Here is a 288,358-nt window from a genome sequence, read left to right as displayed (position 1 = left end):
CCATGATCAGTTATATATACTTTCAGGTCCGTTAAGATAGCTTCTGTTCTATTGAAACTATCCCATCGACGCCAACAGATTTGTAACGGGCCGGGGCAGGGGTGTAGTGTGTATTTTAGTTTATAAATATTACAGATTGCTGCTTAGATACTGCTACACTGCTTGTCAACTGGATACGACTATATTAATTTGCTCTTATTTTATACTATAATATAGTTTAATATAACTGGATAGCTGTTTTACACTGGAACTATTGTCTAGGATACTGTCAGCAGATGATATCTTGTTTTAGTTTGTGTTCGTAATTCGTTTGACAAATATAATTTGGGGAGAGGGGTCTTTATAAATCCTATCTCTTAACGACTACGGAATAACCCAAGCGAACTCATAAAAACGTAATGCAAATGTAAACTTAATAACTGTTTTAATTCAGCAATAAATAATATTGCAAATAACAATCAGTTGTATACAATTTAAACAATTATATTCATATTTAAAACCTCTATCTGCTCCAGCTGCCTATGCCTATATAGAAATATTTGGTTATACTAAATACTTCTCTGGAATCTATTGTAGCTAAAACGGGGGAATCGGGAAAAGCTCCTGTTAGGAACAAAGAAATAGTGACATAAGACGCATTCAGTTATAACACAGACAATAAAATAGACAACTTGAACTTGAAACTCGAAAATATATTCTTAGGCTTATACTCAATAATTCAGCGGAAGCTAAAACGACAATTATTACTTTATACTTTTTCTGACCAAAAGATAAAACAGCTCAGCTTTACAAACAACAATATTAAAATCAGGAAAACGCGTCAAGCTGACTGACAACAATAAATATCTCGAATTTCAGCTTAAACTCTGCTTTACTATTCTGAAGAATATTTTATGATAAAATTAATCTTAAATGTTTTCAGGAAATTCAGCAAAAATATACTCAGATGCTAACGTTTCTCTATCTATAATCTATATAACTTTCTGGAACTTTATTTACTGCTAAAAGCTGCTAATGGTCGTGCCCAGATGGAACAAGACTACTAGGTTTAAGTGCTGCGCTTGCTTTTAAGCGACACAATTTTGTCTACGACACAAAAACGACAACAGTTTTGACGTTAGACAACAGTTAGAATGACGTCATGACACAGTTTGCACTTTGAGGTGAACATACGGGTATTTGACATTTCAACGTTATGTAAACAAAAAAATAACATCATGGCGACGTCCATTCACGGAAAAGACCAGAGTAATACTTTAACAAGATAACGATACAAATTAAAGTTTTGTGCAATCGGACATATTAAGTAACTACAATAGGATACCAGAGAATCACCTTATATGTTTTCTCGACTGAAATATCATATCAGACGAAGTAAATACGACAACGTAATTTTAAAAAAAGAAGGGGTTCACTTTCACACAAATAAATTACATTCGGTTACATAATCCTCACTAGTCGATCATACAAGTTACAAATTCATCTATCAATAATCACTTATTCTTCTTCAGATACGTTAAAATCACAAAAACCCCACTCCGTAACAATATAAACCCGAAGGCAAATATAATACAAGCCCAAACAAAAAAATATAAACAAGTCTAAATTGAAAACAACGTTGAAACCTATGATTGCGTTGGATAAAAACCGCAATTTTTATACGTGTGCATGCAAAACAAATTTCTTGTTAGAGGGGTCTAAACACAGCACAAACAACATTTTCCAAAAGACCAAACAAGTGAAAAAGTATATTTTAACAAAACGCATTTGACTAACAGGTCGAACAACAAATGTTCTTAAACCCTAATGGCTGCCATTGGCGATTGCCAAATAAACGGATCACCGATGTAATAAATGGATCTAAATTATCAATTTAATACTAAACAGAAAACAATAAACTTGCGGAAAAGATGGTATACGGCAAACAAAAGGAGCAAAGGTTTTTGTACACCATATCCGGATTTCGACAATTAATGTCTCTTCAGTGATGTTAGGAATCGAAACGGTATTTGGAAAGCCATACAATTTACCTTAATTTAGGATAGACTCTTGAGTTTTGAGGAATCAAAATAGGATGAACAGATCATATAAACCCAAAGGCAAATATAATACAAGCCCAAACGAAAAAATATAAACAAGTCTAAATTGAAAACAACGTTCAATCCTATGATTGCGTTGGATAAAAACCGCAATTTTTATACGTGTGCATGCAAAACAAATTTCTTGTTAGAGGGGTCTAAACACAGCACAAACAACATTTTCCAAAAGACCAAACAAGTGAAAAAGTATATTTTAACAAAACGCATTTGACTAACAGGTCGAACAACAAATGTTCTTAAACCCTAATGGCTGCCATTAGCGATTGCCAAATAAACGGATCACCGATGTAATAAATGGATCTAAATTATAAATTTAATACTAAACAGAAAACAATAAACTTGCGGAAAAGATGGCATACGGCAAACAAAAGGTGCAAAGGTTTTTGTACACCATATCAGGATTTGGACAATTAATGTCTCTTCAGTGATGTAAGGAATCGAAACGGTATTTGGAAAGCCATACAATTAACCCCAATTAAGGATAGACTCTTGAGTTTTGAGGAGTCAAAATAGGATGAACGGATCATTTAAACCCGAAGGCAAATATAATACAAGCCCAAACGAAAAAATATAAACAAGTCTAAATTGAAAACAACGTTGAAACCTATGATTGCGTTGGATAAAAACCGCAATTTTTATACGTGTGCATGTAAAACAAATTTCTTGTTAGAGGGGTCTAAACACAGCACAAACAACATTTTCAGAAAGACCAAAAAAGTGAAAAAGTATATTTTAACAAAACGCATTTGACTAGCTAAAAGGTCGAACAACTAATGTTTTAAACCCTGTTGGCTGCCATTGGCGATTGCCAAATAAACGGATCACCGATGTAATAAATGGATCTAAATTATAAATTCAATACTAAACAGAAAACAATAAACTTGCGAAAAAAATGGTATACGGCAAACAAAAGGAGCAAAGGTTTTTGTACACCATATCCGGATTTCGACAATTAATGTCTCTTCAGTGATGTTAGGAATCGAAACGGTATTTGGAAAGCCATACAATTTACCTCAATTTAGGATAGACTCTTGAGTTTTGAGAAGTCAAAATAGGATGAACGGATCATATAAACCCGAAGGCAAATATAATACAAGCCCAAACGAAAAAATATAAACAAGTCTAAATTGAAAACAACGTTGAAACCTATGATTGCGTTGGATAAAAACCGCAATTTTTATACGTGTGCATGCAAAACAAATTTCTTGTTAGAGGGGTCTAAACACAGCACAAACAACATTTTCAGAAAGACCAAAAAAGTGAAAAAGTATATTTTAACAAAACGCATTTGACTAGCTAACAGGTCGAACAACTAATGTTTTAAACCCTGTTGGCTGCCATTGGCGATTGCCAAATAAACGGATCACCGATGTAATAAATGGATCTAAATTATAAATTCAATACTAAACAGAAAACAATAAACTTGCGGAAAAAATGGTATACGGCAAACAAAAGGAGCAAAGGTTTTTGTACACCATATCCGGATTTCGACAATTAATGTCTCTTCAGTGATGTAAGGAATCGAAACGGTATTTGGAAAGCCATACAATTTACCTCAATTTAGGATAGACTCTTGAGTTTTGAGAAGTCAAAATAGGATGAACGGATCATATAAACCCGAAGGCAAATATAATACAAGCCCAAACGAAAAAAATATAAACAAGTCTAAATTGAAAACAACGTTCAAACCTATGATTGCGTTGGATAAAAACCGCAATTTTTATACGTGTGCATGCAAAACAAATTTCTTGTTAGAGGGGTCTAAACACAGCACAAACAACATTTCCCAAAAGACCAAAAAAGTGAAAAAGTATATTTTAACAAAACGCATTTGACTAACAGGTCGAACAACAAATGTTCTTAAACCCTGTTGGCTGCCATTGGCGATTGCGAAATAAACGGATCACCGATGTAATAAATGGATCTAAATTATCAATTTAATACTAAACAGAAAACAATAAACTTGCGGAAAAGATGGTATACGGCAAACAAAAGGAGCAAAGGTTTTTGTACACCATATCCGGATTTCGACAATTAATGTCTCTTCAGTGATGTTAGGAATCGAAACGGTATTTGGAAAGCCATACAATTTACCTTAATTTAGGATAGACTCTTGAGTTTTGAGGAATCAAAATAGGATGAACAGATCATATAAACCCAAAGGCAAATATAATACAAGCCCAAACGAAAAAATATAAACAAGTCTAAATTGAAAACAACGTTCAATCCTATGATTGCGTTGGATAAAAACCGCAATTTTTATACGTGTGCATGCAAAACAAATTTCTTGTTAGAGGGGTCTAAACACAGCACAAACAACATTTTCCAAAAGACCAAACAAGTGAAAAAGTATATTTTAACAAAACGCATTTGACTAACAGGTCGAACAACAAATGTTCTTAAACCCTAATGGCTGCCATTAGCGATTGCCAAATAAACGGATCACCGATGTAATAAATGGATCTAAATTATAAATTTAATACTAAACAGAAAACAATAAACTTGCGGAAAAGATGGCATACGGCAAACAAAAGGTGCAAAGGTTTTTGTACACCATATCAGGATTTGGACAATTAATGTCTCTTCAGTGATGTAAGGAATCGAAACGGTATTTGGAAAGCCATACAATTAACCCCAATTAAGGATAGACTCTTGAGTTTTGAGGAGTCAAAATAGGATGAACGGATCATTTAAACCCGAAGGCAAATATAATACAAGCCCAAACGAAAAAATATAAACAAGTCTAAATTGAAAACAACGTTGAAACCTATGATTGCGTTGGATAAAAACCGCAATTTTTATACGTGTGCATGTAAAACAAATTTCTTGTTAGAGGGGTCTAAACACAGCACAAACAACATTTTCAGAAAGACCAAAAAAGTGAAAAAGTATATTTTAACAAAACGCATTTGACTAGCTAAAAGGTCGAACAACTAATGTTTTAAACCCTGTTGGCTGCCATTGGCGATTGCCAAATAAACGGATCACCGATGTAATAAATGGATCTAAATTATAAATTCAATACTAAACAGAAAACAATAAACTTGCGAAAAAAATGGTATACGGCAAACAAAAGGAGCAAAGGTTTTTGTACACCATATCCGGATTTCGACAATTAATGTCTCTTCAGTGATGTTAGGAATCGAAACGGTATTTGGAAAGCCATACAATTTACCTCAATTTAGGATAGACTCTTGAGTTTTGAGAAGTCAAAATAGGATGAACGGATCATATAAACCCGAAGGCAAATATAATACAAGCCCAAACGAAAAAATATAAACAAGTCTAAATTGAAAACAACGTTGAAACCTATGATTGCGTTGGATAAAAACCGCAATTTTTATACGTGTGCATGCAAAACAAATTTCTTGTTAGAGGGGTCTAAACACAGCACAAACAACATTTTCAGAAAGACCAAAAAAGTGAAAAAGTATATTTTAACAAAACGCATTTGACTAGCTAACAGGTCGAACAACTAATGTTTTAAACCCTGTTGGCTGCCATTGGCGATTGCCAAATAAACGGATCACCGATGTAATAAATGGATCTAAATTATAAATTCAATACTAAACAGAAAACAATAAACTTGCGGAAAAAATGGTATACGGCAAACAAAAGGAGCAAAGGTTTTTGTACACCATATCCGGATTTCGACAATTAATGTCTCTTCAGTGATGTAAGGAATCGAAACGGTATTTGGAAAGCCATACAATTTACCTCAATTTAGGATAGACTCTTGAGTTTTGAGAAGTCAAAATAGGATGAACGGATCATATAAACCCGAAGGCAAATATAATACAAGCCCAAACGAAAAAAATATAAACAAGTCTAAATTGAAAACAACGTTCAAACCTATGATTGCGTTGGATAAAAACCGCAATTTTTATACGTGTGCATGCAAAACAAATTTCTTGTTAGAGGGGTCTAAACACAGCACAAACAACATTTCCCAAAAGACCAAAAAAGTGAAAAAGTATATTTTAACAAAACGCATTTGACTAACAGGTCGAACAACAAATGTTCTTAAACCCTGTTGGCTGCCATTGGCGATTGCGAAATAAACGGATCACCGATGTAATAAATGGATCTAAATTATAGATTTAATACTAAACAGAAAACAATAAACTTGCGGAAAAGATGGTATACGGCAAACAAAACGAGCAAAGGTTTTTGTACACCACATCCGGATTTCGACAATTAATGTCTCTTCAGTGATGTTAGGAATCCAAACGGTATTTGGAAAGCCATACAATTTACCTCAAGTTAGGATAGACTCTAGAGTTTTGAGGAATCAAAATAGGATGAACGGATCATATAAACCCGAAAGCAAATATAATACAAGCCCAAACGAAAATATAAACAAGTCTAAATTGAAAACAACGTTCAAACCTATGATTGCGTTGGATAAAAACCGCAATTTTTATACGTGTGCATGCAAAACAAATTTCTTGTTAGAGGGGTCTAAACACAGCACAAACAACATTTTCCAAAAGACCAAACAAGTGAAAAAGTATATTTTAACAAAACGCATTTGACTAACAGGTCGAACAACAAATGTTCTTAAACCCTAATGGCTGCCATTAGCGATTGCCAAATAAACGGATCACCGATGTAATAAATGGATCTAAATTATAAATTTAATACTAAACAGAAAACAATAAACTTGCGGAAAAGATGGCATACGGCAAACAAAAGGTGCAAAGGTTTTTGTACACCATATCAGGATTTGGACAATTAATGTCTCTTCAGTGATGTAAGGAATCGAAACGGTATTTGGAAAGCCATACAATTTACCCCAATTAAGGATAGACTCTTGAGTTTTGAGGAGTCAAAATAGGATGAACGGATCATATAAACCCGAAGGCAAATATAATACAAGCCCAAACGAAAAAATATAAACAAGTCTAAATTGAAAACAACGTTGAAACCTATGATTGCGTTGGATAAAAACCGCAATTTTTATACGTGTGCATGCAAAACAAATTTCTTGTTAGAGGGGTCTAAACACAGCACAAACAACATTTTCAGAAAGACCAAAAAAGTGAAAAAGTATATTTTAACAAAACGCATTTGACTAGCTAATAGGTCGAACAACTAATGTTTTAAACCCTGTTGGCTGCCATTGGCGATTGCCAAATAAACGGATCACCGATGTAATAAATGGATCTAAATTATAAATTCAATACTAAACAGAAAACAATAAACTTGCGGAAAAAATGGTATACGGCAAACAAAAGGAGCAAAGGTTTTTGTACACCATATCCGGATTTCGACAATTAATGTCTCTTCAGTGATGTTAGGAATCGAAACGGTATTTGGAAAGCCATACAATTTACCTCAATTTTGGATAGACTCTTGAGTTTTGAGAAGTCAAAATAGGATGAACGGATCATATAAACCCGAAGGCAAATATAATACAAGCCCAAACGAAAAAATATAAACAAGTCTAAATTGAAAACAACGTTCAAACCTATGATTGCGTTGGATAAAAACCGCAATTTTTATACGTGTGCATGCAAAACAAATTTCTTGTTAGAGGGGTCTAAACACAGCACAAACAACATTTCCCAAAAGACCAAAAAAGTGAAAAAGTATATTTTAACAAAACGCATTTGACTAACAGGTCGAACAACTAATGTTCTTAAACCCTGTTGGCTGCCATTGGCGATTGCCAAATAAACGGATCACCGATGTAATAAATGGATCTAAATTATAAATTTAATACTAAACAGAAAACAATAAACTTGCGGAAAAGATGGTATACGGCAAACAAAAGGAGCAAAGGTTTATGTACACCATATCCGGATTTCGACAATTAATGTCTCTTCAGTGATGTTAGGAATCGAAACGGTATTTGGAAAGCCATACAATTTACCTTAATTTAGGATAGACTCTTGAGTTTTGAGGAATCAAAATAGGATGAACGGATCATATAAACCCAAAGGCAAATATAATACAAGCCCAAACGAAAAAATATAAACAAGTCTAAATTGAAAACAACGTTCAATCCTATGATTGCGTTGGATAAAAACCGCAATTTTTATACGTGTGCATGCAAAACAAATTTCTTGTTAGAGGGGTCTAAACACAGCACAAACAACATTTTCCAAAAGACCAAACAAGTGAAAAAGTATATTTTAACAAAACGCATTTGACTAACAGGTCGAACAACAAATGTTCTTAAACCCTAATGGCTGCCATTAGCGATTGCCAAATAAACGGATCACCGATGTAATAAATGGATCTAAATTATAAATTTAATACTAAACAGAAAACAATAAACTTGCGGAAAAGATGGCATACGGCAAACAAAAGGTGCAAAGGTTTTTGTACACCATATCAGGATTTGGACAATTAATGTCTCTTCAGTGATGTAAGGAATCGAAACGGTATTTGGAAAGCCATACAATTTACCCCAATTAAGGATAGACTCTTGAGTTTTGAGGAGTCAAAATAGGATGAACGGATCATATAAACCCGAAGGCAAATATAATACAAGCCCAAACGAAAAAATATAAACAAGTCTAAATTGAAAACAACGTTGAAACCTATGATTGCGTTGGATAAAAACCGCAATTTGTATACGTGTGCATGCAAAACAAATTTCTTGTTAGAGGGGTCTAAACACAGCACAAACAACATTTTCAGAAAGACCAAAAAAGTGAAAAAGTATATTTTAACAAAACGCATTTGACTAGCTAACAGGTCGAACAACTAATGTTTTAAACCCTGTTGGCTGCCATTGGCGATTGCCAAATAAACGGATCACCGATGTAATAAATGGATCTAAATTATAAATTCAATACTAAACAGAAAACAATAAACTTGCGGAAAAAATGGTATACGGCAAACAAAAGGAGCAAAGGTTTTTGTACACCATATCCGGATTTCGACAATTAATGTCTCTTCAGTGATGTTAGGAATCGAAACGGTATTTGGAAAGCCATACAATTTACCTCAATTTAGGATAGACTCTTGAGTTTTGAGAAGTCAAAATAGGATGAACGGATCATATAAACCCAAAGGCAAATATAATACAAGCCCAAACGAAAAAATATAAACAAGTCTAAATTGAAACCAACGTTCAAACCTATGATTGCGTTGGATAAAAACCGCAATTTTTATACGTGTGCATGCAAAACAAATTTCTTGTTAGAGTGGTCTAAACACAGCACAAACAACATTTCCCAAAAGACCAAAAAAGTGAAAAAGTATATTTTAACAAAACGCATTTGACTAACAGGTACAACAGCAAATGTTCTTAAACCCTAATGGCTGCCATTAGCGATTGCCAAATAAACGGATCACCGATGTAATAAATGGATCTAAATTATAAATTCAATACTAAACAGAAAACAATAAACTTGCGGAAAAGATGGCATACGGCAAACAAAAGGTGCAAAGGTTTTTGTACACCATATCAGGATTTGGACAATTAATGTCTCTTCAGTGATGTAAGGAATCGAAACGGTATTTGGAAAGCCATACAATTTACCCCAATTAAGGATAGACTCTTGAGTTTTGAGGAGTCAAAATAGGATGAACGGATCATATAAACCCGAAGCAAATATAATACAAGCCCAAACGAAAAAATATAAACAACTCTAAATTGAAAACAACGTTGAAACCTATGATTGCGTTAGATAAAAACCGCAATTTTTATACGTGTGCATGCAAAACAAATTTCTTGTTAGAGGGGTCTAAACACAGCATAAACAACATTTTCAGAAAGACCAAAAAAATGAAAAAGTATATTTTAACAAAACGCATTTGACTAGCTAACAGGTCGAACAACTAATGTTTTAAACCCTGTTGGCTGCCATTGGCGATTGCCAAATAAACGGATCACCGATGTAATAAATGGATCTAAATTATAAATTCAATACTAAACAGAAAACAATAAACTTGCGGAAAAAATGGTATACGGCAAACAAAAGGAGCAAAGGTTTTTGTACACCATATCCGGATTTCGACAATTAATGTCTCTTCAGTGATGTTAGGAATCGAAACGGTATTTGTAAAGCCATACAATTTACCTCAATTTAGGATAGACTCTTGAGTTTTGAGAAGTCAAAATAGGATGAACGGATCATATAAACCCAAAGGCAAATATAATACAAGCCCAAACGAAAAAATATAAACAAGTCTAAATTGAAAACAACGTTCAAACCTATGATTGCGTTGGATAAAAACCGCAATTTTTATACGTGTGCATGCAAAACAAATTTCTTGTTAGAGGGGTCTAAACACAGCACAAACAACATTTCCCAAAAGACCAAAAAAGTGAAAAAGTATATTTTAACAAAACGCATTTGACTAACAGGTCGAACAACAAATGTTCTTAAACCCTGTTGGCTGCCATTGGCGATTGCCAAATAAACGGATCACCGATGTAATAAATGGATCTAAATTATAAATTTAATACTAAACAGAAAACAATAAACTTGCGGAAAAGATGGTATACGGCAAACAAAAGGAGCAAAGGTTTTTGTACACCATATCCGGATTTCGACAATTAATGTCTCTTCAGTGATGTTAGGAATCGAAACGGTATTTGGAAAGCCATGCAATTTACCTTAATTTAGGATAGACTCTTGAGTTTTGAGGAATCAAAATAGGATGAACGGATCATATAAACCCAAAGGCAAATATAATACAAGCCCAAACGAAAAAATATAAACAAGTCTAAATTGAAAACAACGTTCAATCCTATGATTGCGTTGGATAAAAACCGCAATTTTTATACGTGTGCATGCAAAACAAATTTCTTGTTAGAGGGGTCTAAACACAGCACAAACAACATTTTCCAAAAGACCAAACAAGTGAAAAAGTATATTTTAACAAAACGCATTTGACTAACAGGTCGAACAACAAATGTTCTTAAACCCTAATGGCTGCCATTAGCGATTGCCAAATAAACGGATCACCGATGTAATAAATGGATCTAAATTATAAATTTAATACTAAACAGAAAACAATAAACTTGCGGAAAAGATGGCATACGGCAAACAAAAGGTGCAAAGGTTTTTGTACACCATATCAGGATTTGGACAATTAATGTCTCTTCAGTGATGTAAGGAATCGAAACGGTATTTGGAAAGCCATACAATTTACCCCAATTAAGGATAGACTCTTGAGTTTTGAGGAGTCAAAATAGGATGAACGGATCATATAAACCCGAAGGCAAATATAATACAAGCCCAAACGAAAAAATATAAACAAGTCTAAATTGAAAACAACGTTGAAACCTATGATTGCGTTGGATAAAAACCGCAATTTGTATACGTGTGCATGCAAAACAAATTTCTTGTTAGAGGGGTCTAAACACAGCACAAACAACATTTTCAGAAAGACCAAAAAAGTGAAAAAGTATATTTTAACAAAACGCATTTGACTAGCTAACAGGTCGAACAACTAATGTTTTAAACCCTGTTGGCTGCCATTGGCGATTGCCAAATAAACGGATCACCGATGTAATAAATGGATCTAAATTATAAATTCAATACTAAACAGAAAACAATAAACTTGCGGAAAAAATGGTATACGGCAAACAAAAGGAGCAAAGGTTTTTGTACACCATATCCGGATTTCGACAATTAATGTCTCTTCAGTGATGTTAGGAATCGAAACGGTATTTGGAAAGCCATACAATTTACCTCAATTTAGGATAGACTCTTGAGTTTTGAGAAGTCAAAATAGGATGAACGGATCATATAAACCCAAAGGCAAATATAATACAAGCCCAAACGAAAAAATATAAACAAGTCTAAATTGAAACCAACGTTCAAACCTATGATTGCGTTGGATAAAAACCGCAATTTTTATACGTGTGCATGCAAAACAAATTTCTTGTTAGAGTGGTCTAAACACAGCACAAACAACATTTCCCAAAAGACCAAAAAAGTGAAAAAGTATATTTTAACAAAACGCATTTGACTAACAGGTACAACAGCAAATGTTCTTAAACCCTAATGGCTGCCATTAGCGATTGCCAAATAAACGGATCACCGATGTAATAAATGGATCTAAATTATAAATTCAATACTAAACAGAAAACAATAAACTTGCGGAAAAGATGGCATACGGCAAACAAAAGGTGCAAAGGTTTTTGTACACCATATCAGGATTTGGACAATTAATGTCTCTTCAGTGATGTAAGGAATCGAAACGGTATTTGGAAAGCCATACAATTTACCCCAATTAAGGATAGACTCTTGAGTTTTGAGGAGTCAAAATAGGATGAACGGATCATATAAACCCGAAGCAAATATAATACAAGCCCAAACGAAAAAATATAAACAACTCTAAATTGAAAACAACGTTGAAACCTATGATTGCGTTAGATAAAAACCGCAATTTTTATACGTGTGCATGCAAAACAAATTTCTTGTTAGAGGGGTCTAAACACAGCATAAACAACATTTTCAGAAAGACCAAAAAAATGAAAAAGTATATTTTAACAAAACGCATTTGACTAGCTAACAGGTCGAACAACTAATGTTTTAAACCCTGTTGGCTGCCATTGGCGATTGCCAAATAAACGGATCACCGATGTAATAAATGGATCTAAATTATAAATTCAATACTAAACAGAAAACAATAAACTTGCGGAAAAAATGGTATACGGCAAACAAAAGGAGCAAAGGTTTTTGTACACCATATCCGGATTTCGACAATTAATGTCTCTTCAGTGATGTTAGGAATCGAAACGGTATTTGTAAAGCCATACAATTTACCTCAATTTAGGATAGACTCTTGAGTTTTGAGAAGTCAAAATAGGATGAACGGATCATATAAACCCAAAGGCAAATATAATACAAGCCCAAACGAAAAAATATAAACAAGTCTAAATTGAAACCAACGTTCAAACCTATGATTGCGTTGGATAAAAACCGCAATTTTTATACGTGTGCATGCAAAACAAATTTCTTGTTAGAGTGGTCTAAACACAGCACAAACAACATTTCCCAAAAGACCAAAAAAGTGAAAAAGTATATTTTAACAAAACGCATTTGACTAACAGGTACAACAACAAATGTTCTTAAACCCTAATGGCTGCCATTAGCGATTGCCAAATAAACGGATCACCGATGTAATAAATGGATCTAAATTATAAATTCAATACTAAACAGAAAACAATAAACTTGCGGAAAAGATGGCATACGGCAAACAAAAGGTGCAAAGGTTTTTGTACACCATATCAGGATTTGGACAATTAATGTCTCTTCAGTGATGTAAGGAATCGAAACGGTATTTGGAAAGCCATACAATTTACCCCAATTAAGGATAGACTCTTGAGTTTTGAGGAGTCAAAATAGGATGAACGGATCATATAAACCCGAAGGCAAATATAATACAAGCCCAAACGAAAAAATATAAACAAGTCTAAATTGAAAACAACGTTGAAACCTATGATTGCGTTGGATAAAAACCGCAATTTTTATACGTGTGCATGCAAAACAAATTTCTTGTTAGAGGGGTCTAAACACAGCATAAACAACATTTTCAGAAAGACCAAAAAAATGAAAAAGTATATTTTAACAAAACGCATTTGACTAGCTAACAGGTCGAACAACTAATGTTTTAAACCCTGTTGGCTGCCATTGGCGATTGCCAAATAAACGGATCACCGATGTAATAAATGGATCTAAATTATAAATTCAATACTAAACAGAAAACAATAAACTTGCGGAAAAAATGGTATACGGCAAACAAAAGGAGCAAAGGTTTTTGTACACCATATCCGGATTTCGACAATTAATGTCTCTTCAGTGATGTTAGGAATCGAAACGGTATTTGGAAAGCCATACAATTTACCTCAATTTAGGATAGACTCTTGAGTTTTGAGAAGTCAAAATAGGATGAACGGATCATATAAACCCGAAGGCAAATATAATACAAGCCCAAACGAAAAAATATAAACAAGTCTAAATTGAAAACAACGTTCAAACCTATGATTGCGTTGGATAAAAACCGCAATTTTTATACGTGTGCATGCAAAACAAATTTCTTGTTAGAGGGGTCTAAACACAGCACAAACAACATTTCCCAAAAGACCAAAAAAGTGAAAAAGTATATTTTAACAAAACGCATTTGACTAACAGGTCGAACAACAAATGTTCTTAAACCCTGTTGGCTGCCATTGGCGATTGCCAAATAAAAGGATCACCGATGTAATAAATGGATCTAAATTATAAATTTAATACTAAACAGAAAACAATAAACTTGCGGAAAAGATGGTATACGGCAAACAAAAGGAGCAAAGTTTTTTGTACACCATATCCGGATTTCGACAATTAATGTCTCTTCAGTGATGTTAGGAATCGAAACGGTATTTGGAAAGCCATACAATTTACCTTAATTTAGGATAGACTCTTGAGTTTTGAGGAATCAAAATAGGATGAACGGATCATATAAACCCAAAGGCAAATATAATACAAGCCCAAACGAAAAAATATAAACAAGTCTAAATTGAAAACAACGTTCAATCCTATGATTGCGTTGGATAAAAACCGCAATTTTTATACGTGTGCATGCAAAACAAATTTCTTGTTAGAGGGGTCTAAACACAGCACAAACAACATTTTCCAAAAGCCCAAACAAGTGAAAAAGTATATTTTAACAAAACGCATTTGACTAACAGGTCGAACAACAAATGTTCTTAAACCCGGTTGGCTGCCATTGGCGATTGCCAAATAAACGGATCACCGATGTAATAAATGGATATTAATAATAAATTTAATACTGAACAGAAAACAACAAACTTGCGGAAAAGATGGTATACGGCAAACAAAAGGTGAAAGGTTTTTGTACACCATATCCGGATTTCGACAATTAATGTCTCTTCAGTGATGTTAGGAATCGAAACGGTATTTGGAAAGCCATACAATTTACCTCAATTTAGGATAGACTCTTGAGTTTGAGGAGTCAAAATATGATGAACTAATCATATAAACCCGAAGGCATATATAATAATATATATATATGCGTACATGTTAGGCATCCATTCGTTTAATGTGTTTGAGCTTTTACTTTTGCTATTTGATCGGGGACTTTCCGTTTCGAATTTTCCTTGGAGTTCGGTATTTTTGTTATTCACTCTTTGCAGTAATCTTTGTATAGTACTCAAATATAATGAGCCTGTGTAGCTAATTTTGAATCAATTAGAGAATCACAATAGGAAACTCAATAATCATATAAAAAATCATTATACTATGTGTTTATAGATTACTTCTATCTCTTACAAAATGTAACTGACAACATTTTTTTCTAAATAAATAAATTTGTCTTCTAAGCTGAAATCCATGGTACAGAGCAGCATGTTACAATATAACTGCAGTACTTGTTTGTTGTTTGCAACAGAGGCCTACAGCATGGGACAAGATGTACCACAATGTATACATAAAACGTGTAATTCATTCTGGGTACCATCAACAATGTTTGCTAATTGTGTGCTGATACTGTAGACAATCAATGATAGTACCTCTATTTCTGCAATTAATCATTCGGGAAAAAATCAGGGTTGGTTGGGCTAGTAAAAACAAATGCAATATGATATTAATTAGATATAAGAAGATGTGGTATGAGTGCCAATGAGACAACTCTCCATCCAAGTCAAAATTTATAAAAGTAAACCATTATAGGTCAAAGTACGGTCTTCAACACGGAGCCTTGACTCACACCGAACAGCAAGCTATAAAGGGCCCCAAAAATTACTAGTGTAAAACCATTAAAACGGGAAAACCAACGGTCTAATCTATATAAAAAACAAGAAACGAGAAACACTTATGAACCACATCAACAAACGACAACTACTGAACATCAGATTCCTGACTTAGGACCCTTTTTCTGAAACAATAGTGTAACATCACAACATAGAAAGACACACTATAAAATATCAACTGAAATAACTTAACTCAATCAAAGGACATATTAACACCAGTGAACATACACTGAACAAATAAATTTGACCTATGATACAATGTAAATACAAAATAAATAAACTAAGGAAAGAATAATAAAAGTAACATGTTATACCGCTATGAAATGTTAAACAATTTAAGAAAAACAATATGCTCGAACAAAAATATCAGCCATTTGCAATTACTTTAAACACAGGTAAATGAAAATAAGTTTGTTGTTAGGTATACGTATACAGTTCAAATAGAGAAAGGAAGCCTTTACTATTTGATGTTTTGATTCTTGTCATGATGAATAGGGGTTTATTTTCTAGTGGCAAGTAAAATGCATATCCTAGACAAGAAGATGTTAAAGTGACACGAATATAAATCCTACTAGGTTAATATTAATATTGATTTCATTAATTAGGGTCTACCTTTGGATCGTCAACTTTTATTACAACACATGGTCTTCATCAAATGGTAGTTGATCCTACTATAGTAACTTCTACTAGTGTCAACTTAATTGATCATATTTACAGCACTAATCTAACAAGTATTATCAATGTTATGTTTAGAAAATAAATACAACCAGAATGATATACTGATTAAATTTGTAAATTAAAATTCCAAAGTGATTTATTTTTTCACAAAAAGAAAGTCTCTGAAAATTATATAAAATATAGTAATGAAACTAGTTTATGTATTCGTTCATCAAAAGGACAATATTTTATGAATGCCATAGGTAATGATAACAACTAAAATCTTGTACAGGCATTTGAAGGATATGATTTCCACAACTAAACAGGAAATTAACATCTTAACACACAAAGGACAAGCAAACACAAATGATATTGCTATCTGCTTAAATGATCATTTCAACACAGTAGGTGAGAAGTTTATCCAAAATCCTATCACAAGTTTTGAATCTGAGAAAATCTATAACTTTGTCATATCGAAAATAAACGTTGATGTTAAATTGCACTTTATATTGTCACAATTGATCAGTTTTACCAAGGTCTAAAACATCCAAACATAACTAAATCAAATAAGGGAGTTGGACCAAGTTTTTTAAAGATATCAAGATCGATTGAAGCAGTCTCTCTTACTCCGTCACTCACATAATAAAACTAAGTTTATGTACAGGAATCATTTCTGATATATAATAACATTTGCTCAAATTGCTCCCATATTTAGAAGAGGGGTATAAAACAGATCCAAACAATTTTCTACCCATTTTAATGTTATCCACTGTGTCCAAGTTATTTGAAAAAACTGTCTATAAACAACTATATTTGTTTGACAACACACAAATTATTAATACAATAGCAGTCAGGATTTAGGGAAAAAATCTTTTTTTATAGCACTCATTAAAATAATTGATAAATGGTGAGAAGAATTGGACAATATAAATTTTACTGCTATTCTCTTTTTAAGATTTTAAGAAAGCATTTGAGACTGTAAATCACAATATCCTTTTGTCAAATCTAAATCTATAAAAGAAATTATGATGACCACTCTGTAAAATGGTTTTCATCATAAAGAATGCAAAATTTAAGTTAAAAACAACTGAATCTGAATATATAACAATTGACTTTTGGAGTCCCTCTCTACATGAGCTTTCGTTATTCATTGTCTATGCCAATGACTTACCATACAAAGTCGGATCTGTCTGCTGATAATACAACTTTGCATTCTTCATCTAAATCTGTAAGATATTTTTAAATAAACACTTAGAGAATTTTATTAAATAGTGTAAAGAAAATGATAAAATGATTAATAACATGGAATCAAACTGTATGTCGTTATCGTGATGATATCTTTTCGTTGAATAATCAATAATTTTCTAAATATACTGCCGTATTGCTGTAGATAAATCAAATATCAACGGTAATAACTGTCCTTTCCTAGATTTAAACATTTCCGAAAAACAAACAACAGTACAAAAAACACAACATAGAAAACCAAAGACTGAGCAACACGAACCCCACCAAAAAACGGGGTGAGCAAGGTGCTCCGGAAGGGTACGATATTCCTGCTCCACATGTGGAACCTGTCGTGTTGTTTTGAAAAGATCATTTAATTCATAATTATTACCAAACTAAAATATCTACATCAACTTTGATCTAAGTCATTGCTATTGATGCCTGTAGGTTTAAGAAGATTTAACGAAAGTTTGATGATACGTTTGTGGAAATCAGTAAATACAAAAAAATTACATTACCATAATTGAAATAAACAACAACGAAACTGTATTATTTTTAAAAAGGAAGTAATCACTCACCAAAGAATTCTTACGACGGGTGTTGAATTAGTGTTCTGTGAAGAGATCAACAGGAAACTGTGGTATTCATGTTTATTTCGAGTTTAATATTTATATACAAGAAAAATACGACAAACAGAACTTGTAATTTGTCATATACAATTTATTGTCTTGTATTTGAAACCTTACTGTAAGGGGGAAAAATATACATAAGTTAAGTTTATTGTTAATTCATTTACCATTCTGTCTGTTCCTATAATGAATGAAATAAAAATGGCTTGCCACTCACTTTTTTATTTTATATTTAATGCTTAGTGGATGCTTGAAAGCAATATAGCGTAAAGTTTACATTTTTAATGGTACGGAGAATACCAATGTACATGTTTCTCTTAGAAATATACATGAAACGTATACTTCTTACTACAACTACATACGTTATAAAAAGTGGTAAAACACGTAGAACAGACATTGCGTTGTTGTCTGGGTCGAGTCAGCTATATCATGAACGATCATTTATTGGTGAAAAAAATATCAATACATTTTATTACAAATTCTGAAGGATATACTTTCTCACTGGCTTATAACATTCTTTGTTAACAATCATGACAATTAGACTACTAAACGAACAGCAATTCACTAGTTGATCCTTTAAACAAAACCAATTGTATATATATAATAAATGTCACATATAACGACCATAGACAAAATCCGTTCTTCTTGTACTGCTTCTCTTTTCCAAAATACAGTCACACCTTTGTGATTCTATAGCTAGGAAAGCTTGCTTTTATTTGAACAGGTTAATATAATTAAGACGATGTCGTATGAGTGCCAGTCAGACAACTCTTAATACTAGTTCAAATGCATATGTCACACCGAACAACAAGCTATAAAGGGCCCCAAAATGATTAGTGTAAATCAATTCAATGTCATTTTAAGTACATTTTTCTGGCTTTTAGCATTATTTTCAAGATAGTGCAATTGTTTTGTTTTAGTAGTCGTTTTTTTTGTATTTTTCAGGAAAATGTAGGAAAATTGAGATATATTTAATCACTGATGAGACAGCTATACACTAGACACCAAATGACCTAGATGTATGGACATAAAGGTAACCGAACGGCATCCAAAAATGAGCAAAACATATACAGTAGTCCGTTATAAAAAAGGCCCCGACTTGGCAAAATATAAAACATAAAACAATTCAAACGAGAAAACAAACGGCATGGTTTATCTACACAATAATAAACGAAACAAAAATTACATACACAGCAACTAACGATAACCAATGATTAATTCTCCTGACTCAAGGAGTAAAATATGTTTCAGAGCCAAACCCTTCAACTTACCTTAAAGAGAGGTGTAAAAGCGAAACCTAGTAACAAACTGTAAGTATCAGGTGATAAGGGCTGAGCAAAGTACCTATCTTAGTATAATCGCCGGTATTTGTGGTTGTCAGTGCTTTTCTTGACAATTTGTATTACGATATTCCACTGATTGATTTTACCCGCTTCGTCTCCAGTCCCGCATGTAGTCGTGATTGCTATTCCTTGATTACCCATATGTCCCTCTATATTTTTTTATCCCAAGCTGAACTGTAGGGGGTTCAATCTTGCAACTCGTGATCCATAAACTCTTTCCAGATGGTTTGTTATAAAACATGACAACCGTAATGTCCTTCTTTGAGTATAAAATCGGAAAACAACGAAAACTTGCAACAATCAGGTATGGATGGGAGTCATTTCATGGCCCCTATTAATGGTATATGCTGTTGTTAGCTTTGTTAATAATATCGTTGTATCTTTACGAGTTGTCATTTAATGACCATATGATGCCAACTCGTCGATTGAGACTTTATCAACAATATTCCTACGCTCAGATCGATTATAGGAAATTTACACGTATGTTGATGAAAACTGTATATCACCTTCTAGATGTATTTTGCATTTGCATTTGTTTGTGAAATTGTGATGTTGTCTCATTTGTGTATAATGACATCACGTTTAATTCATCAATAAAAATCAATGTAGGTGAAATGTAATTCCCAATATGTATCATATGCTGTTAATAATTTCTTCTCAACAAACTTAAGGCCGGATATCATCTTTAAGTGTATACTTTATAAGATACAATGTTTACGTCAATACATTTATGTGAAGTCACATTTAAAGTAATCTCTACATGATGACTGTAACTCGATATATCAATAATGATACGTATACAATCTGTAATACTAGCATCTTGGCAATTAACCTGATATTAAGAAAAGTACCTGTCCATTTCTGAAACCTACATGGATTAAAATTGGACTCTGCGTTATCGCCATTGTCACAACAGCTAGTTTTATCATCATGACTTACGTTTGCTATTCTGCATTTAAATTGTAACTATAGTTCGGAGGGAAAACATCTGTTTTCTGGAGTTAACATAAGCCAGTCTTACGAAAACTGTGAACCGGATATTCAAGGAAATCGAAAATGTACACTGTCTCATGATAGAATTAGAATTTCCGTGTTAAATCTGAAGGAACCAGTTGTCCTGTCGACTGGCATACGAATGACAGAACTTGTTATCTGATACTTCACGAAAAGAAAACATGGTTTCAAGCAAGAGATTTCTGCCGAAGCCATCGATCTGATCAGATAAGTTTGCATAGTAAAACTGAAGTTGATACGCTTCCGAATGACCAATTAAAATACAAACCGTATTGGACAGGATTGAACAAAATTTACCATAAAGGTAAATTAAGATGGAGCGATGGAACGCCGCTTGATTATGCAAATTGGAACTTATACAAACCGAACCACTGGAACAATTTTGAACATTGCGTGAAAATGTCGCGCACAAATAGAAAATGGAATGATGCTAACTGCTATGTTACTCAAAGTTTTGTTTGTAAATTGAGTCTTACTGACAAATGTAGAAACGGGAATTGATATCTACACAATGGATCGTGTTACCTGTTTAATCCGTCTGATGAATACGACGCTTCGTTGTCATGGACTGCCGCCTTTCAATTATGTCTACGAACGGGAGCAGATTTAATCAACATTGATTTGGATAATGAATTATCATTTGTTCTGAGTCAAGCTTTTCTATTATCTACGTCAGTCAAATGGATAGGTCTAAATGATTACGCGGGCGAATATAAATGGCTTGATGGAACTATTTCGGAATTTCTAACGTGGGTAAAGGAACAAGCAAACAATGAACAACATTATTGTGTCTACTTTGGGAGACTTGGTAATATTTATGATGCAGACTGTGAAACAATGAATGGGTACATTTGTGATAAAGCTTTGTGAATTTCATTTTATAAATTTCTAAGAGATTCGTTAGCTTAGAAAACACCAAAATGGATCAAACACTCATGAACGGCTTATAATTTGGTATGCAAGATGTGTGATTCATCAAAAATGCATAACTATTTTGAATTTGATAATTTCTATGATTTATGTTTTTACTTTTTATTTTGCGTTTAATTTTAATAATCAATAAGCATTATCAATAAGTGTGGACCATATTTCCATACGGTATAATACTGCATGTTTACATCTCTTTAAAGGAAAAGAGTTTCGTCTTCAAAACTCGATCATCATTGTTAAAGGGAATGATTTTTTTTTCGCTATAGGTTGCAGTCTTGTAATTAACAGCTCCGTAGACTTACATGGAAAATAGCTGATCTTCATAAAAACATTTTGTTCCAAAATGCTATTTAGAAAACAATGCTCATGTTCATATCATGCATTTTAATAGTAATGATATACTATGAGATTTCATGCAAAAAAGGGCACCATGCCTCGAAGAATAAAAAAATAATCAACCTCGAAGTCAAAACTTCATTTTTTCTACTTTCTGTTTGCTGTTTTCATCCGACCGCACTACTTCTAGTAAACATGATATTCATCGACCTATCTAGTTTGATTTCTGAAAAAAATGCAATATTTTTTTTTATTTAAATAGATCTTTCAATATTCATCATAAATTTTTAATCAAACAGTTTACATGCAGTGCAGAAAAAAAATCAGAAAAAATTGGGAATATTTTATTTCACTCCATGTTTTGAATGCACCGGAAACTGAAGTTGTAATACAAGACTGGTACCTAAAACCAATTCAACATTGCTCGGAAATTTACGAAAGAAATATTTTAGAAAAAAGAACAACATTCTGACAAATTATTTTTGTCTAACTGTATAAATGCGGCTTGAATTACATTTTTTAGACATGTACTCTTTTTGGGATTTTCAGAAAACATTTTTTTTTTACATTTTGGCTTGACTTTGATTTTAGCTTGTTAAATATTTTAATTTGAGATTTTTGCTTGATGTGTAATATTCTTGTACATAATAAATTGATGTTTTGCAGTTATTATAGAAAAACTGTATCATTTGATATTATGTTTATGTTATTTTAATTACTGTATTGTAAAATATTTTTTTTGTTTTTTTTATGAAATAAAAGTTAGATTGGTTTCTAAGTGTTTGTTTAAATTCTTGATAATTAGGTGCCATTGTGTAGCAGAATGTGTGTAGATTCTTTTTGACTTCTTGATGTATTTATGGTTCTTCACACCTAGAATTGGGTCTTTACTGTCATGTGGTGGAATTCTATTGAATTGTCATTATCATCGGTAAGGTTCTAAGAGGCTACAAAGGAAATTTTAAATTTGACTATGATGCCGAGGAGCAGAGAACCATGTGTTTGAGAGAAAAATGGGTTTGTACCATGTGTAACTATGAGTCAAGGAGTAAGGAAAAAGGACTGGAAAGAATGTGATCCAACAGAAGGCTGCAAATTGGACTTGCAGATACAGGTCTTTCAAATAGTGCATGGTGCAAAGTGATGCGGACCGTAAGCCACCCAGCTCAATCGAGGACTGACATGCAGAGACAGTCCAATGAATGCGGTGAAATGTTCGATACAACAATCTGTTGTTTGAACCACGATCAAGGACTCCATTTCAACCTGGGACACAAACAACAACTACTATTGTTGAGAGTGTAACAGCAAGGAAGAAGATCATTTCTGTACATGATACCAATAAGCTGTGCAAAGCTGCCAGCTATATAAGGTCCACTGGAGAGAACGCAATTTGTCCTGGACACCAAGGCCACTGTTTGACGAACCTAAAACCATGGAACGCTAAAGGTAATGAGCAATTGTATTGGGAATTTCTGCCAGATCAGTTAGCAGAGAAAGAAGAGCTTGTAGTTTTGGACAGTTAACTACAGATTGGGACAGCCATGCCTACAGAGGATTAAAAAAGAAACATAGAGAAGTTGTAAACCTGACACCAGAAAACTTGCGCGATCCAAGACCCTTGGTGTCGACGCATTACTCAATATCAATAAAGCAGATTTCAGTGAATATATATTTCCCGGAAGCACAAAAGCAGACTGGGAGAAGATTCACAGGAGATTTCTCTTGGATTCAACTAACAGGTGCACTGTAGAATATAACTTTGTTATCAAGGAGTCTGTTGGGGACTCGATTAGACTTGTAAATAGACTAGTTATGCAGCAGATTGCATTATTGACTGTTTCATAGGACATTGTGCAGATATATGTCTTGTCTATTCTTGCATTTGTAAAGAAACTGATTTATGGGGAAAAGAATTCTTGCCTGAACATTCCAGATGCTATATACATGACAGAAGATGAAACTTTCAATACGTAACTGTATAAATATTAGTTCGGAAGAAAGAACTTGGAGAAAACGCGATTCAGTACAAGTACCAAAAATGTGAAGCTACAAACAGGTATTTAATAAGTCTAATCCTAAAGATATTACCTTAAAGAGAAATTTTCCAGCTAGAATTCACTCCACTGCACATAGAATTACTCGCAGACTTCGATAATCAGCTGTTTGACAATGTTAAGCACTTTGTGTAACACTTTCTCCAAATTTGCGTTCGCTTCATCAAATGAATAGGGAAGACGAAACTTATGAATACCACTATTTGGGTGAAAAAAATCTGTTGTTTAACATGAACGAAACTTGAAAGATTTAAACTTTACGATGAAAAATCTACAAAAAAAGAAACCTGTCAGAAAGATCTTTTGGATCAGAAAAAGTAAACGGAGAACTCGTGCTGATCATTCTTACATAATTTAACATTTATGTATTTTACTTACATGCTGCATCTAAAATATGCATTCTGGCTACATCCCATGGGTCTGACAGGTTTGTGGAACTGAATGTTATATATATAAGTACGTCTAAACAACCACAGATCCATCCATTGGATCACCAGTGAAGGTGATACACGACTGAAACACATATTATATTCATAATTACTCTAAATATCAGCACAACAATGTTAAATCTGCAAATTTGCGGGAGCAAATGTTTGTTCTTCCCTCACCGGGATTCGAACTCATGCTATTGGTCTCTAGACCACTCGGCCACCTAGACTGAACTAAAATTCAGCTTTCGGTGGCCTAGTGTTACCTTTCCTCGTCAGTAAAATCTACAGTTGTAACACAGTTCATGATATATAAGGCATCAAGATAGAATTGATTGCAGATTCTTTACGACAGACAATTTAGCTAATCTGCAATCAATTCCATTTGCATGACTAAGATATCATGTGCTGTGTTACAACTCTAATTTCTACTGACGAGGAAAGGTAACACTAGGCCACCGAAAACGGAATGTTTAGTTCAGTCTAGGTTGCCGAGTGGTCTAGAGCGCTGGACACAGTGCATGCGGTGTTGTCACGATATCCCAATAGCATGAGTTCGAATCCCGGCGAGGGAAGAACAAAAATTTTGTTCCGCTAATTTGAAGATTTAACATTGTTGTGCTGATATTTAGAGTAATTATGTATATATATATAAATATAAAAGTCTAAATTGAAAACAATGTTCAAAGCTATGATTGCGTTGGATAAAAACCGCAATTTTTATACGTGTGCATGTAAAACAAATTTCTTGGTAGAGGGGTCTAAATACAGCACAAACAACAATTTCCAAAAAGACAAAAAAAAATGAAAAAGTCTATTTTAACAAAACGCATTTGACTAACAGGTCGAACAACTGATGTTCTTAAATGTAACATATATAAATGCCTAAGAATTTAACTTTAACACACGAATGAGTGTTATAAAAATAGTTGTTTAATACAGTCATTGGTATGTTAAAGTTACATTCTTAGGCATTACTTTAATTTAAATTAGGAACTGCATCAGTTTATTTTCAAACTGATCCACGCCTAGATAGATTGAATGTTGATTGTTGCTATTTTTAGACACTATATATATATATATAAATATTTCTAATGACTTATAAATGGTTGATATATACATTTCTCAAGGTACTTGAATAACGGATGTTCAATTGCCTACACATTTAAATATAATATACATTTAGTAATGAACACTGTAAACAGTATTTGTTTGTGTGTGCTCATAAGTAGCATGCATCTTCCACTTTAGTTATATTATTTTAAAAACAGTTGTTAATATATGATTTATACCTTGTACAGTTAAAATGGAGAGAGCTTTTATAGGTTGTGCTTGTTGTTGAATCTTTTTCATATCTTAATGAATAAAATAGGTTTAAAATAAAAAAAAATAACAAAATGTTTGGTAACTATGTTGAACGCATCTATACATTCGAACTTGAAATAAAGGATACAACAGATACATTTGAGTCTGCCTCATATCTTGACTTACAGTTAGAAATTGACAATAAGGGTCGGTTGAGAACTAAACATCGAGACAAAGGAAATAGTTTTAGCTTCCCAATTGTGAATATTCCATTTCTATGTAGCAACATTCCAACAGCATCTACATATGGTGTGTATCTATCTCAGTTGATACGATATTCCAGAGCTTGCATTTTCTATCATGAATTCCTTGATACAGGATTGCTGCTTACTAGGAAGCTATTTAACAAAGAGTTCCAAGTGGTGAAGTTGAAATCATCCCCTTCGCAAATTTTACGGACACAGATGATAGATTGATATGTTCTAATTGCAAACGTTGTAACCACGATCCCGTCCTCTCTTCCTCGAATATGTTGTGCTGAATTAGATCTATCACCGGGACCCGGATTGTATTTACATGAACAATACGACGGGCGCCACATGTGGAGCAGGATCTGCTTATCTTTTCGGAGCACCATAGATCACCCCAAGTTTTTGGTAGTACTGTTGCTTGGCTTTTCGTCGTTTTTTTGCCATGGCATTGTCAGTTTTTTTTTCGACTTATGAGTATGAATACCCCTTTGGTATATTTCGCCTCTCTTTTAATATAAAAAAGCTAATAAAACATTTTTATATTTCCTAAGATCTTTTCAACGCATGACAATGAACCTTGTCGACAGCTTGATTGTGTAGGTACTTTGTCGCACATATATACTTACATATCGGTATATTCATTTAACAACTTTTTAAGACCCGTGATGCAGTATATAGACCCCATACTGTTGAATACATTATGTTGCCTGAAAGGCGTCTTTTCTTGTTTATTGATTGTATCGTAATTTCGAAATTTGTCATTCAATGTATTTCCATTTTACATGGGAAAAAGTATTGACATGCGCACTTGTATTTTTTGTAAGCATTTAGGTCTACAAATTAGTTCCGTTTATCTGTAATTTCTTTCTTTTACTGTTGTGGCCTGTAATCTTTACCCGCACGCAGATATATTTCTCTTATTACACTGAACGGAGTGGAAAGCGATACGAAAATGCATTAATTCGGTTGGTCTGTCCTGTAATCATGATGTGTTGCGAAATTGCGATATTCTTATTGACTATTCGTTAGATCAATGGTTACTTTCAAAGGTCACAACGGTTCATCCCTCACCCCCTTAGGCAAAGGAGATTTTTTATTTCCTCCTAAAAAATATACAAAACACGAAATTATTTTTTTTTTAATTTGATTCCACTCTTAAGCGTACAAAAAAAAACATATAAACGTCTAATATCAACAGTTTGGTTGCTTAATATTGTAAGCTGACTTACATTTGAATAGAAGCTTGCAAAATTGGGATATATATTACCAGGAAAAAGATAATTTTAACGAATGGAATATCGATTGAAACCAACTCACGTTATTTAATTTCAATTATAATAATCTAGTTTATTATTATATAGAAATTAAATAACTCGAGTCATGAAACCTATAATTAAGCTGTATTCCTTTATTACAGAAGTTATTAACATGTCAAGGTTTTGAATTCTTTATCATACACAACGTAGAAAACAAAAGACTGAGAAACACGAACCCAACCAAAAACGTGAGGTGACACAACATATATATACAGAGCAAAAACTGCAAATGGGAAAGTAAATATTGCAGCATTATAGAATAACTCAAAAACTATTTGTAAATTGAAAAATATTTTATAAAATTAAAAAAAAAATTACATTGCAAAGATCATACTGCTAATGGAACCCTGCAACAAGTGAACTTTCAAAATACTGTGGATTCATCATTATTCATGGGATACCAATTTTCGTGGATTTGTTGGTATAGGTAAACCACGAATATAGATGTTCAACGAAGCATAAGCTTTCTATATGTGGGTATGCGGACTTTGGCAAAACGACGAAATCTAATATTCACGAAAGCACAATGTTTCCTACATCATCGAATGTTTGTATACACGAAAATAAATGAATCTACAGTATATATAGTATATACAAATATCCTCCTAAATAGACTTCCTAAATAAGAGAAAAACACCCATATGTACTTGTCTTGCCTTTGCAGATGAAACTATGGACTAATTACCGTAATCTTAACAATTGATATTGATACATGTATTTTTTGCCAATAAACACATTACAAAATTAGATGCAGTGTCAACTTAAATGAGGTATGGTTTACGTGTCGAATGGTAACTTGTGTGGTAGGATTTCGTCTCATTAAGAGATTATTCATTCATCTATTCATATTATGGAGGAACCCGAATAATTCGGTCCCTCTACGTAATCGATCTTTCCTACTTGCCTGAATTCCTAACACGGTAAAAACTCTTCACGAATCCGTGGTTTTGATTGGTGCCCTGTAGAAGAGTTTACTAATCAGCAATCAGCTCAATTTTATCGAGATAGGTAAATTCCGAGCTAATTCCAAATTATTGATTGAAGATTTTTTAATGTCTATAGATTCAGGCGTTAAAGAAGTAACCGTAGATCAGCGGAATATAACGACTGAATTATTCGGGTTAATTATGAAGAAGAACAACTGACATCTGTAGTGACGTTTTTTATCTCAATGAGCGTAATCTATGTAATACTAGTAAATTATTAAGTCAGGGATTTCGTTTCCACACAGTACTTAAAACCTTTACTAAATTCTTCCATAGATACAAAGATTTGACTGTACCTGTAGAAAACTTATTTCAAACTGAATAACACTTCCTAAATTTTACGGTGATGTTGTAAACCGAGCTCGGAAATTTAGATACGATCCAGGTAAACTTATCAATCCTTTCAATAAACTTATTCTAAAAGGTAACCTATTCAACACTGTAATTAAATCTATGAATATTGTTTTTATTGGTATAAATATTGATTTTTTTTATCAGTATTTAAAAACACACTAAATAATGCACGGGGATTTTATAGCCGACCATACGGTATGGGTTTTTCTCAATGTTGCAGGCCGTACGGTTGCCTATCATTACTTACATCCACTTCATTTCAACTTTTGTGGATAGTTGTCTCATTGGCAATCATACCACATCTCCTTATTTTTATATCAACATTTTACACCGTTTTGTAGTCGCTGGCATAATTGTTCGATCAGTTGTCGAATATTGAGACATAGTTGTTAAGGCACGTCATTCTTGATTTCCGTTTATTTTTTTCTCATAAATCAAGCCGTCAGTTTTCTCAGTTGTATTGTTTCTTATTTTGCCAGGTCGGGGTTTTTACAGTATAGGATTTTGCTTATTCTTGAAGGCCTTTGTATGATGATATATTGTTGCTTACATTCACGTTATTTTTATTTCTGGTGGTGACTTCTCTCACCATGGAGTTCTCTGATTGGCTATCAGATCACATCTCCTTATTTTCATATACATATACATTTATAATCAGTGGCTGGATTATATAACAGACATTATGCTAACCCTTGTATTTTAAATCTACCAGCTATAGACTGCAGTTTCAATTACTGGACGTAATCAGAATCAACAATCTGGTCTCCCTCCCTTCTACTTCTCGGGCTCGGAAAATATTAAAATCGAAATGTTTAAAAAAAGTTTTGCAAAAGAGGTTTCATTAGAATCATAGTTTGCATTTTATTTACTTTTCCAGTTTTGGATATTTTTTTTATCGAAAAGGAAGCTTTTGACAAAGATATTCATTCAAAAATGGTTTTTAATAAGGGATTATGAATGTATCAGCTATTTGGTATTTATTTTGGAATATATTAACAAAAAAATCTTAATTTAAACTACGTCTGGCAAATTTTCCTGTTTCCCTCTTTCGGAGATTTCAGGATAAAAATCTTAGTTATGACAAAATATGGAAACTTTAGCTCATGAAATTTTGTCAGTTTCCTTATAAAATCATGTTTGCCATTTTCTAAATAGAGTTACAATTGGCAAAATTCCCGGTTTCCCATGTTCGGAGATTTTATGATATAATCTTTTAAAAATTCCAATTTCCGGTCATAATCCCACACACTCATGTTTGTTATATTTCAAATAGAGTTACATTGTATTGGATGATGTTGCTACATCAATAACATAACTATTAAAATTTTTCAGTTTCCAGGTATTGGCATAAAAATACGGATATTGTCTTATTAAAATTTGCTGGTACAAAATTCCGGAAATAGGTTTTAATTAAGGATACATCTCCCTCAGGCAAAATTCTGATTCCTGGTCTTGTTTTTGGCTATACTTTTTGACCTTTTTGGTTTTTTTTCTTTTAAAAGTTTTGTATATTCAAATATTTTGGCCTGTATCATCACTCGAAATATATTAATGCGCATCTGGTGTTCACATTTTCATCAATTCTGTTAACATGAAAAAAAGTCCGATTAACCAATTACAGTTGTTTTTGAAATCGACATTTGGTCTTTCTAATGGTTAACCGTTAACATCATTTATTATTATGTATATGTACATGTTAGGCTTCCTTGTAGTTATCTTTGTCTAGCACTCAAATATAATGAGCCTATGTTTCTAATTTGGAGTCAATTTGAAAATCACATGAGGTGGCTCAATAATCATATAAAAAGATCATTATACCTTGTGTTTATAGATGACTTCTAACAGTTAACAAATGTAGCTGACAACATTTTTTTTTTAATAAATAATTTGATCTTTAAGCTGAAATCCAAGATATTGAGCAGCATGTTACAAGAGGACAGCAGTATTTGTTTGTTTGCAACAAAGGCCTACAGCATAAGGCCAGATGTATTACACATAAGACGTGTAATTCATTCTTAGTACCACCAACAATGTTAGGTAATTATAAGCAGATTCTGTACATTTTTTTAGGGAATCAATAATAGTACCTGTGTTTCCGTAGTTAATCATTCTGAAAAAATAAGGGTAGGTTGGGCTAGCGAAAACAAATGCATTATGATTTAAGCCTTTAATATTTGATGTTTTGATCCTTGTGATGATGGATAGGGGTTTAATGTCCAGTTGCAAGTTAAATGCATATTCAGGACAAGAACACGTTAACGTAACATGAATATGAACCCTCCTTTGTAGTAGACGAATATGAGCGGCTGGATTTTTTCAAGTGATAGGTTTATATTAATATTGATATCATGAAGACTCTACCTTTGGATCGTCAACTTTTATTACAACATATTGTCTTCATCAATTGGTAGTTGACAAAGGTGACTCATTTTTCAATTACATGTTAATAATCTTCCAGGAGGCCTCCAAAAACCATTGATACAAAAAGAAAAATAAAACAAACAAAATACATGAAATTCCAATTCCAGAGATGATAGGTTTGACTAAATGGATACGGTCATATAAGCCAACGCAATATGAATTAAATATACATTTTTTTTTGTACAACTTTAGACCGGATTTAACCCATTTAATCTAAAATGAACGACTGTTAACTTTTTAATTCTCACGAGAAATAAGTTTTGAACGATGAAAGTCAGATTTCCGGTGATGATATCCGATATGATCTTTCATCCTATTTTCATAATTCTCATACGAAAAAAAATTAATGATATCATTTTGGGCTTGCTTTTTTATTTCATAATAATTAATTCTACAATTCAAGGTACATTTGTATCATTTTTTTTTATATGTAAGCGTTTTCGTTAAGTGACATGTTTATAGACCATTAATACCTTTGATGATTGTTAATCTGTTGATCGTTCGATCTCGAGTTAATAAGTGTCATAACTTCTGATTACACGTGTGCATCAACTAAAATGTTTACTCTGCAATTTCCTTCAGCCGAGACAATTTGTAAGCATAGATAAATCAGCTTATTTCCAAAAGTAATTATTTTATTAAAAATATTATGAATTTATAATGAACACCTTATTTTACAATGTCCCACAAATCATTATAAAACAACATATAATTAATATCAGGAATATTCGTTTCTGATGTCTTGAAATTCGTCACTCGAATTTTTTCTTCAGAAAACTAACATCCTCGAAATTAAGAAACTTTTGCTGAAACCACGAAAATTGATACGCACGAATAAAAGTACTTTCACAAAAAGGTTAAACATGCTACACCGAGGAACAAGTGATCAGTACGTACGCTGTAGTTTCTTATTGACAATATATTTGTTCAATTTGGAGGTAAACTGTTTCAACAAATTGTCGGCATTCCTATGGGAACGAATTGTGCGGCTCTCCTTGCCGACCTCTTCTAATTATCATATGAGTCGGAGTTCCATCAGACACTTGTCAAAAACAAGAAGATCAAAGAAGCCAGGTCATTTAATTTTTTACATTCAGATATATTGATGATGTTCTTTTCATTAATAATCCAAACTTTTCTGATTGGATTCCATTACTATATCCTCCAGAATTAGAAATTAAAGACACAACATACACGGCTTCCTCCGACTCATTTTTAGACTTTTACCTGGAATTTGACATTAACGGTCATCTCAGTACCAGAATCTATGACAAACGAGACTATTTTAATTTTGAAATTTTAAATGTTCCCCACCTTAGCAGCAATAAACCAACTTCACCTGCATATGGGATATACATTTCCTACTCATTCTGTATTCAAGAGCTTGCAGCTGCTACTCAGACTTAATAAAACGTCACTCAGTGTCTGAGCAGAAAGTTGATAAACCAGGGTGATGTCAACGAACGTCTCGTCTTTTTTCTAAAAAAGTTCATCGGAAGATACCAAGACCTTGTTGATAAATATTCCGTATCAACTTCACGAATAATACATGATGGTCTTAGTATAGATTATAGATACTTACGTTGTGTATCATCTTAATTGCGTGTTATAGTGTTCTTTTTATTTTTCTTTGTATATTTTTAACATTTACTGTTTATTTCATTTTTTGTAATATCCTTTTGACGTGGCTAAATATTTATACATTCCGCCAATGTGTTATTGTGCTATGGTCATTTTTTTGTATTCTTGTCTTTCATTTTTGCTTGTGTTCTTTGTCTATAGAGTGTCTACATGTCATTTTGTCTTTCTTTTCTTGACATAGTTGTTTGTTGTTATAGTGATTAAGATTATAACACAATGTTGACTACTGTTCCCCAATTTTTGACATTTTTACCTATTATGTCTTTTTGTCTTGCTCACACATTGTTGTCAATAAAATGGGATTTTATGCGACGGTCATACAAACGAGAGGTTTAGCTATCTAGAAAACCAGGTTCAATTTTCCATTTTCTATATAAGGAAATACCTGTACCAAGTCAGGAATATGGAAGTTGTTTTCCATTCGTTTAATGTGACCTTTTGGTTTTGCCATTTGTTAAGGGAGTTTCTGTTTTGAATTTTCCTTGGAGTTCGGTATTTGTTTTTTTTTTTTTTACTTTCTGACTTACACCAGAAATATTTCTTGTAATTGATCTTAATTTCCCAATATTTCGGACACACTAGGATAAAAGGGAATTCGTCCTCAATACACTGACAGCAAATGGCACAATTACGAATCGACAGCTCAATGTTTGGTTAGCGTCCAGTTTCAACTGATAGCGAATGAGAAAAGAGGCGTATCTCAGAAAGTTAAATATTAGGACCATAATTCGTCGAATAAAATCAAAGGTGTTTATGATGTATGTATAGATACGATACGTATTACTGTTATCAATTAACAAATACATCTATGCTTTTTAATATGTAAAAGCAATTGCTTAATAACAGGAAAATGTCAAATACATGATCTACAACAGATCCATCCATTTGATCACCAGTGAAGGTGATACACGGCCGAAAACACATATTATATTCATAATTACTCTAAATATCAGCACAACGATGTTAAATCTGCTTGTTCTTCCCTCGGCCGAGTGGCCGAGTGGTCTAGAGCGCTGGACACAGTGGAGGCGGTGTTGTCTCGATATCTCAATAGCATGAGTTTGAATCCCGGCAAGGGAAAAACAAATATTTGCTTCCGCAAATTTGCAGATTTAACATTGTTGTTCTGATATTGAGAGTAATTATGTATATATATATGTATATAGTAAACATTTCAATAAAGACCGCTCAGGTACAAATCAAATATATACGAAAAGAAAAAAAGGAGAACATCCATATATATTAATATATATTTAATACAACAATATATTTGATAAAATAAAAAGTCCTTGGTACAGTAAATATGATTCAAGAATAAATAAACACAAAACATCATATTGTTAATCGAACATTGTATCTGTAAGCGCTTTCATCGCACTCCTACGGTTCATCAGACAGAATTGGCGACGTTAATAGTAACTTCTTGTGGCGTAACTTAATAGTTACGTCTTGTGGTAGTTATGATATAAAATACGGAATAATATTTACTGACCGTAGTTCACTACCTATTCAAGTATGGTTTGAACATGTTGATAAATGTGGAAAAGGAAAATTTAAACTAAATCCATTTTTTTGAGATGTGAACTGAACATAAATTCCGCGTGAATCAAAGGAGAACTACTTTATTCAAGAGAGGGCGAAAGGTACTTAAGGGACATCCAAACTCATAAGTAGAATATAAACTGACAACACCATGGCTAAAAAAGAAAAAGACAAACAGAAAAACAATAGTACACAAAGCACAACATAGAAAACTAAAGACTGAGCAACACGAACCCCACCAAAAATTCGGGGTGATCTCAGGTGCTCCAGAAGGGTAAGCAGATCCTGCTCCACATGAGGCACCCGTCGTGTTGCTCATGTTAGCACAAATGAGTCTACTTCAGTAGATCACATTCGGGAAAAGGGGACGGGATTGTAGTAACGACATTAGAAACATATTCGCTATCATCTGTGAAACTGATATTCCGTAACGGTGAACCAACTCGTGATGGTGTCCGTTAAATTTACGAAGGGACCATTTGGAACTCTTGGTTTAATAGCTTCCTTGTGAGCATCAACCCTTTATCAAGGAAATCATGGTAGGAAATACAAGTACTGTATAACTGTACAATACAGAATTGACGTTTTTAATAACGACTTGTGACGTTACTTAATAGTAGTTATCATATAAAATACGGAATAATATTTACGGACCGAAGTTCACTTCCTAATCAAGAATGTTCTGATCATTTTGATAAATGTGGAAAAGGAAAATTTTAAATTGTCCTTTTTTAAAGTTGTGGACTGAAGGATAAATTCCGCGTGAACCAAAGGAACACTACTTTATTCAACCGTACAATCCATCCTTGAATAGGAAGTAAATTTCGGTCCGTAAATATTATTCCGTATTTTATATGATAATCAATGTTTATCCAATATAAAAATTAGAAGATGTGGTATGATTGCCAATGAGACAAATCTCCACAAGAGACAAAATAACACAGAAATTAACAACTATAGGTCACCGTGCGGCCTTCAACAATGAGTAAATTCCATAGCAAGTTTACAATACTGCTAATAATCAAACAATATCTTTGTAAGCTATGTTTAGTAGATCCTCTAAGTTAGCCATTAGAAGACATTTATTATTTTAATTGATAGGGTTGCCTCAAGAGACTCAATTTAATATAATAATGCAGGTTCTAACTCGTCTCTAGCCTGAAAAATTTATAAATAGATTTAACAAAAAACACCACAGACATGCGATGACAAAAGATTAACTCTCCTGCATGTTTATGTAGCCTCCTAGGTATATGGATTGTAAGAAATACATGTAACATAACTTTCGTCCAGGTTCGAAATACTCGTATTGTTTCAGATATTTGTCAGGTGCTATAAGTGCTTGTCCTTTGCATCTTAGGTTTAAAAAAATTTTAAACTGATGTTGATTGGTTGTTCTCCAACATATCTTCATCCAAAGGATACTTTTATTCATAGTCATTATCAAACCAGCATTATAGCAATAATATATACATCAACTTTATTATAAGTCATTGCTATTGATGTGTGTAGTATTTAGAAGATTTAAAGAAAGTTTGATGATACGTTTGTGGTAATCATATGATACAAAAGAGTTACATCATCATGATTGAAATAAACAACAACAAACATAATATTTAAAAAGGAAATAATCACTTACCAACTATTTCTAACAACAGGTGATGAATTAGGATTCTGTGAAGAGATCAACAGGAAACTGTGGTATTAGTGTTTATTTCGAGAAGAAGATCTACAACAGACAAATCTTTTTACTATGACAAACGGCACTTATCATTTGTCATATGCAATCTACTATAAAATTGAGAATGGAAATGGGGAATGTGTCAAAGAGACAACAACCCGACCATAAAACAGACAACAGCAGAAGGTCACCAACAGGCCATACTAAACTCCAAATTGTACACAAGAGACTAAAATTAAAAATAATACAAGACGAACAAAGGCTAGAGGCTCCTGACTTGGGACAGGCGCAAAAATGCGGCGGGGTTAAACATGTTTATGAGATCTCAACCCTCCCCCTATACCTCTAGCCAATGTAGAAAAGTAAACGCATAACAATACGCACATTAAAATTCAGTTCAAGAGAAGTCCGAGTCGGATGTCAGAAGATGTAACCAAAGAAAATAAACAAAATGACAATAATACATAAATAACAACAGACTACTAGCAGTTAACTGACATGCCAGCTCTAGACTTCAATTATACTGATTGAAAGATTATGTCTTCATCATATGAATATCAGGCACAATCCTTCCCGTTAGGGGTTTAGTATCATACCATCATAACATATATGAGAAGAACATAACCCGTGTCATGCCAACAACCCTATAAGTGAATCAATATTAACGCCAAAATATGCAGTCTTTAATGACCTGACAACAGTATCGTAACTATATCCCTTCTTAATAAGTCTATTTAAAGGTTTTGTTAGCTTCAGAGGTAAATACTGACATTTTTGTGCTTTATAAAGAATATTTCCATAAAAAATTGGATGTGAAATACCTGAACGTATAAGAAGTCTGCATGTTGAGCTATATTTTCGAATGATGTCCTTATACCGATGATAAAATTTAGTAAATGTTTTGACTAGTTTGTGATATCGAAAACCCTGGTGTAATAATTTTTCAGTAATACATAAATTTCTCTCGTTAAAATCTAAAACATTGTTACATACACGAGCGAATCGTACAAGTTGAGATATATAAACACCGTAAGATGGTGACAAGGGAACGTCATCATCTAAAAATGGATAATTAACGATAGGAAATGAAAAATCATCTCTTTTATCATATATTCTAGTATTAAGCTTTCCATTAATGATATAGATATCAAGATCGAGGAAAGGGCAGTGGTCATTGTTAATATTAGCTTTATTTAAAGTAAGTTCAACAGGATAAATTTCTTTAGTATACATACTGAAGTCGTCATTATTGAGAGCCAAAATATCATTCAAATATCTAAAAGTATTATTAAATTTGTGTATCAGATGTTGTTTCGATGGGTCTTTGCTGATTTTTGTCATAAATTGTAACTCATAGCAATACAAAAAAAGGTCCGCAATAAGTGGAAACCTTACTTAAAGAAAAATACTCTATACATAAGTGCACACGTATTTATTTATTTATTTATTCATTTTCCCTTCTGTTTGTTGCTCTATTACAAGTCATACCAAAGGGACATTCAAACTCACAAGTCGAAAATAAACTGACAACGCAATGGTTAAAAAAAAAAGACAAACAAACAACAGTACACAAAACACAACATAGAAAACCAACGACTGAGCAACACGTGTTGGCACCCGACGTGTTGCTCTTAAAGAATCCTTTTATTCATAAAATTGAGAAAATCAAGCACAATCCCTCCCGTTAGGGGTTTAGTATCATACCATCATAAAATATATGAGAAGAACATAACCCATATCATGCCAACAACTGGTTTTATAATAAGTGTGTTTATTTCCAAAGCAAAACCCTATGAGTGAATCAATAATAATACCAAAATATGCCATCTTTAATGACCTGACAACAGTATCGTAACTATATCCCTTCTGCATAAGTCTGTTTAAAGGTTTGGTTAGCTTTTGAGGTGAATGCCGACATTTTTGTGCTTTGTATAGAATATTACCATAAAAGATTGGATGTGAAATACCTGAACGTATAAGATGTTTGCATGTTGATTTATATTTAAGAATGATGTCCTTGTACCAATGATAAAATTTAGTAAGGTTTTGACTAGTTTGTTGTATCGAAAACCCTGGTGTAATAATTTTTCATTAATACAGAGATTTCTTACGTTAAAATCAAATACGTTGTTACATACACGAGCGAATCGAACAAGTTGAGTTCTAAAAACACCATAAGATGGTGACAAGGGAACGTCACCATCTAAAAATGGATTATTAAAAATAGGACATGAAAAATCATCTCTTTTATCGTAAATTTCATTGAAAATATTAGCTTTATTTAAGTCAGTTCAGCGGAATAAATCTCTTAAGTGTAGATATTGAAGTCGTCATTATTGAGAGCCAATATATCATCCAAATATCTAAAAGTGTAATTAAATTTTTGTATCAGATGTTGTTTCGATGGGTCTTTGCTGATTTTAGTCATAAATTGTAACTCATAACAATACAGAAACAGGTCCGCAATAAGTGGTGCACAGTTAGTCCCCATAGGAATTCCGATAACTTGACTATATACGGAATCACCATAGCGAAAATAATGTTATCTAGTAAAAATTCAAGGGCAGTTATCGTATCAAAGCATGTCCAATTTACATAGTTCTTTTGTTTGTTGTTACCAAAAAATGACCTAAAAGAGTTTGAACTTATATATTCGCATTCTGATGTTTTAAATGCCCATTTAATTAGGTGTGTGAATTTTTTCTTAATGGGATTATGAGGCACAGTGGTATATAGGGTAGAAAAATCAAAACTTTGAACAGATTAGAAATCACCAATATAAGCATGCAATTTATCAAGTACTTCTAACGAATTTTTGACACTCAGAAAGTAATTAATTCCATTATTTTCAAAGGCCTTATTTGAACATTTTATTACCAGGTTTTTTATTGTACCAAGTGTACTAGTAAGTAGAATAGACAGTTTAGTAGTGGAACAATGGCTTGAAGACGAAATAAATCTATATTTGTAAGGTGTTTTGTGCAACTTCGGAAGCAAGTACATAGTTGGAACTTTCATTGTATTTGGCTCTGCTTGTAAAGAGGTAGCTAAAAGTTTATGTTTGTTACAGATGTCATTTTTCGAAACTGGAGTCAGTTGGAATGTTTGTGAATTCGTGATTTCCTTTTGCTGAACCTCAATGTAAAATTTACGTCAGACAATAATGATATTATTAGCTGCCTTATCAGCCGGGACAAAAACAAATTCCTTGGCGAATTCTTTTAGCATATGTTTGATACGAGAAATAGGGCTATTATGGTTAACGTTAGGAGTAAAATGTTCTTTAAAATTCTTAATACGAATATCAACTATGTTCATCAGGGCGATCAATTTTGGGAAACAGTTTAGAATAACAATATGCAATTATAATTTTGACGATTTCATACTTAGGACTGCAATATGGAATTGGATTGCAATCCTCTAAAATTTGATGATTTGAAATAACCATGATTGAAATAAACAACAAGAAACATGTATACTATTAAAAAAGGAATTAATCACTTACCAACGATTTCTTACAACAGGTGATACATTAGGGTTCTGTTAAGAGATCAACAGGAAACTGTGGTATTCGTGTTTATTTCGAGTTCATTATTTATATACTAGAAAATACGACGAATCTTTGAACTATGACAAACGGAACTTCATATGCAACTTATTATCTTTAATTGGAAACCTTACTATAAAAGAAAAATATATATAAGTGCACACGTATTTTATGTTTATTCATTAACCATTCTGTCTGTTGCCATATTGTAAGAAATGAAAAGGACTTGCCACGTACTCTTTATTTCATTTGTAGTGCTTGTTGGATGCTGGAAAGAAATATAGCGTAAATTTTACATTTTTTAATGATACAAAGGGAAAATATCAACGCACGTGTTTCTCCCGAAATATACATGAAACGTAAAATGTCTTACTACAATTACATACGTTATAAAAAGTGATAAAAACACGTAAAACAGACGGTGCTATTTTGTGTGGGCCGATGTCAGGTAGATTATGAACGATCATTTTTTGGTGAAAAAATATTAATAAATTTTATTACAAATCTTGAGATATATACTTTCTCAATGCCTTATAATATTCCTTGTTAACAATCATGACAATAAGACTACTAAACGAACATCAATTCACTAGTTGCTCTTTTGAACAAGACTAATTGTTTATTAAATGTCAAATTACAAAATTTATTACGACCATAGACAAAATCGTGTCTTCTTATATTGCTTCTCTTTTCCAAAATACAGTCACACATTTGTGAGTCTATAGCTAGGATAGCATGATTTCATATTAAAAGGTTAATATAAATAAGAAGATGTGGTGTCAGTGCCAATGAGACAACTCTCCATCCAAGTCACAGTGTATAAAAAGTTAACAATTATAGGTCAAAGTATGGCCTTCAACACGGCCTTGGCTCAAACCGAACAGCAAGCTATAAAGAGCCCCAACATGACTAGTGTAAAACAATTCAATGTCAATTTAAGTACACTCTTCTGGCTTTTGGCATTATTTGAAATATAGTGATATTGTTTGGGGTTTTTTTTGTAGGCCTTTTTTGTATTTGCAGTGATCTGGAAAGATTTTTTCAGTATGGGCCCAGGGCCCCCCCAAAAAAAATTTCATGGGCCATTTTGAGATTTAATGGGCCATGTTGTCAAATGAATGGGCCATTGATTTATAACAAAAAAAAAACAAAAAATTGAATGTTTCAGGAAAGAGGTACTAACCTTATGATTCTTGTATTGGCCCTGTGCTTTAGTAGTTTCAGTGAATAAATGATAATTTAGGTCTTAGTTCATGCTGATATATGTGACAAAGACTGACATTGTATGTGTTTATCATATGTTACATCACTTAGAAATCAACACTTTGTGAGTGACTTATGAAAAAACTATAGAACTCAACTGAACAACATATGACCAGACTAACACTACTTCAATGAACAGAATTATGATTAAGGAAATGAGATCATTATGTAACAGACATCTGATCTGGACTGATCCTGTACTTTTAAATAATCATTGAAAAATCTGTGATTAATTAAATTTTATTATTTTGAGAAAACATGATGAAACTTAAACATATCAATTATCAAACAATACAGTACAATACACCATGTGCAACATGTACCATGATCCATCATAGACATGATAGAAGTAACAAAATAAAAGATAAAAATCATAACTCTTTCTCTGTTTTAAATTATTTTATACTGGGCAAAAACAATAAAGTTAAACTGAGTGACTAGAACATTTAACAATGTCAATGGCAGCCTAAAATTAGCTGATCCAGACATTAAGTTTAACTAGAATATTTTGATCTTAATTTCAAGAGTCTTTTCTTCTTCTTTTGCCACCTTTCAAGAGAAGTTTTAAAGTTGTGTTGTGCCAAACCCTTGCCATGAATTTTGATTCTTATAAGTTTGTCACACTGTTCATGGTTAAGACGGTTCCTTTTTGGGGTCAATATTTGGTTTTGAATAGAAAATGTCCTCTCACAGTCAGCAGTGTGTAGAGGAATGATAAGGGATATTTGTGCCAGCTTAATGATATTGGGTAGATCTTCTTTGTGATGTTCAGTCAGAAGTTGCCACAGATGCTTCATTCTGTCTACTGGATATTTAAGTGATTTTACGATTATCTTTGCTTCCCTCCATTCTTTCAATACAATATCTCTATCAAATATGGGGGCAGAGACTTTTCCTTTGTGTACCTGAAATGAAAGAGAATAAAGTGTAAACAATTTTGAACTGTAAATGGCAAAAAAATCAATGTCATTTATGCAATTCTGTAGAATAAAATTTTTAATTTTGTTTAACTTTAGCTTTATATAGTCACACTAACTTAAAATCATTTTATTAATTTTGATGATCACATTGACACAGATTAGATTTAAAAAATACAGCTTCAGTCGTTTTTGCTTAACAAGCGATAGCCCTTAAAACAACACAAATTGATGACTAACGGGGGGAAAAGAGGGCGTTCTCCTTTGATGTGAAAATATATCATCTTTTAGCATAAAATCGACCAAATGTTTTTCGAGATATTTTCACTATTCAGCAATTCACCCCCCCCCCCCCCCCCCCCCCCCCCCCCCCCCCCCCCCCTTTCAAACATCCCTGCTTTTCCCAATACAGTTGACAACTGTAAATATTATGTAGATTTATAGAAATAGCATTACTCAGGAATTTATAGGCTTGATAATTGATATCTTTTCGTTTGCAAATGCTGAAAGTTTAAAATGATAATTATTCCTTAATAAATACCGCACACAAACTTTATTACTTTATTTGCATACCTAGCGACATTACACCTTTTCGATACAAATATATTTACTACATTTGAATGGTTCTGAAATAAAGGTATTAGGGGATTTTATATTTCAGAATATGGGAAAATCAAAATGTCGTAGAACTCAAATCTTACCACAACAATATTGTTTGTACCCCATCTCCATAGTTAAAAGAGGAGAAACCACAAAACGTGAGTTAAAATTATTTTGTATGTTATGTTTCATATTATTTTGTTACTCCAATGACATTTGCGTTCTGTTTTTTGTTGTTGTGAACTATAAACATATTTGTTTCTTACATATTTATTTTTAGTTCCCATTCACAGCAACTTACATACATGTTCATTGATGAATTAAAAATATTTTTAGAAACTAAAGTTTCAAGTCCCCCAGGCATAGTTGATGTAAGATTTATTTGGTTATTTTTTTTGGTCCCTTTTGGTCAAATAGCTCTTAACGTGTCTACGTATTTTTACATCAATGGCATTCAAATGTTTAGTTTTGAGCGTTGCTGATGAAGGTAATCCAGAAAAAAAACCCGTCCAGACATACGAACTGTGTTGCTCAGTCTTTAGTTTTCTAAGTTATGTTTTGTATACCGTTTGGCTTTTGGTCGTTTTTCATATTTTTCCATAGCATGGCTAGTAAGTTTTAGACTTATGAGTGTTAATATCCCTTTGGTAACTTTCACTTCTCTTTTATAAAGTTCTATTTTGATATACAACTGTTTCTCAGTTAGATTTATCATATGTTTGTATGAGTCTAATGGTAAAGCAGATACAGTTTGAGAGATATATATTTTTTTATCAACTTAACTCCTTATTCCAATGTATATTTTGCGGGTTTACATGTTTGTTTAGAATAAGTTAGGTTCTCGTAGTAATCTTATTTTCATATACATTGTGGTATCTTTGACAAACTTAACTTTTAACCACAAGCGTACCTGAAGAAGATCGGTACAGATACCGTAGTATTTGTATCTTTGAACATTCGCCAAATGGTTTCGAATTTTCTCTTAAAAAAAACGAGATACCAAGGGACAATCGGAATTTTTCAAAATATATCATTATTTAATGAAGACGTCAAATCCATCTAAGCACCATAACCCGAAACCTATTATATCTAGGACAAACAATTAATGACAGACCAGACATATTATTAAATCTGCATTAAAATACCGAATGTCAGAGACATACATGTACATGTGTGTGTATGTCTGTGAGAAAGGTAAAACAGCAGGTAAGCCTCACAAGTTACAGACAGGTAGATATAAGTCTACATTACACAATTATACTTGAATGACATATTTAAATGTGAGTTCCATCACGAGAGTTAAAATGTTAAACTAATTCCCCTTATGGTCAGCACTCTTATTGTGTAAAATTAAACATTTCGCAAATTATTGATCTAGTCTTTTGCACATACCAGTTTGACGTTAAATGTTCTGTTCTGGCGTTTTAATACAAAAAGTGGTATGAAAATATGTGTTAATTTGATAGGCTTTTTCAGCATCATGAAACGATATTTCGACATTCCCATTGGCTATTCGTTAGGTTATTAATAAGTTTTAATGGTTAATTATATATACATTTCGTCCATGGCAACGGACATTTCTTAAATAATATACAAAACAGTCACACTTTTCATCTCAATATCTTCTTTTTGTCATATTTTATTACATTTCTGAAGCGTACATTTTTTCTCTTACTGTTTATGACGTCTTTACACTTAATCCATTGGATTGTGGATGTGAACTGACTGATAATTTAGTCTTAGATGCATGATTTCTTTTATTAGTTGTTAGTGGCTTTGAACTAGCTGTCAGTTACTGCGAGAACTCTCAGATCATTACTTAGTGTATTTTTGTTGTTGGGATATACAAGTACCCGGCCATGTCCAGTCTGTGTTTTTGTTAGATACATTTCTATTTGTATCCATCTGATGAGTTAAGCTTTTTTTCAACTGATTTTTATAGTTCGTTCTTATGTTGTACTGTTACACCACTGTTCCAGGTTAGGGGAGGGTTGGGATCCCGCTAACATGTTTAACCCCGCCACATTCTGTATGTATGTGCCTGTCCCATGTCATGAGCCTGTAATTCAGTGGTTGTTGTTTGTTGATGTGTTACTTATTTGTTTTTCGTTCATTTTTTGTACATGAATTAGGCCGTTAGTTTTCTCGTTTGAATTGTTTTACATTTGTCATTTCGGGGCCTTTTATAGCTGACAATGTGGTATGGACTTTGCTCATTGTTGAAGGCCGTACGGTGACCTAAGGTTGTTAATTTCTGTGTCATTTGGTCTCTTGTGGAGAGTTGTCTCATTGGCAATCATACCACATCTTCTTTTTTATAAAAATGTCTAAAATATCTTATGTTTTGATGTCTTACCGGTATGTGCAAAAGACTTGATAGACGATTCGCGATTTTATTTTTTAATTTAACACAATGTTAGTGTTGACCATAAGAGAAATAGGTTAAACAACTTGTGACAGTTGGATATCGCTTTGTATTAACTCTACGTATTTAATTAAAATAGTAATAAACTCGCCGAAAGCTCGTTTATTATTATATTGAAATTAAATAACTTGAGTTGATATCAAGCGATATCCAGTTATCACTCGTTATGAATCATATAATTCCAATTTTGCAGATATGCATTAGCAGCCAACAAGCACACAACAAAGACCACATTTGGTGAATTCAGGTTTATATCCACTAATGTTAGATGTGAGTCTGGATTGGTTTCACAGAAAAGAAAATAACGGCAAAAACAATTTAAAGAATTGAGAATAATAGTGCCGTTTTTGTTTTAAGTATTGATGATAAATGATGATTTTTATCTTCCAGTATTGAGAAAGAAACAAATTGCCCACAACAATTTCATAATCATACCAAATACAGTTAATACATGTACTTAATGAAATCGTGTTGGGTTCGTGGTCCTGTTGTTAATACCGATGACTACAGTGCTGAAGGTCCAGGTTTCGAAATTTGAGTACATCAGAAGGGTGATTTTCAAACTCCCACACACTTCTCTGGTACCCAGACTAGAGTTTAAACTAGAATGGGTACTTGGGGCCTCGGTTGGTCAAAGTTGCCCTCTTCTTTGACCTTGAGATCAAACTACTAATATCTCTTCTGTTTGTCGGTTCCCGTCGAATATCCCGGAGGTTTTCTCCGAGTTCTGCGGCTTCCTCCACCATAATAACTGACTTCCCGGTGTCCTAGCACTCCCTTAGTGTTTAGGTAGGGATTTTCCTTGTAAATATTGTTGTAAATACGTTAGTGACACATCTCCATTAATATTGAAAAGGAGTGTACACGGATTTCAACGTACCCTCGCAGCTCTCGAAGAGTGATCCGAATAACGGAGGAATCTATCAGTACATACGTTGTACTGTAAAACATGCAATATTATTCATTAGTTTTCAAAATTGGTTCATATAAAACAAAATATTTGTTTTTTTTTCCCGTATCCCATTAACTTTTGCTCTTTTTATCTTCCAATCTCTATACTGACGGCACGGCTTTAAAGGACGTCTATCAAGTGCCTGATTGGAAACAATACGATAATATTCTAGTCATTTAAACGTTCGTCGAACAAGGAATTGTATAATAGCTCTATTTCAAATTTAAATTTATTGATAATATTCTGTCACTAAATAAAAATTTAAATAATAAAAATTCCGAACGGAAAGTCCTTTTTCGAATGGCACAATCAAAAGCTCAAACACATCAAACGAAACATATTCCTTACTTGGTACAGGCATTTCCGCATGTAGGAAATGGTGGATCAAACGTGGTTTTATAGCTAGCTGAACCTCTAACTTGTATGACAATCGCATAAAAATCCATTTTACTGATAACAATATGTGAGAAAAACAAACGTACATAGTAGGTAGATTTGTCAAAAGTTGAGGATAAAGCAGTCAACATTATGTTATAATCATAAAGAAAAACAAAATTACATATAGACACTCTATAGTACATGTGCAAAAATAAAAGACAAGAATACAAAAAATGACAATAGCACAGTAACACAATGGCGGGATGTTTAAAATACCGACTAATGCAAAAGCATATTACCAAAAATTGACTCATCAGAAAAGGTATAAAATATACAAAGACAAATAAGAACACTATAACACGCAATTGATGTTCTTGCATTGTACACAACCCTAGTTCATCAACTTTCTGCTCAGACACTGGTGACGTTTTTAATGAGTGCTAACATCTCATCTCAGTGAACTTGAAATTTAGAATACTACCGAAAATAGCAGGTCTGCTTCATTTGTTGATCTTATCCTCGATACTGACACAAATGGACGACTTCAAAAGAAATCCAACAACACCATATGGCCTCGAGCAATGGTTGATTATTCATGCAGGGACACCACACATATTATTACCCTCATAGCTAGTCATTATACAGACAACCTGCAGAGACAAAATAATCCTACCAGCCCTGCGATACTTCCAGGTAGAACCATATCTATACCCGAGTCAAAGATAAAAAATGAATAAAAGCTCTAGTTTGAGTAGAAATTGAGCTTATGTTGTATTGTTATATATATAACCGACTTTAATTAATATTTAATGCTTTATGCTTTTATGTATAAATCTTAAATAATTCAGATAATCTATTTAACCTAATGCGTTCAATAAATAAGAAACGACAAACTGTATTCTATAGCCTAACACGGGTCACATCTCTTTTAAACAAAAAATATTTAATTCGCTCTGACTCTCAAATTCCTACTCAAACTGAATAAATATAATAATGGGTATATAAAGTAAAATCACAAAAATACGGAACTCCGAGGAAAATTCAAAACGGAAAGTCCCTAATCAAATGGCAAAATCAAAAGCTCAAACACATCAAACGAATGGATAACAAATTTCATATTCCTGACTTGGTACAGGCATTTTCTTATGTAGAAAATGGTGGATTGAACCTATTTTTATAGCTAGCTGAACCTCTCACTTGTATGACAGTCGCATCAAATTCCATTATATTGACAACGATGTTTGAACAAAACAAACAGACACAATAGGCACAAATGTAAAAAATAGAGGTACAGCAGTCAACATTGTGTTATAATCTTAATCACAATAAAAACAAACAAATATTTAACGAAGAAGCCCAAAAGGCATATATCAAATTTAACAACCTTTTCATTGCTTTCTTATTTTTGTATTTTATTTATGTATGTTAAATCCACCAATAAAGGATTGAAAGATTTTAAGTACTGGGACCGAATGGTTAGATTAACATTAATTCTGACGTAGAATCGTGCGTTTGACGTCAGAATGTAAACGTCACACAGGTAAACATATAAAATAATTTTGTCGTATCGTTCAAAGTATGAAAAGAATAAAGTCTGTAGTTCTTTTATGCATATCCTCTGCAGAATATAAATTAGAAGCTTACCTTGTCCTTCTTGCCGCTTGTATATATGCTTATTGTGTATTTCTTCTAAAAAAAAGAGCCACGTCATTATGGATCAAAGAAACACAAAAGGACATATAGACAAAGCATTAGCAAATATGAAAGACAAGAATACAAAAATTATAATACAACAATAACACAATGGCGGGATGTTTATGTACAGAGCCACGTCATATGTATCGAAGAAACACAAAAGGTCACACGGACAAAGCACATAAGCAAAAATGAAAGATAATATAAACAACACAATGACGGGATGCATAAGTACAGAGCCACGTCAAATGGATATCACCAAAAACAGACCAAATAGTAAAAGTAATATTAATAACGACAAGTAAAAGAACACGTTATTAAGATGATAAATAACGTCAGTACGCAGAATCTATACTTCAAGACCATCGTGAATTATTTGTTAAGTTGATACGGAATATTTATCAACAAGGTTAGTACCTCTTGATGAAATTTTTTTGATGAAGGACGAGCCATTGCAATGTTTTTGTGAAATTAACAGAGCAGTGTTCAACAAGTTATGTTCTGCAAATAATTAACAACTCTGAAGGTTATCATAACAACATTTGTTTTTCATTTAGTTTCTCAAAAACAAAATTGATAAGTTAGATATATAAAAGTTAACGTTTTTAACGCACCAAAAGCGTAACTTTGAGTTGATTAAATATGTTAATGAGTAAAGAGCGGCTTTATATGATTTGTAATATTAATGGGCGATGACACATATCAAAGATTAAATGCTGACCTATAAAACTTTTAATGAATTATATATGACTTCAATCAATTAGTGGCGTGATTACATTGTCTACTTTTTAGAAAATTATCACATGCAGCAGATGTCAGTAGGATTTGTATTTCAAATATAGGTATACATGCATGTAAATGAAGTTTTGCCGTGGGATTTACAGAAGTTAACAAACCCGAGAGCCATTTATGTGTTATTGAATAGTTTTTTCCACCTAAAATTCAAAAATAAAATCATTGTTAGTACTGATATTGACAATATGATAAGATCTACATACAGTGTAAAATTAAGAACATTTCATCATAATTCTATTTCCACGTTCCATTATAAAGATGATGTCCACTCCGTAATATGGTTCAATTTGGAGAACATGTAAAACTTATTTATTCCATCGAACTTGAAATAAAAATTACAACAGATGCAGTTACGACTGCTTCATATCTAATCTAAATTAAACTAGAAATTGGTATTAAGGATTAGTTGAGAACAAAATTTTATGAAAAAATGATTTAAGCTTTCTAATTGTGAGCTTTCCATTTTTATATAGCAACATTCCATCTGGGGATGCATATGGATTATATGTCTCCCAGTTGATACTATATTCCATAGCTTTCGTTTCTTGTCGTGATTTCATTGATAGAGGGTTGCTGCTTACAGAGAAGCTACAGAACCAAGGATTTCCCAAGCTGGTGTCGTCTCTTCGGGGAGTTTGTATGGGATCCATTGATGGGATATATGTGTCACAGATCTGGAGGACCACTGATATGTTTAAATTGTCGTAGCCATTCACTTTTCCTTGATTGTGACATCACCAAATGAGACTTAAAAAGTAAAAACTCAAAAATACTGAACTCCGAGGAACATTCACAAAGGTAAGTCCCTAATCGAATGGCAATATCAAAAGCTCAAACACACCAAACGAATTATTTTGTTTTAACTTAAATTGTGATCCATCTATCAAACAATATTAATTACAAACATCATCTGCCAATCAGAAGAGCACAAGACTTTAGTGTTGTACAGAAAGTCCCCCCCCCCCCCCTGTATAAGAATGACTTTTTATGGCCCGGATCAGCCAACGAAATGGTTATTCCTGGTTGCTCCCTTATTTCATTTTTCAATGTTGACTTTCTTTTATTTTTAATGAATGAACATGCTTACCACAAACTGAGCACATGCGCAGCGCAACGTCAAATTTAAGTTGACGTGAATACGGATTCAAATGACGTTTAATTATTGACTTGCAAGACAAAAATAAAGCAACGATTTTTTTTTAAGATTATTTTGACAAAATTGGACCAAACTGACTGCTCATAGCGAAATATTATTTCCTTATTCGGCTTTTAAAAATGTTTGAAGTAACAAACAAAAAATCATACTACTTTTTTGTCTAATTATTAGCTATTAGCCCTTAATATATTTTTTAAAAGTATCAGAATGAACGAATGAAAAATCAATGAATCGCGCAATTTGTGTCAATAGTTTTTTTTTTTTGTAATTTGTTTATTTTTTACATAAAGACAGAAAACGATCAAGCAGGATTACACACATGTACAGTTTTAAGTATGGTCTGAAAGATATTATTATATTACTTCAACTCTAATTAGCAAGACAAAGTCATAAAAATAAAATATAACTATGATTTTCGGACCAGTTATGAAATATTTTAATCACCCAGGACAGATTGTCATGACAACCATTGTCCATCTATATATTCTGTTTGTGCAGGCGATAAGTGATTTACCGTATGTTGTTCTATACTTATACAATATTTCAAATATGCAATACTACCTTTCACAGAAGGTTTTTCTCCTGAATTTTTACAGCTATAAATATATAAAATTTTAAAATCAACATTATATGTTGTACTGCATTACATGGGTAAAAAATTACCCCAATACCAATAATAACATCCTTTGCATCTATTTTTTCGTAAGTTCGTAATTAACGTTTAAGAATGCAAAAAAAACCGAAATAATTTCATCTTGTAATTATCGAGATATTTGCAAATTACTGTCAGTTTGTCATTTGAACACCTGAACGATTTAGTAAAACACGCCACTACAACTCACTACTTATACCCAACGGAAGTGACGCACAGTGGGTATCCCTGATCAAATACGTGTGTTATATCGTATGTAAACATATCACGGCTTTCTTAGTAAAATAACATTATGATATATTTCGTAGACAATTATTACATTGAGAATATTATTTTACATTTATCGATGCTTAATATTCACATGATTATTTTAATCAAATATTTATAATTAGAAAAGTATTGAAAAACCACAAGCACAAATCTGAAACTACTATAACACATATATTGTAGTAGTCTCAGCACAAATCAGCCTTTTTTTCTATAGAATATTAACATGTGCATCCTAAAGTGGCGGTAGAAGCAGAAGTAGAACCGTGGATGTTATTTTCAATGGCGGAAAAATGGCATTCCAAACACGTGCTTCCAAAAGACGACGGAGGTCGTAACTTGTTGATTTGTTAAAATTAAACTATGGGTTTTTCTGAGCTACAAAAAAATAAAAATGCTCTTACTTACTTACCGAAGGACTTTAGTTACAGCAGCATTTCAAATTATATAAGTTTATTCTCTAGATATTATGTGAAGAATTGAGTAGTCAGTATTGTTAGGCACAGTAATCTGCTTGGCTGGTTTAGCAAAAAAATGTATTCATCAAGCCATTTCATTAAAAAATGAAATACTGGATAGACTTGTAGTCAACATATACGGAGATTTAAAAATCAATCAAAATTTATAATTGGAAATCAGTTTAAGTATACATGATAGTCCTTGGACCTTATGTACAAATATTGCTATATGTTTCATATATACTATACACGTTCTATCAGATCAAAGCATCATGAGCATAGTCCTACCTACGGACGAATGTAGGAAAGAAAGTCACAGTACAAAAATTCACAATTCAGTTTTTAGTTTATTCATTTTTTGAATAAGAAAACATTTGTCAAAATATTTTTTGATTTTTTCTATAATTTTTATATACATATAATGTGTATTATATAATGACTAGAATATAATACATTGACCATCCATTTGTCTCTTTTCTACGATCAGGAACATTGTTATCAGTTGAAAACTCAATGTTGAATTACCCCTGCTCCATCCCCCTTTTTCTATTGAAACACGTTATAAAAACACTTCCCTTCTGATCATACTGAAGAATGAGCCTTGAAGGGGTAGCGAAATTCATTGGCAGTGCTTTAAATCAACAATCAGAAGAAAATCATTTGTTAAACAACGTTTAGATAGGCCGAAGAAGTCAACCACAGTGCGTCACTTCCGGTAGATTTGGTTCCAGTGGTGTTTCCGGAAGTAGCGTTGATTGGATTTCCCTAAGGTAAAAAATAGTTGAACTTTACACGCTATTATCGCTGTAATTAGTGGAGCAAATTGCATCGTTTTTATTTTTTGGTATTTTTTATCAATTATTTCGAACTTTTAGATAAGATGTTCTTGTTATGTGCGTTTTAGTACCTCTTTAACGCTCATCTACCGTACTGATAAAAATCGACATACAGTACAGTAAGCAAATTATAAAGATTGTAATTTTTTTTTAATATATAGCAGTTACAATTAAATAGGCCTATGGGATATTTCCTGTTGATAGTATTGAAATACAGTCAAAAGCTGCTTTCTAGGAAATGTTTTGAAATAGATATACATGTATTAATAACGAAAAGTCAATATCATGTCACGCAACTAACTCATTTATTATTTACCTAAAGGAAAACAAATATAAATAGCAATGTATACTGCTCTGCACATAACATACTTCAGATTAACCTAGGACTAATATAAAAACTGTGTAGTAGTCCGCGATTTAACAAGGAAAATAAAGAAAGGTTGGTAAACGTTTGTTTCATTGCCTTTTTAAAAAAAATGACATTTAAAAAAAATCTTGAATGTACATGTAATGAGCGATATACTTAGTGCAGTTTGTCAACTGTTATCAGTATCAACTACTATTTATAGCTATTTTCTTTGAGATATTTTTTTATCCGGTTATGACAAAATGGTTTGATACACAAATAAGACGTAAAAATCAACGAAAGGATAAGACTCACATAAATTTTAGCTGATCGTAGTTCAACATTTTGAAAAAATTCTGACAGCAAAAATAGTTTGATATTGCAGAGGTATCGTTATAAGACTCATGTATCATTTGCATTTCAGATTGAATATGTGTTTGACGTATACATGTATGACAATTGTGCTAGCAACTGTCATAATAAATGTCGAGAACCATAAATGTAAAAACATCAAATTCAGGTTGTTACATTGTGTACAACGCTTAATATTGTTATGTTTTGTGATTGTTTTAAGAGTATGTGCTACAATGATCGAAATAAAAGGGAAACAGGGATTGACAACCAAGGTTCTAAAGAAACAACCAAATAGCATATTCAATTTACATCGGATCGCCCGGCTATAATGACAGAAACATAGAAACATAAAAGAAAATCATATATATATAATATGTATATAACATTTTAAATAACTGCTAGCACTTACAATTCATTAAGGGAGCTATTATTACATTAAAAATGTTTTAGTAACGGTAAACCGTAGACTTTGTTTTGCTTTGAAAGTTGATATAACATTGCTTGTAACATATTACTTGATGATCTACTGTGTCTAATTTTTTTATTTTTGAAGGAGTAACTTATGTACGCTGGGGAAAGAAAGGTTGCCCAATAGGGGCTGAAATAGTATATTCAGGTAAACAAATAACTAGATTAGTTCAGTTTCCTATTATTATTTTAAACAAACGGTACACGTTGTACCTTAGGGAGGTACCAGTTGTACAATAAAGAATACTTACTATTCCGGGTCACTTGAGTTAATACCATTTTTGGGGGGTCAACTAATGTTTCTGTCATTTGTCTTATTGTCATTTATCTTTGGCTATGATGTAGTGTGGGTTTTTTTTCTGTCTAATGATATCTTATCGCACCTCGGATACATCTTCAATTATATGCCATCTAGTTTTGAATATTATAAGTTCTGCACTCGATAATACAAAAATAAGTATACTGTTTTAACGAATGATGTTAGATTATAAAAATGAAACTCAATGAGACAGAAGAACATAACAAAATAACAACACAATGATACCACAAATAGACATCTTACATCATATGCATATGTAATGTGCATTTCTTTGTATTGAAAATCTGATGATATGATTATGTAACTTCTAGCTTCTATCACTATGAAACACTTCAACACATTGCTTTAGGGCAAGTTAGTGGAAATGATCATACAACTAAGGGAGGTGGTGTGAACTATTTATGTCTCCCAAATGACCCAGAGAATGGACAGCACCAATCAATTGACAATGACCAGATATTTGGAGGTGAATATCGGATAAGTTCATCAGGCAAGCCATCAGGATGGTCAGAAAGTATGAGATACAAGGAAGCACCATGTACTGTATGTTACAAAAAACACAGATCAACGGTCCTTTTGATACAGGTACATACATTATTCAATTACATGATCATCTATATGCTTACACAATCTCGACAACGTTTCATTCAGGAAGATAATGCAAATGGATATACTGTTACAAGACTTTTGATAGCCAGTTACAGTCTACGTTTCTGTCCTTTAGCACCAATCTACTAAGGCTATTAAGGTTTACATACTAAGGTTACAAGACTTTTGATAGCCAGCTACAGTCTACGTTTCTGTCCTTAAGCACCCATCTACTAAGGTTCAATATTTCACAGCAACTAATTCATTTATATTGGGGTTTAACGCCACTTTCAGCACACAAAGCTATATCATGGCGTCATTTTATTAGTAGAGGAAATTTGAGTACCCAGAGAAACCACTGAGCTTGGTAGCAAAACGGACAATCTTTTTTTTTACTACCCCTTAACACAAAAATCGAATGCAGTTTGCTGGAGCGGGGTAGTGATAATAATAACTGAACTATTTTTAAAATAAAAATTGCCTGTACTGTTGATGTCGCTATAATAGAGTAATATAAGTGTGTAGGACGACGTGATTCAGTTTCTGTAGTTCAGGTGCTTTCATCTTTCTATAGTAGTTTGAGCATTTTTTACACGTTATGTTATCGTGTATTGTGTTTATCGTTAGTTTTTCTCTTTTTTAATTTCTCTAATATATATTAATTCGTCAGGTTTCTTTTATTTTGAAAAGTTGGTATTGGTAGCAGAAGTTTAATTATTTCTCACAGTTTTGAAGTTTGACATATTGTAATGATTCATTCTTCTGTTGAAGTAGATTATTTTTGTCACATTGACTAATTTACCCTTAAATTCTGTTATGAATATTAGACACTGAGCAGGTGAAGTTGTTTTTGTATCTCTAAAATATTAATACAGAGAAGATTTGTGTCCATTAATGTTAATTAATGTCGAAATGTAAGAAGTAGTTTGTACATTGTAGAAATTTTCAACATATTTAATATTGTAATGAAAAATTGCAATGTTACCATAACATCTTTATAGATGAAACAGTTACTCTGCGAAGAGCAGACTTAAGATCATAGTATTTAAGATATTTCTGGTGGACACAAATTGCTATAAAGTATAAAAAGTCCTGAAAAAGACATTACGTCTCAGATACATTGTACGGATGAGACCACTCGTGTCAATTCATACAAACGTCAATGTATCTGTCGTTATTGAACGTATTTGGTGTGGGGCAGAATTACTTTTACTCAAATTCTTACTTTTAAAATATTTTAGGCAGGAAGACTTGTTATAAAGGATGGAATTCAGAATATGATGGATATCTGATGAGTGATCATTATACTCATAACAATAAGGATTTCGCATGTGTTGATATAAATCCAGAGACGTTGGACAATAAGAATAAAGATGAACATGGCATTTTGTTTTATCCTCTCCGAACGAAATGTGGCAGTTTGAGATGTCCTCCGTATACCAATGAAGCAGATGTTCTGTGTGTCGTTTGTTCAAAATAAAACATATAGAGATGAATTGACAAAACGATTATTTGTTTCTGTTTTTTTAAAAGGACATTAGCTGTCAAATTTATATTCACCGATTTGATTATCATATTCAATTAATAACATACTAACACGTAACGTTTATATAATTTACAAAAAATCTAAATTATTAATATGTATCAACATTTTGTGTGTATTAATGTCTATATATCATATAATTAACCATAGAGATGACATCCGAAGACTACCGACGTTCATATAACCCGATATAAACATGAATATTAATAAACTACTAGTAGCTGTTAGAAGCACAAGTCTTTTTTTTAAATGAGACAACTATGCGTTCCCCAGTTCATTATTGGTTGGTATTTTATTGTTCAAAACTTGACCAGCAAGCATTAAGACAGAAACAGATGATTACCAAAGCGACATAAAAACTCATATGTCGATAAAAATAATCAGAAAAAATACAACAGTATGTAAATTATAACAAAGGAAACAAACGGCTGAGCATAAAGAGCCCAAACGAAAGCCGGGTGATCTCAGTTGTTCTGGAAGGGTAAGCATATCGTACTTCATATGTTTTATCCGTAGTTTTGCTTTTAAGAGTACAAAAACGGTGATTAGTCTAATTTGGTGATGTCAAATAGGAGAAATTGGCGGGAGTATGATTAATTGAAATAACCCTACCTAATTAGATTTGTCACCGGTTTTGTACTTACATTAGCTAAGTAACACGGAGGGTGCCACATTTGGAGCAGGATCTGCTTACCCTTCTGGAGCACCTGAGATCAACCCAGTTTTCGGTGCAATTAGTGTAGATCAGCCTTTAGTTTTCTATTTTGTGTTTTGTGTGCTCGAATTTGTCTTTTGATCTTTTTTTACCGTTTTTAAAACTTTATTGCTTGAACGCACATAGCCGACTATACGCTATGTTTTTTTACATTGTTGAATGCCGTACGGTTGCCTATAATTGCTTGCATTCACTTCATTTGTTTTTTTGGTGGATCTTTTGTCTCATTGGCAATCATAACACATCTCCTTATCTTTTTTTATAAAAAAATAAAAAATAGATAGTTAAAATGTGTCAGTCTGGTAGCCAGCTCAAACATGCCAACAATGAAAGTACCAGTTAGGTTGGTCGAATCCCATTAGGAATACAACATTCATTCATGGGTTGATTCACATGTCTTTTGAGACTTAATAAGTTTCATTACATGTATTTTCATTTAAGTGAGTTTTTTGTATAAATACAACTTGAAATACGAACAAATGTTTTATTATAAATATGACATGATATTTGTACAAATATTTAACACAATGATGAACAAACTATGCATTTTTGATACTTATAAGTAGACTATTCATCATATTCCTTATTGAACATGATAAATTCATATTACAGATAATTGCACATCTTGGTATTTGGTCCTGCATACCCTTTTTAAACAGTTCCATAATTGCAGTTATACATGAAAATACGTTAATCATGATAACATTCCTAAAGATATTCAAACAAAATGTAACAAAAAGAAAATTAGTTCTGGGTAATGCATTTATCAAAAACATATTGATATATAGTATGTCAAAAGTACCTGATTTAACAATTCCACTCACTACGAAATATAACTGAAGACTTAATGAACCAACAAATTGTTTGCTACGATTACATATTTAGATATAAAGTTGGTATTACGATGTTCAAATAGGTCTTATCTCCAATATGACAGCTTATATGTCAAATCCGTCATTGACTCTCTAATTAGAGACCAGGCGTACAAGTTGTTTCCCTTAGAAAGGACATACATTTCATTGACTATGAACTAGCAGGAAAAGCAAATCTAGTGGTGTGTAGTATATGTAATCTTTTTTAGTAGTTGTGTTACATTAGAACCCATCTAAATTTGGCAAAGCGAAGCAACTTGATTAAAAATCTGGAATATCAGAATTAAATCAGTTATTGGCAAATACACTATTTGCTTATTGTTTGCATTTGTGTGAATATTAAATAACTTGTCTCTTAAAAGATACTATACAATTTGAAATGGAATAAAGTATATGCTTCAACATCGAAAAACAACAAGAGATTGTTACAGTTATTATTTGTAGATGTTGGTGAAATGATTTCCCAAACAACGAATTCATCTTTCATTGTTGTCGTCCTTTTTGATTTGTAGACTCAGTCCCAAGTCCTACCGAATAGGACTTCCGTTATACGGAACTTGGCATAAATACTGGAACACCACCTGGTCCCGTTAAGCTGCCTGTGGGAGAAGCTGAAATATATATATATCCAAATGTAAGAAGATATCTACGAGGCTATTAGACTCAAAGACAACTGATGACATCTGGTAAAAAAAGAAAGACAAAAAGACAAATTTCGATACATCCTAACCATTTGATTATTTACTTGAAGGTCATTGAAGAAAGAACTTTATCATTGACTTAAACAAAATTCTAAATGGAAATAGATATACAAAGCTAAAAAATAATAAATAGTTTTTATTTATCTTTTTCAATAAATGCACATGCAATACACATACACATGGACAGTACACAGTTGACACTTGTTATGCGTTGATTAGTGTAACGATATACATTGATTATTATTATAATGCTATGATATACCACCACGACATATAAAGCACATGAGATTATACTGCATTGTGTAAATGATGTGTTAGAAAATGAACAGAGGTAGGTGTGAAGAAAAAAGTCTGCTTGTTCATACACAGTATGGTAGAAGATCTCTACACGATGTTCCATCCTAAAAATATAAAGTTAATTCCCAAATGATTAACAAACAAAGCACCAGTATATAAACTATAAGGTCCTTAACTATAATAAACATATGCACTTTGCTCTCAAACTCTTACATAAGTAACATTTTATTAAAACGTGTCGCGTCATAGATATATGACAAAAAATCTTATTTGGAATGAAAAGTGTTAACGACTATCATCGGAGTTGATTTTAATTTGTAGACAGTGATTATACATGTCAGGTTACTGCTTTCAGATGTTTATATACTGAATACTTAGACATCATATATAACTGTGTAGATATTCAGTACATAACGCAAAGCATATATTCCCAACATCCCAATGCAGTGTATGTCTCAAATTAATCATATTCCCGAAAATAGCATATTCTGCATTGAAATATCATATTTTGAAACTCCACATTTTCAGCGTATCTCGGAGATAATTCATAGAACTTAGTGTCTAACCATGTGATAGGTTACTTTTAGAAATGTTACCCCTTACTTTGTTAATGGTACAATTACCCACAAGTAAAACATGAATTTTATTATAGCGTGGGCTTTCATGAATTATTTGGTACACATCAGCAACACATCCGACCATGAAAACGACATATTTGACTCATTGTTATACTAACACTTTAAGCTCCACGTTCTGACAATTCCGACAGAATTTCAGCCTGCTCTGGATCCATGTTTTCTAACATTGAAGCGTTAATTATTGTTCCATCAGGAAGTCGAATGGATTCTCCAGGCTCAGTAGTGGTAGTTGCCTCTGTTGTGCTCGTTGATATCATTGTTGTAGTTACGGTCGAAGTTTGCGTAACAAGAGCTTGTGTAGTTGTGTTAACTATAATACTACTATTATCAACTACTGTCATATTCTGATTCAGGATGTCAGATGTATTTACGCTTACACTAACTGGTTCAAAGGAAGAATTTGATTGTGGTATGTTTAAACCAGTGTTTCTTGTATCTAGAGTTGAATTTATTTGAACGCTCATGTTGTGTGGTCTATCACTAGGGAATGTACTATCGGTTAAATTATATGTGGTGCTATTTGTTTTTACACTGTAATTTGTATCATTCGAATTATGTTTAGTGATAATACTACCATTTACAGGTTTGGTATTTACACTTACATAATTTGATATACTATCAAACGCTACATCCACAAAATGGGAAATAAGTTTACCTAAATTAGATATCTGCGACGTTGGTGTTGACATCGCCATAAATTGAAGTGTTGGATCTGATACGTGGTTTTGAGGCTGCATTGATGATACTGTTGTCATGATATTTGGAATATGTGTTACAGGATTTAATAAGTCATTAAATCCTATGGGATTAGAAGTTGCGAAAAGAGAGACAGCATGATCCGGTGACGTCACAGGTATTGCATTAATGTCAGATGGTGCTGCCATCCCATTGACAGAAAAATCTCCAGATGATTGTATGACTTGATTGGATAAATGATTAGTCTGATGATATTGACTAAGGCTCCCACTACCGACTAAAGGGCTTGCTTTAGATGGCTTTGAATACCAAACAGCAACACCTCCTCCTAGAGTAGGTCCAAAATGTTGATTCGTAATGACGCCATGATTTCCGACACTGTCAACGATGAGCTGAGCTGGTGTTGGTGCTTCTAGTGTAGGTTGTTTAATGATTGATGGTTGTGTTGTTACGAATTTTGTAACAGGCAAAGGTGATGGAGACATGCTTCTAACGTGCTGTAAATGTTTTGATCCAACGTCAAGTCCCCTACTTTTCAGAATACCTTGCATCTTGGCAGGCGAAATAGCTGAAATATTAAAGTTATAATTCAATTACAAAACGAAATATTTATACTAGTAGTACGACTTGAAGAATTGATCTTGACATTAAAATCAAACAGCTCTCTTTAACCTTCATTCAAAGATTTTAAGAATAATTATCTGACTAGGCTAAATTATACTTTTTCAGACCTTAGACATATTTTTGTAATTTTCCGTTCTCAAGTAAAACTGCCACTAAAATTATTTCGATGTCTGTAAGGTCAATTGGATATTACATGAAATAGTTATTATGGGGGAAAGAAGAATTTACAAAACAAATTCGATCTACGGAATGTTACAATGATCAAAATCCTTCAAACAGTAAACAAGAATCCATTAAAAAGAAACAACCAACGATCTTATCAATGTGAATAACCACCAAAACCAGAAACCAATAGTAGATTATAGATAACAATAGGCAAATGTATTACAAATGGCGGTGTGGCGTCCAGTTCAATAAAATAATATACATTATTGTATAGGGGCCAGATGAAGCCCGTCTCCGGTGTGGGATTTTCTCGCTGCTTTGAAGACACATTGGTGGCCTTGAGCTATTTTCTGCGCTTTGGTCGGTTTGGTGTGTCTTTTACACATTTATTGTTTCCATTCTTAGTTCTAAATATTGTATATTGCTAGGTGTTTTGTTGACTCAACCCTCCATATGTAAACTCTCTAAAGTAGTAATAATTGGTAAAACAAAGATATATATTTAGCTCAACGTTCTTTTTTCAAGCAATAAATAGTTACTCACCAACTTGCTGTCTGAGTTTTAATAATTTGTTTTTTGATTTCATCAGAACTTTTTTAACACTATTCAACATCGTTGTATAATTTAGTGATGCTTTCAGTGTGCCCTTCACAGGATCAATGAAGTTTTGTTTGAACAGATCACGAAGGACGTTAGAAATTAGGCCTTTCAAAGTTGCTTTGTCTACATTCTTGATTCCTAAGCTTTTCTTCAATGTGCTTGTTAATCTTCCATTTGGTCCTAATATGTCCAATGGTGATGGTTTCGTTGTTGTTGATACTGCAATTATGATTATTTCTTTATAGATAGTACAGATAAATGCAATGTATAAATTTTAAACAAAAAAATCCAGACTTGTATTCAGTGTGAAATCCGGTTACTTTCAAAGAATTAAAACACATCAAATGCAGAAAAAAAGATACCGTTTATGTTATTACTACCACTGGGCCATAACCTCTTCTGGTGGACTGTTAGTAACCGAGGGTTTTACCCGCCTAGTTACCAGTATTTCTTTACTGTTTGGAATATACAGATATTGTTTTATTAAAATTTGCTGTTACAAAATTTAGAAAAAAATTTAAATTAAGGAATATATCTCCCTTATGCAAAGCTGCGATTACTTGTCCTGCTATACTTTTTGGTCCCTTTTTGTCCCTTTTGGTTGATAGCTCCTCATATTTTTAATAAGCTTTGCATTTTGAAATATTTTGGCCTCGAGTATCACTGAAGAGACATTTATTGTCGAATTCTGCATTTGTACATAAAAGTATGTAGCGTTAATGTTATTAAAGCAAAGTGAAACATTCAATGTCAATTGTGGAGCATGTATTTTTGTCAAATGTGCTTTCAGCGAATCGTACTGATTTCCTGTCTTCTTCAGTCGTCTTTGCAGTTTGTTCGAATATGTAAATGTAAAACGAACAACAAATTCAAAACCAAATATGACAACTCAATACCAGCATCAAGTCTTCATGAATATATAAGTGTCTCTGCATACATATCTCGTTGCTTTGGCTTTGCTTCGGTGTTGTCCACCAAGTTTCAATATCAAGTCCCGCTTTTCATCCTATATATTGCTATTTTTAATTCTTATTTTTTATTAAACAAACTATATATTTATACGTCAACGAGGAAGCAACCTAACTACTCAAACAAACAATAGAGATCTTGAGATCAACATGCAATCTTCAAAAAAAGTTGTATGTATAGCTCAAAATAACCCTAGTAATTAAGGGAATAGGTATGATGCCCGTTATATGTTTGATTAGGTAATCAAACGAACAAATGCGATGTTCAAGTTAATGTCATGTATTTCAAGCTAAGTTAATTCGGTCAACATGAAAACAGATAACAGAGATTGGCAAAATTAGCATACACAAGCTACTATGTTTTCAAACTGCCATCTTCCGTTTTTGCATTTAAAGTCAAAACGGCTACACTTGAAAAGTGAACTGGCTTTTGTTCGCTGGGCCCACAAACTTGAGTTTGGTATATTCATATTGATAAGGACACGGGAGTCTTTTACGACTTTGACTGCCAATGAGGGTCTCGCACGGTCGGCTTAAGATCGCAATTGAAATAATGAACGTAACAAATGTTAAAACTATGATAATATCACCAAGGAGACAATCAAAAGTCTTTAGTCGAAGAAAAATAGATAATAAAATGGGCAAAATCAAAACGACAAAATGAAACACTACATTCTACAAAAGACTACCATGTGCTACAGAATGGTTTGTATCTCGCAGTCATTACATAATATTGTATATAAATAATAGAACAAATTTAATATCCCCAAAGCCATTCATTATATCTTTATTTTCTATATGCGAAAAATCAATGAAATTGAGTCCACCCTTAACATAGAAAAACCAGTAATTCATATAATATATCCAAATAAAACAATCTATGAAAATATTCCTCGAAAATACGCTAACGCTTAAAATCTTCTTTCATTAAATCTCAGAAAATTCAAATACTAGTATCATGTGTCTAAAAGGTAAAATACTTACCACTGATATCGATAATGTGTGGCTTTGCACTCGTCGATGACACAGGCACAACTGGTGCTGTCGGTAGGACATCACTTATATTCACAGAAGAAACATTAGTATTATATAATGTTGTACTATTAACGATATCATTTGTAGCATTTAATGTTATCGTAGCATTTGTAGCATTAGATGTTAACGTAGCATTTGACAAGACATCTGTCATATTAGTATAATTAATGACATCATTAAGATTTGCTGTTAGATTAGTATAAGTAGCAATGCCAATAAATGAAGTGTTAGACATAAATGTCACGTTGTTATTAGCAGTTGTATTCAAGTCTCTGGTTAGATTATATATTTCACTTCCTGTGTTATTTGTTGATGTTATGTTATCCATCAGAGTGCCGAAGTTATTTCCAATATTAACTGTTGTAGCATTTGGGTGGTAAATTATTGCAACTGAATTATTTAAAGTGTCTATTGGTATACTTCCATGAGTTTCCACAAGTACGTGTTTAGTCGGCAAAGTATTTAATGTTTTCATTGGCATACTTCCGTGAGTATCCAAAACGTGTTTAGTTGGCAAAGTATTCAAAGTGTCCATTGGCATACTCCCATGAGTATCCAATACGTGTTTAGTCGGCAAAGTATTTAAAGTTTCTATTGGCATACTCCCATGAGTATCCAGAACGTGTTTAGTTGGCAAAGTATTTAAAGTTTCCATTGGCAGACTCCCATGAGTATCCACAAGTACTTGTTTAGTCGGGAAGAAAGTCTCAAACGTTGAGAACAATGATGGTTTCGTGGGATTCACTGTCAAATTTAATGTCTGTATAGCTCCAACTTTAATGCTAGTAGGTGTGAAAGTTGTACCGGTACTATTTCTGGTTGTATTATCAATAACCACATCACTTGGAGCTAGTTGATTGTTGGGGAAAGATTTAGTTGCATTGTTAAGGCCTAAAAATCCTTGTGCTCCCACAATTTGATTGTTCTGCTTCATTAATATTTGTTGAATGTTACGTTGTAATAATTGGCGTAAGCCTTGGTTATTGTTAAGTGAATTTTGCAGGTTGTTTGTGATAGGGATTACCATCATGTTACTCAGCATGTTATTTTGTGGTAGATTATGACCAATTAACATATTACGACCTTGATTCTGTGTTGATGCAATGCTTTGCAAAAGTGGATTTCCCTGTAATAAATTGTGTATGTTGAGCATGTTTGGATTCATTTGTGCTGCCAAATTATTGGTCGAATGACCAAATGTATTGATGTGACTTATGTCATGACCTCCACTTAATCCGAAGTCGTGAGGCTGTAAAGCGTTTTGCATTTGTATATTAACAATTCTTTGTGCCGTTGCAAGATTCGTGTCGGTTGGTGTATTTAAAGTGTTAGGGTTATTTTGTTGGTTAATGTTGGTATGCGGAACCATGTTAGCGTTTGATAGTAATCCATTCAGCCCAAAGTGTTGATTACTATTCTGCAAATCCTGATTAGTGTTGGTTCCTAAGTTGTTTTGCTTAAGTAATGTTTGCAGCAGTACTGACAAATTGTCTTGAGGATTAGATTTTGAATTTGAAATTGTAGCTGGTTGTCCTGTAAATTGTTGCTGTTTTGTTGCAAAGTTAGTTGTAGACATAGATGGAACATTGTTTTGTTTGTTTCCTAACATATTATGCATAGTCAGAAGTTGGTTTTGATTTGCTGTCTGTCCACCTGAACCTGGTGTTTGTTGCATGGTTCCTAGCATGTTTTGGATAGAATTAAGTTGGTTTTGATTTGTTGCCTGACCACTTGAACCTGGTGTAAGTTGCATGGTTCCCAGCATGTTTTGAATAGAAAGGAGTTGATTTTGATTGTCAGCCTGTCCACCCAAACCTGGTGCTTGTTGTATGCCTCCTAGCATGTTTTGGATAGAATGAAATTGGTTTTGATTTGATGCCTGTCCACTTAAAACTGGTGTTTGTTGCATGGTTCCTAGCATGTTTTGGATAGAATTAAGTTGGTTTTGATTTGTTGCCTGACCACTTGAACCTGGTGCTTGTTGTTTGTTTCTTATCATGTCTTGGATAGAATTCAGTTGGTTTTGGTTTGCTGTCTGTCCACTTGAACCTGGCGCTTGTTGTATGTTTCCTAGCATGTTTTGGATAGAATGAACTTGGTTTTGATTTGATGTTTGTCCGCCTAAAGTTGGTGTTTGTTGCATTGTTTCCAGCATGTTTTGTAAAGAATTAAGTTGGTTTTGATTTGTTGGTTGTCCACTTAAACCTGGTGTTTGTTGCATTGTTCCTAGCATGTTTTGAATAGAAAGACGTTGATTTTGATTTGATGCCTGTCCACCTGAACCTGGTGTAAGTTGCATGGTTCCTAGCATGTTTTGAATAGGAGTTAATTGATTTTGATTTTCAACCTGTCCACTTGAACCTGGTGCTTGTTGTTTGTTTCCTAGCATGTTTTGGGTAGAATGAAGTTGGTTTGCCAGTCCACCTGAACCTGGTGTTTGTTGCATTGTTCCTATCATGTTTTGGATAGAATTCAGTTGGTTTTGGTTTGCTATCCCTGAACCTGGTGCTTGTTGTTTGTTTCCTATCATGTTTTGAGTAGTATGAATTAGTTTTTTATTTACTGCTAGTCCACCTGAACCTGATGTTTTTTGTAATAAATTCTTCAAAAGTGACTGTAATGTATTTGCTTGATTCTGAGGTTGTTTGCCGCCAATCGGATTTATGTGACTATTATCCATTCCTGTGCTAGTGCTTGGTGACTGTTGTAATGTATTTGCTTGTTTCTGAGGTTGTATGCCGCCAATCGGATTTATGTGACTATTATCCATTCCTGTGCTAGTGCTTGGTGTCTGTTGTAATATATTCATTGTGTTAAGGTTAGATGATAAACTATTTCCCAATGATGATAAGTCATTATTGTTATTTGATGAAGGTGGTATGTCATGAGTGACAGGTTGTGTAATGACTGGTGCAGCGCCAATATTGTTATTGGCTGCAAGTAATTTTGTAATAACTTGTTGAAGAAGTGATTGTAGATTTTCATTTTTAGGGGTACCAGTTTGAGTGCTTTGTATATTTTCAATTTTAGGGCTAGCAGTTTGTATGCTTTGTTGGTTTATGTTCTGAAAGTTGCTATTACTTTGAAACGAGTTTCCATTTGGTTGGTTGAAATTATCATTGTGCGTATGTTGTGATGGAAATTCATTTACTGGATTTGATAATGGTCTTAGTATTTGTTGGTTTTTCCCCATTTGCATTCCTGGAAAAATATCATGTATTGTCAAACCTGACAACTGATTATTTTGTAGCTTTGCAATGTTTTGATCATTTAGAAGATCTGGATTGTTCATTTGCGTATGTGAATTACTCTGTGCAGATGTTTGATGTCCAACGAAATTACTGTTTGGCGCAAACTGATCAATTTGTGTGTTCTGTTGTGAACTTAAACCTGAAGTTTGTTCATTGTTATTAGGTGAGTGTGCTTGGTTTTTGTTTTGTGCTGATGATGCCAAAAATGTCGGTGTATTTTGATGGTTATTGTGAACGTCTGTGTGGTGGTCTTTTAAACCAGGATCATTAAAATGATTACTGTTGTGATCAACACCATTCTGATTGAATGGCTCTGGGTTAACAGGTGTTAAAAAATTATGTGGGTCTTGGCTCTGACCGTCAAAATTATTACCACTTTGCCGGTCAAAAACATTGCGATTTTGAGCACTCAACTGATCTCTTGTACCAAAGTTCTGAAAACGATTGTTATTTTGTAATTTGGTGTTGTCAAACATGGACACAGCGCCCTGAGATAAGTTATTTTCTGACCGCACGTTTTTTCTGTCATTATTATTATTACTACCGCCTTGGTTAGTATTAATTGATATAGATACTTTTCTAGTTTGATCACTTGACTGACCATTTGAACTTCCGGTGTCGCCGATTAGATTTACAGATCTTGGTGAGTTAAACAAATCAACTGGTTCTGTACGGGTATCCAGTAGTCTGTTATTATTTGTGTCTTGTATCCTGTTTCTGTTGGTTTCTGGAATTCTATTTCTATCTGCAAGTGTGTTAACGCGACGATTCTGAGAAGACGTGTCAATGTTAGATCTTTCCATTGTTTTGGTCGTCAATAATCCAGTAGATCTGTCCAAAACGTTTAATCTCCGCATACCAGGTAACCTGTTTGAAGTCTGAGTCCTTCTCATGCTTCTCATAGTATCCAAAAATCTATTTCTTGATTGCTGTTGAGAGTTTTGATCTAGTTGAGTCGTGGGAACGTTTTGGGTCTGAACACCGGACGGTACGGCTCCTGCAGTATTTGGTCCAGTATGGTTTATTGTAACTTCTACTACCTCGTCAACACTCGTCTGTGGACGTCCACTCGTCTGTGAACGTCCACTCGTCTGTGGACGTCGGATTTCATTTTGCCGTCGTCGCTGAGGTATAATTCTATTTTGTTGTTGACTTGTGCGAGTAGAACTTCTTATGCCTGTAGTTTAAAATAGTGTGAATCTACGTATGAGTCATTAAAATATTTTAGAATCTGTAGAGATAAAATAAAGTTCTATATACAAGTTCAAGAATTTCTTAACTGGCAAAAAAAGAGAACTCAAGTTGGACTAAATCGAAATATTTTTATTTGCTTAACGTTCTAAAAGTTTCATCGATGACCTTCTTTAAGTTCATACTGTAATATATGTCATTATTTATCGTAAGAGGAATACAAATTTAATGTAAAAATAAATTTCATTACTCATTACAAATATGTTATACGTATGAAAAAAGACGATCATGGCGGTCGCATCGTGGATAATGCCTATGGGACAGACTTACATTTGTATTGGCCCACTAACAGTTGCTTAAGTATTTAAATAATTGTGTATGAATGCTTGCAATACTTCTACTCATTTGTTGAATTGCTCATATTGATATTGTAATATTCACATTGATACTGTTTTTACATGATTATTTTGCACACTACCAGGTACACTCATGACATTGTAATCTAAATAGAAATAAATTAATACTGTACCTGATGGTCCAGTTCTTGGTCTGAGGATTACCATAGATGGTCTTCTTTGTTGAACTAAAATAAAAATATTTCTTTTCAGAAAGTTATACAAATAAATATAAAATAAACTTTGAAATACATATCTAAACGTGTAAGCAGATACAAATAGGACATTTCAAATGTCATAATGATGAACAGTTTTCTAAATGACTTTTATAAACGTTTTTACATCTTTTATTATTGAAATTATTTATGGGAAAAGGATGGAAAGGATTGAATTCACAAAAAATAAGTTTAACACCGCTCCTTGTTAATATGCGCGACTCGAGTTAAAAATATCTTCAGTGGTTGCCTTTAGTTATATCTTACCTACTTTATCAGATCTTTGTTCAATTTAGTCAGAAAACTCTGCAAGTTATTGTCTTTATTTATATTTTAGTAAGGTTGCATAAAAATGTATACAATTGACTGCAGGTGTCTCATTTTTGAAACAAAATGCATTAATGTGGTTCGGTAACTAAAAAGCTTTGATTAACCTCTTGACCAGTCAGGTCAAGATACAATTTTTAATCTAGACAAATCCCAAAACCGTATGTAGAGCTTTTATTCCCCCGGGTTTATGAAAATCATTCCATCACTATAAAATTTTGACTGGACAAACATGAAGAAACGACGACAAAAAAACTGTTCACGTTCTTAATATCGCACAGGCACATTAACAGATAACAAGCATCACATTAGTTTTGTGAGCTTATACCTTACAGAATATATATTTTGAATAACACAAAGGTACAAATAAAATAAACGATTTAAATAGTCAGAAAGATCCCATTTTTACGATGGTAAAACGGAATTTGAGTATTGGTCTGTGATTGGATTAAGACGTTCCAGATACAAATGGCAAATGTATGTTCCATTTAAGTCTCAATAGTTCATTTTTAAAACAGACATAGAAATAAATAAAATGTAAAAAAAACACTAATTGGGGTGAAACCAGGTGCGTGGATAGAAAGCTGACCAGAACAGTTGACAGTAAGATGACATTGCGCGTGGACAGTAATATGACTATAATATTACCTCTTGTCTGGGCATTAGTCCTTGTAGCATTAGTTGGTAGTAAGTTGGCCCTTCTGGCAGCAGCGACAATCGTTCTTATATTCAATGGCATTCCAGCAGAATCTACACGTCCTCGTCCTACTTTGAACAATATATCAATTAGATGTATGTGAACATTAACTGTTTAAAAATTATTTAAAAATTCTTTATACTTTATAATTGTCATTTCAATATTGACCTTATTTAAGTTTTTAATGCAAATGTTTTAGCTGTCATATATAGAATATACCATAGGCGAATTGTTAAATTCTAAATTCAAAACGAAAATTTAATCTTGGAACTTAACTGACTTTATTAGAAATTAAAAACAAATACACATATAAAAACAAGTCTATTGATAAATGCGTAAATACATAAAGTTATACTGGACAACAAACTAAATGATTACTTTCATTTAATATTTTGTTTCCTTAACAGAGAAAATACGAAAATACAGATTTGCAAATTGCTCTTATGTCTAAAGTTTTTATTGTTCAATTGAAATGTCAATATGGAATCAAAAACATATTTAATAACCCTATCTTTGTCTGTTCAGTATAATTCTGTACAGTTAAATTATGTCATACTTGAATAAAAAAAATCGAATAAAATTAACGGTCCATGCATAAGATGATAGAGGTAAATTTTGTACCAAGCACAATATATATAAAGTTTTGCAAAATAATCCTTTATAGCCCAAACGAAGTTAAATATCTACTTCTATCTATTTCAGTGTTATTACTCTGTTATACTATTTTAATAGGTTCGCATTAGGTTTGAGTTTCTCTAACTATGGGTTATATCTGAGCATACTCAATGTTGATCTTGTTAATTACAATATAACACAATAATACTGATAAACCACCAATAATAAACAAAACATCATATATTAGGCCGTTAGTTTACTCGTTTGAATTGTCTTACATTGTCATTTCGGGGCCTTTTATAGCTGACTGTGCGGTATGGGCTTTGCTCATTGTTGAAGGCCGTACGGTGACCTATAGTTATTAATTTCTGTGTCATTTGGTCTCTTGTGGAGAGTTGTCTCATTGGCAATCATACCACATCTTCTTTTTTATAACTACAGCGGTTACAATTTTTAGTCGACATGAGCAAACCAATTGATTGAATCATTGATTGATTTTTATCGATTGATTGATTGATTTATCGATTGATTGTTTGATTTATCGATTGATTTATCTATTGATTGATTGGTAATTGATTGATTGATTGTGTTAAACATTTAAAGGTAAATATTGTATTCATATTCATTAAGTTAAAAGAAATTATGAATTTCTTTTGGTAAATAAGATAAGTATTCAAATTTTTCCTGCTAAGTTCTACTCTGTAATAAAAGATTATTTTGTATGTATCTAATTGCATCTCTAACCAATACATCGGGGTATAAAAAAAGATGTTTTATTGTATTTATCACTTTTTATCACAATTAATAATTGATAAATATGTCTAAGGGGAAGAACAGAGTAATATTGTCCTCTCCAAGGAAAGATATACAAGGATGGTGAGCTACTTGGACAGGTAATTGTTACCTCCTTTAGTGAAAAATTGCTCAGCGTCTGAAACGAAGTTAGTTAAAATCCTAGTTGTTAGACTATGCAATTTGAAAGCATGATATGATATACTAATATTCTCCAATCAAACTGCAGCTTGCATACACTTGTAAAAAGACGCAGCACTTTGTCGTTGAAAGATAATACGAGTAAATCTCGCAAGAAAACAAATTTTATGATGCAATATTTTTATTGAAAGGGACACATAAAAATGAATTTGCTTGTATTACTGGTCATGAACGCTTGAATGCATTTCATATATCCCAAAGACCATTATCATTCAAATACGTTTTGATCGACAACATATTCTTTTAGTTTGGTATTTCAATAACGGGTTATTATTGTGCACCCCTTCAGGTAGACTCGTTTCTTAATGTGCACCCCTTCTGGTAGACTCGTTTCTTATTCATATGAAGCAGAATTCATGCAAAATTATTAATGTCTTATTTATCATTGGCTTTCGTGAATCGGGGAGAAGAATTGTTTATGAAGAATAGATGGATCAAAAAAGTGAAAATATTCTCCACATGAGTTTGGAAAGGTTTGCACTTGATCATAACTTTCCAATACATCTAAAAAGAAGAATAAGGTCTTATTTACAGGCCTTTATGTAGTCTTTATCAATACAAAATCCCTATGCCAAAAGGTTATCCGAAAGAGGAACCCAAAATCAAATTATGGGGTGGTTTTTGAAAACTTAATAGCTTTATTTAGGTCAATAACACTAAAGAGTATTACACAATAAGCAGATGATAACGTCTGGATACGTATTTATGCGACAGCTTAGTATTTGCTTGTGTCTGCGGTTAAAGCGAAATATGCATTTACGAATTATCAAAACTATACAAAAATTTGCAGAAATGTGCCAAACTACCATATATGCTTAAAAGTTAGGCGTTGTGTGAGCATTTGCATAAAAGTAGTTTTATTTTGTAAGTATTAAGAAACTGAACTTAATATATTGTTATATATAGCTGATGATATAATTTCTGAAATATTGCGTTTTTACCTAGCCTTAGGCTGTCACGACCATCAGGGCCACGAACCAAGTAGGCTGGAAGTCAAACATTACATTCAATACATATTAAAACAATTATAGATTTTAATACTTTCATAGCAATTATTTTTACCTATTGATACAGAAATGGGTAATAAAAATATACAAACTCGTATTTTGGATGCTTTGTTATTTTTACGTTACTCTTAAATGTGTGTTTAATATCTGAGAAAATACATGTATATTTCTATGTTTTTGTCAAAGGTTTAAAACATGGTTAACATTAAATTTGCTGTATGTTGAACGAATCTTTCTGTTTGACTTACCTGGCATAAGTCGTAACCTTGTGCGCCCATTAGATGTTGGAATTAAGAAACCTAAATGAAAAATATATCAGTTTTAAGAATATTAAGAATTACTAAAATGTATCTGGTAGTATGTTAGAACTTTTTTATTCAAGTATAATGTCTACCTACAAAGCAGCAATTAATGAACTACTGCTTATTTTGTTCACGTTAAATGTCTATCTAACAGGAACATAAAAATTTACCGCAGTTCTTTTTTCCTTCTAAATTAGAACCTCCATTCAGTTTTCCCTTTAAAAAACATCAGTATTCGTATATTTAAATCAGACTTCTATAGTACTTATTGTAGCTATGCCCCATTTCTCTGACTTAAAGCATCTAAAATGATACAAGACTATTCAGTTTTCATTTAATATATAAGTCCTCAAAATAATGTTGAAGTTCAAATAACCAATTAAATGTGATATACCTATTAATCTAGGAGTTCCTCGTGCTTTTCCACTTTGCAACATGGTTCTTAACGACTGGACTGCACCCTCTTGTACGGGGGTTAAAATGACGCTACTTCCGTCACGTGCCACACCATTAGTAACTCTGCTGTTCAGTCTATTTGTTCCCTCAATTCGACCATTTGCTTTAAAATGTTATGGTAAAATATATTTATAGATATATTCCAATACATTCTTACTGGTTCACAGTTGGGGGAAAGATATTTATAATTTGTGTCAGACGATTTTGGTTTAAATACGTTGATAGTAGATATATATTTAGTATAAACTAGTGCTATAAACATATATAATTCATTGCCTTCATATTTCATTGAATTATTATATGATCCTCAAGTGCTCATTAATTCTTTTAGTGAAATATTTTCTTCTTCTTTGATAAAAAAAACAACATTTCTCAAGTTAATTATCAAAATTTACATGATGCCAAAATTATTTTCGACATACATGTCAAACGACAAAAGAAAGTACAAGAAATTACTCGAATATTCATGCTTTCAATTGGTTTATGTGTAGCTCTAGGTTAATATATATAGGTTCTTATCGTTGTGCTGGCTTTTATTAGTTATTATGAGATTAATGCAAATATTAATATTACATCTGATGACTGAGGTTGCGGTCAATGAATCTGTCAAAGGCAGTGCAGGTAAGTGGGGACCTTAGCAACAAGATAAAAACAATGATCCAAATGTAGCATTTTTGAATTATATTATGGTTTTGTATATTGTATTATTCATTTATTTCAATTCTTTTTATGTGAACGTACGTATTTTGATTATACCATAATATATTATCATGCTTAATGTGAACCATTGAATCTAACTCGTATTAAATCATTAAGTTAGTTGCATTTGTATACTGTACTCACTCTCGGTTGTATTTGTAGGTAGAGAGATTTCTGAAATTTGTATACATTATTTAAAACAAAATATACTAAAAAAGATAAAGGCAGAAATAAGTGTACTACAAAGTAGTAATTGAAAGTCAGAAATTACAGAGATATATTTAATATATTACAGAATATTTGACAAATAAACCATTGTAATTAGGCAGCTATGGTAATTTCAAATAAATATCTTTCAGGAGAAATTCTAAAGATGACAATGTCGTTTCTTGATTATGATGAGTTTATTGAGAGATTTACAAATACCCAATACAAAAACACATTGAATATTTTCAAAATTACCATGAATTTTAAGTCAATCGTTTGAAACTTACAAGAATACATGGTCTGAAAATACATACACAAATGATGATAACAACGGAAAATAACAATTAAATAACTATTTAAATGAATAATCTTATATTTGATTGGTGGATCTTAGCATTCCTTTTCCTCTACAGAATGATTTTATATACATATAGTCTGTTAACACAAAGATATATCTCGCCTGCAATCTTACAAATATCATCTGATGGCAAATTTTGATTGTTTTCTAAAATATCACCAGAATGTAAATTGAAAATTTGAATATCTAAAAATAACATCTCCAAAAAAGAAACAGCTGACTTCAATATGTGTTCACATTTTATTCAGGAATTTACAGTCTCTCAAGCAGGACGTTACCTCACAATCTGCTTTTAGGAAGAGGCGGAAGATACCAACGGAATATTCAAATTAATAAGTGGAAAATATATACTGACAACGCCATGGGATAGGGAGAAATGCTTACAAAAATTAAAATCGAATTCTAATGCTTTTTTGCTTTCTTAGTTTCATTTGTTCGTCGTTTCGAACGCCAAAGTAAATTCAAAAAGTGGAAGTCCATAAAAGCTGACAAAATCAAACGTTACCAACTAACGGAACGAATGAAAAACAAATGTAATATTCCAGACTTGGTACAGGTATTTTCCGGAGAAAATTGTAGGTTAAACCTGGTTTTATAGTAGTTCTACCTTCCATTTGTATGACAGTTGTTAGCAACCCAAGCATATGTAATGGTATAATGTGGTTATAATAGTAGCCAAAACTGTGTAAACATACAATAATATCAATTTTACCAGTTTAAAACTAACTTAATATTTAAAAAAAAAACAAAATTGCAAAATGTGCAATTCAAAAGAAATTGAAATGTTTTGATTTATATTGAATATATTTCCATTGAATGCATTCTATAAACAAGAGATACCAACTATGTCACACACTAACTAGATGAACGAGTGGTAGAGCTTTCAAGCTTTTATGAACTCAGCTAGGATTTTCCTAATTCAAAAATGTTTGGCATAATCATATTATTGAATTACTAAAGAAAGTACTCTTCCCTTTTGTGACGCTCCGTCTATATTGTGACAACTCCTCTATTGTGGTCACCAGAAATGTAATAACTATGTCTCTATTCAAAACTTTCAAATCTAACAATCACAAACCACATGATTATATATCAAAACATTACACACTATATACATTTCCATGGCATCAAACATGAGGGTTTGAAGCAGGGTATATAGGGTCAACTATATACAAACCATCGATAAAGAATGTTTCAATGTCTGAAATCAAAATACTACATCTATGGCTTCAAAGTGAAAGGATTGTGTAAATTTTCTAGGTTAGTCCGTTCATCTTTTTCAACTGAATATTATATTTTTTCAACAAACTAATCATTTAAAATAGTTTACATTATAAGAAAAAAGGTAAGGATACTTAACTTCTATGAAGATATAGTATTAAAAATAAAAATAACAATTAAAATAAAGGAGTAGGTTCGACAAGCCTCATCATTTTGAAAACAATCAAAATATATTAAACATGTCTATTTTGAAAAATTATGTTTCAGTGTATATTTGGGACCAATAAGGCTCTTTTTACATCTACACCTTTGTTGCGTCGGAATAGATTTTCTCTTTTCACTAAAAACAAAACATTTGAACGCTAGGTATGTATAAATACTTAAAGAGCTATAACTAAATGGGGCCTTTTAAATAATTGCCTCAACCTTCAACTTTATCTGGGGGAGTTGGAACCTTTGTTTCTTAATAATTACATGGGTTACATAATAATTCTATCAAATGAAAAATTTATGAATTGTATCTTTTAAACCATGTCAGTTGCGAAACACTGAATACTATGATAATACTGATGAAAAAGTTTAGCATTAATCTTAAAGGTTGTATAGTCTTTTTTTTAGATTTCAATTTTGCAATTAATAATCTTTCGCGAGCATCAACAAGATAACTGTGTCATTTGAAATATAGTCTCTATCTACCCTCGTACTTCATGCAAATGGAAATATTATATACTTTATAAATACAGATGTACGTTGCTTATGATAAACTGATACATCCAACTTTTTCCTATAGTGTAACACTCTGATTTATGAAAATAATACTCACCGTTACGGCCCCTTTGGATTTCTGTATTGATTCTCCGTGTATTTACAGCTAGAAATAAATAAGTTGTATACATTGAGTAACTAAATATTTATTATGCATAAGTCTGTCTCTTACATTCCATAGACTTAAATGCAAACCTGTCGGTACATATCAGGTATCACAAGACAATTGCTTCCATGAAAATGGTTTTAAGACATCGTTATTTTTTTCATATATAGTCAGTATTTATGGACACTGATGTTTTAGTATATACCTTGAACTTTAGTACATTTAGTATTTCCTAGTTTTTAATCATCTTCTCTAAGGAGGGGACTGTATCGAAACCCTTGGCTACCGAAGATGGTTGTTAATACAAATGTTTTGTGGCCCTTATTGTATTTGGTTTTTGTATTTCAGCTTTTTTATATTAAATACGGTGCGTCACTTTCTTAATCTTTCCAGGTGCTTTAACATTAGGTGGGTTTCAGTTCCTCTATATAACTGGGAAACTTTCTTATGCACATCTGAGCAGTATCGTTTTAGTCTTATGAATTTAATCCGGTAAAGGTAACAACATTTTGAAAGGATGTGAACATTTGTTTTTGTCTGTATTCTGAGCAGTATTTAAACCTTACTTACCGTTTGATGGGATTTCTGTTCCTACTCTTCTTGTGTTTACTATCAATGAAAGAAACATCAGTTAAACAGATATTTATAGTTATAATGGCTTTGAAAAAGTATGAAAGAGATAAAGATTAGTTTTCTAGTTTTTTTTTCAAGTTGTATTCTCCGCCGATTATCATATAGCAACCGAATTAATTATCCTCAATACAGTAAAGAATGATTCGAAATCCAAATGTTTATCAATATAAAAGAATATATAAAACCTATAGAGGACTACACAAGTAACAGCAGAGGGAATAGCAATATTAGTAGTATTGGTGAAAGCTTTGCGTGTGATGTGCATACTAAGCAGATGAAACACAAAAATCATGCACTGTTTATTGTGTGGGAGATAAACAACAATAATTTGTAACTATTGAATTCGTGATGAGTTTGTTAAATCTGGATACAAAAAAACTGTTTAAAATATATATGTCTGTAAGAGTTAGAATTTTTGAATGTAAAATAAAATTATTGAATCTCCAATTAATAGTATGTATATGTTTTTATTAGCCAGGTAAAAATTTTCACATTTTTTCAGTGCTGTTAAGTCGCGTTGTAAATACACAAATTCAATAATTATACATTTAAAAAGTGCGAAACATATAGTTTGATGGAATTCACAATCATAGCAGGAATTTGGAATTACTGAAAGCAAAAAAAACGTGCAAAAAGCGGAATCTGTTTCTTATTGTTTCCATGGCCACTACTCCCTGCGAATAAAATACAAACCATCCATTAATGTAGATTGAAGTTCAGTATTATCATCTGTAAAAGTCTTAGATCTTAGTTTCTTTTCAGTTTATTTACAGTAAATTTTGACTTTATACAAAGAGACAGGCTTTGTGAGTTTTATAAGGACAATACATCAGGGAAAGAAAAGCTCGAATCATCATATTGTTGCTGTACAAATGACAAATTTACATTCACCTCATAATAACAAGCATGCATTTGGTATCTGGGGAATGGTTGTCTCATTTACAATCATACGACATCTCTTTATTCTATATACAGAAAAGAAACAACACGTACCCTTCTTCATCTTAAAGGGAAAGGATTTTGTATTTTTCTTTTGTAACCTAAAGTCCGTGTTTATTGCTTTTATCTCTACATAAAATTTGTTTTGATTGGTTATTTCATTGCGTTGCTTTTGACACATTTTTCCTAAACAGGGGGTGGGGTGGGGGGTGTCACATTGACTGATCACTTAAATATGTTACTGTGTAAATTCTGTGCTTTATACGTATTTGCATAGAGTGTAACTTGTGAAAAACCAACGAAAGTCATAGTATACCAACTATTGCAAAACAATTATCACTACAAATATAGTCTACCACACTGAATGACAAAGCATTCGCCCTATCATTGAACTGGTAATACACATTGTAATTAATCTATTAAAATGTCAATGAATAAGTACAAATAATTACATACTTCTTACAGAGGTTCTGTTTCTTGATAAATCTGAAAAATATTCACATGGACATAAGTTTTATGTCTGTTGTATGATGTATTTGTTGGAATGTACGACATTGGTTTTATTACAGTGAAAAAATGGACGATATTTGGAGCAATATAATGGTGGGACATTAAAATATTAACATCTAACCACAATGTACAACATTAGTTTTATAGTTTTTTATTGCAGTAATAATAATGGGTGTTATCTGGAGCAAAAGAGAACATTTAAATATCCATCGAAAATCTTACAATCCACAAAACTTACGAGTGTATTGACTTTTTGAAAACACTCTAGTTATTCGAGAATAGCGTTGGTTTATAAGGCACAAAAGAATGTACAACCTTGTTCAATTGCATTAAGATTGCATCAACTACGTATCCAGAATATAGAAGAATCTCAGAAAACTAAAAAGAAATAAAAATTACGCTTTGAAATTTTTTTGCAACCGGAGCGCTTTTCGGGATTCACCTTCATCAGGAATTTTAAAGCCAAATGTAATGGTATATTTATAAATATACTTACGGTCCCCATTCGTAATTCCTAAAAGAATAAAAATAGAATTTTTTAATGATATAGATGAATAGATATGTGCTGAAGGAGCTCCAAGTCATTTATTCTAAAGTGCAGCAATGTTATATATTCATATTTACAATGGTCAGCTGATATCTAAACAGTCATATAAACTAAAACAACTGACTCCATTTTTAGAAAACGACATCTGTAACAAACATAAACTTCTGGCTACCGCTTTACAAGCAGAACCAAATACAATGAAAGTCCCAACTATGTATTGGCTTCCGAAGCTACACAAAACACCTTACAAATATAGATTCATTTCGTCTTCAAGCCATTGTTCCACTACTAAATTGTCTATTCTTCTTACCAGTACACTTGGTACAATCAAAAACCTGATAATAAATTGTTCAAATAAGGCCTTCGAAAATAGTGGAATTTATTACTTTTGGAGTGTCAAGAACTCGTTGGAAGTACTTGATAAATTACATGCATATATTGGTGATTTTGAATCTGTTCAAAGTTTTGATTTTTCTACGCTATATACCACATTGCCTCACATTCTCATTAAGAAAAAATTCACACACCTAATTAAATGGGCATTTTAAAAGTCAGAATGTGAATATATATGTTCAAACTCTTTTAGGTTATTTTTTAGTAGCAATAAACAAAAAAAACTATGTCAATTGGACATGCTTTGATACTATATATGCCCTTGAATTTTTACTAGATAACATTTTTGTTCGATTTGGAGATTCCGTATATCGTCAGGTTATCGGAATTCCAATGGGGACTAACTGTGCACCACTTATTGCGGACCTTTTTTGTATTGCTATGAGTTACAATTTATGACAAAAATCAGCAAAGACCCATCGAAACAACATCTGATACACAAATTTAATAATACTTTTAGATATTTGGATGATATTTTGGCTCTCAATAATGACGACTTCAGTGTGTATACTAAAGAAATTTATCCTGTTGAACTTACTTTAAATAAAGCTAATACTAACAATGACCACTGCCCTTTCCTCGATCTTGATATCTATATCATTAATGGATTTGATTTGATTTGATTTTTGGTGTTTTAACGCCACTTTTAAGCACCGCTTTTGGACTATTTCGTGGCGGCCAGTTTTTTATTGGTGGAGGAAGCCGGAGTGCCCGGAGAAAACCACCGACCTTCGATAGGAAAACTGACAATCCTAGTCAATTAAGATTGGAGTCGAGTGCACCCGCACGAGCGGGGTTCGAACTCACAACCTCAGTGTTGACTGGCTAGTGATTACAGTAGTAACTACTTAGACCACTCGGCCACCGAGGCCCCTATCATTAATGGAAAGCTTAATACTAAAATATATGATAAAAGAGATGATTTTTCATTTCCTATCGTTAATTATCCATTTTTAGATGGTGACGTTCCCTTGTCACCATCTTACGGTGTTTATATATCTCAACTTGTACGATTCGCTCGTGTATGTAACAATGTTTTAGATTTTAACGAGAGAAATTTATGTATTACTGAAAAATTATTACACCAGGGTTTTCGATATCACAAACTAGTCAAAACATTTACTAAATTTTATCATCGGTATAAGGACATCATTCGTAAATATAGCTCAACATGCAGACTTCTTATACGTTCAGGTATTTCACATCCAATATTTTATGGAAATATTCTTTATAAAGCACAAAAATGTCAGTATTCACCTCTGAAGCTAACAAAACCTTTAAATAGACTTATTAAGAAGGGATATAGTTACGATACTGTTGTCAGGTCATTAAAGATTGCATATTTTGGCGTTAATATTGATTCACTTATAGGGTCTTTGCATCGGCACTAAACACATTTATTTAAAAACCAGTTGTTGGCATGACACGGTTTATGTTCTTCTCATATATGTTTAAATGGTATGATACTAAACCCCTAACGGGAAGGATTGTGCCTGATATTCATATGATGAAGACATCATCTTTCAATCAGTTTAATTGAAGTCTGGAGCTGGCATGTCAGTTAACTGCTAGTAGTCTGTTGTTATTTATGTATTATTGTCATTTTGTTTATTTTCTTTGGTTACATCTTCTTACATCAGACTCGGACTTCTCTTGAACTGAATTTTAATGTGCGTATTGTTATGCGTTTACTTTTCTACATTCGCTAGAGGTATAGGGGGAGGGTTGAGATCTCATAAACATGTTTAACCCCGCCGCATTTTTGCGCCTGTCCCAAGTCAGGAGCCTCTAGCCTTTGTTAGTCTTGTATTATTTTTAATTTTAGTTTCTTGTGTACAATTTGGAGTTTAGTATGGCGTTCATTATCACTGAACTAGTATATATATTTGTTTAGGGGCCAGCTGAAGGACGCCTCCGGGTGCGGGAATTTCTCGCTGCATTGAAGACCTGTTGGTGACCTTCTGCTGTTGTCTGTTCTATGGTCGGGTTGTTGTCTCTTTGACACATTCCCCATTTCCATTCTCAATTTTATGTATTCTATTGATTTTTTTTTAATTGTGCAATTCTCAGGCAAATCTGACAATAACAAATACTCACATTTCATAAAGAAATAGGTTAAGGTGACTTATTTGTAGAGCTTGGGAATATTTAGAATATTCCCCAAAAGACATCATCAGTGACATGTAACGATATATGCCAAAGAGTAAATTCTTAATAATGTCATAATGTTATGTATTGGCAATACTTAATGATGTTAATTACTATTACATGATGACTACAATGTCTGGAAAAGGTATTTATAAATCATGTATCGAAATCTCTTTTGTCTTTAGATCATCATTATCAAGGTTTTAGCTGTTTTCTTGTTTCAGTGATCTTAACACAACAAATTTTGTTTTTTGTTCTTAAATGATATATACTAACAATATAAATGACAACGCGAGACTGAATAAAATGACAAAAATCGTAACATGATTTAATGGATCACTTTAAGAACGTTAAGCTATTTTTATCACTGAATTTGTTTTGTTAAAAACAACACAATTTGTGGTCATTTTAATGGATCTCAATTTCGGAAACATGAATTGACCATTGTATTCAACATGTGGCCTTTCCTCAGACTCATTTGAGCGCAATAAGTGTCTAAATTTCCTCACTAACTCATGTTTTAAATTACCCTTCAAAATGATAATACTTGTAGAAATGTAAAGCGGTAATTTCCCCAAAATATTTATTTTGTATCTGTCAGCGTTTGGTTTCTTTCTTTATACTTCTTAAAAATTCGTGTCATTAAAGAAAGTTTCATACTGTATATACTACATATGTTCAATCTATTTATAAACTTATAAATATCAAACCAATTTGCTTTTTAATAAGATTTCGGTAAAGACCAATGTACATGTAAAACAGAGCAGAACTATGATTCTTTTCTGTAAGTATCTGTAACAGTTTGTTTTATTTATACAGCACTCGAATAAAATCAATCATTACTCCAATCAATCTGAATCAACCATTGCCCACTTCAAACTAAATCAATCATTTACTCAGTTCAAGCCAATCGATCGTTACAGAGTGAAACCAAATTGATCATTACTCATTTCATACTAAATTATACTATACGTTTTATATGATGTGTGTTTAATTTCAAAAATAGCAGAAAGAAGTATGTTAAAAGGATAATGATAAAACAAGTAAATACAATATGAAATTACTCGTTTGTCTTGTCATTAATTGTTTTTCCTAAATATAATAGGTTTTGGATGATGGTGTTGTGATGGATTTGACTTCTTCGTAAAATCATATATTTTGAAAAATTAAGATTTCGATTGTCCCTTGGAATCTCCTCTCTTTGAAGAAAAAAAAACGGATACAAAATACTTTTAGGGTTGACAAAAAGATAAATAAGGGTATCACAAGAAACTAATTAATTCTAAACAAATCATGTAACCCAAAAAATATTTTATTGGGTAAAAGAGTTAAGTAAATAAAAAAAAATATGTCATGCTGTATCTACTTTACCTTTGTACTCACTATAATACAAACATATGATAAATCTATTAGAGAAACAGTTGTATATAAAATAGAACTTAAGAAAGAGAGGCAAAAGATACCAAAGGGATACTTAAACTCATAAGTTGAAAACAAACTAACAATGCCATGCCAAAATATGAAAAAACGACCAAAGGCCACACATTACACAAAACACAACATAGAAAACTAAAGACTGAGCAACACAGCTCTTGTGTCTGAACGTTTTTACTGGATTACCTTCATCAGTTACGTTCAAACCTAAACATTTGAATGCCATGGATGTTAAAATACGTAGACACGTTAAGAGCTATTTGATCAAGAGGGACCGTAAAAGAATAGCCAAATAAATCTAAGATAAACTTTGTCTGACGGAGTTGGAACGTTATTTTCTAAACAATTTCTTAATTAATCAACGTATGCGTGTGTAAGTTGCTGTGAATGTGAAATAAAAATAAATATGTACGAAATAAATATGTTTATAGTTCACAACAACAAAAAACCAGAACGCAAATGTCAGTTGAGTAACAAAACAACATGGAACATAGCATACGAAATAATTTTAAATCACGTTTTGTGGTTTCACCACTTTTAACTATGGAGATGTGGTTCAAACTATATTGTTGTGGTGAGGTTTGAGTTCTACGACATTTGGATTTTCCATATCTTGAAACATAAAATCTCCTATGGCCTTTTCTTCAGAACCATTAAAACGTAGTAAATAAAGGTGTAATGTCGGTAAATATGCAAATCAAGTAATAAAGTTTGTGTGCGGTATTTATCAAAGGATAACTATCATTTGAAACTATCAGCATTTGCAAATGACAATATATCAATTATGAAGCCTGTGCAATGATGAGTGGTGCTATTTCTGTAAATCTACGAAAAGAGTAACAATTGCCACTGTATTGGAAATAAGTCGTCAATTTGTGTTGTTTTAAGAGCTATCACTTGTTAAGCAAGAAAGGCCGAAGCTGTATTTCCATCTTGTTTAAATTATTAACCTAGATATTGCGTATTTGGATGATCTTTCATCAAGAAACATGCAGATCCAAAAGTTATAAAAACCTAAAGAGGCATAAATATATATTGATCTATAGAGCCAAAAAGGGATTTAAAATTTCCTCTGTAAAAAGTTTTTCGATGCCCCTTGGTATCTTGAAACTTTTCTTGCTGCATGGTATTGTCATATATACAGAGTCTTTATTTCTCTGAGCTTTATATATATATTAATATGTTTGTGTGTGTTTAAAATGGAGAATTATATCATTGATTCATAGCATTATTTTGTTTGATTAAACTTTAAATATCCGATTTATCATTATGTTTCAACCAAAAAGTCCATTGTTACAAATCGTTTTGACCTAGAAATGGAACATTTGTCATAAATAATATAAAATATAGGTCAATCATTGTGCTTTAGTATCAATATATTTACTATGTGACAGATTAATTTACCGTCATTATCGAATATGCAATTATGCCGAAAATACATTTTACTGTAAGTTATATTCTATAGGAACGTGTGCGAAACTTTTGTAACAAAGGTTCGTGGGGGTATTTAGTAGGCAACTGTTTGGAAAAAATCGAGTAGAAGATGTCGAACATGTTAAATTTGGATTCAAAGGAGTAAAATTCACGAACCAGAAAATTCAAAAGCTAAGAGACTGGTAGCAGACCGACACAAACAGGCGTTTACAAACACGCAAAAAAGAAAGCAAAAATTAAAGCAAGGACTCTCAACCCCAGTAAATAGTTACACAATTGGTAGAAGAACGTGTAGCACCTATAGGGAAATTTTGCTACGATGTGTTGTTAATATTTTCATCTAAATTAATTTTTTGTTAATTGGTGACTCTTGACAAGTAATTTTAACTTTTTTTCTGATTATTCGTTTGTGTATACAATTAAAAAATACAACAAAGAAAACGAGAGAATCGCATGAACTCCAAAAGGAGTGCCACCAGTTTTGTCGACAGGGTACGCGTCTCTTGCTATGCACGCATCAGCCATCTTACGAATGTAAACTCGGACAAAATGTCACGATAGGGAATAGGGAATAGGACATAGTATAATCATTGTACCAAGGCCTAAGAACCAATCACGTGCAGTGTTGTCTATACCCAGAATAGAAAATAAAATAACCCCAATAACCTAAAATTCGGATGTCCATAAATTATTTAGCGATGACATTGACTGTACTCTTCTGACTTCTTAATGGGAAGAAGTGGATTAAACTTCTCATATTCAGATAGTATTTGTGTTCAATATAAAATTATTCTTAACGGTATGTGTGTAATAAACCAAAACTCTTCACATTTATGATAGTATTTATGTTCAATATAAAATTATTCTGAACAGTATGTGTGGATTAAACTAAAACTCTTCACATTCATGATAATATTTATGTTCATAATAAAATTATTCTGAACGCGGTATGTGTGGATTAAACCTAAACTTCTCACATTCATGATAGCATTTATGTTCAATATATAATTATTCTGAAAGTATGTGTGGATTAAACTAAAACTCTTCACATTCATGATAATATTTATGTTCATTATAAAATTATTCTGAACGGTATGTGTGGATTAAACCTAAACTTCTCACATTCATGATAGCATTTATGTTCAATATATAATTATTCTGAACGGTATGTGTGGATTAAACTAAAACTCTTCACATTTATGATAGTATTTATGTTCAATATAAAATTATTCTGAACGGTATGTGTGGATTAAACCAAAAGTCCTTACATTAAACTAAAGTCTTCACATTCAGATAGTATGTATGTTCAATATAAGATTATTCTATACGGTATGTGTGGATTAAACCTAAACTTCTTACATATAAAAATAAGAAGATGTGGTATGATTGCCAATGAGACAACTCTCCACCAGAGACCAAATGACACAGAAATTAACAACTACAGGTCACTGTACTGCCTTCAACAATGAGTAAAAACCATACCGCATAGTCAGCTATAAATGTATGATAGTATAAATATTCAATATGAACTATTCTAAACGGTATGTGTGAACTATAAAGTCTTATGTGGATAATAACTATTATGTTGCCATTAATTTTGTCAGAAAGTGGTCGATGAATTTACCTCTCATGGTCATTACTTTGCGTGGGACGTATTGACAGATTTATGTTATAGAAATCTTATTATTTATGTAAACAGATAACTTGTTACTCGTCAATAACTATTTCAGACAATTCGTTTTTTTTTTTTTTTTTTTTTTTTTTATTTAACTTTTTTGATAAAGGATATCTTATAAAGACGTAGGGTCAATTTAACCTATAATTGTTTGCCTCACAAAGTCATAATCTAATCTTTGTCATAGTCTACAAGTTGTCAAATCTTATTGGACATTGAATACTTGAGAGTCTATACAGTATCGTACACTATAAACTTTTATCAACTGAATTTTTGGAGTTGATAAGAATGTCCGTTTTATACATTTTTAGAATAGTTACTCAAAAACTGACGAAAAAAACATAAGAATTGAGGGTTTTGAGCTATCTTGGGGTGGGGTGGGGGGGGTTATAATTTGGTTATCTGTTAAGGAATTTTATACAACAACGTCTTATGCGATTCGAGAAGACGCGACCTTACTACAATTCAGATAAAGTAGCAAAACAAAAAGATTTGAAGGATAATTAAGGCCTAAACGTGTTGATTTTTAAATCATAGAACTGTAAAAATCGGGATGTGAAATAACATTTTGTACTAGTATAACATTCTTGCAAGTCGAATAGTACTTTCACAACAAATTCCTGTTTACTTTATGTATCTTATTTATATCCCTTTTGTAATTTCTTGGAAATTAAAAATATTACAGTTATTGAAATCCTCACTGCTAACGCTGACATATTGAACCAGCTGTGAAATGTTTAGAAGAAAGAAACGAACATTAAGGAAAGAAAAGTAAACAAATTGAAACTGAAAGTCTTCCCGTGTGTTACCTACACAATAATTATCAAGAGATATTCTAATACGGAGAATGATCACTAAGAAGGTTTGATTTAGTAACAGCAAGTTCAGATGAACATACAATTTTAGCATATCTAGAAAAATATGAATTGTACAGAGTGCCGTCAGAATATATGTAAATATTGTTAAAAATATTAATCAAGTTGTGCAAATGGTTTTCTATGAATCTTATCCATTTACTGAGATAAATACCAGTAAAGGAACAAATCTGCTATAAGGGGACACAATTATAAGATAACTGCAGACATAGGAACACAAATATTATCGCATTGTTTTTACAAGTACATTAACGTTATAAGAGCCATAGTCAAAATATCAAGAACAATTTTCATTAATCATTTTACTGAATGCAGATATAACGCGAAATTTTTAAGGTTTAATTTAGTTTAATATAGGGACTCAATGCGTTGGGTCAAACTTAGTAGTGTTTAGTTGCAGCATTCAGTTAAACGTTATTGAAACGTGTCCAGTTACTATATTGTTCAGTAGAACTATCTAGTATGAACGTATAACTTCAGAGTGTCTCAGTGTAGTACGAACGTCAAGCAACAACAACATCGTTCGCGGCTTTGTCAGCTGAAACAAACACACAACGTCTTCCGATGGTATTTAATTTGTTTTTCAAGTCTTGTTGTTGTTTTATAAGATTTTCTATGTTATAGTTACTTTCGATGTGTTTAATGCAATAATTAACCATAATGAAGGATGAAATAAATGATAGTTTTACTAACTTTCTCTTTTTAGCAGCAAAATTTGCAGTAAGAAGAAATGGGGTCGCTAATGACTTTGCGACATTCCTTCCAGTTAATTTAGAAGGTGTACCATAAATTGATTCCTTCTTCAGAAAATAATAACCTCCCGGTGTTGAACAATCTTAATGTCTCCTGCAACAGCATGGTTACAAAGATCATATCAAGACCTTGAATATTCCCAGTCTCAAGTACTCGGAGTGTTGTGTCAATGTCAGCGTCAGTAACGATGATGCGTATTCAAATATTGTAATTTTGCTTAGCTTTTGTAATTACCTAATAAAATATGTAACTAAGGTTTATCAAAGATTGGAAGTACAGGTTTTAGCACATTACACAATGAATTATATACTACGTAAACTGATCAGTTCCTCAATTAACATATTATATAATTATATAGGTATGTAAATTACTGGTGTGTCAATGTGAGGGGAAAGACCAGTACAATAAATTACTGGTGTGTCAATGTGAGGGGAAAGACCAGTACAATAATTAAACTGTGTCCACACAAAAAAATCAGCTATTTTTTTTAATACTGTGAAGTTATAACGCAAAATTACGAAAACTAAATAACTTCACAGCGAAGAAAATAAAATGTTGCTACTAATTGCAGCATGTCAGAATTACTTTACAATCTTGGTAAACTTTAGGCTCTGGGTTTTTCTAAAAGAAATTATCCAGAAAATTTCTTATTCTTGATAGATTTAAAAAAAAAAGCCTTCGAATGCAACCAAAAAGTAGTCGTGGTGTGTTCTGTTTATAAAAGATATACAATTGAATTGACTTTAAAATTAGAATTTTACTTTCGTTTACTGCTTCTTACATTTGTTAGTGAAACATAAAAAATATACGAGCATACAAACTTCACACCTTCCCTATCTAGACCATATGTCTGAAGGCTAATTTTACAACAAAATACAAAACATTGAAGTTATATGTGGGTGAATTTGACCAGGAGATGTTAATAAATGTCATTGCATACCAATTGTATCCGCCATTCATTAAAAATCAAATAATATTTGCCAAAAAAAGAGTGTTTTTTTAATAATACATGTATAACGTCCATGTAACTAATATGCTGTTTGTAGAAGATTTATCAGAGAAGGTAAATGATTTTTGAAATACCTTTCTGTATTACCGGAAGAAGCTAAAAGAAATTCCTTACATAATTTCGGTTTATATAAAAACAACAAGATTTAGTATAATTGGCAATGAGAAAACTCTACACCAGAGACCAACTGAGGTCTAGAAGTTAGAAACTATAGGTCACCGATTGGCCTTCAACAATGAGAAAAAGCCATACCGCATAGAAAGCTTCAACTGAACGGTCCTGATATGACACATGTAAAACAATTCAAACGAGACAAGCCTGATTTATGTACAAAACAATAAACGAAAAACAAATATGATGTAACAGCAACAATTGACACACAATATATTGCTGGCTTCTGATTTGCAAAGCTTACAAATTAACTTTTATTATTATCTGTCATATATCCTACAGTCTTCCCTTGCACACTCTCTCTCAAAAAGACAATCAACAAGTCAATGAGTCTTTTCGTGTCAACATGATAAGGATAAAAATTTTGACGTATACAATAATATCTTGACATTTGACCGCTGTTTGTAGATGTTTCATTTACTTTGACTGTGTAAAGTTGTGACAATTTTATGACACAATTTAGTCACGTGATTTAGTGTATTGAAACGTAACACAGTGACAAGTGTGAGAACCTATACATGGCAAAAAAATGTCAACATTTTATTATTAATAAAACACGTGGAGAGGTTGTTTTGTACCGACAGTACTTGATAATCTCAGGTGTGTATAGAAGGCTAAAAATAAACAAACCAAACAAAAAATGTAAAACTTATGTAATAATAATTTCCTTTTACTCTTTTCTGTGCAGTTCACCAGGGTTGTCATTTGACTCCCACTTTATAATATCAAATTTTATTCCGAAAGTCAATCTAAAGAAATAAAGCTATGATTTGTTTGTGCTATTAAAATCCCCAAAAATGGGTCATCAAAGCATTAAAATTTAATTCTTTACTTTAAACGTCCATCTGATCCACGGACATTCGATCGTATGAACACTTAAAAAAAAAGTAAAAATGACCTTTCACAGAGAACATTGGAATATCATCATGAACACGTGCTACCGGCGAGGTCATTAATTTCCTGGAATTTCTAATTGCTATAGAATATTAAGGGACTGGGACCTCAAGTCCTTTAAAGACTAAAGTTTGCTCTGCTTGAACAAGTTTCGATTTTTCATTATTGTTTTAAACTCAAAACTCGAATCTTAAATAACAAGTTATTTTTAGCAGGGTCTAAAAGGTTCATAAAAGTACCACTCATGGAAGTACTTCCGATTTATTGGATAGAGCTCCTAAAACAACAAAAACGTAGATTATAAACGGAAGTGGAACAACATATAGGTTATAAAAATATCTTTCAACATTATCATGGTGGAAATATCGCCATATACAGAAATTTAATCATAATGATATGGGTTTAACGAGAATACATACGGCTTCAAATGTTCTAGTTATGTAAATAAAGACTCTATACCTCACACACATTTAAAAGAAAAAATGTATCTCTAGAAGTAATAAGTCTAGTTGTTTAATTTAAAATCCCATAATCACTTTAAACACTTTCATATTGAAATGAAAATTATGGTAATAGTATGCTGACAACATAATATAGTCCGTTTTTTAAACATGTTTAACCTCGATTTCTTTTACGAAAAAGTTGAAAATCGTTAAAATATTGTCTCTGTTTACTTGTGTTTGTACTCTTACATTAATACAAATTACAAAACTTATCAAATTATATGTATAATATGTATACCCTTACCCTGTAAACACTCATAGTAGATCTACTTACCTATTAATAATACACACATCATATAAGTCGGTACTAAGGATATAAAATGCCTCATGATAACAAGTCCTAATACAGCATACAAACTATTACAAAGTTCAATTAAATTCCAAAATTTCAAAACAATGTTGATTTTTCTAAACCGTCAAACTTTACAATTTCCTTAATTCCATGGATAAAATTCGCTGGTCACTGGTGGAATGGTCAGGACAGAACATGTAGTAAGGATGACAGTTGAGGGGAGTGATCACTCGACAGAAATGACATTGATGTCATTGTCAAATAGATCATTATAGTCTTTTTATGACGGTTTAGGTATTACCAAACATGTTAACACTGTTACAACTTGTATTTTTAACTGACAAAGTGTCACAATAAGTGCGTTCAGTGTTTTAATCTTGCACGTATGTTCTTATGTAGGAATTACGTATTTCCAGATTCATTACGCATAGTACAAATTGCAACAGTTTTTAACTCCTCTTGGGTTTATTTGTGTGTGTCTTTTTTTTTATTATTATTTTTTGTAAGGGAGGGTTTTCTAATTATGTTTTTTTTAATAAATGTATTTTCCTTTTTTTTCAATTTTTCTACTGCCGCACCATCGGCACTTATGTTAATGCCTTTGCCTCCTATTTTCAATGTGTCCTTCCCATTCCTTGAACACCCTTGATCCGCCACTGCATATCAATTCATTATGAATAGACAAAGATGTCTAACAACCATAAGAACACCGTCATTTTTAGAGAAGAATAATGTTTATTAGAGAAAAATCAAACTAGCATATATATATATATATATACATAACTATAACTTATGCTGTTGACTTCTGCTAGAAACTAGAATGCATTCCTTAAATTTCCTTAGTTTATTTCTTATTTAATGACTATTGCTATGAAAATAAGTTTCAATGAAAATAATGATAAATTATATTTCAAAATACATGCATATTAATTTAAAAAAAAAATTTATTACCTTGGACTAAAACATAATGTTTTAGTCCCAGTCCTTACATAAAAAAAAATTACATTTGAAAAACTGTTATTATCATAATAGGATAAATGTATCAAAAACCATAACGGGGACTTTATTGCGAAAAAAAATAAGATATAAAAACTTAATTTTGATTCGGAGTGTATTAAACAATAAAACACAAGTTCTACTGAGCTTTTGTCCGAATATATAAATATATAACTAACATTAAAACAATAGCACATGCAAACAACATATTCCAATTACCTAAAGGCACTAAGTTTTAAGGAGCTTAGTTAAAAAATTAAGTCTTAAAGTATAATATAGCAATTATAATTTTAGTGAAAAGCCCTACACTGGAAAATGCTTAAATTGAAAAATCTGCAAAAATATGTAGACAGTTATACATCCTTTGTTAGTATTGGTCCCAAAATATAAATTCATTTTCAGGAAACTACGGAAATTATTTTGTGAATTGCCAAATATAAACATCATTAAGATGATTTCCAGTTATCAAAATTGGCAAATTCATTTCTACTTATCAATTAAGCATTAACTATGTGTGTACATGTGTGCAAACTATCATATACTTACTTTTATTTTATTACGTTTTACTCAAAATTGAGAATACCATTGAGATAACATGAATAGTGTACAAATTGAGATTTCACCTGTTTTTCAATGTATTTTCAAACGTCCATATCTTTGGAACGGATAGAGATTATTATCTAGAAATTTTGAAATTGACTTTTTGTTATCAATATCTTGTTGAAATATACCAAGTTTTGAAACATTTGCTATAGTTTATCAGCAGATAACAATTTTTTCGGCTAAGGCCTTTCAACAGAGATATGATCATGTTCCATGGCATTTAAATCGTTAATTTCTAAATTGGGTGTTTTTGCTGCATACTCAAAATTCTTAAAATTAAGAATGATGTCGATGCCTATCTGTTTAATGTAAAGTCTTACATGCAGCTTTACATTGAAATATATTCCTGGGGCATAAATGTAATTTTACTATGATAAATCAATGTCTGATTGATTATTGATGTAGTTATCACATAAAGGGTGTTGTCCATTGTATTACAATGATCGTTAAGGTGAATTATAGGGCCAACCTTTTCAAAATGATCATTGTTTCTTTATTTGTTCACAGTTTTTTTCCCGAAAATATGTCAAATGTTTAATTTATGGAGACCGTTGTTTCTTTTGATGAAACGATGTGCTTCATTTGTGCATTGTTTTGTGATGTTGTGACAGTGATATATTGTAAATATAGTCTCTTGTTTCATATATCTATTATTTTACATCTTCGAATATAAAACAAAGCCTTTCAAATTTATGATCTGTTTAAATAGATTTTTAAATGCTACAAATTTAAACTATAAAATGAAAGCAACATTCAAATATAAAACAAGACAGAGAATAAATGCAAAATGTTAATCACAATATCATCCGTTCAGACGCTGGCTGATTCATCTACAAAATTGTATTATTTATTTTATATGTCCGTGATATTATCTTTATCAATTGAATAGTGTGTTTAATCTATTCGAAAGTTTTTGTAAACATTTTCCATTCTATGGTTTAAATTATGAAATAGATACAGATTGTGATTTCTGGGAAGTTTAAGAATACATAAGAACTATTAAAAAAATAAAATCATTGGAGGACAGACAAGACAAATAGAGATACAAACTATAAAAGAAATAAAACACGGCAATTGCTAGATACCAAGAGATTGAATATAAATCTCAAATCAACGATGTTAGGACAGAAGAAAAATATCGACAAATAATTATCAAAAAGGAGGACATATCAGGTCATGGCGGTTAACAAAAATCTTGTGACAAGGACTTTCCTCAAAATCCCGAATGCTCAGTAATCTAACGTGTGAGTGTAAAGCTAGGAATTCCCTGTTTTAAGGTAGCACAATACAAAAGCAACTAAATTTTATCAAAATTTCATTTTCAGCTGTTTTTGTTACTTCTTAATATTCAAAAACCACTGAAGAAAAAATTATTTACATATCTTGCAGTGTTAATGAGTTTTGATGATAATTAGTTTTATAAACAAATGCACGTGTCTGACTGATACAAGATAAGAACATGTGGGCAGTACTATGTGGTTAATCAATAGAATCATTTGATAGCTTTACAACCACTGACCAGCAATAAAAATAACAGTTATGAAAAAGAGGTGGATTAGGGATTTATGGAAAAATGAAAGATAATAAATTCCAAATAAAAATACATTTCTGTATTGGAGATGTCAGGAGAAAAAACAAAACAACTATTTGGAGCTAAAGAGGGAATCCAAATATAAATGTACAGATATGAAACAAATATAATTGTACAACAATAAATGTTGCTGATGTTTATACTAGAATTTCTTGAGAAAATGTTTAAATATGAATTCTTTTTAAAAGAAAATACAAACTAAATACTTCATTTTCAAATTGCAAAAAATGAAAACAATCTACTTTGTGTAAAACACCATATTGTCATTGTATACAATTATAATTCTAGAAATCCCCCCATAAGGATCCTCTAGACTGACCAACTGATCATTTTGTGTACACATGCATAACTTACTTTTTGTAACAATGCAAAAAACAAAATATATCATTTTATGTACTAAAAGAATAAAATCCATATTGAAAAAAGTAAATGCAATGTGTAATTAAACTTCTGAGATCATTAATAGTAAAGGTTTATCATGGTGAGCGGAGTTTTTACCATATCAGTAGCAACTGACTTACAGCAAGGTCAATAATGATATAACATCTCCCGCCAGATCTGATTGTTGATGCATAGGGTGTGCATTTTCTTTATATATTTAGAATTGCTGAATTGGAATGCTTTCTTACTGGTCAAAACCTAATTGATTTATGATTAAAGGCCAATCCTGAAGTATTCCCATGATACATGTGTGAATTATATTGAAGTTAAAGGGGTACAAGTATGAAAATCCTTATTTATTCAATTGTGACACATTCATTTTTGTCATGAAAATGTAGTTTTAAATGAAATTAGCTCCTAGATGGGTGCCTCTATATGCTTGATTTTCACACATGTTGTTCCTTGACCAGTTATCTTCAAAAGGGTGTCTCAGATTTCCCAAAACATCAATAGAAAAATTTTTATACCCAATTTAATTTAGTGATCTCTTATGAATTGAGGTTGCAAACTTCATTGAATTTTTATGAGAGAATGAAATACAATATGAAAAATCTGAGACACCCTTTTGGAGGTCAAACTGTGTTGCACAAGAATCTATAAAATATTTTGGGATGGTATGAATAACAAAGAAGCTAATTACATTCAAGTGTGGACATCACAATATAGCAACTAATTACATAATAATTAATTATGTAATAATCATGTCATAATGAAATAATCACCATTTGAAAGATTAATCTTTCTTCTTTCTTTTGGTACCTCATTTATAAAATTCAAAGCTGGATGAAAGAAATTACATCAGTTTAAAGTTGTCTGATTGGGGATGAAAAAATCTTTGTATTGTGCTACCTTAATAATGATAATTCGGTTATGTAAATTAAATATGTAGGATGGCATCACAGCAATTAAATATTATCAAATATTTAGGTATATAAATGAAAAAAATATGTTGAAAAAAAAATACTTTCTCATACTTTAATTCTGAGTGATTTAATTTTTATCAATTTTTTTATATATATATATATATATATATTTGCACTGGTGATTTCAATAATAGTTTATAGAGATGGTGTTAGAAAGAGCGTCTCGTTTCGTTTAAGGACACCGCATATGAAAATCTGCTATATACTACCATATATTGCCATACAGCCCAAGGATTTCATCGGTACTTACCAAAACAATTGCGAGAGAGGCACAATTTAGCAAATAACATCTGATACAGATTAATTTTTTTTCCTATGCAATAAACCGAAATGTCACTTCTAGCCCATGCAAATAACCGGATAATTTAACACTATATCTATAGGGAATGGTTTGGTGCAGGAGAAAAGTATGCAATTAACCGAATTATGCAATTATCCGGTATGCAATTAAGTGGAGTCGACTGTATAACAAAGCTTAGCCAGGAGTACATACACAATTATTTTCACATTTGACGTACATACAAAGTTTCTTTAGAATTACTTTATGGTAACGGGACATCAGTTATAAAAAAAAAATTGCGTTATGCCTGTTAGTAAAATAAGTTTTCAAATTTTTAGTTCGCCGATTAAAAAAATCAATGCATTTAAATTATATGTATTGATACTATATCACCATATTGTCTCTTAAGTACATAAGCAACATAATCGGGTGTCTCTTTCTATATTTTGCATCCTACCACCATAACTACGTTCTATTGTCAGATGTGTATTTCATGTTATAAAATAGCTTTCAAGTGGCGTTTCGTTTGGTCTTTATGAAGTTTGTCCGTTAAACTGTGAAACTATGATTTATAAAAGAAAATGGTCAAACCATTATTCTTAAGAGAAAAAGAACAAATCTGTGTAAGAGGAACATAGTGAGGCCCATAGAAATAAGCGTAAACAATCAAGCGACGTTATACCTTATAGCTCCAAAATAGAACATAGTTATTATTGAGAAAACCTACTGTGTTTCAACGTTTAAAGGTTATCCTTTTTATGTTTTAGTGTTAAAATGAATTATAGCGATTAACTCATACGTCGTTATTCTCCAATTTATCGATAATATTCAAAAGTAAAACTTATGTTTGACCAGAAAATATGACAGCATCGTTTGGGGTTCAAATAAATAATAAAAATCAACGGGGACACACTAACTCTCAATAGAATGATTTTTTACACTCCAGAAATATATCATGTCTTTAATAAGGTATGCTTTTGTCACAAAATTTAGTAGCATGGTCCTGAATACGCTATTAACACTAGTCATTATTTACAGTTGAAGAATAATTGAGCGCAAATATAGGTATCAAAAGAAACTTATAACCAAGGGTTCCAATTTAGTTGAAGTCATCCCTTCGAAAGTATTACGCCATCACGAGTTGGTTGATCGTTATGAAATATCTGTGTCACAGATGACCACCGATATGTTTCAATTGTCGTTAACACAATCCCATCCTCTTTTTCTTGATTATGACATCACTACATGAGACTTATCGCCGAATGTGTACTAACCATGAACAGTATGACGGGTGCCACTAGTGGAGCAGGATCTGCTTAACATTCCGGAGCATCTGAGATCATGGTGGGGACTGTGTAGGTCAGTCTTTAGTTTTCTATATACTAGTAGTGTTGTGACTTTGAATATCTTATCGTCGCCTTTTGTTATTTGCCATGGCGTTTTCAGTTTCTCTTCGACTTATGAGATTGGAATGTCGCCTCTTTTTTTTTATTATGCTTCTAGTGTAATTTACGTTGCAAGATACAAGATACAAGATATTTTATTGTGCCAATCACGGCGCCCATTACTGAGCAGAATAATCATCGTATTTACAAAACAATATACAATACAATATAATATTTGAACTAAATGAAATAACAAAATAATTGGTTATTTATGATTAGTACGATTGTTATAAAATAAGGTTTAACACAAATTGAATGTAGAAAAAAAATAAAATATAATAAGTTGTAATGATAAACTTGACCAATTTGGGTAAGGAACACACTGCAACCTAGACCAAATTAGTCATGAATCCGTTAGTTATGAATATTATTATTATCTAAATTGTCGGCCAGTATAACGTGAGCCTTGTGGTGTTCCTTATCAGCTTAAGATTAGAAAATAATTAATCTCTGTTCGTTTTTCTGATTATGTCAGTATGAAAAGGACAATTATTCTTTGAGGTACAGCAATATTCTTTAAATTCCACACTCAGAACAACACGGTACGGTAAAAAAAGTTATGCTACTTTTTCAGCCATAACTCTAACTATGGAACAGTCTTCGGTGCTATTTTTGTTCTAAATTCAATGGCCTTAAGATCTTCCCCGTGCAGCCCTTGAAGGTCTCGAAATCTCATTTATTTTGTGTGAAGTTACTAAATTTGATTACTCTTGCGTTTTTATTTTTTCATTGTTTGATTCAATGAACTGTTAAAATAATAATTATACTTGTTTTACTTTGTTAAAATATTTGAATAGATCTGAAATCATGTATGCTCAATGCTTTTACATTTTTTATGATAGGTTTATTTCTACAAGTATCTGTTTTATGTTTCTTTAATGTTTATTATCTTGTATATTTTTATATACACTGCTATACATGTGCAAAGCGCATTCCTCAAATACGTTGGGTAATGGTTTTGTCGTGAAATATAAGTTCCTTTATACTATTAGTTCCAAATAGAAGACATATTCTGTAATATTTATTCCACTTGAATAAATATTACAGAATTTGTTCCTGACGGAACAGATATTATGGCCTGGTTTATAACAAAGTTTCCAGGGGAACCTCTGTTAGGTGGAACAAATATATGTTGACATATTCCCCATTTCCATTCTCAATTTTATGTTTTATATTGCAATGTTTAAAATCATGTATATTTTTGTACGGGTTTTTATATTCTGAAAGACGGCTCTTAACAAGTTAATGAATTGTTCTTCAAATCTTTCTTGTAGGCTTATTTGAATATGTTTGCTTAATGTTTAATACTACCGTATATTTATGCGTCAAAATTGGTAATGACAAAGTAGTAAAAATTAAAAACAAAAAGACAATTTGATATTTAAAAAGTCAATATATACTGACCAATACCAGGAAAAGTATCTTAAAACGATCTTTATTGGAATGATTGGTGACTGTCATATCTATGACTTGATGATACATGTACTTTTCAAATAAATGTAGTGTATATTTGCTGATATGGACGTTTGACTGTCTACTTTTATTGCATGTGCATGCATTGTTTTATAAGTATTTGCATTATAAGATAGTAAAAGCTTATGTTTTGATATTTGTTTTTAAATATCGAATAAAAATTTAGTTTTCTAACTTTTACAATAATAGAGTTATTTTCAAATTTTCAGAACTATTTTTACGGTAGTTCCTTTCATACTTTCGCTCTGAGTCCAGAGGCCAACATAGAGTCCTCGACAGTAGACTTGTTTCTATGCTATATAATTATCCACGAGTCTTCAATGCTATGAATAAATATAACAGAGACTATGAACAAAATATACCATCATCACTAAAATCTCCATATGATAAAAATTGATAACAAGTCGAGTGACAAAGTACGACCACTGAAGAGGTTCCTGACCTGGGACAGGGACATGAACATGTGGCGTGCCTCAATTGGTTTTGTTTTGAAAATATCAAAACCTCCCAATTAAATCGCGATCGATGGAATCACAGACATCCAACACATCCTTTTATTCATACATAAAATAAAAATCAGTACGGGAAACCTAGCTCTATAATGACAGTACATTATATAACAAAAACACAAGTTTAGTTTAAGAATATTTTATCTGCTTAAAGACAACTAGAATAGATACAAGTAAAACATATCGATGTGCAAAATGGAAGACACACAAGAAAACCATACATGCATATATCACTCTTTGTCTCGATCTGGTGAGTCAAGTCTTTTTCAACTAATTTTTATAGTTTGTTCGTATTGTGCTTTACACCACTATCCCAGGTTTGGGGAGGGTTGGGCGATCGCGAACATGCTCAACCCCGCAACATTCTGTATATGCTACCTGTCCTAAGTCAGGAACGTGTAGTTCTGTGGTTGTCAATTTTTACTGTATATCATATTTGTTTTTCGTTTATTGTTTTGTACATAAATAAGGCCGTTAGTTTTCTCGTTTGAATTGTTTCACATTTGTCATGTCAGGGCCTTTTATCATGAGCTTGCTATACGGTGTGGGTTCTGCTCATTGTTCAATGCCGTACGGCGACCGTTAGTTGCCACTACATCATTTTGTCTCTGGTGAAATGTTGTCTCATTTGACACCTTGCCACATCTTCATATTTGTATATTAGTCTTATTTCGACAAATGAAGAGGTTGATGGTCAATGATATGGTCTGGGACTAGTGTCATTCTTTAATGTGTGGATTTTTATTGCCATCTTTGTTATTTTTAAAAATACAATTATTCAACATACATATTGAAAGTCTGGTATAGAATCAATGAATCCATGCAAGGAAAAAAATTCATTAACGTCTCCGAGGAGACGCTATTAAGAGTTGAACGATGGATAGTCTGCGGGCTGAATGCTTCTTACTATCTGATTGGAAGATATTGCTGACTCTATCCAGGAACATATATACTGTTCCCAGCTCTATCATAGCTAACTTGTGTTGATTGGTTGGGACAATTCGAAACCTAGTAAATGTCTTTTGATCCCGTAAAGTGTCGGAATTGAACTGTCTATTTTAGCAATTAGATTTTGCCTGGTTACCAATCATGCAAATCGGTACACAGGTAACACTTATCTATAAATAGCCGAAACTCCTGAAATATTGTAAACACACATGTGATTATTTAACGTTCTATCCAGTCGCTCACTGTTACGAAAATCTTGTACACAAAAGCATACTTATGAAAACATCGTGCTTTAATCTTAGCCTAGATTATAAATATTTATACTTAGTAAGATAATCCAAAAGCAATAATCAAGAAATGACTAAAAGGGAGATATGTTCGATTAAATATTAATTTAAACGGGATTTTTTATCTCGGAAAGGGGGGTGCGACCTTTTTATGGTAAAAGCACATATATGTCTCGTCTGGTAAAAGGAAAATACCCTAGAGATCAAATATTTTTTTTACAATTAGTATGTCTACACATAGCTATGATGCATGGTTACGCTACTACATCATAGGGGATACATTGATTGACAAATATATAAAGCATTTACGAAAGTGATATTAATTGCATTTGAAAAAAGTATCTACATCTGGTTAGTTTCAGATTCAATCTTTAAACCTTGACTTAAATATCACCTAAATTTCTAGACCTCTATAATGGTTTACTTTTATAAATTTTGACTTGGATGGAGAGTTGTCTCATTGGCACTCATACCACATCTTCTTATATCTACTCATCAAATATCATGAAGCTTAAAATAGGCCTATTCTAGTGGCTCATCCCTACCCCTCACTACAAATGATAAGTATGATAAGTGCCCCCCCCCCCCCCCCCCCGATTTTTGGGGTAGGGTTTGGGCTGGGTTGAACGTTTTTTAGCTCTCCCTATCAAAATAGCAGACGATGAAGAACAGAAGACTAAAAAAATCGAAAGGGAAATATATATATATATATATATAAGAAGAATATAAAACTACTCTCAGACGATGAAAGCAATTATACATGTATGCTATCATATTTCAACAATGCTTAATTTCTATGAATGATTTTAAAGGAGATATGAAGTATGCATAATTAGTTTAGACAGCAACCCAATTAAACAACAAACAAAACAATTTACTTCTAAAATTCAACTTACGGTCTTCTACAATGGACATGTCATTACAATATTTTAAATTTTTAATCTTCCCAAGTCTAGCTATGATATCTAGAATAGTTGTGAATACATGTAAAAAAAATATCTTAATAGCAAACAATGAATATTACTTAAAACAATGAGGAGGGTCAAGAACAAACTTCTAGTAGTCTTTATAGGTATTTATTTTTATGTGTATTTAATACTTCTGTTTGTTTTGTCATGATCGTATATTTTTGTAATCTATATTTAGTATATATATTAATTATACATGTACCTTTATGTTGTAAAACAGTTGGTTAATAAAGAATTGAATTGAATAGTTGTTTCAAGTTGAGGTTTATTGGCACTATATATATACGCTATATGAGAGAAAGAGAAATAAAAGAAAATAATAAATTTCAAATACGGAAATACTGTTGGCATTTTAAAAGAACGGTCTCTCACAAAAGATTATGTCAATCCAGTATGTTAAGCTTTGAAGGATTAGTACGAAATTAAAGGACCTAATTTGACATCCAACATTGAACGGTATACTGCTTCATAACGTGTTTGGTAAAATTTGCTGATTTATATGCAAGGCTATTCTGAGTGAATTAATCTACAAAGCGAGAACACTTTTCACTTTCATCAGCTAAGAGACGGCTAGCCTAGCTTTTTAAGAAAAGCTATTACTTGTAATAACCTAAAAATACATAAAATCTGACAGCTACCGGGATCGATGTCTATTTAGAATAAGAACTTCCGGTTGTTTTGAACTGAAATTGTAAACAACATGAACTTTTCAAAACACATTTTCCCATCTATAAAACAACTGTCACGCTCAAGCAATTACAGAATTGGTTACAGATTACACAAAATTCCATGCACCTGCAGTTTGCATCATCGGTTCTTCGCATCTAATGCATACGATGACAATTTTTCACGCTCTATCAATTCCTCAGAGGATTTTTGGGCCGAGCAGGCAGAACAAATAGTTTGGCATAAAAAATGGGACAAAGTACTCGACAACTCAAACCCACCTTTTAGTAGATGGTAATTATTAAAGTAATGACCTCAAGAACTGATGTATAGCTTATCTTATATATAGATTTGAACATTGACTTTAACTATTTAACCCTTTGGTCTGGCTGACCGCACTGTGTCCCTCCTCTACCTTGGACTTTTATACTAATATTAGTAAAAAAGGCCCAGTCTCCTCAATAGAGTATGACAAAGAGAGTTTTCCAAACAAACTAAAGAATAGTTACCAAACTGGAGTGCTTGTACAACAAATATAATTTGTAGTATTCCTTAATTTAAACCAATAATGATAAGGTCATAATGACGTTAGAAAATGAAGTTCGAAGATGTTTACCAAAATTCTTTACACAAAATAATTAAATGAAAAATACTGTACACGCTCTAATGTTCATTCTAAAAATGTAGCAGTTAAAGGGTTAAGGTTTCATCAGAAGGAATTAAAAAAATATTGCCATCACCCATGTTTACATTACAAAATTTAGAAACATACATGTTTACCTGGAAAAGTTTAAGGCATCACAAGAACTAGAAAGATAAAGTTTGAATGCATTTTATGTTTCAGAAAATTATACAGCATGCACCAAACTTGCAGTAGACATGGTAGATGTTTAATTGTAACTTTGGAATTTAAGTTTATATACATGTACTTCTAAAGAAAATGATACTGTTGAGGGATGATGTGATTGTTATAAGATATTGCATTCAAATTTTGGCTTCTTAAAATTTAGTTGAAATGAAAAAATCCCTTTGTAATTACTTACTTTTTTTTTAATCATGTTAATTATTTAGTATTTCTCTACATACATGACATATTGAAATTAAAATTTTGAGGTATCTTAAGATAAAAACCATGTTTGACAGTTCAAAAATAAAGTAATCAAATGAGAAAAAATATTCCCACCCTCAATTTCTTCGCAGTTAAAGTTTTATTTCTGTTTTGTACTTTAAGGTTTGTCGGTGGAGAACTGAATACATGTTACAATGCTGTGGATCGCCATGTTGAAGCTGGTAATGGAGAACAAATGGCCATTATATATGACAGTCCAATAACTAAACAAGTACAACATATTACTTACAAGGAACTTCTTGATGAGGTATGAGTTTGTTAGCTGATTGAGTTTACCATCATTTTCTATGAAGCTAGAAACACACATTGTTTAAATAAATGGACAGTGTGTGCCAAGTCAGTTTTACCTGAACAATGTTATTGTGGGTTAATGGTTAATGTGGTAATGATATATTAATGAGGTCTTTATAAAGGTGTATGTTGGTTGCTATCAGTACAGCTTGAATGCTTCAACAACGTTTTAAATAACATCGATATGTGTTCTCTTTTCACTCTGAAAATTGACCATAAGAGGACATCTACTTTCAATTAAATACAGAATGCAAATGTAGTAAGTTCATGAATGGTAAATTGGCTCTATGATTATTTTTTTTTTTATCAAGTCAAAATTCTACAAATTTGACATAGAAAAAGTTGTGATATTATTATTAATACAAAATAACTTCTTTCTGGCACATCACATTATAAATTACAAAGTAATGACCACTTAATTATATGCATTATTTGTGTTGTAATGTCAGTTTTAGTCAAAATTTTCAATACTTAAGAGTTTTTAGCATAATGAACTTTGGATGCCACTACTGATCCTGTATAGGGATTCAATATCATATTTTTTGGTTACAGAATATTTTTTATTGTAGGTTGTAGCCAAGGGTTTCCTCAAGCTTTTAGGTGTGAAAAATGCACAAAATTATTGTATTTTTGACAATATATCCAAAATGAGCTGACTTTGAAGCCTAGAATCTATTTTTATGAAGAGATTTGTTTCAACTAGTAGTAAGGCTTTTAAAAAAGGTCCATTCAAGAACCAAATTATGGCCGTTTTGACATTTTATGATAAAGTTGAAATTGAATGTCATATTTGGCCTAAACATGCTGAAGTGAACCTTGTCTTTTCTAAACATATGTATTAAAGAGTTATACATATATTGAAATACATATTCTTCAATGTTTCAATGTTCCCCTATTTCTGGTGTACATGCAAAACCTGTGTTTTGCACACTGATACTGTATACAGGAGAAAAAAAGAAAAAAGTAATGATTTATTTTCGATATGTTGCTATGATTATAACAAACTTATTACCCAACCCTGTAATCAAGCATCCTCACAAATACAATTATTCCACAAATTTGGTACCTTCAAAAGTAAATGAATACACAGACCACAGTACTAGGTGACAAAAGAGGGATCCACTTAAATTTATCAAATTATATCTCATAATGGTCCTTCAGGATAATTGATTTTTCAGTTGTTGGAAAGTAAACCACAGTTGGTTCAAAATCTAATTGAACCATTTATCATATGAACGAAATGAGATGTAGGGTGGCTATTAATTTTACAGCAGTTCAATGTCTCAAAAAACAAAACAGAGGGAAACATAGTCTTCAAAAATTGACATTGTTTTCTTTCACCAAAAAACTTACTTTGTGTTAGAAAATCCTTAATGTATTTAATGAATGAAACATTTTCCATGTTGTATCTTTTCTTTTTGTTGGTTAGTATATGAAAAATAAGAAGTCAATCGTTGCTAGAATCTCTGACTTTATAGTAATAAATTTCAGGTCAGTAAATTTGCCTGTGTATTGAGGAAGTACGGTGTTGAGAAAGGAGATAGGGTACTTATATATATGCCAATGATACCCCAGGCAGTCATCTCTATGTTAGCATCAGCTAGAATAGGAGCTATACACTCACTTGTTTTTGGTGGATTTGCTGCAAAAGAACTTGGTACTCGAATTGATCATGCGAAGGTTAGTCAAAAGAACTTGGTACTCGAATTGATCATGCAAAGGTTAGTCAAAAGAACTTGATACTCGAATTGATCATGCAAAGGTTAGTCAAAAGAACTTGATACTCGAATTGATCATGCAAAGGTTAGTCAAAAGAACTTGGTACTCGAATTGATCATGCAAAGGTTAGTCAAAAGAACTTGGTACTCGAATTGATCATGCAAAGGTTAGTCAAAAGTCCTTGGTACTCGAATTGATCATGCAAAGGTTAGTCAAAAGAACTTGGTACTCCAATTGATCATGCAAAGGTTAGTCAAAAGAACTTGGTACTCCAATTGATCATGCAAAGGTTAGTCAAAAGAACTTGGTACTCGAATTGATCATGCAAAGGTTAGTCAATATAGTTTTCATGAACTTTGTTCCTGCTTTATATACTTCTGAATGAAAAGTATACATTTCTTCACTTTGCAAGGAAGTTCTTGTATATTCTTATGATGTTCATTTATCTGACCTTACTCAATTTAGGTCTGTGCGATTTTAGTTTTCTAGCAAGATCGTCACTGGAGAACCCTAGTATCCTGGTTTATTTGTTTATCTATTTACTTATTTGATCTTTTGTCTTTCATTTTAAATAAATACCAGTGGTGTTACAATGTTTACAGAAAGCTACTTTTTTATCAAGCAATGAATTCCATAAAAACATTTCAAGGCCGTCTTAAAATTTCAGTGATTTTGTGTCATGAGTTGAAACACCATATCTCTTCTTTTGAACCACCTCTGTGGTCCTGTTTTTGTGATCATCCTTAGAGTTGAGGTTGGATTCATGACTGGAATAATCTAAAGACTTGGAAATAAGGATTTGCTACTTTTCTGAAAAGCTTGCAACATTTAGGAGTAAGAGCTAAGACTTGTGGACTCAGGAGTCGAAATAGATAGGTATTTTTATTTTATAAAGTACAACTTGGTACATGTACATGAAATACAATATATTATTTTAATCATACTTATGTAGTCAATAAGCATGTATATCAATACCAACCAGAGGATTATGATGCACTTTCATTTATGTACGTAATATCATATGAATCGGTCCATGCAAAAAGATACAAAAACCAAACATTTTGTTCATTTTTCCATGTACAGTTTAAGCATCTTAACTGCCGCTTGATTATGTTCACTGGGGTAGCAGTGGGTAAGGCTTTTGCTTGCAAAGCAGAAATCAGTGCAATCTAATAGGGGCAACGGTTCGGATCCCGTCCAAGGACGGTTGATTTACATAATTTTAAATAATTTAACTTAAATTTCAATTTCAAAAACACAAGATGACATCATTTTTGCATTTTCCCGTACATTTAACTGTTGTGTTCCTTTCTTACAGGTAGATATGATGAAAACTGTTGACTTTGTCTCTCTATAGTGTTTCACCTCAGTATAGCATTGTTCCGGGAAACAAATGATTTTTACGCTTGCCAAAGTACTAAAATTCAGATATTTCTACGTCTTTTATCGGTTTAACTGACAAATTCGTGACAGAATTGACTACTTTATGAATGTTTACATTAATACCATTTTTAACCGGGTTTTTGAAGGAAATATCGGTTATTGATTTGGGGATGTATGGTGGGCGGGCGGATGGGCGGTGCCAAACAGTGTCTCTTCAATAACATGAAAAAGCTGTGATGATTGTTTTTCAAATTTAGATATGTTGTTTCTTGTGACTAAATGAAGGTCAATTTCAATTTTCACGATTTAAGTATTTCTCCTTTTTGAGTTATCGTCATTTATCACGAATAAAATCGTTTTTCAAAAATATTTTAACCAACTTTAAAACTTGTCCTGTAAAGTTTATCAAAAACACTTTTTGTACCTTTTTCGAATGGAGTGGCTCATATAAATAAATTTCAAAATCATATATATTAATCCTTTTTATATCTGAGGCTTAAATCATATAGATAGTTTCAATATATCAGTTGTGTTTAATAAAGTGAAAATAAAGGTGAAAGTATCTAAATAAATATTGGTTTGATATAATCATGATAATGTAAGGGATTTTGCTGTGAATGTAAAATTTGTGGATCTTCTATAATTGTTTGGGATATTGCAGAAAATACTTTCCTTAAACTTCCAGAGCAGTTGTAGACCCCTTTGTATATCTATAATGTATCTAGGATGATGACTTCCTCCAGAGCAGTTGTAGACCACTTTGTATATCTATAATGTATCTAGGATGATGACTTCCTCCAGAGGAGTTGTAGACCACTTTGTATATCTATAATGTATCTAGGATGATGACTTCCTCCAGAGCAGTTGTAGACCCCTTTGTATATCTATAATGTATCTAGGATGATGACTTCCTCCAGAGCAGTTGTAGACCACTTTGTATATCTATAATGTATCTAGGATGGTGACTTCCTCCAGAGCAGTTGTAGACCACTTTGTATATCTATAATGTATCTAGGATGATGACTTCCTCCAGAGCAGTTGTAGAACACTTTGTATATCTATAATGTATCTAGGATGATGACTTCCTGCAGACTGTTATCTTATGAACTAGCATGTCAAATATCTGGCTCAGTGTGTGTACAGTATACAACAGGGTTTATATTCACATCAACATGTTCTATTCCTAATATGCCTGTTATATTTAACACTGGACCTTTATAAACACAAGTTAAGCAACATCATCCTTTCTTTCACAATATTTGAAAACTGACTTTAAAAAAGCATATGATAAGAATTTAATATTATTATGATTTCATGTTTTTCAGCCAAAAGTTGTAGTAAGTGCTAGCTGTGGGGTAGAACCAGGAAAACCTGTGCCTTATAAACCAATGTTAGATGGAGCACTTTCACTGATTGACTTCAAACCTAATAAATGTATCATTTATAACAGACCTGGGGTATGTACAACACTACAGCATGTGATATTTACCAGAGTTAGATGAAGCACAACGATTGACCTAATAAACTAACTTTGTGGTCTCCTGGTAAAAATGAGACTTTCAAATTTGTAACTTGTTACTTCTTTGCTTAGCATTTTGAATATGAATATGTCAGGATTGTGTGTCCTTGTGACATGTCTCCCTGTGGACTGATAGGTTGTTGATCAGCACTTTAAAAAACTCTGACACCTTGTGCTGGCTAAGTATAAAGCAAGCAGCTGTACATCAACCAACCATCTATCCATTATCATCTTACCTGGAAAATGTATTGTTTTTGGAAAGTTTGCTATAGCTTGCTATAGCAAAAACTTTCCTAAGGCATCGGCCTCAAACCGGAAGTGACAGACTATCTTACATTAGGATGTGTGTTTTACTCTTAGATAATGTAGTACTGGTGTTTGACAACTAATTCTAGGAAGATGCTTTTGAAATTTTGAGTTACTTCTATTTTGTTTAGCTTACAGTTTGAATTAAAATGTACTGAATGTTCATCGATAAATCAAATAATTCAACTTCATTTTGAAAATGGCTATCACAAACACTACTTCGCGGATCTGCACTGTGCGGAAAGTAAAATCAATACACATCTACATGAGACAGCAGTTTCTACGTTATGCTTTTATCGGTATTCCCCAGACATGCGTGAGATCCATATCAACAGGAGTACTATAATCCCGGTTTCAGGGGTTTCCTCCCGTCCTCCTGTTGAAGAGAAAATAAATACCATGTTCAAAATATTTCATGAATGAACATTTTTCGACACTTACTACGATTTTTACAATGTTTATTAAAGACTTAAAAGCCAGAGTGTATCGAAAGTATCCCGGTATTTCATCTCGGCCCGCAACAAACTCGGACTATAATAAACTCGGCCTATTACATAATTGGCATCAGAAAATCGGACTATAACAAAATTCGTAATTATACTACTTGCTATTAAGTCTTCCAAACAAAGTTTGGAGACTTATTGTTTTGCTCAGTTCTTATTATTTTTCTTCTTGAGGTCTATTTAGGGGTATTTTGAGGGGCCAACAGAAGGGAGGGATTTCCTATAGAACCCTATGGGATTTATTTTTTTTAAATTTTCAAATGACTATAACTTGAAAACAGTAAGTGATAGACACATGCGGTTTTCAGTAATGATCACAGGATCATAAAACAAATCAAATGAAATATAGCGGGACTCCCTCTGGATCAGCCCCATCCCCTCCTGTTTGAGAACTTGTAAAGGGTTTAGATCCCCACCCCTAAAACATATATATTCTTGTATGGGACAATAAAACAAGTCAAACGAAATATAGGGGGAGTCCCTGGGTGTCACCCCCACCCCATCCTGTTTTGAGAACTTGTAAACGGTCAAGATCCCCACCCTGAAACCATATATATTCTTGTACGGGACAATAAAACAAATCAAATGAAATAAAAGGTGAGTCCCCTTGGGTCACTCCCACCCCCTTCCTGTTTAAGAACTTGTAAATGGTCGAGATCACCACCCATAAACCATATATATTCTTGTATGGGACAATAAAACAAATTAAATGAAATATAGAGGAAGTCCACAGGGGTCACCCTACCCCCCCTTCTTTTTGACAACTTGTAAACAGTCGAGATCCCATCCCCTAAACCATATATATTCTGTATGGGACAATAAAACAAATCAAATGAAATATAGGGGGAGTCCCTGGGTGTCACCCCCACCCCATCCTGTTTTGAGAACTTTTAAAAGGTCAAGATCCCCACCCCGAAACCATATATATTCTTGTATGGGACAATAAAACAAATCAAATGAAATAAAAGGCGAATCCCCTGGGGTCACTCCCACCCCCTTCCTGGGAATGACTAATTATGGGAGCTTTGTTTTGGAGACTTCGTAACAGCATCATGTTACAATTATTTCTTGTATTAAGTAATTTTTTTTTAAAGTCGGAAAAAAAGTTAAACACCCAATCTACACATTTACAACCTATTTGAAATATTACACATCTACCGTTGCAAACTTTCCACAGGTGCTATCCAGCACTTTGATTATAAAAGTCCTGTGGTAGTTATAACAACATATCATGTTATATAAACGGGTGACAGACAGATACTTTAGCATTGGTACAATTTTAGTACAATGTACAAACATTTTAAATTACTCTACATTTATATAATAATATAGTACTGATAAAGTACTTCTAAATTATTGTACTAATTTGGTACCATAATTTTGGTGTACTAGAAAATATTACAAATTTTAAGTACATGTACAATTTGTTGTTTAACTTTTATTGGGCAATGCAATGCAGGTATAAAAATATTTTGAGATTTATAAAAATTATTCAGTAAAAAAGTAAGAAAGCTACTGAAAAGGAATACTAAACAACAATACAATTTCTATAACTATATAACAATTCAGTAAAATAGTACAAAATTGGTGTTTTAGACTTTAAGTATTAATCTATATGAAATTATTGTAAGATTTGTCTGGTGAACACTAGAAATATTTTTACTTACCACCTTTTATAATGGGCAATTATGTTATATACTGTGGTTTCATTATTATTCATGGGATATCAATTTTTAAACGACCGCAAAAAAAATTTTCGGTCGTATATTGGTATGACGTCGTCCGAAGACACATTGGTTTTCGCACAATAACTTTAGTTTAAGTGTAGATTTCTGTGAAATTTTATCATAAGGTTCAATACCACAAAAGGAAGGTTGGGATTGATTTTGGGGGCTATGGTTCTAACAGTTTAGGAATTAGGGGCCAAAAAGAGGCCCAAAAAGGCATTTTTCTAGTTTCCAGACAATAACTTGTGTTTAAGTGTATGGATCTCTCTGAAATTATACCACAAGTTTCCATACCACAAAGGGATGGTTAGGATTGGCTTTGGGGGGTTATGGCTCAAACCGTTTAGGATTTCTTCACATATTTTTTTTGTTTGCAAAAAAAGGGTGGGGTGGGGGTTCAATACGCACAGGCACAGTGTATTGCACAAAAGCAAAAAAAATTGAATATAAATTCAAATCATATAACCAATTCTAAGTTCTTTGACTACAGTTATTCTGTGTCAGAAACCTATTATGTGTCAAATATTTAATTACAATCCAAATTCAGACCTGTATCAAGCGCGAATATTGTGTCCATTTTTGCCCCAACTGTTCAGGGTTGGACCTCTGCGGTTGTATCCAGCTGCGCCGGCAAAGCAATTTATTAGGCTGTGCGTGGGTATAGGTAAACCATGAATTTAAATCTTTTGCCAAGTACAAATTTAACCATAGCTTTGTATGCAAATTTTGACAAAATGACAAATTTAAAACTTCAACAAAGTACAAATTTACTGTAGGTGTGTGTGCAAATTTCAGTGAAACCATGATATCAAATATCCAGAAAACTACAGTTTTCCCTCAATCCACGAAAAATGGTATCCACCTTAATAAATCAATCCACAGTACATGTACAATTGTATATGAAAAAAAATGTTCAATTAACAACTTGAACTAAAAAATCAATTTTGACATTATTTACATAATATTTAGAAAAGGATTGCCATGTATTCATATATGTATCTGTGAACAAGTTGTGATTAAAAGAAAGACAAATTTCATTGAATTCAAACCTATTTCTACAAAACCATGTACTTTGTAGTTTCAAATAGCTGCACTGAACCATAAGATGGATGTTGATTGGGAGTTAGAAATGTTAGAAGCTTCACCTGTTGACTGTGTCCCTGTCCTGGCCACTGATCCTATTTATATTCTGTATACATCAGGAACAACAGGTTTACCTAAGGTAGGTGTCATGTGCTGACTGTATCCCTGCCCTGACTACTGATCCTAGGGTAGATGTCATTTGCTAACTGTATCCCTGTCCTGGTTATTGATCCTAAGGTAGGTGTCATGTGCTGACTATCCCTGTCCTGGCTATTGATCCTTAGGTAGGTGTCATGTGCTGACTACCTGTCCTGGCTATTGATACTTAGGTAGGTGTCATGTGCTGACTATACCTGTCCTGGCTACTGATCCTTACTGTATACATATACATCAGAAACAACAGGTTTTGGTTTCATGGCAAAAATATTTAAAATTGTTTTAAATTTCCATTACGTTCAAGAATGGTCCAGCAAACTCTTGTTTTAATTAAACATGTGTTTTTTCACCATTGCAGGTAAGACATATTTTTACAAATCAATTTAAGTTTTATACTTTTATTTGATTTTTAGGCTGTAGTAAGACCCAGTGGTGGACATGCAGTGGTACTGAAGTGGTCAATGTGGAATATATATGGACTTAAACCAAAAGATGTAAGAACCTAATTTTGTGTTGTCAATGATATTCCTTGTTAGAAATTACCTTAGATATCTATATACATCAGTTATTGTCTTACATTCAAGAAAACATGTAGAAAAGAGGCGTTAGGTCTTAAATAGTGATAGTGTGCAGTCTCTAAACTTGGCTGGTTGTGGACATCTTTACAGGATACTACTTTAACATTTTAACATAACATCCAGTTTTATTGGGGATGGTATTGTTCAGACTTGAGTTTCCTGTGTGGTGTTTTGTGGTCTATTGTTTTTCTTTTCATCTTTTTTTTTATAATTTTCAATGTTGTTATCAGTGTTCTATTACTATTGATTTCTGATCCCAAACCCCCTGTTTCCTTTAATTATACCGCCATGCGCTGAATGTGGAATGATGTTTCTATTGTTCCTTTGTTCCTTTGTTCATTTGCAACTTCTACTTTATATACTAGAAATTGGAATTCAATGAAACTTTTAAGGAATCTTTCCTTCTAATAGCATTATGCACCTTCTGCAAGTATTTTGTTTTTTGTTCTATTTTTACATTACACTGTCTATTTTGTGTATGGTGTGCAGCATCTGACCTTGGCTAGGTTGTATAACATTTTTATACGACCGCAAAAAAATTTTTGTGGTCGTATATTGGTATGACGTTGGCGTCGTCGTCGGCGTCGTCCGGCATCGTCCGAAGACACATTGGTTTTCGCACTCTAACTTTAGTTTAAGTGAATGGATCTTTATGAAATTTTACCACAAGGTTCAATACCACAAAAGGAAGGTTGGGATTGATTTTGGGGGTTATGGTAATAACAGTAAAGGAATTAGGGGCCAAAAAGGGGCCAAAAATAAGCATTTTTGTAACTTCCAGACATAACTTGTGTGTTAGTGTATGGATCTCTCTGACATTGTACCACAAGGTTCCATATCACTAAAGGAATGCTGGGATTGATTTTGGGGGTAATTGCCTCCAAATTTTAGGAATTAGGGGCCAAAAAAGGGGCAAAAAACAAGCATTTTTCTAGTTTCATGACAATAACTTGTGTGAAAGTGTATGGATCTTTCTGAAATTGTACTACAAGGTTCCATATCACAAAGGGAAAGCTGGGTTTGAGTTTGGGGGTAATTGCCCTAAACGTTTAGGAATTTGGGGCCAAAAAGGGGCCAAAAAACACATTTTTTTCTAGTTTCCAGACAATAACTTGTGTTCAAGTGTATGGATCTCTCTGAAATTGTACTGCAAGGTACCATACCACAAAGGGAAGGCTGGGATTGAGTTTGGGGGTGATGAATCATAATGGGGGTTCAAAAAATTTTGGGGGGGGATTTATTTTTTTTTCATTTTTTTTCTTTTTTCCATTTTTTGTTTCTTTTAAAATTTTCCATTTTAAGTTGGTTATTTCTGGTTTATATTTAAAATCAAATAATAATGATATGGTAGGAGATACACACCAAACAGGATGTGTAAATTATTATATAATAAGTATTGTGCAATAGCAAGAAATTTTCAATTGCACAGTATTGCACAATAGCAAGAAATCTTCAATTGCACAGTATTGCGCAATAGCAAGAAATCTTCAATTGCACAGTATTGCGCAATAGCAAGAAATATCCAATAGCACAATATTGCGCAATAGCAAGAAATTGTCAATTGTACAGTATTGCGCAATAGCAAGAAATATTTAATAGCACAGGATTGTGCAAAAGAAGATACTTGCTATAAATTGCTTATTTCTTGACCAATTTCAATGGCGTTTTATTCTTGATTTCATGGGGTTCTTTAATATGCTGAATCTAACCGTGTATTTAGTTTTTGGATTTTGGGCCCCGTTTTTAAATTGGTCCACATTGAGGTCCAAAGGGTCCAAAATTAAACTTTGTTTGATTTCATCAAAAATTGAATTATTGGGGTTCTTTGATATGCCGAATCTAACTGTGTATTTAGATTCTTAAATTTTGGTTCCGTTTTCAAATTGGTCTACATTAAGGTCCAAAGGGTCCAAAATTAAACTTAGTTTGATTTTAACAAAAATTGAATTCTTAGGGTTCTTTGATATGCTGAATCTAAACATGTATTTAGATTTTTGATTATGGGCCCAGTTTTCAAGTTGGTCCAAATCGGGGTCCAAAATTAAACTTTGTTTGATTTCAACAAAAATTGAATATATGGGGTTCTTTGATATGCTGAATCTAACCATGTATTTAGATTTTTGATTTTTGGGCCCCGTTATCAACTTTGTCCACATTGAGGTCAAAAGGGTCCAAAATTAAACTTTGTTTGATTTCATCAAAAATTGAATTATTGGGGTTCTTTGATATGCCGAATCTAACCGTGTATTTAGATTCTTAATTTTTGGTTCCGTTTTCAAATTGGTCTACATTAAGGTCCAAAGGGTCCAAAATTAAACTTAGTTTGATTTTAACAAAAATTGAATTCTTAGGGTTCTTTGATATGCTGAATCTAAACATGTATTTAGATTTTTGATTATGGGCCCAGTTTTCAAGTTGGTCCAAATCGGGGTCCAAAATTAAACTTTGTTTGATTTCAACAAAAATTGAATATATGGGGTTCTTTGATATGCTGAATCTAACCATGTATTTAGATTTTTGATTTTTGGGCCCCGTTATCAACTTTGTCCACATTGAGGTCAAAAGGGTCCAAAATTAAACTTTGTTTGATTTCATCAAAAATTGAATTCTTGGGGTTCTTTGATATGCTGAATCTAACCATGTATTTAGATTTTGGATATTGGACCATAATAGGTGAATGTCCAATTTAAAATTTTGAAGTTCTTAGACCACATTCAATCTGTGTTAGAAACCTATGCTGTGTCAAATATTTAATCACAATCCAAATCCAAAGCTGTATCAAGCTTGAATGTTGTGTCCATACTTCCCCCAACTGTTCAGGGTTCGACCTCTGCGGTCGTATCAAGCTGCGCCCTGCGGAGCATTTTATTACATTATATTGTCTATTTTAGGTATGGTGAGCAGCGACTGACCTTGACTGGGTTGTAGGACATTTTTTCATTATATTGTCTATTTTAGGTATGGTGGGCAGCGTCTGACCTTGGCTGGGTTGTAGGACATTTTTACATTACATTATGTATTTTAGGTATGGTGGGCAGCATCTGACCTTGGATGGGTTGTAGGAGATTTTTACATTATATTGTCTATTTTAAGTATGGTGTGCATTGTCTGACCTTGGCTGGGTTGTAGGACATTTTTACATTATATTGTCTGTTTTAAGTATGGTGGGCAGCGTCTGACCTTGGCTGGGTTGTAGGACATTTTTACATTATATTGTCTATTTTAGGTATGGTGGGCAGCATCTGACCTTGGCTGGGTTAAAGGACATTTTTACATTACATTATTTATTTTAGGTATGGTGGGCAGCGTCTGACCTTGGATGGGTTGTTGAACAATTTTACATTACACTGTCTATTTTAGGTATGGTGGGCAGCATCTGACCTTGGCTGGGTTGTAGGACATTTTTACATTATACTGTCTATTTTTGGTATGGTGGGCAGCATCTGACCTTGGATGGGTTGTAGGACATTATACATTATATTGTCTATTTTAGGTATAGTGGGCAGCATCTAACCTTGGATGGGTTGTAGGACATTATACATTACATTGTGTATATTAGGTATGGTGGGTAGCGTCTGACCTTGCCTGAGTTGTAGGACATTATACATTTCATTGTGTATTTTAGGTATAGTGGGCAGCATCTGACCTTGGATGGGTTGTAGGACATTATCCATTACATTGTGTATTTTAGGTATGGTGGGCAGTGTCTGACCTTGGCTGAGTTGTAGGACATTATACATTACATTGTGTATTTTAGGTATGGCAGGCAGCATCTGACCTTGGATGGGTTGTAGAACATTATACATTACATTGTGTATTTTAGGTATGGTGGGCAGCGTCTGACCTTGGCTGAGTTGTAGGACATTATAGATTACATTGTGTATTTTAGGTATGGTGGGCAGCGTCTGACCTATGCGTGGTTGTAGGACATTTTTACATTATACTGTCTGTTTAAGGTATGGTGGGCAGCGCTTTACCTTGACTGGGTTGAAGGACATTTTTACATTATATTGTCTATTTAAGGTATGGTGGGCAGTGTCTGACCTTGGCTGGGTTATAGGACATTTTTACATTACATTATTTATTTTAGGTATGGTGGGCAGTGTCTGACCTTTGCTGGGTTGTAGGACATTTTTACATTATGCTGTCTATTTTAGGTATGGTGGGCAGTGTCTGACCTTGGCTGGGTTGTTGGACATTTTTACATTATGCTGTCTATTTTAGGTATGGTGGGCAGCATCTGACCTTGGCTGTGTTGTAGGACATTTTTACATTACACTGTCTGTTGTAGGTATGGTGATCATTGTCTGACCTTTGCTGGGTTGTAGGACATTTTTACATTATACAGTCTATTTTAGGTATGGTGAGCATTGTTTGACCTTTGCTGGGTTGATGGACATTTTTACATTATATTGTCTATTTTAGGTATGGTGTGCATTGTCTGACCTTGGCTGGGTTGTATAACATTTTTACATTACACTGTCTATTTTAGGTATGGTGAGCAGCGTCTGACCTTGGCTGGGTTGTAGGACATTTTTACATTATATTGTCTATTTTTGGTATGGTGGGCAGCATCTGACCTTGGATGGGTTGTAGGACATTATACATTATATTGTCTATTTTAGGTATAGTGGGCAGCATCTAACCTTGGATGGGTTGTAGGACATTATACATTACATTGTGTATTTTAGGTATGGTGGGTAGCGTCTGACCTTGCCTGAGTTGTAGGACATTATACATTTCATTGTGTATTTTAGGTATAGTGGGCAGCATCTGACCTTGGATGGGTTGTAGGACATTATCCATTACATTGTGTATTTTAGGTATGGTGGGCAGTGTCTGACCTTGGCTGAGTTGTAGGACATTATACATTACATTGTGTATTTTAGGTATGGCAGGCAGCATCTGACCTTGGATGGGTTGTAGAACATTATACATTACATTGTGTATTTTAGGTATGGTGGGCAGCGTCTGACCTTGGCTGAGTTGTAGGACATTATAGATTACATTGTGTATTTTAGGTATGGTGGGCAGCGTCTGACCTATGCGTGGTTGTAGGACATTTTTACATTATACTTTCTGTTTAAGGTATGGTGGGCAGCGCTTTACCTTGACTGGGTTGAAGGACATTTTTACATTATATTGTCTATTTAAGGTATGGTGGGCAGTGTCTGACCTTGGCTGGGTTATAGGACATTTTTACATTACATTATTTATTTAAGGTATGGTGGGCAGTGTCTGACCTTTGCTGGGTTGTAGGACATTTTTACATTATGCTGTCTATTTTAGGTATGGTGGGCAGTGTCTGACCTTGGCTGGGTTGTTGGACATTTTTACATTATGCTGTCTATTTTAGGTATGGTGGGCAGCATCTGACCTTGGCTGTGTTGTAGGACATTTTTACATTACACTGTCTGTTGTAGGTATGGTGATCATTGTCTGACCTTTGCTGGGTTGTAGGACATTTTTACATTATACAGTCTATTTTAGGTATGGTGAGCATTGTTTGACCTTTGCTGGGTTGATGGACATTTTTACATTATATTGTCTATTTTAGGTATGGTGTGCATTGTCTGACCTTTGCTAGGTTGTAGGACATTTTTACATTATATTGTCTCTTTTAGGTATGGTGGGCAGCATCTGACCTTGGCTGGATTGTAGGACATTTTTACACTATATTGTCTATTTTAGGTATGGTGAGCAGCGTCTGACCTTGGCTAGGTTGTAGGATTTTTTTTACACTATATTGTCTATTTTAGGTATGGTGGGCAGCATCTGACCTTGGCTGGGTTGTATAACATTTTTACATTACACTGTCTATTTTAGGTATGGTGAGCAGCGTCTGACCTTGGCTGGGTTGTATAACATTTTTACATTATACTGTCTATTTTAAGTATGGTGGGCAGCTTCTGACCTTGGCTGGGTTGTAGGACATTTTTTACACTATATTGTCTATTTTAGGTATGGTGAGCAGCATCTGACCTTGGCTGGGTTGTAGGACATTTTTACACTATATTGTCTATTTAGGTATGGTGTGCAGCATCTGACCTTGGCTAGGTTGTATAACATTTTTCATTATATTGTCTATTTTAGGTATGGTGGGCAGCGTCTGACCTTGGCTAGGTTGTATAACATTTTTACATTATATTGTCTATTTAAGGTATGGTGGGCAGCGTCTGACCTTGGCTGGGTTGTATAACATTTTTACATTATACTGTCTATTTTAGGTATGGTGAGCAGCGTCTGACCTTGGCTGGGTTGTAGGACATTTTTACATTATATTGTCTATTTTAGGTATGGTGGGCAGTGTCTGACCTTGGCTGAGTTGTAGGACATTATACATTTCATTGTGTATTTTAGGTATAGTGGGCAGCATCTGACCTTAGATGGGTTGTAGGACATTATACATTACTTTGTGTATTTTAGGTATGGTGGGCAGCGTCTGACCTTGGCTGAGTTGTAGGACATTATACATTACATTGTGTATTTTAGGTATGTTCGGCAGCGTCTTACCTTGGCTGAGTTGTAGGACATTATACATTACATTGTGTATTTTAGGTATGGTGGGCAGCATCTGACCTTGGATGGATTGTAGGACATTTTTGTTGAGCCTGCGACTTTTGTCGCAGAAAGCTAGACATAGGGATAGTGATCCGGCGGCGTCGGCGTTAGCTAACTTCTTCAAAGCTTTATATTTTAGAAGGTGGAAGGTCTGGATGCTTCATACTTTGTATACGGATGCCTCATGTTATGAAGTTTCCGTCAGTCACATATCCAATGTCCTTGACCTCATTTTCATGGTTCAGTGACTACTTGAAAAAAAAGTTAAGATTTTTTGTAATGTTAAATTCTCTCTTATTATAAGTAATAGGATAAGTATATTTGGTATGTGCGTACCTTGCAAGGTCCTCATGCCCGTCAGACAGTTTTCACTTGACCTTGACCTCATTTCATGGATCAGTGAACAAGGTTAAGTTTTGGTGGTCAAGTCCATATCTCAGATACTATAAGCAAAAGGTCTAGTATATTCGGTGTATGGAAGGACTGTAAGGTGTACATGTCCAACTGGCAGGTGTCATCTGACCTTGACCTCATTTTCATGGTTCAGTGGTTGTAGTTAAGTTTTTGTGTTTTGGTCTGTTTTTCTTATACTGTATGCAATAGGTCTACTATATTTGGTGTATGGAATGATTGTAAGGTGTACATGTCTAGCGGGCAGGTGTCATCTGACCTTGACCTCATTTTCATGGTTCAGTGGTCAAAGTTAAGTTTTTGAGTTTAGGTCTTTTTTTCTAATACTATATGCAATAGTTCAACTATATTTGGTGTATGGAAATATTTTATGATCTATTTGTCAGTCACGCAGGTTTTATTTGACCTTGACCTCATTTTCAAGGTTCATTGCTCAGTGTTAAGTTTTTGTGTTTTGGACTGTTTTTCTTAAACTATAAGCAATAGGTCAACTATATTTGTTGTATGGAAGAATTGTTAGCTGTACATGCCTGCCTAGCATGGTTTATCTGACCTTGACCTCGTTTTCATGGTTCATTGGTCAATGTTTAGTTTACTTGGTTAATGTTAAGTTTATGTGACAGTTGTAATTAAGCTTTATATTTAGGACTATCAACATAATATCAATGATTAGTAAAGAAGGCGAGACATTTCAGCGTGTGCACTCTTGTTACATTATATTGTCTATTTTAGGTATGGTGGGCAGTGTCTGACCTTGGCTGGGTTGTAGAACATTTTTATATTACATTGTGTATTTTAGGTATAGTAGGCAGTATCTGACCTTGGCTGGGTCATAGGACATTTTTACATTACATGGTGTATTTTAGGTATGGTGGGCAGCATCTGACCTTGGATGGGTTGTAGGACATTCATATATAGCATATGCACCTTTGCTCAATGGTAATACAACTATTTTGTTTGAGGTAAATTTTATACATGAAAATATCTGCATATAATTTCTATAAAGTATTCGGTAGATCCTTAAATTTTCTGTCCTTTCATCCTGTAGAATATGTTTTTTGATATAATTTTGATATAATGAAGACCAATTTGAATATTAAAAGAAATATAGCACACAAATCCCTTTTATTATGGTAAAAGTGCTAATCAAGGTTTACCTCCATTGTGAACGTTCATACCTATAATAAAAGTAAAAATATTGGAAGGAACAAAACCAAATGAATGTCAAAGGAATTACCAATTACAATCTAAGGTCATTGTCACCTATCTGAGTCAGTACCTTAATTTGAGCAAAAATAACACGCACAAAAACAATTAATGAAAACAACTTACATGTGAATATTGGAAAACATTGAGTTTTAAAGTATGTTTATGGGATGGATGAACTCAAAAAAACTGAACAACTGAATTCTGAATCTGTTTCTCAATTGAAGGTTTTGTCTGTAATTAATTCTGTTTAATGGCATTAAAATTTTGTTATTTGATTATGTTGAGTGGAAGCTTGACAAGAAGTAATCAAACAAGACATAGAGTACAAAAAACGGTAACAGTAATTTTAGTAATAAAAGCTCTTTAATAGTTGTTTTTATTCATTTCAGTATAAAACAACTCATTAATGAACCAACCAACTGTGTTGATAGTCAACAAAAAAAGTTGAAAATAAGCAAGCCTTTAAAAACCAGCTTTACAATTAATTATAATAAATATACATTAAACTCTTAATTTGCAGGGAAAACCTGTAGGAACCCCTGATCCAGGAGTGTATTTCAGAATTCTGAGGGAGCATGATGTGAAGGCCATGTTTGTAGCCCCTACAGCCCTCAGGGCTGTTAGGAGAGAAGTAAGACTGTTGATTAATTCACAAGCATAGTTCATTTACTTTAAATTTGGTAAACAAAACACTGTAAAAGTTTGACTGGCATCTTTTTTTAAGATAAAACTCTGAATTTAAGTTCATTAATCCTATTTTCTTTTTTAGGTTTATTTTATTTGAACAGTTTAGCAGTCAAATCACAATACAAAACAAATCCATTTTTGAGAAAAATAAAATGCTTGACCATGGATTTATGTCACATTTGTTGTTGGTGTAATTAATTTGTATCATAGTTCTATGGTTTAAACTTTGAAAAACAGCATAAATGGAAAAAAATGATAGCTTTTACAGTATTTAGAATTTTTGCATGAATTAAAGTTCAGTTTTCAAATTTTATCAGTTATCCATTTTTACTTGTTAACTTATTGTAATTATTAAAATTTAATCTTCTGACCAGATTTAGAAAAAACGTTTTTTTGTGTGTTTTTGAGTTTTTTTAATGGATTTTCTGTGTGTTTTTTTAGTTGTATCAGTATTGTGTGAGGATATCTTTCTTATTCAGTATGTTATCAACAAATTTTAGAAAATAAATAGCTCCTACAATTAAATAAGATCTTTAGGTAAGATATAATGTTATTGTTTTACACAGGATCCAGAGGCTGACTATGCTAAAAAGTATAAACCTTTACATGAGTAAGTAGTCAAAACTCTAGTTCATAGAATTAGTGAAGTTTTCTTGTTGAAGTGTTTTATAATAACTATGGGGTTTGGTTGAGTTACAGGGAAAATACTTTCACATTATTGAGGGGCCTGATGGGTTATTTTCGTTCTTCGTGATTGCATTTTCGCTATCGTGATCCGTTTTTATGCAGATTTTTTTTTTTATATATTTTCGTGATCCGTGATCATGGAAATCTATTTTCTGTGAATCGTGATTGACAAAAAAATCAACTCGTGAATCGTGATGAGACCCCCCCATCAGGCCCCTCATTATTAAAGATACCTTGTAATCTTGTAAAAGACTGAAATCTGTGTGCTTTATCTTAGAATATGTACACAATTTCTTTAAGTTAAGGATTTAAGCAATATTTTTTCTTTGATTAAGCACACTAATAATAACATTGCATGTCCTCTTCAGTTTTAGCTGATTTCCATTATACGGTAGTTGTTGTCCTTAAAATTTTAGTCTGCTTATAGCATGAATTTTCTTTTAAGATGTTGAAGAAATAAAATGATATTGTTTGTTATCTAAGATGCTGAATGCCACTTTTCAAAGAAAAAGAAATAACAAGATTTTATTTGATTTGTTTATTATAATTATCGGTACTTTCATTAGGTTTGTGGGATTTTCTTTTGAATTTTACATGGTTTATAATTTCTATAAATAGATTAAAGTTTCATATAAGATTCAAAATGTAAAGGTTAAATCTTTATCTTTAGGTTCCAGGCATTATTTGTAGCAGGGGAGCATTGTGATAAAGAGACAATGGAATGGTCCAGGAATGCTTTGGAAGGCAAACCTGTTTTAGATAACTGGTGGCAAACAGGTAAGGAATAATGGAACAGTCCAGTAATACTCTTGCATGCTAACATGATTTGTGACAAACAAGTGGGTAACAATGGAAAGATCCAGAACTGCTCAGGAAGGCAAACATGACATGGGGCTAACATGTAAGAGATAATGAATGGTCCAGGACTGCCCAGGAAGGCAAACATGACTTGGGGCTAACATGTAAGAGATAATGAATGGTCCAGGACTGCCCAGGAAGGCAAACATGACTTGAGGCTAACATGTAAGAGATAATGAATGGTCCAGGGCTGCCCAGGAAGGCAAACATGACTTGGGGCTAACAGGTAAGAGATAATGAATGGCCCAGGGCTGCCCAGGAAGGCAAACATGACTTGGGGCTAACATGTAAGAGATAATGATTGGTCCAGGACTGCCCAGGAAGGCAAACATGACTTGGGGCTAACGTGTAAGAGATAATGAATGGTCCAGGGCTTCCCAGGAAGGTAAACATGACATGGGGCTAACATGTAAGAGATAATGAATGGTCCAGGACTGCCCAGGAAGGTAAACATGACTTGGGGCTAACATGTAAGAGATAATGAATGGCCCAGGACTGCCCAGGAAGGCAAACATGACATGGGGCTAACATGTAAGAGATAATGAATGGTCCAGGACCGCTCAGGAAGGTAAACATGAAATGGGGCTAACATGTAAGAGATAATGAATGGTCCAGGGCTGCCTAGGAAGGCAAACATGACTTGGGGCTAACATGTAATAGATAATGAATGGTCCAGGACTGCCCAGGAAGGCAAACATGACTTGGGGCTAACATGTAAGAGATAATGAATGGTCCAGGACTGCTCAGGAAGGTAAACATGACATGGGGCTAACATGTAAGAGATAATGAATGGTCCAGGGCTGCCCAGGAAGGCAAACATGACATGGGGCTAACATGTAAGAGATAATGAATGGTCCAGGACTGCCCAGGAAGGCAAACATGACATGGGGCTAACATATAAGAGATAATGAATGGTCCAGGACTGCCCAGGAAGGCAAACATGACTTGGGGCTAATATGTAAGAGATAATGAATGGTCCAGGGCTGCCCAAGAAGGCAAACATGACTTGGGGCTAACATGTAAGAGATAATGAATGGTCCAGGACTGCCCAGGAAGGCAAACATGACTTGGGGCTAACATGTAAGAGATAATGAATGGTCCAGGACTGCCCAGGAAGGCAAATATGACATGGGGCTAACATGTAAGAGATAATGAATGTTCCAGGACTGCCCAGGAAGGTAAACATGACATGGGGCTAACATGTAAGAGATAATGAATGGTCCAGGACTGCACAGAAAGGTAAACATGACTTGGGCAGGACTGCCCAGGAAGGCAAACATGACATGGGGCTAACATGTAAGAGATAATGAATGGTCCAGGACTGCCCAGGAAGGCAAACATGACATGGCGCTAACATGTAAGAGATTATGAATGGTCCAGGGCTACCCTGGAAGGCAAACATGAAATGGGGCTAACATGTAAGAAATGATGAATGGTCCAGGGCTGCCCAGGAAGGCAAACATGACTTGGGGCTAACATGTAAGAGATAATGAATGGTCCAGGGCTGCCTAGGAAGGCAAACATGACTTGGGGCTAACATGTAAGAGATAATGAATGGTCCAGGAAGGTAAACATGACTTGGGGCTAACATGTAAGAGATAATGAATGGTCCAGGGCTGCCCAGGAAGGTAAACATGACATGGGGCTAACATGTAAGAGATAATGAATGGTCCAGGACTGCCCAGGAAGGTAAACATGACTTGGGGCAGGACTGCCCAGGAAGGCAAACATGACATGGGGCTAACATGTAAGAGATAATGAATGGCCCAGGACTGCCCAAGAAGGCAAACATGACTTGGGGCTAACATGTAAGAGATAATGAATGGTCCAGGGCTGCCCAGGAAGGCAAACATGATATGGGGCTAACATGTAAGAGATAATGAATGGTCCAGGGCTGCCCAGGAAGGCAAATATGACTTGGGGCTAACATGTAAGAGATAATGAATGGTCCAGGACTGCCCAGGAAGGTAAACATGACTTGGGGCTAACATGTAAGAGATAATGAATGGTCCAGGACTGCCCAGGAAGGCAAACATGACATGGGGCTAACATGTAAGTGATAATGAATGGTCCAGGAATGATTCAGAGGGTAAATCTGTTATATCACTATCAACAAGCAAGATAGGGCTAGAAAACCATTAAGAGACAATGAAAGATACAGGAATGTTTTCAAAAGCTGTTCTAATTTAGAACTGTTGTCATGAATCAATACATCATCTGAGTGTTATTCCAGTCTTATAAGAATTTATCTTCAGTATAATGAATCTGCCTTTTTTTATTTCTAGAGACTGGTTGGGCTATAACTTCAACATGTGCTGGTATGGGAATGAATCTAAAACCACCAACTGGTACTGCTGGTAAAGCTGTTCCTGGCTGGGATGGTAAGTTGAAATTTGGCATGTCTTGATCTTTGACCTGAAGTTTGAAATTATTAATTTTTGGGTGACATTTTTATATACAGGGATAGTAACAGCCCTTACATACACATCAACAAAAATGTACATCAAGTCAAGCAGAATGTCAGTTTTGCCTATCCTTTACCAGAATGAATTCTAAAGATAAAAGGAAATTAAATGTTTAAGTCTACTAAAACAATCACAGTTAGTTTTGATATTGTCTTTATGATATCTTTTCAGTGAAAGTTTTGAGGAAAGATTTAACCCCAGCAGAACCAGGAGAACTGGGTCAAATTGCTGTAAAGTGAGTAAATAAATTGTACATGTTATAATCACATGGTGACATATTGTATATGGTCATAAACACATTGAATTGCTACCTGTTTTATACCAATCCCCTTGTCTGTCTGTCTGTCTGTCTGTCGTCCAACAAATAATATCGTCACACTTTTCTCAGAAACTACTGAAAAATATTTAGTCAGCAAGTTGACAGTGATGAGTTGTAACAAGTGTTTGCTTTTCAAATCTGCCGATACTTTTTTTTCAATATGTTAAATGAAAAAAAAACAAATTTTTGTCACACTTTTCTCAGGAACTACTGAACAGAATTACTTGTAATTTTGCCAGCAGCAATAAAATGTAACATATAAGCACTTCTTTTATTTATTTTTCAATACTTAGTATGAAAACATGTGCAAAGTTGTTCAAAATACCTTTAAAAATACCTCCGATTACATTTACAAAATTATACGTAAAATGAAAATAATATTCTGAATTGAATATTTAAAATTATTATTAACATAGTCCATATTGCAGATGTTGTTTACTGGCTTTTTAACCAATACATGCTGTAATAAATTGTAGGCTGCCTTTACCACCTGGAGCTTTCAGCACACTGTGGGAGAGTGAGGAGAGATTCAAAGATACTTATTACAAGACAATACCAGTGAGTGCTAATTGGTCCTCTTGTTTATTATTTATATTGTTAAGGAGCATACAATTTGAGTGGAAAAAAAGAATTTATTGTACTGTAAATTTAGAAACTTCTACATGCATTTATTATTGTGATTATTGAACAGAGGGAAAACAATTGGAGATTAATTATAACTACTCCCAGGAAATACTGCATACAAATATTGCCACAAAATTTTAAAAACAAGAAACCTTTTTTTGGTAATTCCTATTATTCTAGCTGTAGCTGCTCTCTCTCCTTAGAGCTCGCAAGCTCTTTGATTTAAGTAGTGTTTAAATGTTTTATTTGATAAAACCTTCCCTGTGGGGGCCTGTCCATCCCTACTTGACTTTTCTTAAAACATATAGTGATATGGATTGCATTGTAGCTGCATAATTGTAGAGATAAGGATTTTGACATCAGTTTTATTGTCGAGCCTGCGACTTTTGTCGCAGAAAGCTCGACATAGGGATAGCGATCCGGCGGCGGCGGCGGCGGCGGCGGCGTTAGCTAACTTCTTAAAAGCTTTATATTTTAGAAGATGGAAGACCTGGATGCTTCATACTTTGTATATGGATGCCTCATGTTACGAAGTTTCCGTCAGTCACATGTCCAATGTCCTTGACCTCATTTTCATGGTTCAGTGACTACTTGAAAAAAAAGTTCAGATTTTTTGTAATGTTAAATTCTCTCTTATTATAAGTAATAGGATAACTATATTTGGTATGTGCGTACCTTGCAAGGTCCTCATGCCCGTCAGACAGTTTTCACTTGACCTCGACCTCATTTCATGGATCAGTGAACAAGGTTAAGTTTTCGTGGTCAAGTCCATATCTCAGATACTATAAGCAATAGGTCTAGTATATTCGGTGTATGGAAGGACTGTAAGGTGTACATGTCCAACTGGCAGGTGTCATCTGACCTTGACCTCATTTTCATGGTTCAGTGGTTATAGTTTAGTTTTTGTGTTTTGGTCTGTTTTTCTTATACTGTATGCAATAGGTCTACTATATTTGGTGTATGGCATGATTGTAAGGTGTACATGTCTAGCTGGCAGGTGTCATCTGACCTTGACCTCATTTTCATGGTTCAGTGGTCAAAGTTAAGTTTTTGAGTTTTGGTCTTTCTTTCTAATACTGCATGCAATAGGTCAGCTATATTTGGTGTATGGAATGATTGTAAGGTGTACATGTCTAGCTGGCAGGTGTCATCTTACCTTGACCTCATTTTCATGGTTCAGTGGTCAAAGTTAAGTTTTTGAGTTTTGGTCTTTTTTTCTAATACTATATGCAATAGTTCAACTATATTTGGTGTATGGAAATATTTTATGATCTATATGTCAGTTACGCAGGTTTTATTTGACCTTGACCTCATTTTCAAGGTTCATTGCTCAGTGTTAAGTTTTTGTGTTTTCGTCTGTTTTTCTTAAACTATAAGCAATAGGTCAACTATATTTGTTGTATGGAAGAATTGTTAGCTGTACATGCCTGCCTAGCATGGTTCATCTGACCTTGACCTCATTTTCATGGTTCATTGGTCAATGTTTAGTTTACTTGGTTAATGTTAAGTTTATGTGACAGTTGTAATAAAGCTTTATATTTAGGACTATCAACATAATATCAATGATTAGTAAAGAAGGCGAGACATTTCAGCGTGTGCACTCTTGTCATTATCCAGTATGTGTGTCACAAGTAAGGCCACAACTAAAACATGCTTATTTTGTGACTTTACTACAACTGAACTTTTTCCTCCAATTAACCTAATGACAATGTTGGTAATATAATCACTTTTGATTTATAACATCAAATATTTTTCAAATAAGAAATTTTTTCAAATTTTCACAATTATAATCAACAGACAATTCAAAAATGTCAGACAATATTCAAACTCAATGCCACTGTTCTTTATAATAATGCTTTCTTTATATAAAACAGATCAAAGAAAATATAATTGTATGTTTTAAAGTTTGGAAGAGCGTATATAGTTCACAAATCTTTTTCAATGCAAGCAGTAATGCATTCATAAATACCTTATATATCCTTCCTTCATTCAGTTACATCTGTAAGTGCTGTGGCTATAACTGATCATTTCATATTGGCAAATATTTTATCAAATTTATTTAGATATGTATCACTATGACAGTAGGAGGAAGAATTATACCAGGGTTATTTTCTAGAACTGATGATGTCAGTTTATCATTGACAACAATAATCATTTATTTTTACAATGCAGGGGTATTATGACACAATGGATGCAGGGTTTATGGATGAAGAAGGGTATGTAAGTGTAATGGCTAGAACGGACGATGTTATCAATGTAGCAGGACACAGATTATCTACTGGTCAACTTGAAGAGGTAAGGTTAGATATGTTTCTGTTATTGTACTCACAGTTTGATAAATTGGGATTGTATAGAGATCACTATATGCATTCATTTTACAATCTACACTCCTCAGAATTTACAAGTGACTTTTTTCTATTAAATGCATTTTTACCTATTTTTTTATTCCAATGATTTTGATGTGGTTTTCTTTAGCAGAACATAGACTTTGTCTGTAGCATAAGAATTGGGAGGTGTTGGGTGAGCTATTCTCATAAATCTTATCTGTAAAATCTCAAAATATGTCTGTCTGAAAAAAATGTTTTTGTAATATCTTTACAAACATTTGTTGTAAGAATTATGAAACAAACTGATTGTTTTCTTTAAAACTTCTGAAAAGTCAGTTAAAAATGGCATAACAACAACACTGGAAACATGTGGTACGGGGACACAGTTATCGTCCTTTAATTTTTGTTGTCTACAAATAGAGTCCTAGTGTGGACAGTGTATTACTTGCTAATATTTTTCATTCACCTTCCGAATTTATTTCTTTATATTTTATGCATAAAATAGTAAGTACATGTTAAAAAAATTTGAGGCATGAATTTTTAGTTATATTGATTTGGTCCAGTTTGAAAAGGTAAAAAAGTTTGTCTGAAGCTGTCAAACTGAATTATAGACCCCCTTTACATAAAATTGACCATATCTTGAGGTAGAGCCGATAAACTTTTCTATAATTTTGATATAATTCGTCCCAAAAGTATTACATTACACTGTAAAAAATCTTTTTGGATAGAGCAGGTGCAATTTTTTTAATTTGCATTTTTTATCTAAAAGAAATGCACTACGCAATAACTGTTCTTGGGCTATTTACTTTATGAGTCTAAAAATAATGTAAAATGACTATCCTGTGCACTATATCAGTAAACCAGAACACTTTTAGCATTAATGATTAAAGTTTCGTTGGTGGTGCTGAAAATAGGTTTGTGACTGATATAGAAATTTCATTTCTTTACCAAATTACTTTGAACAATTTTAAAAGTCTTTCTTGAGAAAAATATAGATGATTTTGTAAAATCATCTTTTAATTGGAATATGATAAGGCAGTGTTAAGAAGTTAAAAAAAAAAATCAATCAGTTTATCAATATGGTCATTTTTTGTTTGATATTTTTTCCCAAATGCATGGTAAAATTCATATGAAATATACCCTAGTTTTGCATAAAAATTGTTGAGTATAGACTATATTTTTACAGAGTTACTTCCCTTTAAATGATTCAGAAATTAGATATGGGTTTTGTCATCAATGTAATACAAGTTAACATAAAATCTTTTCCATTCAGCAAGTTCTAATTGAAATAAAGATTAGTGAAATAAAAAGTGTATCTAATGAGATTATGTTTTAAAATATTGTAATATTGTTTACATGAATGTACCATTTGTCATTTCTATTTGTTGATCGTAAGTAATGCTTGATAATTGAAATTCAAACGGAAGAAAAATAATAATAAAATTTCTGAAGACACAAAAATGTGTTCACTATGTATACAAGATGAATTGATGGAAATGTAACCAATAATAGGCAACCATACAGCCTTCAATAGAGAAGATTGACCCTTAATTTATTACAAAACAATTTACGAAAATTAAATGTGACTGACATGAACCAACAACAACCACTGAACTTCAGGCTCCTGACTTGGGACAGGCACATTCGAATGTGGCAGGTTAAATATGTTGAAGGCGCCAACTCTACCCCTAACCTGGGACAGTGGTGTAACAGTACAACATAAGTACAAACTATAAAAAATCAGTTGAAAAGGCTTATCTCACCAGATCAATACAATGCAGGAAAACACTTAACAAAAACACAGACCAGAAGTAGCAGGGAATTTATACATCCCTAAAAACAAAAAAGAGACAAAGTACAGATCTGAGAGTACTTGCAGTTACTGACAGCTAGTTCAAAGCCAATAACAACTAATAAAAAAATCATGTATTTAAGACTAAAATAGCAATCAGTACATATACAACATCCAATGGATTTAGTGTAAAGAAGTCATTCACAGTCAGAGAAAAACATGACCTTGTGCAATACCAAAATATAGGTATTGAAAGATTGTAGTACCGTGAATGTGAATATGTGTATAACAATAATATTTAGTATGGTTTTAATTTACTGATAACAAAATCAATATTTATACCAATAAAAATAATATTCAAAAAGATCTAATTACAGTGTTGAATTGGTAACCTTTTAGAATAAGTTTATTTAAAGGATTTTTAAGTATTACGTACATGGGGGACTTATATTTGCCTCCCCATGCCGCTAAACTTATATTTGAATGAGAGCAACAAAAACACATCTATTGCCATGGCAGGTTTATTCAGAAGAGACAGATTACATCACATGACAAATATGCGTCATTATACAAAGGGACACAACTCTCACGACTTAACTACAAAACACATACGACCATATATGTACATGTATATAACATAAGTTTACCTGTATCTTATCTAAATTTCTGGGCTCTGTAAACAACATCACCATCAAAATTAGGATAAATTTTCTACAGGTACAGCCAAACTTGCAAACCAAATCTTTGTATCTATGGAATAATTTAGTAAAGGTTTTAAGTAATTTGTGGTAACAAAATCCCTGACTTAGTAATTTACCAGTTACACCTCATTACGCTTATTGAACTCCAAGATGTCACTACAGATATGAGCATAGCAAACGAGTTGTGATATATAAACACCATTAGACGGTGCCAAAGGAACATCAAAATTTTGGCCATAAAATTCATAATAGCACAGGAACAATGTGTGCTATTAAAGGGCACAATTGGTGCCCATAGGAATACCTACAACCTGTTGATAAATTTTATTGCTGAAACATACATAAATTACTGTTTGTTTGAAAATAAGAGAATGTGTCAATATTTAGTTTTTTGAAGATTTTATTTATTATTTCATTTCAGGCTATGTTCGAAAGTGAATATTGAGTTGTTTTAAGATTTTATTTATTCCATTTCAGGCCATGTTAGAAAGTAGATATTTAGTTGGTTCAAGATTTTATTTATTCCATTCCAGTTCATGTTAGAAAGTCAATATTTAGTTGTTTTAAGATCTTATTTATCCCATTCCAGTCCATGTTGGACAGTCAATATTTAGTTGTTTTAAGATTTTATGTATTATTCCATTTCAGATCATGTTAGAAAGTGAATATTTAGTTGCTTTAAGATTTTATGTATTATTCCATTTCAGACCATGTTAGAAAGTGAATATTTAGTTGTTTCAAGATTTTATTTATTATTCCATTCCAGGCCATGCTAGAAAGTGAATATTTAGCAGAAGCAGCAGTAGTTGGAATACCTGATGAATTGAAAGGAGAAGTTCCACTTGGGCTGTGTGTTCTAAAACATGGTATGTATTAAGAATAAAGTGCCTACCTTCTCAAGCTTCTTTCTGCTAAAAACTCAATCTTGATATAATTTTAGTACTGTTTTTTTTTTATTTCTGTTATGTTAAGGGTTTTTAAAGGCAGTGCCTTAATGCCTTTAATGGTATCAGGCAATAACCATTTTGTTTCTACGTGGGGGGTAAATATGTCACAATTGAAATCCTAAAAAGTGGAATTTTTCTTCTTCTATTGTGATATTCTGTGTTTTTTATTGTAATTTATTGACATTGTGAAGTAAAGAATTGAACGTTTTTTTGTAAGTTTTCAAAATTTAAGATAGAGCAGTCAACTGATTGACATACTGATATTACTTAGAAATCCATGTGAAAGAGTTCTGGTTTATTTCGAGTGATATTTTAATCTTGAGTTGCTTTTAAGATCGTTTCAGTCATTGATATAACAATGAAAAGTCGACTGATCTATGCTTAGTCGCCACATGTCAATAAAAACTCAGTTTCTCTGGAATCCGATTATTTTTTATTTTTTCTCATCAGAACATTTGGTACGTTGAATATTGCTGAAATCCGCCTAAACTATCAATATCCATCTAGAATTTATCGAAAACCAAAGCTGTTGTAAAATCATCTGACCCTCCCGACATAACTATCATGTCAGACCCTTTGTCAGGTAAACAATTTCGATCTATTAGGTCCGATAAAAGATTTTTTTTTGAATCCGAAACTAACAGTGCCAAAGTTGACATGTGAAAAATTCATTACACTCAGGTTTCTACCTCTGTAAATTGAAAATGTAAAAACCTGAGTGTATCTAACTTATTTGATTTAAAGGCCCAACATGTTCAATGCTAATTAACAAGTGATCATAGTTTGATAGAACAATCAACAGGTGATTGAATAGTAATTACTCGATACGGCTTCTCTTTATGGCACACACCAAGGATGATTAAAGGTAAATACCAGCATTAATAGAAAAGTGGAGTGTTGTCAAAATATCATCGATCTGAAGGTTTTGATGCCTAAAAAAACATTAATAAACTTTTCAACTCGGCAAAGACACACTCCAATGTGGACATTAAAGGACTTTCAGCATGATCCAGAAGTTCTGAACTGACAGCATTGTCAACTATGACTCGAAGACAATTCACATCCTCCCTAGTCCAAATAATTATGACGTTTTGTACGGCTTTTTGATAAAAAAAATTTGGATGCCTTCCTTCGGTCGTAGGAACAAGGATCAGGATTACATTAGTAGGTTGGGGAGGATCCTCATAAATGGGTTAAGCCATTATCAACTGATTTTTACAGTTTGTTCTTATGTTGTGCTGTTACACCACTGTCCCAGGGTAGGGGAGGGTTGAGCGCTCACAAACATGTTTAACCCCGCCACATTCTTTATGTGCCTGTTCAAAGTCCGGAGCCTGTGGTTCAGTGGTTGTCGTTGGTTCATGTCGGTCATACTTGTTTTTTGTAAATTGTTTTGTTTTAAATTAGGCCATTAGTTATCTCAATTGGATTGTTTCATATTTTTCATGTCAGGGCCTTTTATAGCCAACTATTTGGTATTGGTTTTTTATACACCCGTTTACGGGACGTATTATGGTATACCGTTGTCCGTCCGTCCATCTGTCCGTCCGTCCGTCGTCAACATGTCAGACATTAACTCAAAAAAGCTTTAACCAATACACATGAAACTTTGGTGAATTGTTTATATCTATTGACTTGAGCTCCCTTTTGTTTTTTATAAGTTTCAGATTTACAGTTTCCAGGTTTTGGGGTTTTATTCATTAAAAAAGGGGGGATTTTCCAGTTTTCCGACAATAACTCAAGAATGCTTTCACCAACATGCAAGGAATTTTGGTGAATTGTTTATATCTATTGATATGAGCTCCCTTTCGATTTTTATAAATTTGAGATTTTATGTTTCCGAGTTACAGGGTTTTATTCATAAAAAAAGGGGATTTTCCAGTTTTTGGACAATAACACAAAAATGCTTACAGCAGTTCTCATGAAACTTTGCTGAATTGTTTATATCTGTTGATGAAAGCTCCCTTTAGAATGTTATAAGTTTTACATTTTACATTTCTGAGTTATGGGGTTTTATTCATTAAAAAGGGGGAATTTTCCAGTTTTTGGACAATAACTCAAAAATGCTTTCAGCAGTTCTCATTTTTGCCCTAACTGTTCAGGGTTGGACCTCTGCGGGCGTATCCAGCTGCACTCAGCGAAGCAGTTTTTTTCTCATTGTTGAAGGCCGTGCGGTTGCCAATAATTGCTTCCATCCACTTCAGTTGAATTTGGGTGGATAGTTGTCTCATTGGCAATCATACCACATCTCATTATTTTTATATTACGTACATGACCGTCATGAATTTGAAAATTATGGTAGTATCAGGCTTTCTCAGAGTTGGACGTAGACAATCACAAACAATAATTGGTGACCTGGCATGGTCATTTTTTGGAGTCATACTTTGAATTATTTACAATTTTGCTCAGAATTTTTTGAAGAATAGCGATTTTCTGGGAAAGAGTGGACACTTACAGATGCTTCATATAACTCAATGTTTTTTTAGATAAATTCACACCAAACAATCATGATGAACTGGAATGTTGTTGCTTTTTAAACTCAAGATGTGAATAACCACAAATCATGAAAATCAAAATTGACCCTAAATATTCAATTGCACTTTGTTGAATATAAAACAAAAAATCAATTTGTTTGTAGAAAAAGTCAATCCTAAGTTGCTCTGTAGATGGTAAAATTTTATATTAAAAGATATTTGTGCATCAATATACTCATACAATAATATGTTCTTTGGAAATGCAATGTAGAATTATCATTTCCATGCCATAAAATTATAAATCCTGTAGGTAACTGCCTTTTCAACGCATTCACGCTTTGATTTTTTTATTTTGGCCACTCAGATTTTTGGTATTCAAGCATACCTGAGGAAGGTTATTTCAGCAAAATGTGGTTTGCTCACTGAATTGGTTTTATATGATATATTCAACCTACTTTAAGTGTTGAATTTTTCATGCTTGAGTTTTTTTCGCTTATTTCTCAATCACTTAAGATGTCAGAAAATATCCCCTGTGTGAATAGTTTGTACAAATCAACCTTGTTGACTTATCTTTCAAATCACCAATTTAACCTCACATGAAAAATTCCTGAATTAGAATCATGAAAATATCAATGTGGGAAAATTTCGATGCTTACAGTATTCATAGTCATAAAAAAGTTAGGTACTTTTATCTAGATATGTTAAAAAAGGGTCAGTCTAAATTACCAAATAGTACAATGATAGCAAACACACTATTGGAACCAAAATGTTTACAGCTGACTTATTAGCGATTGTATAAAAATTGTTAATAGCTTGCTGTTCCGTGTGAGCCAAGGCTCCGTGTTGAAGGCCGTACTTTGACCTATAATGGTTTACTTTTACAAATTGTGACTTGGATGGAGAGTTGTCTCATTGGCACTCATACCACATCTTCTTATATCTATATAAAGTTATTGAAGTTTGCTTGATTGTTCTGTGGGCCATAAAATCAATACTACCTATTCAAAGAATTACTATTGTCGTTGTAAGCTATCCAAATAATAACTATTGTCATTGTCAGCTATTCAAAGAATAACTATTGTCATTGTTAGCTATTCAGAGAATAACTATTGTCATTGTTAGCTATTCAAAGAATTACTATTGTCATTTTATCTATTCAAAGAATTACTATTGTCATTGTTACCTATTCACAGAATTACAATTGTCATTGTTAGCTATTCAAAGAGTAGCTATTGTCATTGTTACCTATTCAAAGAATAACTATTGTCATTGTAAGCTATTCAAAGAATTGAAATTGTTATTGTTGGCTATTCAAAGAATTACGATCGTCATTGATAATTATTCAAAGATTTACTATTGTTATTGTTAGCTATTCAAAGATTTACTATTTTCATTGTTAGCTATTCAGAGAATAACTATTGTCATTGTTAGCTATTCAAAGATTTACTATTTTCATTTTTAGCTATTCAAAGATTTACTAATGTCATTGATAGCTGTTCAAAGAATTACTATTGTCATTAATAGCTATTCAAAGATTTACTATTGTCATTGTTAGTTATTCAAAGAATTACAATTGTCATTGTTACCAACTCAAGAGTAACTATATTGTTATTGTTAGCTATTTAACTCATGGAATAGGTTATCAAAGGATGATTATACTACAGAACTGATTTCTACCACTTTATATATATATAAACTTATACAGAGTTCACGGTTTGCCAAACAAACAAGAAAAAAGTTATTTTAATCCATACATTTTGGTCGGACAGACAGTAATAGAAGAATTAATTTTCTTATTTTAGGAATAACTGTAGATAATGAGAAGATATTTGACAATGTACGAGGTCAAGTTAGGAAGAATATTGGACCTGTTGCTAGCTTCAATCTTATGGTGGTTGTACCCAAGCTTCCAAAGACAAGATCAGGGAAAATTGCCAGGAATACCATTGCTGCAATGGCTGCTGGGAAAGAATATAAGGTAGAATGTAGTTTTACAATTTGAATTATTCAAAAGCAAATAACACTTTGTTTTTGTATGTTAGAATTATGTTAAGAATGAGGCAACCTTACACTTTATACCTATTCTACTGTCATCCACATCCTATATGCATCTGTTTTGTCATCATAGTTTTACTAATTCCATTCTTTCTCAGTCAAAAACAAATGCAAACTGTAGAAGTACTTTTCTTCTTGTGTGTCAGGTTTATTGGTTGTGAAAACATTATTGGTTTGTGATTTAAAGATTACCACATTCATACTGATGAAATAAAAAAGATTTTTTAGGGGGTACTTAATTTTATGTTGGGAGGGTACTAAGAAATCTGCCAAATTTATACCCAATGACCAATAATACTTTCATAGTTTGTACTTTTGCAAATAGGGACCTGCAAAATTTGCCTGTGTCACCAAAGGTAAACTATATTTGATGCACAGTTACGGAGTGCATAGATTTTTTATTGGAATATATATGCAAGACTGCCATTAAGGAGGATTATGGATAATGAAATTGATTGATATGCACTTGTGTATATATATAAGTGTTCAAAATAAACCAAATATTGACAACATTCAGTTCAATATCTTTAATTAACACAAAATTTATTGAGAAAGGGACTTACGGTCTGACAAAATCATCAATGATTTCATTTTGTCAATAAAAAAATCCTGTTTGCCAGTAAATTTCTCAAAGAACTGTAAAAGGTCAATGTCTAAGTTTTGTATTTCTGGTTGGCTACATTTTACTTTCGACAACCGAGAAAAGTAAAGTGGTGGACTATTAAGTATCTTTTTTGTGATGTCACCTGTCACAGAGAGCACTAATTCTCTAATATTGAAGGTATTAATTAGGTGTTAGACTTAGTCGAAAAAATTTATTTTTAAATCCAGATTGCAGAACTTCATTTGACTATTTGGAAATAGATGCTGAGTGATGCATTTTATAACAATATGATCTAACATTGCATACTAAATTTTATTTGATACTTATTTAATATCTAATATATATTTCTTAATAATTAAAATTAACGTTCCATTCTATGCCATGATAGATACCAGTGACTATAGAAGATGCTTCAGTATATCCTGCCATCCAGTCAGCATTGGAGATCATCGGTTATCCTAAAAGTTGGTGAACATTTCACTGTTGTGTAATGTGTATACCACTAATAATTTTTGTCTCGTCTGCAATGAAAGTCACGGAAAGCGAGACATAGTGATTGCTTTTCCTGCAGCGACAGCTCCTGCGTCAACAATTGTTAAGTTTTCTGCTTAAGTTAATTTGATAGGTACTACTTGTAATAGATCATTGATATTTAATATAAAGTTGCATTACTGTCAGTACATATCAGTTTGATGACTATTTTGAGGCCCTGCCGCCTAGGACATGGTCCAGTGACTTTGAATAAATTAGCAACTTTCAATGTTAAGTTATCTGCTAAAATTAGTTTGGTAGGATCTACTTGTGAAAGATCAATGATATTTTGTATGAAGTCGCATTACTATCAGTACATATCAGTTTGACAACTATTTTGAGGCCCTGCCACCTAGGACATGGTCCAGTGACTTTTATTTCATTAGCAATTTTCAATGTTAAGTTAGTTTGATAGGATCTACTTGTGATAGATCAATGATATTTTGTATGAAGTTGCATTACTATCAGTTCATATCAGTTTTGATGACTTTTTCGAGGCCCTGCCCCTAGGTCATGGTCCAGTAACTTTGAATTAATTAGCAATTTTCAATGTAAAGTTTTTCTGCTTAAGTCAGTTTGATAATAACTACTTGTGATAGATCAATGATATTTTGTATAAAGTTACATTGCTGTCTGTACATCTCATTTTGTCGACCATTATCAGGCCCTGCCAACTAGATCATGGTCCAGTGACTGAATTAATAAGCAATGTTTTTTGTCTTTTTCTGAATTTTATGCTGACAGGCGAGACATATCTCTGTGTCAACAGTTTATTATACTAATATGTTTTAGTTCTATGGTGGATTTTTATCTCCCGCTTTTGTGCTAATACTTTAATATGATGCTACTTTTTCTTTTGTGTGTAATACATGAAAATGGAAGTTAAAACATGTGCATGAAGTTCAGAGTCTTATTATGTACACACTTAAACTTCATTTTGAGATTGAAGACGAACTCTTAGAAATATCTGCCACTGCTTTATATTTATGTGTATTATATTTATATAGTAGACTTTTTATCTATGAAAAAAAAAATCTGCTTTTAATTCCAAATTTTATGTTTGGAAAAAAACCCAAGAGTAATGGTTAGGAAAAAGGAAAACTTAAATTAAAATAATGAGTTAAATGTATATAAAGCAGGTTTTATGAGCTTATTATAATGTAATACACACAATATGTAGCATAATACTTTTTACTAATTTATGCATGTGGCATTTATACTTATTTACATATTATATATTAGTGTTTGATTGAAAATAATTCATTTAAAGCTAATGGTTGTAATTGTAACCTGCCAATTCCTTTTTGTTTTATATAGAAATACTTGTGCTTCTACAAACTGTAATGTTATTATGACATGTATATAGAATTCCAGTTTATAGAATGCTTTCTTTTTCTGGTGGAGAGAAGAGGTTGTAATGTTCTTTTAAGTTATTTTCTAGCTACATGGGTTAATATGGCAGAAGTAGACACATTTATAATATACTAAATGAAATCATCCAAAGATGGCAAATTACACCGACTGTTGAATACTTCTTAGATTGCCATCTTTCAAAATAAAAGTTACAATATAACATTTAAATCAATATGAGTATTTGAATAGTGATAGGTTTTTAATAAATGAGTTGATAATGTTATGTATTTTTTTTCTTCGTCAGTCGTCAGTGATGAAATATTTTATAACTTTTCCTTCAGGTGCCCCATCTATTGAGGATCCAACAGTATTTAGTGCCATTCAAACAGCATTGAAAGGAATAGGATTAATAAAGAATACAGACTATGTAGAACTACCAGAAGTTTTATAGGATGTAGAACCTCACGGAAGATATTATTCCAGATCTCATTTGCATTTACATTGTATTCAGTTAAAATTTGAGCAGAAGTGTAGAGCATATGTATACTGGAGACGCATCAGTTGCAAGAAATTAATATGTATGCTTTTGTGTCATAAGCTTAAGGACTGCATGATGGGATAAGTTTTGTTTTGATAACATTGCTCTTTGAGCGTGCATGAAACTTTTTCTAAACATTAAGTGATGAATTGTTATAATCAATCAATCAATCAATTTATCGATCTTTTTATAGAATGGCTTTATTCTGTTTGATGCTATATCCATCTTGTTTTTGTTATGCCAATAGTTTATATGTTTTATTTGTTTTATTATGTATACACTATATGATTATGGTTGTTTGGTATGTCTGTGCCATTTTTTTTACATAACATTTACTGAACATGCCTACTTACTTATCAGTATTGTATCTCGCTGGATGTAGACTGTATATAGTGATGTTCCCTAACTACAATAACGATTTAAATGATAACTATAAAATAGTCAACCATTATATTCATTATACATGTAACTAGTTGTGTGAATTGGGAAGGTTTCTATTCATATATAAATACTAAAAGGTATATATTTAGATGGGCTATATCTTAACTATTTTAGAAATTTTGTAACCACAACATGTAAAACAGCATCTGAATTTCAAAAAAAAATATGTTTGTTAATTTTATTCTTCTAGAGATACAGTGAATTAAAAAGATAAGAAATTGAGGTATACATGTACAGAAAACTCTTTAATATCATTGAAAAACTTTCAGTTTAAATTATGCTTTCTATAACCTATTTATGTACTTCTTATGTTTAAGTTAATAAATTCATAAGGTTGGAGGTTTTAATTGAATAGGAAACGAGGGCATTTTGTCCCCAAAACACTAATTTTGCAGACTTACCCTATTTTATCTAAAAACTAATTTTTGCAAAAAGGAAATTCATTGGATGGTGCTTATTGAAATCCAACAAAAAATGTCTCAGCTTCTTTCTGATAATAATTTTTTATGAATTCTGACTTTATATTTGATAACATTTTTTGAATGATAGTAAGGATGCAACAATAATCAAATTGTATTGGTGATCTTAACATGTGAATAGTCATTTATAGTCAATTAATGTGGTGCTTATTTAATTTATGAATAATATGGTGGAGAACCAAACTACCAAGTAAAGTATGATATGTGTGTTTTGTTTGTGTGATTGTAAAATAATCGTTTCTTTTTTATAAGTCATGTGAGAATGCAAGTTTTATTTAAAAATTGTTGGATATCATATATTATTACTAGGGCTAAAATGATACACCTACCTTAAACATGCATCATTGCTTTTATAATTCTGTGAATTTTGTTGTTTCTTTTAATCCCTAAATGCAATTCAGCATTTCTTATTTACAAACATGTATGGTGCCATTAAAATAAATGGGCAAATAGACTACTTTTAGACAGCAATAAATCAATCTGACAGGGCAAAATTTGATTGTTTGGTTAAAATACCACTAAATGCAGGAGTTAAGTTATGACAATAACTACCCATCAGATCATTTTTTTTTTATAGAAATCCTCTGACATCAAATTCATTATTTTGTTCAAATTGTAAGAAAAGATAATCATGACAGGCAATTCTTGATTCTGTGGTGGCATGGGTCAGTTTGATTTTTCATTTTCTACAATGTGATACATGTATAAATTTATACTGTGATGTTTGGATATAATCTCTTTTAAATTATTGTTTTCAAACTTGTAGGTTGTACACAGAATTTCTTGGACAAAATATTATTTTTGTATCTTAATTTTTGCTTTTCTTTCTTTGTGCTTATAAAAACATTTTTATGATCCAGTCAGAAGTTTCCATTTAATTCATTTGATTTTTCTATATTTTTACATCTGCTTTAAAAAGTGAAAATTATTTTTGTACTGAATATACTATTTTTGAATAGTTTGTTTTTTTAAACCAACATCTGCAATGTGTAGTGATAGTGAGATATTCTGTAATAGTTTATATACCTTGGGTTCTAATAATAGTTTTTTGGGGTTTTGAAATTCTTGTATTACTAAATTCATTTCATCTGTATCTAAGAGAAATATGGTTAAGTTATTTTTTTCCAGATACATGAATCCTAACAAAATCTATTAATAGAACCTTGGTCTTATGTTTGTACATTTTGTAGTTTACTATACTTAAATATACTAGTTGTTTTATCATATATTTATATTATATATATATATACATATAATCAGAGAATTTTTTACATGACAATGTAATAATAAATGCATCTTTACAGAAACTTCATGTTTACATTTTTTGTTGATGTTAAATGGAGTATTGGTGTAGCATTGGTATCTAAACAAAATCTGTTTATCATTACAATGCTTTGACAATGTAAAGTGGAGTAATGGTGAACCCTTGCCATCCAAGTCTATGGAAGTGTTTGAATGGAGACCTATCCCTTAAGTAAATGAGATAGGTTCATATAATGTTGCATCAATGCAGGTGAGACAAAACCATTTTGAATAGTGTTACAACTAATAATGTCAAAGAAGTAACTCATGTAGAAACTTGTATAGGACTCTTCTTTAGCTGATTATAAAATTTCAAATAAAAAATCAGCTTTGTATCTTCTAGAAAGTTTGTAAAAGGGAAGTATTTTATCCATGGGTTGTAATTCAGTTAAATGTAAGTCAACTCAAACTAACCTCTTAAGGGATCTGACATAATTTTGTACTCAATTAAATACTAAATATCAGCACAATATCTACAAGGATGTATGAAAACACAGCAGATTCTATTCATGAAGTCCTTTTGCCATAGTTGGGTCAAAAGGTCAACCAGAAAGTCATAACAATAGTTGGGTCAAAATGAGTGTCAGCTGAATGGAAAGTCACTTCTGATCTCATACTTATTATCAAAAATATAAAGGGAATATCATGAGCACATGATCTATGTTGAGGTGAAAATTAAACAAGTTCAGAATATAATTATATTGGTTTACAAGTAGATATACCGGTATATAAACATTTAATGCCAATTTCAGAGCACACCACCTTTTGTGGAATAACTCGTTATGTAAGACACAGACTAAATTTAGGGAAAGTCAAAGTTTCAAAACCAAAAAAAAGGCATCAATACAACAGCAAAAACTGTCCAGGTCAATTGGTCTGAAAATTTATAATCAAAATGAAATTTATATCCTTCCAATACCAAGAAAATTTCAGCTGATTAGTTATAAAAGATGATGCTGCCAGAAAAGTGATACTTTAGTTCCATTGGCAACAACAATGTAAACTATTTGTCAAAAGCATTGTATTTCAGAAGGTAGACAACCTGGATGCTTCATATCTTGTATGCATTTGCCTTTTATTATGAAGTTTCCGTCAGTCAGTCATATACATGAATGTCTATTGTTCTTGGCCTCATTTTCATGGTTCAGGGACTGCTTGATAAAAAAAATATTGTGTTGTTTTGTGAGATACTCACTTAATAGGATAACTATATTTGGTATATTAGATCCTTGCAATTACATCCCAACTCCTTTGTTCTAACAGGGGTGATCTGAGTCTGATCACCCTACCTTGAGTTTCTTTTGTTTTGTAACATTTTGGTGGGAATGTTGAACACACAATAAAACTCAGAAATATTTATTATAAAGACTAACTTTCAAAATTAATGTAGAAAATATCCACTAAATTTCCAGTGTCTATGCGGGGAATCGAACTCAAGACATTAAGAATATGAAGCCACAATTCATACCCCTACACCAGGACGACTGGTTACAAACTCACTGTTAATTTAACATATATAAACATTGTATCCGGTGCTCATAAAGGGTATATACTATATAGTAATATAAAAAGTATATTATAATTATTGTATGGCATTCTGAACTAGATGTTAAGAAACGTTAATGTTTTTTTCATATAGTCTAGAAGCGCTGGGATGTAAAATAGTTATCCCACTCGGACTTGGTGTGTCAGTGTAAGATCACCCTCTGGCCTCCAGTCATCGGGGTACTCTTACACTGACACAGTGCATCCTCATGGGATAACTATTACGGTCTACATGTCCGTAAGACAGGGTTCACATGACCTCGACTACATTTTCATGGTTCATTGGTCAATGTTTAATTTTCATGGTAACATGTTTCTCAGATACTAATAAGCAATAGGTCAATTATATTTGGTGTATGGAATAATTGCATGGTGTACATGTTGTCTGCCAGGGTTCATCTGACCGTGACCTCATTTTTTATGGTTCATTGGTCAATGTTCATTAATAATTGGGTCTGTTTCTTAGATGCAGTAAGCAAGTCTTACTTTATTTGGTGTATGGTATGATTTTTAGGTGTTCATGTGTGTCTGGCCTCTGACCTGATCTGACCTTTGCCTCATTTCCATTGATCATTGATAACTTATTAAGGTTAATGTGATACTTGTAGTAAAACCTTCATATTACACTTTCAAAAAGTTCAATAACAAAAAGTTTAAGCAGGGGAGACATTTCTTTGTATGCACTCTTGACTACAGTTATTAACATTCAGACAATAAATAAAGGCAAACTCTCTTTAACTATTTATTCTTTAAATTAATATAGATGATAAGAGTACCAATGTAAGTAACAGGATAGACAGAAAAGTTTAGTGAAGTAAGATTACAAGAGATTCAGATAAATATACATGTATACATTCCTTACAATTTATTGTATCAATATATTCTTGATTTCAAAACTTGTGACATACATAATCAAAATTTTCCATTTAAAACAAAAAGTTGTTTTTTTACTCTGTGAACAAGAAAAAAATGTTTGTTTGCAGTTCTATTAGCTTATTGAAGACAATGTGAAAGAAAAAGAAGACCTAACATAAATGTCATAGATAGTAATTATCAATCCATCTGATGTATAATGTATGATCCTACAAAATTTAAAAGATTTTATAATCATATTCTAGAAATACTTGATAATATAAAAATAAGGAGATATGGTATGATTGTCAATCAGACAACTATCCACCAGTGTTCAAATGCTGTAGTATAAGCAACTATTTGTCATTATAAGGTCATCAAATTCTGTTCCAAATTGAAAAAGTGTTCTAAATGACATTATGGGGAAAACCATAAATGTAGAGAGCTAAATGCGATAGAATAAAAATACAGTTATGTTTTTATAAGATATAAAAAGGTCTTCAATTAAAAACTTGCAGTTAGAGGAGTAAAGGTCTTGAAACTCTCCCAAAGGAGAATCATATTCTCCAAAGTGTGGGTTTTTCTTCCAGGGAGACAAAAATCTCCACCAGACACTTGTTTCTTCCCTATTACCTTGCCTAAAAGAATTCAAGCAAAGAATTTAGAAGGATTTTTTCATAATTGTGGTTTCATTTAGTTTTGAGGGTACACATTTCTGTGGATTAGAGAAAATGTATTTGTTGATATTTGATTTGTTAGTTTTGACAAATTCTACATACAAGCCTATAGAAAAATTTTTATTTTGTTCAACACTTAATTTTTTCCCCTATGCCCTCAAAATCTGGTATTAAATCCACATGTCAAATTAAACAGAATATTTTATTTTGTTAACCATCAAACTACAAATTACTTTTTTTCAATTGTGAAATTCATATAAGTTCAGTTTATTATATTCAAATTTATTTAGTATTATTCAACTGAAATGAGTGTTTCCGTTTCATAGAATATATAAAGTTTAAATTGAAAGGTATATAAAATATTTACATATTTACAGCTGTAAAATGGATGATCATTATTTACTGCCATGGACTACAGCATATGAAATGCCATTAAACTGATATCGACTACAGTACATGAAACAACAATTTATATAGAAACTAGAAAACTAAAAATGTCACAAAAAAGATGCATACATGTGGCACACACTCTTCTTTGTCAATCTCATTCATACATTTACTACAGAGACTAGCACACACATAATAAAAATCTGGCACTTACAACTTTATCTACATGCAATTAAAATTTCTGAGTGCATTATGCTGCCTTTTAAATATGAACACAATATAAAAAAACTCATAAAATTTTTTGTTGTATAGCAACATATTTCCCACAGAAAGTAAGAGAAAGTAAGTGTTCAATATTCTACGATATTGTACTAGTGCAAATATAGCTTCAAATTATCAACATCATCAGTGACAAGTATTTGTTTGATCAAATTTTTATAGCTTTGCTGTGCAAAAAAGGTTATTGCATGAACATTATCCTTCTAGAATAAATACTGCACTTGCAAGCTCATGGAATATAAAAATGTACTCAGGACAATAGTTTCCAATATTCATGCAATAACCCTATATTATATATATATAAATATTAGACAGTATTTAGATATAAGATGATGTGGTATGAGTGCAAATGAGACAACTCTCCATCCAAGTCACAATTTGTAAAAGTATACCAGTATTTACATGTTTTGATCACTTGTATTTATTCCTGCACCAAAATTCTTCAAGACACTAGTGTGTTAGTATTAAAAAAAATCAAATATGCTCATATAACTGTAAATTAAAAAAAAATTTGCGATATGTTTATTATTGCAAATGGATAAGTTTCACAAAAGTAAATACATGCATTTTAAATATTGAAAGCATTATTTGTATGCCACGTTTCCAGAAATCGTAATCATTTTTCTCACATTGTTGTCCATTGTTAAACAATAGAAATATAAAAAACACATAAAAATTTGTGAATTTGCAGCATTTTTTAACAAGAAATAGGAAATTTCTACCAAAAAAACTTATATAACACAAGAACCCTATTTTTTGGTAAGTAAATTTGAAGAGTTACAGAAATTTGAGAATGAATATTCATATGTTTACTGTAATATACACATGCATTTATTAGTGAAAGTTCTTAATTCTTAACTATAATTAATTATTTCTTGCTAATTTTGTAACATATCAACATCAACAATACCGACTTTGTCTGTAGTTTGATAAGTCTATAGTAATAAAACATTTTTCATTATTCCTGAAAATTCAACAAAAAAACTTTGACAGATATGTTTAGGTAATGATCCTAAAACCAATTTGTTTTAAAAACAACGGGGTAACTTATACCTATTGTGTTAAAGTATTTCATGTGCAAATATTGAAATGAAATACATGTATAATAAATAAGTATTAAAATTCTTAATTCAACTATGAACATCAAATTGATACAACAATACATATAGCAGACATTTTTGTGCTTTAAAAACCTATATCAACAGCACCACATAAATCTAAAAATCTCTAATTGTTTATCTCTTCTGTTGTGCTGTTCCTATATTACACTGGTTTACCTAGGAAAAAAGAATGAAATAATATGAATCATACAGTTATCTTAAATCACTCAATTATCACCATGGAAATTTCAAAATAAACAATTTACTTTGACTTGTCAGAAAATTTGACTAATTAGGAAGATTGCTATTTTTGGTTCCAAACATCTTAAATTTTACTTTTACAATTTCATCAAAATAAAAGTACACTAAACATATTTAAATATATCCATATAAGTGTAAACAACAGCTTCTGAAATAACCAGAGGAAATTTTTGTAAATCTGAGAAAAAAAAACAAGAAGTTGCACACAATTTCATGAAAAGCATTCCCCCAAAATTTCCATACAGCTGGTATAATAAAGAATTCAAAATTTTAACAAACAGGAAATTAAAGCTCAGCAGATCTGAAACTCAACATCATAAATTTCCAGACCACATATTTAATCATTCCCTAATACAGAAGGTGAGTAATATGAAATAAATTTACAGTAAAAAGATGATTGCAGAATACCAATTTTGAGTGGGGTATAATTTAACTGGACTATTGTTGTACTCTTATTAGTATCCTTGGATATTTTATTGAGACTTGTCCAAGCAATACTTGGTGCATTAACAAGTACAACATTAATGAAGTGTACAACAAATGTATTGTTGACTAAGATATCTGGTTTTCCAAGCATACTTATTTTGTACACTTGATGTCCATATTTATGATTCCTTTAGTCACTTACCTTTGTAGCAAACCTAAGTGAGTTGAGTGTTTCCTGGAAACATTCTTCTTTAGGAGAAACATTAACAAACATAAGAGTTTTACTATTTCCTCCTAAAGAGTTCTGTAACAGGTAAGTTAACTTTGAGTTTCTGTAAGGTATATGGTTGTCCTGAAAATATATAAATTTAGGCTTTAACTTTTTATTTCAAATAATTCTGATTAATATTGCTGGTATTTGATATCAAACAAAATTATGCATTTGGTACTGAAACTGACTTTATACAAGTATTATCAATTTCAAGAGCATTATTGCATTAAAAAAAGGAAGGTTCCTTTGAAAGTATTACAATATCAATGCTAAAATATAATCTTCAGTACATACAGGTTTTACCAGAAGGAAGTAATTCCCCTAACAGAAATTTTAAACAACAATGTGACGGACGGACAACGGTATACCATAATATGTCACGTAAACGAACGTATAAAAAGCATGATAAAATTCCATCTTTGAATGCTTTTAGACCAACTTTTATGTTGTTGAATGTGCAGAACTTGTTACAAACTTGAAATCAAGGGAAATGCAATGTTTGTGAAAGTTTTCATTTACAGAAACCTCCCTTCAAGTCTTTCGTAGTTCAGAAAATGTTCACTGATATATTTCTACAATCATACATTACAACAAACCTTATTTCCTATCGCCATGATGACATTACCAAGGTTACTGAGTGATTTGTTAATAGCTAACGTCTCCTTCATACGCTGACCTTCTGATCCAGATTCTTTGAGTCTCTCACTACCAGCCAGATCTACCAGATTTAAGGTACCTGTAAAATAAAACTATTAAGTCACGAACAGTCTCTCACTACCAGCCAGATCTATCAGATTTAATATACCTGTAAGATAAAACTATTAAGTCACGAACAGTCTCTCACTACCAGCCAGATCTATCAGATTTAATATACCTGTAAGATAAAACTATTAAGTCACGAACAGTCTCTCACTACCAGCCAGATCTATCAGATTTAATATACCTGTAAGATAAAACTATTAAGTCACGAACAGAGTTTCTCACTACCAGCCAGATCTATCAGATTTAATATACCTGTAAGATAAAACTATTAAGTCATGAACAGTCTCTCACTTCCAGCCAGATCTATCAGATTTAATATACCTGTAAGATAAAACTATTAAGTCACGAACAGTCTCTCACTACCAGCCAGATCTATCAGATTTAATATACCTGTAAGATAAAACTATTAAGTCACGAACAGTCTCTCACTACCAGCCAGATCTATCAGATTTAATATACCTGTAAGATAAAACTATTAAGTCACGAACAGTCTCTCACTACCAGCCAGATCTATCAGATTTAATATACCTGTAAGATAAAACTATTAAGTCACGAACAGTCTCTCACTACCAGCCAGATCTATCAGATTTAATATACCTGTAAGATAAAACTATTAAGTCACAACAGTCTATCACTACCAGCCAGATCTATCAGATTTAATATACCTGTAAGATAAAACTATTAAGTCACGAACAGAGTCTCTCACTACCAGCCAGATCTATCAGATTTAATATACCTGTAAGATAATTCTATTAAGTCACGAACAGAGTCTCTCACTACCAGCCAGATCTATCAGATTTAATATACCTGTAAGATAAAACTATTAAGTCACGAACAGTCTCTCACTACCAGCCAGATCTATCAGATTTAATATACCTGTAAGATAAAACTATTAAGTCACGCACAGTCTCTCACTACCAGCCAGATCTATCAGATTTAATATACCTGTAAGATAAAACTATAAAGTCACGAACAGTCTCTCACTACCAGCCAGATCTATCAGATTTAATATACCTGTAAGATAAAACTATTAAGTCACGCACAGTCTCTCACTACCAGCCAGATCTATCAGATTTAATGTACCTGTAAGATAAAACTATTAAGTCATTAACTAACATTTACAATATCAGTATATAAAACCATAAAATGATGTTAGATGTTGATATCAGTGTAAAAACACAATGAATATTGACAAGGCTGGTTATCCTCATTTACAGAATGTCCTGTTAATTTTGTGTTATCACATTGAATTCTTCATGCGTTTGTGTCCCCTATTTAAATATTTTTTCCATTTATCTTATGTAATCACATCAAGATCTCTCGTCTGGTTCTCCCCAATATCAGATTTCCCATGTTAATTTTGTGTAATCACATTAAGATCTCTCGTCTGGTTCTTCCCAATGTCAGATTTCCCTTGTTAATTTTGTGTAATCACATCAAGATCTCTCGTCTGGCTCTTCCCAATGTCAGATTTCCCATGTTAATTTTGTGTAATCACATCAAGATCTCTCGTCTGGTTCTTCCCAATGTCAGATTTCCCATGTTAATTTTGTGTAATCAGATCGAGATCTCTCGTCTGGTTCTTCCCAATGTCAGATTCCCATGTTAATTTTGTGTAATCAGATCGAGATCTCTCGTCTGGTTCTTCCCAATGTCAGATATCCCATGTTAATTTTGTGTAATCACATTGAATTTTATCTTGGTATGTTTCCTAGAGTTAAAGAACTTCCCATTTATTTTATGCAATCACAGTGAGCTATCTATCCCTTGTCTTAGATTTCCATCAGTCAGATTTTTCCCTGTTAATATTGTGTAAAGAGTCCTACCTTGGCTGGTTTCCCCAGTTATAGAATTCTCCCCTGTTAATTTGAGTGTAAACACACTATGACTCCTGGATGACCTCTCATTACACTTAGTTTCACCCACTGATCTGTTCTTAGATGCTTTCTGTAACAACTGATACACCTATAAAACAATTCATATAAATATGATCACAGACATAACAAGTGAAAATGCAAATAATAATGAATGTCAGCATAAATCATTTCAAAAAAACATTAATGTTTTCAATTCACTGAACTTGATGGTAAATATGAAGTTACAAGTTACATATACATGTCATGCCAACAGTGAATACAATTTCTGTCATTAAATCTCTCAAACTGTTGATCATCATATAAAGTGTTGTGCAGACAAAATTCTGGGGAATTATGATTACTTATACTATTAAGGTTAACTCTCTATTTCTACTTGTGGATGGGCCAAAAAATACTAAAAATACAAATCACAAGATGTGTAATACAGCAAATAGAGCAAAAGTTTTTTAGAAAGCAAAAATATTAATTTCAATAATTAATTTGATGTACAAATTTATTGTTAATTGCAAGAATTTATCCCTATGCAAAAAGTGAATGCAATGAAATTGCAAAAATAACAACCATGTCAATGTCATGCCAATATCAATGTTTACAGTATTGGACATTTCTTCAACAAAAAAGAGAGTGACCACCAGGGCTTCCAAAATTATTTTTAGCCAGCCGGACATTTTATATATTATCCCGATTTTAATCCCTTAGGACAAAATTAAAAAAAAAGGCAATCATGGTAATCAGTTGCTGAGTTGGCCATCCCAATGATTGACATTAAAAAAAATGATATTAAACTTTCTTTGATTCAAATTTGAAGTTCTGACGTAAACTATTAAATTGGCAGTGCATCATTCGAAGTGTGCAACATCAGCGTACTGATATCTGCCTGAGACTCTTTATTTGTGCAAAATAACGTTGTCAAAAATTTACTTTCGTTTTTAAATCTTATACCGGATGTTATCTTGACAATGGTAAAACATGGACCAGAGACGGATACGTAAATTCCATGTACGTTTGCAAAGCATGAATGAGTGTACGTAGCTCTTTCTACGTTATTTCTTAAAGAATATATTCGAAATAAACGTGAGATATAGGTATCAATGACAATTTAAGCATTTTTTGAAGAAATAAGAGTCACACCTGCGCACATGCGCACACGTGTACTAGTTCAAACAGAGACATGTCTTTGGTTCAAACAACGTGGTTATGACGATTTTTCATTTTCACCTTTTTAATTTTTTCATCAGATCATATTTGTTAATGTATTTCTGATAATTTAAATCTTTTTGACTAACTTAATTAGATGCAAACCGCTGAAATGTAAGAAAATAACTTTGAATAAACCGATCAATGTCCGATTCAAAATAGTTTACCTGTCACCTGATCAGGTAAATTTCAGCTGTTCGACAACTAATTAGCCTTGATTAAAATGAGAAGGTATTACAGTAGGGATTGTTTTGATAGTACTTAATGATCATGTCACTTTTATGACCGGAAATGTGTGGCTGTTAAGGGCAAAATGTTGGGTCAAAAAGATCGCGAATTATGTTAAAATGACCGTCTCTTAAGAAAGCCTTGAAAACTAAAAAGTAGATGACCATTTCATGTTTTTCCCAGCCGGACTTTTACCGGAAATTTGTATAAATGTCCGGCATATATGACCGTTTTGGAAGCCTTGGTGACCACCACTCTAATGATCATTTAACATGTATCTACTATCTTGATAATATGAATATACAAGACATACAAATATCAAATAATTTTGTTACATTCATATAGTAATTTGGCAGCTTATTCCTCTGGACTCTCAGCTGACCCCTGCTACTTTTGTCAGGTGAGATCGTGACTTATTTTGTCAGGTGAGATCTTGACTTACCATTTCCTCTTTAGTGACTGGAACAATAGTCAGGTTAGTAACAAACACCTCATTACTGTTTTTCTGACCAGACATCTTAATGTCATGTTTGAGATCTTCATCACCAAGCAAGTCATGGATTGTTTCATTGTATATTTCTAAAAATGAGGCATCTAAAGAATACTGCAAAATAAATTAATATATTTTAATAGCAATTATTAAGATTTTTTTCAGGAACATTTTTATATAGAATTACTGTTTTACCATAGGTAAATTTCAATATTTTTGAAATTTTTCTTTTCCTTGTCTCTAGTAAAAGTAATTTGCTAGAATGTCAGATATAAATAATTTTTGATTTGTAGTTATAGAAGTGCCTTGTTCTTACAGTTACTTTAGTAAAAGTAATTTGCTAGAATGTCAGATATAAATAATTTTTGATTTGTAGTTATAGAAGTGCCTTGTTCTTACAGTTACTTCTCCTCATGTCATTTCTTTAACTGGAAAAGTGTGCCTGTGCTAGGGAAAACACAAGTAAAACAAGAGGCTCTCAAGAGCCTGAATCGCTCACCTGTATTTCAGAGGAGAAGATTTTTAAATGTTAGCAAACTTGATGAACAAATTGTGTAAAATTGTCTTTAAAGGGCAATAACTCCTTAAGGGGTCAATTGACAATTATGGTCATATAAACTTTTTGGTAGATCTTACTTTGCTGAACATTATTGCTGCTTACAGTTTATATATATCTATAATAACATTCAAAATAATAACAAAAAACTTCAAAATTTTGTTAAAACTACCAATTCGGTGGCAGCAACCCCAAAATGGGTTGTTCGATTCATCTGAAAATTTCAGAGCTGATAGATCTTGACCAATTGAACAAGTTTACCCCATGTCAGATTTGCTCTAAAAGCTTTAGTTTTTTAGATATAAGCCAAAAACTGCATTTGACCCCTATGTTCTATTTTTAGCCATGGCGGCCATGTTTGTCAATGGATCATAACTTCGGATACAATTTATAAACGAGATACCCTAAGGAACATTTATTTAAAGTTTGAAGGTATTTGGCCCAGTAGTTTCAGAGGAGAAGATTTTTAAATGTTAGCAAACTTGATGAACAAATTGTGTAAAATTGTCTTTAAAGGACAATAACTCCTTAAGGGGTCAATTGACAATTTTGGTCATATTAACTTTTTTGTAGATCTTACTTTGCTGAACATTATTGCTACTTACAGTTTACATATATCTATAGTAATATTCAAAATAAAAACAGAAATCTGCAAAATTTTGTTAAAACTACCAATTCGGTGGCAGCAACCCAACAATGGATTGTTCGATTCGTCTGATAATTTCAGGGTCGATAGATCTTGACCAATTGAACAATTTATAAACTAGATACCCTAAGAAACATTTAGTTAAAGTTTGAAGGTATTTGGCCCAGTAGTTTCAGAGGAGAAGATTTTTGAAATAGTTTACGACGACAGACGACGACGACGACGGATGCCAAGTGATGGCATAAGCTCACATAGGGCCCTTCGGGCCCCGGTGAGCTAAAAAGTTGGCCTGAAACTTAATTTTATTTTATTTGTGAATTATGTAAATGAAGCAAACTCATGATACATGTTATTTCAGTCGATTATCAGACAGACAAAAATGAAGTTTGCAGGCAATGTCAAGAAAATATACCCTTTTGGGAGTCATAGGAAACTTTACTTTAGCAAGTGTTTAATATTGTGGAGGTTAATCTTATTTCACTCCCAAGTATGTATGGATTAATTACATACAGCTTAAAGTATCCTTTGTAACAAAGTAAGAAAAGATTCTTCCACTCTTCACATTTTCAAATCAATTTCATGAACTTTCAAGAGAAATATTTAACACCATCAATTATGAATACTGTGAAAAATCTATCAACTTTTGTGGTTTATGCAAAAATCATTGACTGCTTAACCTTTAACTGTGGGGTTTAGAAATAAATCAATTACTGTTAATTCAGATTGCGATGATATTAATGCGAAAAATGAGACAGTATCAAGTTCGCAATAATAAAAACTTGCATTCATAATTTTGGTAGTAATTTACCTTCACAAAATGTTTGCAAATCACATTAATTAGATCTCACATTTTTACCAGTAATCAGTGATTCGCAACAACAAATGCATGCATTGATTTCTGATTTTACAGTAACACATTTAAGGAAAATATGCCTGTTGTTTTTTGCTTTAATTAATCAAGAAAATCCAAGAAAATTGTTATCTAATGAATAAAAGTACTTTCACAGAACACTCACTTTCCATCCTTTACTTTCTAGTTCTCTGGTTGAATCAAATATTTGTAGAACTGCTCTGGGGATCATTCCCCTATTGTCCACATCATTAACAGATGTACCTTCCATCGTGTAAGTCTTTCCAGAACCTGTCTGTCCGTAGGCGAATATACACACATTATAACCATCCAACGCACTCTGTAAAATATAATATATATATATATACACACATTATAACCATCCAACGCACTCTGTAAAATATAATATATATATATACACACATTATAATCATCCAACGCACTGTGTAAAATATAATATATATATATATATATACACACATTATAATCATCCAACGCACTGTGTAAAATATAATATATATATATATACACACATTATAATCATCCAACGCACTCTGTAAAATATAATATATATATTTATATATATATATATATATATATATTCAGTAGAATTTATTTTATTGAAGATTTATATACAAAGGTAGATAAAATGTATACAAACAATTTGTGTACCAAATGCAGGACGAAAAACAACATTCACTGTATTATGATTACCTGAATGTTTAAAACTGATTATATAGATTAGTACTTAAAACCTTCCATCCTTTATGGGTGGATTTTACATAGATAAATAAAATTGTATAATAAAAAAGCAAAATGAGGATGTTAAATTTGATGTATGCCTTTTTGTGCTTCTTTGTTACATTTGTTTGTTTTTATAGTGATTAAGATGATAACACAATGTTGACTGCTGTACCCTATTTTTGACATTTTTACCTATTGTGTCCGTTTGTTTTGTTCACGCATCGTTGTCAATATAATGGAATTTGATTCGACTGTCATACAAGTGAGAGGTTTAGCTAGCTATAAAACAAGGTTCAATCCACCTTTACAGACTACACGAAATTCGTCGGACCGTCTGACAAATCCGGTGAATAATGGATCGTTCTGGTAAAATTTTGTTGAATTCCGGACCGAATGTCTGGTGTTGTTTTTTTTCATGGATTTTTCTAGCATTCTAGCAAAATTCCCAAACGATCTCAAAATATTCATTTTCATCTTTATTATTCATGACAGCAATGTTTATTTTGTTTAACCGCTAGCTTCATGCTGAAAATTGCCAACAAGTAATGTGTAAATCCGAGGAAAAACATATCTGACTGACGAAAACAACAATGGATGCCATCAACCGGAAATGTAGACAATACCGGATAATATTCCGGAACGGATAAGGCTAATTCCGGCTTTGCCGATCGAATACAATAAATAAATTTTAAAAAATCCAAGCAGGTCACAAAATACAGCTATGAAATATAAACACTAAAATTGAAAACCAAAAGATATATGAAAAAGAAAAAAGAAACAGGAAATTTTTTAAACAGAAACTCTTAATTATTTTTAGTTCACAAATAATTTTCATGTCAAAATCCAATAAAATGTGACATTACTTTTCTTTATCACTGAAATGCATTCAAGCAATTGTGCACAAGTTTCATAAAAATATACACTCTTGTCACATGATTTTGTTTTTGTGCATTTTGGAGAGGAGTAGGGCACAAGTCATAAGTTTTTTGTATTTTGTCGAATAATATACAATTAGATGTAAAAAAAAATTGGTCTGGTAAAATTTCATTCGGTCTGGTAAAGCTAGGTTGTTTACCAGACCGAATGTCCTGTAAAAATAAAATTCATTCGTGTAGTCTGCCATTATATACATAAGAAAATGCCTGTACCAAGTCAAGAATATGACAGTTGTTATCCATTCGTTTGATGTGTTTGAGCTTTTGATTTTGCCATTTGATTAGGGACTTTCCTTTTTGAATTTTCCTCGGAGTTCAGAATTTTTGTGATTTTACTTTTTAGTTGTATATGTATTGATAAGATCAATGATGAGCTGATCCGCACTGTTAAGCTTACCAATATGATAGTTGGTTTCAAAAATCAAAAAGCTTTGACTAGCAGTTGCTCAGAAAATGCAACATTTTTTATACATGTATATGTGCCAATGTAAAGAACATACACGACTGTGGCAAACAGAGAGTTAACAAGAGATGGATCTAAAAAATGTGTCACACAGTATATAAGCTTTCCAATATGAACCTAATTTGCAAAAAAAATCAAGAAGCTTTAATTGGCAGTTGTTGAGGAAAATATGTCAGAAATTTCTTATACCTGCATCAATGTGAAGCACATACATGCATATGGCAAACAAGAAGTAGATAAATGACTGACCTTAAACAGTATAGCTTATAAATATGAAGCTAATTTACAAAATTTTGAAAAGGTCTGATTTTTAGTAGCTGAGAAAAAAAAGCACCAGAAATGTGTTAATGATGGGCTGAACAGACACAATGGTAAACTAGCACAACATCCCCATCATTAGAAATGGGGTATAATTAAGGGAATCTATAAAGATTGTCCTAGTTTACATTATCTTTTATGTTGGAATGATGATATGTTGATTTGGGATTTTTAACTTTACCTTATTATAAAAATAAGATGTGGTGTGATTTCCAATGAGACAACTCTCCACCAGAGACCAAATAACATAGAAGTTAACAACTATAGGTCACCATACGGCTCAGTTCTATATTGAATATCTATTCTTGCCTTTTTCCAGGCTTTAATTATTGTTTTTTTGCAGACAAACCTGAACTAACTGTGAGATTTCTTCAAACACTTGTTGCTGTGAAGTATGGTCACTGAACACTTTGTCAAAACCAAACTCATATTTACTCTGGGCATTATTACCTCCCTTCCTTGTCAAACAACTCTGAAAAAAATAAGTCATATTCACTGGTTTCATTATAACTTCCCTTCCTTGTCAAACAACTCTGAAAAAAATAAGTCATATTCACTGGTTTCATTATAACCTTCCTTCCTTGTCAAACAACTCTGAAAAAAATAAGTCATATTCACCAGTGATTGTCACTGGTTTCATTATAACTTCCCTTCCTTGTCAAACAATTCGGGAAAAAAGAAGTCATATTCACTGATTTCATTATTACCTCCCTTCCTTGTCAAACAACTCTGAAAAAAATAAGTCATATTCACTGGTTTCATTATAACCTTCCTTCCTTGTCAAACAACTCTGAAAAAAATAAGTCATATTCACCAGTGATAGTCACTGGTTTCATTATAACTTCCCTCCTTGTCAAACAATTCGGGAAAAAAGAAGTCATATTCACTGATTTCATTATTACCTCCCTTCCTTGTCAAACAACTCTGAAAAAAATAAGTCATATTCACTGGTTTCATTATAACCTTCCTTCCTTGTCAAACAAAACATTTACGTGCCTCTCCTACATCAGAAACTTCATCAGTAATTTTCTTAAATTAATCTTGAATGTTGTTTCCTATGATCATTCAGGGTTTACAGCAGTTGCCATTTAGTGAAGACAGAAACCTAAGTAGCTGTCCTACAAGGTGAAAATATCTTTAAACCACAGCACAATACAATACAATATTACTGACTGAATTCTTACAAAATTGGTGAACATTTGTATACAAAGCACTGTTAAGCACATAAAATCTTGAAAACAATATGTATCTGATACATAAATTTACCTTTTAATGATGTAAAATAATCATGTAATCACATTTTTTGTCCATTTTATGTGTTTCTTTACAAATGTTCACCTATTTGAAAGAAATTCAATAAGTAATATTTCAAAAAATAAGAGAGATGAATGGATTATTTTTTTTAGGGTTATAGTTCAACGAGCCAGAGTTGAAAGCAAAATTTTACCAAAATCTGAGACATAGCCCATTTACTGTACCTTGCAAGATGTTAAAGTTTTCTGTCCTTAAAAAAAATTTTGGTAGTGTCTGTAAAATATTTTTACAACTTGCCTAGAATAAAGACAATTTGGAAGTGATACATGTTATCAACACTTCATTATTTTTTTTTACTTTAAAAACTGCATTTTCTGTTTCTTGTATTGTTTGGTTTCTGTCTCACTGATCTATCCCCTTTTGTTTATATTAACACTTACTGCATTCAATGTAGCACCACCAGTTTTGTTTATATTAACACTTACCTCATTCAATGTAGCACCACCAGTTTTGTTTATATTAACGCTTACCTCATTCAATGTAGCACCACCAGTTTTATTTATGAATATTAACACTTACCTCATTCAATGTAGCATCACCATGTTTGTCCAGCTCTATTATCCTTTGTTCCTGATCAGGAAAGTTCATGTGACTTATCAATCCGTCGTTTCCTAGAGTTTCATCTCCCAGTAAAGGTCGAACTCTACAGAACACTCTGATGTTGCCCTAAAATGATCCAAATGGCATTTTTCATCTAGCGATATAAAATTATTAAAGTTACTTTCATTTTTTTTTTTTAATTTCACTTATACATGTAATATTACAGGAATTTTCTAATCTGTGAACCATAACAGAAAAAGTAATAGGTTTGTATGATAGTCATTTATGTTACAATATAAAATATTAGATGATACACGATAAAGATTATTCTTCTTATACTGGTACTAAAAGTCTTAATGGACATGTTTTTAATTTCCCTGTTGATTAAAAATAATAAAATTCAATTCCATTACAGTTACCGACCTTTAATTCCTGAATTTGGTTGTGTAATTTTCTTCTCTCTGTTTCATGACTCCTGATCTGACAGTTTTGTTCTTCTATCTCTCTATCTCTATTTTCCAGTAAGTTTCTCAGTCTCTCAATCTCAGCATCTTTGGTTTTGTTTGATGTAACAGCCTGTTGAAGTTGTAACTGTGAAGAAAGATTCAACACAGGTTATATTTCAACTTCAACTCTATTGTCACATGAACAAAAAAGTTTTGTTAGCTCTCTTAATATTAGTAACACAAGAAAAATAGCAAAGGGGGTAATTTGTGCCATATCAAAACAATATCTCTTTTTACTGTCAGCCATTTCTGAATCATGAAATGAATATAAAATTATATTTCCATACAATAATATATAAAATTGTGCAAACATTTTGTCCCTAGGATATATATGTGATGTAGGTTATTCCAGAAACATGTGTCATGTACAAACAAATTGTACTGTTTTTTCTATATCCCTTCCTTAAAGTATCATTTACAGTTAGCTGCATTTTAACTGTTAAAGTACACAAAAAGTCAAGAGTATTCAACTTACAAAAATTCATAAAAAAATGTAATGTAAATTTCATGTCAAAATGAAACTGTAAATTAAATATGAAAAAATTTCGAAGAATTTTACTTGTGAGGTTATTTTAAATAATCTTTATTTTTAAAAGCCTCATATTTGAGAAATTTTGCTGATGATTTAAATAATTTACATTTGAGTCCAGTCACTACTTCAGCAAGAGTAAAGAATGATAGATGGTAGACATGAACATCTCTACTAATATATCCTTTGACTTTACTGAATGATAGCCTACTTTAGTATTCTCTAGTTCTGCTCCCATTCCAGCCTGAGCTGATGTTAGCTGTGCCACAGATGCTTTAAGTCCGTCCACCTCCACTCTCCTGGCATTCAGATCACTCTGTAAACTCTCGTTCTGTCGAGATAACGTCTCCTTTAGAAAGGTCATATCGCTGATTTCTCTCTGTAGTCCTCTTTGAACTTCATCACGCTTATCCTCTTCTTGTCTGAATTTGTAAGGTTTACCATTTGAGAATTGAATACTTCTTTTTGTAATTTTATTGGGGTGTAAAAGAATTGACCGAGGCATATTTTGTATGAAGCACAGAACCATTCAATTCTTATAATTACATTTGTATACTATAACCATGAAATCATATCAAGCTTATCGTTGGTTTTTCAATGCATCATTTTAACATTGTCACGGATAGCATGTTCTGTCATAACTGTTGTATTTTATAGGGAAATAAAATATGATATTGGAGTGTGTTGTGATGGTTGTCAGCAAATCAAAGTTACATACATGAAATGTAATTATTGTAAAATAAAAAGATCTAACTGATCCTGATTTTTTTGTATTGATTCATATCAATTTTTCAAGTTATATTTTAATGCTTAATAAACCAGTCAAGAATCTCATTGATATGCATAACACTGATATAATTTTGTAGTTTGCTACAAAGTTATCTATTTAAGATAGAGATCCTTTTTGTTTTCCACTAAGACCTGTATAATGTTAGATATTGAATGTTCTCTAATGTTAACTGTATTTTGCACATTTCTTAGAAACTTTTTCTTTACTCCTTGATGTCAATCTTCTTGGTAGGCATACTTCATTCAGGTCTTATACTTTGTGATTTCAGTGACAAATAAACCATTAAAAAGCTCACAGTTGATAATCAAAACATGTGCATCAAATAAGACTGAGTAAACCATACCTGAGTTTTCTTTTTAAATCTGTGATTTCCTCGGATGCCTGACTAACTATATTTTCTTTAATTGACACAGTCCCAGACAGTTGATTGTTCATTGATTCCAGAGATTGGATTCTTTGATTTTGTGTTTCCATTTGATTCATGAGACCTTCCCTGTTATTGGTTTGTTTCTCTAACTTAGCCTCCATGTCTTCAAGTCGACCCTTCAGATCCCATGCTGGCCTCTTCTTCCCACCACCTCCACCATTACCAGCTAATGAATAAATTTTTTTTTAAAATAAATTCAATTAAACAAAATACTTTCAAATATGTAATTTTTAAAGAGAAATACTGAATAATATTTATAAAAACAAACTGTTTACACATAGCTTTGTCTTGCATATATGTAATTTGGATAGTATAATGCAAATGATGATTTTGAACATGTTGTTTACACAAAACTTTCATAGTCAATTTGTAACAGTAAATCTAGTCCGGTAGTAAAATTTGTCCCCTGGACTTTTTTTCCTAGGTAATCAAGTCCATGACCACAATTTTCCTAGGAATGTAAGTCCCAGGATAACTTTTCCTAGCAAAATAAGACCATAGCTAGTAAAATATGCCTGGCACTTATTTTCCTAATAATAAAAGACATGGATGTTTTTACCTACGTGTAAGAATATTAAAGAACTGGACATGCATTCCTAGGAAAATTAGTCTGGGGACATAAATCTTTTTAAAAGATTAATGCACAACTGTTAAACATATTATTAAACATAACAACTAAAATTCCATTGTTTACATGTAAATGATTTCTTTCCTTACAAATTTTCCTAGTAAAATTAAAGACATGGACGTTTTTACCTAGGAATATTTATGACATGGACATGAATTCCTAGGAAAATTAGTCTGGGGACATAAATTACTGACATTGGACTAAAAATACTAGTAAGTTCTTTAACATTGGACTTTTAATACTAGTAATATGTATCCACCCGGACACATTTTACCATGACTCTCTTACAAATTCACCATACTAAAGGGGTGGGGCCAAATTATCTCCATGGAAATCTTAAACTCCTATAATCAGGACTAACCTGGTGGTTTATTAGCAGATGATGTCTTACTGGTTGCAAGTCTAACTGTTCCTTGTGCTCCTCTTGCAGGTGGTGGTCTGTTGTTTGTGCTTGATGCTGCTGTTAAAAACAGAATTTTTTCAGAAGATATAAATGAGGCATGTAAAATTATTTAATACATAGGTATAATCAACAGAAAATCTATATTGTACATAAATACAACACATTTTTTACCAATTCTGTACTGATTTGATTTGCTTTTTATCATGACAATAACTTGGTTTATGTTATTACTACATTCTTTTTCAGGTTAATATGCATACTAAGACTTGAAGGGGTGTCTGCCTTAACATCCAAATCTATCATTCTAAAAAAATCAATTGTTGGGGCCATAAAAAAGAATAGGTTGGTTTGCCCTAACCTGACCGACCCATAAAAAAGCACCCAAGTCAAAATCTTTTTTTATTCAAAATTCGCGATGTTTTTTTTTGCGGATTTTTGTCGTATAGTATCCGTCTTGAGTTTGTTGCATAGAATAACCTGATCTGATCTGACCGCGCTTTATCACAGGACAATTTGTGTTATGTATAAAAGCCTCCAATTGATACTGATGAAAAATAACATGTTTACCGTCTCTAAATCAGTACAAATAAAGGTTGGATTAAAATCAAAACCCGTAGTTTCCAACAAACTCTATTGTTTTGAAAACACAAAAACATGGAAAGAGGTGTTTGATGAAGTGTGTGATGACGATTTCATGCTACGGAAACCTGATGAAATTTGTGTGACTGTCTCTGACCAATCAGGACACTCGTTTGAGCCCGATTTTGAGGAACCAATCCAAGTTGTTCAGGAATTTGATTCAGCTTTGTTTAAGTTGTTACCTTTAGTTTTAAAATGTGTTAAAAAAAAAACATGCATCTTTATTAAAGCATTCGTCATTAAACGTCAGTTTTACTAGTCAAATTTTAAGTGTCAAAGTGACAGTTATACAGTTCATAGTTGTATAAGTACATGTATTTTGAATCTCTAAACAGGACTTACAGGACATTCAATTTTCCCATATTGTGTAATTTTGAATTTATGTCCAAGTTTATTTCAGTATTATGTTTCTAGTCAAAACTTAAAATGTTATTATTATGATAGTGTTTTGTTCAAGTGTTTTGTATTTGAATTTTGTATTCAAATAAACTCATTTAAAATGTTTGTCTGTATTTACAATGTAAACATTCAAAAAAAAGTGTGAACATTGAGGTGGAATGCTGAAAAAAACTGTTAATAGAAAAGATCTTTATAGTACATATAGATCCTGGCATATATGTGTCTGACAATTTATACAAAACTCTATAATAGTCTTTCATTTTAAAAGTTGTTTACAAGGTATAATAATTTTGACCCCTATTTTTCTCTTAAAGTATAAAAAAAAAAAATTTCCCTACCTACCTACCTACACCTGAGACTGGTGGGTAGGGTTTGGGCAAACAGAAATATTTTTAAGTCTGGCCTGGGTGACTTGTCTTTATCTGTTTTGGACAAAACTTATCCATTCATCCCATTAGTTAATATCAAAGAGAAATACAAATTAGAGTTACTACCATATTAAAGCTTTACCTTTTGTGGTTGGTTTGACTACGGCAGTGTTAGCTTTTGGACGAACATTATTAGCCCTTAGACTTGATCCACTGTTAGATGAACGAAGACTAGTATTAGATATGGTAGACCTGTTAAGAGAAGTCTCTGATCTTTGTCTAGTTAATGTCCCATTTGACACAGTCTTCACATTTCCAGTGGATGTAACCTTGCTTGTTTCTGATGATTTCCTTGTTCTTGTTTCTACGGTCTTTTCTGAATAATCTAGACATCGTCTTTTATTGTCTTGTTTCTGGAAAATTAAAAAAATATTCAAACACAGAAAAAATATTGTTGGCCATTGATCATTGATGGATGTTATTGAATGTCCAGCAGCTAATATTTCATGCATGTTTAATACAAGAAAAAGAAAAAAATCAAATAGTTTCTTTATTGTCGTTTAAATGGAATATATATCATGACTTATGTATACAGAAAGCAGAGATGGATTGCCAATTTTATGTCTCTTTAATATATTTTCTTAACATTCATTGATTAATTGTCAATACCCCATGTTGAGAGACAGCCTTGCTCTCCACATGCCAAAAAACTCTTCAAACAACACTGACAGGTATGTAGATAACCTGTTGCAAGAGGAAATTTCTACTTAGCCTGCAATTGTCTTCTTATGCCTATTAAAGTGGAGGGGCCATTATGTTTTTCAATATTTTGGTCTTTCTGTCTGTCCAGTATCATTTTATAGTTTTGGTTTAAGGTAGGTTTAATCTTTGGATAAAGGTAATTTGTGGTCTAAACAACTTGAAACTTAGTACTCATGTTCATTTGGAGATGAACTGTTTAATATCTATGCCAAATCAGGGTTTTGACCCAGATTTCATGGAAATTGTAATTTGGACACATGCTCTTGTTGAATATATATTGTTGAGAAAAAAGTCCAACAGAACTGAACAAAAATCTAACACAAACAATAATACAATGTATCTCAACAGACAAAAAAACAATCATAAAAATAGTTAAAACCAATGAAACATTCATGACTAAGGACAGGTTCATCAGCATGCCGAGGCAAGGTTAACGTATAATTGACTACTGTAAATTCAGATATTATTTTGAGGTTTTTATCATTCAATGTGAATAATGTGACTGGGTGTGTATTGCAATAATAAGCTTGCATTCTGGTATATCTGATACAAATATTTGTATGTAATTTTCTGCGCAATTGCAATTATTACCGTAATCTGGCTTGTTTAGTTCGCACTGGAACATAGTCCGCACCCCCTTCTCCCCATGAAATTTTTGTTAAAAAAACTTTTTGTAACTGTTAGAACAGGTCTAAAAAAAACTCCTGTAATTTCAAATCGTGTGTGGTCGTATGCGGTATTTTCTTGGAAAAACTATTTTCCATCAACAAACAGACGCTGAAACTGCTTGTAAATGATTCTAAAAGCCTTCACGATTGTTGAAATAAGTCTAAATCACACAAAAAACAATTTAGAAACTTGTTTATGTTTAAACCGGAAGTTTGAAAAGCATGTGTAAAAGAAGAGAAAAAACGGTGAGAGTTGAAATCCGTACATACTAGATATCAATATAATACGACTTTGAAAGTAAAACAGTTCTATCCTGATGTAAAATAGTGTTAAATATATCTATCACATTAAGGTTTGAAGGGTTCTAAGCTAATAAATAACATATTAGTCAGTATGAAACACCAAAACGGAAATTATAATAACCGATTATGTTTTGTGATTTACACATCGCAGGCTTGTTTACGATTTGTCTTTTTTACTTTTTTTGTACAGTTTCATTCAAGCAGATACCAGTTTATTTTATAAGCAATGCATTATGAGGCATTGAAAAGAAACGAGAAATTGGTTATGAAGCGTTTAATTTTTAAATTTATCAATATTAATTTGATATTGAATAATGATAACTTATTAATATGGATTAGGTAAAATTATTAGTTTGAAAAATGATAAGAGCACCCTCTACAATATCAATAACAAACATGGCGGAACGAAAATAAACCACCTCGCGAAATTGAATTTTTTCTCTTATTTCTTGCATATTGTACACTATAGTCCGCACCCCTGCTGGCAGGTTCAATTTTGGAGAATAAAACCGCGGACTATACAAGCCTTTTATCGGTAATCTCGAATTTTTGTAGGTCATGTAAAAATCGCAATAATAAACGATTGCAATAATTTCTGAATTACAGTACTTTATCCTCAGTATGTACGATTATTCTTATCTAGCAATAGTTTCATATCTTGATATGTACCTCCTCTGGACTCCTTGGTCTTTTCACAGTTGATGGTGGTCTAAGTTTACTGGCAAACATAGGTAGCCTTGAGTTACCTTCTCCATTTTTTGTCGCTAATGGTTTTCTCTGCAATTAAAAAGAAAATATGTCCATTACTTTTAAGATTATAAACTTCATTACAACATAGTGTTGTACCTTAAAAAATAATCTATGGGAATAATACTCCAGTTATTTCTATGGGAACCAGCTGTATCCCTCTTTACAAATCTAAATCCCACTATTTCATGTCTTTTAACAACATGTTAGAGATAGGTTAAGCAATCTATGTCATCATACATTTGTACAATGTTGTCCTGCAGATTGCATAGGGAGTCCAAAAGGTTAGTCACTAGCCAAAGTTGACCAGTAGAAACTCATTTTGGCAAGTTGAATGAAACAAAGAGTACACATGCTGAAATGTCTAGCCTGCTTTAGTGATTATGATTCAATTCTATGTGGAAAATCTTTGAAATAAGGTTTTTCTTAAACTTAGCGTTTTCATTGATCCATGAAAATGAGGCCAAGGTCAGATGAATTCTGCCAGACAGACCTATTCACTTTACAATCATTCCATACACCAAATATACATGTACAATGTAGTTGCTTATAGTATCTGAGAAATGGACCAAATCATGAAAACTTCAGGTTGACCAATGGACCATGTTTACACAATTGTCACAGGATAAGCATTCTTTTGTCCTGAACTCTGTTACATTTGTCCAGAGTGAGACAAAACCACTCATCAATTTGATGAGAATGGAGAAAAATTGATCAAAGACACAAATAGCTGGAAATGATAAAAAAAAAGTTCCTCAAACACTTCTTTAATAGCAGGGGCACAATTTCAACATACATGCAATCTTTCTGTGAAGTTTAAGGGATCTGGGAGGTATAATGTACTGTAGGATGAGTTGATTACACAAAACTTGTACCCTCTTTCATAAATTTTGCTGAAAAAATTATTAAGTTCCCAAGTCTCTAAAAATGAGAAAATATTCCTCAAAAAATTCCATAATAGCAGGTGCACAACTTCAACATATGCACAATCTTCCAGTGAAGTTTCAGGGATCTGGCTTGAAAACTGTTGGAGTTGATTACACAAAACTTGCACCCTCTTTCATAAATTTTGCTGAAAAATGACTAAGTTCGCAAAATATCTGGAAATATGAGGGAAAATTCCTCAAACAATTCCATAATAACAGGTGCACAACTTCACTATATGTGTAATCTTCCTGTGAAGTTTCTGGGAACTGGGTTGAAAACTGTAGCAGTAGTTGATTACACAAACTAGGAATACACTATTCCCCGCCCACCCACCTGCCCGACATCACCATACTAGTCCAACCTGGCCAAAAAGGGTTTCCCACGCTGATTAAATGATGACGGATTTGACAAATAAGGCAATTTTTATACCACAAATTTTACTCTCAGCGCAGACAAACATGTGCACCTAAAAAAGTTTTAAGGCATGGCTGAATCTAAATATGCATTTTTTTATGTACCAGGAAATAAACAACCTTTCTGGATTTAATGACTATTTCTTTTCTTTTTGTTCCTACTGAAGGTACTAAAATAAACTAAGTAGGGAAATATGTTGGAGAAGTTGCCCTCGTATTGGAGTGAGCTGTACTGATTGATATAAACAATATATATCTACACATTAATAGGTGATTTAAACTGTGTAACTGTGTGGACCCTATCATAGGAAATTCAGATGTTTATTTTACCATCGTCTGATGAATTGGCAAAAATTTTGTTTTGTATTAAAATGCATGAAATATTTGGCACTGGACATTAAAAAAAAAACCTTAATAAAAATTTGTCAAGCAGTAAACTTCAATAAGATCAAAAACAAATATATGTCTGTTTAAGGTTAGATCATTAAAAAAAATAGGGTAGGTAGGTCGGTATTTCCATTTTATTTTTTTCCGACATGATTTTGAGTCATGCGCTAGAGCTGTCTTTTTGTGGTCCAAGTTGTTCATGGGCTGAGTTTACCCGTACTTTTAATGATTGGATTATTTCCCTTAGTTATTGGTTGGAAAAAATGGCAACAATATTTTAATTTCATCACACGAGTCGCGAGTTTCTTAAAACAGCTGTCATATTCACGATTGTGAACATTTAGATGTATCAGGCAATTGATTTATTTTGTTGGCAACTCTAACAGCTTTTGGCACGAGTTCAGTTAATTTTTCACTATACAACGGGAATAAAATGACTTAGGGTCGGCGCTCAAAGTAGGGTCGGTTGGGTAACCGTAAACAGACATATATATTTTTTTGGCCTAATAGCTACAGATGACAACTGATTTGTTTCCACATGCATGACATGTAAGAAATTAATTTTTTCAAGCAAAACTGAAATGTTGATGAGTGACAAGTAGTTTTACCCTTAAGATTTTTTTGTTAAAATAGTCGCACGGTTTTATTGTCTTCCTTTTTTGTTTAAAGCAGCAAAACCAGTAGAAACTGACAAAAGATTGTAGAGTCCAAATAATTAGACGTCATGATCATTTGGACTAGGTCGTTATATGTCATTTCCATGACAAAAATTATTCAATACATTCTGTAATCACAATCCTAAAAACTTTGAATGAACCGATGCATTGATATGAGATGTAGAGTTAAGAGATACTTAATGATTTTGCAACATCTCACTGTAGATGACTTTCAAATTTGTGCACTTTTCCATAGAATTCCTGTCACAATGCTTATCTTATTACATCACAGTAAGAACCAATTGTTTTTGATCATCAGTGTTCTCCCCAGGCCCTTAAAGGACCACGGGCCCGCGATGTATAATTTTCTACCATGGTGGTATCGTTCTTGCCGCGATGTATAATTTTTCTCCGTGGTGCTAAAATTTTCGGTAAAAAAATCGTAAATCGGTAAAGTTTTAAACGACTTGTTAAACCTTTTCCGTGGGGTATAAAATTTCAGATGAAAACTGACCAGTTCAAACCAGTTCAATCCAGTTCTTACAACTAGGTTGTTTACACCACGTGATCGAATTACCTTTTGAGGTTAACCTTGATGATTGGATTTAATCGATGTACATGATTCTTTTGTGTTTTAATTAATTAAGAGATCATAATTAATGATCAGACTTGTGAGGGACAAGCAGACATTTGTTAATTAACTCTATTACTCCAGCCTTTGGTTATAAATAATTTGCGTATTTTAAACGTGTTGGAGTTACTTCCCCTGATTTAGCATATTACAAATAAGTGCTCCTAAAATATTATCTATCACTGAAAATAGAAATAAAGTACAAATTGAATGCAAAATTATATAAGAATGTTAGCTTAAGGATAAAAACTTTCTTTCAACATACCAACAAAAATATATTGCAAATTATTTTTGATAATCATACTTTTATTAATGCACAGACATATTATAATAAATAGGTAGTATTTTCCAATTGGGAATTGACTTGTGTTAAAGTAGTCCCAGTCTTAAGACACTGATTGGAACTCAGCTTGATATGATATACAAGTGTACAGATAGATGATATGAATTTACTTCTCATGTCTGTCTACCAAGTAACATAATAATGATTCTAATAATAATTATATTGTTGTTTAAAAGAATCATGTCTTAAGCTATGGAAAATAGTTTTTAATTTACTAGAGGTTCTGCATTAAAATTTAATCTTGTTTAAATTTAATTGTTATGGTGTAATCTAACAAAAATGGGGAATGTGTAGTGTAACTACAAGTATCAGGACAAATTGGCTTGATCAAAATATAAAAAGTGACTTAAGTTTAAAGACTAATAGTGCTTTCTTTTATTTATTCTTAAAAGAAATTAAAGTATACAAACTGTTTATTGATTTACCTCTTTTTTTACCAGTAATTTTTTGACCCAAAGTCTACATAACACAGTAAACAAAACAAAGACAAAAAGGTAATGACACAAAAACTAACAAGAAAAAAAAAAGGTGATGCAACGCGACACGACATATTGTACAAATCATTTTGACACGCGTTACCCTGGTGCTATCCAAAATCCTGGGGAGAACACTGATCATGTTGTTTATTCTGAATGACTTCAGGTCAACTGGTGCAACTCATTCATAAAAAAAACAACTTGAGATTGGTGTATAAAGGTTTGAAGTCATTTTATTGAGAGTTCCTCTCATATAGTACTTCCACAGGTTGGGAAAGATCCTCATAAATGGGTACTATCCCCATTTATGAGTATTATACCCTTGGGTATCAATTTACAGTGATAAAAAAATAATTTTGTATTTCATCATGATACATGTAGCTGTCATGTCACAAATATTCATATAAATGGCAACATTTTACCTATAAGACATTACCTGAAATGAGAACTTAATACAAAGATAATGGCCTCCAAAAATCCTACTTTTGAAGTCTGTTAGTGTTAACTTTTATCCAGATGATATTTCAGTCATGGCGTCTTCAGGCAAAATGTTGTCCTTTAACCGAATGTTTGCGCCATGACAGAAAATATCTGTATATCTATAGTTTATATTTTTATCACTGAAACTTGATACCCATAAATGAGGATAGTACCCATTTAAAAGATTTATGTAAATTAAGAGGATCCTCCCCAACCTGTTTCATGGTCCTGCTATGCCTTAAAACTTTTAAGCTGCACATGTTTGTCTGTAATCAAGGTTAAATATGTGGTATAAACACAGCCATATCATGGTCAATTCTTTATGATGAACCTATAGTAAACAAGTGTCTGATTTTTTTTGTAGTGTGTTAGTCTTTTTTTTTAAACTCAGTCACTATACCCCTTTACGGTGAGTGACAGACAATGTTATTTTTGACATGACGGATACAAATTAAATTAAAAACTCGATTATAAAGAGGCTCTCATAAACTTAAATAAAAAGTACAAGCACCTGATCTTCCATTCTAAATATTTTCAAAATACGAGCCAAACACTGTAGTTTATCAAATTAATTTCCATTGGTGCTTTTTAAAGGAACATCTGTAAAGCGCCCTTTCATTGGTTTTTATGAGAACATCTAAATACCAGAAACTTTAAACAAATACCAACGGACAATTTTATGTGGAAATACAGCATAATTTTTTTTTTGTCTATTTGTTAGTTTAAGTATGATTTAAAACTGTTATGGAAAGCGAAAATTTCTGTTTGGTTTTTAATGATTACTTCAATATATTTATATCAGAGACATATCTCTGTATTTCAAGCTAAGAAAATATCCGGCACCAACAAATTACACTGACCTGTTTGTTAAAAAAAGATCTGGTATGGGACCATGCAAGAAATCTTATCGAGAATACACATGCAAGGACAATAGATATTCTAATTTATTAAATTATGATGACAAATTTAAAAAAAAAAACTGTCTGTTAAAATGGTTTAACATTATGATCAGTACCTTAGAAAAAAGCAGTGAGAAAAACCTGGGACCACGAAAAACAGATTTTAAACTGTAAGAAATATTCCTGTTTTTACAAAACTACAAAAGGTAGATTGCTCTCCAACAGTTCAATGATATAAAAAAAAGGAAACAAACATTATTTGTTTCTTATATGAATGACTAACATGACTAAGCTCGGAACAGTGTCGTTCTGTATTTATGTTTCAAATGGGTCTCAAAATTATTTTGAAGTAGCTTAATCAGAAAGTGGTTTGAAATGGGAACATTTGTATAAATTTTATATTTATGATCGGGAAAGATCGAGAACCACTTTTTTGAGGTTGGTGAATAGGCCGGCCGTGAAATTGTCGTTTATTTGTCATTCGGTACAATTTAAATCATTGAAACTATTCAACATGTTCAAATCATTTAAAGTTTGCAATTATATGAAAATTTATTATGTAATTGGTAAAGTAAACGACTGGACTTTCATGACGGTTTTTTTTTGGTTCACTTTTTTATGGGGAATCCGAATAATCTGTTAGCAGGTTAGGCTTTGATGGTGCAATCCTATTTGGTCTGTTTTTTAATAATACCATGCCGACTAAATATAGCATGATTTATTGGTATGTGACCATTGTACATAGATTCAAAACGTGTTTTTTTCGTAACTTATGATTTGCATAAGGTTCATGTATCGCCTTTTGTGATTTCTTTAAAACGTACTGCAATTTGTTTTTACCTTAGTGCACAGTATTGGAAAATGTTGTTTGTGCTGTATTTAGACCCCTCTAACAAGAAATTTGTTTTTGCATGCACACGTATAAAAATTGCAGTTTTTATCCAACGCAATCATAGGTTTGAACGTAGTTTTCAATTTAGACTTGTATATATATATATATATAGAAGTCTATAAAAGGACCAACCAGCAAATTTACTATGTACCGGATCGTCTAGAATAGACGATACTGTGCAGATAAGGAAAAAAATTATATAAGTCTAGAGATTTGCACAACGATACTAATATAAGATGGTATTATACGAAGATGTTGTTAATAAATCGTGTTGACAAATATTTCGGCTTAACAAATAGCCTTCTTCGGTGTCAATTATTTTAACAATAATAATATTTATTAACAACATCTTCGTATAATACCATCTTATATTAGTATCGTTGTGCAAATCTCTAGACTTATATATATATATATATATATATATATATAGAAGTCTATAAAAAGGACCAACCAGCAAATTTACTATGTACCGGATCGTCTAGAATAGACGATACTGTGCAGATAAGGAAAAAATTATATAAGTCTAGAGATTTGCACAACGATACTAATATAAGATGGTATTATACGAAGATGTTGTTAATAAATCGTGTTGACAAATATTTCGGCTTAACAAATAGCCTTCTTCGGTGTCAGTATATATATTTGATATTATGTAACAAAAATCAGTTATATTCACAATTTCTTGCTTTTTATTCTTATTTGTTTGTGTTTCCCCCCATCATGATGCATCATGGATTCCACTCTTACAGATTGAAAAACTAACCTGGTTTGGGGCATATTAGCCTAACGACAATGAAAGTAACTGAAAAATGTGTTAACGTTTAAAGCTGGTTGTTCATGTTAGAATAATAATAATCAATTAATATATTTCATTCGCAAACTTGACCAGTGAATACTTATAAATCACTTTGTTGGCTTGGATGACATTATCATGTAACAAATAGAATGATTTAAAATCGTTGAATTGTTTGACATAATTAATTAGCGTCACTGACCAATCAAATAAGCTTTGAATTGTCACAGTAATTGTAGTTTAATAGATACAAATCAGTGAACCGTGTCGGTTGGCTTTGAATGACAAGTCATTGTTCTAAATTGTTTTGATAAGAACCGTAATTATGACTCGTTATGAGTCGTCAATTTAGGGGGGTATAAATCAGACAAAATGACAAGAGCAGCTCATTGTCAAAGTGTCTTCAAACAGTTAACTATAATATAATACTAATATACACAAATGGCTTATCGACAGAACGCACCATCCAAGATGTCCTTCAGCATTGAAGAACTGTCAAAGAGTAGCAGGGTTCCAGATCCCATCTTAACTGATGCAGTTGTCAACCATATTCACGAAATATATCTGCCAAACTGCAGCCAGATTGGTACAGCAGATATAAAGCTTTCACTTACCAACTCAGCTCGACGTACCCAATACAAGAGGAAACACCTAGACGACTCATTACATTCTGATGACAATAGCTTCAGCTCTACAGACTCTACATCAAGAGATTGTACTTCGCCTGGTTCATGCTCCGACGACTCAGTCAATTTAGATCAACCAAAGAAGAGAGCCAGAACTACCTACACAAACTCACAACTGATTGAACTTGAACAATACTACAGTAACAGCAAATACCTCCAGATTGAAGATCGTCCAGTTCTCTCCAAGAAACTCAAACTCAGTCAACATAAGATTAAATGGTGGTTCCAGAATCGAAGAATGAAAGAAAAGCGTCACATCAAGAGTACAAGCTACAACTGTTCACCAGAGTTGTCACAGTTCGTTGGTGTAGGTAAACCAGGTTCCCGAATGATTACAACATTGGAATCTAGTGGTTACAATAATCAGAAGTCATACTCACCATTCACTATGTTCTCGCCGTATATTAGTGGTATGTCACCGTTTATGTTTCCAGGTTACAGTCAGCAGTTCTACAGCAGTGTATAACCACAGACAGTGCAACATAACAGGATTTGATGATTTGAAATCAACATTACCACTATATGTGCTTCAACTTTGTTAAAAAAAATATGTATTTGTTTGTTATATTTATTTTGTTAATGATGTAAATAAATGTGAAGTATAGTATACCTATAGGCTTACGTGTTTTGATTTTTGCTGGGTTTATCAAAGACTAATGAAACAAAACAAGTATAGGCTCTTCCATATTAAAATTTCACTTTGTGGTGCAATTTTCTGATTGAAACGTGAACACAGTAGTCCTGTCCGTTTCCAGTACTGAGACATTATTGGAGGTGCAATGATGACTATATTGTAGTTTGCCAGTAGAATTCGAGGGACTTTAAGATATAAATAGGAAATATTTTTGTATACTTCGATGAGACAGCAACCCCAAACAATTAAAATCAACTTACATCATTGAATTTCGACTATAGATTTTAAAATTTACTATATGTTAAGCTTTAGATCGCACCTGAGTCTAAAAGGTAAATTAAACCAAAAGAGGCTATCAAGTATCTACATCAACACAAAGTCCCAACATAACAGGCACATGAACATGCAGCGGGGTTGAACAAATTTGTTCTTGTCCTGTTATCTCGGCCCGATCAGTTGCATAACGTAAGGTATATAAAAATACATTACATATTGATATAAGTACCGGGAAAGCATTTAACTTTGTAATTACAGTTCTCATTTATGGGTGTATATAATGTGTAGCAGTGTACTTATCTTATTCAACTTGGTTCAGCTTTGCCTTGTGCACGAAATATATTTTTTTTATGATCTTTTAGCTTTAATACAGGCGGAAGATACCAAGAGGACATTCAAAACTAATCCGTCGAAGAAAAACTGACAACGCCATGACAAAAACGATAAACTACGAAATGACGAGCAAATCCACTAAAAACTACGTAGAAAACTATAAATTGGAAAAAAACGAACCCCACTAAAATCCATGTTCGTTTCTGATATATAGCATAGATGTATAATTGCTTTTATCGTCTAAGAGTAGTTTTTTATTTTTCTTATATTCCCCTTTGGATTATGAAAATTACCCGGAACATAACCTTAATGAACAATCAACACATAATATTGGAGCACGTAAAAATAAGTGAGATGATAGAACGATGTTTAAATTTTTTATACTTTCCATGCGTTCCTATTTGTTAAGTAATGAATTTCACTTCCATTTTACTGTCATATCTGACCAAAAAAAATTTGATATAGTACGAGTTATTGGTATGTGACCACTACGTATCCAAAACCGGTGTTTTGCGCCCTTTTTTTTTATTTGCGCCAATTTTTTTTTATTATTTGCGCCAAGATTTTTCTTTCACAAGTCATGAGTCATGTAATTTGTATCGGATTTATTGATATATTAACAAAATATCCCCTTCCTCCTGCCATCTGCCCCCTCGGCTCACCACGGGGTGGTGAAAGTGGGATTTCGAGCAGGATAAGAACTGCGACCTTGTGATATTTTCTTTACAACACATCCGATACTTTTCACGAATACAGTCATTTTTTTTCCTTTTCGTGTTTTTTTACCGCTGTTGGCATGTCGAGAGATCTGCCGGATTTTTACATAAGATGTTGCCTGGATTTTCTTTATGACATCCATACAAAATTTAAATGTTCGGGAAACAGAAGTGGTTAAATCAATCAGCTCAACATAGATTCGGGAATGGAAACGTGTAATGTGTCAAAGAGACAAAAACCCGACAAAAGAGCAGAAAATAGCCCAGGACTACCAATGGGTCTTTAACGCAGCGAGAAAAACCCGCACCCAGAGGAGGTCTTCATGAAATGAAAACTTTGTTTTGGCGCAAATAAAACAAGAGTACACACATTAATGTCTATGAAAATGAGTTGAGCCATACCAGACCGACATGTACACCTTACAATCATTCCATACACCAAATACAGTGGTCATATTGCTAATAGTATCTGAGAAACAGATCAAGCCAAAAAATCGTTACAATGACAAATGAACCATGACAATGAGGTCAAGGGCATATGAACCCTGCCAGACAGATATGTACACCCGCTTCGATGCATGATGTATAAAAGACTACCAATTTATAAGGCGCGTTTTGTGAGGATGTTATTAAAAAAAGAATTGAAATAGGAACAGAAATATGTACTAACCACAAATATGTCTGTGAAAAAGATTCAGAGAAATGAAGAAAAAAATCAGTTATATTATGGCATGGTTGCAAAAATTTGATATTTTTCATTTAAATGCAATATTTCTTATTTAAATGGTATATTTCTTCATTTAAATGCAATATTTTTTTATTTGAATGGTATATTTTTTCATTTATTAAAATGCAATATTTTTTATTCAAATGGTATAATTTTTCATTCAAATGGTATAATTTTTCATTCAAATGGTATAATTTTCATTCAAATGCAATAGTTTTTATTCAATTGGTATAAAATCAGTGGCGGATCCAGAACTTTTCATAAGGGGGGACCCGCTGACTGACCTAAGGGGGGGGGGGGGGGGGGGGGGGGGGGGCTCCAGTCATGCTTCAGTGATTCCCTATATAATCAACCAAATTTTTTCCACGAAAGGGGGGCCGGGCCCCCTGGCCCCCCTGGATCCGCCTATGAAAATGTCATTTGAATGCAATATTTTTTATCAATTGGTATAGTAGTTTTTTTTATTTATATGCAATAATTGCATTATGGGAAATTCTTTGACGTCATAAGGTCAAATTTGCAACAACGTTTGTGATTGGTCGGAAATTGTTTGGATTCTTCACCTTTCTTTCTAAACATGGGTGACCAAGAATTAAAAAACGCGTCAGAATATTGCCCCTCTAACTAAATTTGGCGTTCGTGCGAGTTCGTGCAATGGCTGTTAAAATCTTGTGGTCACAACTAGTATTTCTATTGCAAAATTTTCGACTGTCAAAACGTTCGGTCCACTTTTCAAAAATCGTTTCATTGTATATGGATTTATATGCAAGTATATCGGTTTTTTTTCAAATAGATTAGACACCGTTGGTTTTCCCGTTTGAATGGTTTTACACTACTAATTGTTTTGGGGCCCTTTATAGCTTGCTGTTCGGTTTGAGCCAAGGCTCCGTGTTGAAGACCGTACGTTGACCTTTAATGGTTTCCATTTACAAATGATGACTTGGATGGAGAGTTGTCTCATCGGCACTCATACCACATCTTCTTATATCTATATACAACGTAAACCAGACGTTTCTCAGACTGTTTTCTTTTTTTAATAAATCCTTTGCCGCGCGTTGTGTACTGATTGATAACTCAGTCTTGGAGAACAAGGTTTGAGCAAACTTCCAGTAATTGCAAATACTCTTATGTCGGTGCTTTGTGTCTAATGTCTTAATGTTAGTTTTTTTGTTTGTCTCGTACCGATCTTTTGAGTTAATTTGCTGATTTGTGCAGCCGGTTGTTATTTTATTGTACTGTTACACCACTGTCCCAGCTTCGGGATGGGTTGCTCACAAACATGTTGTTGTACTGTTACACCGCTGTCCCAGATTAGGGGGAGGATTGGGATCCCGCTAACATGTTTAACCCCGCCACATTCCGTATGTATGTGCTTGTCCCAAGTCAGGAGCCTGTAATTCAGTGGTTGCCGTTTGTTGCTTTGTTATTCATATTACTTTTTTGTGTTTCGTTCATTAATTACATTAATTCGGCCGTTAGTTTTCTCGATTGAATTGTTTTTCATTTTTGATTTCGGGTCCTTTTGTAGCTGACTATGCGGTGTAGGCTTTATATGTTTGTTTAGGGGCCAGCTGAAGGACGCCTCCGGGTGCGGGAATTTCTCGCTGCATTGAAGACCTGTTGGTGACCTTCTGCTGTTGTCTGTTCTATGGTCGGGTTGTTGTCTCTTTGACACATTCCCCATTTCCATTCTCAATTTTATTTGCTTATTGTCGAAGGCCGTACGGTGATTTATAGCTGTTGATTTCTTTGTCATTTGATCTCTTGTGGAGAGTTGTCTCATTTGCAATCATACCACATCTTCGTTTTTATATCCACCCTGCCATATTCTTTATTTGCCTGTCCCAGGGATGGAGCCTGTATTTTAGTGGTTGTCGTTGGTTCCTGTCTCTACTCATATTTGATATTTTGTAAATTGTTTTGTTATGTATAATTAGGCTGTTAGTTTTTTCGTTTGAATTGTTCACACTTTTCATGTCGGGCCTTTTATAGACGACTTTACAGTATCAGGTTTTTGTCATTGTTGAAGGCCGTACGATTGTCTACAAAAAGCATTTGTCTACATGACGGCAAAAAGCTCTACAGAGCTTATGTTTGGAGTATTTCATGTAACCCGACTTAAAATAAATTTTTCTTATCTTATCTTATCGTATCTATAGTTGCTTACATCCACTTCATATTTGAACTCCGGTGGATAGTTGCCTTATTAGCAATCATATTCCATCTCTTCATTTACGTGACTTCTAAACTCGTGTTTTCCTGAACAAGCATGAAATAATTTTCACTGGGCGTTAAAATTAGCAACAAACAATCAATCAATTTAAACTTGTGTTAAATAAGAGGAAAACCATTTGATATTTATTTATTTGTTGGGGTGGGGGACAGAAGGATTTCATATATGAATATGGTTGCCTGGTAAGAGCTGAAAATAGGCATGATTAGCGACAGACTGAAATGAATAATAATGCCCTCTCTTCCCTTCCCCATACTTCACCTATAAATTTAAACTGACCACCACGGAATAGCCCAATAGTGTTGAAAGTAGCGTTAAACACCAATTAATCAAAATCCCTTCCCTAGAATATCAAATAATCGTCCCTTAACTGTTATTGTGCGTGTAGTTCTTATATATATTTATCCAGCTTATCGTTCTACAGGGATGTCCTACTAAGGCTGTCATACCATAAAAACGTCTATAAAACAGCTCACATTCTAATACATCTGCATTCATAACTTGAATTTATTAATTTCATTTAGACTAAACGACGCCATATTTGTTATGTGCCTCTGTCGTCAACCTATCAAAAAAGAAGGCCCCATTGATATGTTTTAAAAACGCCTTGCCCCTACCCCTTTTTTCTTGTTTTAATAACCACATATGATGCTATGCATGGGTCACCATTTATCAGGACATGAATTTGGTGTATAAGGGACGACATCAGAAAATCAATGAAGGATAAGAAACTTAATTCAAATAGTTTTTTTTTTTTTTTTTTTGGGGGGGGGGGTCAAAATTGCTGCAAGTTTTGGTTAATTAACATCGATTTTATATATATCCTTATTGGTCAATCAATTTTTCACAAATTAAGTAAAGAGGGGGGGGGGGGGGGGGTCAGTAAAAAAAACTATATGAATTAATTTTTTTTTATCCTACATTGAACTTTTGATGTCGTCCCTAATGTGCAAAAAAAATAGATAAGGGGCGGGACCAAACCTATAGATAACATAATAAAGAAATGATGAAATATACAGAATACGTTGATTGACTTTTGGTTGCCTTATGTCCAGTGGCAAATATGTCACGCATGTTTAGGACAAATATAATAGAGATCAAAGGATAAAGAATAGAGTGAAATGGTAAAAACTAAAAGAAATAGAATTATAGAAACGATCTTTGATCTGAAACCCCTACCCTCACACACACACCATAACCATTACTGCCAATACTCGCATATATACATCTCTATACAAATATCTAAATTTTAACCTACTCCCCACCCCCCTCTAGACACCGAGGTTTTGCAGTATTGAAAAGTAAATCATTTAAAAGTCCTGAAGATAAAATATGTTTTGAAATATGCCCTGCATACTTATTTATGCAAAGACATATAGTAATTATTGAACTACTGTGGGGCTTGAAAAAAAATCTATTTAAGGGATTCGGAGACGAGAACAGCAAAAAAAAAGCTCAGCAACGAATCCTAAATGTAAAATGATTTGCAGCATAAGACATGAGAGCACATATTATGGATAGTATTAAATATGAAGTTCACGCCTCATAAAGTGAAGTCCTATGTCATAGGACTATTGTTGTAACATGGGTTAGTTACTGGTTCCAATTTATCCTGAATTGTCTTTATTAAAGCATTAGTTCCGGAGTATAACAGCTTATGTCTCTACTTGTGGGTTTCTGGTTCTGCTGTCGTAATTATGTGATTATTTTTCTACATGTAGTAAAAAAGAGGGGGCTTAGTCCAAATAATTGTAACGTCCTGGATGCTTTTTATTCTTTTTTCATGTGTGCCTTCCTGCAACGTCTCTGAGGATCAAGAAAAGTAAAAAATGATATAGCACTAAAAAAAAACGTCATGATTACATGTATCTGGACTTAGAAGGGGGAGGGGGGCTAGCTATATATATTTTTTTTTATTTCAATGTGTAGACTGTAGGAGAGTTTCTTCAGAAAAGGTTTTCATTGGAGGTGTTTTTGCCATGCACGCAGGCATCTGTTTCTATCCATGAACAAGTTGTGTGTCAAATTAATTATTATTACTTGTCACTCGCATTTTTTGCTCGTCCTGGCCATTATTGGCATTAACAGCCAGTGCACGAACTCGCACGAACGCCAAATTTAGTTAGAGGGTCGATATTCTGACGCGTTTTTTAATTCTTCGTCACTCAAGTTTAGAAAGAAAGGGGAGAAATCCAAACAATTACCGACCAATCACAAACGTTGTTGCAAATTTGACCTTATGACGTCAAAGAATTTCCCATAATGCAATTATTGCATATAAATAAAAAACTACTATACCAATTGAATAAAAAATATTGCATTCAAGTGACATTTTATACCAATTGAATAAAAAATATTGCATTTGAACGAACATTCCATTTTAATGAAAAATTATACTATTTGAATGAAAAATTATACCATTTGAATGAAAAATTATACCATCAGAATAAAAAATATTGCATTTGAATGAAAAAATTTACCATTCAAATAAAAAAATTCTGCATTTAAATGAAGAAATATACCAATTAAATAAGAAATATTGCATTTAAATGAAAAATATCAAATTTTTGCAACCAATACCATGCCATATTATATTCACAATTTTCATGTGTTTTATTGTTATTTGTTGATGTTCTCCCACCATCATGGATTCGACCATTTTTTATGATAATTTATACAGTGGATTTTAAGGTTTTGTTCAGTAATTAAGCTCTAACAGATTAGAACTATATATATAATTATTCAAGATAAAAGGCATGAAATTGACAGACACAATACAGTAAAATGACATGCAAATATAGCACTAGACATGAATATGATTTCACAGTTACAGACACTACAGTTATGATCACAAAAAAATCAAAATTTTAAAGAAAAAATTATGGAAATTTTCATTATTTTATTATTTGACTAGACGATAATAATTAATTAAATGGACTAGATTCCCACTGCAGCCTAATACCTTGGGATGGCCCACGAAAGTTAATGACACATATTTTCAGTGGGGTCCTTGTAAGAAGAGACTACCAGTTCACATCAAGCTTGACACATATAAATAACAAACATCATTTGAAATTATCACAGATAAAGGTTAAACATCAATGAAATTAATAATAAAAAACAAATTCACTATTTAAGATGGAATCAAATTTATCCATCAAAAATTTGTTTACTTGTACTTATCTATGATGAAAGAAACTGAAAAATATGTTAACGTTTAAAGGTTGTTCATGTTAAAATAATAAACATCTTTATATTTCATTCGTAAACTTGACCGTGAATACTTATAAATCACCTTGTTGGCTTGGATGACATAATTATCTAACAAAAAGAATGATTTAAAATCGTTAAGTTTTTTTACATGATTAATTAGCGTCACTGATCAAGCTTGGAATTGTTTATTGTAATTGAATGGATACAAATCAGTGAAGTCGTGGCGCCACGGTTGGCTTTGAATGACAGTCGTTGATCCCAATAAGCTGACTTCTGAATTGTTTTGATAAGAATCGTTATGACTCGTTATGAGTTGTCAATTTAGGAGGGTATAAAACAGTCAAAATGGCAAGAGTAACTCATTGTCAAAGTATCTTCAAACAGCTAAATATATACAAAAATGGCTTATCGACAGAACGCACCATCCAAGATGTCATTCAGCATTGAAGAACTGTCAAAGAGTAGCAGGGTTCCAGAGCCCATCTTTACTGAAGCAGTTGTCAAGCATATCCACGAGATATGCCTACCAAACAGCAGCCAGACTGGTATAGCAGATATAAAGCTTTCACTTACCAACTCAGCTCAACGTACTCAATACAAGAGGAAACTAATAGACGACTCATTACATTCTGATGACAACAGCTTCAGCTCTACAGACTTTACATCAAGAGAGGGTACTTCGTCTGGTTCATGCTCCGACGACTCAGCCAATTCAGATCAACCAAAGAAGAGAGCCAGAACTACCTACACAAACTTACAACTGGATGAACTAGAACGATACTACAGTAACAGCAAATACCTCCAGATTGAAGATCGTCCAGTTCTCTCCAAGAAACTCAAACTCAGTCAACATAAGATTAAATGGTGGTTCCAGAATCGAAGAATGAAAGAAAAGCGTCACATCAAGAGTACAAGCTATAACGGTTCACCAGAGTTGTCACAGTTCGTTGGTGTAGGTAAACCAGGTTCCCGAATGATTAGAACAATGGAATCCAGTGGTAACATCAGTCAGCAGTCATACTCACCATTCCCGACGTTCTTGCCTAATACGTATGGTTTGTCACCGTTTATGTTTCAAGGTTTTAGCCAGCAGTTCTACAGTAGTGTATTACCACAGGAAGTGCAACATAACAGGACTTGATGATTTGAAATCATGCAGCATTACCACTATATGTGCTTCAACTTTTTTAAACTAATATATGTATTTGTTTGTTATACTTATTTTGTTATTGATGTAAATAAATGTAAAGTATAGTATATCTTTTGGCTTACGTGTTTTTATTTTTGTTAGGTTTATCAAAGAAATAATGAAACAAAACAAGTAGGCTCTTCCATATTAAAATTCCACTTTATGTTGCAATTTTCTGATTGAAACGGGAAAAAAGTAGTCATACGAGTATTACCTCTTTCCAGTACTGAGTATAGAAATAAGAAGGTGTGGTATAATTGTCAGTGAGACCACACTCCACCAGAGACCAAATGACATAGAAGTTAACAACTATATGTCAACGTTTTATGGTCTTCGACAATGAGCAAAACCCATACCGCATAGTCAGCTATAAGAGGCCTTAAAAATGACAAATGTCAAACAATTCATTCGAGAAAAACTGAGGCATGAATAGAGATGCGATAAGAAAGATTAGTTTGCCAATAGGATTCGATGGACTATTAGACTTAAAAGGGAGATATTTTGTATAATTCGATGAGACAGCAATCCCAAAACAATTCAAACCACTTACATCATTTATGTTTAACTATGTGTGTTAAAATTTACTATATGTCGACTCGAGATCACACATGAGTCCAAAAGTCAAGAGAGCTTATTCACCAGGTTGACAAAACAAATTACAATATTAGATCGGGGAAAACATGATGATAGCTGGCTATTAAATATCTACCTCTACACAAAATCCCAACACAACAACAATAAAGAATAAAAAAATCATAATCAAGGACCACAATTGACGAGGCATCTGATTTAGGACAGACACATAGGGGTTATTTGTTCTGTGTTGTCCACACTTAATCTCGATCAGTTGCATAACCTGTAACGTATATAAAATACATTACAATATAATAAGTAAAGGGAAAGAATTTGACTTTTTAATTACATTTTGAAGTATATAACAAAAAAAAAACAACAACAAAAAAGCGAGTATACAGGCAAAGTACCACATAAAAGAATGTTCTCGGTTACTGGAAACAACTCAAAGAACTTAACCTTCTGATAAATGAAATCATACTGTCATACGTACCCTATGCTACCATGGCGCTGCCTTCATGAAGCCGTAGAGTTCATAAAGGAACTTCACAAACAGTCCAAAATTGTGATCTTGTGCAATGCTCAGAAAAAAATGAAAGAATCATTTAAGTCTTGTTGCAAAATATGAAATATTAAATTGATGTTCATTATAAAAAAGAAAGTTGTTAGTTTGTAAACCATATATTGCATAAAATGATAAATTATTGTCGTTTTTTTTTTAAATTTTGTTTGTTTGTATTTTGGGGGGTTTTGTTTTTTTTTTGTTTTGTTTTTGTTTTGTTTTGTTTTTTTTGGGGGGGGGTGTTTGTTTGTTTGTTTTGACTTGTTGTTTTTTTTAAGGGGGTTGAAAACAGTGTGTTGACCACTAGATGTATTTTTGTTTTAGTGTTGATGATTTTCAACCTAATTGATTTATTTACTGTTCATAATTATATAGAAATGAGGAAATTAGATGACCAAATCTTTTGAACTTTGAACACAATATCACGGATCATGAAATACAGGTCAAGTTCGATTTTGACGAGTATGACATTTATTAATGAATCATTTCCCTAACTTACATTAGAATATTGTTTTTGGGTTGTTCCCAGGTGACAATGAAAGTACCAATGATGAAATTTTCAACATATAATTATGAAACATAAAAGACGGGTCATATTTAATTTGAATTTGGGTTGTAGTATTTACCATTTACGAGATTGTCAGTTAGCAAGGTAAATGCGTGATACCTAAATTCAAATTTAAATTTCACTGTTTCTAGCTTGATTTATATCTACCGATGTATGTCACTGTTATTATCAATTAAATAGTAGCGATTAAAGTTTCTGTCAAATATATGCAATCTTCCTATATTTTAATTGGCACCACTGATGACTTCACCATTTAGTCAAGGATTTGTATAGTAATCTAAAAACATATCATTGATTTAGTTGAATATATGATCATATATTTGTACCAAATTTTGACCAATCAATTGGTTCTTTATGTAAGTATGTTAAAAATAAACTATGTGAAAGTTATTTAACATTTTGGAATAGACTGAAATATCAAACAATTAACTCAGGAAAAGGGAAGCTTGGTACTTATTTTTCTATAAAAGATTGTTTTAAAAAAGAAAAATGTTTAGCACTACAGGATTTTAGAGAAAGACATTCAATTTGTAAATTAAGAATAAGCGCTCACTCTTTAAAAATGAGACAGACAGATATTAAAAAAAAACAATTGGATAGATCTGAGCGTCTTTGTTTAAATTGCTCACTTGGTAAAGTTGAGGATGAGCTTCATTTTTTATTAGAATGCCCATTTTGTGATATCAAAAGAGAAGATTTTTTTCAATACATTTCAAACATTTGTTATAAATTTAAAAACTTAAATAAAGCTTCCAATTTTTATGGCTCTTGACCCAAGAGAATGTGTCTCTTATGGAAAAATGGGCTGTTGTATTGGAGAGTGTCTTGAATTAAGGAGTTCAGGTATGAATATTATTACTAAGTATAGTAAATAATTTGAGAATGAATGCATATAATGTAATTTTATTATTTTATTGTGCATTCACAATATATATTGTGGTTGGCTCTGATTCTGACCAATGCTAATATACTAAATATACATTTACATGTACACTGTGATGTTTATTGTTGTAATTATCAATTATGCCAATCAGTTGTAACTAATTTTATGCCCTTTATGGGCCCTGTAATTTGGGAAATAAAAATATTCTTTTCTATTCTATCAAGGATTTGTATAGTAACATGACCTAACATACTTACTATACACGAAATCCTTGATTCTATTCTATTCGTTTAAAAACTCGTATCATCTATGTCAAAGATTTGAATTTTGTATTCAATAGTTTAATTATGAACAATAGAAATACAATTTTCTGAAATTCTTTAAAAGAAACCTAGTAAAACACAATATAAACTATCTTCGGATTCGGGCACCTGTTCATTTAAATTTCCCGCCATAAAAACTAAATGTTGCAAAATAAATTTACTAAAAGTAGCGTCTACGTACTAATTTGCTCTGTTAATAAACCAAATAAATAATAATATCGAAATTATCGAAACAAAATATAATATGTATTATAAATTTAATGCAACAAAACTATAGTAAGTCGTAAAATAATACAAAGTTTTGCGATAGACGCCATCTTGGTTGCTAATACACATAAAAAAAAGTTTCAGATTTAAAAAATGGTAAAGAAACAGATCTTGCAAATTTTATATATTTTTTACAATGTTAAAGGCTAACACCTGAAAATATACACAACTTATGTAAATGATCAAAATGTCTGGAGCCAAACAAACTTTGTTAAAAGATATATAAAAAAAAAATGTAATTCATAAATAATATTACATTCACATCATAGACTAAGTCTAAAGTGACATAGAAGAATCTGTTGTGTAATGCACTGCTGTCAAGTCTTATGAGACTCGCACACTTTCATGATTATTTGGCAGCATTTTCCTTTGAACTATTGTTTTTTTCTCTTGGATCTTTACAATTTTTGCAGAATCTCACACATTTCGCCATTTGCTTCATGAAAACTTGACAGCCCTGTAATGCCTTATTTTACTTTAGGGTCCCACAAAGTTACCTATATACAAGCCAATACTATATAAACAATCAATACAACAGTATAAATTTTAAATACACTAAGAGTTGTCTCATTGGCACTCATACCACATCTTCTTATATCTATATATATTGTGGGACCCTCCCATTTTTTAATAATAATGTTGGGACCCCTAAGGTAAAAGAAGGCCCTGGTTATGATGTCTGTTAGTTTAAAATTTACCATTTAACCCTGGTAGCCATAAACAATTGAATTTGTGACCGTTGTTACATGATGAGCTCCATGCGGTTTTTGTTTTTGAACTAGTGGATTTTTCACGTTTGTTTCACTTGCTCATGTTTATTTTTGTTTGTACGTATGCGCCTACTCTTGTTTTTTTTCCATCAATTTGACACTGTGAACAGGGTGAATGATAATTGAAAATGTAAGATAGATGTGAAAAATGGGTTGCAGGACTTTGAAAATAACCCTTTACCACCCGCTATTCTGCAATTAGATATACAAATTTGCAGGCCCCTTTTTTGTTGTAATCAGATACTATGTTTGCTTGAAACCGTATTGTTTCTTTACTCTATTTTATGAAAAAGATCTTGGAAAGAGTTCAATATGGCACGCCCAGAGAATTTGTTTTTTTGTTTGTATACAATTGTCGGGTGTCATATCAAAATCTTGCAGATATAAAACCCTACATTTGTGTCTGTCCCAAGTCAGGAGCTTGTAATTGAGTGGTTGTCATTTTTTGCTGTTTCAAACTTTCGCATATTTGTTTTGCTTAGTGTTGTGTTAATTGTTACACCACTGTCTCAGGTTAGGGAGGGTTGGCGCCTTCAAAAATGTTTAACCCTGCCAGATTCTTTATGTGTCTGTCCCAAGTCAGGAGTCTGTATTTCAGTGGTTGTCGTTGGTTCATGTCTGTCATATTTGTTTTTCATAAATTGTTTTGTTATAAATTAAGGCATTAGTTTTCTCAATTGTATTTGTTTCATTTTTTTCATGTCGGGCCTTTCATAACTGACTATACAGTATGGATTTTTCTCATTGTTGAAGGCTGTATGGTTGCCTATGATTGCTTACATCCGCTTCATTTGAACTTAGGTTGATAGTTGTCTCATTGGCAATCATACCATATCTCTTTCTATTTATATAGTATTATTGACTAGCAAATAAAATTGAAAACCATGCTACTGAAATAAATTCATACAAGTGTCAGTTTTTGTTTGAAGTATGTTATTTATTACAAAATATTTTTGATATACACATATTGAGTTTTAAATGAACCAAACTAAAAATAACACTTTCTGTTAGTTTACTAATTGCCAATAAAAAAGCAATACATACATGACCTGAGTATAATTTTCTTCTAACAAAGATTCAAAGCAACAGATCTTTTGAAATTGACCAATCCTTGTGAGATATTGCTGGCTCAGCTGACTTTTTTTACATGAATAAAAAACATTTCCAGTAAATTTCAGAACTTTTTTATTTTTACGATTTTAACATTCATAAATTCCTCATTTTAACAAAACAATTGAAATTCGCTCTATGGATTATGGAAGGCCAATTTTGACTATAATGAACCCCTCTTTCAAAGATTATCAAAATATCACAATTTGATCAAAATCTGTAAGCTTTGCATTTGACAATTATGAGCTTTATGTTTTAAGTTAAAATGAATGCAAGTTGAATTGTTTTAGTAACATGCAGTCAAATGTTAGAGGAATACCTCAAAAAGGGGGTTTAAAAAAAAAATATTCTAGAAAGAGACCTAATATGACCTTAATCATAATTTTGCTAGGTCAAATCTTTATTTTCATGTTTAAAGAATAAGACTACATATTTCATATCCGACCTCAACTCTTTATTGCCAGGGGAAAAAAGAAAAGGTAAGTCCCTTTTGTCATGACACCATCCCCTTTAGGTTTGCAAGGAAAAGAGGATGGTGAATCTTTCCTTTCAAAATTGATATCTTTAAGTTAATTAGTTTACACTTGTTTCAAATGTTTGATATTAAGATTTTCATTTTTTTATTGTGTCTTGGTTAGAAATTGTTTTTCTTCAGATTTCTTTAGTTTGTTGATTTGATTATTTAGACATTTAATTTCAATATAAACGTCAATTTTGTTTTGCTATTGATCCAGATAAGTTTTTCTATAAGAAAAGAAACTTGACCATTCACGTGAAAATATATGGAAGGTTGTAGCATTTCAATTGTAATATTAATACAATTTTTAACAGATATATTTTTTAAATAAAAAGAGGCATTGTGATAATTGATTACATAAAATTGTTTGTGGGAAAAGCTACAATTATATTTAAGAATAGATATCTTTGACACATTCCCCATTTCCATTCTCAATTTTATATATGTTTAAGAATTTTTTATTTTGTGATATACAATATACATGTAGCTTAGGAAAAATATTGTTGACCAAATATATGTACATTTTATGTTTAGCTATTTTATGAATTTCTTAGTCTATATTTAGTCATGATAAGATTTTTTGAAATATTTCCAACTCAGATAATGATAGTTCCATGAAGAAAGAAATTCAAAGAATAAAAAAAGTTTTTGGGGTTGCAGATAATTGTAAGCTATTATCATGATTATAGCATAGTATAAGGCAAGTAGGGAAACAGGGTACCAATTGTATGCTGGTCACTCGTACAGGTATTCAAACAAGATTGTTTAACTTAACTTAAAATTCTATCCAAATAATAAAGTATCTTATTCCTTGTAGCCACCAAAATCAGCCCAAGGGAAACCAAAGCTCAGTAAAGCTGAGAAAGAAAAGTTAAAAGCTGAGGAAGAAGCAAGGAGAGCTGAAGAAGAGGGTAGGTCAATGTGTTTGTACATGTAGGTTCACCACAAATTTCCTTTAATTTACTATGTGTTGGTATTCATTGCAGAGTGGTAGCCTCAATTGCAAGACGTATGGGATTTTTATACCCTCACTTTAGGAGTGGGGTTATATTGCAAAAACCTTTTCTGTTTGTCCAACAATCATTTTAATCACACTTTCTCAGAAACTAAAAAAAAAGGTTAACTTCATATTTGGTTACCAGCTTGACAGTGATGTGTTGTAATGTGTAAACACTGTTCAGATCGGTCATATACCTATGTCATTTGTCAGTACTTTACAGTTTTCAATATGTTGGATTAAATTTTAAAATTCGTCCTCACACATTTCTCCAATACAACTAAAAAGAATGACTTCATATTTTGTCAGCAGTCAACAGTGATGAGTTTTATGGTGTGTGTGCTTTTCCGATCTTTTAGACACTTACTTCCTGATTTGCAATACTTTGAATTATGAGAGGGGGTTTGCTTAGCACTACATTGCATGCATTCTTGTTTTAAATTCTGCTTATAAATTCCAAGCACAAGCTGGTTGACTTGAAGTTGTTGAAAAAGCTGGGGTTAAATGTCTTCCTATCAACTTTCACCTATTATGAATATGAGTTAAAATCTGATTCTTAGCGTGTTATAAAACTTTTAGGCTGGAAACATGTATATTTGTATTACAGTAACATCTGAATATGGTTGAAAATTTATCACTTGACATTAATCATTCAAACTTTTTTATACCCCTCCCAATAATTAGGATTATTCAACAAGATAGTGATAATTGATACAAACACCCCTTCCCCTCCCTTAAAAAAAAACAACAACAAAAGGCATAAAATTTATGTCAACAAATTTGCCCTCCCAATGCATATTAATTGTACATTCATATTGGAAAAAACTATGAATGAAACCATGAAGAGACCAGTAATTAGACAATATTCAGCATGTTCTAAAAAAGGTCTATATTGAACTGACCTTACCTATAATTAGACCATTTACAGCATGCTGAAGAAAAAAGGACAATGAACGATTCACATTCTCCAGTGTTTCATCTATTTTATTTATTTGTTAATTAATCAGGACAACCAGATTCTGGACGTAAAAAATCTCTCAAAGGTAACTTACTCATGTTGAAGGCCTTAGTTTTAGTTATCTTAATTCTAATTCTCAAACGTAAAATATCTCATGTGAAAATCCTTAGTGTTAGTTATCTAAATTCTTGGTCTTAAAGGTACAAGAATTATTGGTTAATTGTCTGTGGATGGGTATTTAATTTCTTATAACATATAGATATTAGATTCTTTTAAGTTCCTGTGTTTAATTCAACAGTTTTGGGCAAGGCAGTTTTTCTTTAATGATGTATTTTTATCTGTAGATTATAAGTCTATGATTCTTTATCAAGAGAATTTAAAGGCTTTGGTAATAAAACCATAAAAATCATATTCAGTAAAAACTTATGGGGACAATCTATTTAGTCAGTTAAGATTGTGTTTTCAATACAGATGGTCAGAAAACATGTAAAACATCGAGAGGAAAGTATAACTGTGATTCTCAAAACACTAGTCTTATCACTGTTGAATAAATCAGAAATACCATCAACTAATGACTATCTATCCAACCTTAGATTTAACAAGAGAATTGTAAATCCTCTAGGTACATTTCTATCACCGATAATATGCAAATGTCTTAAAATGATAATACAATTCTATTTGATGTGTGTCAGTAAACTAGACCCAATGTAGAATTGACCTAACTGATGAGAACTGATAGATAATTATATTAACTTTAATTGATGTGTGTCGGTAAACTAGACCCAATGTAGAACTGACCTAACTGATGAGAACTGATAGGTAATTATATTAACATTTATGTTATGTAGTCTGTTTGCAAAGAGAAACAATGAATTCTCTATGATTTCAAATAGATAAGTTATTTCTTACTAATCCAAGTCACCTGTTGCTCTTAGTTATGCACATGGTGATAGATATCAAAATTGAAAATGTTTACTTTATTGTCGTTAGACCATAGTTCTTGTAGATTGCCTTGCTGTATATGAAAATTTGTACAGTACTGTTCCATGTTTTCCAATTTTAAATGAATTATTTCCCTTTAAAATAAGTTTCCACTTATAGTTTAGATCTTTGTGATGTTGTAAATAAAATGATTCACTGTTGGTTGTAAATGAATAGTTTGAGGTAAAATGTGTGTTGATTAACACTTATTTTATACACATGTATAACAATTCAATATTAGCATTTTATTGTGCCCTCATATAGATAAGGCTTTCCCAAAGTCACCAAAGTCATTGAAACCCCAAAATAATAATGAAATATTTTAGTAATATTGAGTACTGCAGTTACACTTTGCACTTAAAGATTCTTTTTTGTAAAAGTTTTTATCATTTTATTAAAGAGGAAAACAGAAAGAAAGCATTAGAAGAAGAAAAAGAGAGAAAAATTAGACAAAAGGAACAGGAAGCAGAAAGAAAACAACAGGAAAATGAGGTAAATACATATTTAATACATGTATTCTTAAAAAAATAAACATTGTATGGGTCTGCACCAATGTAGACATTACCATAGTCAATAGAAAAACAACAATCAACAAAACTCCTCACAGAAACTAAAGATTGAGCATCAACAAAACTCCTCACAGAAACTAAAGATTGAGCATCAATAAAACTCCTCACAGAAACTAAAGATTGAGCATCAATAAAACTAACAGAAACTAAAGATTGAGCATCAACAAAACTCCTCACAGAAACTAAAGATTGAGCATCAACACACTATAAAACAAGAGCTGAGCTCAGTATCTCCAGAATATTCAGTTCCTGCTGTGCTGGCTCATTGGTCAGGTTGCTTATGAAAAGAAAAATCAGATCAAAAGTCGAATTTAGTCATGTCATAACAGATCTTATTAACAATCAAATAAAATCTTGTGTAGACATTTCAGTAGGGAACATCTAAAATGGTTTAATTACTGCAATAAATCAAATAAAAGATAAGAATGAACGAAACAAATATAAGTATAACAGCTTGTTGATGTTGAAACGGTTTGGAATTCAGACAGATCTGTGAGTGTTTATATATTTATCTTGAAAAATACAATTTTTCGTAATAGATTGTTACTTGAAGCAAAAAAGCTTCTATGGTTCAAATCAACTTAAGGAACAAATACATGTTTTGTTTGATAACACTATAACATTTAATGATTTTTGTCCTTTCAGGAAAAGAAAACAAGAAAGATAGAGATGACACAACTAGATCAGTTACAAGAGGCTAACAGGGAAGCTTTACATAACTTACATGATGAAAGGAGAAAGAAAGCCAAGGTAACCAAGTCATTGCCATTTTCATGCCAAACCAAAAATGTGGTCTTTTAAGTGCAATTTATTGTTAAATTTGATGTATGCCTTTTTGTGCTTCTTCGTTACATTTGTTTGTTTTTATAGTGATTAAGATGATAACACAATGTTGACTGCTGTACCCCTATTTTTGACATTTTTACCTATTGTGTCTGTTTGTTTTGTTCATGCATCGTTGTCAATATAATGGAATTTGATGCGACTGTCATACAAGTGAGAGGTTTAGCTAGCTATAAAACCAGGTTCAATCCACCATTTTCTACATAAGAAAATGCCTGTACCAAGTCAGGAATATGACAGTTGTTATCCATTCGTTTGATGTGTTTGTTTTTTTGATTTTGCCATTTGATTGGGGACTTTCCTTTTTGAATTTTCCTCGGTGTTCAGTATTTTTGTGATTTCACTTTTTATGTGATTGCAACACATGCCAAAAAAAAACCTTGCAAGAAAGCTTCCACCTTTACAGTGGATCTTCTAGTTTAATAATTTCATCTTTTTGTTGAGTTGTGTTCCTGACCAATGTGCAAAAAATAAAATTCAGGTACACATGGTCTCATTGTAAATTTCAGTGGTAAGATATATAAGGTTTAATCTGTCTTGAAATCCTACTGTTCCAGGAATGACTGAAAAATAAATCAATCTTTGGTCAGAGATATTTAACTGTCATCATTTTAAATTTCAGTGGGCCAGATATATGAGATGTGATGGGTCCCCAGATCCCACTGTTCCAGGAGAAATTAACACCTATATCAATCTGAGGCTGGAGGATAATGAGGTTGATTCTATAGAACAAGTCCTGAAGAAATGTGAATTAGATAGCTCTGTATGTATTTACAGTATTTACTAAAAGTTACAAAACTTGTTTGACTTATAAATAAATCACCAGATATTCTTACAATATTTTATACTTATGTATGCAAGAATTGGATACACTATGATGGTGGTTTGATATGCTGACCAAAGTGTCAAAGAACTTCATATTGAAAGCTGCATTCTGTCAAAACTTTTACAAGCCAAAAACTTGCATACATTTAACAACTATTTTGAAGAACTATTAGCTTATGAGAGTATATCATCATTATTAGTTTGAATTCTCATTCACAGTGGCCACAGTTGTTGTAACTAAGTGTCAAATTTGTTGCTTACAATACTTTTAAGTTAGACCTCAGATGAATGTTTATTTTTTCACAAAGTTTTTTGTATTTGATGCTTTATTAAAACCAAAACAATATAATTTCTTTTGAAGCTGATAAATGAACTAGAATTTCTGTTAGAAGACACACCAAAGGAAGAACTTACAGATAGAGATAGGGAGAATTATAAACAGGTATTAATTGTAGTTGTATAAGAATATTTGAATAAAAGGAGATATGGCATCTATGTGAATGAGACAGCAATTAATTAATTTTGTATGTAAAATATACACGAGTGAACCAACACCTAACAGTACAAGCTGGTAGAGTAATCAGAATGGGTACCAAAGTAAAGTATGCTGCGGTTGTCTTAAAACCTTGGGAAAATGAAACTATAAAAAGACAACAACATCCTGGATTGCTGCAAGGAAATGCTTTATTCTGGTCTACATGTTTCGCCACTTATGGTGGCATCTTCAGGACAATTTAATGATGGAAAAAAATGCTGAAGTACATAAAACAAGGTTCATATGGGGTATGTAAAATGTTAGGCTTCCAACTCGAAAAAATGGGAAGATTATAAACTGACAAATGCAAATTTGAGTTATTGAGTTCTAGATAGTTGATGCATATTTTCACTGGAGATAAAAGTTTAAGTGTTCAGATTTTTTCAAGAAATTACTGAAGTTGAACTAGTTACTTGTCAAATACTTTTATCACAAATGTTTCTAATCAATGTTATATTAAAGATTTAAATATAAGTATAAATTGAGAATGTTTTTTTTGTTTCATTTTGAAAGATTTTTTACAAACAATCAATTTTTTATTGTTAGAAAAATTATGAAAAATATATATTATTGAATTATGAAATGTCAATCTTGAGATTATCAATGATCTATGCAGAGCCTTTGGTCGACTGCCATTAGATTAAGAAGCATGAAATTCTATATGAAATTAAAATGTTATTTAGAAATAATGTTCAGACTCTGTATTTTTTACATTATCTTTTTACTTACAATCTATTTAGACTATGGGAGAATTACAGACCCTTATGAAACTGAAAGTAGATGGGGCAACACTCCGACTTTTACAGGAGGCCACTGATAGAGCAGATCCAGAAACATTTAATTTACAGTATGCCATCAAAACTGATGATGTTACTCTTAGTGTGTGGGGTAATCTCAGCAAAAATCCTAGGTATATTTATGTAACCTTTTTTATTTATTCAATGAATAAATAAATTCATCATTCAAAAAAAATAACTATATAGCTTCTACATATAACAAGTTACATATACATAAAGACCTAAAGAATACTGAAGCAATAGACTGTTTTCATACTACGGACTTTTGACACGGAAGTTTATAATTTTTCAACAGGTTACATACTCTGTGTTAGGACATTCTGGTATATGGCCAAGTAAGAGCAACTAAAAAAGTACAAGCTTTAATACAATGTGCAAAATTTTGGGGGAAATTTTACAGTTTTCAGATGATTTTGTTGTGTATATTAAACATAAAACCTTTAATATTTTCCCCAAATTTCCCCAAGTTTTTACATCACTGAAACTTCACAAACACACAGAGATTTGTTTCCTTAGTTTGATTTTAATTTTTTTAATTACAAAATGGTCTAAATTGGTTATTTTTTTTAATACACAGTGGCCTAATTTGGTCAGTATTATTTTTATTTTTTTAACACACAATGGCCTAACAGTTTTAAAAGCCTGGACTATCAACACTGTAGATCTGTTTTTATCTTTTGCAGGATAAAGTCATTTGAATTTACCAAACAAGGACTGACCTTTGAGATACCAAGACAACAGACATTATCTGACTGTGCTGTCAGAGTGTTGGATCCTAAGTATGACCACTATTCTCCTACATGTAAAAGTTTCTATCCCAGACAAAAGGTTAAAGAAGTCCCAGTAGTAGCAGGTTAGTCTGTATATTATTAGTTTAGATATACCAGTAGATATTATCAGACTGTGCTGTTAGAGTATTGGATCCTAAGTATGATCACTATTCTACAGTGTCTACAAAAAGCTTTTGTCTCATATATTTCTAAAGGTGCAAAAGATATTCTTGGACATTGTACATCCTTCAATGACACAAACAAAATGGCATTAGTTTTAATGCGGACGAACTTATTTCATGGATGAAAAGGTTTGTTGAATTGAATATAAATGATAATGATATGTTGACAGTTTGTAATTTAAATTCTGATACATTTTTTACTTGATTTATTCAAATTTATTAAAAAAGTTTATTCCCTTATTTGTAAAATTTAAATTGGACTTATTCCAGAACCTCCTCCAGAGGAACAACAGGAGGAGAAGAAGGAAGAAGAGGAAGAAAAGAAGGAAGAAGAACCAGAACAAGTAGAAAAAGAAGAAACTGTAAGTAATTATCATCTCCCCTTAGTGAATTATCAATTTTAGTACTTTTTATTTTTCTTTATTCATGATTTCTCTTGCAGTTAAAAAATCAGAAAATTTAGACATTAGTAGAAGATATTTTCAGGATATGCATAAGATATTAGTAACTGGAAGTTGGGCAAACAACTGTCATGAATCAATAAATACTTATGATACTAACACAATTATTACATATTTATACTGGAAGGGCGGTTCAGTAATTAAATTTATGGAAAATGATTCTGCATTAATCCTGCAATGCCTATCAATTTAACTGTCATGGTGACATCATTGATTTTCTGCATCCAAGAATCATCAAACATCAATGAATATGACCTAATGAATAGCAATTCTAGATCTATATATATTTTATACATGTTATATATCATATTGATTACGTGCAAAAATCAGGTCTGAATTGTTAGTTTTATTAATATTAATTTCATTTTCTGAATATATATGAACACAGTTTTAAAAGTATAATTTAAAAAAAGAAATTTAAATCTTACTAGAATTGAAAAATGGAAAAAGTTCAAGCTGCAGATACATTTCTTAAATGTAGGCTATGCAAAGCTGACTTGTTATATGCATATGTTTCAACACATATTTTGTAAGCTGATATAACATTTAATGAATTTGAACCAAACACTCTGTGGATTATCTTAATTGTATGTTACTTGTTTTATTTTACCAATATGTATCACTTTGTTTATGCAACACAACACATGTTTTGATTTGAGCAGTAAGAAGCATGTCACTTTTAGTATGATTTGACTGTAATGTTTATATGATTTATTTTCCATTGACAGTTTGTAAGTATACACTGATTCTATAGCACAGTCAATTATTTATATAGCACTGTATTGGACTTAATTATTCTGTTTAAAATGTCTTTACTCTTGTAATAAACATCACTATCTACTTCTTTATATCGTTTGAACATATGTCTCAATTGACATTTAGTCCTAAAGTCTATGAATTTTCCTTCACACTTTTCTCTTACACCTCTGTCCTCAGTTTTAAAAATGCTAGAATTTAGGAAAATTTCTGAATTGATCAAATCCTATTCTTCTATACTCAACATCCTTCCCTTGAATAACACCTCAACCAGTTAGAAATATGTGCAAAACAGCAATGTCTGCCATAATGTAATACATTGAAAATAAACATTCTTACACAGAAAGAAAAAGATAAGCATCAAGTGGAAGAATAAGATTTTTAAATAAGATTTTTTATAGATGAAATTTTTTTCAAGGGAACTCTTCCCATTTTAAACATCTTTTATCGTAAATGTGGAAATAATAAAGATATTTTTTGTACTGATAATGAAAATAATACAACCAAAGGAAAATAATGTCTGACTTAATTGATTGCTGTGTAGGACAGTTACCCCCCAACAGGCCGACAAAAGGAGTATATAATATTTTTCAGCTATTCTCCATCTTTTCTGGCTTAGTCCATTATCCTACGTTAAGAACTCATGCTATTTACAGCACAACAAATACTGTCTAAGCAGCTTTGCTTTAAATATTTTTGGTATATTCCCTGATATTCCACTGGGTCAAGGAACCAAAGAGTTATTTCCCTTTTATCTTTTTTGAATTTGCAAAGCTTTGCATTGTTAATGTGGTGCTTACAACTGTTTGTCCCATGTATCACAAAAAGTGAGTTTTTGATAAATATTTGCATTCATTTTGTGCATGTTGAAACAGAAACAATCATTTTGTTCAAAATATCTATACAGCTTCACATTTGAATTGACCTATGTGGGGATGTAACCAGAAAAAACTATGTATACATGTTTAGAATGAAAAGTTGCTTATAAAGGGATAAAAAAAATGTGTTCTTGTTACAGGAAGGGTAGTTAATAGAAAAATTGGTTAATGTAAATAAAGTTACAGTACAGTTTTTAATCTGATTTTTTTTGTAACTTTTTTTTAATGAAAAACATTTTTCAAAAACCTTTGGACACATATCAATTTTTTTCCATAGATTAATTTTAATTTTGATGACATTTCAAACAAAATTTGCAATTCAGAACATTTTAGATGATATGTTTTCTGGAAATAGAACATAATGATAATCTAGGAAATATTAAATAGATAATTACATTTCATTTTTGGTTTAATTAATTTTAGAATAGAAAAGATTATTGTCGAGCCTTCGACTTTTGTTGAAAAAGCAAGACATAGCGATCCTACATTCTGTCGTCGTCAGCGCGTCCACAAATATTCACTCTGTGGTTAAAGTTTTTGAAATTTTAATAACTTTCTTAAACTAACCTGGATTTCTACCAAACTTGGACAGAAGCTTGTTTATGATCATAAGATAGTATCCAGTAGTAAATTATAAAAAAAAAATTCTGGTTTTTCTGTATAAATGGACTTAGTTTTTCTGCCAGGAAACATAACATTCACTATGTGGTTAAAGTTTTGGAAATTTTAATAACTTTCTTAAACTATCCTGGATTTCTACCAAACTTGGTTTTCTGAATTTTACTTATTAATGGACTTAGTTTTTCTGCCAGGAAACATTACATTCACTCTGTGGTTAAAGTTTTTGAAATTTTAATAACTTTCTTAAACTATCCTGGATTTCTACCAAACTTGGACAGAAGCTTTTTATGATCATAAGATAGTATCCAGATGTAAATGTAGTAAAAAGAATTTTTTTTTTCCCGTATTTTACTTATAAATGGACTTAGTTTTTCTGCCAGGAAACATTGCATTCACTCTGTGGTTAAAGTTTTTAAAGTTTTAATAACTTAAACTATCCTGGATTTGTACCAAACTTGGACAAAAGCTTGTTTATGATCAAAAGCTTGTATCTAGAAGGAAATTTTGTTAAAATTTTGTACCTGTTTTTTCGTATTTTACTTATAAATGGACTCAGTTTTTCTTCCAGTTAACATTACATACAGCCTGCAGTTAAAGTTTTTAAAACATTTATTAGATTCATAAACTATCCTGGATTTTTACCAAACTTGGACAGAAGCTTCTTACAATCAAAAGATAGTATCGAGAGGAATATTTTTATTCATTTTTTTCCTCATTTTTGTTGAGCCTGCGATTAACAGCAAAAGTAGGCGAGACACCGGGTTCCGCGGAATCCTTACAAATTTTTTTTAATAGAGATCATATCTTTTTATTACATCTCCTTCTTCTCCTTAATATCGCACTTTCCTGTTTGTTAACTTGCACTTCTGCTGAAACAGAACTCTTACATCTGTACCTACAAATATATGATAAACAGAACTCTTATATCTGTACATTTAAACACGCTAAACTGTACTCTCATATCTGTACCTACAAATATGCTAAACTGTTCTCTCATATCTATACCTACAAATATGCTAAACAGAGCTATTATATCTATACATACAAACATGCTAAACAATAATTAGTACCTATTACTGTATAACAATATCTGATTTTATCATAGTGTTAAAGGTAACTTTGAAGAGGGTGTAAATTCTGCAAACTAACTCACAAACATAATAAAGTTTAAAGTTTGTGAGTTAAAGGTTCAGTTCACACATCATTAGACTGTAAGAACTACGTTTATTACCTATAATTCCAATAGAATTCACAAGAAATTATGTCCAGATCAAAAATTTCATCAACACTTACAGATCTATAATTTGTGTATTTAGGACTTCATACCCATGACGTCATGAAACATTTTACATGTTTAAGTATTTTTGGTAGTCATGATGCTTATCAATGAAATAAGACTAACATGCAACTTTGGAATTATATTTCAATAAATAATGTCATATCCTGAATCTTGAACTTCCTGTTTTTAAAATGAGTTATTTCCCTTGCAAAACAAATTATATTTATAAAGCTAAGGATTGCATGGATAAGAGCTGCCTATCATTAACCCTTGTTGCGAGCAGAGAATTTTTATAACTCACAGGAAACTTAATAACTTATATTCAAGTTTAGTTTTAGAACAAGTTCAGGATTCTATAAATTAGTTATTAGATAGAGCTATTTGTTAATCACATAAAATATATTGAATAACTTTATGGTAACCAAAAAAAAAGGGTAAAAAGTCAGTTAATTATTGAGATATACACGTAAACAATAAAAAAATACATAAAAATCAGTTCTGAGATGACGAAGGTTAACAAGGATCCATATACCAGAGTATGTACCAAAAAAACATTTTAAGATGGTTAACTGTTTTTTGTTTTTCTGTCAATATTTTGCAAACAAAAATATCATGTTTTGGAAATGCAATGGATGACCTCTATAATGAAAACAAAGATCTGTACAAAATATTTTTCATACAGGAATTAAAATAAGACTTTTAGATTTTAAAAACTAAGGCTTTAATATTAGATATTCATTTTATTCAGGATTTAAATGCCTATCTGAAGGGCCTTGATGATGAAAATAAAGAGGAAGAGGAAGCTCCAAAGGAGGAAGAGAAAGTTGAAGAGGTGATAGAGGAATATGAAAATCCTAAAACTCCAGGTACAACAACATAAAGGATGTCTACCTGTCATTTTTTGACAATTTTTGCATCTTCTTTATACAGATATTTGTATCCTTAATCACTGGGAAGCTTTGGATATTTTTATTCAACTAAAACAAATTTTAATGGGCTATTGGTATATCCTCAACATTAGCATCATCTAAATCTGCATAATGGTGAACATAGGGATTGTTATCTAGCAGGGGTGGCAATGGATGTGACAGCATAAATTATTTGTATTAAGCTTCATATTTTAGCTGTTTCTTGCATACAGAAGCCTTATTATCTGAAGTTTCTGTCTGACTTAATGTCCATTGCCCTTGACATTATTTCATGGTTCATTAAGTTTTCATAATTAGGTCAGTTTCGCCAATACTATGAGTAATTGGTCAACCATACTTGGTATATAGAATGATTGTAAGATGTAAATCTTATTATATTAAGGTGCATTTGACCTTAACCTCATTTTCATGGTTCAATGGTCAACCTTATAAGTTTTAATGATTAGGTCAGTTTCTCAGAATGATCGTAAGGTATACCTGTCAGTCTGACAGAGTTGATCTGACTATTACCTCATCCTTGTAAAGTATAAATTCTGTTTGACAGGATTAATATGACCTTGACCTCATTTTCATAGCTTATTGGTCAGCATTTAGTTTTCATGATAATGTTAGTTTCTAAAATATGACATGGTTCATCTTACTGTGATCTCATTTTCATGGATCTTTAACGAAGTTTATGTGTTACGTGTGGTAAGACCGTTGATATGATCTCAAAGACTTTCAACATATATTTCAGTCATATATTCGCTAAAGAAGTCAATACATTTCAGCATATGCCTCTTGTTTTAATCAAATATTGATTGTTTTGTTACAGAGCCAGTAGAATGGGAAGATTTTGAAGAAGATGATGATGTGATTGATCTACGAGCATACAACATCGTAGGAGGGGTATTCCATTTTGACTTGATGCAACTTCCACCTCAGCCAAAAGTTTGTAATAAATGGACTATCACTAGATGTAAGTAAATTATGTAGATCTAATTATACCCTCGCTTTAAAAAAGTGGGGGTATACTATTTTACCTCTGTCTGTCCATCCATCCGTCAGTCCGTCTATCCGTCACATGAATATTTTTCGACGCATCTTTCTCAAGAACTACATCTTAGGATTTCTGAAATTTGGTTTCAGGGTTTATATAAGTCAGCTATACCGTGTGATGCATTTTCAGATTCATCACTCACCAATTCCTGTTTACCGAACACTTACATCATTTTACACATGACATCCAAATAGTTGAAAATTTTCGTCACATTTATCTCAGGAACTACATTACAAGGATTTCTGAAATTTGGTTTCAGGGTTTATATGAGTCAGCTATACCGTGTGATGCATTTTCAGATTCATCACTCAACAACTTCCTGTTTACCGAACACATACATTTGAGCGGGGGTATCATCAGTGAGCAGTAGCTCACAGTTTCACTTATTATATAATATGTTATAATATGTTCTTTGTTATATGCCTTTTGATTTATAATAGATATATGATCATTTAATTGTTTAGATAACTTTATTGAAACTTTCCTTTAAATGATAACCATTTCAAATTATATATTACCACAAAAACTCTTAATTGTAGTGCTTTGCTAGATGTTTGTACTTTGTTTGTATTTTAGAAATCAGAGATATAAGATGCAGACCAATTACCTTAGAATCAGCTGATTCCCCATATTTTAGACAAATTTCAAGTAATGTATAAATGTTGCATCTGATAAAATGGACCAACCTTGTAAGGACTACCACCCCCCCCCCCCCCCCCCTCCATAGATAGAATATAGATATTGTGCACTTTACTCAGGATTTCTTAGGAGGGCCTGAATTCATGTAATACACATAGTTTTTACAGTGATTGACCAATATCCTGAAACCACAAGAGAATCAGTTATGATAGTATTATTTTTTTTCAGTGGTGGATCCACCAGAAATAGAGTACATAGACTATGTAGCTGATTCAGTAGCTACATCTCCTAAGGAGAACCAGAGTTCTGGTAACACCCCTACACAGGCAGAAAAGAGAGATGAAAAACCAGCAATTGGTGTAATGATGAAGTAAGTCTTAGGAAGAAAAGTTATTATCAGTCATTTCACCTTTTCATTTCATTTGACTCTAACCTAATACCAATGTAAATGGAAATCAACATCAGAATATTTTCTTTGATAACAAGAATATCAAAACTTGCTCTGCTCACATGAAAAGTATTTCCACAGAATATGTACAGAATGATGTACAACAAATTAAGACAACAAATCTTAAGGTGGGAATACTTTCATCATTTATTTTTCAGAGGTAGCTAGATATATGACTATCCATTACCAAGAAATAATAATTTGAAGATTATATAAAATTTGATTTCAAAATAACATGCACTTTTTTTTTTTTTACATTTCTGCATAATTTATTTTTACAACTAACTAGAATTGTTGATTAATCATTTACATGCATTAAAATATAACTAGCATTAATCATAATGGGAATTATTTATCCTGTCATATATTACATTTTAATCAGATAATTCAATTAATTAATGTTCTTCAATTTTTTGTTTGCCAGGGTGGGGGTTTGGGTTTGAAAGGTGAAACTTTCAGCTTTTGAATCAGTACGTTCTGTTGCTCTGCTGTGCAAACAGTATTTATGAGTAAGAGCAAACACTTGGTTGGCTCAAAGTGAGAATAATGTTTCCAGATAGGATGATATATCTCTCTGTAACCTGTTACCTTGAGTGCTACCAATATTATCTGACTCCGGTAGCAATACACAGTTAGTTTAGTTTCACATTTTGGCCCTGGTGAATATTTCCAACATTAAAGTTAATGTGCAATAAATTGATTTTTAGATAGCTGAAGCCTTCCAATTGCGTTTTTATGAACATCAAGATTGTTTTTTGCATGTTTTTTAGGCCATCTTCTGTTTTTTTGAGAGTCTGTATTTTCACATCTATACTGGCCATAGGTCCAGAAATTATTGAAGTGTTTTCCAACAAATATTTTACACTCCAACTTTTCAATTCCATTTTATAGGAAAATGAGGTGAAATGCATATGATTTTTATTTGAGCACTTGAAAGATGAAAGTCAATGGTTTCAGAAAAGGTATCATTCAAATGGAATGAAATTCTACTTTGGACCAAATTTTGGTGACTTTTGCATTATTTTGTAGCAAATAAATGCAGATTGTTGCCATTGTATACTCCTTTAAGAGATTATATTTTATCATTTTAATTATTGGAAATCAAATCTATTGAAGATGCTGTTTTCATAAAACTGCACATACATGACATAAACAATGAGCCTTATTTGTTAGAAAGCAAGGGAAAGACGGTGGTTAAAAATTATGATTTTTGTTCCCTCACTGTGTATTGCTAACTCAGCCTGTCAGCTTTATACTAGTAAGCAGGGAATATTCATATTGTATTTTGCCTGAATATGTATGTAATATTTGCAGCTGTTGAATAAGCAATCAATCACTTAAACTTATTCCTGTTTAAAAAAAGTAAGTCCTATATTATTATTGAATAAGAATTTATTCATAATGTCCTTTGATAATTTCATGAATTTCCAAGAAGTATTTGGTTGTTCATATCTTATAAAATCCATAATTCCAAGCTTGGCACTATTCAATTAATGAAAAATGATGGTATGTTGCCAAACTTAGAATTTCATATTTCATTGAATGAGTGAAACAATTGTATCTGAAAGCATAAATAGAACAAATATTATATCAAAGGTACTATTTCTAGATTACCAGAGGATGTTCTGTTTTGTGAGGAGCCTCTGGTGGCCAGATGGGATCATAAACGTAAACATTGGAGACAGGATGGGTTTACTGATCCAAAATATAATGAAGGTAAATTACTTACAGGGAACCATATTGAACTCGTAGGTGTTAGTATATAAACTTGAAATAGATATTTGAGAAAGAATTGATTTATTCATCAGAAACATAGTGAGAATAAATAACTTCTGAAAGGAACACAGAATATTGGACTTTAAAAATAAAAATAGCAAATCTGTAATTATTTCTGTTTAATGTGATTATATAAACATTACCTGCTACTTAAAGGGAATGAGTAACTGTAACAAAAATACCCAAATTTATTTAAATGAAAATGACAAAAATAAATAACTGAATGATGTATCATTATTTCCAAGATTTTCTTAAACCTTTATCTTTAAAACTTTCGAAATAAAATCAAATCATGGTCAGTTATGCAGGCGAGACATTTCAGCGTTATATTTCACAGTCAGTTTGAGGACATAGTGTGAACACCTTACTGCTGTATAACAGGCAAAGTGATCTTTACAGTAAGTTAGATGACATAGTGTGAACACCTTACTGCTGTATAATAGGCAAAGTGATCTTTACAGTAAGTTAGATGACATAGTGTGAACACCTTACTGCTGTATAATAGGCAAAGTGATCTTTACAGTAAGTTAGATGACATAATGTGAACACCTAACTGCTGTATAATAGGCAAAGTGATCATAACAGTAAGTTAGATGACATAGTGTGAACACCTAACTGCTGTGTAATAGGCAAAGTGATCTTTACAGTAAGTTAGATGACATAGTGTGAACACCTTACTGCTGTATAATAGGCAAAGTGATCTTTACAGTAAGTTAGATGACATAGTGTGAACACCTTACTGCTGTATAATAGGCAAAGTGATCTTTACAGTAAGTTAGATGACATAGTGTGAACACCTTACTGCTGTTTAATAGGTAAAGTGATCTTTACAGTAAGTTAGATGACATAGTGTGAACACCTTACTGCTGTGTAATAGGTAAAGTGATCTTGACAGTTAGTTTGAGGACATAGTGTGAACACCTTACTGCTGTATAAAAGGCAAAGTGATCTTTACAGTAAGTTAGATGACATAGTGTGAACACCTTACTGCTGTATAAAAGGCAAAGTGATCTTTACAGTAAGTTAGATGACATAGTGTGAACACCTTACTGCTGTGTAATAGGCAAAGTGATCTTTACAGTAAGTTAGATGACATAGTGTGAACACCTTACTGCTGTATAATAGGCAAAGTGATCTTTACAGTTAGTTTGAGGACATAGTGTGAACACCTTACTGCTGTATAATAGGCATGCTGTGTAATAGGCAAAGTGATCTTTACAGTAAGTTAGATGACATAGTGTGAACACCTTACTGCTGTATAATAGGCAAAGTGATCTTTACAGTTAGTTAGATGACATAGTGTGAACACCTTACTGCTGTGTAAAAGGCAAAGTGATCTTTACAGATGACCAATCATTAAGTTAATAAAAGGCAATGGATTTCTTTTGATTTTTTATTTGATTGGAGAGACATTAAATCTGCATTATACTTATTCTGCTCTTATTTCTTTACAGAGAATAGAACATTCAGTTTTAAGACAGCTTATTACGGTAATATGGCTTTACTACAAGACACACATCAGAATATGCCATTCCAGTGCTGGGACATCCGACCACATAAAACTAATGCTGCTGTATTCTCTATCACTGCTGCTATTGCTGAGATTGAAATAGAAATTAAGGTATTGGTTGTTTTTACAACATTTTGACAAACACCTCAAAATCAGTGATTCCCAATTTCATTTGAGCCAAGAAAGAATAATTTAAAATTAAAAAATCAAAGATGGAAGTTGATAAAAGATAATTGTGTATTGTATTTAAATCACAAAAAAGTTTATGGTTGATAACATTTTAAAAAAGTATGCAAATAGAAGAAAATTCTAGTGGAGGTAGGTTTAGGTAATTATTGATTTAATAATGTTTATCCACTGACTACTAAATTCTCTTGAACAACAAATTCCAAGTCTGCTTAGACAAACTTTAAGTTATGAAAATTAAAACATCTTTGTAGTTTACATTTTTAAATTACCACCAGTCTTATGGCGAAAAAGAAATAATCTTGTGTTAGAAGTGCTCTTATTCTTTAATTTTATTATGTTAAATAAGGAAAACAAATAAACTGCAATTTTTTTAAGATATATGGTACTTATAAAGCATATGGATATGTCGAACACAAGTAGATGTTGTTTGACATTTTTTTCATGATATTTTATATTCCAGGATGCTATGTGTTGTTTATCTAAATATAAACCTGATGAAAGACCTGAATTGGACCATATCATGAATAAATGGGTCACACCAAAAGAACTTATAAAGGTAAGTTATTTGTATTACTCAATATATAAATCTGTGATTTTGATGCAAGATAAGAATTAAGATACCCAAATCATTTAGAACAGTCATACATATTCTTGGTTGAATAGAAAAATTTAAAAACTAAACAAGACAGCTTGGTTTGAAATAAGATTGTCCCATTCATCAATGATGATCTTTGAGTGACCTTGAAGATAACCAACACCAATCATTGTTCTGTAGCTTAATGATATACCATATATATCCTATGATGTTGTCTGATATATATCAAATACATATTCATACATTAACTTTTTGGGTTTACCAATGTAATTTGAATTAAATATGTGACAATGATGCAGTGACCCAACAACACAAATAACCAGGAGACATCTAGAGGTCAACATACAGTCTTCAACAATAGACAGCTGTCTATACAATTATGCTCTAAATCACCCTGAGTCTAAAACCTGGGGAATAATATTTACAGTTACTATCAACACGTAATTCTGATAATGATTAAAAAAACTTAAGGTAATGAGAACCACTGATGAGTTCATGCAGATTCCTGGGTTGATTATTTTATACTAATTCATTTATTGTTTTTCTGACTTGTTTATTTAACTAGTGATATTAACAGGCAATTTATTTAATTATTTTTCTCACTTGTTTATTTAGCTGATGAGATTAGCAGGTGTAAATGTGTTCCCTGCTGAAGATTCATCTAAATATGTCAGTATTCGTAACAAACACCCAATCATAGTAGATAAACTGTACCAGCAGATAGCTCTCACTGCCTCTGCTATGGCTTACTCTTCCTCTCGGTGGAATAATGAGGAGGATGAAGAAGAAGAAGAGGAAGGAGAGAAGAAAGAAGGAGAAAAAGAAGAGACAGTAGTAGGAGGAGGAAAATCAGAAAAAGTATTGTTCCAAGCCTTTGAACCACTTGGAGACGAACCAGTTACTGAGGTTAGTGTGCATTGAAACAAAAAAAGAAACGAAAAAAATAGTTTTACATACCAGTGATTAAAAGCAGTTAGATATTAATTTTTGTCTTGCTTTGACGAATAGGAAAAAACGAGATTCCAGCATGCTGCTACAGTGGCCGTGGAGTCAACATTGTATTAGTTTGTGATTAGGTCATTATATGGGGAACCACTAGTGGTAGGTCCATGATATTTGATATGCAGTTGAATAAGCATTGGCACATCTCATTTCCATGGAGATTATTTGGCCCTGCCTCCTGAGTCATGGCCTATTGACTTTGACACTTTTGCTTAGTTTACATGTATAAGTTTGTGATCAGGTCAGTCTTATGGAAAATCACTAGCGGTATGTCAACGGTACCTGGTGTGCAGTTGTATTAGCATTGGCACATCTCATTTCTATGAAGATTAGTTTGTCCCGCCCACTCAGTCAAGGTCTATTGATTTTGAGAGATTTGCTTAGTTGACAACTTTACATGTATTAGTTTTGTGATAAGCTGTTTAAGGGGAATCATTAGTGGTTGGTCAATGATATTGGTATGCAAATGTTTTAGCATTGGCACATCTCATTTCCATGGAGATTATTTGGCTCCTCCCCTCTCAGTCATGGTCTATTGACTTTGAATATTTTGCATAGTTTAAATGTTAAAGTTTGTGATAAGATCAGTTAAAGATAAAACACTAATATTAAGTCAATGATAGTTGGTATGCAGTTGTATACACATTTGCAAATTTTATTTTTATGGAGATTATATAGCTCCCCCCTATCATCATGGTTCATTGACTGACTTTAAAACTTTTGCAGATTTTACAAGTTATAGCACCTGAGTTCACCCCTAGTTTTTTGTGGTGTTCATATTGCTCAGTGGTTGTGTTTTGTAAACTGTTATTTGTATTTTAGTCGTTTTTGTTTTTTACGAGTTTAAATGTCCCTTTGGTATCTTTCGCTTCTCTTTTAAAGTTTGTGTTTAGGTTAGTTTAAAGGGAACCACTTATGATAAGTCAATGGTAAATGGTATGCAGCTTTATAAGCATTGGCATTTCTCATTCCCATGGAAGTTATTTGGCCCTGCACTTTCAGTTATGGTTGATTGACTTTGAATGCTTTGCATAGTTTACATATTTAAATATTGCCATTTTGATTTAATATTTGCATTTTAAAACTATCAAAATAACAAAAAGCGATCCATATCTCTGTGTCAACAGTTTTTAAAAGTATCTTCTATCTTTTGATTACACTCACATACATTACAGAAATCCCTGTTTTGATTTGAACATTTATAGGTATCAAGTATCAAGCTACAGAACTGTTATATTGACTGGGTAAAATAGGTTAATTTTGTGCTGTGTACTGAATTTGAAACCCATGCTGGTGTTTTACATAATTTTTTAAATCAGAATCAGCACACAAGATTGTACACTAAAAAAAAATCTGAATCAGCACACAAGATTGTTCACTAAAAAAAAATCTGAATCAGCACACAAGATTGTTCACTAAAAAAAAATCAGAATCAGCACACAAGATTGTACAATATCATTTTAACTGCCGTTTTAGAATGAAATCATTACCTTTATGTTTCTTGATTTTATAGGATGAATGGAATATATTTATGATGACAAAAACCCGAACAATGGTATTGGAGCTAAAGGAAGATAGTGATGCATATAATGAGGATATTAAAGTGGATTCTAAGGTAATTAGTGTAAACTGCTACAAAGTCATGTAGCACATTTTCCTGTCTGTTACTGTGTCTGGTTACTTTTATATGGTTACACATTTCAGTGTCCGTATTGATATAGGGTTACATATTTCAGTGTCCGTATTGATATAGGGTTACACATTTCAGTGTCCGTATTGATATAGGGTTACATATTTCAGTGTCCGTATTGATATAGGGTTACACATTTCAGTGTCCGTATTGATATAGGGTTACACATTTCAGTGTCTGTATTGATATAGGGTTACACATTTCAGTGTCCGTATTGATATAGGGTAACATATTTCAGTGTCCGTATTGATATAGGGTTACACATTTCAGTGTCCGTATTGATATAGGGTTACACATTTCAGTGTCCATATTGATATAGGGTTACACATTTCAGTGTCCATGTCCATATTGATATAGGGTTACACATTTCAGTGTCCATATTGATATAGGGTTACACATTTCAGTGTCCGTATTGATATAGGGTTGCACATTTCAGTGTCCGTATTGATATAGGGTTACACATTTCAGTGTCCGTATTGATATAGGGTTACACATTTCAGTGTCCGTAATAATATAGGGTTACACATTTTACTGTTTGTTACTATTGATAAATGGTTACAAATGGATTTAAGATTTCACTGAAATAAAATTCAAATCAAAAGGTATTGTTTATCATTCAGGACTGAAAACCAACAAATTCAAGTACCCGGGGAACTTATTTTGTTTTGTTTTAACTTATTGGCATCCACAATTAATATTACTTGCACCAAAGACATTTATTCATAAATCCTAAAGTCCTTAATCTGGCCTGTATCACACTTGTAATAACATATAACAAGCATAAGAGGAAAATATGATTTTTCAAGCCATCTTTTAGAACAAGTTTTAATTGATGCAATTTGCAAATCAAAATGAAATCAGAAAAAAAGTTGCATTTGTTGTATAAAACACATGTAATTTATAGATTGAATGATTATTTAGTGTTAAATGCAACTTTCAGCACTATTGGCTATTAGTAGGAATCCCTGGAGAGAACCACAGACCTTTGGCAGGAACATCCTAGTTAATTAAGATTAGAGTGTCCCTTCAACCTTGAATATAAAGCATCACTATTGATTTTCTCAAGAACTGACTTTGAATTTTGAGATTATGAGTTAAAATTAAAAAAAATTCTTTCAATCTTTTAATTCTGTGTAGCTATAATTGATATCTCAATTTCTCAGATACAATTAAGATTTATATATCTAATTTGTTATATTATATTGCATACTAGATGACCAGATTCTTATTCTTGTTTCTATTATTTTTTCAGTTCCGATCAAATTTGTACCATCTGTCAAGAGAAGAATTTTGTTCCAATGAAGGACAGTCAAGGATTGATGAGACAAGTTTTGAATTTGTTGATTGTGTTTACCAGTTACTATCAGCCACTAAAGTTGTCACATATTCATTGTAATTCTTTATTAATTTGTTTTATAAGATAATGACATCAAAGTATGTTACATATTGTTGTAAAACTTTAAATTTAGGAAAGAAACATGAAGTTCTACATGTATTTGTTTCATGATTAATAACTAATTGTGAAAATCTTTAAAAGTAAATAATAACTTAGTTGCAGCTGTGAGATGCGATGCTGAATCAATCTTAAATCTGCATTATATCTGTACATTCATACCTTTATCAACGGTTTATAAAATCCAATGGGAAATTCATCAGTACTGGGATTTATGTTACATGTTTACTCTTGATTTGATTCTTCTATTCTCTTTAAAAGTTTTCAGAACAAAAGTATTTACATAATTAAAAAAAAATTGTGTGAACTTTCTTAAATGTTTTAAGAATTTAAAAGAACAATGTTTATTAGAGGACAATGTTGCTGTGATATTTTGCATTTAATATGTAAGACACAATTATTTATTATGAATTATTATTTGTAAATAAAAATTTTACATTTGTGTCTTGCTGCTTTTTTGACTTCATACATCTTGTTATATAGCTTTCATAGAATTATTATTCCATAGATTTTACTAGTACATTAACCTAAGACATATGAAATATAAAAATTTGAAAACAAAAGGCTTCTTAAAATTTACACATTGGAAATTTAACTTTCAAGCATTTAGAAGTATGTTTATTGTACAAGATGCAGCGGTCCATCACTATATACCTCCTGCTTCAAAAAGCAAGAGGTATACAAAGCTTTACATTGTATGCACCTTCCACTATTGTGGCATAATGATAGACCATTTTTTACCACAGCTTGAATGATCAATGCTTAAAATATATAGATGATTACAGGAGCCTCTTAATAATCTGAATTTCATTGGTTGATGTCTGTGATAGTTGTTTTTTGGGATTATTGTTTTAACATGAAGAAGGCGTTTTCTCATTTAAATTGTTTTAGACATTGTTATGTTTTACTATGCAGTATGTCTTTTGCTCATTGTTGAAGACCATGCAGTGATCTATGGTTTCTTACATTCCAATCATTTGGTCTGTGATGGATAGTTGTCTCATTGCCAATCATACCACTTCTTATTTTTATATGAATAAGACGGAAGAGAATGGTTCATTCACTTTGGGATGTCAGTATTAGTATTGTGTTAGATCATAATTCAACTAAATTCTGTTAATGTATTGACCAATTAATAAGTTCACTATTTCAGATATACCTGTGCAACTCAAAAAGTTTTAAGGCCTGGCTGGACCTAGATTTATTCAAGTTAAATGCATATTCTATTAAATTTTTTGGAATGTTGAGAATCACTCTTTAGCTCACCTGGCCCAAATGGCCAAGTGAGCTTTTCTCATCCCTTGGCGTTCGTTGTCGTTTACTTTTACAGAAATCTTCTTCTCTGAAACTACTAATCCAAATTTAACCAAACTTGGCCACAATCATCATTAGGGTATCTAGTTTAAAAAATGTGTCAAATGACCCCGCCTGCCAACCAAGATGGCCGACATGGCTAAAAATAGAACATAAGGGTAAAATGCAAGTTTTGTCTATGATCTTGAAAACCACTATAAATAGTGAAAATCTGAAAAGGGCAGAAATATTTGAAATGACGAGATCTACCCATTGTCCATTTACTTACAAACTGTCAGCCCACTTTTCTTTATAGGAGTTATTGCCCTTAAATGACAAATTTTCCTAACTTTTTAAATTTTTGCCTATTAATTAGAAAATTATAATAGAGAGAGAGAAACTTTATGCAGAAAAAATGATCATCAAGATAAGTTCTACAAATTAGTCAACATCGTTTAAGTCATCTGATGACCCTTTATTGGAGTTGTTCTCTTTAATAATGATTTTTATAATTTTTTTGCTTTGTTGCCTACTATCTGAAAAACTATATTAAATAGAAACTTAAATAAGCAAAAATGATCAACAAGTTTAAATCAATAAAAGGACAGAGTTCCAATGTCCCCTGCATTGCACATATTTTATATTTCCAAGGGGCATAACTGTTTTAAAAAACTTGATCGTCCACCACTAGAGAACTTGTTCGAGATAAAGCTGATATTAACCTATAGTATAAGTTATATAAAAATCTGGCAAGAATTGTACCCGTGAGAGCGCTAACAAGTCCATTTTCCAGAAATTTAATATTTCCAAGGGGCATAACTCTTTAAAAAAAAGTCGATCTTCCACCATTATAGAACTTGTCCGAGATATTGCCGATATTAACCTATAGTATAAGTTTTATAAAAATCTGGCAAGATTTGTACCTGTGAGAGCGGTAACAAGGCCATTTTCCATAAATTTAATATTTCCAAGGGGCATAATTCTTTTAATAAAAGTTGATCGGCCACCATAATAGAACTTGTCCGATATATTGCTGATATTAACCTATACTGTAAGTTTTATAAAAATCTGGCAAGAATTGTACCTGTGAGAGCGCTAACGAGGCCATTTTCCATAAATTTAATATTTCCAAGGGGCATAACTCTTTAAAAAAAGTTGATCGTTCACCATTATAGAACTTGTCCGAGATATTGCTGATATAAACCTATAGTATAAGTTTTATAAAAATCTGCCAAGAATTGTACCTGTGAGAGCGGTATTTCCATGTCCCCCGCAAAGCGTTACCCGGGGGACAACAAAGAAGAGACTTTTGTCATGAATTCTATTCTATTCCACAAAGATGGAGAGTATCCATTGTTGAAGATGCACATAGACCCAGGTGATCAACACAGGCTCTTTAGAGCCTCTAGTTTTTTATAACTGCAGAAGATTGTAACAGTTAAAATAAACAAATATCTGAATTTTATTTGATACTATCCACTCACTGTTTGAATCATCTTTGGTTGTGCAGATATCTATTGTCCCTCTCTTCAATGTCCATATCAATAAATACAGTAAATTAAGATTATTACCCGAGGGAAACATCTCAAATATGTAACCCAACTTATTTAGTTTTACGTCTTGGGAGACAAAATAAACTGCTTCACTGAGCGCAGCTGGATACACCCGCAGAGGTCCAACCCTGAACAGTTGGGGCAAAAATGGACACAATATTCAAACTTGATACGGGTCTGAATTTGGATTGTAATTAAATATTTGACATATTATAGGTTTCTGAATAAATGTAGTTTAGAACTTGAAATTGGTTATATGATTGAATTTATATTCAATTAAAGATTTCTTGCTGTTGTGCAATACACTATGCTGTTGCGCAATACTTAGTAAATCTGTTGTCAGACTATAAACAAATAAAATTTATTATAAAATTCTAAAGGGAGCTTACATCAATAGATATAATCAATTCACCAAAGTTTCATAAGAATTGCTGAAAGCATTTTTGAGTTATTGTCTGAAAAATGGAAAATCCCCCCTTTTTTAATGAATAAAACCCCATAACTCAGAAATGTAAAATCTAAAATTTATAAAATTCTAAAGGGAGCTTACATCAATAGATATCAACAATTCATCAAAGTTTCATGAGAACTGCTGAAATCATTTTTGAGTTATTGTCCGAAAACTGGAAATCCCCCTTTTTTTATGAATAAAACCCCGTAACTTGGAAACGTAAAATCTAAAATTTATAAAAATCAAAAAGGAGCTCATGTCAATAGATATAAACAATTAACCAAAATTTCTTGCAAGTTGGTGAAAGCATTCTTGAGTTATTGTCCGAGAACTGGAAAATCCCCCTTTTTTTAATGAATAAAACCCCACAACCCCATAAATAAAATGCTCCGCTGGGGTGCAGCTTGATAAGACCGCAGAGGTCGAACCCTGAACAGTTGGGGCAAGTATGGACACAACATTCAAGCTTGATACAGCACTGAATTTGGATTGTGATTAAATATTTGACACAGCATAGGTTTCTGACACAGAATGAATGTGGTCTAAGAACTTAAAAATTTTTAATTTACCTATTCAAACTATATCATTATTATTTGCTTTTATATATAAATCAGAAATAACCAATTTAAAATGGAAAATTTTAAAGAAAAAAAAAATCCCTCCACTAAATTTTTTGAACCCCATTATGATTCATCACCCCCAAACACAATCCCAGCCTTCCCTTTGTGGTATGGTACCTTGCAGTACAATTTCAGAGAGATCCATACACTTGAACACAAGTTATTGTCTGGAAACTAGAAAAATGCTTGTTTTTAGGCCCCTTTTTGGCCCCAAATTCCTAATGTTTAGGGCAATTACCCTGAAACTCAAACCCAGCTTTCCTTTTGCGATATGGAACCTTGTAGTACAATTTCATAAAGATCCATACACTTACACACAAGTTATTGTCCTGAAACTAGAAAAATGCTTGTTTTTTGCCCCTTTTTGGCCCCTAATTCCTAAAATTTTGAGGCAATTACCCCCAAACTCAATCCCAGCCTTCCCTTTGTGGTATGGTACCTTGCAGTACAATTTCAGAGAGATCCATACACTTGAACACAAGTTATTGTCTGGAAACTAGAAAAATGCTTGTTTTTAGGCCCCTTTTTTGGCCCCAAATTCCTAAATGTTAAGGGCAATTACCCCCAAACTCAAACCCAGCTTTCCTTTTGTGATATGGAACCTTGTAGTACAATTTCATAAAGATCCATACACTTACACACAAGTTATTGTCCTGAAACTAGAAAAAATGCTTGTTTTTTGCCCCTTTTTGGCCCCTAATTCCTAAAATTTTGAGGCAATTACCCCCAAAATCAATCCCAGCATTCCCTTTGTGGTATGGTACCTTGCAGTACAATTTCAGAGAGATCCATACACTTGAACAGAAGTTATTGTCTGGAAACTAGAAAAATGCTATTTTTGGCCCCTTATTCCTCAACGTTTAGGGCAATTACCCCCAAACTCAATTCCAGCTTTCCCTTTGTGATATGGAACCTTGTAGTTCAATTTCAGAAAAATCCATATACTTACACACAAGTTATTATCATGAAACTAGAAAAATGCTTGTTTTTTGCCCCTTTTTTGGCCCCTTATTCCTAAAATTTTGCGGCAATTACCCCCAAAATCAATCCCAGCATTCCCTTTGTGATATGGAACCTTGTGGTACAATGTCAGAGAGATCCATACACTAACACACAAGTTATGTCTGGAAGTTACAAAAATGCTTATTTTTGGCCCCTTTTTGGCCCCTAATTCCTTAACTGTTGGTACCATAACCCCAAAACCCGCCAACGTCATACCAATATACGACCAAAAAATTTTAATTTTTGCGGTCGTATAAAAACGAAAGGGAGCTCACATTAATAGATATAAACAATTCACCAAAGTTTTATGCACATTGGTTAAAGCGTTTTTAAGTTAATGTCAGACATGTTGACGACGGACGGACGGACGGACAGACGGACGAGCAGACGGACAGAGGTATACCATAATACGTCCCGTAAACAGGCGTATAAAAAAAGTCCATAAGTTTTTAATTCTCTGAAACTCAAAATGTACTAAGCTTTTCTATATCTAGGTCCAACTATACCTTTTAACTTTACCGGTTTCACAGATAAGTCTGTACTCAGAACAATCACTGCCATTTTTGCCAAAAGCTTATGAACCTTGAAAAAATTTCATACACATTTCAAATCAAAAAGTTATATTTTATAAATGTTAACATAGGGAAAGCATGTAAGTATACTTAATTAAAATTCAATCCATTGTCTTCACTTTTTACTTCTTCATTTTACTGGCAAATTACAATGTCATGTGATTGCTTTTTTTTTGTAATTTTGATAGTATAATACAAATGTTAAAATTAAAATGGCAATATTTAAACATGTTAACTATGCAAATCATTCAAAATCAATAAACCATAACATAAGGTGCAGGGCCGAATATCCTCCATGGAAATGAGAAATGCCAATGCATAAGTGGTTCCCTTTAAACTGACCTACTTTCAAACTAATACATTGCAGCCACAGCCAGAAACAGCAGGTTTTCGACTTCATTGAAGCGAGGCAAAATGGTGTTTAATACTTTCTGCAAGTAATTAACACATCTCTTTTGGTTCATTTATATGACTTCAATTCAGAATTCTGTCCCATCTTAAAATCCATAGTTGTAACAGAAAATGGTAAAAAAAACACTACCTTCTTGATTTAAAGAGTAGATCGATAAAGAGTAACAATAGAGTAGTTTTTAGTTTTTATTTTTCATCATTAAGTAAAATGATTGACACAACCCTGATACTACATCATGTGAAAAAAATAAATATCACATCTAAATATTATATCACAAACAAACAAACTGGTCCCTTGTATCAACATAAATGGTTATGAAAACAAGAATGAGGTTTTAACATATGGAATGTTTGTTAATAAAGAAATATACCAACCACACTGGAACATTAAGGAGCAAATTAATAAACTGAACTAACAAATTGATAACAGACAACTTGTAAAAGTATGCCACAATAAGAGGAGAATTTCATTGGTTGGCATTATAACTATTCCTGTGAATGAATGTCGAGATTCAAATAATGGACGTAATTTGCAAGGCTAACATAAGAGAATGAAATAGGAACTGCCTAAATACACATGTTATAATTCTAAAATTAAAGGATTTAAATAAATTTCTTAAACAAATAATTCTGAAAATGATACTATGACCAAAATCTGGTTCAAAATTTTAAACTCCATTGGACGGAAGTTAAATCACATGGAAGAAAGGTTTTTATAAAAATAAACAACAAAGACTTCATTCATCCTATCCAGTTTGTACAATATATAAAGCAACTAACAAACATAAATAAAATACAGTATCAGTATCTAATAAAATCTGACAAACAATAAAGGTGGTATGCAGCAATCTAATGCTAAATTATATGTCACAAGGTTAAAATGATATGAACATTAAGTATACTTGGTGATATTTTGTGGTTTGATTAGAGGCTTCAGATAAAGTACACTGTGGTATATGAAGTATTTATGTAAAATACTGGTTTAACACATGTAAGGTGGTATGGAAATATAAAGTAGAAATATAAGATTTTTTATAAAGTTTACCTCATGCTTCTTAAAAAAAAATAATGACAAGAAGTATATTTCACAGTGCTTATGGTTTTTGTAAAATTCTCTCTTTTTGTAAATATTACTTACTTAGTTCTTGCTATGCCTGATGGCACAAACAGCAAGTTTTTTAAATATAAGAAAGAGAAAAATAGTTATGTGAACAGAAAGAACATTAGATTATAAAATAAAACATGTAAGAAATTTTTTATTAATTACTCTAAAAAGGAAAAAAAAAAGGAAAAAATTATCATAATTTTTGTATCAAAAAAGGTAAATTCATTCAAGATGCAGTACAACCTATAATTCATTAAATTTTCTGAGTTAACTCCCCTCATACACAACCCTTTCATGTTTTTTCTTGGTTAATAAATCAAGTTTCTGAGTTTAAAGGATCTTATCATCAGATAAAATAATATAAAGTCTTTTTAACAAAAATTCATGCAAATAAATTGATTCTTTATATTCAAGTCTGCTACAATAAAAATTTGTGACAGCATTTGTTGTCCAAGATGGCTGCTGTTGCCGTAAGAACGAATTCAGAGTTCTTCTTTATAATATTTCTTAAGAAGTTTTGAGATTTTGATTTGACATAAAAATTGTAGTTCGAAGACAAAACAAAGATAGTCTTGATTAAATAATAATATACCATATAGGACCAATGTCTTAACCCATTAGCACTACTTGTTTTATAAACTTTATCTATTTGACACTTAAAAGGGATTAAATATATCATTTACAATATAAAATTATTTTGTAAATCAGTGGTTAGACTAATATACTTGGTACACAGTAACTAAGGTGGGATAACTCTTGATTACCTTAAATCTTTGGATCTTTAAATACATTAAAAACAGAGCATAAACAAGTGCAACACTGTACATATATATGTTGACTTCTAACATAAGTAAACCATTCAATGGGACTTATCATAAAAATTCATGTAAATAAATAAAATTCTGTCATTGTTTCAGTTTTTAAAACTCTGTAACAATACATGTATATTGCACATCACACATAAATATTTGTCTGAGTATGATTACTACAATGAAAGCTGGCAATGATATTAAGTACGAGGCAGCCGAATCATGAAAGTACACCTTTTATAATTTTCTGTGCAAATTAAATAACTAAACTTCATCTCTGTTTAACACATGTTTGCTACATTATACATGTACTACAGATCTCAAAATTGATCTTAAAAATGTGTGAGAAAATATTGATCATATGTTAAATAATCTTATATAGAAGTCACTTTGGCTCACAGAAACCATAGCATTTACAAACACACTCAATGCACATTGTGACATCTTTGTTGCTGACCCAATGTTCTCTCAAGTCTATATATCTTGATTGATATCAACCTTGTCCTAAAATTGTTGTTCTCTAGCTTAACATAGATTTTTGCATCTAGCTATGTACAATTTAACAAGCATTTCCATCAGTCAGCTGAATTGTAGGAACCAGTGACAATCATTGACATTGTGATGTAACAGCAGGCAGCCAATCAAAAAGCACCACATCACAAGTGAACACATTGGTAGGAATTCTTGTATCCTTGCCCTATACAAAATAGTCCTATATACAAATCATCCCCAGGGGTTACTATTCCCTAATCCTCCATCAAGTGAATCTGTAAAAAAAAGATAGAGCACTCTGATTTATATTTTTCATCATTAAATTAAGTCACAACCAATTCATTTTATACTGTGTATTGATTATTTTTGTAGGTATTGATTTTTGTAGGTACTATTTTTTGTAGGTATTAATTTTTGCTGATTTTATTGATAAAGGTGAACCACAACTTTAAAGTGTTTTAAATAATACAAACCTTTTTAAAGTGTTGAATACAAAATTTGTAAATTCCACAAAATCAGGTAGCCACAAAATACAATTTTTCCTCAATCCAAAATAAAACAAGTGAAACTGTGAGCTACTGCTCACTGATGATACCCCCTCCACAACTGGATAATTGTAATAGTGTAAAAATATGTAAGTGTTCGGTAAACAAGAAGTTGTTGAGTGATGAATCTGAAAACGCATCACACGTATAGCTGACTTATATATAAACCCTGAAACCAAATTTCAGAAATCCTTATGATGTAGTTCCTGAGGAAGCTGCGACGAAATATATTCATGGGACGGATGGACGGACTGACGGACGGATGGATGGACAGACGGACGGACAGACAGAGGTAAAACAGTATACCCCCACTTTTTTAAAGCAGGGGTATAATAATTAATTCACAGTACCATTTATGCAATAAATGATTAAAAATTCTCAGTAGATCTATTCTGTACTTGTCCTTTAAATCAAAGTTACAAATCACAGGTGCATAGTGGATTGTAAAAGTATTGTCTATTTTTAAGCCCACACTTGGTTATAGAACTTCACTTATTTATACATATTTGGCTGGACCTTTATAATCAGAAGATTCCAGACGCAGATATATCCAGAATAATGCATTAAATACATAAAGATTCTAACATTAAATTAAAAATGTAACTGTCTAAACAAGAGAATTATCCTATTGCACAATCATTTCTCTTAATTACTTATTAGGATGTGTAGGCAAACTTGATCTTTCTTTTTCAATGATCTGTAAGAATATTCAGGGTCGTAACTAGGCATCGGAAACAGACAAGGCAGGGGTCTTCAGTCCGCCGACCGAGACCCCAGGTAAATAGGGGGTAAAGCCCCATGTCTGAAAATTGTAATATTAAGGTCCGATATAAAACTTGTTATACATCCGTATTTGTTTCATATTTACCGTATGAAGAACTGCAGTAGGCTATCAGAGCCGGCTGCCAGATACTTGCCTCGAATTTTGTACCATCAAACATGTATCCATTTACAGTAGGATACTGTAGAACCTAGTCACTGTCTGTAAATGCTAGTTTGACCTTTCTTGTGCCAGTAAGATCCCATTGTTTGAGAACAGCTTCTGTGTTCACTTGCCCAACATTGTCCGTACGATGGACGGGAAGTATGGCTAAATCATCTGTCATCGGTCATTGTTGACCTGCACCATTTCTTAAAACTTCGAAGGGCAGAAAAAGATCTCCAACACGATAATATCTCCAAGGAAACCAAAATCTCTGACGGTCGAACTTGCAGAACCAAATGCCGGTTTACTGGCAATGGTTATCAAACAGAAATAAAAGTGCAAAACCTGCACCTCAACATTAATTTCTATTTGAAGTATGTATTACTTAATTCTTGATATGAAAATGCAAGGATGTTTTCTACCTCTGCATGCCTAGCTTTCTCTATTTTCTTTCATTTTCTTCTTATTATGTTTTTTTGCCAGAAAATCTCACGAGGCAATTGCCTTGTCTGCCTCAACGGTAGTTACGGCCCTGATATTGTGTTTTTTGTATGTAACATCATTAGGCAATGTTGCCTTTTTTCTCCTGTGAGTCACAATATTGAAATAAGAGGAAACCAAAAAATTTTCACGTCATAATTGAATTTTAACTACTGAAAAACTGAGATCAAAGAACCCTATGAAAAACGAAATTTGTAAATTTTGTTTTCAAGGAAATGCCTCTGTTACTTGAACTCGAGATGTCATCTGTCTATACTGATAGAGACTGATTAGAAATTCATTATTAGAGTTAACTTAATGTCTGTCAACAGATTACTGGCAAAATAACATGGACATCCAATTCAGAATCAGATTATAATTATTGTATTACAAACCGAATTCAGGGAATGAAGTTTAAACATTTTAAAACATTTGTAAGCACATTTTAATTTGACTAGATTACAGTACCTTGTGGGGGAGGGGATCCAATACTGTGGCGACCTTGACTCAGATTTGACCTTCTTAGGGCAAGTTCTGTATCAGGAATTTGTCGTAAATCTTTACGAGACAGTTTTACTGGAGTTACTGTGGTTGAGACATTGGCCCCTGATTTGGCAGAACTTGGTCTGGAATTCTGTTTCTCACTTCTAGCACTAAGTAGTCTTGGTTCTCTAAAATGATAATGCAATAAACAATTATTCTTTATGCTCCCATAAAAATCTAGATTGTTATTTTTCATGATGATCTTTACTTGTTGTACATTCACTAACTGACTGGCTTTTCAAATTCACTAATGTGTCAAAAAAGTTTTCCTTTGACACAAGATAGGGCTTAATGATGGCATCACTCGCCCAAATAACTACTGAAATATTGAAAATATCTTACCAAGCTGGTTCCCTGTTTCAGGTGTGGTTACTTGAGGCACCAGCAGCATGGTTTGGCTCACTATTGAAGGTACTGATGAAATTCTAATATCTTACCTGTTTACCCTGCTTCCTATATGATTACTGAAGATACCAGTATCATGGTCTGACTCACTGATAAAAGTATAACTTTTTATATCTAATATCTTACCTGTTTGGTTCCCTGCTTCCTATATGATTACTTGAGGCACCAGCAGCATGGTCTGTCTCATTAATTGAACTCTGGACAGAACTTCTTATATCAAGATCATCTGAAATAATGAATGAATTCCTGAATGAAATATTGTTATGAGACACTATCAAAGGAGAAAATTAAAAAAAATCATTAATACTCAATTTGCTGCATCAAAACTGGTTTCTAAATAAACTATTCTGTTTTTCACATATAGTGAATTAACCAAATAAAAACTTACAATTTTTCTGGATACGTTTACTTATTTCTTGTAAATCTGGGACTAGTTTTACATATTCTAAAGTCAGTGAACACAAGATTTATCAAATTTTAAAAACATTCATAATTTGCATATTCTGCAAAAAATTACTGGACCATTTTCATTATTGAAACATGACCAACACAAATAAAAAGTTTAAAATGACATAAGTGTTTTGAAGATCAATGCAATAAAGTTTAACTTGAAATTCAATTCACTAATCCTTATATCAGATGACTATACCTTGATGTGGAAGAGCCCCAGATGCCTCTAGTTCTCTTAACCTTTTCTTTAACTCTCTACTGGTCTTTTTGTAGTAATATAATTCCTTCTCTAGTCTTTGCATTCTGAAAATGAGAATAAATCATACTGAAGAAATGAAATAATTACTGTAATATAATATAAGTTTTGATAATGACAATACTAATAATACATGTGGACTTTAATAAAAATTTGACATTCTCTTTATTTTTCCTGAAACTGGTCCCTTGATTTGATTAAATTGTCTGAATTCCTTGGATTTAGTAAGACTGTACTCTTCAATCAGAAATCCCCTAATTAAGCACCTTGTCAAACATTAGTCCCTACATTCAACAGCGTTTGTTTTTCTAAGACCTTTGGGTCAAAACACTTAACTCTGGTCTAAAATGGACCCTGGACTGGATAAAACTTTTTTTTTATCAATTTGAGGTCCAAACTCCGCTTCGTTCAAAGTTTTACACTGGACTCAGTAAAAATTACCTTTCTTCAAACCTCCATTTTATCCAACATTGGACCATGGAGTCTGTAAAACTTACTTTTCATCAATTTCAGGTCCAAATCCTCCACTATTACCAACATTTGTCCCAGAATCAGCCAACTGTCTCATCAACATTTGTATTTTCTGTTCATATTCCCGTGTCTGTTTGGTAATCCTACGATCGACCTCCACTGCTGACCTCTGTAATGCTGCCTCTAATTCACGGATTAACCTCTCTTGCTCATCTTGTTTCACCTAGATAATCATTTGTATGATGTTAATAAATACAACATTAGGAATGACAAAAGAAAAAAGGTCACCACCACTTTAAAGGGTGGCAGTGCTAATAGAGCATTGTAGTAAGAATGCAATACTAATTACTGGTACTGTACAAACTTATGCTATCAAAAACATTGAATATACGTCTTATTCACTGTCAATAATCAAAGCACATGAAATGCTTGCAGGAATATAACTGCTTAATAAATGTATCTAACATTACCCTGATTCCAAATGAAAGCCTAAAATAGATTTTCGAAAGCTGAAATTATACATATAACTATTGTAAAGCTATAGGGGGCCTCAGTGGCTGAGTGGTCTCAGTAGTTCATCTAATGTATCACTAGCCTGTCAACACTGAGGTTGTGAGTTTGAATCCCGCAAGTGGCAGGTGCTGTTGACTCAAATCTTAATTGACAAGGATTGTCAGTTTTTCTGCTTGAGGTCACTGGTTCTCTCTAGACTCTCCAGCTTCCTCCAATAATAATAAAATGCTCCGCTGGGCGCAGCTTGATACGACCGCAGAGGTCGAACCCTGAACAGTTGGGGCAAGTATGGACACAACATTCAAGCTTGATACAGCACTGAATTTGGATTGTGATTAAATATTTGACACAGCATAGGTTTCTCACACAGAATGAATGTGGTCAAAGAACTTAAAAAATTTTAATTTACCTATTCAAACCATATCATTATTATTTGCTTTTATAAATAAATCAGAAATAACCAATTTAAAATGGAAAATTTTAAAGAAAAAAAGGAACCCCCCCCCCTCCCCCAATTTTTTGAACCCCCTTATAATTCATCACCCCCAAACTCAATCCCAGCCTTCCCTTTGTGGTATGGTACCTTGCAGTACAATTTCAGAGAGATCCATACACTTGAACACAAGTTATTGTCTGGAAACTAGAAAAATGCTTGTTTTTTGGCCCCAAATTCCTAAACGTTTAGGGCAATTACCCCCAAACTCAAACCCAGCTTTCCCTTTGTGATATGGAACCTTGTAGTACAATTTCATAAAGATCCATACACTTACACAAAAGTTATTGTCCTGAAACTAGAAAAATGCATGTTTTTGGCCCCTAATTCCTAAAATTTTGAGGCAATTACCCCCAAAATCAATCCAAGCATTCCCTTTGTGATATGGAACCTTGCAGTACAATTTCAGAGAAATCTACAACACTTGAACACAAGTTATTGTCTGGAAACTAGAAAAATGCTATTTTTGGCCCCTTTTTGGCCCCTTATTCCTAAACGTTTTGGGCAATTACCCCCAAACTCAAACCCAGCTTTCCCTTTGTGATATGGAACCTTGTAGTACAAATTCAGAAAGATCCATGGACTTACACACAAGTTATTGTCATGAAACTAGAAAAATGCTTGTTTTTTGCCCCTTTTTTGGCCCCTAATTCCTAAAATTGTGAGGCAATTATCCCCAAAATCAATCCAAGCATTCCCTTTGTGATATGGAACCTTGTGGTACAATGTCAGAGAGATCCATACACTAACACACAAGTTATGTCTGGAAGTTACAAAAATGCTTATTTTTGGCCCCTTATTCCTTAACTGTTGGTACCATAACCCCCAAAATCAATCCCCACCTTCCTTTTGTGGTATTGAACCTTATGGTAAAATTTCATAGAGATCCATTCACTTAAACTAAAGTTAGAGTGCGAAAACCAATGTGTCTTCCGACGACGACGCCAACGTCATACCAATATAAGACCGCATAAAAACTGACCACCACAATATAGCCAATAGTGCTGAAAGTGTTGTTTAACACCAACAATCAATCAATCAGTATTAAGCTATATTATTGAAGGACTGTTTCATTGGAATAACAATTTACTTAAATGTGAAATCATATTTGAAAGATAAACATGCTTTAATCAAAACGTTCCACTCAATGAAACAAGTGTTCAGTTTCGACAAGTTCGCCTGATTTACATAGAGAGACTTTTTGTTTAATATTTACAAACCTCCATTTCACTACAGTGAAGATTAAGCCTCCTCTCTGCATCCTTACATGCTACGACTTTATTGAAATATTTCATCATCAGAGCTCTGGTTTCTGTAGTGGTCAAGGAATTCAATTTATTCATCACATGGTCCTCACTCTATAAAAATATAAAGAATGATTTTTTTTTTTAAATTATTCCTTCCACTATCATTTAACAAAAAATGTATCACTTTCTATTCAAGAAATAAAATACAAATTCTTTGTAAGATACTATATCAAAATGCTATTGAGTAAGCAAGGCCCTGAAGATTAAATTTGATTCACAAATCTAAAAATAAATTGTGATGGGAAGACAAACCTTAACATGACTAAAATTCTACTTAATCTAAAACAAATCTTTAATAAAGCTGAGCATGATAAAGGTTCTAATTAATATAAGACAAACCTTAGACAAAATCTGTGAATGACGAAGTTCTAATTGACGGCTATTTATAGCATCTGTTTTATATTCTATTGCTGCATCTAATGCATCAATACCTTCATCCAGTTCTATAATCCTATAATGACAAAAATAAAAACCATATTATTGTTAAACACAGTAATGAATTTTGATTTCAGAAACATTTAAAGACTTTTTTAGTTCTTCTATGAATGAATTTGCTTTAAGTCCACTTTTCAAACTAGGCAATTATATTTGATTAATAATAATATGCTGCAGGTTGTACTAAAAGATTTGGATACTGAAGTTATACATGAAACTTTTTGCCTTTATGAAAGCAGTACAATCCAAGGCTCAGGAAATGCCCATATTTGCCAGTAACTGCAAAACCACAAAAACAAACAAATTTCCAAAGGAACATTACAGCTACAGTTCCTCAGCTAATTTGGCAGTTGTGACTAATTAAAAATACAAATGACTAAAATTGAATATAAATTTGAATTTTAAAATTTACCAAGGTCAGACATTTTCAATGCCTATTTTGGCCAGAAATTACTGAAATTGCCTGAAAAAAATTCCAAACCCTTGGTACAATACAATATATTTTATAAATAATCCATTTAATTGATGTATAACTTGTTACAGTAATTATAATATTTCATACATCGCTATACATTAATTTTATATTTTTACACGGAAGTTCTAACCTCCTTTCTTCCTGTCCTGACAACAGTCTTCCCTCCCTCAGTTTATTCTCAAGGACAGTTCTCTGTCTCGCCAGCTTGTCTCTCCCTTCTTGGAATTTTGACATTTCCTCTTTTACAAACTGCTGCTGTTCTGTTGGTGTCTTGGATAATTCAGATGTCTTCTCTTCAAGACGTTTATCTAATGTGTCTAACTTCATAGACACTGATAAAATATTCTGTAAAAGAATGCACAACCAAATGCACAATCTGTAGATAATATATATATATAACATTTTACACAAGAATGCACTCATATATGCACTACATGTAGATACTGAATAGATAAACTATTTTATAAATAAAAAAGAAAAATATTCTTTAATACTTTTTTCTTAAATATGCTGTTAAATAAAGTTTTCTGAAACAACATTGTTAAGTAATAAATTTCCTGTATATTGTTTAATAAAAATAATAATAAAAACAAATGATATTGAATTCTATTCAATTTTTTGGAATAATAATCATTTAGAATACTGTACGTAAAATACAAATTCAATATAAAAAGTCATTTAATTTAGAAATTAAAACTTTCTTACTTTATAAACAAGAATGATATATAGATTTACATTACTAAAATCAATCCATCTACATGCTATAAATTGCTTAAAAATTACAAAAAAAAGCTTTCTGGCAAAATAAAGCTACTAATGTTACCTTATTTATGATCTGACTAGATCTCATTCTCCTGAATTCTATTTCACTTTTCTCAGCCAACATGGCCTCTTTCTTAGCAACTATTGTCTCTCTCTTTTTGAGTTCCTAAAAATAAATATTCCATGCATTAGCCATATCCTGTATACCTTTAAAAATATTCTTCAAAAATGTTAATATGAAGTTCTCCATTTTTGTTATTGTCTACACACTAATAATGTTATTGTGTTTTGTGACCAACCATAGAAGACCCTTACAGGTAGTCAAGGTTGTTTAAAACCTTCATAATAGTAATAGTAGTTGTTTTTTGTTTATTGATATTTATTTAATAACTATTGAATTTCTATAATTCCCATGAAATCCCCATATTAATTACTATAAACTGTTGACACAGAGATATGTCTTGCATTTTGTAATGTTGATAGTATAATGCAAATGTTGAAATTAGAATGGCAATATTTAAACATGTGAACTATGCAAATCATTCAAAGTCAATGAACCATGACTGAAGGTGCTGACCCAAATACCTCCACAGAAATAAGAAATGCCCATATTTATAAACCTGCATACCAAATACCCTTGACTTATCATAAGTGGTTCCCTTTAAAAAAATCTAAACACAAACTTTAACTTGTAAACCATGTAAAGTTTCAAAATCAATAAACCATGATGAGGGTTTGGGCCTGGAAATGAGACTTGAAAATGCCAAAACATCTGCATACCAAATATCACTGACTTGGTTCATCTAGAACTGATCATATCACAAACTTTAACATGTAACTATGCAAAATATTCAGTCAATAGACCATGACTGAGGGGGCGAGGCCAAAAACCTGAATGGAAATGAGATGTGCTAATGCTAATACATCTCCATACAAATATCATTGACCTACCACTAATGGTTCCATTTAAACTGACTTAATCACAAACTAATACATGCAAACTAAGCAAAAGTTTGGCCAAATAATCTCATGGAAATGAGATGTGCCACGGCTAATACAACTTCAAACCAAATATCATTGACCTACCACCAGTGGTTCTCACTAAACTGACCTAATCACAAGCTAATAAATTGTTGACGCTACTGTCAGAAACAGCACACCTAAGTCTCACTTTTTCGACTTCGTTGACGCAAGACAACAAGAACTTACTTCTTGTAGTTCCTCCATTTGTCTTTTCTGCTGTAAGACTTTCTCCACTTCATTGTCTAACCATTTCTTCTGATCTTCTATCTTATCATGATCTTCACTGTAATAAATAAACATAAACTAAAATGTTTGATCCATGCTGTAATAAATAAACATTCGCTAAAATGTAGTCTGCCTAAACACCTAGGTTTCGTCTTACTCAAATGGATATGAATTTTTTCCATGTTCTAATCAGACTAATTATTTTTTCCTTCTTTTCGTTGTTCAGAATGTTTGGTCATGAGCAAAAAAGATGAAGTTCAAGTGTGAAAAGCATTTTGTTCGCAATGAATTATTTCTCAGTAATTATTTGTCTATTTCTAATAGTGCACCGTTTAAATATCTGGTTAATTTCAAGTAATTCTATTTATATGTATATGACATAAACATAAAATACAAAACTGAATTCATCATTGCCAGGTTTTTTCTTGATAACCAGAATTTTTGGATACATCTTTTTAAGGTCCAAGCATTTACCTTTCAAATTATAATCTACCATACGTAAATTTCCTGGCAAACATTGTTTCTGACTTACATGTTGATAGGTGGCAGTGATGATCCTCCCCCACTTCTTAACTTTCTTTGAACAGCTGCTATTTCTTCATTCTTTCGTTTCAATATTTTCTGTTGTTGTTCATTCTTTATCTCCAGTTCCTTGACTTTTTGTGTTTCCTTCTGCATCTCTCTCTACAGGGTAAAAAGATACTTTAATATAAATAATGATCAAGAGAAAGCTACAATTTTCAAATCTTCCAAGAATTAATATATCATACTTAAATACAATTACCTATGTGGTGATTCCAGACATAAAGGTTATTAAAGGTCAGCCTATAAAACTTCATTAACTGTCCAGACAGTGATGTTCAATTTTGTATAGAAACGGACAAGAAAATTAAATGAAATATGATAGTCACCTCTAATTTGAGTTTCCTTTCAGATTCATCTTTTAACTTCTTTGTCACATGTTCCTTTGTTTGCTTCATTCTGTCAACAGCCAGCTCTAGATCTTGTATTCTAAAAGTATAAATAAAGTGGTTATGTTTTGTTTAAAAGTAAAGAATTGGAGATTCTTGAGGGTTCAATTTTAATCATTTTCATTCTCTTTGGATTCATTGAAATAAACACTAAATGGATTTGTAATATAAATGATCATTTGATCACTAAAAAATACCAAGATGTTAGTCCAAAATTTAAGTAAACTTCAGATTTTCTCTGCAAACCTCTTCAACAGCATGTATTAAGTATATTTTAAGTAGAATGTAGATATATGTCATACTAATGTAAAATAAAATGCTCCGCTGGGGCGCAGCTTGATACGAACGCAGAGGTCGAACCCTGAACAGTTGGGGCAAGTATGGACACAACATTCAAGCTTGATACAGCACTGAATTTGGATTGTAATTAAATATTTGACACACAGAATGAATTTGGTCTAAGAACTTAAAAATTTTTAATTTACCTATTCAAACCATATCATTATTATTTCCTTTTATATATAAATCAGAAATAACCAATTTAAAATGGAAAATTTTAAAGAAAAAAAGGGAAAAAAAATCCCCCCCCCCAAATTTTTTGAACCCCCTTATGATTCATCACCCCCAAACTCAATCCCAGCTTTCCCTTTGTGATATGGAAACTAGAAAAATGCTTGTTTTTTGGCCCCTTTTTGACCCCAAATTCCTAAACGATTAGTGCAATTACTCCCAAACTCAAACCCAGCTTTCCCTTTGTGATATGGGACCTTGCATTACAATTTCTTAAAGATCCATACACTTACACACAAGTTATTGTCCTGAAACTAGAAAAATGCTTATTTTTTTGCCCTTTTATGGCCCCTAATTACTAAACTTTTGAGGGAATTACCCCCAAAATCAATCCCAGCTTTCCCTTTGTGGTATGGTACCTTGCAGTACAATTTCAGAGAGATCCATACATTTGAACACAAGTTATTGTCTGGAAACTAGAAAAATGCTTAATTTTGGCCCCTTGTTGGCCCCTTATTCCTAAACTTTTTGGGCAATACCCCCAAACTCAATTCCAGCTTTCCCTTTGTGATATGGAACCTTGTAGTACAATTTCATAACGATCCATACACTTACACACAAGTTATTGTCATGAAACTAGAATAATGCTTGTTTTTTGCCCCTTTTTGGCCCCTAATTCCTAAAATTTGGAGGCAATTACCCCCAAAATCAATCCCAGCATTCCCTTTGTGATATGGAACCTTGTGATACAATGTCAGAGAGATCCATACACTTACACACAAGTTATTGTCATGAAACTAGAAAAATGCTTGTTTTTTGCCCCTAATTCCTAAAATTTGGAGGCAATTACCCCGAAAATCAATCCCAGGATTCCCTTTGTGATATGGAACCTTGTGGTACAATGTCAGAGAGATCCATACACCAACACACAAGTTATGTCTGGAAGTTACAAAAATGCTTATTTTTGGCCCCTTTTTGGCCCCTAATTCCTTAACTGTGGGTACCATAACCCCCAAAATCAATCCCCACCTTCCTTTTGTGGTATTGAACCTTATGGTAAAATTTCATTGAGATCCATTCACTTAAACTAAAGTTAGAGTGCGAAAACTAATGTGTCTTCGAACGATGACGATGATGACGACGCCAACGTCATACCAATATACAACCACAAAAATTTTTTTGCGGTCGTATAAAAACTACAGATGTTCTCTTTTTTCTAATTCATAGTCGATTTAAAATTTCCCTTTTATTCTATTTTTATAATTAATACATGTCATTTGCTTGTTTTCAGTTCTTCAATGGCCAAAATTAGAATAGGACGTTAAATTTTATTGCCATCCTCAGATCTTCTTTTTGGAAGACACAAAAAACGCAACCATGCATGATGACATTACACATTCTTTCACTGAATCTTCTGCAACCATGCATGATGACATTACACATTCTTTCACTGAATCTTCTGCAACCATGCATGATGACATTACACATTCTTTCACTGAATCTTCTGCAACCATGCATGATGACATTACACATTCTTTCACTGAATCTTGTACAACCATGCATGATAACATTACACATTCTTTCACTGAATCTTCTGCAATATGATATCTCTTTTTCTCAACAGATAAATTCTGAAAGTTTTAAAATTAATTCAAAATTTATAAATATCTAAATTTTAACTCTGAAATTGAATATCAAAGAGGCAATATCCTTACAAAGAATTGTTTTGTTGAATGCAAGACTTACTTTTTCTCATTATAAATAGAGAAGTTAGCAATATTTTCTGTCTCTTTCTGTTTCTTGGAGATAGCAGACATTCTAGCTTTGGCTGTTTCCATCCTCTTCTTGTATTCTCTATAACGAAAGTTATAAATAAATTAACTTTTTTGACAGTAAACAATATTTAATCACAATATGGATTCTTTAGGTAAATTTTCTATTATAAAAAGAAACTGACATAGAAATTTCTTAAACTAGCAGTGAAAGATAACTATGTAAACCATTCAGATAAAAAAGTATTTTTTTATAGAGGGTAAGGATAAGAACGATAAAAGTGTGTTTGTGAGCCTTTCTGAAGTGAAGGTGTTTATGACACTTACTGTGTAAGTTTGACTTTCTCTGTAGTTTCCTGTTTAGCCTCTAACTCCTGTAACACTGACTGGGTTTCCTGTAAATCTCTCTTTACTTTCATTCTTTCCTGAAAAATTAAAAAGTATTTGTTATATAAAAGCTTGTGCATCCTCAGAAAATTATATTTCTTAATTAAACTGAAGGTTTTTAGGAAACCATTTTGATAATCTTGTACATTGTAATATAATAAATTCAAGATGCATCCAAACCAATCATTGATATGGAAAGAACTGGATCCCTGCCTACTTCTACAATCTTATCTACAGTAATACAGTAAAATCTGTCTTGAGATGATCTCTGAAAGCTAGCAGAAATTGTGATTATATTTTGACATGATCATTTTATAAAGAGGACAATTTTAAGGACTTAATATTTATAATTAAACCTAAATAAGAATGAATTTTCAACATATCAATGTTTATGTATGTATGTAATACATTACTTTACCATCTCTTATTCATTTACTGTATGTTTTTTAATTTTAGTTCATTTATATGTTTTGGAGTTCAGTGTGACGTCCATTTTCACTGAACTAGTACACAATTTTATTTAGAGGCCAGCTGAGGACCACCTCAGGGTGCGAGATTTTCTCTCTGCGTTGAAGACCCATTGGTGGCCTTCGGCTGTTGTCTGCTCTTTGGTCGGGTTGTTGTCTCTTTGACATATTCCCCATTTCCATTCTCAATTTTACAACATGCTTCTAAAACTTAAATAAAATAATATATAAAAAAATATATACATCCATGTTTAAACATCTACAAAGGAAGGCAAGACACTTATACTGTATAATTTATTTAATACTGACTACTAATATACCTACCTTTTCAAGAGATTTTATCTTATCAGCATACTTTTTATTCATTAAATCAGCATCTTTCCCAGTTTTCACGAGTTCTCTTATCAATTGTTCTTTTAACCTTATCAAATAAAGAAAAAAATTCACAATCAATATTCAGACTTCACAACCATAAATTATATATTTTATATGATGATTTTATATGTAAGAAATATTGAATTAAATTATCTTATAATAATTGTATTCCTTCTGTGAAATAGTTGTTTTATAATATCACTCAATTCATATAATAGAAATGTCTTTTTTTTCTCTTGGTTTTTAGAAAATACAATTCATTGTTTGCTAAAACTAATTTAAAATCTTTGTCAGTTGTGCAGTGTTGGTCACCATTTGTTTTAGATAAAAAATAAATTATGTTATTAGATAAAGCACCTTTTAATTGACTCCTTTAGTATAGGTTTTGTTTAATCACAGTGCAGAATTTAGTTCAGATATCATACCTGATGTTGATCGACAAATCTCTCATTTTAGTGTGGGCATCAGTCAGTTTTAGTCTGGATTCTTTCAACATCCTCTGTGTGTTAGCACTCTTCCTTAAACTGTCCTCTACAGCTTCAATAGTACTTACACCTAAATTATCTCCCCCTGCTGAGGATGACATACTTCCTGTTATAACTAGACAAACAGACAACCATAAGCAAACTTTGACAACAAGTACAATGTATAACAGATGACAAGATTCATTCCTTTACACAGAAAGTTTAAATACAGATGTACCTATAAACATTCAGTACTTCATAAAGGCTTTCAGTTTAAATTTCAAATACCATTGGGGCCCAGTGGTCAAAGTAGTTGAAATACTGTATCACTAGCCTGTCAACACTTAGGTTGTGAGTTCAAATATTGAATGTGGCAGGTATGTTCGAATTTAATCTTAATTAACTAGGATTGTCAGTTTTTCTACCAAAGGTCAGTGGTTCTCTCCAGGCATTCCAGTTTTCTACATCAATAAAAACTGACCTCCATGAAATAGCGCAATAGTGCTGCAAGTGGAGTTAAACACCAACCAAACAATCAAATACTATCAATTCATACAATAACTTTACTATGGATATACTACATGTTTGGAAATCCCTGTGTGTTTATGCCAAAATATAATGTTTTCAATATTTGTTTGCTTTTATTCTATCTCTCTTTAATCAATCAACCGGTCATAAACCATTCATACTAGAAATCAACAAGAGATTTACTGTTTTTAAAATATTCATTTAGGATTTAAAGTCATGTTTGAATTTGTTTCTAACTCAATATTATTGACTCTATTTTGCATTAAATACTTGAATCAAAAAAAATTTGCATGTGTACATGAAATTTAAAGATATATGTTTTTGGCAAACAGGATGCATAACATAAAGAGAACTGAACACGGTATGGATGGAAATTGCTGCTATATAACAGCTTTCTGTATTTTGAAGGCAATTATGTCTTGTTTGACCTGTTAGTTCTATGCTTAATTTCCAATCTATTAAGGACCATTTCTCCTAAACAGCAAAAGTGAAAAATTGTCAATATCGAATTTGACCTCCATTTTATCATTAAAATCAAGATTGTAAAATTTGAAAAGCACTGGTTGAATGGTTCATAGGTTATTGCATAGAAACTGTTGTCAGCAGCCTGCCATACATCACCATTTTTAGAACCAGATTGTTTCCTTTGGTTGCAATTGCTATTAAATAAAAATGTGACGTAAAAATATATTTTCGGAAAACAAGAAGTAGAACATTGAAGGAACTGAAAATATGTCACACTCTACAGCAAGACCAGATGAAACTGTGTGAGATATGACCTGTAGTTGCTGGGGAAAATGTGACAGAAATGTGTAAGGATGGATGGATGCACAGATGGAAGAACAGGTCACTGAAAAATCAGTATATTGCCCTCCTCTAGAGCGTGGGTATAATTACCTTCTCTGTTAACAGTTATAACTGGGACATCTGTGTTGTTGACATTCTCTTTATTTTCCTCTGCCTTTCTACCTCTCTTTACTTTAAATGTTCCTTTCCTAACAAACTTTCCTCTAAAATATATTATTATTATATAATCAACGATTAATAAAAAGAAACATCAAATTAAGTTTTCAGTGTAATTACAAAAACCTTGAATCTTCGTTATAAAATTTTCAAAGGTAGAACTCTAATAGTTCTATTTTACTGAATCACATGTCATCAAGAAAAAGTCTTCATTTTCATTCACTTTACATAAAACAGATCTTTAGACACTGAAAGATCATTTTATGTGCATTACAAGAAAACATTAACAGAGACCAGAAACAGAGTTTGTGTTGAACTACTGCTGATTTCTATTTCAAAATGAAGAATGTGGAACTGTGGGCTCCTGAAAATTTTAAATGGGTACTAAATTAAATTATACAGTCAAACCTATATAAAAGACAACAAATAATAAATTTATTTATCTGTCGTCCCACTGTCTGTATCACTCTGCTCAGCTCTTAATAAAATTGCATAACACGGCTTTGTGATGTCAAATACGTTGACCCTGCCTTAATAACTTTGACCTGGATGTCTGAATGAATGAACCGACATTGATAAGTTTGACCCGAAATTATTAAGTCATCTTCCGGTTAGCTGGTGAAACAAAGAAAACACTTGTTTCTATCATGCAAAATACGCAAATACAATCGGATAAATCAATTATCTGGTTGTCTGCATATTGATACTGTAAAATATCAGCTGCTGGATACAATATGAAGCCTATTTGAACTCATTTGCTGCGCTCACTCGACAAAAAGCTTCGTATTGTGACTCACAGCTGATATTTTACAATATCAATATGCAGACAACCTGATAATCAGTACATACATGTCCTTTGAAACAGATATTTATTTCACAGTGTCATGCTTTGTTGTTAGAAAAGTATTTTTACTGTGCCCTTAATGTATCCAAATTTTCAATAATCAAATGCTTGCTATGGCAGGTTTGACTGTAATCCCTGTTGTCAAAATATACTAAGCATTACCCTGTAACATCATACATACGTTTCATGTTCTTGTGAGTCTTGTACTGGTTCCTCTGCATCAAACTTCTGACTGGTACCAGCTGTTTCTCCTTCTTCCTCAATGACATATGTGTTATGCATGACCTCATCACTGTCCTCAAGTTGACTGACCAGCAGCTGACTTCGGGCCCGGAAACTCTTCATCACTCGGTCCAGAGTAAACAGAGCAGGACTAGTCTTTATGTTCCTTGACAATGGTCTGAGGTTCCCATTAGCCTAAACAGGTAATAAAAGATCAAGTTAAATGCAAGTTTAAGGAATTATCTTTATTTCCTTGACAATGATCTCATGTTAGGCTAAAAGGGTAATTAAAAGTCTAGTTTAATATGAGTCTACCAAATGCTTAAAAAAAATCAACTTTTTTTCTAATTTGAACATAGGAAAAGGTCATTCGTTTCTTTATTTAACTTATTGTCCAAAGTTTACAGTATGTCAAATTAATCAAAAAAGAACTACTTACAGTGTCCGGTCTTCTAGTCAACTGTACCGGGACAGACTTTGGTCTCTTGTCTGAGGGGGGTACAATGGGTGGGGCACTAACTGTAACAGCTTCATCATCTATAAGACTACTGTTTGCCATCAGGTTATCCTGAAATATAAGTTGAGAATTGGTATGTCTGATAACATGTACTGCACTGCAATCTAAGGAAAATCAGTGTTCCAGCTAGGTCGTAATCACAGGGCGGTCCGCCCGCCCTTTCCCAAGTGCCGCCCTGTTCCCTTTTTACAGTTTGCAGAGCGCCCTGCCTTTTTTGAAGATCGATTGGTATATTATTTTGTTTGTATTGATATGATCAGCCAATTACGAAAATTTACCTGGCGACAAGTATATGACTTTGTTTACGACCCCAAGCTAATCAACGGTTACAGCAGGTGTCATAATCTGTTGTTATAGGTAATCCGTTTATCGGATGGGTCATTTAATGATCATCAACATTAATTCATTCAAATAGAATCGGTCAGTCGGCATTTGTCTTTGAACTTGAAGAAATGTTCATACAACTTGGGCAATGTTTACCGTAGTTTCATGGAGAAAACGTAATTGACAGAAAGTCGAAAACCATAATCAACTCGTTAAAAACATTGCTATTATTGTTTTCCGTGAAATAAATAGCAAATTAAGACGTATTTTTCATTGACTGCCTTCATTTTTTATATGAAAATAACAAAATCGGCCGCCATATTGTTGATCGTATTTACATCTTCTACGTACAGGTACTGTTTATTATCCTCCAAAGAAGGAGCACACCCAAATAAAGAAAGATAACTCAATCTTATTTTTTCCTAGCATTGAGTAACCTACTAAGATATTATAAAATATGTCTTCATACTTCTGGCTTTAGAATTTATATGTTTAGGTGTTTTGAGTTATGGGAAAAGTTAAAGAGGGTCTTAGTAGCAGGGTTGGTAGGGTGCCTTGGTCATCTTTTTCTGTATTTTTTATTTTCAATCCAAATTTTCACTGTTCACTATATCCTAACATTGTGCATTTACAGCTGTTTTGTGCTGTATTGCCATTAAGCACAGAAAAGGTAGAAATGTTAAACTTGTAAAGTGTGTCAGACCATAGAAACAGAATGAAGCAGGACATTTTTCAAACAATACTGCATATAAAGCTTAACTGTGCCAAGCAATGATTTAAAACTTGTGTGACAAGCTGCTTGACAAGTTTTCAGCCTAAAAAGTAGAAAGATAGTTTTTCTCTGGGCTTATGATGTTGTTCTTGTATATATAAAACCAGTGATTCAATGAACAAAAAATGTTTGATTATAATCTTTATTAAAACATGCCCTTTTCATATTATCATATCACACGTTAAATGCCCTTTTTCAGGATTGGCATCCTGCCCTTTTGAAATCCTAGCTGGAACACTGAAAATATAACAATGTGATTTGGTAACATAAAGTGAGAAGGAAGGCACTACTATTTACTTTTATTCAGTATTTTTATTTTATAGTTTTAAAAGTAAACAATTAAATCGGTCTGTAAATAATCATGAAATAAAGATAAATCAAATACTGTCAGTAACTTGAAATACATGTACTATTATTTGCCAAAGAATATTAATTTTCATTCAATGCTCAACAAAAATCATTCATGCATTGATTAATCACTGAAAATTCAGATAAAATATGCTTAGTCGTTACATATCTGTGTACAACTTATTACAAGAAGGTGCAAAGATCAACAATATTTATACAGTATACAGAATATAGAAAGACTAAGCCTGAAATTAAGACATCTCAGTAGAGAAAATACAGGTAAGAAAGTAAATTGATCAAATGTATTTGTTTATACCTAATTCTAGCCTTTATCCATTACCTCTATACAGTAAATAACAGATGACTCATTTATAAATCTTATTTGAGTTTTTTGTCATTCTAGAAAGCCTACCTGATTTTCGCCACTACAAATGACTAAAAAGTACTGCTCACCAAGAATCTATGCATAATATTGAATAGTGTTTCTCAGTGATTATAACAGGAATAGAAAGTTTCAGGATTAGAAAGGGTACATGAAGGGCATAAATGTCACATGGGCATATGACATAGTATTTCTTACTAATACAACTTCTAAAAATGCAGAAAACTCCCTTTTAGAACAATGTTTGAAAATAGTCTCTACCCATCCTGACCAACAAAGTTAAAAGTAGGGCATCCAAAACAAAACTAATTTATAATTTATATATGTTGATTATACAATAATGTACCTTGCAAATATCAATCTATATTAATTTATTACTCAGTTATGTATCAGAGGTCAGCTAAATATCTGTAAGGAGTGCTGGCAGCTTAGAAGAAAACCTTATAATTTTGTTAATATATTTAGGATAGTGATCAGAACCTTATAAAAACATATTTCTATAACATAAATACAGGCGTTTACTCTCCACTATTTGCATCATTTTGAAATGAAATAGACATCATTTATATCATTTAAAACTCTTAAAATAAAATACAAAAGAGAAAAAGTGATTTTGTTATTATTAACATAACAGACCATGCAAACCGTTTTCATCTCATATACAAACAAAAACATGAAATTCAATCTTACTCTTATCCTATTAGATAATCCATTCCAAGGAAATATTAATTACATATACATGTATAAAATATACTCTCGCAGTATATACAATAGTCATAACCTTTTTAACTCTGTGTGATTTTTAGATAAATGCTGAGCAGGAAAATATTTTATCCTTTAAAAAGCCAATGTAATTTTCAGACAACTGAACTTTGAACTTGAAGACATTCAGACAGGATATTGTGAAGAATTTATTTAATTTCTAACTGATAAAAATGTGCATTGTGCAGTGAAACTGTCATTTATGCAGGCTACTAATTGTTGATTTTAAGGCAGTAAGATTTTAAATACAAATAATGTTATTTTAAATTTTGTATTAAAATATTTGTTAAAGTGACCTATCAGGATGGCAGGAACAAAAATAATATAACCAGTGATTTAATCCCCTAACCCCCAGTGCCCAAAACAACACAAATCTTTTATATATGTCCTTGGAATTGTCATTATTTGGTTAAAGTGTAATCCACAAAACAAATAACCTTTTGTAAAAAATTTCAATAAAAATAAAAAATGAAGGAAAACTTGATGTCTATGAATATCATTTTCAAGAAAAGGGTAGTTTTGAACCAAATGTAGATATTTAAATTCATCCATTTTTTAACTAGGTAGATTTGTTTTAACAGAAGCATGAATATATATCAGTTAAATATCTGAAGCGACTACTGTCTGACTATTTCTCCAGGGAGATTCAGAGACATCAACTAGTTTCTAATTTACCACAGAAAGTTCGTCCTGAAACAAATATTGCACACACATATACACACAATGTTAAAATAAAATATTTATACAAAAATAATATGATAATTCAGTCTCAACTTTAGTAAAAGTACTTTTTATTTTTGTATGATAAAGGCATGTCAGAAAAAAAATTCTTGAAAGTATTTAGAATTATGACAATAAATTAAAATTCTTATTTACAATTTCTTTAAAAATATATATTAACCCTAAGATAAAATTCAGATGTTTTACAGATAAATATATTTATATGTAATCAGAATTCAGTTTTATATCAAATTAAATTATATTTCAGAATCATATATCTAAATTTGACATTAAATAAAATACAGCAACAAACAATTTTCACAACAAAAGCAATGAAGCAGACAAAACACATCTGATTAACATCTAATATCGAACTGTATTCCGGTTATTAAGCTACTATGTAACCCTATTACCATGTGACTGTTACCTTAATAGCCTTTTGTAACTCCTCTATCTTCATGTGTTGTTCTATAAGTTGTTGTTCCTGTTTTAGTCTGGTATCTTCATACTGTATTAATTGGCGGTCTTTTTCCTCTACCATTGCCTCCTGTAAGTGAAACATTAGTAATTTTAAAAGTTATAATATTCCTGATTCAGTTTCATAATAAACCTGTTAGATTATCTTGATGTACTGACATAGTGTTTTCATACTGATTTAATTGGAGAGCCTGATGAGTCTTTTGATGTTGAAATGTGCATATATGGCGTGTCAGATTATAAGTCTGGTATCTTTAAAAAGGTTTTTTTTCCCACAATTATCAGTACTTTAGCTCAAATAAATTGTATATAAAGACAAGACCTTTAACCATACACTGTACAAATAGGGATATATTGCTCAAGAATTTTATGTATGACATTATGGAGTACAAAATGTACAATTCTTGCATAAGTGCCCAAAATTTTGAATTTTTCTCAAATATATTTTCTTCTGAACATGTTTGTTTGCTAAAGCATGATGAGAATAAAAATGCATTGGAAATAGAAAAGTTCCTGCAGCTAACCACCAAAATGAATACACAAAGCCAAAATCATAGTTTTCAATCAGAAGTTAATACACTATAAAAAGTGGATTCTATATGTTATTTCTTTTAAGATATATCAGTACTCCCTTGCTTTAGTTATGTGATATAAGATATATCAGTACTCCCTTGCTTTAGTTATGTTATATAAGATATATCAGTACTCTCTTGCTTTAGTTATGTCCTATAAGATATATCAGTACTCCCTTGCTTTAGTTATGTCCTATAAGATATATCAGTACTCCCTTGCTTTAGTTATGTCCTATAAGATATATCAGTACTCCCTTGCTTTAGTCATGTCATATAAGATATATCAGTACTCCCTTGCTTTAGTCATGTCATATAAGATATATCAGTACTCCCTTGCTTTAGTTATGTCATATAAGATATATCAGTACTCCCTTGCTTTAGTTATGTCCTATAAGATATATCAGTACTCCCTTGCTTTAGTTATGTCCTATAAGATATATCAGTACTCCCTTGCTTTAGTTATGTTATATAAGATATATCAGTACTCCCTTGCTTTAGTTATGTCATATAAGATATATCAGTACTCTCTTGCTTTAGTTATGTCATATAAGATATTTTAGTTATGTCATATAAGATATATCAGTACTCTCTTGCTTTAGTTATGTCCTATAAGATATATCAGCACTCCCTTGCTTTTGTTATGTCCTAAAAGATATATCAGTACTCCCTTGCTTTAGTTATGTTATATAAGATATATCAGTACTCCCTTGCTTTAGTTATGTCATATAAGATATATCAGTACTCCCTTGCTTTAGTTATGTCCTATAAGATATATCAGTACTCCCTTGCTTTAGTTATGTCCTATAAGATATATCAGTACTCCCTTGCTTTAGTTATGTTATATAAGATATATCAGTACTCCCTTGTTTTAGTTATGTCCTAAAAGATATATCAGTACTCCCTTGCTTTAGTTATGTTATATAAGATATATCAGTACTCCCTTGTTTTAGTTATGTCATATAAGATATATCAGTACTCCCTTGCTTTAGTTATGTCCTATAAGATATATCAGTACTCCCTTGCTTTAGTTATGTTATATAAGATATATCAGTACTCCCTTGCTTTAGTTATGTTATATAAGATATATCAGTATGTCCTATAAGATATATCAGTACTCCCTTGCTTTAGTTATGTTATATAAGATATATCAGTACTCCCTTGCTTTAGTTATGTGATATAAGATATATCATTACTCCCTTGCTTTAGTTATGTTATATAAGATATATCAGTACTCCCTTGCTTTAGTCATGTCATATAAGATATATCAGTACTCCCTTGCTTTAGTTATGTTATATAAGATATATCAGTACTCCCTTGCTTTAGTTATGTGATATAAGATATATCAGTACTCCCTTGCTTTAGTTATGTCATATAAGACATATCAGTACTCCCTTGCTTTAGTTATGTTATATAAAACTCTGTTCTCTATGGATCCCTTTATGGTAAAAATAGTTTTTCTTTCATTTTATTGTGTATTTAATTATCTGATATTTTTTTTCATGAAAATGAGTGTAATTGAAAACATTGAATTTTATACTTCACTTACCAGTTCTTGCAGTCTGTGTGTCATATTGTTATGTTCTTTACTTTTCTCTGCAAATATTTCTTCATCACTTTTCAAGTCTTCTTTACACTACAAAAAATATGAAGTGCTCACATCACACAATGATCTGTGTTAGAAAAAGTAGTTTTCAAAAGCACACAAGAAATGTGTATAGAATAACTGCACTGTGTTCAGAAAAGTAAAACAGATATTGTTAATTAGGCAAATGTGCCATTTTCTTATCATTAGACAAGCTTTTCCCTTACCTTTCAAAATTCTTTTATTCTAAGTTTTTCAGGAAATTTTTATTATGTGAAAAATTAGGGTTGCATTTTACGAAAATAATGTTGAAGTAAATTTTGACAATGGCACAATATGCCTTTGACAGAGCAGAGAAGACAGGTTTATAAACTGTCTACAAACCTTAGTTAACAGGGCTGTTAAGTTTCTAATAGTTTCATTTTCCATCTCCTCTCTAGATAAAGTTGCTGGTACTTTATTTTTTATCTGCAATGAGAACAACAAACTTTGTAGTTTTAATATGAGCTTTTAGTCTTAATAAATGTTTATTAAAATATAACAGACCTGACAGTACAAGAAAAAACTCTGGCACCCTCGGATTAAAATTTGAGTCTTCCATGAGCTTGGTTAGGATAAAACTTTGGATTCGATCTTTTTAACCACTTTTTCATAGTGTTGAGATAAAGTCTATTGTCATGACAACTTCAAATTGAAGCAACATTTATTAATATTGATGAGTTGCTTCCCTTTTCACAATGTCATAATGTAAAAAAAGTATTACAATAAGACAAATTAATTTTTACAATAGTTTTAAAAGTTTGAAAATGATTAAGTCATAGTTTTCAAACAATGAAAAATTTAAGCACTTTGGAGACCTTTTTTTTGCATGTCACATGTATTTTTTTTTACAGCATATATCATTTGGTGATTTGTGACGTTGGGTTGCAGTCTCATTCAAGTTCAGACTGATTCTGAGACAAGATATTTTTATTCTGTATCTTACCTCTACAGCATCGACCGTGCTACACCCTCATGGGTAGTCAAGGTCATTAAACACCCCCTTAGTAGTAGTATCTTACCTCTACAGCATCCACCGTACTACACCCTCATGGGTAGTCAAGGTTGTTAAAAACCCCTTAGTAGTAGTATCTTACCTCTTCCATGAGATCTAACCAATCTTTCAGCCTGATATCCTGACTCTGAGACAAGATATCTTTATTCTGTATCTTACCTCTTCCATGAGATCTAACCAATCTTTCAGCCTGATATCCTGATTCTGAGATAATGTATCTTTATTCTATATCTTACCTCTACAGCACCAACCGTGCGACACCCTCATGGGAAGTCAAGGCTGTTAAACTCACCCTTAGTAGTAGTATCTTACCTCTTGCATGAGATCTAACCAATCTTTCAGCCTGATATCCTGACTCTGAGACAAGATATCTTTATTCTGTATCTTACCTCTTCCATGAGATCTAACCAATCTTTCAGCCTGATATCCTGACTCTGAGACAAGATATCTTTATTCTGTATCTTACCTCTTCCATGAGATCTAACCAATCTTTCAGCCTGATATCCTGACTCTGAGACAAGATATCTTTATTCTGTATCTTACCTCTTCCATGAGATCTAACCAATCTTTCAGCCTGATATCCTGACTCTGAGACAAGATATCTTTATTCTGTATCTTACCTCTTCCATGAGATCTAACCAATCTTTCAGCCTGATATCCTGACTCTGAGACAAGATATCTTTATTCTGTATCTTACCTCTTCCATGAGATCTAACCAATCTTTCAGTCTGATGTCCTGACTTTGAGACAATATATCTTTATTCTGTATTTCTATCAGCTGTTTGTAAGCTTCCTCTGCTATCATCTTATAATGGGAACATTCTGTTTGTAATCTACAGAAAATAAATATCATGTCTCATACATTCAAAATATATCGCTATCAGTCCAGATACCACCATTAGACTCCACAGAGGATGCCTTGATGGTTACTTGGTCAAAATGAAATAAATGGTTACCACAGAATTATGTCTACTGGCCTTAAATTAAAATCAAAACAATCTGATGATTTATAGATGAAGTCAAATATTGTCCACACCAATGTCATAAACAACAGGAACAAAAAGTCTAAACCATAGCTTCGCTCCATAAGTTGCTATCACCACAGGGGATACAAAAACACACACATAAATGGTAGTTCTGTTCAATTACATATCATGATGAAAGTAATTTGATCTTTAAACTTTTAAGAATAATATTTCACTCTTGACCTAGTGACAGTAGTGATAAGATATAATAATAATGCCTTGAGAAGCCCCATTGTTCAATTAAAATACTGTAATATATTGTAATCCATTCAAAAACCAAGGCACTGATGATTGGAAATGTATTGCTTAGCATGGAAAAGAGTGGGAAAATATTTGAATTGCAAGCATTACAGATACATCAAATAATTCATGATTTTTGTAACAGTGACAAGGATAATGATCTATAAATGTTTTCCCCACCTTTTAAAGACCATTTAAAATGACCCCAATAATTTCTCAGAGCATGAGCAATCCCTGATAGGATAAAAGAGCCATACCTTAAAACTTTTTTCTTTAATCTCTCTACCTGTTGAAAATGAGCAATCCCTGATAGGACAAAAAAAACATACCTAACAACTTGTTTCTCTAATCTCTCTAACTGTTGAGCATCATGCACATACTTCTCCATATGAACAGGATCACCAAGTCCAAACCCTTGTCCTCCATTACTTAATAAGGTAGTCCTTTGTTTCACCAACTCCTCTCTTAATGCCTATCAAAATGGTAAGAAATTATAATGGATTCAAGTTCAGCTAACTCCATTATATGGTATGATTGAGTACTGAGAAGTTTTTTGGTTATGTCAATGGGTTGCTGTATCACTGACATGTATCCATTTATCTTTTTTATTAAAAAAAATAGTTGAACGCTGTCACATATATGTGCTTGTCCCAATTCAAAAATCTCTTCAGTGATTACTGTTTTCTCCGTAGGTTTTGTCTTTTTTGATTACTGTGGATTCATTATTATTTGTTGGTTACCAATTTTCGTTGATTTCCAGGGTACAGATAAACCACAAATTCAAAAGTTCAATGAAGTACAATAAAATTTCTATATGCTTGTTTGGAAACAGATTGACAATCAAAAAGATCACTGCCTAACCCAAACCCTGTCAAGTGCTTGTGTATAAATTACATATTCCTGTTTTGTAACCTACCATAATTTCACACTGCATTTCTTCAAACCTGATGGACTGTACATCTCTGTTTATAATTGGTTTATTCTTTATATTCTTGGCCTGAAAATACATTTTTACATAGTTAGAATTGCAGCAGTTTAATTAAAATTTTTAATAATTCATTTAAGAAAAAACTTAAATGAAAATATTTTTTTCAATTTAAAGTCATATGAATTTCAAATTTAAAAAAAAGTTGACTATGTTTTATATAGTTTTTACTTGAATTGCTAAGTATTACTATAAAACAAGTGATTTTTCTCGTAAAAAAAAATCCTTTATATTATCAAAATCTTCATATATGTACTGCTACTAAATTATTGTCTTCCCGTACACTAATTTGCCAATATTTTCCCGTATGCAGTGACCTCAACTACAAGACCTTTCATTAGGACTTCGGCCGACGCACAGCACAAGTGTGAGGGGAAAACCGTGATGAAAGAATGTAAACAAACGTGCCCTGGAAGGTAAATAGTAATTACTGATTCTTAAAGAACAAATTATATACACCAAATCATTTAACAACTGATAAGGAAAAGTTTAATTTTAAACAAATGGGAACGCATGGAAAATATAAAAAAAATATCCTGGCTCTATCAATTCACTTATTTTACACATGCTCCACATGCTCTGTGTTGATTGTTTATCAGTGTCACGATCCGGTTAACTTTGGCCATAAACTCGAAAGTTAAATAGCTTGAGATCAACATTAATTAGCTTGCAATCAACAATCACCAAATGAAATAATATTTGTCATTAATACGTTATGCATACATGCCTTTGTTTAGTAAATATTCATGTATTGGTTTAATAATTTAGATACCATTATGATTACAAGAAACTAGTTTCATATGATTTTAAACCTATCTCCAATAAGTTTTCCAGAATGAACATGTAACTTCACTGTTTCAAAGATAAATTGTTTTCTACTTACAAAGAGTAGCATTTATTTATTTTGTTTGAACATCTCCTTTATTCAAGCTTGAACATAAGAAATCATATAGGTATACTTACTCTATTTGCATATTTCAAAGCATTCAGAGATTCATCAAAGTTTGAGGTGGACGGACTAATACAACAAATCATTAATGTCTGAGCATTTCCTCCCAGGGAATCCTGTAAGAGAAACAAACATAGGTTATGAACTTTGACCTAGACAGACTTATACAACAAATCATCAATGTCTGAGCATTTCCTCCCAGGGAATCCTGTAAGAGAAACAAACATAGGTTATGAACTTTGACCTAGACAGACTAATACAACAAATCATTAATGTCTGAGCATTTCCTCCCAGGGAATCCTGTAAGAGAAACAAACATAGGTTATGAACTTTGACCTAGACAGACTAATACAACAAATCATTAATGTCTGAGCATTTCCTCCCAGGGAATCCTGTAAGAGAAACAAACATAGGTTATGAAATTGACCTGGATGAACTACTATTAAGGAATGCTGGAAATCCTGTGTGGAATATAAAAGGATTTCCTTTATCTAGATATAGATACTGTACCTTTTAGTAATTTTAGTCCCTGTATGGAATTTGAGAGAATTTTATTGATTTCTAAATATACTGTACCTTAATTTCATATATGGAATGTTTGAGAACTTCTTCATATCTAAATATAGGTACTGTACCTTCAGAATCCTTGCGATTTTAGATTCAGTGTATGGAATGCGGAGAACTATTGGTTACATTGGTTGCAATGAGATACCATGATTTCCAAGTTAAATTAAAAAACATTAATTTCACTCCTCTGATGTCATATAACAATGAGTGTTGTTAAGACGTTGTTGATGATGTCGCATCATAACAACTAGAGGCTCTAAAGAGCCTGTGTCGCTCACCTTGGTCTATGTGCATATTAAACAAAGGACACAGATGGATTCATGACAAAATTGTGTTTTGGTGATGGTGATGTGTTTGTAGATCTTACTTTACTGAACAGTCTTGCTGCTTACAACTATCTCTATCTATAATGAACTTGGCCCAGTAGTTACAGTGGAAAATATTTTGTAAAAATTTACAAAAATTTACAAAATTTATGAAAATTGTAAAAAATTGACTATAAAGGGCAATAACTCCTTAAGGGGTCAATTGACAATTTTGGTCATGTTGACTTATTTGTAGATCTTACTTTGCTGTACATTATTGCAGTTTACAGTTTATCTCTATCTATAATAATATTCAAGATAATACCCAAAAGCTGCAAAATTTCCTTAAAATTACCAATTCAGGGGCAGCAACCCAACATCTTGTTGCCTGATTGGTCTGAAAATTTCAGGGCAGATAGATCTTGACCTAATGAACAATTTTATCCTTGTCAGATTTGCTCTAAATGCTTTGGTTTCAGAGATATGAGCCAAAAACTGCATTTTACCCTATGTACTATTTTTTAGCCATGTCGGCCATCTTGGTACGCGAGCGTGGTCATCGGACAATTTTTTTTAAACTAGATACCCTAATGATGATTGTGGACAAGTTTGGTTAAATTTGTCTTAGTAGTTTCAGATGAAAATTGTAAAAAATTGACTATAAAGGGCAATAACTCCTTAAGGGGTCAATTGACAATTTTGGTCATGTTGACTTATTTGTAGATCTTACTTTGCTGAACATTATTGCTGTTTACAGTTTATCTCTATCTATAATAATATTCAAGATAATAACTAAAAACGGCAAAATTTCCTTAAAATTACCAATTCAGGGGCAGCAACCCAACAACGGGTTGTCAGATTCATCTGAAAATTTCAGGGCAGATAGATCTTGACCTGATAAACAATTTTACCCCCATGTCAGATTTGCTCTAAATGCTTTGGTTTCAGAGATATAAGCCAAAATCTACATTTTACCCCTATGTTCTATTTTTAGCCATGGCGGCCATCTTGGTTGGTTGGCCAGGTCAGTGGACATATTTTTTAAACTAGATACCCCAATGATGATTGTGGCCAAGTTTGGTCAAATTTGGCCCAGTAGTTTCAGAGGAGAAGATTTTTGTAAAAGTTTACAGACGACGGACGCCAAGTGATGAGAAAAGCTCACTTGGCCCTTTGGGCCAGGTGAGCTAAAAAGAAAATTTATAGAAAAAGATATTGCTTCTTGCATTTATTTTTTTTATTTCAAAAAAAAAAAGTCAATGTTATTACAAAAATAACTAATCCAAGAAATAAAATAAAAAGAGTATTCAACTTATAACCATATCACTCTGCTAATTAACTCATGCACTATGCGATTGGGCACTAATATGTTTTTTGGTCACTAATTAAAAAATTTTCTATATTTAAATTCTTGGATTAGTTATTCTATAACTAGCGCTATTTTCATACATTTACCTTTGATCTTTCTGTGCGATAATTTCAATCTCAAGCTACTAAACTGAGATGTGTTTTTCTCAGTTGAGTTAAGTGACGTTATGATGACATCATAAGCTAACATCATTGATGATGCATTGGAAAATATTGATAAACAGACTATTTATGGATTTCAAACTAGAGAAAGTTTCTCTGCTACAATCTCATTGAAGCAAGAAACTTCCTTTTTCACATTTTTAGAACCATAGACAATCTATAAATATATAAATAAAGGTACTGTACCTTAAGTAGCCTTGTGATTTTAGATTCTCTGTATGGAATGTGTGTGGATTTCTTTTTTGGATCTCCTAATGCACTGATCACATTCCCAAGAGCTAAAAGTCCTGAGTTTATATGAACAGATTCTGAAATAACCAATACATAAAGACATGAAAATATCATACTTAAATATCATTCTCCTATAAATTCTTCAAATCATACAAAACCGATTTTATTTCTCATGTTGCCTCATGCAAATCTACCAATACATTTTTTTTTTAAATGCACAATGTTACTGGTATTTTCCTATAAAATTTTTCAAATTTTACAATACTGATTTTTTTCTATTGTTGCTTCAATGAAAATCAACAAAAATAATTTTATTTTATTACACATATATTCAGTGATATCTTGGTATTCCAAGTCAAAACTAGTTTTCTAGGAGTTTATGCTAAAAATCCATGGAGTTTTTAAAATGTTTAAGCTATTTCTTTTTTTATTCCAAAGCATTTAAGGTTTTGGATTACATTTAAAAACATCCAAAATTGGAAGAATACCAATAATCCAGCTGAACCCTATTGTTACAGTAAATTCCCTGATAAAGACATCCTACAAATTCTTACCTTTAAATCTATCCCCTACATTGCCTGTCCTGTGAGCTCTCTCTGATCCAGCTAGATCAACAAAATGGAACTTTCCAAACATATTGTGCGTTATATCTATAAAAATAAGCATACATTACAATTATCACATACATTACAATTATCACATACATTACAATTATCACATACATTACAATTATCACATACATTACAATTATCACATACATTACAATTATCACATACATTACAATTATCACAATGTTGTGATTACATTGCAAGAACTATATAAACACTTTTACTGAAAAGTAACAAGTGAGCTGCATCAGATAGAAATCGACCATATGCAATTTCCTGTATACATGTACAATGTACTTGTATAAGACTTTGATATGTTTTAAAACATTCAAATACAAATAAAAGATGACTTTTGGTCTGTTTTGTAGGGTTCTTATATTAACTCAATTTTCAAACAGTTACAGATTTTGCATAGTGATTTTTTCAACTCGAAATAAGTTAACAGATGTATTGATTTTCATTTGCACAAGGTCGATTTCTATCCGACGCAGCTCAATGCCAGTTAAATACAGCAGATCTTTTGCTGTGTGTTTTAGGGTAACAGTATATGGTATATACAGATAAAGTTTTAGGTATCTATAGAGTCAAATAACTTTGAGCCTGTACCAAATCAGGCTTTTGAACATAAATCTTGTTCTCTGCTGTTTGTCTGTGTTGGTTGGAATTCTTGAATAAGTTTGTTTTTGGTAAAGTTTACTGAGGTGTCCAATAGTAATTTTAGTTATCTTTTTTATACAATATAATGTTTCTAATTAAGTCTACTTGACATATGTTTATATCATATGTAGCTGCGGACATTAATTTCTTACACACACTTACTATCTTTATCTTTTACATGAAACAAGCTGAATATCTGAAGCAGATTTACATGAGCATTCAAACTGAAGACAATAAGCTATCAATATTATTTGTACATGTATTCTTTATAAATTGATTATATCAAACCCTAAAATGCTTGAATTAAGCAATCTAAACAAATGTATACTTTAGAATACATGTATATTTTGTGGATACATATAAGATTAGCTGCTATCCCATAATATAGTGGTAAAAGTATTAAATTTAAGATAAAAACCAAAAGTTCCTGTGCAATAAGATGAATAAAACCAAAACCTAAAGTATATCATATTATTTCTATCAAAAATCTTCAAATCAAATCAAATGTAAATACTACAGCCTTGACCAGTGTTTGGTGAGGCTTACACATGAAAATTAACATGATGAAAAATATGACCTTTACAAATAAGTTTTGCATTTTGGCAAAGTAAAAGAATACAAGATTATAAATGGAAAAGTTTGGCAGTAATATGTGGTCTTGCAAGCTAAGTTTCAAAAGAGAAGAAAAGACAAGGCCATTGGTATATGTATACTATATACCTAAAAAAGGTGTATCTTTAATTTTTTTATTCAAGTTCAATGTTTAATCATGAATATATTCCTTTTCTATGTAAAAAAAAATGCACCTGTCAGCTTATTACTCCATGAACATTTCAGGCTAAGTATAATATTGTTCAAAAAAGCAGCTTGTATTTCAAAATCCACCTTCATGCTTGTTATTTACTATACATTTTAAACATGCTGTACTCAAAATTCCAGCAACAGTAATCATCAGGGAACATCTTATTCCCTGACTGATGTTTCCTTCAAACTGTATTAACATTTTAAACATCTGTTAGAGGGTTATAACAAAACAATGGCAAAAAAATAGGTTCACAACAATAAAGTTCTGGGATGGTGAATTAATTACAGGTTACAAGCTTATAGGTCCAAAATAATTAGGACGACAACCTAAAATGCAAATGATTACAGTGTAGGCAACTAAACAGTGCAGTGTACAAAATATACAGATAAGTTTTAGAAAAAAAAGGAGCTTGCAAAAACTAAACAAACCTTTCAACTGATTCTCTGAAAAGCAGAATGTTGGTGTTAAACAGTAGCACACATATATATATTTACTACAAGGGAACAGAAAACAAGTTTCTGAATGTGTGCCAATAACAGATATAATTGTGTATTGTATCACTATATAATTACACCGTTATATGGGGTCTCACATGCAATATATATAGAAATCATGTAATATAAAAACTTAATTAAAAAAAATTAAAAATAATGTAAATACATTTTTACATCTATTAATATTCAAAGATAACAATTACATGTATACTAGTATATATGATTTTGTGTTAAGAATGTAATATTATTAGATGTTTCTGAACCTACCATCATCAATTATCTCGTTAGATTCTGATGGTTTTCTCTTCCCTGCCATAACATCAGCTTCTACCCATCTCTGGCCTGCAAAATACATGCACAAGTTTTCCATTACGCATAATTAATTATTATATGCAAATTAAATGTAAAGAATTTTCTTCATTTGAATGATAAGAAAGAACCTTGCTGAAACATGTTACTCATACTTCAAGTATAATTCATAATTATATTGGATCACTTATGACTGACACAATCCAAATTATGATAGAAAATACAACTATTTGATTGATATTGTTACTTTTTAATAAACTTCTTTACAGTCAATAGCAAATACAACTTCTTATCATATACTTGTATAAAATATTACTAAAATTTTACTGTTCAATAACATTTAAAAATATTAAAAGGCTATGAAAGGATTACTAGGTTTATTGACCAGATTCCTAAGAATTTCCTCAGCGGGCTGATAAAGGAACCTTTATTGACTGCTTCCGGAATGTTATCACATGCCTTTCCGTTAATTTCCCTGACGTTTATCACATGCAACTTGGTGCATTTCCGGAAATTTGTTCGGAAAAGACAACACAGTGCGGAAAACAGCAAGTGATTTAAGACTTTTCACAAAATGGTTGAGGAGCAAATTTCAAACTAAGAACATGATAATTGTTGTGACAAGATAAATAAAATGCTTGTAATATCAATAAAAACAATTAAAGTTAAGAAATTTGTATTTGGTTGTCAGTAAATTATTATCTAAAAATTCATAGAAAGACAAAATTTTAATTAATAGTTCTTGTCTGTATTTCTTCTGCTGAAGTATATGATAAAAAGATAATTACATGTCATTTTTCATATCAGACCCTTTATCTGCCCTCGTTTATAATATCAGCCCTCGAGCCTGCGGCTTTTGGGCTGATATCATGACCTAGGGCCGATAAAGGGTCTGATATGAAAAATGCCATGTAATAATCTATACATATAATCCTATTTATTCCACTGTTTGTAAATATCGATAAGAAAATTAAACAAGAGTGCACACGCTGAAATGTCTCGCCTTCTTTACTAATCATTGATATTATGTTGATAGTCCTAAATATAAAGCTTAATTACAACTGTCACATAAACTTAACATTAACCAAGAAAACTAAACATTGACCAATGAACCATGAAAATGAGGTCAAGGTCAGATGAACCATGCCAGGCAGACATGTACAGTTAACAATTCTTCCATATAACAAATATAGTTGACCTATTGCTTATAGTTTAAGAAAAACAAACCAAAACACAAAAACTTAACACATTACCGTGAAAATGAGGTCAAGGTCATATAAAACCTGCGCTACTGACATATAGATCATAAAATATTTCCATACACCAAATATAGTTGACCTATTGCATATAGTATTAGAAAAAAAGACCAAAACTCAAAAACTTAACTTTGACCACTGAACCATGAAAACGAGGTCAAGGTCAGATGACACCAGCCAGCTAGACATGTACACCTTACAATCATTCCATACACCAAATATAGTAGACCTATTGCATACAGTATTAGAAAAACAGAACAAAACACAAAAACTTAACTATAACCACCAAGGATCCGGAAATTTTTCCACACAATTTCGGTCATTTTGAGATGATTGAAAAGTTGGTGCCCCTTTCCAAATTGTCGATGTCAACTTGACTAGATTCATATCATCAACGAACTGTTGTTTCGTCGCATTTACTAAGTAAATGTCTTACCATTACTATGAAGAACAGTTTAGGGAAGGCAATAGTTTAAAATTGAAATGATTTTAATGACTCAAAATGGTAAATCTCTCAGACATTGCATACGTTTCTTTCGATTTGACAAAAGTTAAAACCGGAAGTTTGCGATAAAGTACCAATAATTCCGGATTCATTTCCGGGATTTGTTTTGTTTATCAAATTGACAGGAAATCACCGGCTTTTTATGGTTTTTTAATTTTTTTACCTTTAAAAGTGTTTGAATGTAACAGACAATAGTTGCACTCGTTTAATTTAGCATGAAATCAATTTGCATTTCACGATTAAATATTAAATTTGCTGAAGACAATTTCATGCATGCGTATTATATAGTAAATTAAGCACATGAAAAAATATTTTTTTCTCCGTAAATTTAGGTTTAATTTTTAAATCTGATTTGATGATTGTCTTTGCTGAAAGGAATTAAATAATGAATACACTTGTCAGGGAATTTCAATTTTTGTTAAGAAATTATTCTGAGCTTGTGATTACTGTCAGGTGTGAATTAAAACCACTGGTAAAAAGTGATTAATAGCGATCATTAGCCAATGTTTCCCGGAGGCATTGATATAGATATTAGGAGGGCCCTCAGGATTATCAAACTACTGAAGTGGCAGTTTTATTACAGGAAAGGGATTATAAACAAAAACAAGTGATCACAACTTACACAAGACAGTGCAAAATGGCGATTAAGAAATCCGATTTCAAACATTTAGTCAATGAAATGACCGAAATTACTTCTTTAAAAAAATAAAATTTGTCCTAAATCCCAATTACTCGTTTAGGACAAATAGTTTCATCTTAGGACATGACTGGCATATATGACCGTTTCCGGACCCTTGATAACCACTGAACCATGAAAATGAGGTCAAGATCAGATGAAACCTGCCAGTTGGACATGTACACCTTACAGTCCTTCCATACACTGAATATACTAGACCTATTGCTTATAGTATCTGAGATATGGACTTGACCACCAAAACTTAACCTTGTTCACTGATCCATGAAATGAGGTCGAGGTCAAGTGAAAACTGTCTGACGGGCATGAGGACCTTGCAAGGTACACACATACCAAATATAGTTATCCTACTACTTATAATAAGAGAGAATTTAAAATTACAAAAAATGTTAACTTTTTTTTCAAGTAGTCACTGAACCATGAAAATGAGTTTAAGGACATTGGACATGTGACTGACGGAAACTTCGTAACATGAGGCATCCATATACAAAGTATGAAGCATCCAGGTCTTCCACCTTCTAAAATATAAAGCTTTTAAGAAGTTAGCTAACGCCGCTGCCGCCTGATCACTATCCCCATGTCGAGCTTTCTGCGACAAAAGTCGCAGGCTCGACAAAAGGATATTTATAGTTTGATTATAAATAATAAATTGTTGATCTGCTATGTACGCCATGTATATATATATAAACTAGATGTGTAAGAACAACACTGCAAAAAAAGCTTGAAGCCATTTTAAGAGTGCAAATTTGACAATGAAAGTCTGTATAACTGTTATTTTCACAAAATTTTTCAAAGTCCAAAGCCCTTACTTTCTGCAAAAATCAATGGAGCTGAACCAAAGTAAACTTGATCTGTAACTCATCATACTAGACTCACATACCAAAATTCAGCTCAATGTGAAGGCGTTTTGAAAAAAAGTCTGTATAGCTGTTTGTTGCGGAATGATGGAATGAAGGAATGACGGATAAGGGTAACACTATATGGCCCAATCACTTTGTGGCGGGGCTTTAAAAAAGTGGTTATGAAAAATTGTAAAAGCATACCTGAATATTCTATTTTCAGGAAGTCAAAAAGTAAAAGCCATGGAATAAAACAAAGAAATTCATATTTCCCAAAGGCATTGCTAGAGGGAAACATGACTTTTCAAGGGTGAACAAATCTTCGTATCTCCCTAAGGAAACAGAAATAAATGTATAGTGTCCTAAATACTGACCTACTATTACTGTAAATATAGAATGAGATCGACTGGAATGTTCATTCATCTGTGTTGACCCTGTGTGACGGATAGATGACCCAGACTCCAACAGTGACATGATTTCATCTAGAGATTCACATTCCACCTCTCTGGCTCCAATTATCACTACAATTATATCTTTAAGTAAATGAATGTAGCACAAAATATCCATTTAATATAATTATATCATGTAGTTGTTCATGGTTATATATCTTGAACAAAATTTTCCCTTTTGTAATTCTGATGCCACTAGACTTTTCTTAAAGGTAAGAAAACTTTCTAATTGTAGCCTATTTAAACAGCTACATGTACAACAGTTTGAGATAGAAAACAGCATGTGAAAAGGACCAGTTATTATATAATTATACTTGCTCATTCACAGATTTACAGATTGATTGATTGACAACAATTTTGACCAATTCTTTACATCAGTTTCTTATTTTTATATATAATTATTATTCACTTCAATTATCAGTGTTACCTGTGTTGCCTTGATCATCCTCTCTTACCCTGTTTATAGTGACAACTCTACCTGTTACCTTGATCATCCTCTCTTACCCTGTTCATAGTGACCATCCTACCTGTGTTACCTTGATCGTCCCTTTTACCCTGTTTATAGTGACCACCCACCTATGTGGCCTTGATCATCCTCTCTGACCCTGATTACAGCGCCCACCTTTATCAGTGTTGCATTGACCATCCTCTCTTACACTGCTTATAGTGACCACCTCACCTGTGTTGCCTTGATCATCCTCTCTTACCCGGTTTATAGTGACCACTCTACCTGTTACCTTGATCATCCTCTCTTACCCTGTTTATAGTGACCACCCTACCTGTGTTACCTTGATCGTCCCTTTTACCCTGTTTATAGTGACCACCCACCTATGTGGCCTTGATCATCCTCTCTGACCCTGTTTACAGCGCCAACCTTTATCAGTGTTGCATTGACCATCCTCTCTTACACTGTTTATAGTGACCACCTCACCTGTGTTGCCTTGATCATCCTCTCTTACCCTGTTTATAGTGACAACTCTACCTGTTACCTTGATCATCCTCTCTTATCCTGTTTATAGTGACCACCCTACCTGTGTTACCTTGATCCTCCCCATTACCCTGTTTATAGTGATCACCCACCTATGTGGCCTTGATCATCCTCTCTGACCCTGTTTACAGCGCCCACCTTTATCAGTGTTGCATTGACCATCCTCTCTTCCACTGTTTATAGAGACCACCCTACCTGTGTTGCCTTGATCATCCTCTCTGACCCTGTTTATAGTGACCACCTTACCTGTGTTGCCTTGATCATCCTCTCTTACCCTGTTTATAGTGACCATCTTACCTGTGCTGCCTTAATCATCCTCTCTTACCCTGTTTATAATGACCACCCTACCTGTGTTGCCTTGATCATCCTCTCTTACCCTGTTTATAGTGACCACCTTACCTGTGTTGCCTTGATCATCCTCTCTGACATGTAGTTCTTTACTTGAAGTATCGACATCTAACAAGTCCTGTAACTCTTCTTTGTATATCTCTATGTATGACACCTTACCTGTGTTGCCTTGATCATCCTCTCTGACATGTAGTTCTTTACTTGAAGTATCGACATCTAACAAGTCCTGTAACTCCTCTTTGTATATCTCTATGTATGACACCTTACCTGTGTTGCCTTGATCATCCTCTCTGACATGTAGTTCTTTACTTGAAGTATCAACATCTAACAAGTCCTGTAACTCTTCTTTGTATATCTCTATGTATGACACTTTTACAGAAAACTCAGTGGTAGTATTGGACTGAAAATTAAAATAAGATTGATCAGTTTCTGCAACACCACTTCAAAACTTTTACACAGATCCATAATGGCACATAGCATTATTTAATAACAAGTGAACATTAGACATTTTGAGCTGGTTGATCATTATGGAATATCTGTGTCACAGATTACGACGGATAAGTTCCAATAACAATCCAGCCCTCTAATCCTAGAATGTGACCTTCTGAATTAGACTTATCACCAGGTTTGAACTTACATGAGCAACACAACTGGTGCCACATGTGGAGCGGGATTTGCTTACCTTTTCAGAGCACCAGAGATCACCCCCATTTTTTGATGGGTTCATGCTGCTCAGTCTTTAGTTTTCTATGTTGTGTATTGTAGACTGTTGTTTGTCTTTTGGTTGTTTTTCATTTTTTTGCCATGGCATTGTCAGTTTGTTTTTCATTTTTTTTCCATGGCATTGTCAGTTTGTTTTTCATTTTTTTTTTTCCATGGCATTGTCAGTTTGTTTTTCATTTTTTTTCCATGACATCGTCAGTTTGTTTCCAACTTATGAGTTTGACTATCCCTTTGGTATCCTCTGCATCTCTTTTAGAGTGAGAACTTTATTTTGTATCAGATGTAACTTTCATTAAATCTGCTGCAAACTACACTGCAATACATTTGAATACATTCAAACATGTATAAAACAGGTACCAAAGTGAAATAAAAATATAGCGACCATTTTTTTATGTATAACTTTTACCTGCATATTATCAAATATGGCTTTCAATGCCCTGGGTATGATTCCATATTCTTCATCTGTAAAGGAAGATATCCCATCTCCAACTGTATAAGTTTTTCCTGAACCCTGAGAAAAAAATTAACATTGCAGTCAATATTTTTCACATGCACTAACCATATTTATTCTGAATATAAAAACATTACAAACATACTATTTTGCACTGATATTTCTTTAATTTCAATGAACTTATGAGGTACTTACTTTTTGACCATAGGCAAAAACTGTAGCATTAAAGCCCTCAAATATACCATTCACTAAGGGACCAATACAGGATTTATATACTTGGGAGGTACTTACTGTTTGACCATAGGCAAAAACTGTAGCATTATAGCCCTCAAATATACCATTTACCAAGGGATCAATACACGATTTATACACTTCATCCTGAAATATACAAAGAATAAAAAATCATAGACAAATACACAATTGTTTTTGACTTAAAAACATATACCCTCCTCCTTCCCCCAGCCACTCTGGTAAAAAGTAACCAACTGACATGAAAAGTCAGTATACCATACATGATGTCAAACAATATATTTTGTCTCAAGTTTGAATGTAATTGTAAATCTGGTTTAGGGTTGGAACATAACAAAAACAATGCATCCTCAAAAACAGAAACAGCTAGTGACTTAAATATACATTTGTATATTTTTGTTATTTATTATGTAGAACTATCTGGTGAAAGTCAAACATTTAATGCTTTAAATAAGAATATATTTAAATATAGCTTATATCACAACAATATCATTACACATCTGAAGGTTAAATAAAGAATATTTTACTAATTGCTGTTTCTCGTCTATTTATTAATTTATTCATCAATGTAACCACTAAATATGATAATCATATTTACCTGTGTAGTTTTAGAAGACAGCACATGATCAAATGTAAAAGCCCTGTCTTTCCCCAACACAAGCTGATTTGTCGCCGGTATTATTCGTACACACATTTCTTCTCCAGCAATTTTCTCTTTGGGCAGCAAAGGTCTAACCTGTTTTTAAAGAAATAGCTGATTATCAATTACAATTTCACACAAAACTTTGTTACTAAACTGCTAGCCCCAACTGCAGTACTAAAGGTTTAACCTTGCTGCAAGATATGTATCATACATGTACATGGAAACAATAAACTTGGTTTGTCCAAGAAAACACTCTAAACTCATGATTCATGACTCAAAAGAAAATTCACAACTATTATCTGACTGATTAAAGATATTTTTACTCAAATGCATGTAAGAAGTATTCTGGACATTAGAGCTGTTCAATAAAATGAGAAGTATCTATGATAAGCACTGGTAAAAGGAAGAATCAACCTTTGAATGCATGCAGCAACCCATTTTAATTATAAAATTAAATGTAACAAATGTATTTCATGAAATGTAATAGCATAGATTTTTTCTAAGTGCATTTTTTGTCATGTCTGTGTGCTACATTACTTGAATTTATATTATATAAAATTGGTAATCTACAATAGAAATATTGTAAGACCTTATCCTCCCATCAATTATCATCATGCAAAAATAAAGCACACTGATTTTTTGGGCAGTTATTAGAAATCAATACTAAACTGAAATTTTGTCTTGACCACTGACAAAAATTGTTTCTCCTTTTTATGGTGTCTTACTATAATATGTCTATGTATGTAGTATGTGTTTTTGTAAGATGTTTTTCTGCTTTGTATCGATCTGATGAGTTTTTCAACTGATTTTTATAATGTGCTCTTATGTTGTACTGTAACTCCACTGTCCTAGGTTAGGGGGAGGTTTGAGCGAATACAAACATGTTTAACACCGCCACATTCTTTGTGTGTCTGTCCCAAGTCAGGAGCCTGAAGTTTAGTAGTTGTTGTTGGTTCATGTCTGTCATATTTGTTTTTCGTAAATTGTTTTGTTATAAATTAGGCCATTAGTTTTCTCAATTGAATTCTTTCATATTTTTCATGTTGGGGCGTTTTATAGCCGACTATACAGTATGGATTTTTCTCATTGTTGAAGGCAGTATGGTTGCCTATAGTTTCTTACATCCACTTCATTTGATTTTTGGTGGATAGTTGTCTCATTGGCAATCATACCATATCTCCCTATTTTTAGCAGGCATATAAAAACCAAAGTGGGAATATTGTATCTTACCCTTACTGCCACTCTAACATTCACTTCTTGTTCTGACATCATTGACATCTTATTTCTTTATATAACCTGAAATCAAATAAAATAAATTATAAAATCCATATATATTTGACTACTGTAAATTCAGAATTTTTTGCAGTTTTATTGTTGCGAAAATTGTGAAGAGATAGATGTTGCAAAAATACATATTTTAAATGCATTATTCTAGGCCACACTTAAAAGTATTTTGGTTTGCCCAAAGTCTACCCAAAGGTAGAGACGGTGGGTAGGTAGGTAGGTATTTTCTTTTCTTTTTTCGGCAAAGAGAGGTTGAAGTGTCAGATGTTTTTTAGTATTCATGACTATCTGATTAAAAAACAAACTTTTTCACATCAGGGCAATAAAAGATTTTGAGTAGGCAGCTATTTTCTGGGTAGGTAGGGTTAGGGCAAACAAACATATTCTTTTTTATGGCCCTATGCAGCATTTCCTGAAATCTTAATAATCAAACTCTGATTTTTGTAGATTGTTCAACAATCTCAATAATTTCTGAATTTACAGAATAATAAAGGAATTTAAATTTACATGCATATATAAATTTCAATAATCAAATTCTCTTGATTTACCTTCTTATCAAAATTAAAAAAACGGTCTTTAAGTTATATAAAATCATTATGGTATTATAACCTTAATATAAACATGTGCATACCTGCCAACTTACAGGATTTAGGCATAAAATAAAATGAATTCAGAAAGTACAAAGATGAATAAAAAAAGTAGGATATAAATGGCAAGAATATCATTATAAAATCCAAACACTATGTACAGCACTGTCAGAGAACAAGCACTTCTGTTTCAGTCTCACCACTTCTCTGTATCAGCTTTAAATCAAGTTCTAGTCACTTCCCCCAATGATTCTGAGGTATTGTGATCCATGTATATATGTCAGCTTTCACTTATCATGCTTATTGCTACAAAAGAAAGGTTTTTTCTAGTAATCTTCTATTTATTCCTCAAAATAAAAAAAGGCAAGAATCATGCATTTTATAAAAAGGAAAGAAAGGCTGGTAACTTCATCAGCAGTACATGTATGCAATAAGAAAAAAAGAAGAAATAACAATGTATGGCGCTTAATCTGAAGGAAAGAAAAAAAAACATGCAAAAAAGCTGCAAAAATTGTAACCCTTAAAAATTTTGTCACATACAAAACCCCCATGGAGATTATCTAAAGTTAGCAGATATGCATGTGTATAGTAATGTTTAGCAGAATGGGGAAGTCCTCATATAGGGGTACTAACCCCATTAATGGGTATTACACCCAAGATCGGGTATCAATTAACAGTGATAATAAGTCAAATATAAATAAGAAGATGTGGTATGAGTGCCAATGAGACAACTATCCATCCAAGTCACAATGTGTAAAAAGTAAACAATTATAGGTCAAAGTACTGCCTTCAACACAGAGCCTTGGTTCACAACGAACAGCAAGCTATAAAGGGCCCCAAAATGACTAGTGTTACACAATTCTAACAGGAAAACCAACGGTCTAATCTATATAAAAAACGAGAAACAAGAAACACTTATGAACCACACCAACAAACGACAACCACTGAACAATAGGTTCCTGTTTGTGTTTTATCATAAAGGCTGTCATGGAGCAAACATTCATATAAATGGCAACATTTTCCCCTTTAAAATCATAGTTCAAATGAAAATGGGATACCGTAGAAAGGCTTGTATAGTTCGCAGTGGTACATAGTCCGCACCCCCTTCTCCCCACGAAATTTTAGGTAAAAAAACTTTTTGTAACTGTTAGAAAAGGTCTAATGAAACTCCGGTAATTTCAAATCCTGTGCGGTTGTTTGCGGTATTTCCTTGGAAAAACCTGTTTTCCATCATCAAACAGAAGCTGAAACTGCTTGTTAATGATTCTAGAACGCTTCATGATTGTTAAAATAATTTAAATTACTTAGAAAACAAATTAGAAACTTGTGTATGTTTAAACAGGAAGTTTAAAAAGCACGTGTAAAAGAAGAAATTAACCGGTGAGAGTCGAAATCCGTACATAACAGATATCACTATAATACGACTTTGAAAGTAAAACAGTTCCATCCTTTTGTAAAACAGTCTTTAATATATATATCACATTAATGTTGAAGGGTCTTAAGCTAATACAAACCATATTAGTCAGTATGAAACACCAAAACGGAACGAACAATAACCGATTTCGTTTTGTAGTTTACAAATTCTAAGCTGGTTTACGGTTGTCTTTTTCATTATGTTTGTATCGTTTCAATCGAGCAGATACCAGTTTATTTCAACCAATGCATTGAAAAGAAATGAGAAATTTGTAATGAAAGGTTTACTTTTTATATTTATCAGTATTAATTTGATATTGAATAGAAATAACTTATTAATATGGATGAGTTAAAATTATTAGTTTGAAAAATGATAAGAGCGCCCTCTACAATAGAAATAACAAAGATGGCGGAACATAAACAAACCACCTCGACCGCGAAATTGAAATTTTTCTCTTATTTCTTGCTTATTGTACTCTATAGTCCGCACCCCGTCTGGAAGGTCCAATTTTGGAGAATAAAACCGCGGACTATACAAGCCTTTCTACGGTACAAGGATATGGCTTCTGCAAAACCTTCTTTTTAAAGGTTATTAAATTTTAACCTGATGATATTTCAGTCATGGCGTCTTTGGACAAGATGTTGTCATTTACCTGAAATGTTTGCGCCATGACAGCAAATATCTTGAAATCCGAAATATATATTTTTATCACTGAAAATTGAATGCGGTTTTGGGGTATAACACCCATTTATGAGGATCTCCCCAACCTGTTTAACATTTTTTTTTTCTACTGTCAAATTACAAAGCACTTTTAATCTTTATATACAAGACAGCATTAGTAATTGCCAGCCTGTTGATTAGTCATTTAGGCTTATTTTAATTTGGGATAAATACAAATACCCCTCCCCCAGCATTAAACAAGGTCCTGTTTTTCCTTTTCAGCAATATCCCTTGAAATGGGAAAAACATGGAAATATGATTTGTTAAGCTTATTTTAAAAATGCTTAATATTGAATAGATCAGCTTATTTTCTAAATAAATACATTTTATGTGTGTGTACAGGTTAATTAGGAGTAATTTTCAGTTGATCACAAACATTACAGTTTTCCTTTAAATTCTTTGATAAACAGGAACACTAAGCTAATACTTTCTGCTATTCTGTATTTTAGTAAAATACTGTTCAAATTAGTTCAACATAAACAATCATACCACATTTATGTCATGAGAGAAGGTGTCAAACAGTCATTTTCAGCTACCGTTAGCGTCAAATTGGTTAAAATTTTACCATGATTCGTCTAAATATCCTTATTGTATTTCGTCAGAGATCTCAACTAATTACTGTTACCGTTATTTTTGGAAAAAATTTAACGTGATTCGTCAAAATCAGTCGATTTTTTTTTTCGTCTTAAAAAAAGTGTACATTTTATCGTCATGCACCAAAAATTACCGTTAACGTCATTTGGCAAGATTTTTTGCCGTTATTCGTCATGAAAGTACCCCCATTACGACCCTCAGTCATCTCCTTATTTTTATATTGTCATGCATTTAGTCATTTTTAGTGCAATCTTGTTAATTTCTTTACACTCATAATGCATAATAGACTCCTTAAGCCGACAAATAAATGATAAAATATGCCATGCTTGGTCGAGACCATGCTTTTACTTTGTCTCAACAGATCAGTACTACTGCCTGTCTGTAGTGACAGCTGCCAGTCACTGCATTTACCTGCAAGGTCATTTTGCTCCAGTGGACTAGCGACTATAAAACATTTGTGAAAATGTTTGATGTCATTAGAAAATTAACCAATAGTTATAAAATTTCTAATAATATTTCCCAGGAAACGATGTAAACAACTTTTCAAGCCATAAGAATTCAGCGCATGCTTTGTTTACAGTTGACAAAATTCGAAACAATGTCTAACAGTAAATTTAAATATTTTATCAAAATTCACTCATAGTTAGGTAAAGAAAAATAGATACGGTTTTAAATGAACATATTATACTACAAAACATTATTCAATTTCGATACTGAATACGAAAACAAAATATTAACTAAAAAATATCGTTAATCACGCAAACGTTTATAATGGCTGAAATTTATGCTTCTTACAGAGCAAATATTCGACCCTGAGATATAAAAGCAACGTTTCAAAGAAATTTCTTTTTTTTTCACAAATTTAATGATTAATGTGTCATAAATGACCGTAGATCTTTCTAATTGATTATCTTATAACATATTCCATACCTTTAACCATCTGATGTTTGATTATGCTTGAAATCTTGGATTTTATAACTAATCAGTAAATGTTCTGTACCTGTCAGATACAACTGTGACTGTGTATATATGTTGGCTTAGAGTTAGACATAGACACATTTGCAGTGATGGTATTTGCCTAAATTTTCTCTATACTGATAGAAATTCTTGAATTGAGTCATACATAACTTTTCAAAAATGGAGAGAATCGACAGTACAGCTGCAATGGCTTCATTAGCCTCATATGACGACAAATCTGACAAATCTGACGATGAAGGCATTGTAAACATAGCATCTGTTGACAATATTTCTGATGATGAAGATGAAGATTCAAGACCACCATCACAACCTGTTACAACCCTAGAACTGGAAGATGAAAACAGCAAATCTGAATCAACCCCACAGGCACAGGACACTGCACCAAAACCAAAACCACATAGAAAAAGTAATCATGCAACAATAATGAATTTGTCTTATCAAATTCCCAAAAGATGAAATATTTTATGTTGTTCAGGCCAAAAATATATGTATATTTCAAGACTCCTGTTGCCAAAAAAATACAAAAGTGGAAGTGGCATGAGCACTTTTCTCTGAAAAAAACCCTATATACATGTACTTTATTAAGACACAAGGTACCCAACCTGCATCTTTTAGAAATGACAGTGGGTTGCAAATGTTTGTAATATTTCAAATTCTGCAGTTGTCTATCCTACTGTAACTTGTTATGTCATAAATCAACATTAAATTATCTATAAAATGGTGTATAACACCAGGGCTTCCAAAATTATTTTTAGCCAGCCGGACATTTTATATATTTTCCTGATTTTAATCCCTTAAGACTAAATAAACAAAAGGCAATTATGGTAATCAGTTGCCGAGTTGGCCATCCCAATGATTGATATTTTAAAAAAACGATATTAAACTCTCTTTGATTCAAATTCGAAGTAAACTTTTAAATTGGCAGTGCATCATCCGAAGTGTGCAAGATCAGCGTACTTATATCTGCCTTAGACTCTTTATTTGTGCAAAATAACGTTGTCAAAAACTTTACTTTCGTTTTTAATCTGAAACCGGATGTTATCTTGACAATGGTAAAACATGGACCAGAGACGGGTACGTAAATTCCGTTTACGTTTGCAAAGCATGAATGAGTGTAAGTAGCTCATTCTACGTTATTTCTTCAAGAAAATATTCGAAATAAACGTGAGATAAAGGTATCAATGACAATTTAAGCATTTTTTTAAGAAATTAGGATGCATGATAAAATTCAAAATAGTTTACCTGTCACCTGAACAGGTAAATTTCAGCTGTTCGACAACTAATTAGCCTTGATTAAAATGAGAAGGTATTAAAGTAGGGGTTGTTTTGATAGTACTTAATGATCATGTCACTTTTATGACCGGAAATGTGTGGCTGTTAAAGGCAAAAGGTTGGGTCAAAAAGATCGTAAATTATGTTAAAATGACCGTCTCTTAAGAAAGCCTTGAAAAATAAAAAGTAGATGACTGTTTCGTGCTTTGCCCAGCCGGACTTTTACCGGACATTATACAAATGTCCGGAATATATGACCATTTTGGAAGCCTTGTATAACACACATATTTCTGTTACTGGAATCCTTTGTATCAGGCCTTTCAAGTCTTGGTCAACAGTAAATTATTTCGTCTTCTCACAGCGAAAGACTTGAAAATTGGTATATGCTGCTACGTAACTTAGGATGAGGCATTTAGGAGTAAGAGCAAAGAATTGATTGTCTTGGAAGTGTGACATGTCTTCCTGTGGGCAGTTACTTTGTGAACTAGCAAAGCTCAAGAGTTGGTCTAGTTTTATAATAAAGCAGGGTTCAAATTCATATCACATTAACATGTTCTAGTCCTGAGTATGCATTTAACTTGCTACTGAACGTTAAACAACCATCCATCATGATCACCATGATCACTGTGCTTAGGAAGGATGAACAGAGGATAGTTGGGGCTATTTGACACTGGAAAGTAATGACATGTTGAATAGGGTAAGACATTTTACTTTGCAACAGGTCACTGATGACTAATAAAAAATTGTTGAAAAACTTTTTGAAAATACAGATGACATGACTCATTTTCATTGTTCTGCAGCAGATTAAAAGCCAGACTTTGTATCATTCTTTCATGTGTATAACATATGTTATTTTTTACATGACAGTAACAAGACTGGTATCTAATTATGGATTAGATGAAGAGGAAGGTGATGAAGATGATATGAGTATATCCTCTGAGGAGGAAGAAGAGGAAGAGGAGAGTTTGTATGGACCAGAAAAGGTTTGTATATCCTCTGAGGAGAAATTGCTAGGACTAGGACTAGGAAAAGTTAGATATTTATAAATGAAACAGAAATTAATTGGTGTCTCCCATTTAAATTAGGGCCCTGCCTAGTGGCGGGTCGCCCTATAGTGATTAGTCTGTCCGTCCCTCCGTCTGTAACAAATTGTGTCCGCTCTATATCTAGAGAACCGTTATAATTTAATACTTTATACTTGACATGTGACATGTATATTAACCAACACCAGAGGGTGTGTCATAATGTTTGTACAACTTCCTAGGTCAAAGTTCAAGGTCAAAAACTGGTTTCAGTTGACAACCCCATGTCCTATGGTAAAGATTGTTTCCGCTCTATATCTTGAGAACCGTTATGAATTTCAAAGTTTATACTTGACATGTATATTAACCAACACCAGAGGGTGTGTCACAATGTATGTACAAAGTCCTAGGTCAAAGGTCAAGGTCAAAAACTTTGGTTTCAGTTGACAACCCCATGTCCTATGGTACAGATCATGTCCGCTCTATATCTTGAGAACTGTTATGATTTCAAAGTTTACACTTGACATGTATATTGACCAACACCAGAGGATGTGTCATAATGTATGTACAACTTCCTAGGTCAAAGGTCCGTCAGTCAGTCTGTCTGTCGATCCGTCCGAGTGATTCAACCACTAACATCTTTAATAGTCAAATAGTAACCTTTTATTTACAGCGGGGTCCACAGAGATGGCTCCCATCTCAATGATTTTTTCAGAATTTTTCATATTGATTTTGCTGATTGTTGAAGGCCATACAGTGACCTAAATTTGCTTATATCCATATCATTTTGACTCTGTTTGATTATAAGTTGCGTGGCAATAATTTCACATCTCCTTATTTATATAGGAAAAAACAAAATAAAAAATCATACATCAATTAAGGACATACAATACGAAAGCAAAATGGAAAAAAAAAGAGAGGAACAATAGTCCACAAAACCTTACACTCAAAACTACACTGGGGAACTTCCGCATCACTAAAAAAGTAGATTGTATAAAATGTGTATAAGTCCCAAAAAAATATATGTCTGTTTATGGTTACCGACTGACCCTGCATTTGAGTGCCAACCCTAAGACATTTTATTTCCGTCGTAAAGTGAAAAATTAATTGAACTTGTGTCAATAGCGAAGTTAGAGTTGCCAGTAAAAGAAATCAAATGCCTGATACATTCTAATGTTCACAATGGTGAATATGACAGCTGTTTTAAGGAAATTCATGACTCGTGTGATGAAAGTAAACACTTTGCCACCATTTTTTTCCAATCAATAACAAAGGGAAATAATCCAATCATTAAAAATACGGGTAAACCTACCCCATGGACAACTCAGACCACGACAAGACGGATCGCACTACTCATATTCATGTCGCAAAAAATATAATGAAAAAATAGAATAAAATGGAAATACCGACCTACCTACCCTATTTTTTTAATGATGTAACCTTAAACAGACACATATTTTTTTTTTGGCCTTAGCAAAAAATAGTGATGTTAAGTAAATAGGAACACTGTATTTACACGCAAGTGCAGCGAAAGTTGCACATTTTGGCAACAAAGCAATTATTCTTCCATTCAGTCAACATTGATATAAGTTGTGAGGAAAATAATTAGTAATGGGAAAATTATTTTTTTAAACAGTTGATTTAAAGAACAGTAACCCTGTCTGGTTTATTTCTTTTTCAAAATTCAATCTCTGGATACAATAGTATTATGATTATTTGTTATTTCTGTGTAGATTGAATACATTGGTCCGCTGATGTATCTTCTTGCACTTATGCATGCTCAGATACATTTGAGAACAAAATAGTATTTAGCAAAATAAAACTTCTTGGGGACATTTTTTGTTAAAACTTTTTGAAATATGCAAATGAGACATCTTGATTGATATTGAGTCAAATATATGTTCCCTTTAAGATGCAAGAAAATGTGCAATCCCATTGTATGACAATACTTCTGAGTTAATCTGTTTTTCAGATTCTATCTCATAACACCTGTCACATTATTAACAGCCAAAAAAATTGGCATGGTTGGGATTAACATCAAATTGTTTCCATGAAAATATCAACATATGTTTAAAGTCACATGTCCATATGTTTACAGCAGGATTAAGTGGTCAAAATAGAATAGCCATAAAAAATTTGAAGCAGAAATCTGTTTGAATGATTCCATTTGCTTTACTCTCCTGTCAGCCTTAGAGAAAGACTAGACAGATGTATAGAAAATGTCACTTGATACATTAACCTTTATGTTGAAACAATCACTATTTTTTAGATATCCTGTGTTTGTGTTGTAAAATGCAAAATAATTGTATAACTTAATTGCATGAATTTCTGTCTATGTTTTGGTATAATTTGTAATGTTTATATATTTTATTGACAGAGAGTGGATAGAACTACATCATTGAATGCTGAACAGGCCTGTAAGTTAAAGATTAAATGTTTTACATACATGTTTACATTACTATGTAGACAGTCATTCATACAAAGGTTAAAAGTTAACTTTGGAAAAACCAAAGCAACCACAACCTATACATGTATGATCTTCCAGTTAAGATCTGAAGCTACAAATCATATTAAAAGTTTCCTCCAAATGTGAATAACAAACCATTTAATGAAATTAGTGAAAATATTGTAATATTTCTATAGAGAGAGTGTTATGAGAATCCACTGATATGATGTCCCTTCTCCTGATCATCAAAGTCCCTGAAATACCCTGATATGGATTTATTAGTTTGGGATTTGATACCAGATAGAAACTATTTTTAAAACAACATCCATAATTAAACGATATATACACAGGTTCCAACACACTTAGCAATAAATGGTCAAGGGAAGGGATAGCCCATAATGTACTGATTTCTTTGTATCAATGTGAATTTATACCACTGCTAATTAATATCATCAAATTATCCTCTTGAGAACAATTTGGAATTGACTATCACATGTATCATAGTCCTGACTTTATACAGGTACATTTGAAAGAAAGTGTTGAACTAGTTTTACAGCATGCCAAATCTTCCACTTACATGACAATGATTTCAGTTTCAATTAGCTCCAGCTATGGTAGTGTTAATAATGTGTAATTATAATTCTGTAAACATACTTTATATAATAACTTGTATAACTATAAGAATAAGTAAATACGAAATATACAAGTACAATGTAATTCAAAAATGGGATTAGGAAACAAGAGCAGTGCTCTTATATAAACCTATCTCCCTAATTATAACTGTGTATCAATGTTGATAATTGGTACTCATTTTCAGCATCACTATCAAGAAGTATGCTTAACAAGTCTTTTGATGAAATAGAGATTCCACCAGCTCCACCTGGGAAATGTCCAGCTAAATTACAGGTCAGTATAGTCTATAATATCAGACAGTTGGAAAATGTAACAGCCTCAACTATAAGTATGTCACTTTGACCTTCATTTCAGACAAGTTAAGTTTTATGGCCTAAATTAGATTTCATCTAGAACAGAGAATGGAAACCTGGAATGTGTGGAGACAACAACCGGACCAAAGAGCAGAAAACAGCCGAAGCCCTCCAATGGGTCTTTAATGCAGCAAGAAAATCCCACACTCAGAGGCGGGCTTCAGCTGGCCCCTAAACAATAATGTATACTAGTTATTGAAATATATGCCACACTAAACTCCAAACATACAAATGAACCAAAATTAAAAAAAAAACACACAAGACTAACAAAGACTATAGAGGTTCCTGACTTGGGACAGGCGCAAAATGCGTCTGGGTTAAACATGTACTTATAATTGCCCTTGGGCATCTTGATGTAAAGATGTTTAATGGGGAGTTTAACAGCAACCCACAAAAAGTAGTCCCTCTGAACTTCATTTCTTGCTAAGTTGACTTGATATTAAGTCATGTACCAGAATTCTGTTTGCATATATTATGTAGCCTACATTCATAAAACTTGGTGTAAAAGTTCTTCTTGATATGTATATTAGCCTCCATTCAAGGCAGTAGATAATGAGCTATATTTCATGAGAATTGACTACGGTTAAATTTTATATTGGGCAAGTTCAAATCTCAATAAAAATTATAATTAAAACCCTGATGTTATAGATGGATTAAGAAAGATTTACACATGGGTTTCCTATAATCAGATGATACATTGTATAGTTTTACTTGTTAAGTGTTTATTCTACCTTTGAACTGCAGTTGAAGGTCGCCATGCTTTTTGTCTTTCAATTTAAAAGAATGAGTTGTTTTGTTACAGGACAAAATATCTGGTTTGTTTGAAAAGATGAGAAAAGGTTTAGATATGAATGATAAAATACAAAGAAGGAAAGACTTCAGAAATCCAAGGTAATTATCTTATTATTTTGTTAAAATTGAACTGAAAATATAATTAAACACGATGTGTTAATACTTAAACCTTCTTATAATGTATAAACATTTCCTAAAAAAGCACAATAGATAAGCATATGTGGCTACAGTACAGGAGAAAAGCTCAGATTTTTTTAGACTTTAGCTGATGCATTTTTTTTTTGTATTTTCCAACAATTCACATATATTGTTTATATAAAACCCTTCATCTTATCTCCATTATCATGTCATTTTTCAAAGGACCACTTTCTGGTCAGCATAGACCAGTGAAAAAATTTCGAACATAGTTGTTGTTGTCATGATCTATGAGTCACCATTGCCTAATAAAGAACTATTACAGTGTTATGCAATGGGGAGTTGTGATCTAGTTTTCTCCATAGCAAGTCATAATTTACTTAATGATATGACATTTAAATATAAATGCTGTAATAATGTTCTTTGGATGGGTTATGTTATCCATCTGATCCCTGGAGTTAATAGACCCTTTTGTCACATGGTAAATTTTAATACTTATAAAAATAAGGAGATGTGGTATGGTTGCCAATGTTTAGTAATTACATTCCTAAGAAAGTTTTATTTTTATGCCCCTGCCACGGCGGAGGGGGCATTAAGTGTTACCCTTGTCCGTCTGTGACCATCCGTCTGTACGTACGTCCTTAAATTATTTTACCTCAACCAAATGTTATGAAACTTATGCACAATGCTTATTACCACAAAACTCAGATCAATTTCGAATTTGGGTGGCGTCACTTTTACTGTTCTTGAGTTAGGTACCTTTATAACGTTATATGCAAGTGGGGGCATCATCAGCATCCCATAGACACATTCCCCATTTATTTTTGGATATCTTAATTTAAGGGAGACCTCCTATAATTCTTTAGAAGGCGTGCTTCAAAATTATAATAAAACAGGTCTGCTACCTATAGTTTATTCTTTACATATAATATATGAATCACTGTTGTATAAGTATGTACCAAAAGATTTGGTGCTTTACAAATACGATATTTCATCAGTAAAGTCAATAGCTTTTCTCATTCCTGTACAAGGAAGAACAAAGCTTTCTGTTTATTACTTGCTTTAATGCTCAGTGGTTTTCCTTACAACTGTAAAAATAAAACAAGGATTTTCATTAAGTATAAAGTTCAAGTTTAAATTGTTGTTTAGAACTATGTGTTATTTTCTTTTCAGTATTTATGAGAAGTTAATAGAGTTTATTGGAATAGATGAAAAGGGATCAAATTATCCTGCTGTAAGTATTTTGTGAAATAATTTTCAAGAAACTACTCGTCTTTGATTTATTTAATTATTACATATACCAAATGAAAGCATTTCAAATGCAAACAACTAGTGTTTGACACTACATGTATTGCCAAAATGTACCACACAGGCTGAAAAATTTCAAGGCTGCTTTCTCTCTCTCTGAATAGCTAAAATTTTACCAAAAGTTCTATGTTAGCACTTGATAGTCATCTACTACTGTTAATATCTTGAAGCTTCTCATATTCTCTTCCACATATTTTGGCCTTGAGCATCACTGAATTGACGTTTATTGTCGAAATGTGCATCTGGTGCAGAAAAATTGGTACTATTAATGTTATTTAAAGTTATCAAAAGTTTGATTGTTTTAAAGTTCTGTCAGATATAAATCCATCAAATTAAAAAATATTAAAAGTATCTTGACTTTTTTTCTTATTTCTAGGAGGTATTTGATCCGCATGCTTGGGGTAAAGAATCGTTCTACGATCAATTAGGTAAGTATTGTCAGTTACTGGAATGAAAAAGAAAACGCATATCTTGTAAAAAAAACATAATCACTGATCTATAAGACAATTACTTTTGACCTTTAATGAAAACATCTTTTTCATAAAACTATGGTTCCAGAATCTGTTACTTATATATGCAGTTTGAATGTTTACTTTGTGAGGTTACCTAAAATTTAGATATAATTTTCACAACATAGAAGTATATTCATATTTTATCTGAATATTCTAACATAGTAAGAACTACTTGAAAGAAACGGCCACAAATATATATATTAAGAAAAATATCACAAACGATTTATTTCAGACAAAGCTCAAAAAGTTGAAATGGAGAAAAGAGAGAAAGAAAGAAAAGATCGAACAAAGGTATGAAGCGAATGTATATTTTTTTCAATGGAAGTTTCAAGATTGCCCAAAGAATCCTGTCTATGAAGGGACTTTTATTGCAATGTACATACCATATTTTAAAAAGAACTGTCATTACAAGGCTATGTAATGAATATGATTGATGAAGATATCTTTCAAGGCTTAAAATTTAATCCCAACTCTTAGGTTGCTAGTAAAAGAGTTAGAAATTTCTTTACATGTCTTCAAAATAAACCATACAATATTCATTCCATAAGAAAAATCCTGGCTGTCGTAAAGTTAGATGGTTTATACTTTAGGGTCAATTTCTTTTTGAGTAATATTTTTTACCCTAATTTACTTTTTTACTGAAAGGAAATATAATGTCAGGTTTCAATTATCTCCAAAAGATCTTTAAAGAGGAAATATAATGTCAGGTTTCAATTATCTCCAAAGATCTTTAAAATGGAAATTTAATGTCAGTTTCAATTCTCTCCAAAAGATCTTTAAAGAAGCTGTCAGAAATAAAAAAAAAATATCCTCTAATTGTAAAGCTGCGATATTTCTTATAGAGCATAACCAAAGGTTAATGTATTATAAGAGTTTTTTGTGGTTTTGCCAAAGTTTGCATACAAGCCTTTATAAAATTTGTACACCGTTAAACATTTAAATTTGTGTTTCACCTTTACCTTTGAAATCCACCAAAATTGGTATCCAACGAAAAATATGTAGAGAAATGTTTTAGGGTAAACTTCTTTTTTTCCATATTCATGAAGCTTTTTAAAATAAGCAAGAATATTTGAAGGACTATAGAAAGCTTTATTTTCCAGATTGAATTTGTAACCGGAACTAAAAGACCTACATCTTCCACCGATGTCACGTCAGGAGGTACATTTCTTTATTTCCCATTCTGAAATCAAATGAATTTTAAAAAATCAATTATTAATTTACAAATACCAAATTAATATCTATATATATTATTAATTCGTATATTTTAACAAATTTGATTCGTTTAGGGATAGTCACATGTTAAACTATATTTTCGAAGGTAGAGAGAAAACGGCGGATAGCAAAAAGCATATTGCACAGCAAAATGCATATTGCACGGTTATTTTTAGAATATCTAAAAACCGATATACTTTGTGACGTCATGTAATGAATTTCAGGATATTGTTCAACGTTTTGAAACAAATGACATCTGTGATCGATTATTTGACAAAAATTTTTTTTCAAATACATAAGATGTCAAACAAACAAAAAAAAGTAAATGAAATAACAACTAATATGTTGTTATTGTCAAGGAGACAATATAATATCTATAAAATTCCAACAAAATCAAATGACGATTTTGATACAAATATGGTCGAAAATTAATAATATAACAAATATAGCCTTTGTATGAGGTCAATACAGGATATATCGACCAAAAGAAGTATATCGACCTCGGACTTCGTCCTCAGTCAATATACTTCTTTCAGGTCAATATATCCTTGTATCGACCTCATACAAAGGCTATATTTGTATAATATAACATGGGGCAAAAGTTTTAGATATAGACTGTATTGACATATTTTAGTCAGTGCTTTGGTACTGGCATGATTTAAACAATCTATTTTGTCTCTACATTTCTGGTACTTATATAATTGTTCATAAACTAAGGTTGAAACTCCCTCAGCCAATGTTTAGACCTTTTGATTTTTGTCTCGCCTGCAACGATAGTTGCGGAAAGCGAGACATAGGGATTACTTTTGCGGCTGCGGCAACAGCGTCAACAATTGTTAAGTTTTCTGCTTAAGTTAGTTTGATAGGAACTACTTGTGATAGATCATTGATATATAATATAAAGTTGCATTACCAGTGGTATATTTCAGTTTGTCAACTATTTCCAACCCTGCCCCCTAGGTCATGGTCCAGTGACTTTGAATTAATTAGCAATTTTCAATGTTAAGTTTTCTGCTTAAGTAAGTTTGATAGGATCTACTTGTGATAGATCAATGATATTTTGTATGAATTATACAATGTGCTTTGGTACTGGCATGATTTATGGTATACCATTGTCCCTCTGTCTGTCCGTCTGTCCGTCGTCAACATGTCGGACATTAATTCAAAAACGCTTTAACCAATATGCATGAAACTTTGGTGAATTGTTTATATCTATTGACGTGAGCTCCATTTCGTTTTTTATAAATTTCAGATTTACCATTTCCGAGTTTTGGGGTTTTATTCATTAAAAAAGGGGGGATTTTTACAGTTTTCAGACAATAACTCAAAAACATTTTCACCAATTTGCATGAAACTTTTGTGAATTGTTCATATCTATTGACGTGAGCTCCCATTCGTTTTTTTATAAATTTCAGATTTAACGTTTCTGAGTTTTGGGGTTTTATTCATTAAAAAAGGGGGGATTTTCCAGTTTTCAGACAATAACTCAAAAACAATTTCACCAATTTGCAAGAAACTTTTGTGAATTGTTTATTTCTATCGACATGAGCTCCGTTTTGATTTTTATACGACCGCAAAAAAAATTTTGTGGTCGTATATTGGTATGACGGCGTCGTCGTCGTCGTCGTCCGAAGACACATTAGTTTTCGCACTCTAACTTTAGTTTAAGTGAATGGATCTCAATGAAATTTTACCATAAGGTTCAATAACACAAAAGGAAGGTGGGGATTGATTTTGGGGGTTATGGTACCAACAGTTAAGGAAATAGGGGCCAAAAATAAGCATTTTTGTAACTTCCAGACATAACTTGTGTGTAAGTGGATGGATCTCTCTGACATTGTACCACAAGGTTCCATATCACAAAGGGAATGCTGGGATTGATTTTGGGGGTAATTGCCTCCAAATTTTAGGAATTAGGGGCCAAAAAGGGGCAAAAAACAAGCATTTTTCTAGTTTCATGACATTAACTTGTGTGTAAGTGTATGGATCTTTATGAAATTGTACTACAAGGTTCCATATCACAAAGGGAAAGCTGGAATTGAGTTTGGGGGTAATTGCCCAAAAAGTTTAGGAATAAGGGGCCAAAAATAAGCATTTTTCTAGTTTCCAGACAATAACTTGTGTTCAAGTGTATGGATCTCTCTGAAATTGTACTGCAAGGTACCATACCACAAAGGGAAGGCTGGGATTGAGTTTGGGGGTGATGAATCATAAGGGGGTTCAAAAAATTTAGGGGGGGGGGATTTTTTTTTCCTTTTTTTTTCTTTAAAATTTTCCATTTTAAATTGGTTATTTCTGATTTATATATAAAAGCAAATAATAATGATATGGTCTGAATAGGTAAATTAAAATTTTTTAAGTTCTTAGACCACTTTCATTCTGTGTCAGAAACCTATGCTGTGTCAAATATTTAATTACAATCCAAATTCAGTGCTGTATCAAGCTTGAATGTTGTGTCCATACTTGCCCCAACTGTTCCGGGTTCGACCTCTGCGGTCGTATCAAGCTGCGCCCCAGCGGAGCATTTTATTATATATTTCAGACTATACGTTTCCGATTTATGGGGTTTTATTCATTTCAAAAAGGGGGATTTTCCAGTTTTCAGATAATAACTCAAAAATGCTTTCAGCATTTTTTATGAAACTTTGGTAAATTGTACATATCTATTTTTGTAAGCTCCCTTTTGATTTTTATAAATTTTCGATTTTATGTTTCCGAGTTAAAAGATTTTATTTGTTTATCGTCTGACAACAGATTTACTAAGTATTGCGTAACAGCACAGTGTATTGCACAACAGCAAGAAGTCTTTCATATAACCAATTTCAAGTTCTTTGACTACATTTATTCAGAAACCTGTAATATATCAAATGTTTAGTTACAATCCTAATTCAGACCTGTATCAAGCTTGAATATTGTGTCCATTTTTGCCCCAACTGTTCAGGGTTGGACCTCTGCGGGCGTATCCAGCTGCGCTCAGCGAAGCAGTTTATTAAAATTGGAGTTTCTTCCTTTGTCCATGATTATATTTGAATCAACTACAATCAATGCTTTATACAATGTAATGTTTAATTTTGACTTCCACTGATAAAACACAGATCAAGTTGAATTTGGGTAGTGTCACTTTAACCAGTATTGAGTTATGCCCCTTTATAAATCGAAAGATTGCAAAATTTTTAGTTTCCATTCTGTAACTTAAGTTTGCCCCAACCAAACATTATGAAACCTATACACAATATTCCGTCAGTCACATGTCCAATGTCCTTGACCTCATTTTCATGGTTCAGTGACTACTTGAAAAAAAAGTTCAGATTTTTTGTAATGTTAAATTCTCTCTTATTATAAGTAATAGGATAACTATATTTGGTATGTGCGTACCTTGCAAGGTCCTCATGCCCGTCAGACAGTTTTCACTTGACCTCGACCTCATTTCATGGATCAGTGAGCAAGGTTAAGTTTTCGTGGTCAAGTCCATATCTCAGATACTATAAGCAATAGGTCTAGTATATTCGGTGTATGGAAGGACTGTAAGGTGTACATGTCCAACTGGCAGGTGTCGTCTGACCTTGACCTCATTTTCATGGTTCAGTGGTTATAGTTAAGTTTTTGTGTTTTGGTCTGTTTTTCTTATACTGTATGCAATAGGTCTACTATATTTGGTGTATCGAATGATTGTAAGGTGTACATGTCTAGCTGGCAGGTGTCATCTGACCTTGCTTGACCTCATTTTCATGGTTCAGTGGTCAAAGTTAAGTTTTTGAGTTTTGGTCTTTTTTTCTAATACTGCATGCAATAGGTCAGCTATATTTGGTGTATGGAATGATTGTAAGGTGTACATGTCTAGCTGGCAGGTGTCATCTTACCTTGACCTCATTTTCATGGTTCAGTGGTCAAAGTTAAGTTTTTGAGTTTTGGTCTTTTTTTTAATACTATATGCAATAGTTCAACTATATTTGGTGTATGGAAATATTTTATGATCTATATGTCAGTCACGCAGGTTTTATTTGACCTTGACCTCATTTTCAAGGTTCATTGCTCAGTGTTAAGTTTTTGTGTTTTCGTCTATTTTTCTTAAACTATAAGCAATAGGTCAACTATATTTGTTGTATGGAAGAATTGTTAGCTGTACATGCCTGCCTAGCATGGTTCATCTGACCTTGACCTCATTTTCATGGTTCATTGGTCAATGTTTAGTTTACTTGGTTAATGTTAAGTTTATGTGACAGTTGTAATAAAGCTTTATATTTAGGACTATCAACATAATATCAATGATTAGTAAAGAAGGCGAGACATTTCAGCGTGTGCACTCTTGTTTAAATTTAGTTTGCCTCAACCAAATGGTATGAAACTTATACACAATGCTTATTACTACATAATACAGATTAAGTACGAAATTTGGTGGCAACACTTTTACCATTCTTGAGTTATGTCCCTTTATAAACACAAAAATTGCTGAATTTTTCGTTTCCGTTCTCTAACTTTAGTTTGTTTCAACCAAATGTTATAAAACTTATACACAACCGTTCTAGAGTTATGCTTGTTTACAAATAGAAAAATTGCTGAATTTTTAGTTTCTGTTCTCTACTTAAGTTAGCCTCAACCAAATGTTATGAGACTACACACAATGCTTATTACCACAAAACTCAGATCAAGTTCAAATTTGGGTAGCGTCACTTTTACAGTTCTTCAGTTATGTCCTTTATAATTATATGATATGCAAGCGGGGGCATCATCTGTGTCCACATGTGGACACTATCCACATTTATTTTTATCATAAGCTAAAAAATCAGTGGCAAATTGTTTTTTTTAAGCACATGATTTTAATAAATGAAATGCATGTTGAAGCTTCACAGCAGTTAACAGTAAACTGTATCTATTAATTTCAGATGATAAAAAAAGAAAGACAAAGTGGGACAATCAACCAACATCAAATGTGACTGGTTCCCGAGGAGGATTACCTGGTGTTATTAACCCTAATGTGGTGTCAGGTTCTGCTTCAGGAACTAAATCTACAGTTATACCTGCAACAGGAAATATTACCAAAAAAACAAAATGATTTGTGATCAGTGACAAGTTTATGACTTAAAAAATGTGATTGAAAAATCCACTAGTTGACAGTATTTGAAATTTTGGTATGTGCCACAACTGTGGTTACCAAACTGCTACTGAATATGAACTTGAGCAGCATAAAAGCTAAGAAAGAAATACATACAGGAAATCATTCACTCTTGTTAGTAAGAGTTATCTCCCATTTTTATGGTAATTACCATATTAAAGCATGTACATCAGTTTTTGACATTTTATAATTTTCAAATATTTCTGTGATTGAACTCCATTATCATTTTGAATTGTATTATGAAATTACACAAGAAATTATTCTATCCCCCTAAAAATTACAAATGAACAACATATCCTAGGTGAGAGACAACCCTTTAAAATTCAGCATGGGAGACAATTATGAAATAGATTGAAGTTTGAATATGCATTTTGTTATACTGTTATTTTGAAAAACAATATAAAACATTTACAATTTTGTATGAAACATATGCGTTTGTATTCTAATCATAACATTAAAATTTCATTTGTACATTTTCTTACTTTTATAGTCTTTATAATTCAGTGATTGTTGTTGGTTGCAGTCTGCAATTTTTATACGACCGCAAAAAAATTTTGAGGTCGTATATTGGTATGACGTTGGCGTCGTCGTCGTCCAGCGTCGTCGTCCGAATACACAATGGTTTTCGCACTCTAACTTTAGTTTAAGTGAATGGATCTCTATGAAATTTTACCATAAGGTTCAATACCACAATAGGAAGGTGGGGATTGATTTTGGGGGTTATGGTACCAACAGTTAAGGAATTAGGGGCCAAAAAGGGGCGGAAAATAAGCATTTTTGTAACTTCCAGACATAACTTGTGTGTTAGCATATGGATCTCTTTGACATTGTACCACAAGATTCCATATCACAAAGGGTCAATGCTGGGATTGATTTTTGGGTTAATTGCCTCAAAATTTTAGGAATAAGGGGCCAAAAGGGGGCAAAAAACAAGCATTTTTCTAGTTTCATGACAATAACTTGTGTGTAAGTGTATGGATCTTTCTGAAATTTTACTACAAGGTTCCATTTCACAAAGGAAAAGCTGGAATTGAGTGTTGTGGTAATTGCCCAAAACGTTTAGTAATAAGGGGCCTAAAAAGGGGTTTAAAATAAGCATTTTTTAGTTTCTAGACAATAACTTGTGTTCAAGTGTATGGATCTCTCTAAAATTGTATTACAAGGTACCATACCACAAAGGCAAGGCTGTTATTGAGCTTGGTTTGGGGGGAAAGGGGGGTGGGGGGTGATGAATCATAAGGGGGGCGAGGGTCAAAAAAGGGGTAATTTTTTTTTTTCCTTTTTTTTTTGTTTAAAATTTACATTTTAAGTTAGTTATTTTTTATCACGAAGAGAAAGTAGGAATTGAGTTTTGGGGTTAATTGCTCAAACATTTATGAATAAGGGGCCAAATATTGGTCAAAAATAAGGATTTTTTTAGTTTGCAACAAAAACTTGTGTTCAAGTGTATGGATCTCTGTGAAATTGTATTGCAATGTAACATACCACAAATTGAAGGTTGTGATTGAGGTGGGGGATGATGAATCAAAAGGGGGTTGAAAAAATGTGTGGGAGGTAGGATTTTTTTTTTTCCTTTTTTTTTCTTTAAAATTTTCCATTTAAAGATGGTTGTTTCAGATTTATATATGAAAGAAAATAATAATGATACGGTTATATATCATGAGGAATTGAAATTTAAAATTATTTATATTGGAAATTTAAGTTACATTGGAAAGTAATAATTGGCTTTGGGGGGGGGGGGGGTGGTTATGGCTCTAATGTTTAAGGAATAAGGGGGAAAAAGGTTAAAAAACAAGGGTTTCCATTTTAATAGACAAATAATTGAGTAAAGAACATTATTTAAAAGCAGTGTAAGGTTGGTAATTCAAACTCATTTAAATATCTCATCTACACTGCTTTTAAATTATGTAGATTGGAAATTTGCCAATAACTTTATTGTTAATAAATGCATTGGAAATTTGCCAACAATTTTAGTGTAATAAACTTCATTGGAAATTTGCCAATATAAAATTTTGCTGATGAAGGTTTTTTGTTTACCTTAAGCCTTGACTATGAAGTCATTTTCTATTTTTATAGCCTTATGATGTAGTTGAATTATTTAATACTTTTATTATGATGTGTTTAAATGGGGTTTTATCATGTTTATGGTTGCAAATTTATTGTTTTAGTATAATAAACTCCATTTAAAATTTGCCAATAAAAAAAATTTTTGTTTATTTTTAGCTATGATTATGATGTCATTTTCTATTTTACTTTTATGGTTGCAAAGAAATTTTTATTTTTAGATATTACTGTTAAATGATGCTGATTAAGGTTTTTGCTATGTTTAGCCATGACTATGATGTCATTTTCTATTTTAATATCTGTTATGATGCATTTAAATGGGCTTTTATGGTTACAAAGGAATTTTATTTTTAGATATTACTATAAAATGTTGCTGATGCTGATTAAGGATTTTGTTTATTTTTAGCCATGACTATGATGTCATTTTCTATTTTAATACCTTTATGATGTAATTTCCATTTTTAGATATTACTGTTAAATGATGCTGATTAAGGTTTTTATACGACCGCAAAAAAATTTTGTGGTCGTATATTGGTATGACATTGGCGTCGTCGTCGTCGTCGTCGTCGTCGTCGTCGTCGTCGTCCAGCGTCGTCGTCCGAATACATATTGGTTTTCGCACTCTAACTTTAGTTTAAATGAATGGATCTTTTTGAAATTTGACCATAAGGTTAAATACCACAAAAGGAAGGTTGGGATTGATTTTGGGGGTTATGGTACCAACAGTTAAGGAATTAGGGGCCAAAAAGGGGCCAAAAATGAGCATTTTCTAGTTTCTAGACAATAACTGTGGAACGGTGTATGGATCTCTCTGAAATTATACTACAAGTTTCCATACCACAAAGGGATGGTTAGGATTTGCTTTGGGGGGTTATGGCTCAAACCGTTTAGGAATTAGGGGCAAAAAAGGGGGAAAAACAAGGTTGTCCTGGTTAATGGACAAATACTTTAGTACAAAACATAATTTCAAGCAGTGTAAGGGAGATAAATCAAATACATCATTGAAATTATCTCCCTTACACTGCTTTTAAATTATGTATAAAGTAATGGTTAATGAACAATAAAGATAATCTAAAACAGTGTAAGGGAGGTAATCCAAATACAACGTTTTGGTTACTTCCCTTACACTGCTTTTAAATTATGTTTAAAGAAATGCATATTTATAAAGGAAGACCAGTAAAAATATCTGCAAATGTTTTCATCTTTTTTTTTTACAAAAAAATCCATATGAAAGATTTGACACTATATTTTTATTAATTCTATTATAAAATAGATTAAGTTAGCACTATGGTAAATTTAAATGGGTAATTATGGTTGCCAACTCCATTGGAAATTTGAATTGAGATTATGACCATATCTTGAGGGAAAGAATTTTTTGGGGGGAAAAAGGGGGGGGGGATAAAAAGAAATTGTGGGGGGCCAATTTTTTCTCATTTCAGATTTCAGAAATTAAAAAGAATTATTCTTCAAATATTATTTTTTTTTCAAATTTCAAATATTGAAAAATTTCAAGAAGTAATCTTTAATTGCACAGTATGGCGCATTAGATTTGTAAAATCTTTGATCACATTTATTTATTTGTTATGCCGAATCTAACAGTGTATTTAGATTTTTGATTTTGGGTCCAGTTTTCAAATTGGTCTACATTAATGTCCAAAGGGTCCAAAATTAAACTTTGTTTGATTTTAGCAAAAATTGAATATATGAGGTTCTTTGATATGCTGAATCTAAACATGTATTTAGATTTTTGATTTTTGGCCCAGTTTTCAAGTTGGTCCAAATTGGGGTCCAAAATTAAACTTTGTTTGATTTCAACAAAAATTGAATATATGGGGTTCTTTGATATGCTGAATCTAACCATGTATTTAGATTTTTTATTTGTGGACCCCGTTATCTAATTGGTTCATATTGAGGTCAAAAGGGTCCAAAATTAAACTTTGTTTGATTTCATCTAAAATTGAATTATTGGGGTTCTTTGAAATTCCAAATCTAACCGTGTATTTAGGTTTTTAATTTTGGGTCCTGTTTTTTAAATTGGTCTACATTGAGGTCCAAAGGGTCCAAATTAAACTTAGTTTGATTTTAACAAAAATTGAAATCTTGGGGTTCTTTGATTTGCTGAATCTAAACATGTGTTTAGATTTTTGATTATGGGCCCAGTTTTCAAGTTGGTCCAAGATAGGTTCCAGTATTTAAACTTTGTTTGATTTCAACAAAAATTGAATATATGGGGTTCTTTGATATGCTGAATCTAAACATGTATTTAGATTTTTGATTATGGGCCCAGTTTTCAAGTTGGTCCAAATTGGGGTCCAAAATTAAACTTTGTTTGATTTCAACAAAAATTGAATATATGAGGTTCTTTGATATGCTGAATCTAACCATGTATTTAGATTTTTTATTTGTAGGCCCCGCTATCAAATTGGTTCATATTGAGGTCAAAAGGGTCCAAAATTAAACTTTGTTTGATTTCATCGAAAATTGAATTATTGGGGTTCTTTGATATGCCAAATCTAACCGTGTTTTTAGATTTTTAATTTGGGTCCCGTTTTTTAAATTGGTCTTCATTGAGGTCCAAAGGGTCCAAAATTAAACTTAGTTTGATTTTAACAAAAATTGAATTCTTGGGGTTCTTTGATATGCTGAATCTAAACATGTGTTTAGATTTTTGATTATGGGCCCAGTTTTCAAGTTGGTCCAAGTTGGGGTCCAAAATTATATTTTTTTTGATTTCAACAAAAATTGAATATATGGGGTTCTTTGATATGCTGAATCTAACCATGAACTTAGATTTTTTATTTGTGGGCCCCGCTATCAAATTGGTTCATATTGAGGTCAAAAGGGTCCAAAATTAAACTTTGTTTGATTTCATCAAAAATTGAATTATTGGGGTTTTTTGATATTCCAAATCTAACCGTGTATTTAGATTTTTAATTTTAAGTCCCGTTTTTTAAATTGGTCTACATTAAGGTCCAAAGGGTCCAAAATTAAACTTTGTTTGATTTTAACAAAAATTGAATATATGGGGTTCTTTGATATGCTGAATCTAACCATGTATTTTGATTTTGGACATTGGACCATAATAGGTAAATTAAAAAAATTCAAGTTCTTAGACCACATTCTTTCTGTGTCAGAAACCTATGCTGTGTCAAATATTTAATAACAATCCAAATTCAGAGCTGTATCAAGCTTGAATGTTGTGTCCATACTTGCCCCAACTGTTCAGGGTTCGACCTCTGCGGTCGTATCAAGCTGCGCCCCAGCGAAGCATTTTATTTTGCTATGTTTAGCCATGACTATGATGTCATTTTTGTCGAGCCTTCGACTTTTGTCGAAAAAGCGAGACATAGCGATCCTACATTCCGTCGGCGTCGTCGTCGGCGGCGGCGTCCACAAATATTCACTCTGTGGTTAAAGTTTTTGAAATTTTAATAACTTTCTTAAACTATCCTGGATTTCTACCAAACTTGGACAGAAGCTTGTTTATGATCATAAGATTATATTCAAAAGTAAATTTTGTAAAAAAAAAATTCCATTTTTTCCGTATTTTACTTGTAAGTGGACTTAGTTTTTCTGCCAGTTAACATTACATTCACTCTGTGGTTAAAAGTTTTTGAAATTTCAATAACTTTCTTAAACTATCCTAGATTTCTACCAAACTTGGAAAGAAGCTTGTTTATGATCATAAGATAGTATCCAGAAGTAAATTTTGTAAAAAAAAAAATCCATTTTTCCGTATTTTACTTATAAATGGACTTAAGTTTTTCTGCCAGGAAACATTACATTCACTCTGTGGTTAAAGTTTTTGAAATTTTAATAACTTTCTTAAACTATCCTGGATTTATACCAAACTTGGAAAGAAGCTTGTTTATGATCATAAGATAGTATCCAGAAGTAAATTTTGTAAAAAAAAAATTCCATTTTTCCGTATTTTACTTATAAATGGACTTAGTTTTTCTGCCAGTTAACATTACATTCACTCTGTGGTTAAAGTTTTTAAAATTTTAACAACTTTCTTAAACTATCCTGGATTTGTACCACACTTGGACAGAAGCTTGTTTATGATCAAAAGCTAGTATCTAGAAGGAAATTTTGATAAAATTTTGTTCCATTTTTTCTGTATTTTACTTATAAATGGACTTAGTTTTTCTTCCAGTCAACATTACATACATTCTGCAGTTTAAGTTTTTAAAACATTTATTAGATTCATAAATTATCCTGGATTTTTACCAAACTTGGACAGAAGCTACTTACAATCAAAACATAGTATAGAGGGGAATATTTTTATTAATTTTTTTCCTCATTTTTGTTGAGCCTGCGATTAACACCAAAAGTAGGCGAGACACTGGGTTCCGTGGAACCCTTACGAATTTTCTATTTTAATATCTGATATGATGTATTTAAATGGGCTTTTATGGTTACAAAGGAATTTTATTTTTATACGACCGCAAAAAATTTTTGAGGTCGTATGACGTTAGTCGTCGTCGTCGTCGTCGTCGTCCGGCGTCGTCATCCGAATACACAATGGTTTTCGCACTCTAACTTTAGTTTAAGTGAATGGATCTCTATGAAATTTTACCATAAGGTTCAATACCACAATAAGAAGGTGGGGATTGATTTTGGGGGTTATGGTACCAACAGTTAAGGAATTAGGGGCCGAAAATAAGCATTTTTGTAACTTCCAGACATAACTTGTGTGTTAGCATATGGATCTCTTTGACATTGTACCACAAGATTCCATATCACAAAGGGTCAATGCTGGGATTGATTTTGGGGTTAATTGCCTCAAAATTTTAGGAATAAGGGGCCAAAAGGGGGCAAAAAACAAGCATTTTTCTAGTTTCATGACAATAACTTGTGTGTAAGTGTATGGATCTTTCTGAAATTTTACTACAAGGTTCCATTTCACAAAGGGAAAGCTGGAATTGAGTGTTGTGGTAATTGCCCAAAACGTTTAGTAATAAGGGGCCTAAAAAGGGGTTTAAAATAAGCATTTTTTAGTTTCTAGACAATAACTTGTGTTCAAGTGTATGGATCTCTCTAAAATTGTATTACAAGGTACCATACCACAAAGGCAAGGCTGTTATTGAGCTTGGTTTGGGGGGAAAGGGGGGTGGGGGTGATGAATCATAAGGGGGGCGGGGGTCAAAAAAGGGGTAATTTTTTTTTTTCCTTTTTTTTTTGTTTAAAATTTACATTTTAAGTTAGTTATTTTTTATCACGAAGAGAAAGTAGGAATTGAGTTTTGGGGTTAATTGCTCAAACATTTATGAATAAGGGGCCAAATATTGGTCAAAAATAAGGATTTTTTTAGTTTGCAACAAAAACTTGTGTTCAAGTGTATGGATCTCTGTGAAATTGTATTGCAATGTAACATACCACAAATTGAAGGTTGTGATTGAGGTGGGGGATGATGAATCAAAAGGGGGTTGAAAAATGTGTGGGAGGTAGGATTTTTTTTTTTCCTTTTTTTTTCTTTAAAATTTTCCATTTAAAGATGGTTGTTTCGGATTTATACATGAAAGAAAATAATAATGATACGGTTATATATCATGAGGAATTGAAATTTAAAATTATTTATATTGGAAATTTAAGTTACATTGGAAAGTAATAATTGGCTTTGGGGGGGGGGGGTGGTTATGGCTCTAATGTTTAAGGAATAAGGGGAAAAAAGGTTAAAAAACAAGAGTTTCCATTTTAATAGACAAATAATTGAGTAAAGAACATTATTTAAAAGCAGTGTAAGGTTGGTAATTCAAACTCATTTAAATATCTCATCTACACTGCTTTTAAATTATGTAAATTGGAAATTTGCCAATAACTTTATTGTTAATAAATGCATTGGAAATTTGCCAACAATTTTAGTGTAATAAACTTCATTGGAAATTTGCCAATATAAAATTTTGCTGATGAAGGTTTTTTTTTTACCTTTAGCCTTGACTATGAAGTCATTTTCTATTTTTATAGCCTTATGATGTAGTTGAATTATTTAATACTTTTATGATGTGTTTAAATGGGGTTTTATCATGTTTATGGTTGCAAATTTATTGTTTTAGTATAATAAACTCCATTTAAAATTTGCCAATAAAAAAAATTTTTGTTTATTTTTAGCTATGATTATGATGTCATTTTCTATTTTACTTTTATGGTTGCAAAGAAATTTTTATTTTTAGATATTACTGTTAAATGATGCTGATTAAGGTTTTTGCTATGTTTAGCCATGACTATGATGTCATTTTCTATTTTAATATCTGTTATGATGTATTTAAATGGGCTTTTATGGTTACAAAGGAATTTTATTTTTAGATATTATTATAAAATGTTGCTGATGCTGATTAAGGATTTTGTTTATTTTTAGCCATGACTATGATGTCATTTTCTATTTTAATACCTTTATGATGTAATTTCCATTTTTAGATATTACTGTTAAATGATGCTGATTAAGGGTTTTTTGCTATGTTTAGCCATGACTATGATGTCATTTTCTATTTTAATATCTGTTATGATGTATTTAAATGGGCTTTTACGGTTACAAAGGAATTTTATTTTTAGATATTACTTTAAATGTTGCTGATTAAGGATTTTTGTTTATTTTTAGCCATGACTATGATGTCACTTTCTATTTTAATACCTTTATGATGTATTTAAATGGGCTCCAATGTATTTAGATTTTTGATTATTTATACATGTTACCAAATTGGTCCACATTGAACAAAAACGGTCCAAATTTCAAATTTATTACATTACATCAAACATTGAATTCTACATATTCTTTGATATATTGAAATTAACAAACAATTTAGTTTATGGATATTCCACCATAATAGGTAAATTAAATTTTTTCCAGTTCTTACACCACATTCATCCTGTGTCAGAAACCTATGCTGTGTCAAATATTTAATGACAATCCAAAGTAATAGCTGTATCAAGCTTGAATTTTGTGTCCATACTTGCCCCAACTGTTCAGGGTTCGACCTCTGCGGTCGTATCAAGCTGCGCCCCAGCGAAGCATTTTATTGTTTTATGTTTTTCGTTATTAGCATACATCAAGTAGTTTGTTTTCTCTATTGAATTATTTCTCATTTTTCAAGTCAGGGTCTTTCATAGCTTACTATATGGTATGGCTTTTTCTCATTGTTTAAGGCTGTACAGTGACCAATAGTTGGTAACATTCTCATCCATTGGTTCCTAGTTGTCTCATTGGCAAATTCCAATCATACCATATTCTTATTTTTTTGTCCTGCCTAAAAAGTAAAGGGGCAGTATTTTTTCTGGTCTCTTCTTCTGTTTGTCTGTATGTCCTATATCATGATTAAGTGCAGTTTTTGGTCTCATCAAACTTGTACTAAATACATAATACATATGTTTATTATGAAGTGAACTGTTTAATATATATGCAAATTTAGGGTTTTTACCCATATATCACTGTACACTGACCATGAAAATATGAAAGGTTAAAGTTTTAGTTTAAGGTTGTTGAAGTTCTGGTTTATGGTAGTTCCCTTCATATCGAATTGAAACTAAGTACACATTTATGTTATTATGTGAACGGTTGAATAGATATATGCCAAATTAGGACATTGGCAAAGATTTCATGGTTCAGTGAACATGGAAATGTGATGCTGTGTGCAGGGCATGGTGTT

At 32.3% G+C, this 288,358-nt stretch overlaps 7 protein-coding genes across 16 annotated transcripts; 3 read left to right on the top strand and 4 right to left on the bottom strand.

Annotated features, from left to right (window-relative positions):
* Positions 1–56,681: 56,681 nt before the first annotated feature.
* On the bottom strand, positions 56,682–69,018 carry LOC127705353 (probable cyclin-dependent serine/threonine-protein kinase DDB_G0292550). Of its 3 annotated transcripts, XM_052209660.1 has the most exons (5): positions 62,757–66,638; positions 60,748–61,023; positions 59,375–59,983; positions 58,150–58,185; positions 56,682–57,694 (listed from the first exon to the last, which is right to left on the bottom strand). In XM_052209660.1, exons 1-4 carry the CDS (start codon positions 66,532–66,534, stop codon positions 58,169–58,171), a joined length of 4,680 nt encoding a protein of 1,559 aa, XP_052065620.1. In that variant the 5' UTR covers positions 66,535–66,638; the 3' UTR covers positions 56,682–57,694; positions 58,150–58,168. The 3 variants fall into 3 exon arrangements, with proteins under 3 accessions (XP_052065620.1, XP_052065621.1, XP_052065619.1); XM_052209661.1 differs by lacking the exons at positions 58,150–58,185; positions 59,375–59,983; positions 60,748–61,023; positions 62,757–66,638 and adding exons at positions 66,660–67,235; positions 67,779–67,832; positions 68,835–69,018; XM_052209659.1 differs by lacking the exon at positions 58,150–58,185.
* A 1,174-nt stretch (positions 69,019–70,192) lies between these two features.
* On the bottom strand, positions 70,193–89,994 carry LOC127706675 (uncharacterized). The gene is made up of 10 exons (XM_052211333.1): positions 89,805–89,994; positions 78,191–78,208; positions 77,641–77,670; positions 76,183–76,221; positions 75,565–75,612; positions 73,100–73,129; positions 72,195–72,359; positions 71,747–71,797; positions 71,433–71,477; positions 70,193–70,197 (listed from the first exon to the last, which is right to left on the bottom strand). Exons 1-10 carry the CDS (start codon positions 89,857–89,859, stop codon positions 70,193–70,195), a joined length of 486 nt encoding a protein of 161 aa, XP_052067293.1. The 5' UTR covers positions 89,860–89,994.
* Positions 89,995–100,952: 10,958 nt separating this feature from the next.
* LOC127704143 (acyl-CoA synthetase short-chain family member 3, mitochondrial-like) lies at positions 100,953–137,305 on the top strand. The gene is made up of 17 exons (XM_052208031.1): positions 100,953–101,246; positions 102,184–102,328; positions 103,864–104,052; positions 106,800–106,931; positions 110,608–110,751; positions 111,182–111,262; positions 119,185–119,280; positions 120,048–120,158; positions 120,781–120,824; positions 121,572–121,678; positions 124,045–124,140; positions 124,396–124,459; positions 125,020–125,101; positions 127,340–127,462; positions 130,754–130,853; positions 135,211–135,386; positions 136,456–137,305. Exons 1-17 carry the CDS (start codon positions 100,987–100,989, stop codon positions 136,537–136,539), a joined length of 2,034 nt encoding a protein of 677 aa, XP_052063991.1. The 5' UTR covers positions 100,953–100,986; the 3' UTR covers positions 136,540–137,305.
* Positions 137,306–142,985: 5,680 nt separating this feature from the next.
* On the bottom strand, positions 142,986–169,461 carry LOC127704808 (carboxy-terminal kinesin 2-like). Its single transcript, XM_052209026.1, has 15 exons — positions 169,423–169,461; positions 164,521–164,628; positions 162,261–162,531; positions 160,671–160,769; positions 159,598–159,847; positions 158,676–158,886; positions 157,853–158,020; positions 157,409–157,555; positions 155,925–156,047; positions 153,282–153,455; positions 151,016–151,177; positions 149,098–149,236; positions 147,106–147,245; positions 146,441–146,590; positions 142,986–145,728 (listed from the first exon to the last, which is right to left on the bottom strand). Exons 1-15 carry the CDS (start codon positions 169,432–169,434, stop codon positions 145,687–145,689), a joined length of 2,196 nt encoding a protein of 731 aa, XP_052064986.1. The 5' UTR covers positions 169,435–169,461; the 3' UTR covers positions 142,986–145,686.
* Positions 169,462–184,712: 15,251 nt separating this feature from the next.
* Positions 184,713–210,239, top strand: LOC127704363 (dynein axonemal intermediate chain 7 homolog). Its single transcript, XM_052208395.1, has 18 exons — positions 184,713–184,774; positions 187,893–187,986; positions 190,412–190,503; positions 191,226–191,330; positions 192,046–192,186; positions 192,610–192,690; positions 193,524–193,693; positions 194,264–194,433; positions 194,803–194,894; positions 199,276–199,393; positions 200,271–200,414; positions 201,363–201,504; positions 203,192–203,298; positions 204,813–204,979; positions 205,518–205,613; positions 206,268–206,558; positions 208,168–208,269; positions 209,597–210,239. The coding sequence occupies exons 1-18, from the start codon at positions 184,772–184,774 to the stop codon at positions 209,738–209,740; spliced, it is 2,259 nt and encodes a 752-aa protein (XP_052064355.1). The 5' UTR covers positions 184,713–184,771; the 3' UTR covers positions 209,741–210,239.
* Positions 210,240–215,872: 5,633 nt separating this feature from the next.
* On the bottom strand, positions 215,873–263,448 carry LOC127706543 (kinesin-like protein KIF27). 8 transcript variants are annotated; one of them, XM_052211198.1, is made up of 39 exons: positions 263,287–263,448; positions 260,348–260,453; positions 259,507–259,572; positions 258,232–258,369; positions 257,676–257,762; positions 257,340–257,444; positions 256,581–256,610; positions 256,370–256,472; positions 254,800–254,946; positions 251,090–251,164; positions 248,813–248,908; positions 248,214–248,335; positions 245,640–245,741; positions 244,608–244,688; positions 244,021–244,163; positions 243,124–243,259; positions 241,757–241,840; positions 241,337–241,423; positions 239,169–239,288; positions 238,697–238,711; positions 235,356–235,484; positions 234,876–235,111; positions 233,785–233,897; positions 232,321–232,495; positions 231,845–231,941; positions 230,994–231,091; positions 230,641–230,748; positions 228,325–228,424; positions 227,946–228,097; positions 227,375–227,471; positions 226,227–226,331; positions 225,534–225,748; positions 224,833–224,944; positions 224,407–224,544; positions 222,207–222,403; positions 221,653–221,756; positions 221,130–221,229; positions 220,524–220,726; positions 215,873–218,380 (listed from the first exon to the last, which is right to left on the bottom strand). In XM_052211198.1, exons 3-39 carry the CDS (start codon positions 259,552–259,554, stop codon positions 218,337–218,339), a joined length of 4,242 nt encoding a protein of 1,413 aa, XP_052067158.1. In that variant the 5' UTR covers positions 259,555–259,572; positions 260,348–260,453; positions 263,287–263,448; the 3' UTR covers positions 215,873–218,336. The 8 variants fall into 8 exon arrangements, with proteins under 8 accessions (XP_052067158.1, XP_052067154.1, XP_052067157.1 ...); XM_052211194.1 differs by having other exon boundaries at positions 256,370–256,610; XM_052211197.1 differs by lacking the exon at positions 256,370–256,472 and having other exon boundaries at positions 256,478–256,610.
* A 218-nt stretch (positions 263,449–263,666) lies between these two features.
* On the top strand, positions 263,667–279,127 carry LOC127704148 (SAP30-binding protein-like). The gene is made up of 10 exons (XM_052208037.1): positions 263,667–264,259; positions 265,993–266,108; positions 268,525–268,564; positions 269,411–269,499; positions 270,382–270,470; positions 271,680–271,740; positions 272,191–272,242; positions 272,559–272,617; positions 273,427–273,484; positions 278,422–279,127. Exons 1-10 carry the CDS (start codon positions 264,013–264,015, stop codon positions 278,589–278,591), a joined length of 981 nt encoding a protein of 326 aa, XP_052063997.1. The 5' UTR covers positions 263,667–264,012; the 3' UTR covers positions 278,592–279,127.
* The last annotated feature ends 9,231 nt before the right edge of the window (positions 279,128–288,358 follow it).

Source organism: Mytilus californianus, unplaced genomic scaffold (genome assembly GCF_021869535.1).
Source record: "Mytilus californianus isolate M0D057914Y unplaced genomic scaffold, xbMytCali1.0.p SCAF_6, whole genome shotgun sequence".
NCBI lineage: Eukaryota > Metazoa > Mollusca > Bivalvia > Mytilida > Mytilidae > Mytilus > Mytilus californianus.
This window is presented reverse-complemented; position numbering and strand designations above follow the sequence as displayed.

Coding starts and splice junctions, on each gene's coding strand:
- LOC127705353 (XM_052209659.1), bottom strand. CDS start 66,534: ATGTTTGACAACACCAAATTACAAAATAACAATCGTTTTCAGAACTTT. Junction 61,024..62,756: donor ACACATTATCGATATCAGTG/GTAAGTATTTTA, acceptor TCATAATTGCAG/TATCAACAACAACGAAACCA. Junction 59,984..60,747: donor AAAACTCAGACAGCAAGTTG/GTGAGTAACTAT, acceptor TTAATATTTCAG/CTATTTCGCCTGCCAAGATG.
- LOC127706675 (XM_052211333.1), bottom strand. CDS start 89,859: ATGAGGCATTTTATATCCTTAGTACCGACTTATATGATGTGTGTATTA. Junction 75,613..76,182: donor AACAGAAATCCCATCAAACG/GTAAGTAAGGTT, acceptor ATTTATTTCTAG/CTGTAAATACACGGAGAATC. Junction 73,130..75,564: donor AATCCAAAGGGGCCGTAACG/GTGAGTATTATT, acceptor TACAAATTTCAG/AAATCTCTCTACCTACAAAT.
- LOC127704143 (XM_052208031.1), top strand. CDS start 100,987: ATGAACTTTTCAAAACACATTTTCCCATCTATAAAACAACTGTCACGC. Junction 102,329..103,863: donor ACAAGGAACTTCTTGATGAG/GTATGAGTTTGT, acceptor AATAAATTTCAG/GTCAGTAAATTTGCCTGTGT. Junction 121,679..124,044: donor AGATAACTGGTGGCAAACAG/GTAAGGAATAAT, acceptor TTTTATTTCTAG/AGACTGGTTGGGCTATAACT.
- LOC127704808 (XM_052209026.1), bottom strand. Junction 159,848..160,670: donor ATCTGCTAATAAACCACCAG/GTTAGTCCTGAT, acceptor TTTATTCATTAG/CTGGTAATGGTGGAGGTGGT. Junction 147,246..149,097: donor AACTGGGGAAACCAGCCAAG/GTAGGACTCTTT, acceptor TTTATTTTACAG/GTACCTTAAATCTGGTAGAT.
- LOC127704363 (XM_052208395.1), top strand. Junction 193,694..194,263: donor AATCTCAGCAAAAATCCTAG/GTATATTTATGT, acceptor TATCTTTTGCAG/GATAAAGTCATTTGAATTTA. Junction 194,434..194,802: donor AGAAGTCCCAGTAGTAGCAG/GTTAGTCTGTAT, acceptor GACTTATTCCAG/AACCTCCTCCAGAGGAACAA.
- LOC127706543 (XM_052211194.1), bottom strand. CDS start 259,554: ATGTCAATGATGTCAGAACAAGAAGTGAATGTTAGAGTGGCAGTAAGG. Junction 239,289..241,336: donor CACACAGACTGCAAGAACTG/GTAAGTGAAGTA, acceptor TTTCACTTACAG/GAGGCAATGGTAGAGGAAAA. Junction 231,942..232,320: donor GATTTGTCGATCAACATCAG/GTATGATATCTG, acceptor TTATTTGATAAG/GTTAAAAGAACAATTGATAA.
- LOC127704148 (XM_052208037.1), top strand. CDS start 264,013: ATGGAGAGAATCGACAGTACAGCTGCAATGGCTTCATTAGCCTCATAT. Junction 268,565..269,410: donor ATTGAATGCTGAACAGGCCT/GTAAGTTAAAGA, acceptor ACTCATTTTCAG/CATCACTATCAAGAAGTATG. Junction 269,500..270,381: donor AATGTCCAGCTAAATTACAG/GTCAGTATAGTC, acceptor GTTTTGTTACAG/GACAAAATATCTGGTTTGTT.